Genomic DNA, 243793 nt, shown 5'->3' with positions numbered 1-243793 from the left:
GATTGTTATGAGAAGCTGTACAGAGTGCTTCCTTCTGGCTATACCTCATTTAATAAATACATATGGAAAAACATAATGGAATACTACTACATATCCTCCACCAGACTTGGTAACAATTGTAAATATTGACAGTACCAGAATGTGGAGTAAGGGGATTCTCGTACAATGCTGGCAAGAAAACAAACTTGTACAACCACTTGGAAGCAACCAACAATCCCACCCCGAGAATACACCCAATAGAAAGGTCTGTGTGTGTTTATTTGTGTGTATTCCAAAACACATGTATAAGAGTATTCATAGTGGCATTATTCAGCCAAACACTGGAATCCATAGTAGAATAGATAAATCTATAATTGAATAAACTATCGCTACATCCAACAACATAGATGAATCACATATTAAACAGACTAATATTGTATGATTCTATTATTCAAAAGCAGGCAAAACTAATCTATGGTTTTAGAAATCAGGTTACTTTTGGGGAAAAGGGTGGGAATAATCACTGGAAGGGGTCTTATGGGGTACAGGTAATGTTTATTATTTAGTTACATAGTGTATTAACTATGTGAATGTTCACTGAGCTAAACATTTCTTATTTCTGCACTTTTCTGTATGTATGTTACACTTTAATTTTTTTAAGAAAAAACTTTTTTGTATATTTTTTTAAAGAGCCCTAGCTCTCAAGTCATCCTGCCTGGACTGGATTTCTGGCAGTAGATTTAGAATAAGTTAGCACATCTCTCTGTGCCTGAGTGCCCTCATCTTTCATATTAATCACCCATCATGTTATATAGGGCGGCTATAGTGATTAAATGAATGAATCTGTGTAAAATGCTTACAATGATGCCTGCTCCTTATTAAGTGTCCAATGAGTGTTAGTTATTAGCCATGACCAGCCAGGTTAGTGAGGTGAAGGGCCTGAAACCAAAGCGCCTGCACTGAATTCTGGATTTGCCACTTCCTAGCCCTGTGACTTTAGCCAAATGACGTCTTCCTTAAATGCCCTCTGTCGTAGAAGAGGAATAACGCCAGCCCAGCCTGATAGAGCTGTGCGAGAACCTACAGAGACTATCTATGTAAAGCAGTCAGCGCAGTGCCCGGCACAGATACGTATTAGCCATGATGATGATTGATCACCATGGTAACCCTATAAACCCCTTTTATAGATGGGGCTCCAAGTAGTCAAAAGACTGGATTAAGGTCTCATGGAACTAAACGTGATTTAAATCCTTTTGGGGGATGATAGAGCTCCACCTGGCACCCCCACCACATCCCCTCTTTCACATAACCACCATCCTCTTCTCTCCTAAAGCCTGTATTCCTCCCACCCTCACCCCTCAGCCCTCACTGTTCCCAGAGGCTTGATATTTGGAGCCAGTAATCCTCAGTATCTGTGCAGTCTGTTCCTCACCCCCACCCAGTCATGATGATCTAAAGAGCAGCAGAAGCTGGGCGCAAAGCCAGGGGAAAACCAGACAGCCCGTAATGGAGACGAGTTTTGCCCTCAGGTTGGGGTGCACAAGCTATAGGTCAGAGAGCTCTTGCAGTCAGAGCTAGGGGTTCAAATCCCAGCTGTGCCCTGATTAACCGTGCACTGTGGGCTTGTCTCTTCACCACGATGGTCCTCAGTTTCCTCATCTGTAAAATGGGGATGCCAGTCCCTACTTCACTCTGTAGGGCTATCAGGAGTATCAAATGAGGCTATCCATATAAGTGAAAGGACATATATCCCAGAACACAGGTTACAAATTAGTAGCTCAATGTTTTGTCAAATCACACTGACATTCAGCCTCTACTCAGGCTCCCCCCACCAGCAAACAAACAAGCAAGTATGCATTAGGAGAGGGAGGGAAGGGCCTGCAGCCCAAAGAGATGAGATGGCCAGAGAGACAGATGGATGCGGGTAGAGGTACACAGCACCACACCCCATCCTACTGCTCCCTTTCAGGGTCCCACCCTAATGCCCCCTGCAATTCTGACACCTATTCTGATGTGTGGGTTTTCCAACACCATCAAGACATTCTACAACACTAGCTTGGTGTCCTACAATTTAACTCAATTCTCACTGTCTACCTGGAGATGGCATCAGACCCCACAGGTTAAGGGCTCAGTCCTACAATACTGCCCCCCCCCCTCACCTTCAGATGCCAATCGCAAGCTCAGGTTGTCACCTGGGCTTCTGACTGACCAGCTATATATAAGAAGTTCCAATGACCCCCTGCCTTGGGTTCGATTAATTTGCTGGGGCACCTCACAGAACTCAGAGAAACATTTTACTTACTAGATTACTGGTTTATTATAAAAGGATATAACTCAGGAACAGCCAGATGGAAGAGAGACACAGCGCAAGGTATGGGGAAAGGTGGGTGGAGCTTCTCCTACCCAGCCACTCTCTTAGCACTCTGAGTGTTCACTGATGCAGGAGCTCTCCAAATCCCATCCTTCTGGGTTTTTACGGAGGCTTCATTACATGGGCATGATTGATTAAATCATTGGCCATTGGTGATTGAACTCAATCTCTGGCCCTTCTCTCCTCTGAGGTCAGGGTTGGGACCAAAAGCTCTAACCCTCGGATAACTTTCTACTCCCATCAGGGCTCCTGGCTTGGCCCCATTGCCTTCCCCTACAAAAGTCCCTCACCCCAAATACATACACTCCCCTTCTGTGGTTCACCTCCACCCCTCCTGCCTCTCCTTCCACATATAGGGTGGAATTAGGCCTCCTGGTCCCCCTGGCTGCCAGTGGTTTCCAGAACCCCCAGGACGTCAGGGATACCCTGGCCATGAAGACTCCCAGGACCACCCTGGATACCTAGGGGCTGGGACTGGTGGGCTCCCAGGAACCGCAGGGCAGCCCTGGCTGTCCAAGGCTGCCAAGCCCACATGGGCTCCCACGGAGGTCAGGGACCGGTGGGGACCCTCTGGGCAAGAGTTTCCTCCAGGCCAGACAAGTCAGCCAGGTCCACTCACCCTGGATCCCAGTCTCCTCTATCCCGAGCCCGCCTGCAACTCCCTCAACACCCTTTTTAACTTCTTTCTGGGGACTGCTCACTTATCGCTGAGTTTTAGCCATCATTTTTCTAGTTGTCCTATTGCCATAAGTAGAATGTGAGTTACTGGACATAGACAACTGGGCCTTTCTCTCCTCCTTTTCCCCCTGTTTCTTTACTTTCTCCCTCCCTCCTTTTCTTTAGCACCTCACCTCCATCCTTCCCTACAACCTTTCCCATAACAAATGCTGCTCACATGTAAGACACTGTGTCCGACGCATCCCTGTGTGGTCTTAGACTGGCACATAATAGATGCTCAGGCATATCTACTGTTGGTTCACTGACCTTCTACCCCACCTCCCCTCTCTCCCACCTATCTCTCTCCCTTTGGGGGTCTTTCCCTAGGACTGAAGAGCTCATCTCATCCTGTGTCCTACCCCCCTTCCCAGTACAGGGCCAAAAAGCAGAGGGAGGCTCCACGGATGCCCTAGGTTTGTCCCATAGGCTTGGAGGGGCCTCCTGGAGCCCCAGGTCCATCTGGAAATGTCATCTATGCTCAGATGGATCTCCCTGAGAGGACAGGACAGAGGACCCCTCCTTCATGGCTGCTGTCCCCTCTTTCTCTCTTATTTCCTCTTCCTCCCTGAAGCAATGTTCTCAAATCTGCCTTTCAGATCTCACCATCCACTGTTAGAGACTAATTGGCTTTGAGGAGGCAGTGTATGTAGTAGAACATCAATAGTCTGGGAGTTGTGTGATCTTGGACATCTCACTTCTCATATGTCAGTGAAGCCTGTGAAAGTATTTTTTTTTCCCCTCAGAATAAATGATTCCAGATGCTCCCTTCATCCTCTCTTCTCTCATTTGTTTGCTCAAAATTTGTCCTTTGCAATACCCTGCCGTTCCCCTCATTCTTTCATCTGCTCTGCCTCTTTCCAAGTGGCATCAGTGGACGCCCTCCTCCCTACTGCCAGTACCCCCATCACTACCCCCCAACACACACCTTCTGCATTCAGGTAGCCCCAAGAAGAAGAGGTAGGAGGGTGTCTACAGAGACCCCGCGGGACTGCCCTGGCTCTGCTTCCAGAGGACAGACCTAACCTGAGTCCCACCTCTCTGCTGAGCGCATGTGAGGCACGTGGATATAGGAGCACCACACCTATGCACACCCCACCTCACCCCATCCTTAGAGGTGCCCAGGTTCGATCCCTGGTCAGGGAACTAAGATCCTGCAAGCTGAGCGGAGAGGCCAAAAAAAAAAAGTGATCTGGGAAGAACAGAATATCTGAGAGAACGGTAGGAGGAGGAGGGCATGTGAATGAGATTGCTGGAACTGCTGACTCTTTATCCACTTTCCAGTTAGGAGTAGGATTCATTCGCCCTAGTGGAGAATTCTTCCTCCTCCCCTTTTCACCTCATGGGGATGCAGACTTACTCAGGAAAAGTCTCTCCTGGGACACTTGCAGCTGACCCCTTCTGCCTCTTCTGGGTTTTGTTTCCTGCAACTCCCTCACTGGGTCTTTGAGTCCAAGGCCCAGATGCTCCAGGACAGTCCCAGTGTCCCCAACGGCAGCCCAGCCAACATCAGTAATAGATACTGAGCTTTCCGCTGAATCCCAGGAGGATGGAGCAAACTGTTGGTACAGTGGGCCCTAGCTTCCAGTGGGGGGCGCAAGCAGAGGCATTTCCCTTCACTTTAGTGTTTGACTTTGCCAGGCCAGCCCTCCAGAGTCCTGCGCGCCTGAAACAGGGGTTTTGCTGCTGGTATGCTGCCCCCAGGTGGACAATGATAGTACTGATAGTACCGTTAGCGGAGACCCTCCGGGGGAATAATGGGCACCGTACAAGGTGCTGAGGATTCCAAAGACGCAGGCAATCCCTGCCTTCAGAAGGGCTTGCGGTCTGAACAGGGAGACCTGCAGGTAAACACACCACGGTCAGTGCTGCATAATAGAGAGAAATGCCCCGGATGCCAAGAAAACAGAGAGGAGCCAGAGTGGTTAGGAAGAGCTTCAAGGGAGGAGACTTCGGATCTAAGTCTTGAAAAGTAAGTAGAAATTCACAATCTTGAGGCAATCACCTAACCCCTCCAAGCCTCAGTTTTCTCAGTTTAAAAGGTTGTTGTAAAGATCGGGGGGAAATTATGTAAAGCGCTTATGATAGTATCTAGTACATAACCGGCACTCAGAAATTTACGTATATCCGATTTATTCTAAGGAACTGGCTCCGATTATGGGGGTTAACAAGTCTGCAATCTGTAGGGCAGACCGACAGGCTGGAGACTCTTGCAGGATTTCTATGTTACAGTCTTGAGGCAGAATTCTTTCTGGGAAACCTCAGTTTTCTGCTCTTAAGGCCTTCAACTGATAAGATGAGGCCCACTGGAATTATAAAGGGTTAATCCTTTTACTTAAGGTCAACTGATTGTAGATGATGCTAATTACATCTACAGAATACCTTCACAGCAATATCTAGACTAGAGTTTGACCAAACACCCAGATACCCTAGCCTAGCCAAGTTGACACAGAAAATTAACCATCACAGACATCATTCCAAGCAGAGGCTACTCCAGACAGGGGCTATATTACATTTCCCCACTTGATTAGGCTTTTTGAAAAATCACTCTGTTAAACGAGTAAAACGTAAGTGTTTAAATAATACTAGGCTTGAATCTGATAAATAATTTATAGCACAATTTATAGAAATGTAAACTCCTAGGTAAAATCACCGTAACATCTTAAAGTTAGAAGGGATCTCGTAGCCCTTTGAATCCAACCCTCACTCTGCAGAGATCTCTCTAGCAACAATACCTGGAAAATGGTCATCTAGACTCTTCTTGAGCATTCCAGTGGTGGGAGAAGTCCCTCTCTCCTAAGAATGTCCATTCTTGGACAGGACCATGTAAAGAAAAAGTTTCCAGTTAGAGGACAGCTTTTCTTTACATGGCACTTTCTTACTTCAGTATCTGTCTTATGAATTGTTCCTTCTAACCTATCAAAGACTGATCTTACCCTGGATCTTTCCCATCCTCAAATAGAATACGTCCTTACACTTGCCCTAAATGTTTATCTCTCAGGTCAAAACTTCTTTCTTAGACATTCAGAAGGCTTCAAACAGCTTGATTTCAAAAGCCCATGGAGGCTTTCTGCAGTGGCAGTTTCTGGTTCCTCTAGTAAGAAAAGGACTAACTGCCTGCTCCATCGGATAGCCTTCTCTGTACTTTGTAAAATTCCCACCTTCTGCCTCTGTAGCTTCTTTCTTTTCATGATCAAGACGGAAGAGAAATACAGAAGCAGCATTTAGCTGTAGGCCTTTGGGAAACACCACGATTTTCTTCAATCACAGACAAAAAGGTATAGCTTTCTATTTTCTTTAGGTGCATAACTTGCTCCTAACTCCACTCCATCCCTTTCCAACCTGCCTGGTCTCTCAGATCATCTGTGAAGGGGCCTCTGTAGACATAAACTTGGCCCTGGTGGCCACGGAGGTATCAGGAGGAGGGACAGCTGTCAGATTAATGTCAGACAGATTAATGTCAGACAGAAGACACCTCAGAGATGTACTTTTTTCGCTTCCTAGGTGGAGGATTCTGCCACAGCATTCCTCGGTGATGACCTTCCATGCTCCAGAGTGATCAGGTAAACTGTACTAGGGATGAGAATTCAGGTAGCCTGACCATCAAGATACTCAGTCCAGCTCTGCCTTCCCTTCTTGGTGTGAGCAGCCGAGAGAGCAGAGAGGCACAGCCCTGGTCTCTGTTAATTGATGGGAGGCCCTCCCTGACCTGCTGCCTCTACTGCTTCTACCCTGTGGCGTATAGAGGAAGGATGTGGGGAGCTGCAGAGTCTGAGGGTGATGGAGCAAGGAGGGGTTCCAGACTGTGTCTGCCCGTGTTTTACTGACCCAGCAGCTTCCAGCAAGCGCAGGAGCCAACTCTAAGCTCCAGTTCCAAAAGCTGCCATCAGCGGCCACTGGTGCTAGGGAGGGGCAGCCCAGGAGTCTTGGGGTCTTGGCAGAGATCTAAGGTCAGATCAGCCATGCCACTAGGTCTGGAGGTGGCAGGGAGGGGTGTCACATAGGAGTGGAAAGAATCAGAGACCACTCTCCTCCTCCCCAGACTCCCAGTGGGCTTGAGCTCTGGTGCAGCTCCAGGCTGGGCACTGGCGGGGGAGGGGAAGACAAAGATGCAGACATACCCTGATTTAAACCAACTCAATGCACAGAAAGTTATATTTGCAATCACACGGTGTTAAAACAAGAAGGGCTCCGCCCCTTAAAAATCATTTGTCCAGGGTTTTTGTTTGTTCGTTTTTGTTCGTTTGTTTTTTTAATGTAAGTAGTGGATCATCATTTTCAAACGAAATCTTGCACAGAATCTTACACAGGACATAGAAGATGAAAATGGAAATCAACTATACTTCAATAAAATTAAAAAAAAAAAAAAAGATGAAAATGGAGCTTCTCTGGGTTGGAGAACCTGGGCCTCACCTCCTCTAACCAACCTCCCCATCCTCACCATCACCTCTCTAAGACTCTGAGGAAGGCATAGGCTTCAGTTTACAGGTGGGGAAACCGAGACCTAGAGAGAGGAGGAGATGTGCCCAAGGTCATGCAACTAGTGACAACACAGCTGAGCTAGGACTTCCCACCACCACACACTGTCCCTCAATTTGGCCCAAAGGTTGAGTTTTTCTGCAGAGCCTTCACCACTGGGTTCAATCAACTGCAAGTTCCCCCCGTATATTGAAAACCTCTCTATCTACAAAGCTCACATTCTCACACAAACTTGTATAGTCAGGTATGCCATGCCTTCACTGAGGTGGGGAAAAGGGACAGCAGTGAGAAGGGTGTAGGGCATGGATGAAAACAAACACTTAGAAAGCCACATGGCAAAAGGTAATGAAACAGAGAATTACCCAGACCCATGATTACCGAGGGAAATCTTTGAAATTTTGTTTATTTAAGCTAATTTTTCACATTATAAAAATAATATGTCTATAATTTTAAATTTTTCACATAGGAGAGAAGGGAAAATATGAAAAGTTTTCCTTTGCCTCCATATATTTACAATTCCTTCCAGATGTTTTTCAATGCATACATAAACGTTTACCCAAATGGGATTATGCCCTACATACTATTCTTTACCTCACTTTTTAAAACTTAACAATATATCTTAGTGATATTTCCATATCAGTACACCTAGATCAACTTCATTCTAGATGAAAGAAACACTGCCCTTCCAAGGGGAGTTCCCAGTGGGAGGATGGAGACCCCCTCCCCCACTGAGTGGAGAGACAGGAAACGCACAACACCCAGAAGAAATACTTATGAAAGGAACTCATCCGCATATGCAAATGTACTCCAAAGGTCTTGAGGGAGCCTCAGTAAAGAAAGATGCCCTGAGAAGATTCTCTGGAGACTCCTTGGAAGAGGGAAACTTTGAACTGGTTTTGGAAGAATGGACTCGTTAAAACGGACCAGGATTTGGGAGGAAGGTCTTGAAAAGGAGTAGAGGTAATAACTGCCAACATGTTTTGAGCACTTACTAATTTGCCAAGCAATGCACTAAGGGCTTTGCATGTGTTACCCCACCCTATGAGGAGGTACTCTCATTATCCCCATTTTAGATGAAGAAATGGAGGTACAGTGAGCCTGAGTGACTCGCCCAAGGTCATACAACCAGCAAATCAGGAATCTGACTCAGCAACTCAACTTCGCCCCTACAGGTGGGGGTAAAGATGGGGGCAAGGTCCAGATTATCTAGTTTGGGCCCCTGCGGAATTGGGGGAAGGAGGGGTCGGGGGAGGATGAGGGTGATGGCAGCCTCCTCTCTCCTTGGAACTGACCCCCAATCCCTTCTTGCCTCCCAGGACTAGAGGCTAGCAGGCACCTAGAACTCTCTTTGTGGACGGTGCCTCCCAGGCCACCTGTCCCAGACTCCCTTCTCCCCCCTCTCCCACCTCAAGTCCTGCAGGACCCTCTGTGATAGGCTCAGGAAAGGAGGAGGGGCCGAAAGAGAAAGAGCTTTGTCCCGAAGAGAAGCCCACCCCCACTGCCCCACCCCACCACAAGACCATCCTGGGCTGGAGGACTGGAAGGTTGTCTTAGGTGCTTCCATATCTCGTTTAGCCCTCTGCACCTTTGATGAAGGATAATGACATGGGGAAACTGAGGCTCAGGGAGATTTCTGACTCAGGCATGTATGACTCCAAATTCCTTTTGACTCCCCAGTTCTGCTTCAGGGCCTTTGGAACAAAGACCCATACAGTCAGGATCAGGCTAAACTGCAGGGAGATTTAAAGCTGGGTACCAGAAAATAGGGCTGGAGCTGCTTATTAAATTCCCCTCGCCTCATCCCCAGATGGGTCTTGCAGGGAACTGTAGGCTGGGATGAGCTACAAGGTGGAGGCCAAGAGGCAGAGGCTGGATTGCCATCCTTGGGGGAGGATGCCCACCTACCCTTACTACCTGGGACCTCTGTGTTCCAAGAGGTAGAAGGCATGGCTGGTCTCTGTCAGGGTCACCCTCTGTCTCGGGGAAGCTGCAGAGAATGACAGGCTGCCCCCGGAGCCCAGGACCTGCTCAGCCTTCCAGATGGGCAGAAGCTACTGGATGTGGATGGGCTTCCCTACAACCGCTCTGAGACCCTGGTGGTCCTGTGCATGGGGGCTGCCTTTCTGTATCAGTACAGAGCAGGTGTTGAGCAGGGTGGAGCTGAAAACACTCAGAAACTACTGGAGGCCAGGAGACCAAGAGGACAGGGACCAGAGCAATGCCAAAGCTCCACTCCTTTGGCTTTTCCAATTACCCTAGTCCGTGGGCCACTTGCATCCTTGACTTCCTGTCACAACACACCCCCTCCTCACTGGCCCTCCCTGGGGCTTTGCCAGCAGAGTGGGCATTGGATACTCCGCAGTGATTTAACAATTGGTTGACCTGATTTCTTTTCGAAGGAAAAAAAAGAAGGATTAAATCCACAAATTGTCATGCCAACCTAAGGAAAATCCCTGCTTCCTGATTCTGATACTGTTAGTTTACTATTCTAAACACCTTATGTTTATGTCCTGTAATCCTCACACGATTCTGAGGCAACAGTTATTTTTCTCCTCTTTTTTGAGAGGAGGAGAAGAAAACACCAAGAAGCCTGCCTCCATCAAGACCACATGACTGGCAAATTGCTGAGTCGGGATTGAAACTCGGGGGTGGGTGGTAATAATGATTGGAAGGAGGTGGTCCTGATGGGATTCGTAATCACTCAAATTGTGCAGTTATTTTTTTCTAGCATCTTGTAAGGGCAACGACTTTTTTTTTTTTTTTTTTTTTTTTTGGTCATTTTAACCTTGTGGATTGAGGAGGACAGAAGAAACCCATTCAAACATTGAGACGTCAGAGTTAACACTTCGGTCTTTGGCATTTCCTTGTCAAATCTGGACTGCAGGGCTCAGGGAATATAAAACAGAGGAGAGCAAAAGTAACAAGTACGAGGGCATCCTGCTGGCCGTCTGAGGGAAAAGTTATGGTCTTAGAATGGCCCCTAAACCATCCTCAACTCCTGAGGTGGTGACTATAAATTATTCCCTTTGATTGCCCAGTCGCAGCCCCACGCTGCTCTTCCCCGGGGCCTGGAATGCTGCTCTCTCTTCTGTGTGGCCTCTCTATGCCCTTCTATTATACAAAAACCCACCAACTATACCGCTTTCGTTTCTTTAAAAAGAAATTTGGGGGACTTCCCTAGTGGTGCAGTGGTTAAGAATCCGCCTGCCAATGCAGGGGACACGGGTTCGAGCCCTGGTCCGGGAAGATCCCACATGCCGCGGAGCAACTAAGCCCATGTGCTACAACTACTGAGCCTGCGCTCTAGAGCCCATGAGCCACAACTACTGAGCCTGCGCTCTAGAGCCCATGAGCCACAACTACTGAGCCCGCGTGCCACAACTACTGAAGCCCATGCGCCTAAAGCCTGTGCTCCACAATAAGAGTAGCCACCGCTCGCTGCAACTAGAGAAAACCCATGCGTAGCAATTAAGACCCAACGCAGCCAAATAAATAAATAAATAAATTTATAAAATAAATAAATAAATAAATTTGGGGGGTGGGGGGACGGAGTTTGAAGCAGACGCCAGAGCCTGTTCGCTGAACTGAACCAAATCACGGGGTGTCTGTCCAGAAAGCCGGCGCTCAGTTTCCTCAGGAAACGGAGCTAGGACTCCCGTTCTTCTCGCTAAAAAAAAAAAAACAAAACCTCAGGATGGAGGATGGGTTTTAGATTTCAGTGGTCTGGAAGACGTTAGCAGCTCCTGAGGTATACATACCCTCTCCTTTTCTCTTTTTACCCCAGCTCGTACCTCAGAAAACCCCCTCCCACTTCCACAGTGCCTCTCCTCAGAGTTACACACGGAGAACAAGCCAGCCCCCGTCATTGGCTAGATTCCCTGTCCGTCTCTCCGCTACGATTCCGAGTGGTGCCTTTTGAATGCCCTCTAGTCCCGCTTCCCTTGCCTAATTGGTTCATTCGAACGGGCCCCCGGCCAGCTCAGTCATTCATTGGTCAGCTCTGATTGGTTTTTCGGATCGGTGCCAGTGAGAGCGCCTCAGGGATTGGCTTATCTGATTTGGGCGGGCTAGCGGAACGTTCAAACCGGAGTGGAAGCGCTTTCCTAACCGACGAACGTCTGTGGAGAAGCGGCTTGCTCCGTGATTGTCTCAAAGGTCGCGCCGGCTTAGTCGCTTGCAGGGTTCTCGAGCACCTTCACGACCGTCACCATGGAGGTGTCGCCACTGCAGGTACTGCTCGCGGAAGGGTCGCGTCGCGGGGCCTCAACGCGGTGCCGGCATCCCTTCGGCTGCCTGTGAGAGGGGGAGGCGCCTGGGCTGTGGTCCGGCAGAGGCTGACTGGGCGCCGGTGTTCCGCGTCGATCCGGGTCCCCTGGGCTCGGCGTGATCGCGAAGAGGCTGAAACCCCTTTCTCGTGCTAATAGTGAAGTATTATCGGCTAACCTGGCTTCTAAGGTGTGCCGTTGTGTTTCACTGTGTCTAGGAATTCACTTAGTCCTGGAGTAGATCGGTGGGATCATGGTCCGCGTGGGGCTTTAAGCGGCACAGACAGATGCTCTCCTCTTCTACCTGGGGCTGAAAATGGGATTGAACGCCCCTGACCTTGGAAGGTGCAGAGCAAGGCACAGGGTTCCCACTGTGCAGCCGGCAGCCCCGAGGTGCTCAAAATACGTCCCTCCTGTGTTCAAAACGTTAACGTGCCCAAAGGATGGGATCCATAGCCTCCCAAACTGCTGCTGCTGCTGCTGCTGTATTAGAATCTATTATTGCCTGGGACCTAGTAGGCACTCAGGAAATATGTGTGGAGTAGGTGAAAGAAGGGGGTGTACGCTACTGATGGCGTCTAACACGTAAAAATATTTCCATGTCAGGTACACTTGGCAAAATAATATGTCAATTTAAACGGACACCTGGGAACCTGGCTGCAGTTAACTTAAACTGCCACGTTTGTACAAAACGATGTCAACTCCACTGATACCTACTAAAAGGTTGTGATTTGTTATAGTGTGTGTAAGCAGATCACTATGATAGGTGTTTTGTTTATGGTTTCTGATAAACCTGTGACTCAAAATACCTTCTCTTCAATTTTTAAAACACTGCCAGCCTGTAAATGACAATATGCAAGTCAACAAAACAAAGAAAAATGAAGATGCTAAGAAAAGACTGTCTATTGAAAGAATCTATCAAAAGAAGACACAACTGGAACATATTCTGCTCCGCCCAGACACCTACATTGGCTCTGTGGAATCAGTGACCCAGGTAAAACCAAGCTAATTAAGTGCAGTTACTAAGTAGTTAAAATGTGTACTTTTCCAGGTTAATTTTCTGTACTTCGTGTACTTGGAGTGTCACTGGAAGTGGCCTAATCTATCATGTATATTGTCTTACTAATCCAGAAGACTTTACAGTCATCATGATGATAAAATAGAATAAGTATGTGGTCAAAGTAACCATATTTCTTTGCCTTATTTCCAGCAAATGTGGGTTTACGATGAAGATATTGGCATTAACTGTAGGGAAGTCACTTTTGTTCCTGGTTTGTACAAAATCTTTGATGAGATTCTAGGTGAGTGTATTCTTTTTTTTTTTTTTTTTTAAACATCTTTATTGGAATATAATTGCTTTACAGTGTTGTGTTAGTTTCTGCTGTATAACAAAGTCAATCAGCTATAGGCAGGTGAGTATATTCTTTAATACAAAGATCCACTGGTCAGATCCTTCCTAAGAAGTATCATTCCTAGCAAACCCTCTGTAGCCAGAAATCCTATCCTTTCAAACAACAGTTGGCAAAGGTGAGGCAGTCTACTGGAATCTAGGAAGTTGACTTCTTTCCTAGAAACAGGCCTATAAATAAAAATTGCTAAATGAATACCTCATTAGTGTTATTCCTGTGCTGCTTGAGATTTTTTCCTTTTTATAAAAATTGCTAAATGAATACCTCATTAATGTTATTCCTGTGCTGCTTGAGATTTTTTTCTTTTTATGTCTTAGAGTTAAAGGATGTTTTTTAAAATACTTTAATTTTTTACCAATGTGTATTTTATCTTCTTTCAGTCAATGCTGCAGACAACAAACAAAGGGACCCAAAAATGTCTTGTATTAGAGTCACAATTGACCCGTAAGTCTCTTGCTTAGTCTTTTGTTTTTTATAGCTCATTGTTACTGTTAGTTGCATTTACTTTGACTTATAGTAAAGTTGGCTTTTTTTTAAATGGGCGTTTGCAAAAGTGCAGAAAGGTAGAAGGCTAAAATGAGCAATCTATGATACCTACAATCTAGATCCAACAGTTATCAACACTTTGCCATACTTGCTCCATCTATATTTTTTCTGAATCATTTCAAAATAAATTACAGACATTATGACACTTCATCCCTAAATATTTTAGTAAGCATCTCCACTAACTGCTCTAAGTATTCTGGAGTCTATAGCTGTAACTTTTTCTCATGATGCTATTCAAATGGTAAACCAGCAGGTGGTGATAGAGAATAATTTGATCTAACGTTTCTGCTCATAAATGTCCCCCTTTGTGGGTAGTCAGGGTGTTGCTTCCCCTTGTTAGTAGCCTGATGAGTTTTAACATAAACTATACTTTAGGCTCTTTTTGGGAAATGTGTTAATGATGTACTCAAATGCTCCTAAGGACTTGATATCATAGTCTTTTAAAAAATGTTAAGCTAGATTTAATTAGTCTTTTTTGTAGATAATACTCAGTACTATTTGTAATAAGAACCATAGTGTGTTTCCGGTTATAACTAAAATATATTATCTTCTGAGAATTAAAATAACTAGGAGATAAGTAGGTCCAAATAAATTTTTAGCATTTTATTGGTGAGCAGGGAAGTTTACAATTAATAATGCCCTTTCATATTTGTTTTGCAATGTACTTTGTTGGGTGGGAAAGCTAAGGGTGCTGGGACAGTACAGATGATCCCCTTAAAAGTGATATAATAATATTGTTTCCAAATTTTGTCCTTTTCTTTCCATTGGGCATAAATCATTTCCCTTTGTTTATCCTAACATTTTAAAATTTCCTATTTTTTCAATATTATCAGTGTCTGCCCAGGTGTTGGAAAAGGATTGATTTTTTTTTTTTTCTCTTGGCTCCTATTTCAGGAGTGTTAGGAACTAAGCATGCTGAAGTTCAAAAGGTATATATGAAAAAGAGTCATAAAGAAATTGAGACTTGTGAACTCATGTATTTTAGAGATGATAATATTTAAATATTAAAAAATATTAAGCACTAGTTTAACATCTGTTTTATAAGAATATTTTTCACTCTTCTTTTCTTAGGGAGAATAATTTAATTAGTATATGGAATAATGGAAAAGGTATTCCTGTTGTTGAACACAAAGTTGAGAAGATGTATGTCCCAGCTCTCATCTTTGGACAACTCCTAACTTCTAGTAACTATGATGATGAAGAAAAGAAAGTAACGGGTAGAGTATTGAGGAAAATAAAAAACATATTTGTTGCTGAAAAAAAATACATCTTTTAAATGACTGTCTGTGGCATAAAGGTTAAAAGCATGGAAATAAATCTCTGTAACTGAATAACATTGCCAGTGATTAAGAAATAAAGCTGTTAATGAGATAAGAACAATTAAATAGTATTTTACATTTATTTGCCCAGGTGGTCGAAATGGCTATGGAGCCAAATTGTGTAATATATTCAGTACCAAATTTACTGTGGAAACAGCCAGTAGAGAATACAAGAAAATGTTCAAACAGGCAAGTAGATAGGTATCTTGTGCCTTGATTATAAATTGTACTATAGCAATTTATAGTGGTATTAATGGTTTAACATAATTTATAAGCTATTACATCATGGGAAATTATTCATAAACATATATTGGGGGGGTTGGGGGGTTTTTTGGTGTTTGTTTGTTTGGGGTTTTTTTTTAGGACTTGTAAATTTGTGTTATTTAGTTCTAGTTTGTGAGATTACTTGAATTTTTTCTCTCTCCTCTATTCTTTATTTCCATAGACATGGATGGATAACATGGGGAGAGCTGGTGAGATGGAACTCAGGCCCTTTAGTGGAGAAGATTATACATGTATTACCTTCCACCCTGATTTGTCTAAGTTTAAAATGCAAAGCCTAGACAAAGATATTGTTGCACTGATGGTTAGAAGAGCATATGATATTGCTGGATCCACTAAAGATGTCAAGGTCTTTCTCAATGGAAATAAGCTTCCAGTAAGTACTTTCCTGGGTGTGGGCAATGCGGGACTATTGTGATCATTGTCAAAGGCAATGCTGATTTGTATTTTTCCATCCCATGTATTTTTCTTAACCACTTCTCAAATATGTTCCTGTAAAGAAAACATTATGCTACGTTTTTTAAAATCAGTTAGCTCATTTTAAGTTCACTAAAGTCTTTCTCAAAGAATCTCCTAAATAAATCCTTCTGTGTCTTTTAATGACCATCCTCTTATGCCCATCAGTGAACACCATTTCATTAGTTTTGAAAAATCTTTACAATCTACTTTTTAATTTACTTTAAATAAATTTTTAATATTATTATTTTTAATTCCTGTTTAGATAAAAGGATTCCGTAGCTATGTAGATATGTATCTGAAGGATAAGGTAGATGAAACTGGCAATCCACTGAAAATTATCCACGAACAAGTAAACCCCAGGTGGGAAGTGTGTTTAACAATGAGTGAAAAGGGCTTTCAGCAAATCAGCTTTGTCAACAGCATTGCCACTTCCAAGGTAATTTTATTTTTGAATTATTAATCATGATTTACCTTTACATATAAGTATTATTGATTTAAATATATAAAATGAACTTGAATATTTGGCTACCTTGGCATAAAGGAAGCTAAATTAGATTTCTTTTAATGTTTTATTATTATAATTTTGAGGGCAATGAATTTACAGTTTGGTATTTTTCCTCATTAGGGTGGCAGACACGTTGATTATGTAGCTGATCAGATTGTGACTAAACTTGTTGATGTTGTGAAGAAAAAGAACAAGGGTGGTGTTGCAGTAAAAGCACATCAGGTATGATACTTTAACACAGTGTTCTTTTTCTAAAGTCAAGAAAGAAGAGAAAGGCTATAAATAAAACATGACTAAGTTTTTAGTGATTTATTATCAACTTTTACTGCAGGTAAAAAATCACATGTGGATTTTTGTGAATGCCTTAATTGAAAACCCAACCTTCGACTCCCAGACAAAAGAGAACATGACTTTACAAGTCAAGAGCTTTGGATCAACATGCCAATTGAGTGAAAAATTCATCAAAGCTGTGAGTACTTAGAGGGAAATAAAAAATAGAAGCACCTTCCTTTATTTTCCATTGCCCTTCTCAGCCCTGCAGAAATAAAGCTTCCTCCCACATGTCTTCTCACTCTGAAAAGGAAATAAAAAAACAACTCTTACCTCTTACCAGGTCTTACCAAGCCCTTAATTACCATCTATATACCATCTATATTTACCCATTACATGTCACCAGTTTAGAGCACTTCTGAATTTAACCCATCTAACTACTTACCAAGCATTGAATGCCTAAAGTTGCTCTCAGTGGACACATCCAAAACTGAATTAGTTCTCTCCGTACTAACTGATCGCCATACAAGGAACTCCCCCACCCCCAGAAAACAAAACTATTTCCTGTTTTAGTCAAAGGCCCCAACTAACCACTGGACTGCATAAATCTAAATCCAAATTCCTTAATTTGGCCTGCAAGACCCTGCCATTTCCAGCCTCATCTCAGTACCACTTTTCCTACGTTATGTAAGCTTCACTTCTACTGGCTTTAAATTACTCAAAAGCAGAGTACTCTTCCCCTCCTTAGAGCTTTTTCACATTTCAGGCAGAGGATTACTCTGCCTGAAATGCTTTACACTTGGCTATTTTAAGTCTCTCTTTTTTTTTTAATATTTATTTATTTATTTTGGCTGTGCCGGGTCTTAGTTGTGGCACGTGGGATCTTCACTGCAGTATGCGGGATCTTTAGTTGCAGCATGCGGAATCTTTAGTTGCAGCATGCGGACTTCTTAGGTGCCGCATGCAGACTCTAGATGCAGCATGTATGCAGGATCTAGTTCCCTGACCAGGGATCGAACCCAAGGCCCCTGCATTGGGAGCGCAGAGTCTTACCCACTGGACCAAAGGGAAGTCCCCAACTACTTTAGGTCTTAAATGTCATTTCCTCAGGAAAGCCTTTACTTTCTACTTCTTTCCCTAAGTTTGTTCCCATATAACACTGGACATACATTACTATATGTAACATGCTTTTCACTTATCTGTAACACCTGTCACACTTGTAATTTCTCATTTTATTTCTGTCTTCCTTGTTGTAAACTAAACTCCTTGAGGACAAGGACCATGTCTAATTTGTTTTAACCAATAGATCCTCCACATGCAGCTCAGTGCCTGGCACAATATAAGTATGTAGTCAGTAAATATTTATTGAATGAATGAACCCAAAGGAACCAGCTCCCTCAGTAGTGGTAACCTGAGACAGGAAGATGTGCCACCCTCTATCCAGACATTACTTTTCTACCTGTTTTCATCTTTGAATTCTTTTTATTTTTGTGTGAGCTCATTTGTACTCTAGATTTCTGACAGAACTCTTCTTCCCTAACATGAATCCTCTCATTTTCAGGCAACTGGCTGTGGTATTGTAGAAAGCATACTGAATTGGGTGAAATTTAAGGCCCAAATCCAGTTAAACAAGAAGTGTTCAGCTGTAAAACATAACAGAATCAAAGGAATTCCCAAACTTGATGATGCCAATGATGCAGGTACACATTGAATAATGTTTCCAAACTTTAAATCTTGTAGTTGTTATTTGTTTTATTCATTAACAGCATACTGTGGATATTTTTCCCTTGACACTTAATATTCAATGGAATATTTGTACTTTGTTAAAAATCAACCAGTTCCCTGTTATTGAACACTTGGGTCATTTCAAGTTTTAGCTGTTAAAAATAGTGTTGAGATGATTATTTTGGGGTATAAAACAAGAATGTTTCTACAGTAATCTATTACCTAATGTAGAGGAGAAAAAAGTCTTCTCAGCCTTCTTAGGTCCCTGGCTATCTCTGAAAATTAAACTGACAAAGACAGATTAACAGGAAAAAAGCATGTGAATTTATTTAATATGGTTTTTTGTGACACCAGAACATTGTAAGGAAATGCAGACCCAAAGAAATGGTTAAACCTAAGTGGTTTTATGCTAGCTTTGATGAAGAATGGAAAGTTGTAGAAAGATATGATAGCACAATGATTATGAGCTACGTATAGTAAACTTGGGGAAACTTAGCAAGGCCTTTTCATCCAGATTCTTCTTGGTGACCCTCAATCTTGGATTAGAATATTCCTTTCCTCTGGGTATAAAGAGGGCATCTCCTCATGAGGGTCTTACGACATGCTTCAGGGGCAAAGTTTAACAGGGAGGTCAGAGAGATCTTTCTGCTTCTACCATTTTCTCAAAACTCCCTCAGCTTAAGATATTCAGTATGCCAAGGTGCCATATTTTGGGGTAGCATGTCTTAAACCTCATCACTAACAAATATATTAAATGTAATATGATTAAATGAATGTTTAGCAACAGTATAATTGTCATGAGAAATTAGTCTAAGAAACTAAGACTTTATTAACTTACAAACTTTAGCTAAACTATGTATCTAATTACTTAGCTCCATTTGACTCGTCAGCCAACTTGTTATGAATTGTAAATTATTTGTGTTTTATCACATGTCTGAGTTAGTATATTTGAGGTTGAACTAAATGCTAATATTAATTTGTTTATTTTAGGAGGCCGAAACTCTACTGAGTGTACACTTATCCTGACAGAGGGAGACTCAGCTAAAACTTTGGCTGTTTCAGGCCTTGGTGTGGTTGGGAGAGACAAGTACGGGGTTTTCCCTCTTAGAGGAAAACTGCTTAATGTTCGAGAAGCTTCTCATAAACAGGTAGAATACATAAAAACTATCTTCAGAATCTAAATCTAGTTTTATAATGCAGGACTTCATGCTTGTATTTCATTCCTTTATTGGGCATTTTGAAATATATCTTGGATTTTTTTTGTTATTTTAGGAAATTGGGTACACTGTAGCATATCTTAACAGATCTTTCTGACTTACTGAAGTATAGGCTAATATACTCAAAACACTGGAGTTCAAGAAAACCCAAGCAACATATACTGTTGTAATTCTTTGTTCTTTTAAAGTTTATAAACAAAATAGTACTTTTTTGGCTATACATCCATTTCAGATAATGGAAAATGCCGAAATTAACAATATAATCAAGATTGTGGGTCTTCAGTACAAGAAAAACTATGAAGATGAAGATTCATTGAAGACTCTGCGTTATGGGAAGATAATGATTATGACAGATCAGGTCAGATTTGTTATCAAATATTTTAAATTTCTAAATTTTACTTATTTATTTATTTTTGGCTGTGTTGGGTCTTCGTTGCTGCGCGCTGCCTTTCTCTAGTTGCAGCAAGCAGGGGCTACTCTTCGTTGCAGTGCGCAGGCTTCTCATTGCGGTGGCTTCTCTTGTTGTGGAGCACGGGCTCTAGGCACGTGGGCTTCAGTAGTTGTGGCACACGGGCTCAGTAGTTGTGGCGCATGGGCTTAGTTGCTCCGCGGCATGTGGGATCTTCCGGGACCAGGGCTCGAACCCGTGTCCCCTGCACTGACAGGCGGATTCTTAACCACTGTACCACCAGGGAAGCCCGATAGCAAATATTTTAGATTGTTAACCTAAATTAAACACATCTTATTGTTGCATTGCTTTTCTGCCATGAAAGGAAATTACTTAACTTGGAGCTTTGTTCATTATTTTTAATCCACATCTAATAAGATATATTATGTTTGTATTTTATGTATATTACATATATAGGTTAAGTGAGTCTGAATTTGAATAGCCTTTTTTTAATCCCCATAGAAAAAATTTTGACAAATTACAAGTTAATCATGATTTTTTTTAGTTTCTAAACAATTCTTTTGCGTTTTGGCTTTCCAAATATTTCTAGGACCAAGACGGTTCCCATATCAAAGGCTTGCTGATTAATTTTATCCATCATAACTGGCCCTCTCTTCTGCGACATCGTTTTCTGGAAGAATTTATCACTCCCATTGTAAAGGTATACTAATTTCTAAGATACCATAATGGATATTTTAAGGCCCTACTCCTCAACCCTGGATACACATATAACCCCAGTGATGTATGATGGTATGCAGGGGACCCAGAAGTGTGGAAAGCCACAGCAATGTGTTTTTTACCTCAGGTGTCTAAAAACAAGCAAGAAATGGCATTCTATAGCCTTCCTGAGTTTGAAGAATGGAAGAGTTCTATGCCAAATCACAAAAAATGGAAAGTCAAGTATTACAAAGGTTTGTAATGAAACTCACATAGAACTTCTCATTTTGTTATATACCATTGTACAGTATTATATGGAGTAACTTGGTGTTCTTGGTTTTGTAGGTTTGGGCACCAGCACATCAAAAGAAGCTAAAGAGTACTTTGCAGATATGAAAAGACATCGTATCCAATTCAAATATTCAGGTCCTGAAGACGATGCTGCAATCAGCCTGGTGAGTTTGAGTGTATTTCATACATACCTTCTAGTTTTAGAAATCAATGCTTCAACTAGTCAATTGAAACATTTAAATTTTCATATAATAAAATGTTTTATAAAATAGATTGTTTTTTAGTAAGCATATCCCAAAGAAAGGAGCCAGATATTTTAGAAACTGAGTTTTGTTGTTTATTTGTTAATTTTTTTATAGAAGAAATATTTTGGAACCTATTAGTGCCAGTGACATCTTTTTCATCTTCTAATTTGTAGGCCTTTAGCAAAAAACAGATAGATGATCGAAAGGAATGGTTAACTCATTTCATGGAAGATAGAAGGCAACGAAAGTTACTTGGCCTTCCTGAGGTAAAAAAATGTTAAATATATCCCACAAAATGTACTATTTATTACCTTTAGAATTGACATTATAGCAAATTAAAGTTACTGAATAATAAGTACCTCAGTAAAAAAATTAACAGATAACTATTTATAAATATCCTTATTCTTATTTAGACTGCTGCATAAATGTATTGGACCTGAAAGAAACTACAGAGTCAATGCACTTTTTTTCCTGATTGTGCAGCAATTAAATTCGTTTTGTCTTTAAAACATATAAAATACTTCATAATTCTTTGCTTTTGAGGGACTTAACAATTATCATAGAAGTGATAATGCTAACATGTGTCTTTGTTTTATTTTCGTATTAAGCATTGTTAAGACCAGTGATATTTTTTATTTTAAACTAGATCATGTAATACTCTCTTTGGTTCCTCAGGATTACTTATATGGGCAAACTACCACATATCTGACATACAATGACTTCATAAACAAGGAACTTATCCTGTTCTCAAATTCTGATAATGAGAGGTCTATCCCATCTATGGTGGATGGTGAGTTCTATTTTTATCATAAGATGGAAATCAATGCCCAGAAATGGTTAATTTGAGGATATTAATATTTGCACTTCTTTCATTTTAAAGGTTTGAAACCAGGTCAGAGAAAGGTTTTGTTTACATGTTTCAAACGGAATGACAAGCGAGAGGTGAAGGTTGCCCAGTTAGCTGGGTCAGTAGCTGAGATGTCCTCTTATCATCATGGTGAGGTAAACACATAATCTATAATGTTTCCAGAAAGCATTATAGCAGAAATACCTGCAAAGTCATTCTCCAAACAGCTGATGAAAGTATAAGCTATACATCCATAGTAGAGAACAATGTGGTGAAATATATCAAACTATAAAATTGTTCATTTTTTGACCTAACAAATCTGTTTATAAAAATAATGTTCCTGAAAGGATACTATAATAGATCAAAAGATATGCAAGGATCTATGTTCAAAGAGATTTAGTGATGTTTGCTATAACTTTGTTATGCCAAAATTTAGACATGGAAAGTGTCCATCAATTGGAAAATTATTATAAATTATGACACATCTATGCATGGAATCAGTGATATAACTTAAGTAAATCTATATGTACTAACATTGAAGAATGTCCATGTTCTATTGTCAGGTGAGGGAAAAGAAAAAAGAGGCAGAATAATACTTAAAGGAAGGGTATACTCCAAATTGCTAACTTTGGTTATCACTGGGAATCGGAAAGGGCACCTTTCCAATTTTTCATATATGTCTAAATTGTTTGACTTTATATCAGTACAAACATACACCTATTCATTTTTTATTTTGTAATTGAAATTGCTTTTTTTTGCATTTATTATATAAAACAGTTTTAAAGAATTAGATTGTCTATAAGTTTCTAGAACTTTAAAGGTAATGATTGTCTTGCTTGTTGCTTCAATCAAAATATAGCAGGTACTCAATAAGTGTTCACATAATAAACATTTGTTGAATGCTTACCATGTACCAAGTATACAAAGATAAATCATACATGTTCTCTACCTTTAAGGTATAATCACAGTTTAACCAGAGGACTATATCTCACACACACACACACACACACACACACACACACACACCTATGGAATAGAGTGATACATGCTAGAATAGAAATGAGCAAAGTGTTTAACACAAAGGAGGAAATATTTCATTCTGCTGAGGGTGAATAGAGGAGGTATACCTTCAAGGTTGAGTAGGACTTGATAGAAATTACTGGAAGGCAAGATCCCTGAACTTGGAGCCAGAATTCTTAGGTTTAAGGTACTACTTCTGCCATGTATTTATCTGGGAAAAGCCAATAAATATCTACACTTCATAAAACCTTACAGGATTATAGTGAAACACACTCATAATAACAAACATGTTATTATTGAGAGACTACAGATTAGATTAATGAATCTTTTTCCCCCCACCCACAGATGTCACTAATGATGACCATTATCAATTTGGCTCAGAACTTTGTGGGTAGCAATAATCTGAACCTCTTGCAGCCCATTGGTCAGTTTGGTACCAGGCTGCATGGTGGCAAGGATTCTGCTAGTCCTCGATACATCTTCACAATGCTCAGGTGGGTATGCTTCCGATTTTTTGTGAATTGCCATTTCCAATTTTGAAGTATTGTGAGATTTAGTTGACCAAAAATAGAAAAATCCAGTTAATCGGAAAATAGATTTTTGATGCAGATGCTTGGATTATTAATTGTTTAAAACTAGCTCTTTAAAGTTGAACTGTGCTACTCTTTGCAATGAGTAGAAAGTCAAAATTCTATTTCAGTTTGATAGCTTAGCCTTTGTATCCCTTAGAAGTATTGTTTCCTTGCCAAACTATAAATGTTTTTACTCCCATTTCTTTTATTTTCTTCTCTTTCTCCATATAGAGCTGTGGTTCTCAACCAGGGTAGATTTTACCCTTCAGGGGACATGTGGCAATGTCTGGAGACATTTTTGATTGTCATGACTAGGGAACCATGCCACTGGCATCTAGTGAGCAGAGGCCAGGGATATTGCTAAACATTCTGTAATGCACAGGGCAGCACCCCCATGGCAAAGAACAAAGATGGCAGTAGTGCCGAGGTTGGGAAACCCTGTAGAGTTTGAGCCGGAGTAAAGAAGAACTTGATTCTTCTTAAATACCACAAGTTGAAATTTTACTTCCTTTACAAGTCTATGGAAAGTACATTATGAGTGGTCAATTTTCACCTGTCATCTTATTCAGCTTTTCAACAGCATAGGGTACAGTAATCACTCCATCCTTGAAAGTCTTTTGTCCTCCAAGACACCAGACTGTTGGTTCTCCTCCCTATTAGTCTTCACTGGGTCCTTCTCGTCTTCCCAACCTCCAAATACTGGCCTGCCCTAAGGCTCCTTTATCAGACCTCTTTCCACTAACTATACTGCCTTCCCATCCATGGATGGTACCTCGTACATCCAGTCTCATAGCTCCAGCCTTACCCTCTAAATTTCATGTCCCCTCTCAACATTTACTACTTGGATGTCTAATAAGTATCTCAAACGTAAGTTCAAAACCATATCCTTAGTCCCTGTCTCAGTAAATGGAAAGCCATCCTTCTAATTCTCAGGCTCAAAATCTGGAGTTACCTTTGACTCCTTTTCTCCACACTTGCATCCCTGTGGGCTCCACATTGGAAAAATATTAAGCCACCCCATTCGTTATATTCATACAGACTATTATAGTCTACCATTCTTCTTTCTTTTGGCAGCCAATTGATTTTTTTAAAACAGGTTACTCTGGTTCAGAACCTTCCAACTTCTTCATTCAGAGAAAAACTAAAGCCCTGTTTTAGCAAACCAGACCCTATAAGATATGTGCTCCCACTCCCCATGTCTTTTGATTCCATCTCCTACTATCTCTGCTTCAAACACACCTGGCCCCTTTGCCTATAGTCAAACATGCCTTCAGGGCCTCTGACTTACTGGTCCCTCTGCTTGCAGTACTCTTTCTCTCAGTTTCTTGTCTGCTCAAATGTTATCCTATCAGAAAGTGCTTACCGTTCCTTAGCATCCCCTCAGTCAATCTTAGCTACTTTATTTTTCTATTTAGCATTTACCGTACCGCCTGACAAAATGCTGTACTAGAATAGCTCCCTGTACTGAGCTCCTTGAAGACTGAGACTGTATATCTGCAGTGCCTGGCATGTAGAAATTACTCAATAAATAATATTGGTAAATGAATATTAGTCAGCAAGTAAAGCCAAAGTAGTTTTCATGTATATATCTGAGATAACATATGTTCTTTCCGTGAAAGTTGTGTCAATAGCCAATATTTTTCTAAAATAACATTCTTTGTTTTCTTTAGCCCTTTGGCTCGGTTGTTATTTCCACCAAAAGATGATCACACGTTAAAGTTTTTATATGATGACAACCAACGTGTTGAGCCTGAATGGTACATTCCTATTATACCCATGGTGCTGATAAATGGCGCTGAAGGGATTGGTACTGGCTGGTCCTGCAAAATCCCCAACTTTGATGTTCGTGAAGTTGTGAATAACATCAGACGTTTGATGGATGGAGAAGAACCTTTGCCAATGGTAACTATTCTGTGGTACTAGGAACCTTATTAGTTTTCCTCTGGTTTCAATTCAGCAGATGATATGGTTAAAGAGGACACAAGTAGAAAATTTATTTCATGCTTAATGTTAGTTAGATTTATTGTTTAATGCTGTTGGGATTTGTTTTAGTATCACATTTAGAAAATATTCTGTTTTAAAATACCAATTTAGCTTCCAAGTTACAAGAACTTCAAGGGTACTATTGACGAGCTGGCTCCAAATCAATATGTGATTAGTGGTGAAGTGGCTATTCTTAATTCTACAACCATTGAAATCTCAGAGCTTCCCATCAGAACATGGACCCAGGTAAGTAATTATGGTTTTCTTTTTTGATTTTTGTGATCGGGGAAACATTTTTTATACTGATGTTTGTTGATTATTCAGGAGCCTATGTCTGAGAAACTTACAAAAGGATTATTTCTTTCTTCAGACATATAAAGAACAGGTTCTAGAACCCATGTTGAACGGCACTGAGAAGACACCCCCTCTGATAACAGATTATAGGGAATACCACACAGACACCACTGTGAAGTTTGTTGTGAAGATGACTGAAGAAAAACTGGCAGAGGCAGAGAGAGTTGGACTACACAAAGTCTTCAAACTCCAAACTAGTCTCACATGCAACTCTATGGTATGTCTTGTTTCATGAGAAATACGTATGTTTCCGTTTATATTAAAGACTATTATCAATTTTAAAAGGATATCTTAGGCTACTTTTACAGTTTCAAAGAATAAAGTCATTTCTCTAAAACCATTAAAGTTTAGCCAATTTATCTGTTGTTGACTCTAATCTTGTTTTTCTTTTCTAGGTGCTTTTTGACCACGTAGGCTGTTTAAAGAAATACGACACAGTGTTGGATATTCTAAGAGACTTCTTTGAACTCAGGCTTAAATATTATGGATTAAGAAAAGAATGGCTTCTAGGAATTCTTGGCGCTGAATCTGCTAAACTGAATAATCAGGCTCGCTTTATCTTAGAGAAAATAGATGGCAAAATAATCATTGGTATGTTTTTGGAACAATAACTTCCTGTACTAAAATCACTATCGTGCCTCACTTCCTTTAAACATTTTTGGTGAGAGGGATGATGGGGAGGGCGGGCAAAATCCGTTTATTTCCACTGGTTACACGTACAAGTACTTCTTTCAAATACCTAAATAAGCATTTATAGTTTAAAAGAGATAGCTTTTCCTAGATTGAGCATCGTGAGAAATCAAGATTTAGTTAACATTTAGACAGGAAGAGAACAGAGAGCTAGAAGAGGTCCCTGTGTAAACTGATTGATAAAGAGCAGAGATAAGTCTGATAGAAAAACAAAAAAAGGAAGGAGGATTTTAAATGACTTATATTATAAGTAAATGGTATACTCAAGACTGAAAGTCATGTCTAAGGGAATTTTTTTAAGACATTCTAGAAGCAACTAAATCAGAGTTTAAGTAACCAGGAAGAAAACAGTTTTTTTTTTTTTTTCTTTTGTTTATTTTTTTTTATTAATTTATTTATTTTTGGCTGTGTTGGGTCTTCGTTTCTGTGCGAGGCCTTTCTCTAGTTCCGGCAAGCGGGGGCCACTCTTCATCGCGGTGCGCGGGCCACTCACTATCGCGGCCTCTCTTGTTGCGGAGCACAGGCTCCAGACGCGCAGGCTCAGTAGCTGTGCCTCACAGGCCCAGTTGCTCCGCGGCATGTGGGATCTTCCCAGACCAGGGCTCGAACCCATGTCCCGTGCATTGGCAGGCAGACTCTCAACCACTGCGCTACCAGGGAAGCCCCCAAGAAAACAGTTTTGACTAAAGCTGGAAGGTTAAAAGAAATGGCCCAGCTCTGGCCAGAGTAAACTAGAAAAGCCAGGTAACTATGGGTTGTAGTAGCAAGTCCCAAAACATGACAACACAAGTTACCAGTGATCACAGGATCATTTTCTAATGGTACATGAAAATGTTTAACTTACTTAGTTACATGTTCATTTTCATGGATATTTTAAAATATAATAACAATGGCATATCAATCCCCTAATTTCACAGATATTATTGCTTAAGACAAAGCTAAAATAAGTAATATTGGATATAACTCAAAGAAAAATAAAAAGTAAAGATTGTATTTAGTTGACTGGAATTTAGGAAATACTAGAGACTATCCAGTCTTCTTGAGGAGTAAATATAAAGGGCCTAAAAGTGTGACCTATATCAAGTTAATTGATGAAAGGTGGTACTCGAAACCTCACTCTATTATAGCTAGTAACTCTCAGTGTCCCTCAAAGTCTAATAAATTGACTGCAGTAAACATTGGGAGAGGGGTGCTATAGAAAAAAGGGAACAAATGCATTATAGGGGACTATAATCAAGAGAAATCAATGTCTGAATGGGTGGCACTAAAAACTTGCCCACTCGGGTGTTGAAATTAAAAGACCAGGGAGGAGACTTCCCTGGTGGCGCAGTGGTTAAGAATCCACCTGCCAATGCAGGGGACATGGTTTCAAGCCCTGGTCCGGGAAGATCCCACATGCCGCGGAGCAACTAAGCCCGTGCGCCACAACTACTGAGCCTGCGTGCCACAACTACTGAAGCCCACGTGCCTAGAGCCCGTGCTCCGCAACAAGAGAAGCCACCGCAATGAGAAGCCCGCACACCGCAACGAAGAGTAGCCCCCACTCGCCGCAACTACAGAAAGCCCGTGCGCAGCAGTGAAGACCCAACACAGCCAAAAATAAATAATAAATAAATAAATTTTAAAAATAAATAAATAAAAGACCAGGGAATATAATTGAGGTCAATATTTATCAGAAATAAAGGTTTTGATTGTCTTCTGTTATTCTGAGTTATGATTAAGTCACTACCTCATATATGATTTGACTGCCCCCTTGTGGTAATTTACATTTGTCAGTGGTTTAGGGAGCCGACTTGACTATCCACCAGGATGTACAAATTTATGCAAGAAGACAGTTTAATCTCCAGTTTTAATCTTTTCACTTAATATGGTAAAACCTTATCCCTTTCCTAAAATATTGCTCAAAACTACTATCTCTGTTCACATTTGTTTAAACAGAAAACAAGCCTAAGAAAGAATTAATTAAAGTTCTGATTCAAAGAGGTTATGATTCGGATCCTGTGAAGGCTTGGAAAGAAGCCCAGCAAAAGGTAATTTCTTGGTTAGCATTTTCTGTATTATTAAAGACTATGTATAGTCTAATGTCTATGTTTCACATTTCCTATTAAAGCTACATTTTAATTTCTCCTTTAGGTTCCAGATGAAGAAGAAAATGAAGAGAGTGACAATGAAAAGGAAACTGAAAAGAGTGACTCTGTAACAGATTCTGGACCAACCTTCAACTACCTTCTTGATATGCCTCTTTGGTATCTAACCAAGGAAAAGAAAGATGAGCTGTGCAAACTAAGAAATGAAAAAGTGAGTTGTTGATGGATAGTACATGTTGCTTGGTTGTATTCTAATGGTGAAAGTAAATTGTGTGCTTTGGGAAAACGCTGTTTATGCACATAAATTAACTTAATTTTCTGACTATCTTATGAAGGAGCAAGAGCTAGAAACATTAAAGAGAAAGAGTCCATCAGATTTGTGGAAAGAAGACTTGGCTGCTTTTATTGAAGAGCTGGAGGTGTGTAGTTTATAATGCCTGTGTTAGAATTTTTATTAATGAAATAATGTATTCTAGCAATATACCTCTTTGTCAAGAAATTTCGCAATTGGCAATAGAAAGAATATAGGAGGCATGGAGATACATTCCAAGATAACACATAAAATAACAGATTGTTAGAAACTAGTTAGAATAAAGTAAATGGTGCCAGTAAACATACTACCTAGAAGTTTTTGGACAAAGAAGGGAAAGGGCAGGAGTTGATTTCTGACCTATTGGGACTGAGAAGATAAAGAGAATTGAAACGCGGAAGAAAACCAGCCCAGTCCCTCAAGTAAACCTGAAAGGACAAAAACAGTTTCCTTCAGGGCTAGCTAATCAGTAGTTTCAGGAGATCCTCTGTTACCAAAAGTGCTAATGTGGTTTGTTCTCCAGTATTATCTTAACATAAGAAAAAGTATTTCATAAATTAAGATAAAAGGCCTAACATGCAGATTTATATTATTGTACTTCAGTTTGGATGTCCAACTTGTAATCAGTTGATTGGATAAATGTACACTACTGGAATCACATCCTTTCTTATTTCTTAATTGAGTTTACAAAGTGTGCCTTAATGTTGGTGGTATACCTGTGATAGTACAGCTTATCACAAATTTATGTTAAGATGTAACAAATTGAAATCAGTTTAACCGTTGCCTTTTATTCTGTCCCTATAAAGTGGCATCGATGCTGTAATGTCTTTGTTAGCTTATAAACTTGCTTTCTTCTATCAACCTTTTGTAGGCTGTTGAAGCAAAGGAGAAACAAGATGAACAAATAGGACTTCCTGGGAAAGGTGGGAAAGCAAAGGGGAAAAAAACACAAAGGGCAGAAGTTTTGCCTTCTCCATGTGGAAAAAGAGTCATCCCCCAAGTGACCATAGAGATGAAAGCAGAGGCAGAAAAGAAAATTAAAAAAAAAATTAAGGTAATACTCTTGAAAGCATTATACATAAAACACTTTAAATATTTTTCCCCTTAAAATTGAACTAATCATAAAACTTCTAATCCCGTAGTCAAGAATTTATCAACTAATCATAACTTTCCTTTCTTATGAGCCTGATTTTTTTTAATGTTTAAGTATCTTGAAAATACCCATACCTTTCTTTATTCAGAGCTTTTAGCCAAAATACAAAGAAAAAAAAAATCACTCTTTGACCAGATATATATTTGTATATTTGACCTTACACTATTCCAAATAATAAATGGGCAGAACTTAACCATTTTTGTCCTGCTATCTTTTAGAATGAAAATACTGAAGGAAGCCCTCAAGAGGATGGGATGGAAATAGAAGGCCTAAAACAGAGATTAGAAAAGAAACAGAAAAGAGAACCAGGTATTAAAACATTTTAAGGAAAATCATATAGAGTTGAGACTAAATTATGTTTGTTACCTAGTACGTTCCATATAGACATTCAAAAGTTCTTATTGAGGTACATGAAGAAGGGCTATGTCTGAAGTATACTTGAACTTCCCTAACATTGTCCTTGGGATTTGATTCATTTTAGAAGAGATCATTTTGTAATGAAATACTTTGTTGGGATCTAAAGAAAATGTTCAGTTTATTAGATTTCACTTTCTAGCCAGTTATGAGGTTTTCATATATGTAATATATTCATATGTAAAGCTTCTTGAGGCCAGTCACCATATCTTAGTCATGTTGTTTTATCCCTAGAGTTCAACACCATGCCTGGGATATACTTAACACTCACTCAGTAAATTAAATAGAAGTAACAATTCTGTTAACCATTTGATTATGCCTTTACTGAATATCTACTTTTTTTTAACTTCTTCATTGAGATATTCACATACCAAATTCATTCATTTAATGTGTACCATTCAGTGGTTTTAGTATACTCAGTTTTAGAACAGTTTCTTGTCCTGGAAAGAAACACTGTACCCAATTAGTGGTCACCCCCCATTTTCTCCCAACTCCCCCTCCCTCTAGGCAACCACCAATTTACTTTCTGTGTCTAGATTTGCCTATTCTGGACATTTCATGTGAATGGAATCATATAATATGTTCTTTTGTGGCTGGCTTCTTCACTTAGCATGATGTTTTCAAGGATCATCCATGTAGTAACATGTATCAATACTCCATTCTATTTTGTTGCCAAATAGTTTTTCATTGTATGAATATACCACATTATATTTATTTGTTCATCAGCTGCTAGACATTTGGATTGTTTCCACTTTGGGGCTTTTATATTTCTTTGGTGAAATGTCTATTCAGAGCCTTTGCCCATTTTTTAATTGGGTTATTTATCTTTTTATTGTTGAGTTAGTTGTAAGAGTTCTTTATATTCCAGATGCCAGACCTTTATCAGATATATGATTCTCAAATATTTTCTGCCAGCCTGTGTATTATCTTTTCATTCTCTTGATGGTGTCCTTTGAAGCACAAGATTTTAATTTTGATGAAGTCTAATTTATCTTTTTTTTTTCTTTTGTTGCTCATGTTTTTGGTGTCGTATCTAATCTTTTGCCAAATCCAAGGTCATTAAGATTTACCCCTAGGGTATTCCCTGGCAGTCTAGTGGTTAGGACTCCATGCTTTCATTGCTATGGGCCCGGGTTCAATCCCTAGTTGGTGAACTAAGATCCCACAAGCCGCACGGCATGGCGAAAAAGAAAAAAAGAAAAGATTTACCCCTTATTTTCTTCTAAGAGTTTTTAGTTTTAGCTCTTACATTTAGGTAATTTTGAATTAAGTTGTATATGGCATAAGGAAGGGGTCCAACTTCATTCTTTTGCATGTGGATATCCAGTTGACCCAGCACCATATATTGAAAAACCTTCTTCCCTGTTGAATTGTCTTCACCCTTGCCAAAAATCTATTGACCATAAATAATAAGGTTTATTTATGGATTCTTAACTCTATTCCATTGATTGATGTATATGTCTATCCTTGAGTATCTACTTTTGATAGATAACGTTCAGTTCTGTGGGGAGTACAAAGATGAATAAAACAAATGGAAACATCTTAGTATTAAAAAGAAGTAATAAAAGTATGTTGTGTGTGCTGTGTTGTGGAAAATTATATATTGGCCTTATAATACAGCACATATTTAACTTTAAACCTACCTAGCAACAATTAGCATATAAAACCAATGAATCAGATAAGTATTTTGAGCATTCACGTTTCCCATCACTATCTCAAATCTTGTGAGGACACAAGAAGTGGGGAAGCATGGCACTTACCCTCAAGAGGTTTATCAGGAAAGAAAGGTAAAGCAGTACATACTAGCCACTGTAGGGATTTAGAGAAAGGTGAGATCAGTGTGGGTACATGTAGATTGTAGAGGCTTTGTGAAAGAGGTGAAACTTGGGTTAGAGTCTTAAAGATTGGGTAGGATTTAGGTATTCTAGACTGGGAGAAGGCAAATGGACATATAATATGCATGGGACAATGAGAAGGCCCCTTAACAGAGTGGAAAATAGTAGAAAATAGTTAAACCAGATTATGGAGAGTTAGAAAACCAGGTTGTTGGAGGTGGGTGGATAAGATTAGATTCAACTAGGAAATATGAAATAGGTAGGTGTATGAAGAAAGAATATGAAGAAAGGACTAAGTCAGATCAATAAGGAGTCTGTCCTTATCTTTGGGCCTAGATGAGGGAAATAAATAGCAGAGGATGGGTATGAGAGACATTGGAGGAAAAGAATTAACAAGACTTTGTGACTTCAAACCTCCTTAACGCAGCCATTAAATGCTCCTCAAGGTTTGGGCCTAGCCATTCTTTTCCCTCTGAGTTGTCTCCCTTGCCTTGACTTCAGCAGTAACCTTCTGTTGATCTTGCATCTGTTCTTGTGCCTTTCCCATCTCCACACTACAGTCTGAGAGAACTCTTTAAAATGCATATCTGGTCATATTGGTTCCCTGTTTAAAACAAAATCCTTAACAAGACCAGCCACTCTCTTGGGACTTCCCCAGTGGTCCAGCAGTTAGACTCCGCCTTCCAATGCAGGGGGCGCAGGTTCGATCCCTGGTCGGTCGGGGAACTAAGGTCCCACATGGCGCGGGGTGCAGCCAAAGATTTTTTAAAAAAGACCAGCCACTCTCCCTCTGACTTCTGTTTTCCAGCCATAATGGATTTCTTTCAGTTTCCTAAGTGCACCATGTTTTCTCACAGGGCTTTGTACATGTTATTTCCTAAACTGGAATGTTTTGTCATCCACCTCCCTTCAACTAGTTAACTCAAGCATCTCTTTCTTGGAAAAGCCTCTTATAGATATACATATGCATACATACTACATGCCCTGTGTAAACATATATGCCATGTGGGATTATGATTATATATGGGATTAGATGACCAAACTATAAGCTCCACAGAAAGAGGGACTATGTCCTTTTCTGTTCACCATTCTATTCCCAGTACTAGCAATAAATATTTGAAGGATGGATGGGTGATAGATGGAGAAAAGTGAGTCAAAGAATATGTAAACATGGTTAATACCTATCTCCCTTCCAGGTACCAAGACAAAGAAACAAACTACATTGCCATTTAAACCAGTCAAGAAAGCCAAAAAGAGAAACCCCTGGTCTGATTCGGAATCAGATATGAGCAGTAACGAAAGTAATTTTGATGTCCCTCCCCGAGAAAAAGAGCCACGGAGAGCAGCAAGTAAGGAAGAGTGAAGAACATGCTGCATATTCTGAAAGATTTGAATGGGCCATCTATTTCAAGGCACATAATCCCAGAAATTGTTATATCTTAGAGTAGTAATTACATTTTTGAGAAACTAAAACATCTTTTAGAAGATTAAACTGAAGCTTATGTCTTCAGGAAATGTTATATTAATCTGTGGATTAAATATTTCTCCTATTATCCTCTTTGATTCTTTGTATATGTATATTTTTTTACCAGCAAAAACCAAATTCACAATGGACTTGGATTCAGATGAAGATTTCTCAGATTTTGATGAAAACGCTCAAGATGAAGATTTTGTCCCATCAGATGCTAGTCCACCTGGGACCAAAACGTCCCCAAAGTAAGTATCCTCTCTCATAGGGATCTTATCATGATGGTTTTTAATAGTTGATGATATATTCTTTGTTGTTTGACACATTTAGACTTGGTCGTCAGGATTTTTTTATTATTATTATTCTAGACATACTAACAAAGAACTGAAGCCACAGAAAAGTGCCACATCAGGTATGTATTTAAGTAAAAATAGATGTCTGCTTTACCGGAGCACTCAGGTCCACCCGGCTTCTAACCCAGCCTACATTATCCAAGTCCTGTCTTTGAAAATAAATGTGGGTTCTTGTTAGCATTACATTGATATTGTTCATTAGGTTTAGTTTTGCACATAAACAGGTTCTACATTTAATATACTAAAAGTAATCATTTGCTTGCCAGGTACTATGCTAGGTGCTAGAGATACAAAAAAATACTGTTTGCTCATGAAGAACCCAGAAATTAGAACAGAGTTATAAAAGTGTGTTTGAAATATTCCAGAAAAGTCACAGACTTGGTGTTTAAATAGGAATTCAGAGCAGGGACAAAAGCAGTAAACAGATTTTCATGTATTGCTTATATGTACTATTTTCCTTTCCATTTGAAGTAACGGACCTTAACGCTGATGATGCCAAGGGTAATGTACCACCTCCTCCAAGCTCTCCTGCTGCTGATTTCCCAGCTGTAACTAAAACCATAAACCCTGTTCCTAAAAAGAATGTGACAGTGAAGAAGACGGCAGCGAAAAGTGAGCCTCGGTCTTTGAGATGGGTTAATATTGGGATAAACTACTGGCTGCCACAAGTCAGCTTCAATTTTTTATTCCCCAGATTTACTATAGATATTGAAATTAAGCCTTTACCAAATGAAAACAAATCTTTAGATCTTCATAATCAAAATTGCTAGTCAAAAGGTTTAAAAATAGCATGTTTCTCAAAATGCCAGGTGTTAGCTTATTTCTATGACAGGGATGGGAGTTAGAAACAGTTGCAAATGTTTAACATGAAGCATATACCTACAAAAAAATCATATGCTTAAGAATACTTTGATTCTCTAATGCATTTCATCTCTGTTAGGTTGTCTTTTCCTATGTTAAATATAAGCAGTCAACAGGTTGCTAAAGAAGGTTCACTGTGGGAACAATTCAGCTAAGAGTGGCCCTGACAAATGCCTGTGTTCACTTGCAGGTCAGTCTTCCACCTCTACTACAGGGGCCAAAAAAAGGGCTGCACCAAAAGGAACCAAAAAGGATCCAGACTTGGATTCTGATGTCTCTAAAAAGCCTAATCCCCCCCAAACCAAGAGTCGCCGCAAAAGGAAGCCATCCACTTCTGATGATTCCGACTCTAATTTTGAGAAAATGATTTCTAAAGCAGTCACAAGCAAGGTATTTATCCTAGTCAGTCCTTTTGCTGTAGGTATTTTGAAGCACATAACCAATCTTTGCTCCTAATAATTTGGCACATTTTTAAGGAAATCAATTTAAATCCCATAGTCCATTAGCCTTTTACTCTATGTAGTTTAGTTGTAAAAAAGTTAAATATGCCACTAATTAGTCAATGAGAGAGTTGCCTTCGGTCTATTTCTTTCCTTTCTTTTTTTTTTTAAATTTATTTATTTATTTTTGGTTGCGTTGGGTCTTCATTGCTGTGCGTGGGCTTTCTCCAGTTGCTGCAAGCAGGGTCTACTCTTCGTTGTAGTACGCGGGCTTCTCATTGCAGTTCTCTTTTGGAGCATGGGCTCTAGGCGTGCAGGCTTCAGTAGTTGTGGCATGCGGGATCAGTAGTCATGGCTTGCGGGCTCTAGAGCGTAGGCTCAGTAGTTGCGGTGCACGGGCTTTGTTGCTCCGTGGCATGTGGGATCTTCCTGGACCAGGGCTCGAACCTGTGTCCCTGCATTGGCAGGCGGATATCCTGTGCCACCAGGGAAGCCCCAATTTCTTACTACTCATTAGAAGGTGGAAAACTCCTTGAGTTGTAGTCTGTTGATATATTTTTTGCATCGAAATTCTGCTGTCAGGTTGACACTGTACAAACTACCTGGGCTCTTCTCTTTTAGAAACCCAAGGAGGACAGCGATGACTTCCACCTGGACTTAGACTCAGCTGTGGCTTCTCGGGCAAAATCTGGACGGACAAAAAAACCTATAAAGTACCTCGAAGAATCAGATGAAGATGATCTGTTTTAAAATGTGAGGTGATTATTTTAAGTAATTGTCTTATTGAGCCCAAGACTGGTTTTAAAGTTACGTGAATCTCTCAGTTTCCTCCCCTCTGAATTTAGTTTGGGGAAGGTAGTTTTAATTCAGAACCATCAAAGTGAAGTAGAGCCCAAGTGTCCCTTATCTTTATATAATACTGTCTAAGTAGTGACCATCTCGTGGGATTGTTTTTTTCTCTGCTTTGTATGTGTATTGAGTCTGTTTTCTTTTGCCTTTTAAATCTGATTTTAGGTTCTTCTGGCCTCTAGAGACAGTTGCATGGTCACTTCAGCATAATGTAGTTTGACCACTCATTAAGCTAAAATTGGAGCACTTTGACATAAAAGTTTCTACTCTGCCTACTTTCTGTAAATATGAGATACAGCATGATTAATTTCTCTGTTTTATCTTAGTTTCATAGATAATTTTCCATCAGATGGAACTTTATGTAGTTCCAGTACCAAATACTCCTCGCTCAGCCTTTTATGTGCTGAATTTTTAAGCAGTGAAAAATTGTTCATATTCTTCATATCTTTTTGAATAAGCTGAAGAAAGACACCGTGGCTGTGTCTATATAACCTCAACACAGTCAATCAGATGAAGAAAATTAGACCCTAAGTTGAGGTTATCTCAACTCTTGACTTGTCCCCTCTGGCTGCCTGTGAGTCTGAATCTCCCAAGGAACAAATTTCTAGGAGGCACTAGATTGCAGAAGAGTCGGGGACAGCATTCTCTCAAAGATCTTATATATTATATTGATGCCATACTCAGCAGCGAGCTGTTACATCCAATTTGAGGAAATCTCCATAATTTTCAACTTGTAAACTTTTTAAGACCTTCCTGCATTCATTATATGTGTGTGAGCTGAGTGGTGTTATCAATGTTTTTGTAAATATTTACTATGTTTTTCTATTTAGCCTAATTCCAACAATTTTATGCTTTAATAAAATGTTGTAGACATTGCAACCCGTGATTGTTGCCCATTTTTCCCCCTGCACTACACTCTTTCCCTTAGTCAAAAATACATCCTTCTTCACTATTCACTGTAAATAGTTTTGAGAACGATTCTGATCATTTTCTGATGTGCCTGCTCCTGGCCATAGTGATAGTTCTAAGAGAGAGGCACCATGACCTAACTGGGGCCAACCAGGTTTATTCCTGAGATTTTTAAACGTGGGTGCTAAATTCATCTCTTCCACACTCCAAAGGCATTGGCCCTACATCAATAAATAACTTTAAATATAAACTTATTTTTTTTTTAATGATTCCCTACTTTAACAATATTTTGATAAACTAGTCAACTGCTCGATGATATCAATAAGTTATATTGGGGCAACTGGCTAATCATTTAGGGGAAAAAAATTTAGAAAAATCTAACCCCTTCCTCCCATCTTACCAGAAAGTTAAGTTCAAATAGACTTTTTTTTTTTTTTGGTGACACCATGTGGCACATGGGATCTTAGTTCCCCAACCAGGGATCGAACCCGTGCCCCCTGCATTGGGAGCATTGGAGTCTTAACCACTCTGCCAGGGAAGTCCCTCAAATAGACTGAATATCAAAAACAAAACTAAAGAAGTACTAGAAGAAAAGTAGTCTTGAGTTACAGAGGGATATCCTAAACATATCCCCAAGGGTGGTATTGACAAAGATATGGAAAATGAGCCCTTTCACTAGAACCTGGACGAAAAGGTCAAACTCTTTGTCCCAGCAATTCTCACTTTAAGAAATTTAGTTCAGGAGAATTGGACATGTGCAAAAAGCTATGTAAATACACACAAATGCAAGTTCAAGTAACGAAAGATATCAGTATCCTGGTTACAACATAATTTTACAAAATGCTACCATTGGGGGAAAGTAGGCAAAGTGTACAAGGGATCTCTGTATTATTTCTCACAACTACATGTAAATCTGTAATTATCGCAAAAAAAAAGCCACATACAAAGATGCCTATTAAAGTTTCTGTAATAATAAAATTGAAAGTAAACTAAATGTCCAACAAGAGACATCTAGCAAAACAATTAGTTTAAACAAATTATGGTACAGTGAGGAATACCAGGTGCTCATTAAGAATGATCATGCATATTATTTATTGACATGAAAAGGTATTTAGGACATTGCTGAGTGAAGAAAGCAGGTTACAAATCAAAGGTGAAATCCCTGTCTGGTATGTATGCATTTGTTTACAAAATAAATGGTGGGACAAAAGCATATAAACCTTCTTGGGAAAGGAAAAAATCAGAAATGTTTCCCTCTCGAAACCAGAAGTTCTCTCCTGATCAGTAATGCACTTGCTAACTGAAAAGACTCCAAGTGAATTCAGTCCTTGACTCTTCATTCCTTCAGCCACTGACATTCTAGGATATAAAAATTTTAGTGCTAATAAATTTCGTGGTTATACACATTTAAACCCTTTATAGAATGTAGTTATTCCTTACACATATGCAACATTGCTTAGATAAATACGTATTACATCAACTATAAATTAAAAAGAATGGCTATTGAGAAAATAAGGGATTCAAAAATTAGTCGATAAGTGATACAATAAGTTTTCTAAGCCTTTTTGTTTAGGATACATTGCATCCCTCTCTTCCTCCTGCAGTGGAATTTTTTTAAGTGATTTCTGGCCATTTTTCCTGAAACCCAAACACATAGCAAATCTGCATTTGTTTTTTGGCTGTGCCTCGCTGCTTACGGAATCTTAGTTCTCCGACCAAGGATTGAACCCAGGCCCTCGGCAGTGAGAGCGCAGAGTCCTAACCACTGGACCACCAGGGAATTCCCACATAGCAAATTTTTTAATTCATTAACTTTTTTTCCTACAGTAATGGATGTTTGTTCTTGCCTGCCTCAGTAATAACACTTTTGGAAAAATTATTGTCTGAAAAATGAAACGTTTGTGTCCAAAAGAGTTCATTGAAGCATTATTTACATTGGTGAAAAACCGGGAACAGCATAGATGTCCCACAATAGAAGAACTAATTAAACTGGCACATCCTTACTTACCATGTATTATAGAGTCAATTAAAAGTCATGTTTTCCCAAAATATTTGGTAGCACAGGAAAGTTCTCATTCTGTTAGGAAGAGGGGGGAAAGATACCAAACTCTTATATAATTTGTCAAAACTCAATTATAAAATGGTGCATTTTACTGTGTGTAAATTAGATCACAATAAAGTAGGGAGAAAAAATAAATAAATAAAGTAGGGAGGAAAAGCTATCTTTCAGACAGTATGAGGCTCAAATATAAACCAGTGCTTCTCAAACCTGTGTTTCAAATCCCTTAGGGATCTTGTTAAACCGCAGATTCTGATTCAGTAGGTCTGGGGTGGGGCCTGAAATTGTATTACTAACAAACAAGTTCCCAAGTGATGTCAGTATTACTGGTTGGAGACCCTGCTTGGAACAGCAGAGGTGTAAACTCTGGACCAGTGCGTCTCTGCGTGTGGCCCCTGGACTGACTGGCAGCAAGACCAGAGAGGCGGTTAGAAATTCTTATTATCGGGCCCACCCCAGAACTACTGACTTAAAAGCACTTGTTTTAACAAGCACTCCAGCTAATCCTGATGCACACTAAAGTTCGAGAATGCAATATGCATTGAAAGGCCCTATTGCAAGTTGCAGCAAAATGTCAGTTGCTTTTCTCTGGATAATGAGATTTGGGTGATTTTTGTTTTATTCTTTGTATCTTCCTATAGTTTACAAAAATAGTGATGTTACATGTTTTCTTTCAAAATGAAAATAACTTTTAATTTTTTTTCTGGTTATAAAAGAAGTAATATATGGGTTCCAGTTCTAACATGATGCTGAACTGGTACCACTCCAGGAGTTGCCCTCAGGTGTTTTTCACTCATGGGCTGCATCCTTGCAAATCTGAGCAGGCTGTCTGCAGGCTGTATTGAAAAACTCTGTGATGGTTAATTGTGTCCACTTGACTGGGTTAAGGCATGTCCAGATAGCTGGTAAAATATTACTTCTGAGTATGTCTGTGAGGGTGTCTCTGGAAAAGATTAGCACGTAAATCAGTAGACTGAGTTAAGATGATTCCCACCAATGCGGGTGGGATCATCCAATCCATTGAGGACCTGAATAGAATAAAAAGGTGGAGGGAGGGTGAATTTGCTCTAAGCTGAGGCGTCTATCTTCTCCTGCCCTTGGACATCAGTGCTCCTGGTTCTCAGGCCTTCAGCCTCAAACTGAATTACACCCCCAGCTTTCCCAATACTCCAGTTTGCAGGTGGCAGATCGTGGGACTTCCCAGCCTCCATAACTGTGAGCTAATTCCTGTAACAAATTATGTATATATCTCCTGTTGGTTCTGTTTTCTGGAGAACCCTGACTATACAAAGTCCATTTTGGTACCTAAAGAACCCAGGATGACCTAGGATAGTGGATGCGGCAGCCTTGGTTCTGAATGCTGCAGAGAAGATCACATGGACCTGTAAAGAAATCCAGATCAAAACTACAATGAGGGACTTCCCTGGTGGCACAGTGGTTAAGAATCCACCTGTCAATGCAGGGGACACAGGTTCAGTCCCTGGTCCGGGAAGATCCCACATGCTGCGGAGCAACTAAGCCTGTGCACCACAACTACTGAGCCTGCACTCTAGAGCCCATGAACCACAACTACCGAGCCCGCATGCCACAACTACTGAAGCCCGTGCTCCTAGAGCCCGTGCTCTGCAACAAGAGAAGCCACCTCAATGAGAAGCCCGCGCACCGCAATGAAGAGTAGCCCCCGCTCACCGCAACTAGAGAAAGCCCGTGTGCAGCAACGAAGACCCAACACAGCCAAAAATAAATAAACAAAATTTATTTTTAAAAAAACAAACAAAAAACTACAATGAGGTATCACACCGGTCAGAATGGCCATCATCAAAAAGTCTACAGCCGGGGCTTCCCTGGTGGCACAGTGGTTGAGAGTCTGCCTGCCAATGCAGGGGACACGGGTTCAAGCCCTGGTCTGGGAGGATCCCACATGCCGCGGAGCAACTAGGCCCGTGAGCCACAATTACTGAGCCTGCGCGTCTGGAGCCTGTGCTCCGCAACAAGGGAGGCCGCGACAGTGAGAGGCCCGCGCACCGCGATGAAGAGTGGCCCCCACTTGCCGCAACTGGAGAAAGCCCTCGCACAGAAACGAAGACCCAACACGGCCATAAATAAATAAATAAATAAATGGAAATTAAAAAAAAAAAAAAAGTCTACAGCCATCCAGACTGCGGGAGACCTGGAAACTTAGGGCCACACGAGATACAGCCACAGCTGCAACAGCAAACACCAGGAGCACCCAGGAGGCCGGGGTAATGCTGGTGGCATGCATCACCACAGGATCAGCTTCCACAAATATCACCCAGGATACTTTGGGGAAGTTGTTATCTGGCATTACCACTTAAAGAGGAACCAGAGCTTCTGCCCAGCTCTCAACCGTGATAAATTGTGGAACCTTGGTCCGTGAGCAGACACGGGTAAATGTTGTCAAGAACAAGACGAGCTGCTCCTATCATTGATGTGGTGCGATCAGGCTACTATCAATGCAAAGTTCTCAGGAAGGGAAAGCTCCCAAAGCAGCCTGCATCGTGAGGGTCAAATTCCTCAGCAGAAGAGCTGAGAAGATTAAGGGTGTGGGTGGGGCATGTGTCCCAGTAGCTTGAAGCCACCTGGTAGAAGATTCATTAAATGTTAACAACTGCTTAAAAAAAAAAAAAAAGTCTACAAATAATAAATGCTGGAGAGGGTGTGGAGAAAAGGGAGCCCTCCTACACTGTTGGTGGGAATATAAATTGGTGCAGCCTCAATGGAGAACATTATGGAGGTTCCTTAAAAAACTAAAAACAGAACTAGCATATGATCCAGCAATCCCACTACTGGGCATATACCCGGAGAAAACCATAATTCAAATATATACATGCACCCTAATGTTCATAGCAGCTCTATTTACAATAGCCAGGTCATGGAAGCAACCTAAATGCCCATCAACAGAAGAGTGGATAAAGAAGATGTGGCACATATATACAATGGAATATTACTCAGCAATAAAAAAGAACAAAATAATGCCATTTGCAGCAACATGGATGGACCTAGAGATTGTCATACTGAGTAAAGTCAGACACAGAAAGACAAATATCATGATATCACTTATATGTGTAATCTAAAAAAGGGGAACAAACGAACTTATTTACAAAACAGAAGTAGAGTCTCAGATGTAGAAAACAAACTTATGGTTACCAGGGGATAAGGAGGAGGTGGGGGAGGGATAAACTGGGAGATTGGGACTGGCATATACACACTACTATATAAAATAGATAACTAATAATAACCTGCTGTGCAGCACAGGGAACTCTACTCAGTGCTCTGTAATGACCTACATAGGAAAAGAACCTTAAAAAATAGTCTACAAATAATAAACGCTGGAGAGGGTGTGGAGAAAAGGAAATCCTCCTACACTGTTGGTGGGAATGTAAATTGGTGCAGCCACTATGGAAAACAGTACGGAGGTATCTTAAAAAACTAAAAATGGAGTTACCATATGATCCAGCAATCCCACTCCTGGGCATATATCCAGAAAAGATACAAGCACTACAATGTTCATTGCAGGACTATTTACAATAGCCAAGACATGGAAACAACCTAAGTGTCCTTCGACAGATGAATGGATAAAGAAGATGTGGTATATATACACAATGGAATACTACTTAGCCATAAAAAAAGAACGAAATAATGCCATTTGCAGCAGCCATGGATGGACCTAGAGATTATCATACTAAGTGAAGTAAGTCAGACGGAGAAGGACAAATATTATACGATATCACTTATACATATAATCTAAAAAATAGTACAGATGACCTTATTTACAAAACAGAAACAGACTCACAGACATAGAAAACAAAGGGGAGGGGTTACCAAAGGGGAGGGGGGAGGGATAAATTAGGAGTATAGGATTAACAGATACACACTACCATATATAAACTAGATAAACAACAAGGATTTACTGTAAGCACAGGGAACTATATTCAATATCTTGTAATAACCCATAATGGAAGAGAATTTTTCGAAAGAAATATATATATATATATATATATCTGAATCACTTTGCTGTACACCGGAAACTTACACAATACTGTAAATCAACTATACATCAATTAAAACTTTTTTAAAATAAAAGCAAAAGCAAAAAAGAAAAAGATCGCATGAAGATCCTCCTTTCTTTACTTAGGAATCATTCACTTGATCCTCTTTCATTAGAAAGACTGACTTTTCCAGTCTGGCCCTAAAGATGGTAATAGAATGCAGTCATGTGCATCACAACGAGAAGAGATCAATCCTGAATATGCTGTGTCTGCTGGAACAGTTAAAACTAACCAAGAGCAGCTCCTCACTGGCCTACTATTTGCATTGAAGGCACTGAACTCCCTTGCGACAAGTTGATTCTTGCAGTGTGTATTTCTTATTCCCAGCCATGTTTATGAATGAGCTAGTGACAGTAGACACACTCACACCTAGGGAACATTGGTGTCACTACACTGCCTTATACTTAGGAGTAACGTGTGCACAGATGGTCACACGGCAATAAATGACAGCACTGTAGAACAGTTTTATGAAACAACATGCTTCCTACAAGTAGAATATGTGTTGCAACAATGTCAAGAATATTTAATTTAAAAATAATAAATGAGGAGAATTGTTGAGTTTTGCTGACCCCTTCAGCTGTAAGGAATTAAAATGCTAAAAATTGGTGGGCACAAGTTCGCTTCTGGGTACCACCAGAAAGCCTCCATGCCGCCTCCACCTGACCTACTGATAGGCACTCTCGTTAGTGACAATTTACCTGTGGAAAATGAGGAGACAGTTTGCCAAGCTGCTGAGCTGTGGCTAGAGTTGAACACAGAATCACCTTCGCGATATTTCTCACCCACATCAAAGTGGATGCTCTTGGAATGACTAAAGAGGAGATGATGATTTCCATTAAAGCATCTTCTGAAGAGCCTTGTAGTCTTTACGTTTCTGTCTTTACAACCCCCAGATAGAAAAAGTTCACAAGCTCTGCAGCCCACCAGCTGATCCGTGTAAGGCTGGGCAGATATAACTCCTGATAATGACATCTCGAGAGCAGGCAGTCAAGTTGCTCTGAAAAACAAAAAGGAACCAGTAAAAACAAGCCAACTCCAAGCTGCCTTCAGATCTGCAATTACTTTTTTTACTGGTCCAACGCACAGCAAGATTTCCAAAGACCCTTGGCCATTTAAGTGATCAAAGCCCTGGAAGAGACCAGAGTGTCCAACAGACCAGCAGCGTCCTCATCTTCTTGGGGCAGAAGAGCTCTGCACCTTCCGCAATCCTCTCACCGCATTTCATTCATTCTGTCGCCCCACACATATTTACTGATATTCTACTAAGTGCAAGGAACTGTTCTAGGTGTTGGGAGCAGGACAGTGTATAAAGCACCAAAAATCCCTGCCCTCATGGAGCTTACACGCTAACGGAGGAGACGGATGCTACACAGGATAAATAAGAAAAATGTAAAGTATGTTATGAAGTGGTCAGTGCAAAGGAAATAAAGCTGAGAAAGGGGATAGGAGGTCAGGGGTTAAATTCCAGTTAGGGCAGCAAGGAAAAGCCTCACTAAAAGGCAGCATTCATGAAAAGACTTTTTTAAACGTTAGAGGGACACAGGGGAGAGAAAATACAGCCGTGTGTTGATGATGTCACGAGTATTAATTTACCAGGTGCCGACATGTGTGTGCCTGCACGTGTGTGTTCACGCGTGATGGACATGCATGGGAAGTGGCTCCACAGCCTGACGGGTCAGGGTGAGCTGTCGGACACACAGACTGAACGTGGACCAGGGCCGGACAGGCCTCTGAGCCCAGCCCCCGACCTCACATTTGGCCAAGAACAGGGCCACGTGCCGCCAGCTCTGGGCAGCATCAGCGACACCTCCTCCCAGGCTGGACGGCGCTATCTGGGAAGAAGGATGGGCCCCGGAGATTGTAGAGTCTCCTGTGTCTGGCCCTGTGGTATCAGGGACTGGGGACAGCACAGGGTGACCATGGGCTCCATGTCCCCCACCCCCCCAGCCCAGCCCACCAGCTCTGCCACTTTCCACTCTCCAAGGGCAGATGGGTCTGGTCTGATGAGGATTTTTCCAGGCTGGGCTGGTGGCCTGAGCCGGCAGTGGCCATGCATCCAGGGCAGGGATCATTCCAGGGGAGATGAGGTATGTCCCTGAGCCCCCATGGCCGGGGGACAGGGGGCAGGGGGCAGGGAGCAGCTTTAGCCAGAAGCAGGTGGAGGCTGCGAATGGGGAGGTCAGCAGTGCCCTCACGCCACATCCTGTTTTTGGAATGGGCCCCAGCATGTGCTTTCCTTTGGACTTGGTCCAGGCCAGTGTCTCCCCACCCAGGCCCAGTCCCAAGGGAACTCCAGCACTCCCAAGCATTAACCTAGGGTTTTTCCAGGCTGGGCCGGGCCCCTGAGCCAGCGTGGGTGAAGGATACCTTTCCCACCCCTTCCTGAAATCGGGCCAGGTGTCCCCATCGGCCCATGAAAAGCTATACAGGCCCCCATGGCTGGAGAGGAGAGAAAGTGTCACCGAAGAGGAGTCCTGGCATGGCCCCCACCAGCCCCACGCAAAGCCCTGGGGACTGTTAGGCCCTGGGACACCACCTGGGAAGCCCAGCCAGGCTGGAGAGGGGACAGTTCCACTGCGTGCTTAAGAACATGGGCTCCGAACCAGTGAGGCTGGGCGTGCGGCCAGGAGCTGCTCTTTCTTGCCGCGTGAGTGTACCAAGTGGCTTAGCGCTCTGAGTCTCAGCTGCCCTGCTGCCGGCTCACCAGGAGGGCTAAGCGAGCTAACTCGCGCGATGAGTGGGGCGCAGGGCCTGGCCCGGAGCATCTGCACAGGTGGACGAGGGGAATGGTGTGGGTTGGGCAGACTCCTGAAAAGGCAGAGGGAACAAACAAGCACTCAACCTGGGAGTGTCCCCTCCCTGGCCGCTCAGGTCACCACTGGTCATCCTAACTCTCCTCCCCTATGGGACAGCTTCTCCTGCCACCTAGAGCAGTAGGTGACTCAGTGCAGAGCCTTATGGGGGAAAAGAAGCCTTGCTTTCTATTTATTTTTCGCATTATGAAATGACATGCTCATTACAGTAAATCTGGAAACTACAGAAAAGCAGGAAGGAAGCAAAAGCTTTTATTTAAGTCCCAAAGCCAGACACTCTTGATACTCCAAGGTTTTTTCCAAAAGGGAATTTCTTCCAGGCTTAGGCTTTTTTGTTCTCTGTAACATGGCTGGGACCTTAGCATTAAGACGCAGAGCCGGAAGGGAACTTGGAGGTCAGCCGGCCCAGGCTCCCCAGCTGACAAGCCAGGAGACTCTGGCCCAGAAGAGCTGAGTGACTGCTCCAAAGTTAGCAGTGGCAGAGCTAGAAGGAGAGTTACCAGGTGTCTGCTGCCTCTTAAGATACCAGTGCCTCCAACACCGGCGGCAAACCTCGCTCCAGCCCTGAAGACGGCCTTCAGAGGGGACAGTCACTTGATAGTGGACCTAGGCCTTCCAGTTTGGGGGAATTTATTGGCGATAGGCTTCCTTCAATAAAAGAGGGAGCTCTGGGGCTTCCCTGGTAGCACAGTGGTTAAGAATCCGCCTGCCAATGCAGGCGACACAGGTTCAAGCCCTGGTCCAGGAAGATCCCACATGCCGCGGAACAACTAAACCCATGCAGCACAACTACTGAGCCTGTGCTCTAGAGCCTGTGAGCCACAACTACTGAAGCCCGCGTGCCACAACGACTGAAGCCCGCGCGCCTGGAGCCCGTGCTCGGCAGCAAGAGACGCCACCACAATGAGAAGCCCGCGCACCGCAACCAAGAGTAGCCCCCGCTCGCTGCAACTAGAGAAAGCCCGCGCGCAGCAACGAAGGCCCAACGCTGCCAAAAATAAATAAATAAATTTATTTAAAAAAAGAGAGAGAGAGAGGCAGCTCTGGTTAACCCCTTCCCTCATTTCCAGTTGGGGACACAGCCGTGGGGTGGGGGCGGGTGAGGGGATGGAAAGGGAGGCTGGCAGAGCCCAGCAAGGGGTGTGGCCCTGGGTCTGTTCTCAGGGGTGGAGCCAGCCAACAGGGTCACCCTGTCCCTTTAAGAGAAGGGGGAGAGCTAGCCCCTCTCAGCCATCCTGTCTTGTCATCCATCCCGGCAAAATCCGAAAGGGGAAATGAAAGAGGGACCAGGAGGAACAGGTCCCAGCCATCTCCCAAGGTCCTTTACTCGGCTTTAACATCCCAGCGTCAGCTACAGGGCGAGTGGTTACATACGGGTGAGAGTCTGGGGGCATCAGGGGCCTGTGGGACCTGTGAGGGGTGGGGGGAGTTGGGGAGGTTCTCGGGAGATATGGGAGGCTGGAAACAGGGACACCAGGGAGGAGATGGGAGAAGGTGGGCCGGCATTCCTGCCACACTGGGCTCAGATGGCAGGGGACACCTAGGACATTGGGTAGAGTTATGGAAGTGGGGTTACCTTTGTGTCCGCTCCGCAATTCTGAGAGCAGTTCACTGCAGTAAAAAGGGCAGGAAACTGGGCGGAGAAAGAAGGAGGTGGGTCCTTCTGGGTCTGCTGGCTCCACTTCTCCCAGGGGTACCAAATTGGGTCCGACGGAGAGCTGGGTTTGGGGCACCACTCTTGCCCACAGAAAGCATCCTTGAGCACATGAGGGCGCTGCTGGGTTTCCGCTTCTACAAATGCAGTCAGAGGCCGCGGGGGGTGGGGGGTGGGGGGGTGGGGAGGGGTGGGGGGGGGGGCTGGTCTCCAAGGTTCTTTCCCACCAACCTGGACTCTGGAGGAGCACAGGGTCCAACCCAGCAGGCCTGTGGGTGTCTGACTAGAGCACCAGGGTGGAGCTCCTCCCCAGCGCCCATAGTGGAGAATCACCTAACCCCTGCCGCCCCCGCGCCCCTTGCTAAGCCCTTTGTTCCCACAAAGTCCCTGTTAAACCCAGGCCTGGCTGACCCCCTGGCTCACCTCGAAGTTAGAGGAGGTCTAACTGACTCCACCCCGACGGGCACGGAGGGCTGGGGATCCCGTTCCTTCAGCCTCTGACTGCCCGCCCCGCGTCCATCCCCAGCGCCATGGGGGAGTGGGCGTTCCTCGGCTCGCTGCTGGACGCCGTGCAGCTGCAGTCGCCGCTCGTGGGCCGCCTGTGGCTGGTGGTCATGCTGATCTTCCGCATCCTGGTGCTGGCCACGGTGGGCGGCGCCGTGTTCGAGGACGAGCAGGAGGAGTTCGTGTGCAACACGCTACAGCCGGGCTGTCGCCAGACCTGCTACGACCGCGCCTTCCCCGTCTCCCACTACCGCTTCTGGCTCTTCCACATCCTGCTGCTGTCGGCGCCCCCGGTGCTCTTCGTCATCTACTCTGTGCACCGGGCCAGCAAGGAGCCGGGCGGCGCGGCCGGCGGGGCGGGGTCGCTGGGGCCCCCGGGGCGCCCGGAGGGCCGCGGCGCGCGCCGCTGCTACCTGCTGAGCGTGGCGCTGCGCCTGCTGGCCGAGCTGGCCTTCCTGGCGGGCCAGGCGCTGCTCTACGGCTTCCGCGTGGCCCCGCACTTCGTGTGCGCCGGTGCCCCGTGCCCCCACACGGTGGACTGCTTCGTGAGCCGGCCCACCGAGAAGACCGTCTTCGTGATCTTCTACTTCGCCGTGGGGCTGCTCTCGGCGCTGCTCAGCGTGGCCGAGCTGGGCCATCTGCTCTGGAAGGGCCGCACGCGCGCCGGCCACTGTCGCCAGGCGGCCGAGCGCGACAACCGCTGCAACCGCGCGCACGAGGAGGCGCAGCAGCTGCTCCCGCCGCCGCCGCCCGCCCTGCCCGCCAGGCGCCCGGGGCCCGACCCCTACGCCCCGCCCTCCTACGCTCACCGGGCGCCGGCCTGCGACAGCGAGGGCGGCAGCGGCCGCAGCAAGGCATCGCTGGCCACCGTCCGCCAGGACCTGGCCATCTAGAACTGCCTGGGGCGGGGGTGAGGTCAGAGGCCAGACCCCACCACCCCGGAGCGAGAAGCGGCTCTGCAGCAACTGTTCGCAGGGTCCCCTGCCCAGCAGATGACACACAGGGGGCATGGCCCGCCGGGCAGCATCTGCAGCTCCCAGCCAAGCTGGGGACACCTAATGAACTAAGGCCGGTCCTTGGTGCCGTCATCCAGGCAAAAAGGAAGGAGGCGGAGGGCTGAGAGAAAGTGGACGAGAGGAGGGCAGAGCTAGTGCAAAGTGGAGGGTACGGTGGAGCCCGGGTTGTTTTACCGGGGACAAAAACAACAGTGATACCAGCATCCCTGGGGGCCGCTCCTTGTTCAGACTGAGGCGTGGCCTCTGTGTGGGCCCTCTGTGTATGTGCACACACATGTACACACACATACGGTGTGAGCTGTGGGTGCCCAAGCACACGTAAAAGCTGTGTGAGCTCTTTGTGTGTGTGTGTGCATGCACGCATATATCCTGGGTGAGCTCTGGTTGTGCACGCGTGTGCATAAGCACATGTCCAACCTCTGCAGGCTCTCTGTGCGTGTGTGGGCCCACCCCGTGTGCGTTCTGCGTATGCGCGTGCATCTGTGTGCCCTGTGTGAGCTATGTGTGTGATCTCTGACACGCACTGTGCGAGTGGCCAGGATCCAGTGCCAGCAGCAGCCACGGTGGCTCCCCCCCTACCTGCAGGGGCATCACAGGATGATCTGCCCTCCTGATGGAGCCCACACCGGAAGGGAGGTGGAGGGGAGGCCTCAGTCTGGGCACCATCTACACTCTCGACCTTGTGGCCTGGGCAAAGTGGCTGGGCCCTCCTTTCATGGAGATGGAGTGGGGGTGGGCAGTGGGGTCAGAGGGCAGGACTATTTTCTAGCTTCCCCCTCTTCGCCCTGCTGCTGTTACCCCAGTCCATAAACATCCTCAGAAGAAACCTCCCCCAGAACGCGCTCCTGGCCCTGCATTTTCCTGCAGCCCTCTTCCCCTCCTCCCTCCCCACCCCGCCCCCACCCCCGGGGAAATACAAGGATCTGTCTACGCGTCTGCCTCCTGTTCCCCTCCTATCTCTCCTCTGCCCCCATCTTCTTCCTCCTTCACCGCCCCAGTGGGGATGCTCTCCATAAGCAGCCAGCACCAAACTGAAAAATCCAGGGGCCGCCATCTAACCACACCTCTGGGGCTTCACCAGACCCTGCTGAGCAGGCTGCCAGCGCCCCAGTCTTCTATGTCCCTGGTCGCTTCCTCTCTGTCCTCCTTTCCTTCACGCCTCTTCCTCAGCTTTCCTGCCTGGCTCCACACAGCAGCTGGAGGAGTCTTTCTAAATAGCCCCCCTACTTAACGTCCTTGGGGCTTCCCCGTCCTCAGGGTAAGTCCAGCACCTGAACGAGGCTTTTGAAGCCCTGCACGTCTGGCCCTGCTTCATCAGGCCCCCTCCCATTGGCTTCTCCAGGGTTGCCATGCCCCAAACCGTACCAAATTTTCTGTTCCTACCAAGCACGGGACCCAGTCTTGCTTCTAAGTGTTCCTTTGCCTGGAGCGGCTTCCGTCTCTGCAGCGCCCCCTTCCCCTAGCTAATTAATGCCTACCTGCCTTTTGGTCTCACCTGGGAAGAAAACAGATGCCTTCCTGTACAGACAGCCCAACCCCCAAACCAGAGCTGGAGGCCCCAAGGCAGCACTTCTGCTGGATGCATAGCTCTGTCCGCCTCGCAGGCCCATAGTAGGTGCTCAGTAAACTTGCTCTGGATGAGGAGCTGGAGGTGTTCCCCAGGCCCAAGCACTTACCCATGCTCACGGTGTGTGCCACCGTCCCTCCACCTACAGTGAGTTCTGTGTCTCCCGCCTGGACCCTTCCACACAAACGCAGATGTGAATGTCCAGCTGTTTTCCATAGATATTCATTCAACAAATACTTCTTGAGCACATAGTGTACACCAGGCAGTGTTCAAGATCAGCACTGTTTCATAGAAAGAGGATGTGAGCCACCTATATAATTCCAAGTTTTCCATTAGCCACATTACAAAGTGAAAGGAAACAGGTGAAATTCATTTTAGTAATATATTTTCTTTAAGTATTTTTTCAACACACCATCAATATAAAACAAGTATCGAGGAGATGTTTTACATTCTTCGTCTTGTACTAAGTCTTGGAAGTCTGGTGTGTGTTCCGCGCTTGGAGCACATCGCAATTTGGACCAGCCACGTATCTAAGACTCGGTCTCCACCTGTGGCGAGTGGCTGCTGTATTAGCGGATTCAAGGTGTTGGGCTCCAGTGGTGAACAAAACTTGCCCCTGTGAAGCTGACATTCTGGTGGAGAAGGCAGACGATGATTATAGACTGTACCAGCAGCCGGTGTAAAGAGTAAGGGGAGAGAGAGTGACACCCCCAAGGAGTGACACGGGGAGCAGAACATAGCAAGTTGCCAGCCATGAAGCTTCTCCGGGAAGAGCATTCCCATTGGAGGGAATGGCAAGAACAAAGGTCCTGAGGCAGGAATAAGCTGGAGGTCTTGGAGGCCAACAAGGAGGCTGGTGTGGCAGGAGTGGAGTGAGGGCCGTGGAGGGGGTCACCAGTAACTCAAACGGTGCCCCAACTTCCTTAGCTCTCCTCTCAGTGGCTGGGGTCCCCATCCACCCCGGCCACCTCGGTCTGTTGTTGCCAGAGCCCGTCCTCTGCCCACCTTCCACATACCATCAATCACCTGGTCCTCCTGTTTTACCACCTAAGCATTTCCTCCCCTTGGCCACTCTTCTCCACCCCTTCAGAGGCTGCGCAGGGTCAGCCAGTCACTGATGGCCTGGGGTACTCCCTTCCTCAGCCTCTGCGCCCGTCCCTTGCAATTCTAATCTGAACACCTCACTCACTGGCTTCAAATCCTTCACTGCCATTGCCCTCAGGATCAAGTCCAGCTCCTGAATTGGCCTTGACCAGTCTGTCCCAGCCTCTACAGCTTCACATGTTCTGCCTTCTCAACCGAAACCTGAAATTGTTAAAACACAGAGCTGGGGATAGTTTCTGATCACCGGAAGCTTTTTATTACCTATGCATTCCACCTGGCTAACTCTTCCCCTTAGAGATTTAGCTGGGAGGGAGCACCTGTTCCAGGAAGCCTTCCGAGCCCTGCTCCAGGCCTGGTTAAATGCCTCTGCCCTGTGCTCCCATAGGCAAAGCACATGTCAGCCCTCGATGACCAGACTCCAGCAGTGGTTCTCAACTGGGGGCGATTTTGCCCCCCAGGGGACATTGGGCAACGTCTGCAGATATATTTGGTTGTCACAGCTTGAGGGAAGGTGCAACTAGTGGATAGAAGCCAGGGATTCTGCTGAACATCCTACAGTGTGCAGGACGGCCCCTCTCAACAAATAAATCATAGCCCAAAATGTCACTTGTGCCGTAGATAAGAAACTCTGCTCTACAGTGAACTATGAACCATCCAGAGCAACCTCAAGCCCCAGCAGCAAAGTTACTATCCCAAGGGGGGCGCTTTGTAAGTGTGGGCGTCACTGCTTTAGTCGTCACAATGAGGGGCACCCTCTTGGCATTTGGTGGGTAAGGGCTAGGAATGCCAATGTCCCCCCACAATAAAGAATTGTCACACACTCCTTTAGAATGTCCCACTGACATTTACATAGTGAACAACCTCTTTATAATTACCTGAACCCAAAACCTGACCCTGTTTTACATATAAAACATTAAGGGTTTAGTTTGGGATTTTTTTTTTTTTTTTGCATGGTTTTATTATTCGTTATTGGTTTTTTTTTAAATTAATTTATTTTATTTTATTTTATTTTTTGGCTGGGTTGGGTCTTCGTTTCTGTGCGAGGGCTTTCTCCAGTTGCGGCAAGCGGGGGCCACTCTTCATCGCGTTGCGCGGGCCTCTCACTATCGCGGCCTCTCTTGTTGCGGAGCACAGGCTCCAGACGCGCAGGTTCAGTAGTTGTGGCTCACGGGCCTAGTAGCTCCGCGGCATGTGGGATCTTCCCAGACCAGGGCTCGAACCCGTGTCCCCTGCATTGGCAGGCAGATTCTCAACCACTGCGCCACCAGGGAAGCCCTTGTTATTGGTTTTTATCCACCCATACTCTTTAATTTTCCTGGGCTCCTTGTACAGAATAGCTTCTGACCTTCTTACTTCTTTTAAATCCAAATGTTAGTTAAAAATAGAAGCAAACGGGGCTTCCCTGGTGGCGCAGTGGTTGAGAGTCTGCCTGCCAGTGCAGGGGACACGGGTTCGGGCCCTGGTCTGGGAGGATCCCACATGCCGCGGAGCAACTGGGCCCGTGAGCCACAACTACTGAGCCTGCGCGTCTGGAGCCTGTGCTCCGCAACAAGAGAGGCCGCGATAGTGAGAGGCCCGCGCACCGCGATGAAGAGTGGCCCCCACTTGCCGCAACTGGAGAAAGCCCTCGCGCAGAAACGAAGACCCAACACAGCCATAAATAAATAAATAAATAAATGCATAAATAAAAATAGAAGCAAGCATAGGACTGTGTCCTGTCTGCCCAATGATTGGGCCCAAGCATTGACACATGGAAATTCACAGTACTTTCCCTGAATTTCTCCTTTACAATATAGTGTGACGGCATGGTGACTTTTTAAAGCATGTGTTTGGTATGTTATGTTAAATTATGTCAGGTTCATAAGGAAACCTGTTAGAAAGCGTTAGAAAATATTTGCTAGAGGAAGAGAGCCTCTGTCCTCAGCACCCACTCCAGCCTGGGCCAGACTGTGACATAAGTGAGGATCTGGCTCCACCTGATGGCTAAAGTAGAAATGGCAGGTGGGCCCCCGTGGAAGGAACTCTTCCCGCCCAGGAATCTCTTCTCGCCCAGGCGCCCTGCTAACCCTCCCCAAACGCAGCCTCCACTGCCACCTTCCCAGACGCCCCCCGCCCCCCAAGATCTCAGTGCTTGATGCTTCTTCAAGGGCTTCAGGGATCCAGGAAAGAGCCCTGGCTGAGAGGTAGGAGCCCTTAGTACTGTTCCCCCATCTGCCACTAACTTGCTGTGTGACCACGGGCAAGGGCACTGCCCTCTCTGGGCCTTGATGTGTAGAGGGGGGGAGGGGGGGAAAACTGGCTTCTGAGGACCCTCAAGGCCCGTCACACTCCGTCCTCTCAACCAGGAGCATCCAGGTGCCCTGTCACCTGTCTGTCCTCTGTGCCTCCTGCCCACAGAAGTGAGCTTAGGGGTGGACAGGGGAGGGCAGGACAATTCTTCCTGGAGGCAGAGGGACAAGAGGGCTGGCCTCCCAAGTTTCCATCCCAATCCTGAGCTCTTCTTAGGTTGCAACGAGCCCCTGACCCAGGTCCCCATGCCAACTGCCACTCCTGCTGTGAAGGTCATCTGTGGTCACTCCAAAAATAGAACTCTTCCGCCACTAAGTGACCCCCCCCGCCCCAGACTCAACCTCTGGCTTCCCAAGGGCTAGAGACTCTCTGAGGGCCGAGGTGGCTTTCTCCCTCGGACCGGGGACTCCCTGAAGGCGCAGGCAGTCTTTCCCTTTCTCCCCTCCCCCACTCCACACTGGGGTCCCTAACGGGCTGTGAAAGCCCCTAGACCAAGGGCTTTCTAAGGGCAGGCCCATCTCCTTCCATAGGGTCTCCAAAGATCCCAGCACAGCAAGGCAGGCTGCAAAGGCGGCTTGGCCCCCCCCCCCGCCCCAGTGCCCACAGCTGACCCCCAGCCCCTGCCCAGACACCGAGAGAAGGCAGCGAGGCAGCGAGGCTCTGAGGCACGTGTAGAATAAATATAACTTTATTCTTTATCCAGTAGATCTCAGTGGAAAGTCCAACAGTAACAGGTGCACCAGCGGGCTCTGGGGGGATGAGACCCCAACCCCGGGGCAAGGAGGGCAGGGCAGAGCCAGCTCCCCCAACCCGGGGTGCAGGGGTGACGGGAGGGGGCCCCCTGTAGGCCCGTCCTGCGGGGCAAGGAGGGGGCACGGGGGTGGGGTAGGCCAGGGAAATGGAGGAACTCAGGCCACAAGTGTCTGCCGGCCCGTCTGTCCACTGTGTGTGTTGTGTGTGTGTGTGTGTGTGTCTGGGGGCCCTGCGGGCGGTGCTGGTGGCTGTGAGGCTGGGGGGCAGGGGCAGCTCGGACCCCCTGGCCAGCGCCTTCACGGGGCGCGGGGTGGGGCTGGAGGGCTTCGATGATGTGGGCTCTGGTGAGGAGGCAGCACTGCCAAGGACACGAGGCTGAGAAACACACGCCTTTATGTTCTGAGGCCCCCTTGCTTTGCCCCTGCCCCATCTCCTGGGGGAGCCCCCTCCTTCCAGGGGTTGCCGGGGAAACTGTCCACGCCCAGTGGTTAGGCAGAGGGAGAGGGGAGGGCAGGCCTCGGAAAGTTAATACTTCACAGTTTTAAAGAGAAAACTGATGAGGAAAAGGCTGGGGAGGAGGGCTTAGGGGGCACAGGGACTTAGAGAGGGGGAGCCCCTTCTGAGCCACTCCCCTCCCCCAGGACCCACCCCCCTCCAGCTCTGAATCCAGCTCCCCCCAATACACCGCACAGATTCCTTCAGTATAAATGTGCTTAAAATGAAAATTCTTATTAAAAAAATCAAAACCAAAAAAAAAAAAAAATTAAAATAAAAACAAAACCAGCAAGAATTAATACCTGGGGGTTGGTACGGCAGGGTATGTACAGGGGGAATCCCCCACCCCGGCCCACCCCCTCTGTCACCAACCGAGGCAGGGGGGTTCCCCAACGGGGGGGCAATGGCTTGTGAGTTCTGAGGATGGGGGAGCCAGGTCCTGGCATTTGCTGGTGATGAAGATGCGGAGAGGTGGGCAGAGGGGTGTCTTGATGAACACGAGGCCCCTGGGCCCCATCCTGAGGCCCGGGACCAGGGGTCCTCACTCAGTCCTTGCCCCCGATGTCAGCCCTGACATCTGCAGGAGCGGGCAGTCCATCGCAGGCCCGGGCCTCTGTCCGAAGAGTCGCCGCCGCCTCCCTCCGGTCCCCCAGGGAAGGGAGGACGGGTGGGGGGCAGGGCTGGCGGGGGTCGCATGGTTGGTAGAAAGGCAGAGAAAAGCCAGGGCACGGGGCGAGGGCTGTGTCCACGGGGCACGGGCAGTCACGGGGAGTGGGTGGCCGGGCTGCTTCTGTTTGAGCTGGGGCTGAGGCTGGGGCTGCAGCTGCCGGGCGGGGGAGCCAGGCCGCCCCCATCCCGCCCCCCGCCCCCCGCTTGTCCGCTCAGAGTGTCCAGGCCCTCTGAGTTCTCCAACATTTCCTGGATGAGAGGTGGCATGGAGCCCGGGATCTCCATCTTCAGCGTGATCACCCGCTCAGCCCCTGCAGGAAAGGAGGGACAGAGGTCAGCATGCCCGCCCTGCTCCTCCAGCCCCACCAAGCAAGTGTGGCTCCAGGAGGGAGGGGAGAGGGGGTGGGAGGACCAGTACTACCAACATCAGCTTCCACCGTGCACTGAAGTCGGGGCTCAGCTCTTCGACATAAGGCAGCCCTCCTAAGCCCCCACGGCTGAGGGGCAGCAGGGCAAAGTGGTTCCAAACTCGGGCTCTGGGGTCAGACCGCCTGGGCTTGACACTGGGCCCTTCCTATGCGCCGTGTGCTGTGGACTCTCCTACTGACATCTCAAAACAGCTCTGTAAACACCATCATTATCCCCACTCCTCAGATGGGAAACTGAGGCTCAGAGCTGTTCTCTGACCTGCTCAAGCACACACACCCACACAGTCTGGTTCCAGAGCCATGCCCTTAACCCCCACGCAAAGATGACACTGCCACCTTGGGGCTCGCAGGCAGGGGTCACCTAGGCAAGGTGGGGTCCGGTGAGTGGGGCATCACATGGGCACAAAGACGTGGGGTGTCAGCTCAGATGCAGGAGGCCTGACCCTAGACATGGACGGTGGGTCCTGGGCCAGGTGTTGGGGTCCAGCCCCAGCAGACACATGGGGCATCTCCAGGTGTGGGAGCCTCACCCTTAGCACTGATGCTTCGCAGGTCTGTGATCTTCATCAGCATCTTGGGGAACATGTGTGGGCGGCTGGGCCTCCGTTTCCGCACATAGACCTTCAGTGCCTCAAGCAGCGGCTCCTGCAGCATGTCCACCCTGTCTGGCTGCTCCAGGTCCTGCCGGTCTGAGGAAGCAGAGATGCCCGCTGAGTCGCTGCCCTAGCCCAGCGAGGAACACAGCTGCACTTCCAGCCTTGACCACCAGGGGGCATGCCTGCCCAGACCACGGACTGAGCTTCTCTGCTGGGGGGCGGGGGTTAGGGGCGGGGGGGAGGGGGGGAGGGGGGAGGGGCGGGGGCGGTCCCCACACATAAAGGCCCTACGAGGCTCTCAAATGTGAGCAAAGAGGGGCTGGGGACAGGGGTTGCCCAAAGGTCGCCCTGAGAGCCCAGTTCATGGAGGTGGGATCCCTGAACAGCACTCTGATGGCAGTGCCATCAGAGACAGGTCGCCCACTCCTGCCCATTATTCTGGACACCAGCCTGATAAGGTAGAACTCATAATAATAAAATAATAACAGCAGCCAACATTTACTGGGTCTTATTCTGGGCACACTGTGCCTTATTTATTACCTCCTAATCCTCCCATCAACTTTATGAGGGGAAGACCATTACTGCCCCCATTTTACAGAAATAGAGGCTCAGAGAAGTTCAGCAACCTGTTAAAGGTCACACATTGGCCAGGATTTGAACCTGGGTGGTCTGACCTTCAAGTCCTCAACTCCTAAGCCCCCTACAAGGAGCACTGCCTGGAAACAGGGAACCAGAATCCAGGTCTCCATCACGACTCCCTTGCCGTGTGGCTGCAGACCAGACCCTGCTCCTCTGAGACTCGGTTTCCCCCTCTAACAGGGGTCGGACAGGTCCCTTTCTGATCTGATGATCCCTGAGCTCCTCCCCGGGAGAGGCTCTGGGGGTCGTACCACCACCCTGGGCCTGGCCCCCAGACCCAGGCCCCCTGCCCACCTCCACAGATGAGGCAGATGGCACTGAGCAGCCCTGTCTCAGCATCATCCATCTCCAGGGGCAGCAGCTGGTTGGCGAAGGCGAAGACCAGGTCCGTGAGAGGGCCGAAGCCGGCATTGTGCATCTGGGTCCGGTTCAGGGTCAGCCCATCCGAGAAGGTCATTGTGTCCTGCTCGGGCGTGTACCGCGTGCAGATCCGCAGGATCTGGATGCAGAGGGTTCTCGAGTTCAGGAACTCACATCCCCCAGCACTTCTAGCACCAGCAACCCCCGAGGACCACCTGGCGGGCAGCCAGACCAGTGCTGTCCCATAGAACCTTCTGCAATGCTGGACACACTCTACGCCTGCACCATGTAATACAGTAGCCACCGGCCACAGTGTGGCCGCTGGGCACTTGAAATGTGGCAAGTGCAACTGAAAAGCTGAATTTAATTTTAATTAATTTAAATTTAAATAGCCACACATGACCAGTGGCTTCCGTATTAAGACAGCTGATCGAGCTCATCCTGCCTCCATGCAGAGAATTAAGAGGGAAACTAGAATTTCCAAGAAGGCAAAGACCACAGTGGATTTATGTCTACAGTTCCCAGGACTGGGTACGCAACAAGAGCTCCATAAATGTATATTGTCTTCAGCTCTCTCAAACCCTGATCCTGCCTCTCGCATCCCACCTCCCACCCCACCCCTATAAGGAAGAGCAGCCTGGTCACATCCCACCACAACATTCCACATCTCGACCACCTTGGAGGTGGTCCAGAAGGAACAGGTGGGCTGAGCCCATCAGGGAAGACAGGGAGGACAGTTCTCCCTCCAGCCCTGGATTTGACAATCCCATTCGCCCCCATCCTGCCTCCAGATGCCCTGCAGTCCCCCGAATCCAGCTGGTCCCACCCCAGCAGGCCTTTCACACGCCCCTTCTACAAACCCCTAGATGCTACCTCCTCTGGGGCGCCCTCCCTAGGGTCCAGCAGTGTGGCTCTCTGTCCTTCAGGGAGGGGACAGCCCTCCCCCATCTCCAGCCAGCGCTTATCACAGTTTTGCAAGCTCTGTTTACATATCTGTTGCCTCCACCAATAGAAGATTTTCGAGAGGGGACAGTGGTGTGTTCACCTCTGTTCCTGACACCCAGTTCAAGGCCTGGCCACACAGGGTCCCAGGTGAATCTTTATTAGACTGAATAGATGGGAAGATGGGTGGTTGGAAGGAAGGTCCGATGGAAAGATGGGCTGAGGGTGGATGGATGCGTGTATAGCTATATGGGTGACCCAGTGCACATCCGGGGGCTGAGTGGCTAAGTGGGCAGGTGGACACGTGGGGGAGAGGAAGGGTGGCTATTTGGGTGGGTGGGCATTTGGGCAGGTCGATTCCAGATGGACGTTTAGGGAGGTGGTTATTGGAGTGGCAGGACATCCTCCAAGGACACGGGGGTAGTGCCCAGGTGGGCAGGGTGCAGACCCTCACCAGGATGTCCAGGCAGGCAGCCTTGAGAAGGGTGATCTGGTCCGCAATGGTGAGGGTGGTGAAGCCGGGAAGCTGCTTGGCGAACTCCACAGTCTTAATGATGCACTTGGTGGAGAGTTCACTGAACTTGTCCCAGAGGTCAATGTCCAGAGAGACACGCTGTTCTGAGCTGTTGTTCTGGGAGGACGGGGGAGAGTGAGGGCCTTCCCCTCGTGGCACCCTTCTCAGCCTGGCTCCACCAGCCCCCGCAGACCTGCCCTCTACTGCCTTCACTTCCTGAGAGCTCCTCAACGGGAGGCGGCGGGGAGGAAGGGGAGGCGGGGGGCGGGGTGGGGGAGACTCGGCGGTGGCCCAGGCAGGGGTGCGGAGGGGCAGGCCTGGCAGAAGAAGGGGTGCCCCCGGGGGGCCGTACCGTAGTGTATTTGCCCAGCTGGCAGAGGGCGGGGAAGGTCTCCTGATGCGCTTTGCGAACCTTCTCGATGAGCTCCCCCACCTCCGGCGTCAGCGTGTAGCTCTCGGAGCACTCGGGCTTGGGCGCCTCCTTCTTCTTCTTGTTTCGGTCGTTCCTCACGGCTGTGGAGGGCCCAGGCCGCGGGGTTAGAGGGCAAGTGCGGCCGGCGGTCCGTCCCCAAGCCCGTCCATCCCCAGCCCGAGCTCCTCCCACCAGACCGAGAGCAGCCAGCTGCAAAGGAGGCCATCCAGCGGGGGCGCGCACATGAATGCGTACACACGCGAGCGCACAGGCAGGCCGGATGACAAAACACGGTGCCCCCCCCGCCCCCCGCCGTGCCCACCCGGCCCACACACCGAGGCCTGCCCCAGGGCCCCGTGACCACCGCACGCACGCACGCCCGCTCTCCCACGCATCTACTCCAGCTCACACTCCGGGTGCGCACGCGCGGGGGGTCCAGGGCTGAAGGCACGTGTGCAGAGTGTCCCACGTCTGTGCTCGGCCTCCCTGCCTCCCGCTCCCCCTGCCTCCAGGGAGGACCGGCTCCTGCCTCCACCATCCCCCAGCCCTCCGGGCAGCCGTCTCCCTGCGGTCCCGGGGACGGGCTCGGAGAGCTCTTTGGGCGGCCAGGCGAAGAGTAGGGCTCCCCAGCCTGAGAGTGGGGGGCCCGGGTGGGAGAATCTCTCGGCCCATTAGCCGGGGGAGCTGACAAATCACCGGGGGCGCTGAGCCGCACACACCACTCGGCTTTAAAGAAGCGATGGGGTCGTTACCAGCCGATTATCCCAGACACACTAATCACTCACAGGACCAGTGGTGGCGGCTGCTGACGCTGGAGGAAGAGAGGGTGGGGGTGGGGGGCCCAGGGAGGGGCAGCGGGGTGGGGGGGCAGGCATAATTTGGAGATCACTCATGTCGATTCTGCAAATTCAATAAAGTGCAAGGGAGAGAAGGGAGAGGGAGAGAGAGAGTGGGGGGATAATTTGGGAAGAGAAAATTGCAGCTGTGACAAGACGTTTATCATTCGGAAGCTTTAATTCTATTGAAATGGCAGCTGCTCAGCTCCGGGGCACAGAGCAGCCAGAGAGGAGAAGGAGGGAGGGAAAGGGGGAGTTGGTGGTGGAAGGGAGAGGGGGTCCCCACCCTGGTCCTTCTGTGATGAAAAGCTCTGGGAGCGGAAAGTGGCAGAAGCAGAGGGAGGAGGAGGTTCTGGGCCCTGCAGGGAAGGGTCCCAGGCCTGTGGGTCCCAAGTTGTCACCGGCTCTGCAGCGCACAGCAGCCACTTCCTGGGCTCCGGACAATGCAGCCCCTTCCTCATGAGGAAGGAGGTGGCCGGGTGCTGCAGGATCCCTCTGCTCCTGTCTGGGGCTGCTCGTGTCCCCCCCTCGTCCCCTCCCAGCTTCCTTCTTCCACTGCCCTGCCCACAAAGGGCTAGAGGGTCCTGCAGCCCCCTCCCCCACTCCATCCCCCATGGCTCTGGCACCATGGCAACGGCCACGCAGACAAGGAGGCGTCTGTCAGCGTCATTTATCTCTGACATCATCAATCACCGGTCACCACAGCAACACCCATGATTTCAACACAAGAGGGTCTCCCTGTCCAGCCCTCCCTCTCTCCCTCCATCGGGCCTCAGCTGAGCCCAAACTGGAAGCCCCCGTTCCTCTGGAATCGGAGAAGTCCCAATTCTCTCTTCCAACTCCCGGTCCCAGGTTCCACCAGACAAAGGCTCTAAGATCCCTATGCCTGCAGCACCTCCCCCCCACCCACACACACACAAATACCCAGCAGCACCCCTGTCCTAAGATGCACAATCGGAGGGTCTCAGGGATACCTCTGAGCCCCACCCCAAAGCCAGCCAGGACCTGGAAGCAAGCCAGCGGGAGCAGACACGTGCATACACGTGGGCGAGCACACACAGCCTGCCTTGCTCGAACAGGAAGGGCTGTCCGCACATGGACACACAACTAGTGAGACAGACAGACAGGTCCCTGCAGCTATAGGTGAACCGTCCTCAACCACAAGCCTGTACACCACGTCACGAGCACGCCCGTTCACATCCACACACATCCACATGCCCCTGATCACCCAGCTTTAGGGGCCAGGCACTCGTGCCCTGCCCAATGCATGGCCCCGCCCCGCCCATGGCACTCACACTCCTTGGACATGCCCACTTCGAAGCACTTCTGCAGCCGGCAGTACTGGCAGCGGTTCCGGGTCACCTTATTGATGATGCAGTTCTTGTCCCGATGACACGTGTACACCATGTTCTTCTGGATGCTGCGGCGGAAGAAGCCCTGGGTATGGAGGGCAGGGAGTCAGGTCAGCCACACCCACAGTAGGAACAGCGCTGGCCTGTGGCCTCAGCCGTGGGGGCAGAGGGCCAGGCGGCTGCTGCCCCAAGGCTTTGGCCATCAGCTACCTGAGTAACCAGATAAGGCAGAGAGAAGGGTCCGCCTACAAGGATACCCCGAGAAGAAACCCAGTACCTGCCGCCTCAACACTGCAGGTGGGCAGAGGGCTTCCCCCAACCCACACGCATAGACCCAGCTTCCTCTCTCCTGGGGAAAAGGACCTCGGGCTGCTGGTGACTCAAGAAAAGGGGCAGATGGGGCTAGATGAGAGACAGGCAGAGCTCTGGAACCCACAGGCCTGGGCTCAGAGCACAGGAAGAGAAGGCAAGCAGGAGGGGCCACACAGACACACACACACAGGCTGGCCAGACAGGTGGAGAGTGCGCTCAGGAGCAAGGCAGCAAAACACACGTTCACACGTGTGATCAGCACAGACTGATCACAGGTAGACCAGGCTGGTCAGGGGCTGCCCACACGGGCTAACAGAGAGACTGACAGACAGGCTAAGGCAGACCAAGAACAACCAGACAGGACAGGCAGACACAGAGTCCAAGGCCTGGTGCTTTGCCCTTGATCTCTGCCCCACACTGAGGGGCAGCCCAGGGCCCCAAGCCTCAAAGCTGTGCAGCTTCTGAGCCCCAATCTCTGGGGAAGAAACGGGTACAGAGGCTCAAGCCCTGGGGAGAGGAGGAGGAGAGGCCATGCCCACAGCTGCTGGGAAGGTGGCAGCCACATCTGCACCCTGGAGCCAAACACGGGCACGTGGAAATCCAGCCAGACTCTGGGAAGCCCACAGCCTGGGCACCTGAAGGAGAGGCCAAGGGAAGGCGCCTGCTCCTAACGGCCTCCTGCCAGGCTGCCGTGGCGAGGTTCAGGCAGGGCCACAGAGGGCAGGCCTCCTGGGTCCCCAGCCAAGAGCCGGTCGGCAGCCAGCTCACCATGGCAACCCGGGCAGCGGTAGCAGAGCGGGTGTACACCCTGCCAGCTGGAGGATGGAGATGATGGGGAAAAGAGCTGAGGCAGGAGGGGGACCTCTGGTTTGGGGGACCCCTGCTCATCTGCGGGGAAGGAGGTTCTGCTGAAGGCTTCCTCCCCTCCAAGGCTGCTGCCACCTCCCCACACAGAAGTAAGATCAGCAGCTTCAGGGACACCCACCACCACCACCACCACGGGCACAGTCCCAGCACTCGGCAGTGGGAACATCCCATTTACCTAATCAGGGAGGTCCTTCCCAATGACCCCCTCAACTCACCTTGCAGCCCTCACAAGCGCTGACCCCATAGTGGTAGCCTGAGGATTTGTCTTGACAGACAAAGCAAGGCTTGTAGATGCGGGGGAGAGGGGGTGGCGAGGGGGGGCTGGGCACTATCTCTTCGGAACTGCTGCTCTGGGTCTCAATGGCTAGAGAGACAAGAGGAGAAGGGCGGTTAGAGACCCAGGTCACCATCCTTAATATGGTGCCCACCCTGCCTCCTGATCTCTCCCAGGAGCCACTGCTGCCAGGAGTCAAACTCTGGGGCAGGGACACAGTCTCAGGAAACCTGGGACTTCCCAGCCCAACTGGGGAAATGAGGCGGCCAATGAAGCTCCAGTACCCCTTCAGTCCTGCCTACTTCCGCAGGACCCCACCTTCAAAACCAGAAAGATCAGATAATAAACCATCAGATTTGTACACGGACGTGGCTACACTTGGTGGTTGGGCGTAGGTGTCAGCCTGGTTCCACAGCCCTGGACCCTGGGCAGCCCAGCCCCAGCTCCCCCAAGTTAGGAAGTTAAGGCCTGATGAGGAGGGAGGGAAGAGGACACAAGCTGGGGACAGAGGAAACTGGGGTCAACAGGATATTCAAAGCCGGCCACTCCCCCACCCCCTCTGCTTCCGCTCCCCCCTCCACCCCCTCTGCCAGCAGCCACAGCCCCTCCTCCACCCAAACAATCCCCTGGCCAGGGACCCAAGGCAGGGTGTGCAGAGTCACAAATGTTGGGGCACAGCAGGCGGGGACTCCCTGAGATAAGCAGGAGGACCCCCTGGAGACAGGGAGAAGAGTCCCTATGGGCCCCGGAAGTCCATTGCTCTGGGTGCCCCCTGTCTGGGGGGAAAAGCATGACAAAGGGGGTCTGTTCCCATCAATGCTCTGTCTGTCTGGCCTCCATACGATACTATGTCCTACGTCCCGGTTACTATTCCCCTCCCCTCCTGTTATTCAGCTCTAAGAGGGCAGCCAGGAGGGTGACCTAGCCAGCAAGGGCAGCCCCCCCCTACAAATCCTTCCCAGTGCCTGGCCCCATGCCCATCACCCCGGGCAGAACAGGGCTGGGCTGCGTGGGGGCTGTCTGTGCCCGAAGCTAGGGTAGCTGGGGGTGTACTGTACTGGATGAGAACTGTGACCCAGTCAACCCCAGATTCCCAAGGGGCCACCCAGCACCCTCCTGAGGCTTTGCCAAGTCCACTTGCCCAGGGCCAAGGAGGGGCAAGGATGCCTCCCTGAGTAGATAGATCCCTGCCTCCTCCCACACCCCAGAATCCTGTCTAGTCTCACCCCAAACTCCAGCACACGAGGTTCTGGAATTCAAAGGGGCCCAGAGTTCCTGCCCAAGCACCTCATAGCACCTCATGGCTCATGTGGCCCCGAAGTCCAGGCACAGGCAAAAGAAGCACCTGGATGGGGGCGGGGAGGGGTGGGGGGCTGGCTAGCTGCATGCTACTACCCTCCCCCTTTACCTGCAAACACAACTAGGGACTGCCAGGCGGTTGATGACAGGGAACCAGGCTAACAACCTTGGCAGGGCTTTCCTGGCTCTTAGCTGGGCCTGGGCACCACTTCCCTGGTCAGCCCGGCTGACCAGCACTGCTGTGGCCCCATGTCCCTGTCCCTGCCCAGAGAGCAGCCTGCAGCAAAGGATCAGTGGCTGCCGACACCACACCCCCACCGATCCAGACTCTTCGCTGACCTCCCCCACCCTCTGCTCCTCACCCCAAATCGAACTGTCCTGGCCTGGTTTTCCCCACCTCACTCTCCCAGAGGCCAGACAAGCAAATCAGACAGGCGAGAGGCCTGAGAACAGCTGCTGGGGGGGGTGGGGTTGGGGGGCCTGGGTGAGGCCAGGAGGCAGAGGGGTGAGCGACAAAGGAGCCTTTTGTTGTGCTAACTTTTTCCAAGACGTAAAAGGAGTCACAATAGACAATCCAGACTGGTGGGGGGTGGGGGGGTGTCAAGGACAAGGGGGTGTGGGGAGGGACCATGGCCTAGAATCCCAGTCAGCGTTCAGACCAGAGAGGAAGGAGGCTCTGACCTCCCTCCCCATCCAGTCTTTGCCCTGGGCCCACCTCCCCCAAGGCCCGACCTCTAAAATGGACCAGAGAGGAGGGGGAGAAAGGACAGAGGGAGCTTTGGGGTACGGAGTGGGGTTGAGAGAGGGGAGGGGGCCGTGGGGAGACACAGCGGACACCCACATGAGGGACAGGCAGCTTAAGAGCAGGACTGACTGGAGGGGCAAAGGTCTGTAGAAATTTGGAGCTGAAGCAAAGTCCAGAGGCTGTTTATGAAACTGGAAGAATGTGCTTTTCAAATTGCGCTTTTTGGCAGGACGGGGGAGATGACCGAAGGTGAGGGTACACAGTTTGGGCTCAGTGAGGCCTCCCTGCGGCCCACCCCACAGCAGCTGGCTGCCTCTGAGGCTATCACACTGGTCTGCACGCCCCACGCCCAGCACATCGCCACCTGTCACCCAGGTAACAGCTCTGAGGTTTCCCACTGTGCCCTTTGAACCCAGAGCCCCGGCCCAGTCCCCACCTCCCGGGCCACCAGCCAGCAGCCAAGGGGAGCAGGGGCACTCTAGGACGCTCCCAGCCTCTGCAAGAGTCAGGACGCAGCCTTAACTCTGCACACCCAGCGGGGGAAGGACTGCCACGGCCTGGCCCCTTCCCGCTCACCTCCCTCCCCAGAGGCCCCAGCCCACAAATCTCTCCTCTTCCTGCAGAAGGACGAGGCGGGAGAAGCACCACACCTTCTCAGCTCAAAAGTTCCAGCGCCCAGCGAAGGGATGGCACCGGCCCAGGGAGCCAGGCGTCCCCTCCCGCCCGCGCTGCCAGGCTGCCCCTCCCCCGCCCCCGCTCGGCTCCTGGCGGGCAGAACGCTCCGGAGTCCCCGCGCCCCAGAGCCGCTCGAAGGCCCGCACAAGGGGCCGGTTTCCTGGAGGGGATCAGCAGGAAATCAGCCGGGCCCCCGGCCAGCGGCTCCCCTCCCAATCCTGCTGGCGCCCGCTCCTCCGCAGCTCCTCTGGCAGCCCCCGGGGAGGGGCGGGGAGGGGGCGCACGGCGCTGGGTCCCGCCCTTCCTCCACCCCAGAGGAGGGTGGGGGTGACTCTGGGTGTAGCACGGCGGCGGCGGCGGCGGCGGCGGCGGAAGAAGGCCCCTACCCAGCGGCCGCCGATAAGCATCTCTCCCCCTCCCCCCACTACGGGCATCCACGTGCTTCACATTCTTGGACGTCTGGGAGCGGGCGGAGGCGTGAGCCGCGAGATTGGTGGGGGACAGATGGAGAGCCACATCCTGTGTACCCCTTGTCCTCTGGCGCCCCAAAACGGGGGTTCTGGGGGAGGGAGGCAAGGTCCCCGGGGCCCTGCAGGATCGGGAAGGTCTTCTCCCCCCGCCCACGCGCAGTCTCTTCCCACCTTTGGTGGAGGTGGCAGGAGGGAGTGGAGAACTCGGTGTGAGGGGGCAGGAGGGCTCCTGTCACCAGAGGACCTACACACACCCAGGGGTTCGGTCATGACCCCGTGTAATCTAGACACACTCAAGTCACCATCCCCAGCCTCCAGGCCCTTCCTGTACCCCACCACAACCCTCCCAGCCACTTTCCCGGCCCACTAAGCGTTGGGGGCTGAGCCCACTGCCACAGACCCGACACTCCCACCAAGGGAACAGGCCTCTGGCTCCACCCTGCCCCACACACGGTGCGGGGGAACAGGCCTCCACTTCCCCCATCGCCCGCTGGACTCCAGGCTTCCCCCTACCTCGCCTGGCCAGTTTGGGGCCAGAAAGAGCTGAGCTGCCCCCAAGGGCTGGAGCCCAAGGCCTCAGAGCCCATCTCCTCCCCAGTCCTCTGGCAAAGGCGGCCAAGGCTGTGGAGGGAGTATGGCAGCCATGCCCCAAGTACCCCACTTAGGAGGGGACACCTTCCTCCAGTTCTGGGAGGATGGGAAGAAGGGTCCCAGTGTGTGTCAACCTCTCGCCTGTCCCTTTTTTCCTAAAGTCCGCCCACGCGCACCCCTCCCTCCCTCCCACGGTCTGCAGCCTGCAGCCTCCCAGGCAATCTGCCCCAGAGGCAAAGGTCAGGGGGCAGGACAATAAAGGCTGGGGGTGAGGTGGCTCTGAAAGGGGCAGAGATGGGTGTCTGCACCTCAGGTCTCTCTTCCTAGAGCAAAGGCATTGGGGGTTGCCCTTCAACCTACTGCAATCTGCCAGGCCCCCAGAGACCCACTCTACCCCTCCTCCCTGGCAGGCAGGAGAGAGGCAGCCAGTCCGGGAGGGTGGGAGAAGCCCCCCAGGGAAGAGTTGAGCCCAGAGCAGGGGAGAGGACGGAACCGGAGCCAAGTAACAATAACCCCCTAAGCACCGCTCTCCCCCACCAGGTACACTACCTCACAGCTGGGTATAAACATGCCCAGGTGTGCACCCCAGGCACTCACAGCTCCCGCCAGGGTACAGAGCCCCTCCCTTCCAGGGAAGCCTGAACCCAGCCAGAGGACAGCGAGGAGGAGGTGCCAGGACTCCGGGGTTCTCATCGGCGGCCCTCTTAGGAAGGGACAGCCCAGTGCTGCCCCATCCGCAGGTGAAAACACGGTAAAAGGACACGGCTGAGTTGGGAGGGGATGCAGCCCTCATTTCCAGAGTAGCCCCAGACCCACAGAAAAATCAAACTCATCCTCCAGAGAACAAACCGTATTAGGATTATGGGAGGGGGATTCTTCCCACCAGAGTAGCGTCTCCCCTCCATTCCTGGCACAGAAGCTTGTACCAGCCAAGTGCCTAGGGCCAGGACAGCCCTCAGATGGACAGGTGCCCTTCCCCAAGGTGTAAGGGTCAGTTAGGATGGCCGACGGGTATCTGATGGAGTTGCCCCTTCCTGCCACACCCCACTGCCAACACCAAAAACATGGAGCGCTCCCCTGACACCCAAGAGCTGGGGGCAGCAGCTGTCGCCCAGGACAGGCTCTCCCCAGGCTTTGGCAGGGGTGGGATCTGGGGAGGAGGCCCCTCCTCCTAGAAGCAGACAAGCCCACAGATAGGACCTTTACCCCACCCTTCAGGGTGGGAGAAAGGACCACTCAGCTGTGAAGCTATCGGATTGCAAGCAAGAAGAATATAAACTGGGGACAAGGGGCTTCACTTCCCCTGCAAGAAGTGGAAGGAGAGATGAACAAACGTTTCCTGAAAGGAGGAACCCCCAAAGTTCCTCAGTCCAAATACAACAGAAATAGCGCCCAGGGTTACTCGGGGGAGTCCAATTGTCCAACAAGGGCACCCGACTTTCAGCAAGAGAGACAAGTGGAGGGTAGAGACAAGACCCTCACTACGCCCCCAGGCCTGCATCTCCTGGTGGAGCGGAAGCCCTACAGCCCACCCTCACCCCCCAACTCCCACAATAGGAGGGATAGGCCGGTACCTACAGTGGTTTGAGCCATTCCAAAGCGGAGTCCGGAGCGGGGTGGAGTAGGGACCGGGGGCAGGGAGCCCCTTCTCTGGGAGTAAACAGGCCCGGTTCTGGTTATAAAAATCCACCACCAGGAAGGGATTGGGGGTGGGGGTGAGCCCCCCCACGTCCACACTCTCGTACATCTTCCCCGCGAAGACAAGAGGTCCGGGCGGATAAGTCCTGCGCGCTGCCTCCCTCACTCAGCCGGCGGCGCCATCCGAGAGCTGCTGGGGGCGAGGGGCACGTCCCCCCCGCCCCGACTGGCGACCCGGGCAGGGGGCCGCCCTCTGCCCTTAGTCTCGCGTCCAAGTCGGCCGGCCGCTCTGCGAGTCCCAGGTGAAAAGCAGGGAAGTTGTGTGTACTGGTGGGGGGGTGGGGGGGGGGCGGGGGGGGGTTCTTCGGCTGACCCCGGGAACGCCCAGCCGAGGCCCGGGAACTCGGCGTCTTCACCTCGAGGGGGCTCCCGTCGCGAGTCTCATGGTGTCCGAGGCAGCGTCCCGCGGCTCCCCGAGTGCGCCGGCCGGGGGCGAGATCGGCGCGGGGCGGGGGGTCACCGAGCACTTCCTCCTCCCAGCCGGGGCTCCCGGGCTTCTCCCGGGCGAGGATTCCGGGTGGGGTGGGGACCGCGCGGCTCCGCCTCCGCCTCCACCAGGCACGGCGCGGCCCGCCCTGCGCTCGGTCTCTGGCGGTGCGCGCCGCGGGCCCCCAACCCTGGCCTACGCGCCCCCTCCCCTGCAGTCCCACCCCCTTTCCTCCGCCCCGTCCCGTCCAGGCACCGCCCCTGCTTTAACCCTTTCCCGGCGGGTCCGGCTGCAGCGGGCGCCAAGCCGGGAACTGAGAGGGAGAGGCGGGCCATGGAAGGCAAGTGGGGGGGAGCCCGGGCAGGGGGAGGAGAGAAGAGGGGACGGAAGGGGTAAAAGGCTCGAGAGGAGGAGTGCACGGAGTACTGACGAAGCCTGGGTAGCGGGAGAGGAGGGGGCTGCGCCAGGACGGAAGAGGGGCGGGCGTCTCCCCCGTCCCAGTTCCGGCTCCCAGCCTCCCCCGTGGTTTGGTCAGTCCCCGGCCCCGCGATGCCAAGGCGAGGGAGGTGGTGGGCGGGAAGAGGGGGGTGGTCCCGCTGTCCTCCCCTAACACACACCCCCACCCAGCCCGGGCCTCATTTGCCTAATGCAATGCGGCTGAACTCTCTCTGAACTCGCCTGGCGGCGCCTCACCTCCGGGTGACCCACCCACCGCTGCCCGTGACATCACCCGCTCGCCAGCCCCCTGCCCGGTCGGGCCGCTCCCCCGGAGACGCGGAGAGTGGCGGCAGGAGGCGAAGGTCTGGGGTGCGTGTGGCCAAGTGTTAGCGCCGTGCCGGGTGTCCCGGGTGTGACACTGTGCAGCTCGGGCACCGCGTGGGAATGAGACACCCGGCTTGTGTCATTGTCTGTGACATCATGTGTGACTCGGGCCGCCCGCCCGCCGGAACCCGATGCGGCAGCTCGGGTGCTTTGGCACAAACGCGTGCAGAGGGGGCTCTCCCCGCAACGCCCGGCGTGCTTCAGTCGAGCAAAGCCCCGCGCAGGGTGTCTCCCAGAGGCGGAACCAGCATGGGCCCCCCCACCGCACCGTCTAGCCCTGGAGAGAGAAAAGGAGGGGCTGGTGCCTTTCAGCTGACCACTTCCTCCCGGAAGCCCTCGGGATGCCGGTTTCACTGGAAGAAAGACCTGGGTTGGGTAGGTCCAGGAAGGCGGGGGGGGGGGGGGGGGGGGGGCGGGGGGAATGCCCCAGGAGAAGAGAGTATCTTATTGCTCCCTCTGACCCTGCAGCAGAGCTCCCTCATTTGACAGGAATTTACGTGCTTCCCGAGGATAGTCTTTTAAAAGCCAGGTTCCTAACATATGTGGTCATTTAATCCTCACAGCAACTCTTAAGAGATAAGTGGTATTATTCCTATTTTACAAATAAAGAAACTAAGGTCTCAGCAAGGTTAGGTGGGTTGTCCAAGATCACACTGCTATTAAAGGGTAGAGTGAGTATTTGAACTTTCTGCCATCAAAGCCCATATTCCCACCATGCCAGGCCGATTCAAGGAAAACTATTTTCTGAGCACCTCCCAGGTGGATACCCTGGGGAGCCTGCCTTTGCAGACCTTATGGTGCAACAGCCATTTAGCAAATAATCACAAATATATATATTTATGTTTATTACTGCATATTATAAATAATTGCAAACTGAGATAATTGGTATTATGACACAAGTAAGCACATAAATTATGCTTTGAAGGAGAATTAATGTAGGCACCTAATTTAGGGTTGGAGGGTCAAAGCAGAGACCTAAAGAAAGAGTAGAAGTTTAGAAGTTAGGTAAAGAGTAGGAAGGAGTGGAATCCCAGTAAAAGAGCCTGTGCAAGGGTCCTGGGGTTACAGAAGTTGGTGAGTTCATTCAGGGAACTAACAGAGGACATAACATAAAATTCAAAAGAAAAAGGAGCAGAGGACCAGGCTGGAGAGATGGGCTGAGGCCAGACCAGGTGAGCTTGCTGGATTTTATCTCAAATGCAGGGAGAAACCACAAAAAGGTTCCAAGCAGAGGAGAGGCAAGATCTGATTTACAGTGTTATAAATCAGATTTAACCATGTGAAGCTGTATGAAGAACGGATGGTAGGAGGGCAAGAGAGACCAGTTGCAACAGTCCAGGCAGCACACAATAGTAGCACAGCCCAGGAAACTGGCAGTGGTGATAGAGGAAAGTAATCACTGTGGCTGGGGGCGGGTGGGTAGGGGGGAGTGTGGGAAAGGAGGTAGCAAAGAGGACTCTTGGTGTGTGGCTTGTGCTACAGCAAAGTTTCCAAGAGTGCGAAGTAGAAAAGTCTACTGGGCGGGTGGACAGGTGGGTGTTGGGCTCCAAAGTGAGGTCTCACCTAAGTGAGGTCTGGGCTGCAGGTGGAATGCTGGGGCCTAGGGCACGGGTGCAAGCCTTGGCTGTGGATGAGATTGCTGGGGAGGAGGACAGACTGCTTCCACGGCCCTCGGTATCTCCTCCCAAACGATGTAGATCCTGGGCACCAGCTATGTGCTAGGCCTTGTGTTCACAGCTTCAAGGTACTAAGGGATCTGGGACTGCCCCTGCCATCAAAGACCTGGTGATCAGGAAAAGATCTCCCAAATGATACAGCTCACTGCAGGTACCAGATGGAGAGGAGTCACTTCATGGTAGAGAGATGAGTGTTGTTAAGAGAAAAAATAAGGACCTGCGGGCCTTCAAAGGAGGGAGCGAGTGAGCAAGGAAGCGGGAACATCTGTGAAGGTTTCTGGGAAGAGGCGGTATTCGAGATGTTCCTTGAAAGATGGATAGGATTTGTGGAGCTGGAGAAGTGGAGAAGTCGGGGTGAGATGCCTGTTCTGGGCAACAGCAAGGTCATGGGGCAGGTCAGAGCAGAACACAGTGTCCTGGGGCAATGGGAGAAGAGGGAAAAAGGAAGGTTCTGGCCACCTGGGGGGGGGGCAGCGGGGGAGGTGGGGAGGACCGAGTGGCAGGCCTGGGGCCCCGTCCTCCTCTGCCGTGTCCCCCACAACTCCTCCAGGACTGTGTGCTTAGCAGGCCCTCAGCAGGTATGGGCGGAACTGAAGTGGCCCCCGCTTGTGCCAGGCAGGGCTCCCTCCAGTTCCCAACCCCATCTGGAGGGGATAACAAACAGGAAATCATGAGGCCCGGGGCCAGACGGACATCGGGTCCCAGTACAGGGCGGCCATCCCCCAAGACAATGCCCGGCTCCACCCACCCCTCGTCATCACTGCTTTTGCAGGGTACTTGAAGCTCGCCCAGGCCCTCACCAGCAAGCAGGTCACCGTGGCCTCATAGCAACTTGCCCAGCAAGCAACGGATTAGGAATCTTGCTTTAAAGAGGAGGAAACAGACTCAGACTCGAGAGAGGGTGAGTGATCTGCCCAAGGCTGCGCAGGAAGAGCTGTCCTTTAAGACTTCTGCCAAGGGGGCCTTGGTCCGTGGGCTGAGGTTCCCAGCAACTCAGAAGTCAAAATGGGGAGGGGAGGGCCTCTATTTCTGATCGAGTCGGGGCAGAGGGCCTCCAGTCTACCCTGGGAGGTCCAGCTCCATGGGCTGTGCCCCACCATTGAAAACGGAGAGGAGAAGGAAGGCGTTGTAGGCACCGCCCCAAAGTGATTTGGAGAAGGGAAACACTTCCTCTTTCCACAGACACTACCCCTCAAAGGGTAGTCAGGGCCTGCACTGGCACATCCCCATGGGCACAGGGCCCTTGGCACGGGCAGACACAGTGTCTCAGGTCTTGGCCAGCCTAAGAGGACAGGCTTCCTTCCCTGAGTCCCCTCCCCCTGCCCATGCTGGGATCCTGCCCTGAGGGGGCCTGTGCACTATCAGTGCTTGGAGATAAAAGGTGAGGGGGCCGCATTTTCATTCAAAACCCCGTCCAACAGTCTTTTGGCTGACTCTGCATTTTGGACCCTAGGGAGGGCACTGCTAGCAGTCCCCCCTCTCCCTGGGCTGTCCCTCCTATTGTCCAGGGAAAGAGTGGGCAGGAGCGGGGGGAGGGGGGGGAGGGAGGATACAGACTGAAAAGGGGAGTGGCAGAGGAGAGGGAAAGGAGAAGGGCTCACCCCCTCCAGTCTCGCCAGGCTCCTCCAGACCCCAAGGCCGCTCCCCAGTTTCTAGGCACACACAGCAAATGTGTGGATGGAAAGGAAAAGTCTGGACCCGGTCTTTCGGGGCTCCCATCCCCAGCTCCTCTACAGATCGCTTCCAACTTCCCTGCCCCCACTCCACAAATGGAAACAAAATAAGAATAAGAACGGTAGCTTTTACACTCTGTTCCTACAGTGTCTGTCTGGATGGAGATGGAGGCAGGGTGCCCGCTGAGCTCTGCAAACTCCCCGGGCTGCAGTGGGCCGATCTGGGGGCGGGGATGGGTGTGAACAGATTGTATCCGCAGCTTCCAGGACAGGATGGAGATCTGGCCCAGGCCTCTTATCAGTCTTTCCCTCCAGCCTTCAGGATCAAAAACAGAAAAGGGGGCGTGGCTGGGGGGGAGGCCTTCCCCTACGCCCCCTACTGGGTGAAAGCGGAAGGTCCTGAGGCAGAAGCGGGGCTTCAGCCACGGGAGAGGGGGTTTCACCATGGCCCTGATCTCCCCACCCAAGGCTCCTCACACCCAGGAGGGCTCCCCACAGTACCCTCCCGCAGCTGCCTATCTGGATGGTAGAAAACAGCCCAGCTGTAAGGTCACTTAGCTCAGCCACTTAACCACCGGTGCTGTTTCCTCATGTGTAAATGGAGATAATGTCCCTCTCCCAGGATTGTTGGGATTAAGATTTGTAAAACAGAGATAAAGTCCCAGGCACACAGTAGGTGCTCCACAGATGTTAGCCTCCCATTCTCTCCAGCCCCCACCCAGCTAGGGCCACGGTCCCTTTCCACTGTCGTAACACGGGGTACCACGGCAAGGAGACAGCAATGATCCCACGCAAGGTGAGGAGCAGAGTGCGTTATGGCGATGATCTTGCCTAATCTCAGCCCTCTGAGGGAGGTTCTGGTCAGATCCCTGGGTTACAGACGAGGACACATGCCCAGAGAGGTTATCACATCTAGTAAGTGGCAAAGCCAGAACTCGCTACACAGCCTACTCCACCTCCCCGCCCCCGACCCCGTGGAATTCCCAGGGGGAGCAACAAAAAAGGCAAGTTCGTTTCCTCTCCAGCCTAGACTAGCGATAAGAAATAGAGACCCTTCCCTCCCCAAACACACAACACAATCACAGACGCCTCCCCCTTACACCCTCTGTGCCCTAAGTCACCACCCCCTCCAGCACACAAACTGACACCCCTCCCCGGCTCTGGGTCTGATTCTCCTCATACACACTCTGACCCTCTCACCACCTCCCCAACACACACCCAACCTTGACCTCCCCACCCCTAAAACACACCCAACCCTGACCCTCCCCACAAGGCACACTGAATCCCAACCCTCCACAGTAAATACCAGTCCTCAGAGACCACGCCCCAGGGGCTGGTTTAGAGGGGGGATCCTGTCCCATCTCTGGAGCTTCCCACTCCGGCTCCCTGGGAGATGACAGCAGGACAGATACCCACCTGTCCCCAGTGACCTGGAGAACAGTTCTGTCCTTCCACAGGCCACCGGGTCTTTGAAGGGTACACCCAAGGTCCAGCCTCCTCCTGACTTGGGGAGAGGAATGGGAGGTGGAGGGAGGACTATCCAAACACCTTTGTTGGTGGGAAGTGGGAGGAGGGAGCCTCATGTGCCAGGTTGCCTACAGAAAGGGTGGCAGAGGACCAGAGCATATAATCGCTCCTTACAGGAATGGGGGCCACAGATGTCCACCCCTCCTAGGAACTGCCTGACCCCCAGCACCAGCCCCCAGGTGGGGAGAGCGGGGAAGGCGAGACTGCCTCCATGCCTGAACTTTGATCTGTCATGCTTCGCTACCCAGAGCTGAGAGCCAGGGTCTCCAGGCCCCTCAGCCCTGCCCAAGAAGGAGGGAGATGCCGGGCTCCCTCAGGTTCCTGGCCACACCTCTGGTCCCAGAGGAGGGGAAGGTCAGGTAGAAGCTCAGAGGCTGCGGGCCTGGGTAGGAAGAGAAGTTGTTGTTGTTTACTAGGAAGGGACAGGGCAACCCACAGGCTCACAAAGGGAGGGGGCAGGAAGGGGCATTGCCTAACCCGAAATGTGGGCACCCCACCCTGGGGGAAGAAGGTTACCAGGGTGGGAAGTAGGGTGCCCGGAAACCCTCCCCACCCACCTCTAAGAAAGAGGAAGAAGCTTGCAACATTCAAAGAAGGGCAAAACATTTGCTTGTCCGGCACAAGACAGGGCAAGGTCGGGGGTCAGGCCCAGCCCCATCCAACCCTCCGTGAGCCAGGCCCCAGGTGGACAGAGTGTCTGGGGCTCTGTTCCCATCACCTGGGGAAGAGCAAGCTGTCCACCGGCACCAGGCTGAGCACCCTCGATGTCTCCCTCCCTGAAAACCCAACCCTGGCAGGAAGCAGACATTCCAGTTACTGGAGCTGGGGTATGAATCCCAGTCCCCATGGACGCAGGCACTACCCCACACAGACACACCCGCCCCTTCCCCCGCAACCCTGAACCCAGACACTGGCCTCCCCCATCACCTAGCATAGACTGAAGACCAGGCCAGAATCGGGCTCCTGACTCCGACTCCCAGGTCCAAGTGCTGCCGGCTGCGCACCCGAAAGGGAGGAAACAGAAGGTGGAGGTTTGAGTAGGCAGGATCCGCCTGCCCCCTGCCCCAGGGCACAAAGGGTAGGGACCTAAAGGAGCACAGACTTAGAGCCCCTGCGCCCAGTGGCCGGTGGGGCCTGGGAGGGAGGGGGCCACCGTGCAGCCACAGGAGGTGAGCCAGGAAGCAGCGGTGGCAGTGGGCAGCCGGCCAGTGCGGGCAGTGAGGCGCCCAGCCAGGGCCTGCCCCAGGGACAAAGAGACTCCCTGGCTCCGGGGAGAGGGCGCTGCCCCCACGCTGGGAAGGGGGCACTGACCCAGCCCAGCCGGGCGCACAGGGCAGCGGCGCCAGGCAGCTTGCCAGTGGCCACGGGAGAGGCGGTGGGTGCCCGGGGCAGGGTGTTCAGTACCTGCCCGCCAGGAGAGGTGGGACACGTTTCCCAGGTCAGCAGCTGACCAGCCAGCCCGCCGTCCACGGCCCCCTTCTGCTGCTTCCACCCCCTCCTGCCCCAGGCCAGGCCCCGGCTCCCTCCCCCCGCCAAGCCCTGGCCCGGCGCCCAGCCGGGCCCTGGGGGCCAGAGTTACTGTAAGCGGCCTGGCAGGCCCGAGGCCTGGACTCTGCCAGCTGGCCATAGCTGCCGCCACCTCCCACTACCTGGCTCGGCCAGCCAGGGAAGGTTACCGAGACCCCCACCCAGCCAACAGGCGACCCCTGTGGCAGAAGGCGGAGGCGGAGAGAAAACACTGGCCCTGCCAAGAGCAGGCTGGCGTCCGCAGCCGGAGTCCAGGCTGAGCGCCCCTTCCTGGGACACTGCCCCGACCCGCCAGGCTGCCTGTGGGCCCCTCCCTCTCACCCTCCCCACAAAGGGAAGCACCACCTAGCCTGGCCAAGGCGAGGGGAGGGGATTCTATGCCTTCAAGCCCCTTCCCCCAGAGGCACTGGATGGGGCGGGGCGGAGGTGGGGCGCTGCTCTCAGTAGAGCTGCCATTTCCACCAAATGTCGAGAGGTTTGTTTACCCGCCTCCAGCCTCCGTGTCCAGTCCTTGGAGCTATTTATAAGGCCCTCCACGGCACAGCACTGGGGGGGGGGGGGGGCGTGAGAGGCGCCGGAGGACAGCACTGTTCAGCTCTCCCTCTGTCCCCCCCAACACCAAACACAGTCCCAGCCATCAGCCTACAAGCCCCCCAGACGACGATCCCCCTTGTCTGGAGGAGCCCTCACCACTGCCGAAGAGGCCCAGCCTCGGCCTGCCGCCCTCCACCGCCCCTCCCACCATGCCCACCACTCCACTTACTGGCTGGGGATGGCGTGCTATAGCCGCTAACTGGAAGCTGGTGCTGGAGAGTGGTCAGAGCGCCTGGTGGGGAGAGTCCCCCCAGCATGGGGGGGAAGAAGAAGGCGTAGGGGGGCACCGGGTATCCATTGAGGTGCCCGCCCCCAGGTGTCGGGCAGGAGCTGCTGTTACTGGCCATGCCAAGCAGCCACAGTCAGAAGAGCAGGCAGACAGTCTGGCGGAAGGCTCTGGCAGGCTTCAGGCCGCCTCTCCTCGGGTCATGGGGCCTGGGCCCAGAGGGGGTTTGGGTGGTCAGCCCACCCCCCCCTCCTGTCCTGGAGCTGCGGTCCAAGGCTAGCAGGCTGATCTTGGCCTCCTGGAGCCCCGACTCCAGTTAGGGGCCAGGTGGGCTGGGGGACGTCCCAAGAGCCGGTCCTTTGGTCAAGCAGTTCTGTGAGCTGGCACTTTCCCAGGAAGGTCCAGAGCTGGCCTTCAGGACGCTGAAAGGATCCCTCTCCTAGGCGGGCCCCGGCTAGGTGGCTGGGGAGGCCATGTCCTGTGATGCTGCAGAGAGAAAAAAGACAGGTGAGTGGGCACCGAGGAGCAGGCGCACGGGCATCCCCCGCGGAGCTCCCCAACCTGGGCGGCCGGAGATTTTCCCGTGGCACCCGGCTGAGCAGACAGCTGGCACCATGCCTGGCTGGCAGAGACGGCCTGGGAGTAGGGCCCAGACACTGCTGGGGGTGGCAGGACAGCAGAGCCAGGCTGGGGAGACGGGGACAGAGCCCAGAGCCGAGGAGGGCCTCTTACCCACAATCCTGAGAGGAAAGGGTCCCCGGTACCATGCCACCCCGGAAGATTCCTGCAGCAGAGGAAGGCAGCTGGCCCTCCTTCCCCCAAAGCAGGTTACCTGAGGTCAAGATGCAGAGAACGTGTGCTTGAGGGGAGGAGGGAGGGGGAGGAAAAGCCGCTTCCCTAAAGCGGTGGCACTTCTCAGAAAAATGACTCCTAAGCCAGGGGGCCCCCGCTTACACCACTTCCCCCCCAAATCCAAGCCCGAGCACCCCAGATGGGTCTGTCCCACGGGCCGGAGAGGAGGCCCGTTTACATACATACAAATAGGGAAATGGGAACCGAGGACTCCTGGGTATCACCTCCATTGCCTAAGAGCATGATGGGCAGGGACTGCCCAGGGTGGAAGCCCCCTACTCCCAGGCAATGGAGGGGCAAGGGAGACTGATCTCAGAGTTCACCCACATACTCTGTCTGCAGAAGCAACCTCCCTGGAGAGGGTGGGAGGTGGGCAGAATATGAAAGGCCAGATGCCCCTCCACCAGTGCATCCACAAATCCATACCCTGTTTGAACAGCTGGGACCCAAGGACACGCGGAGATAACACCACAGGTAGCAAGAGACAGAGATGAACCCAGAAATTCCACGACACAGTGAGCCAGACAGGCAGCAACAAGAGCAGAGAATGAGACGGAGAAAGAGAAGCATCCACAAGAGGTCCAGGAGGATATATATAAAGAGTATCAATAAATATGCATGTATTTATATATGAGTGTGTGTGTATACACACACATATGACATAGATGAGAGACAAAAAAAAAGAGACAGAAACATGGCCAAGCAAAACCACAATGAGATACCACTTTGCATCCACTAAGATGGCTATAATCAAAAACACTGATAACAACAAGTACGTGAGGATGCGGAGAAATCGAAACCCTCAGACGTTGCTGGTGGGAATGTAAAATGGTGCAGCTGCTTTGGAAAACAGTGTGGCAGTTCCTTAAGAGGTTAAACACAAGAGTTATACGACCCAGCAATTCCACTTCTAGGTATCTACCCAAGAGGAGTTAAAACATAAGTCCACACAAAAACTTGTACGTGGGTGTGGATGTTCATACCAGCACCCCTAATAGCCAAAAAGTAGAACCGATCCAAATGTCCATCAACTGCTGAATGGATAAATAAAAAGTTGCACATCCATACAATGGAATGTTATTCTGCCATAAAAAGGAACAAAGTACCGATATACACGACAACATGGATAAACCCTGAAAACATTATGCTAGCTGTAAAAGACCACCTATTGTATGATTCCATTTATATGAAATGTCCAAAATAGGTAAATCTATAAAGGCAGAAAGTAGATTGTGGTTACCAGGGGCTGGGGCATGGGTTCGAGGGAAATGGGAAGTGACTGCTGAATGGTATGGGGGCTCTTTCTGGAGTGAGTGATGAAAATTTTCTAAAAGTGATTGTGGTGACAGTTGCACAACTCTGTGAATATATTAAAACCAGTGAATTGTACACTCTAATGGGTGAATTTTATGGTATATGAATTATATCTCCATAAAGCTGTTAAGAAGAAAGAAAGGCGGGGAGGAAGGAGAAAGAAAAGAAAAGAAAACAGGGCCACAGAGATCCCATATAAGGACTACCTCCCTTTCCAAGCCCTTCCTCCCCAAGCTCAGGCCGTGCCAGGCTCCAAGCTCCAGGCTCCAGGCTCAGACCTGGAGTCCAGGGGACACACACATGGCCAGCATTTGGCTGAGGACCATGCCTGGGATGGGGGAGTTCTGCCAAGGCCACTATGGACGAGGCCAGGACTTCTGGGCCCAGCCGGGCCGGCCAGCCAGCCTGTGACTGTGCGGGGCTGAGGGAGGGGGAGGGGGACAGGTACTTGCAAGGAAAGGGGCAGCTCCCCTATTGTTAACGAGCATGATTTTGACTGTTACTAATTATGACGACCATAGGGCCTCTCTCCTTACTCCTGAATGAGGTGCCCCCTTCCTTCCCCAGGCCCCTGCCAATTCCCTCCCGGGCTGCGAGGCTGACGTCAGAGAAGCAGGGACCCCACCCGTCGGCCAGCTGCCGCCCTGGCCCCCCACAACCCTGAGGGGCGCCACACAAGGGGAACTCGAGCCAGCAAGGCAGGGAGGGGTTGGCTGAGCCTCACCAGCGTTGACAGTCAGACCCTCACATACGTGCACACCCACTTCCAGAAACTCACACGCGCAGCTCCAGGGAAAGCGTCCGGTGGCCAAGAGCACGCGTGCTTGCACGCCCAGCCCGGGTGCATGCGGGCACACACGTGACACGTGAGGAGAGGGAACCCGGAGATGCGATCCCTCCACACCTGGGCTCCACACACAGCGAAGCCGGCTCCAGGCCTGCGTGCCCGGCCCGGGACACAGCTCCCCACAGACGCACAACCACAGCCTCAGAGTTTCCCAAACTGCACTTACCCTAGCCCTCACCCAGCCAGGCGAACCTATGCACCTGCCTCCCTGCGGCCCGGCCCCCCAGTACACAGCAGGGTCCACAGACACAGAGAAGCACACCGGTGGATTCAGGTCCAAATGGGGGCCAGCCTCTCTGAGGTGAGGCCCAGGAAACCATTCACTCCAGACTCCAGGCCTCCTGACCCAGCTTTTGGGGCAGGGGGTGCGGCAGCAGATTCGGTCTGGACCCTCTGGAGCCAACCCTTGACCCCAGAGGAGAGATTAACGACAGCCGCCGTAATGCCTCAATTCTGCCCCTGAGGAGTTTGAAACTGGACCATACTTCAAACCTCAACCACAGATACACACCCCAGGGAGAGGCTGGAAGGCGTTCCCCACCCCCATCGGAGCCTCAATAAAGGAGCTCAGCCTGCAAACTTCAATGCAGTTAGCTCCCTGGGGAAGGCCTTGAGCCAAGGGAGGGGGCAAAGGTTACAGAAATGGGCCAAGGGCCAGGCTGGCCAGGGAACAGGGATGGGCAAGGGCAGGGATGATGGGGGCGGGGCCAAAGAGCACAGGCCCGGCCTCAGAAGGTCCCTCTGGAACCACGACCCTTGGGGAGATGCCTGGGCCCTGGCCCCCTGCACCCAGGGGTGGAGAAGACACTGTGAGAGAATCGAAAGCAGCACCAAAGAAAGGGAAAACAAATTACCCACATCCAACCTCCACCCTATGCCCGCCACCTCCACTGCCCATGGGCACCCTCCCTTGAGGGAGAGAAAAACCACAGGCCCACACCTCCCATACCCGGAGCCCAGCCTCGGCACAGCAGAAAGGGGGGGTGGGGGGGAGGGCCGGAGCACCTGCCACCAGCCAGGCACCCCTGCCCGCTGGGGCCTCCCTCACCCTCAAGAGGTGCCAGGATCCCTCCCCCAGTGTCAGGTGTCCCCAGCTACCCGTTCTTTATGTCCCCAGAGTCACACATCTGGAGAAAAAGGCAAATGTTGGTCGAGCTGTGAAGACAGTAGAAAGAACCATAAGTCTGAAGGGTCAAATCTCAGCTCTGCCACTCTGGGTGACCTTAGGCAAGTCACTTAACCTCTCTAAGCATCTGTTTACTCGTCTGTGAACTGCCTACCTCAACAACGGGCTGTGTGATTTAAGAGATAAAAGTCCTGGAAAGCACCTAGCACAGCGCCCACCCGGCACACAGGAGGTGCTGGGCAACGGGTCCCCTCCCTCCCCTGCGCCTGCCAGCACCACCTCGGGGCCTCCCTGGGCAGTATGTCTGCTGTCCCTTCCCCAGCCAGGGCTAGCAGCTGCTGACAGGGCTGGGCGGGAGAATTACCCATTTTCCAGGGTCTGCTTCCCCCCAGACTGAGGACAGGAATGTGGGGAGAGGAATATTCGGGGTGTGGGTGGAGGCCTGACCGCAACCCTTTCCCAAATTCCCTTCTTTCGTTTCACAAACCAAAAAAGGGAAACCTTTGGACGTGGGGAGGGGAGGAGGGGAAAAGGAATAGACGATTTCCCCCCCTGCCCTCAGGGGAGAGGAGCCAGGGGTCCCCAAACCCAGCTGGCCCTGCCCCCCTTCTTCATCCACTCCCTCCTCTCTGCTTCCCAGGCTACCCCACTACCGTGGCTCCCAAGGAATAGAAGCCAGGCAGTCCTGGACGGGCTGAGAGGAGGGGATAAGGATTGGGGAGCGTAAAAGAAGGGGGGACAGGGGCTTTCCTAAGCATTCTAGACAGTCAGTGAATCATATGCAAATGACACCCAAAGCTCAAGCTCAACTTGGGGGTGGGGGACACGGACTCCAGCCCTGACAGAAGCAAAGACCCAGCCCCTCTGGACCCCCTCCCCTGTCAGGAGCTGGCAGAGCAGGGCAGGGCGGGACAGGGCAGATTTCAAACCAGAACAGTGGGCTGGAACTATTTATAAACTTTCCAGGAAAACGCACACACACTCACACACACACAAAGCCAAGACCTCTCCCCTCCCCCATACTCCTCAGATCAGCAGAATGATGAACATTACTCCCTTTTCCCCCTTTTTCCAGAGGCCCCTCTCTCCTCCCGGCCACTCTGGTCCTCTGTTTACCTTTTGCTCTCCAGGCTCTGGGCTGCAGGAAGCCAGCAGGGCCAGCCTCATTTTGAAAGAGACCACCCCAGGAGGGCCTGAGAAGGATCAGCGGGGTGAGGCTGGGACAGGTGGAGGGCACCTCTTCCCCACCAGTCCTCAGAAGCCCAGGCCTGCCTCGCTGGAGCTGGGACTTGTTGGAAAACCTGCCCCGAGCACATGCAGGGCCTGAGCACATCTACGGAGAGAGTCAGGGGAGTGCTGAAGTCCAGCGTCTGGCCTCTGGATGCTGCCACTGCCCACTGCCTCAAGACACAGCACCTAGTCCCAGAAAAGTGGATCTGATCTTTCCCCAACTTGTGCCCGCCCAAGCTTCTGCCCCAGCTACACAGGGCTGCCTGACCTCCACAGGCCATCATCCCCGCAGTGACTGAATACCAGGCAGAAAGGGCAACTGGACAACCCAAGCCCAGGACAGGCCAGGTGCTGGGAGGAGGAACTGGGGTGGGTGGGGGGGATGTCTGCTGGTCAGGGCAGTGTCCCGACTCCGCACCCCAGAGCCCCCTGGGAGATGTGCCCAGGGCCTCCGAAGCCCAGGGCGGCTGAGGGGCCCACCCAGAACCAGAGCTGAAGCCTCCCACCCAGTCTTCTCTTGGAGCAGAGAGCAGGTGAAAGGGCAGGGGGCAGCCCAGGCCTCAAGGAGAGGGAAGGGCCCACGGGGAAGGAAGAAAACAGGAAGAGGAAGAGATGAGGCTGCCGAGGCCACAGCCAGACCACAGGAGTGTGTGGACCACACAAAGGCAGCTCTGTCCGGGTCGGGGACCGAAGGGGCACAGACAAAAGGGGACAGCCCCCCAGCCTGGAAACCACCGTCCTCACAGCCAGCCTGGCACGGGGCTTTCCCCACCCCCACCTTGGCAGCTGCCCCCTCACCACTGTCTCCCCTCTCCGCAGTGCAGAAAGCATAACTCTCACAAGGGGCGGGGGCTGCCAAGCGCACAGAGCAGCAGCTATGTGCGCGGGTGCGCGGCTGCAACCCGCCTCCCCCAACCCCTCAGCTCTGCCCCGGGCGGACAGACTGTCGGCACGACCCAGTGCTACCAGCCCCCTCCCGGCGTCCTTCCCTAGGGACCCCGGGCTGCAGGGAAGCCGGGAACGCCCGCCCCCCGCCCCCGCCCCCGCCCCCCTCCCGCCTCAGGATATCCTTTTGGCTCTGACCCCAGACCGGGCCTGAGTCAGACCGTGCCCCGCCCCACACCCTCCATCCAGCGACCCCCAGGAACTTCCTACTCCCCACGCTCCACACCCACCTACTCAGGTGGGGCTAGAACTAGGGGGAATCTCTTCCCCTCTCCACCCCCAGCTGAACAGGGAAGCCCACCAGGGGGTGGGGCGGATGGTCACAAAGTCCCAGGACCAGCCCCTTAAAGCACAGGGCCTGCGGGGTCAGGGCGAAGCGGGTGCAGGCTGTGTGTGGAGGGGAGAGGAGGCCCTGCGGACCACCACCTCCCCAGCCCCAAAACACACACAACTGGGGATCCTGCCCAGAGCCCCTCCCTACTCCAGCCTGGACCCCAAGAAACCACAGAAACTCCCTGGGGAAGGTAGTTTCCATGAGAACACAGGACAGGAGAAGGCTCCAAAGGGAAAGGGGACAGGGAGCGGAGGTTCCAAGAACGGGCATCTTTCTGGGACAGCGGGACCCAGGCTGGAGGGGACAGGGTCTGCACAATCGGTCAGATTCACAGTCAGCCACAGCCAAGCACAGCCAGACGTGGTCACAGTCTCCCCGACGCTCAGTCTGAGTAGGTGGCTGTGACTCCTTCCCACAGACACAAGTCTGGGGGGCCCTGGGGGATCTGGGGCATCGGAGACCACACACACTCAGCTTGAAACAGCCCCCTGGGCAGGACCCCCCAACCCCCCCCCTCAAACTGTGGGCCTAGGGGGAGGGGCAGCTCCCTCCCCACAAGAACCAGGGTAGTGCCCAAGGCGGCCATCTCCATGGCAACCAACAACAAACATCCCGGGAACCACAGAGGGACAGGAAGTGACAGCCACGTGACAGGAAGACAGTTTTTTTCAGTGGGGGGGGGGCGAGGAAGATTGTTAGCAGCCCCTGGAGAATCAGCTGTCCCCTAAGTTTCCCCCACTTGGAACTGGAGGGAAGGGGTCAGCTGGGAAGGTGGCCACACACACACCCCCGACCCCACTGCAGTGTGCGCGGTTGGTCGCAGGGCTGACGGGCCCTCCCTTCCCGCCTGCCACTCACGGTTCTCCCCGCTGGGTCCTCCTCCCTTCCACTTCCTGCCGTGACTGGAGATCAGAGAACTCCCCACCGCAGCTTCCCCTTCTCAAGTCTCGATTCCTGGCCTGAAGGTTTCACTGTGGGGCGAGGGACACAAGGAAAGAGGGCTGGGGACCTGCGGTAGGACCCAGGGGACAGAGGCTCTCCAGGGGAGGAGCTGGGAGGGAGCTACTCCAAGGTAGGTGTGTACACACAGGCACACATAGAGTGAGTGGGTCACGGTGACACACCACCGGGCGCAGTGACACACAGAGACTGCCTGACCTCAGGCAGCTCTGGGGGGAAGGGAGCAGGGCCATTGGATCCGCCCCGGCGCGCCCCACTCCAGCCCGGTTCCTGAGCCTCCGAGTTCAGTTCAGGCGTCTCCTGGCCTCCAGGCAGGCGAGGTCCCAACCGTGCCCAGCCCCCACCACCTCTCCCCTGCCTTTCGTGCTGAGGAATCCCCCTCCCTGCTCCAAGGTGCTCGCCCAGACGAGGGCACCTTGGCCGGAGGCGGGGGGAATGGAACCTCCCGCCACCCCCCTCCCCTTCTCTGCAGATGTCCCAGACTATATTTAGCCCAAACCGGGCGGCTAGCCAGACCCAGACTCCCCACTGGCCCGGAGCTGAGCTCCCAGTTTTTATGCAATTAAAACATTAACAGAGAACCACCCCCATCCACACACCCCCATGCCCCCCAGCCCAGCCAGAGCAGCAGAGCTCAGAAAACACAAGGGCAGCCCAGCCCTGCAGCCAGCAATGCGGCTGGCGGTCATCAGGCAAATAGCAATAAACTCATCCCCTTGCCCATCTCCCGGGCCCTAACCCCCACAGGCAGGATAGGGACATCACCCACGAGATCATGTTGACACTTGTGGGGGGGTGGGTAGGCTTTCCTTGTTCCGGGGCCGGAAGGGAAAGGCATATCCAGTGGGGGGGGGGGTTGCCTAGTTGCAGAAATTCCACCTGTCATTTTGCAGCCCCCCTCCCTGGCCAGCTCCAGTTACAGGGCTGGGGGTTGGCAACAGGTGCTGGCCAGGCTGGCAGCAGTCTAATCCCCCACCCGCTCCCCAGGCTGACAGTGGTGCCTGAGGTCCAGGCAGGGGCCCTGGCCAGCAGGGTGCCGGGTAAAAGAAGGAGGCACTGCTGCCTGGTGGTGGGGGGGGGGCAGCCCAGGCCCCTTCTGTAAGACCTGGCCCCCTGGACTCTGTGATGTGTACTGGAGGGTCTGGGGAAGGCAGGGAAACCTTAGTTCCACCGCACCTATTTCATTTCCCCACGATGCCAGGCCGGGCGGGCTAGAGTGTGGGAGGTCTGTCTGCCTGCCTCTTCCTCCTCCTCCTCTCCAAATTCCAGGAACAGGCAAGGGAGGCTCCAGTTGCAGAGAGAGAGAGCAAGCAGGCGGTCCCAGCTGAGGGGGGGGGGGGCGGGGACTGGAGCGGGAGGCAAGATCCAGACGAAGCAAGAGACGCCCACGCCCAAGCCAGACAGGACAGACACACCGACACTGACACATTCTCCCACTCTGGGCCTGGTCCCCGAGCGCCGCCCACTCTGCAGGGACACCCAGACTTCCTCAGCCAATCCTGCCCATCCCCAGAACACTCCCTGGACACACACGGAGAGCCAGGCCTTCGCTCCCACCCCACATCCCCCCACAAACCCTGTGGGCTCCGTACAGCAGCCAGAGGGTGGAGAGGGGAACAGAGGGAGGAAAGACAGCAGGCGTCAGAGAGGACATGGAGCCAAAGCCCTGGGAACTGGGGTATCAGTTGCCACACTCCTTTCCCAAAACCCAGTAAGTCAAGACAACCCTGGCCATCTTGCCAGGAGCCCTGCCAGCTTCCCACACTCCCCAAACCACCACCACTAGAAAGGGTGTGGGGTGCTGGGCGAGTGGAGATTACCCCATTTACTCATCACAGGGATAGGATTACCCTCCCCAGATGCCCATCACACCCAAACCCAGACAGAGCTCCTAAATGGACCCCACAGAGTCCCAAACACACCCACGCGTACAGCCTAGTCTGGGTCCTGCCCTGCCCGTGCCACCCAGAGGACAGGGAATGGGGCACTGAGGTTTTATCTGGGGGCAGGCCCCACCCTGTCACATAGTTCTGAGGACAACCCACCTAAGACCCTCAAGTCTTAGCAAGGAGTGGCGCAGGGGTTGGTGGGGGAGGGGTTCCCAGAGGGCAGAGCCAGCTTCCAAGACCAAATGATTTAGGGGAAGGGGAGCTAATTAACTGGGGTCTGGGTCAGTACCCCCAAAACAGACCTTAAGGGCCACTCAGACAATGCCCTTTCCCCCCACAATAGACAGGGTGGCAGGAACCACGTCACAGTACATGTGGGTGACTATGCCCAGCAGGGCGGCATGGGGGTGATCAGGATGGGGCTGCCCGCAGCTAGCTTCCTGCCAGGCTGCCACATGGCTGGGAGTAGGAGGGGGACCAGAGAGATTTCCCAGAGTGATAGCAGGGGCATTTAGGGTCAACCTGAAGGATGGGGATTTGGGGGCTATAAGAGGAGGTGGCCAGGATTAAGCAGTTCCAAGTCCAGGGTCTTCTCAGAACTGCCACTGCATCTGCACTGCCCTCATCAGTCTGGCGGGGAAAGTCCTGAGGTGACCGCCTCATGCACACTCATTCACACCCTCCAAATCCAAGATCCTCAGCTCCCAAGGGTCAACTCCAGTCTGACCCTAGTGAACGCTCTGTCTCAGGAATGACATGGCCCAGACTCCCAGGCAGAACTGATGTCCTAGCCCCTCCCACTGCACCAACACCTTTCATAGCCACAAACTCCCTGACTCCACAACTACCCCTCTTCTTCCTCCAGGTCCAAATACTCTTTCTCTTATTCCCTCCCCCAGACTCATCTCCACCCCTCACAGGGGAAGCCCCAAGGCTCCAAACCACCCCCCACTGCAACCTGGGGCTTCCCCAGCCCAGCCTCCCCATCAAGCACAAGCCCTGGAAGAGAGTTTGGGGCTTGAGCCCGTTTCCTAGCAAGACCTGGCAACCTTACTGAACCACTTCCCCAGAACCCTGCCCTATGACCACTGCAGCCAGGGAAGGGGATAAGAGACATCCCTGAATCTCCTAACCAGGAAACTGGAGGAGGAATGGCAGTTAGGAGCGGAAGTGAGGGTTGGGGGTAAGCAGCATGGGGTGGGGGAGTGGGGGAGTGGGGGAGTGTTCCTCTGAAAACACACACACACACACACACACACACACACGTGCACTCATCTCGCAGGTAGAAGGCAATCTGGTTACAGAAGAGGGAGCTGGCACTAGTGGGGGCCAAGGGTACCCCTCCATGCCAGCACGTGGGCAACCTATCCAAGGTAGGATGAACGGTGGAAAAGCGTCTCCAAGACTGGGGGGCTTTTCTTATCTGATTTCCACCTGAGTTAGTCCCCATCCCCAGCCTAGCACACTGGAGGCCTGGCCTCCTTCTCACGGAGCCTGACAATAGGGCAATGCCCAGAGAGGAGAAGGGGCATTGCCAAGCAGATTTTCCAGCGCCCCCTCCCACATACACATCTGGCTAGCAGCTTCCCCGCCTTCTGGGTGGCACCAGGTCCCAGACACCCTCAGCAGAGCAAAGACGACCAATCTATTCCTTCCCCCCTACACCCCCAAAAGCTTCCATAACCCCATGGTGCCACCCGACCCAGAGACATCCCTCCCTGGCTGCACTGGCTCCCGTCCCCTCCCTGGCTGACGGCTCCCCGCGCTCCACGGGGGACACCAGCTGAATGGGCCCCGCCCCCCAACCGGCTGCCTCTGGTGGGGGTGGGCCCCCGGGCTGATTCTCCCCAAACCACAGGGCGGCTCAGATAACAGGAGGGAAAGAAGGAGGGGGCTAGTCCGTTGGGCATCCGATCTCTCCCCAAACAGGTTTGAAAGTCTTTTTGTTTTGCTTGTTTGTGAAGAGAAAAGTGAGAGAGAGCAGGAGTTCCCAGCGGCGGTTCTGCCACAGCTCGGTCGCCGGAGACACGCGCGGCAGACGGCCCCAGACGCCTCACGGCTTCGCGCGAAGACACGGGCGCAGACAGACGGACAGACGGGGCTCCCCCACCCTGAGCACGGTGGCGCGGGGTTGGGAAGCCCAGGAAACCCCAGGTTCCCGTCGGAACCCGCCCGGCACCGGGTCCCCGCCCACGGGTCCTCTCAGGAGCAGGCCAAGGGGCCGCGATGCCTGCGGGAGCCGGAGGCTCTCCAAAATCCCCGGGGGAGAGGTTACCTCGCAGCGGAGGGAAGCAATCCGTCCGGGTCGCCCGCGAGCACGGCGTCTGCCCTGACCCTGAGCCTTGGAGCCGCTCGGCGTCAGGGGTTGCCGGGGTCCAGGGAGAGGAGCGGTTTGGGGGGCCGCGGCTCAGGGGCGCGGGGCGAAAGCAGCGGCCATGGCGAGTCACGTGCGGAGGCTGAAACTTTACCCGGAGCCCCAGACCGGGGGGCGGAGGGTACCGAGCAGCGGGGAGGACCTCACCCTCGGGCCCGCCCCCGGCCGCCCTCCGACCAATCACCAACCAGGGGCGGGCCCACAGGATCACGCCCCCCCCCTTCGCCTTAACAGACCCGGGAAAGGGCGAGTCTTAAAGGAGCCGCGCCTAGCAGAAGGCTGGACCGTGGGAATCTGGGAGAATCCCTCCCTCTGCCCCAAAAGGAGAGATTCAGAGCGAGAAGGGGGAGTTCTGCGCAAAGAATGGAAGGAGGGCTCGGTAGAGAAAGGACTGCAGTGTGCGGTATCACACTCCCTTCCCTCCAACGACACACCCACACTCACAGGGGCAAGGATCATACGCACACACCCCTCACACCTAAACCGGGGTTAGAGGGGCTGCGACGTAATATGGAAGCGAATACAGTGACTCCGGCCCTATCTGTCAAGCCCCTGACTCCCATAATTATAATCCTCCTCCAGGAACCCCTTGAAAATGAGAGCTGTGTGACCTTGAGCAAGTCGCTTCCTCTCTCTAAATCCTAATTTTCTCACTGGCAAAAAGGAGTGCAAAAGCAGGTAGACCGCCCTCAAGTACACCTGCTCTCCTCGTCTCCCCCAAACACGTTTCCAGCTCAAGTGGGTCGGAGGAACTCTGGCCCAACCCAACCCTTCAGCAAACCCCAGAACCCTCCCCCAAAAAGGACAGCGGCTCTTGTGATCTTCCAAGAGCCGAGTAGGGGGCGCCCAGGAGCACCCTTACATGCTACGGGACTCTCAGACCCAAGCTTCTTTCTCCTGGCCCAGGCTGGAGGAGCCAGGAAAGCTCGCATTCTTGTTCCAGCGGGGCAGGATCTGAATCACTCTCCCTCTGCAGAGACCCCAATCCCCAACACAGCCACAAGCCCCCTCCCAGCCTGCTGCTCCGTTTGGGAGGACCATCTCCCCACCTCTAGCAGTCCACTGGGGGAGAGAAAGAGGAATCAATAGGGAACACCCCCCTCCCCGTCCCCGGTCAGAGAAGTAGCCACAAGTGCCCCCACAGGACTTCCCACTGGAAGGCAAGTGCCACACTCCCAGGCCTCCACCCCAGTGAGAAGACTCAGCCTGACCCGGCTGGCAGAGCTCTCAAACCCACCGGCCCGACGGCCCCCGCTTTATAGACGAGGAACCGCAGGCTGGGAGTGGACACGGGTTTAGTCCCCGATCACCCTGGCACCGGTTGCACAGCCGGGTCTAGGACCGAGGTATCTGATTGTCTCTCTCCAGCTTTGGGACCCCAGCCTGGGTGAGGTAGGATAAGCAGGGTCGGCGGGACGCTGTGCCCTGAGGTCCGGCGGCACCGGGGAAGAGCGTCCGGGCAACGCTTCCCCAGGCCCCTTCCCGCCTGCTGGGCCTGGCCGTCTCCCGCTCCCGTCTGGATTTCCGTCCGCCGGTGCGAACCGCCCGCCCAGCCCCTCCCACCCTGTCCCGTCCAGATCCATCCGCAAACATGCGCTCAGCGGGCAGGAATGCGCCAATGGCTCCCAGATGTGGACGCCGACGCTTAACCCCTTCCCCCCCAGCTCCCCCCCCACAAAGGCATTCTAGCTTGAGTCCAGCCAGCAGCAGGGGGCGCCGCCCAGATGAGGGACCAGCCTGGGAGGGGACTTAGTGCCAGCCAACCCCCAAGCCCGCGCAGGCTCCTCCTGGCCTACATTCTACCAGTCTTCCTTCCCGCGGAGGCTAGAGGGGAAGGATCACAGACACAGAAATACAAGTGTGCACAAACACAGGTATACTGCCTCCCACGAAGGGTGGCCTTCATGTACACCTGCCAGCACAGAGGGTCAGGTACACTGGCGTACACGGAGATGCAGGTGTGCAAATGCACACCCAGGACACGCATATATGCACACGCACGTGCACATTCAGAGCACACCTGTATGCACATATGTATGCACATGTATGCACACAGAACAAGCACATACAAGACAGGCATCTGTGCGTGCACAAGGTCATGAAGCAGAGGGTGCGGCACACTCCTGGACAGAGCAGTAGATCCACAGGCAGATGAGGGAAGAAATTCATGCACCCACAAACCTGCTCCCCACAGGGGGCAGTCACTCACGCACAGAAGATCGGCACCCAAGTATACAAGCACACTGCACGCCTTTAGGGCACTCCCTCCCTGCCCAGCTGAACTGCAGCTGTGCTGGGCCCACTCCAGTGTCCCCAACCCCCACCCTCCAGGGACCCTCATGCAGGAGGGAGAAGGAGGCAGCAGGAGACTGGCAGAGGGAGAAAAGCCACAGTCCCAGGTGCTCCTCACTCCTTAAAAAAGACACTCCTTCTTGGGGCCTACCCTTCCCCTGCTGCAGGCAGAAGGAGAGGGGCTGGGGGTGGCGCCTGAGCAGCCGGCTTCCCGAGACAGGGATCCCTCTTCCCACTAGAGGAAATCTGAGAGAGCCCTGATAGGTGCAGGGCCGGTGCCAGCCCCCCACACAGACAAAGGAGATACAAAACAGCTGTGAAACACGCCGGGAGAGCCCACACTTCCCCCAAAACAAGGCCTCCCTTTCATGGCCTGTGGGGAACTCCTGAAGAATAGCATCATTGGTAATGGGAACAGAGGATGGGAAACTTTGACCATCTGGACGCAGGTGGGGTGGAGGTGTCTGCTGGAACCCGAACCGACCCCAACAGACTCCTGTCCCCTTCCCCAGCCACCCAGCTCATTCCCAAAGCCCCCTCATGGCTCCGTACATCTGATTCTTACAGTCCTGGAGGGTCATCTAGGGCAGGGCTCCTGCTTCCATTGTACAGATGAGGACATTGAGGCTCCACCAGGGAACTGCCTTGCTCAAGGTCATACAGCTTGTCAATGGCAGACCTAAGATTCAAACCCACAATCCCCTCCTCACACGCCCTCCCATTTACTCTGAACGAAATACATTTCCACGCAGTACCCTGCTCCCTCTTCCTTTACCCTCTCAGCAGAGCATATGGAAGAAACACCAGCCTTGCCTGGCTCTGCAGAGTTGTGGGTGGGGCCAGGACATGCCAGAGAGAGATCAGAGAAGATGCTGGGGGCTACACACATAGCCCCCAACCCCACCCCCAAGCGCGATGCCCACCTGCCCAGCAGGCATGGCCAGTGACTCAGCTGCATCCGGGGGAGATGCCAGGGCAGTGACTCACCTACCGAGAAGAGCTGAGCCTGGCACCTTGCCAGCCCCAGGACAGAAGTGACTTAGTCACCGAGACTGTGATACCCAGAAGGCACAGCCCAGGGATTGGGGACAGGGGCAGGCTGTGTCCTCCATGGTTATGTGCATTACAGGCATCCTGGGGCAAGCCATGGCTTTACCCGCCCCTGCCCCCTCCCCACTGCTCACCCCCACCACGCCAGGCCCTGCTCCAGTGCAGACAAGTTTTGTGAGACCCCCTGGGCTGCTCTGCCTCTCCCCTGAAGCCTGCCCCTTGCCCATCACTCACCACCCACTCTCCCAGCCCCGCCTCCGCCTGCCACCCAAGTTGTACCCAGGCTGTGAGTCTCCTTTAACATGCCTTGGCAACACCTCCTGCCGCCACAGCCCCTCTCACCACCACCCGCCCCCCCCAAATACACACATGCACTCATACACACTTCTGCCAGCCCTGCTTCTGCCAGCAGCTGCTGAAGTTGTTCAGCAGGAGGGGAATCGGGAGGGTGGGGTGCAGGGATCGAGTTACCAGAGGCTGATGGGGTGGGCTGCCACCCAATCCCTTCCCCAGCTCGTCCTCCTCCCTGGGCACAGCCTGCCTCACCCACCTGCTCCCCTCCCACCTCTGGCTGGCAGTGGACTCCACCCAAGCTAGAAAACAATAAATGTTCAAGGGTATTTGTCATGCTAAGACCAGCCCAGTATATGAGAGAGAGGGAGAGAGAGAGAATGAGAGAGAAGACAGCGATGGACAGAAAGAATAATTCCCGTGCTCGGTGCCCAGGCTACAACCACTAGATGTGTGTATCTCTGCGTATGTTGAGCCAGAAGTAGACTGAGTAACTCCCCAAGTCCTGGGAGAGTTGATGGGGCCCAAGAGGAGCCGACCGGCTGAACAACCTCAATCCATTTGCACTATTGATTTCTCATACACTGCAGCCGGCCTGATGGGGGGGGGGATGATAAATAAGCCCCCCAGAGACATAGAAACTGAGCGGAGAGGGGGGAGGGGCCCCTGCGCCCAATCTGTGGCCCACTGAGACCGGCTTGCTGAGGAGGAGGTGGGTGGCAGGGAATAGGAGCCATCGAGTGGCAGGAGGGAGGGTGGGGAGTGGGAGTTGGAGTCAAGCCTGTCTGGGACACCTCCTTCCAGCAGGATCTGAAGCTGATTCAAAGAAAGAAGGTGGGGGACAGGAGCACCATCTTTGGCTACACAGGCAGGGCTCTGAACAACTCGAGAGAGAGAGGGTGCCATTCATACCCTGGTCTATGGAATGGCGCCCCCTGCAGCTGTGCAACGTGGTGGCCCTGGGGATGAGGCTGAATTCTGAGGAACCATGTTTCTGCACTGAACTCTCTTCCCCTACACCTCCAACCAGCTGCCTCTGCCTCTAGGCCTCAGAAGGGCTCACTTCTGACTGCGATTAGAAGCCAATAGCAATCTCCCCGCTCCTACTCCCTTCCTTTGTTGAGGGTGATTGGCAAACAACCACCTTGACCTAGGCACTGCAGGATGGGCGCTCACAAAAGGCTCTGGAGAGTCTGGAAAGCTGCATCCTAGAAAGTTGTTCTGTCCCTAACTCATCCTAGGACTGTAGGCACAACCCCCAGCCCTCTCTGGGTCTCTAAAACGGAGTTAGACCGAGATGCCCCTTCTCAAAGGGGTCTCCAAGCTCCCGGCTCGCCAGCCTGTGAGACTTTTGGAACCTGCCCAGCACCTTGATTCACATCAGTGGCCACAGGCCACCTAAACAAACCCCAGCCCTGACCTCCTTCCAGCCTGGACACAGACTCTCTCCGCATGGTGGAGACTTATGAACACACCCAGCTGGGGTTTACCGGAGACCCTGTGTAAACAAGCAGAGAGGGAAACAAACCAGGAACCCAGCCCTTGCTGCAGGAGGGGAGAGACCATGACAAGAGAAAAACAAACAGTGCGAGGGGCCTGGGCTGGGGTTCCAATGCAGCCAAGGACCGACCGGTTGAAGGTCCTAGGGCAAGTCACATGCCCTCAGTCTCACCCTCTGTAAGGGGGAGGGATGGTCCAGGCGCCTCTAAAGCCCCTTCTGGTTCGGAGTCTATTTGGACAGAGAGAGCCCTGAGGAGTCCCCAGGACTCCCTGGCCCAGTCCAGCCCATCTACCAGGTCAGGACCCTCTCCCCCTCTCAAGGTCCTACCCCTGCCCGCCACGCATCTTTGCTCCGTCGGCTGCCCCTCTGGCCCTGCCTCACTCCACCCGCCTGCTTACCCTCACCTTGGCCAGCCCCTCTGCCTGCCCCGTGCTTTTCTGCACGTCCCTCCTGCCAGGGGACAGACCAACTAAAAATAGTCCCTGCAGCCTTTCTCGCCCACAGCTGCCCAAAGAGCAGGAAATGAGGGGGCAGGGAGGCCCATGTCCTGCTCTCCCCCACAAACTCCCAGCCCCAAATCAGGTCCAGCCCTCCAGCCTGGGGCTAGTGCCAACTTGGCCATCTCGGGGGCATCCCACACCCCTTCTCTAGGGGGAGGCCTGCCCAGGAGTGCCTACAATCAGAGAGCTGTCCTTACCCCGCGGGAGGAGGAGGGAGGAGGCCAGCGGTCTAGAGGGAAACCTTCCCAATTTCTGACAAATCAGTGCCAACCACATTGTGGGCACCGAGAGGGCAGGGCCTGGCTCCACTGACTGGTCTTTTGAGGGCAGAGGGAATTGGTGTGGGGAAGTTTGTGCTGGTTTTCTTCATCCTGGCCCAGCTGGAAGGAAGACAAAATAGTGCCCCAGCCTCAATTACGCTAATCCCCTGCTCCCCCAAACATGTGGGTGCAGACAGAGGGGTTTCGGTAGCCTCCCCCCCAGATACCATGGGAAAAAAGCTCAAGAGGCTAGATCTTGGCTCCCACACGTAAAGATGGAAGCCTGGAGGCAAGAAGAGGCCATGCCTGCCAGGCTGGGCAGATGCTGCCCTGAAGCTGAGTCAGAGGTTAGGAGGGAGGAGCCGGGGTGCTGGGGCACCAGGGGCTCCAGTGCCCCCACCCCGAACCCACCTGGGATTTCTGACACCTCCCAGCCCCGGGAGAAGGCCCTCCCCACGCAGGAGGAAGGAAACCAGCTTAGCGATTCTCTGGAGGCCTGCAGAGCAGCCCTGCACCATGAGGCAGGCGGGAAACCCAGGAGTCCTGGCGCCCGGCCCAGAGAGTGAATGAGAGAAATACCTTGGAGTGGAGGAAACAGCCCAGAGTGAGGCAGACACATGGTGCCCCAGCAGCTCCCAGATGTGACCCTTCAGGAGGAACTGGCCAGAGGGGCTGGATGGGGCAGGCGAACACATTTCTGAACAAGAAGAGAGAAGAAAGCAGAGCCCTGGGGATGGGGAGGGGGCCGGGCCAGCCGGTCTCTCACCTACTCTCCTCTCCTCCTGGTCAGAGTGCGAAATGCTGAGGTTAAGGGCACTAAATATCAAAGAGGTCCTGGGGTCCTAGGTGTGTTCTCCACTTCCCTTGTCTCCACACCCCAGCCTGTTCGTTCCTGAGCTTCCCCTGGCACCCCTTCCCTGGGGCCAAGCCAAGCCAGGAGTCAGCAGGCCCAAGGTGGTGCCTAGGAGGCCTGGGCAGTGCCAGGGGCAGCCCTCATCCCATCCTCCCACTGGCTTCCCTCCTGCCTGCTCTCAGCCGCCACACATATCTCAGCTGTCGAATCCGATTAGGGCTCCTGCCCAGTGAGCCGGACAAGGAGGCCACTGGGCAGGGGAGAGACAGGGACAAGGACGCTGAGCAGGGATGACAGGAGGAAGGTGGAGACGGGGCTCAGGGGAGAAGGTGTGGAGCCCCAGAGGACGAGAGCTGGTGGCCGGCTACAACCTACGTTAGGGGAATTCTGCAGCCCCTGGGGCAAAAGCCTGTCTGGTTCCTCCATCCCCCAGATGGGCAAGGATGGGGGAAGGGAACTGAAGGCGGAGAGATGACCTAGATTAGAAAGAGAATCCCATCCTAGAAACCGCCCCCCGCCCCCGCCATTACTACCATTTGCACTGGGCTGTAGGATACACTGCTTTATGAGGTCTTTATGGCCATATCTCTATTAGGCAAGCGGGTCTTGTTACTAATAGCCATTTTTATAAATGGAGAAACCAGAGGCTTAGAGAGCTGTATAAACGCACATGGTTAAAAGAGCGAGCTGCGTCTCTCATTCAGGCCTGATTCTCAGTCCACTGCTCACACTCAGAATTTACTTCCCTTCCTGGGTCAAGAGCAGAATGAAGTCACGCCATTATCCAAGTTTTCCTCTAAAACCAACCCTTCGGGGATCTGAGGAGTCATGGAGGGATACAGAACACACCCCACACCAGACAGAGTTACCAGATAGGGATGTGCCACTCACCTACCGCACAGAGAGCTAGAGGGGTTCCCTCAAAATGTGACCCGTCTCTTCCATTGCTCCCCACCCCAGTCTGCTACGCCCAGAGGCAACACCCACACTTACAAACACGGTTACCCCGACAAGCCATACACCCCTCCTGCAAACCCACCAAGCCAGAATGAGATGCCCTAGATCTTCAGAGAACAAGGCCTGTCAGCCCCCAATGAGAGGGACAAACAAGTCACTGTAAACAGTAGGTATCATCCAACCCTCTCCCAGAGAGCCTGCAGGAGGGCAGAAGCTTTGGGGTAACACCAGGAGCCTGAGCTCTGAAAGCCAAGGAGCCCAGGGAGCTGGCATGGCTGGGCGGCCTCCCTGATCTGGTCCACACCCCCTTCCCCAGCCATCTGGGCTGAGTTTGTTCTGGCCTGGGCCACGCTCTGGGATGTCTCAACGCACCCAGCCACCTCCATCCTAAGATTATAGATCTTACAACCATATGGTACACACACACACACACACACACACATACACACACACACACACACGGTGCGGGGGGGTGCTTTTCATAGGGGTTGAGGTGTTGGCAGAGATGGGAAAGACAGCTCTTTAACCTGAAAGAACTTTCCCCAGAGAAAAAGGTCACACACACCCACACACACACACACACACACACACACACACACACAGAATTGTTCACAACCTCCACTACCCTCCAGCAAAGCCTTTGGCCACTCAAATGTGCAATGAGCCTGGAAGGAGGCACTGGTTCTACAAGGTGAGTAGGGAGTGGGGGGCAAAGTCCTGAGCTCTTAGGGCTGGGGGTGGGCAGAGAGGAAACAAGAGAGAAATCTCCCAGGGAGTCTCGGGTCCCCGTCTGGCTCCCTGTCCGGCTCTCTGTTACCCCAGCTCTGCCAATTCTCCCCTCGAGGTGAGGTGGGGGAAGGGGGATTAGGCAATACTGCAAAGGAGGGTGCAGGGGCTGGGGCCTGGGCAGACCTTCCCTCACTTGCCATTCTTAGCTAGAGAACGGGAATGCCTCGAGGGGCGTGCAGCAAGGGCGCCGGAGGGCGCAGGGGCTCTGAGCTTCCAGACACCCTTCTGTTCCCAGGCTCCCACCTCCCTGCACTACAGCGAGCCGTGGGGGAGGAGGCATGGGGAAAGCCTGAACTGCCGAGAGGGAAAAGACCAGATCAGAAGCGGAGAAGCCAGGCGGAAGGCGGCCGACGGAGAATTGGGAAGGGGTGTGCGTGGTCCTACCTGCTCAGGTGCGTGCCGGCGGGGGGCGATGGGGTTCCCAGGAGAACTGGGGAAGCCCTCTCAGCTCGATTCAGGATTCCCCCCTGCTTCTGGGTTAGGCTGCTGCAAGAGGCGCGGGTTCCCGTTGGGTCCTAAAGCCCACTCTCCAACCAGGAGGCTCTCCCCACCCTCTCCCACCGTCCCTGACTGGGTCAGCGGATGCAGAGCTGAACTGATGGGGCAGAAAGAACTCACTGGAGAAAGACGAGGTCTGAGTCATGGGCTGGGACAGCAAGAGTCCCCAGTGTCAAATACACAGCACATGGCTGATTTTAGCTGAGGATATTATGGGACAGGAGAAGACATTTCTTCTGCCTGCCCTGACCAGATGAATTTGGGCTTTGGGACTGAAGCTGGGGTTAAGATGGCTTTCCTAATCACTCCCAAGTAGCTTGGCTATTGAGAATTTGGGGAAGGGGGCGTTCATTTTGGACGGGAGCTCACTTCTACCCTCCCCCTCCTAGACAGAGCACAGTCTCCCCATCTCTCCCCCACTATTCCTAACTGCCTAGAAGGCCACGCCAAGGGGGAAAAAAAAGTCCTGATTTCCAGCAAGTAAAAAGAGCAGTATGACTTGGATAGCAGTTGGAAACTGGCAGTTTTATATCCTTAGATCTGGGAGTGTGTGCAGATACACGGAGCCAGGTGAGAGTATAAACAGGTGGGGCTGGGGGACTTTGGGTTACAACCATTAGCAGAAATGGCAATTGTCAGTGAACGAAGGGGATGCAGAACCTAGGGGTCAACTCGGGCCCCTACCCAGCCCTTAATAGGATCCTGAGACTTTACTAGAATGAATACGTAAAAGAAAGAATATTTTCCCAGGTACGACTTAGGATAAATATAGGGGGGCAGAGGGCCTCTTATGCACAATTAGATCAACTTCAAGGTTACAGACCCCGTTTAGGATAGCCCACCTTCTCCAAAGGGAGAACTCAGGGTTGGTGGGCCAGGTGGGCCAGGGAAAGGTGGATGGGAAGGCTGCAGAGGGCTAGGGGGAGAACATTTTGCAAGGAGGGTTGCACATATCCCCAGCAGCAGGGCAGGGAAAATGTCATGGGGTGAAGGGCCAGGGGAAGTCAGGGACAGAGTCAAGGGAAGGGAGAGGGCATGGCCTCTTCCTAGAAGGGGAGAGGGCAGCAGCTCTGCCTCCACCTCTTCATCTGTCTGGCAGGAACTGGGGAAAGGAGCTGGACGGGAAGTTTGGAGGGCCCCGGGGTGGAGTCCATGGGGTGAGCTCAGGTCAAGCCTTTCACCCTAATCTGCCTCAGTTCTCTCCCAGCTGTTAAACAGGGCTCTCGGTTCTTCCCAGGCAGTTAATGAGTGTTTACAGAAGAGCCTGGAGATATTCAAATCTCAGCTGGGCCACCACTACAGTTATAAAGCTCAATAAGGGCTGAGTGTCATTTGGGGAGGGGAGGAGTAGAGGAAGAGGGAAACAGACTACTCTCTTACAACCTAAGGATAAAGCCACGCTCACAGAGCAGCGCAAGCCTCAGCTGCCACAGGATATCCTTGTGCCCAGGGATGGAGGTCACACACCTCCATCCCTCCAACCACCACCAAAGGCTGGCCTGCAGCTAACTGTGGGCAGAACCCAGGCTACAGCTGGTCTTCATTAACTCCAGCTTTTTTCACCACCCTCCGACCCCGCCCCGTACCCACAGCTTCAACAGGCCCAGGCTGGAGGGGCTGCCCTAGCCCGACCTTGCAGCTGACTCTGAGGTGGGGGGCACAGCACCAAAGGCCAAGCTACCAGCTGAAAATAAGGTTGAAGCAAGACTCCCTTTTTGCCACTGGGAGCGAGCAGGGAGGAAAGAAAGGAGTGTGGGGCTGAGAGGGTGGAGGTGGGGGAATTTAGGGCAAGCAGCAGGCAGTGAAGTCAGCGGGATCGGGGCCCAGAAACCCCTACACCCTGGGGCCAAGTCCTACTCTGGCTTCGCCTTCAGCGCCTTCAGCTTGAGTCTTGGCGGGGCCCCAAACTAGGGAAGGCCCCGGCTGCCCCTTCCCGCCTCCCTCCCCCCACCCTTATTAAATACACATTTTATCTCTCAGCATCTTCATTATCTTTTTTTTTTTTTTTTTTATCTTCATTATCTTAACTGAAGGAGACAAGCAGTGGATGGCGGCAGCAGAGAGCGCGGGGGGTGGGTGGGTGTGGGGAGCAGGCGCACCCTTGTTATAAAGTGCTGATCTAGCTCTTTCAGGCAGTGTGGGAAACAGAGGAGGGATCAAAGGGAGCCAGGCTGATTCAGAACTCAATTAGAGCTTTTTTAAAAAAGAGCCAGCTCTCTCCTCTCGCCAGTCTTCAGACAGCCTTCACCCAGGCCCCTTGCACCCAATTAGCTTCTCCTGCCAGCGCCTCGGGCTGGGGTTGAAATCAAGCGGAGGCCAGAGGGCAAGACTTCTTCCCCTACAGAACCACCTCTTCTGGGAGACGGAGACCTGCTGCTGTTCGTAGCTTAAGACAGAAATGTCTTCGAGGGCACCTGATCTTTTCGGGAGGAACCGGAGGTCACATCTTTCCCCAGAAGTTAAAAAGTGGGACATCAGAGGTGGGTTCCTCCCCGATCCCTTGCCAACTAGAGGCACAGCTTCTGGCCCATCTCTAGGGACATTAGGGAGCCTCCAGACAGGCACCCCCTCTTCCCAGTCTGTAGGTGGACTCTCTCCCCAAAGCCAAGGCTTCCTGGGAGCGACATGGAAGTTGCCTCAAGCCAAATACCACATCAGAGGGAGCCATTGGAACGCATCTGTGAGGCCGATAAATGCTGTGCTGACACATGTCGTAGGATGGAGCACTCCTCTTTCACAACGGCCTGCTCCACCTCGGTGCAAAAGCACGAGCAATGTCTGCCTCCAGATTAGAACTGTCCCCGAGATGGAGGGCGAGGCAGCATCTTACTTGGTCATGTATCTGTTCCCTCAACAAGTTTATTGAATACCTCCCAGGTCTCAGGCACTGTACGAAGTGCTGGGGACAGATACAAATGTAAATAAAATCTCCATCTCGGCTCTCTCTTTTAGTCTCCCTCAGTAGTCAAGGTAACCTCTCCACAGATATTTTTTAAAAGCCCCAAGTCATATCTCTTTCCTCCTTCCCAGTTCTTATTGCTGCATCTTAAAAGGACACTGAATAAAGGCAGGGAGCAACGAAGGGGAAGAAAGAGAGAGCTCTGCCGACTTTCTGGATCTCTGGATAGCTTGGACCTCACACTCTCTTGCCAGTCATCCAGCCACAGGCAGGTCTTCACTGAGCCAGAAATGTCAGTTGCAGCTCTGGGGTTAAAACTCACACCAATTTTATTGTGTCTGTGTGCGTTCCATGGCAATACCCACCAACACTCTATGGAAGCTTCATCTGCTACTGTGAAGAAAAATAAATAAACCAGGATACAGACACACAGCCCACCACCTTCAAGAGGAAGAATGTAGGTCAGCATCTCTGCCACTACTCCCTGCGAAACAGCCTATGCTCCTGGCAAAAAACAAGTAACCACAGGCTCAGCCCAGCCCCTTAAAAATCCCACCAGAGCTGTCAGCTTCAGTGAGAAAAGGACTTTCTTCCCCCTCTCAGTCCGCTCCAGCTGTCTGAATCACACTGAAGACCCCGCTGACAAACATGCATCAGGTGTTGCTCCCGCAAGGGCAGCGGAAGCCAAGCAGGGACTCTAAGGCAGCTTCACGCATCATTGACAGAACCAACCCTGTTCCAACTGCTGAAGTCTTAAGAGCATCAATGACCTAGAAATTGACAGCGTGGGGAGAATGGAAGGAAAGGAAACTAACAAACCAGTACACAGAAAACCTGATTTCCAAATACCAGGGGAAAGGAAGAGAAAGGCGGTAGAGGGGAAAGAAATTTGGCCCCTTTGAATCTGCAAAGGCGATCTTGGCTCAGAGCCATGGAGGATGCATAGCCGCCCCACTGCGAGGCAAACCACGTTCCTGACTCCAGCCCTGCAGTTAAGAGGAAGGCGCCAAGCCTCCGACACAACGAGGTGGGGAGGCTGCTCCTTTTTGGGCAGGATCCCACTGTGGACACAGAACAGACAGCAGCTGCCCACAGTGTGGAAACAAACTGTAAGGCAGTCACGTCTCTTAAGGCTGCAGCATCCAATAAAATGTAATTTAAATCAAGCCTCGCATCTGTTCTCAATCCCATTCAGTCTCTGCTTTCCACCAGCCTTCGGACAATCTCTGCAATTATGCTGGTTAACCCTTATAGCCCCAGATGCTTTACAAGCTTCTAGGTATAGAACTGTGTCCTCCCCTCACAAATTGCTCTCAGAGGGAATGAATGCTCTAGTAAAGGAGTGTGACGGTGAGACAGTCAGACTCCTCTGTCTATAGACTATGCGCTGCTACACACACCGGTGGGTAGTGTTCATTTCAGAGGGCTCTGTGTGCCCTTCTATCCCATACCACCTGCTGTAGCCCAGATCGCATTGCAAGGATACAGTGGGCAGCGTGAACGAAACAGCGGCCAACAGATCATTTGTACACATATCAAGTTCTCAAACCCAAGCCATATCGGGAAGGCGGGAGGAGGCAGAAGAGCTCAGGGAGCAGCAGACTTGGTCACTGGCTCTCAGACCATTCACAGCGCTCATGGTTTGCATTCCAAGCATTTGCTCGAGTTATAAAAGTACAGCAACCTCCCAAATGAAGCAAACTTAAGTTTCTCTTTTCCCCTTCTCTCAAAACTACCCCAGCCCTATGCCTGCACTTTCAAGGCAGTCAGTGTTATAATGGTGCCCTCTGGTGTCCCTGTCACAAATTGCCATTTAATGCCACTGGAAACCAAACCCAGAACAAAGGGGAGACTTGAGTAACCATATGGATACGTTTACCTAAGAAGACTGGGAAAATGAGGTGTCAATGAAAATCCAACCCCAAATGAAGGCATCTTGAAACAAGTGGCTTCATCTGAGGGCAGCTAGGACAGTGGGACAGTTTGGGGAGGATTTTCACAATTTTCACATTGCCTTCCGAAAGTTTGAGCTCTCCTGAAATGTGATTGCTTAAGAAGACGAAGAATGCAACTTGAAAATAAATATATTCACAATCTGTAGTCACATTCTCCTTACCACCTCCACAAGCTTGGGAGTGCCCAAGACACTCAATGAGTCTTTAAAATGTCACAATGTGGACGCATCTGCAACATGAACACAGTATACTCCAAAAAGAAAAACATTCTTTGATCAAAGCGTCCTCCGGATCTCCACGTGGACTTGCTTATTTTCCTGGGTCATCCCCTTCTTCATTCTTCTTCCTCTAGTCCAAAAATTCTTTAAAATACACCAATGTTTGAGGAAACAGAGATAAATATATAAACTTTCCACAGCCTAAGTCTGTATACTTGCAAGCATGTTGGTTAGAGGCACACTAGAGGTAGAGGCAGTGAATAATTAAAAAGGGTCTACTTGGTATTCTTTAATGCATAAACATAATAAGACCCAAAGATATATAATTCTGTGCTAATATTCATGAATTTATAGCTTAAATTTTATCAGTTTTAAGTAAAAAAGGTCATGTTTGCTTTCAGACCTAAGTGTATAAAGTAATAAAATGAAGATTCCATCCCTCTCTAAATGCCAGCCAGATAATTTTAGGCGGAGTATTAGTATAAAAGAAAAGAATTTAAGGCAATCCAGTAGCTAAGATATTTCCAACTAAAGCTTTGTCTTTCAGAGCATGCTCTATTTCCTTCTCTTCAATCTTCAGAGACACCTGCAAAGAAGAGAAAAGGACTTTTCATGGTGGAGAACTCACAAAAGCAGTTTTTATTACACAAACTTCTACCGTGTTAAACTTTTCTCACAAGAGGCAAGCAAGTTAAACACTGCTTTTGCAATAGCCCGAAAAAAAAAAAAAAATCTCATTCATACTACAGCCCTATATTCACACACCTTAAACCCTACCTAACAAAAAAAATTGTTTATCTAATTGTGGTCATTTTTAAATCTTTACTTGAGCAAAAGATAAGCTCGCCAAAGCAGGACAATTAAAAGCAATGTCACAAAGAAGCAGTTCATTGTACCTTTGCGAAGCGCATTTCCTTGTTTTTCTTTAATCCGAAAATGCCTCTGGCCTCCAAGAGCCCTGAAAGTGACAAACACTCTGACTGGTCCACAGCTGCCACCTGCTGTTTGCGGCAGACGTTACTATAGGCTTCATATAACTGAGAGGAAACAAGGGAGAACAAATGTTGCTTAAAAGTCATATCTCTTGTATAACGCTGTAATCTTTTAAAAGACTGTGAATCTGGGTTTGCAAAATAGTTATCTAAATACCCTAATTCTCTCCCTTTTCAATGAAATCCTTGAAAAGGCATTTTGGAGATACTGCCAAAAACCTATACTGTAATGCAAGAAAGGGGCTTTATATATTTCATAGGGAGAGGCAGAAATAAAGGGGAGAAGATTAATGGTAAGGTCTCAACCACAACCCAAGGGAAATAAAGTCAGCTGCCTTTTACATGATACCAGTACTTATTCTTACTGTTAAAATCCATTTTTAATTCACATCAGCTGGAGCGTGATAGGCCTTTTGGAAAATATCTGCTCTGCAAAGCAGATTCTCATCTCCACCGCAGCTCCATCTGCTGAGATTCCCAACTAACCTTCCCCAGAGTGACCTCTTTGATTTTCAACTGCCTGGTCAAGAGCAGCAAAGAGCAGACCAAGATCTTCTGCTGAAGAGGGAAGGAATCTTGTGCTCCTTCTCGGCTCAAAGTCATTCTGTTTCCATCAACTTCCGAAATGACTTGTGATATGTGAATAACACCAACCTGCTTGGGAACCAGTGACTCAGAGGGTGATTTACCTATAAAGTAAATAAATCAAGCTTAATTAGATTTTTTAAATATTGTGGGTATTGAGACAGATGATATTAAGTTTTAGCAGAAGGAAATTCAAGAGCAAAGCAGAAGTTCCAATTCTGTAACTAGAAGCCAGAGGATGAGACAAAATGTGATCCTTAGAAAGATGCCAAAGTGTGACATGACTTGGAAAGTAGAGTTATCCTTTTTCTGGGCAGAACGGTGAGCTATTTTATCCTGTCGAGTGCAATTTAATGTCAGAGAGACGAAATCCACCTCATGAAAGAATAAGGACCAGACAGAGAACCAATGTACTCAGCCTTGGAAGGTTCCTAATATCTCAAAGGCAAAGAAGGATAGAACCTTGAAACAAAGATGGCTGGGCCTGGTCTTTTTTTTTTTTTTTTAATTCATTTATTTATTTTTGGCTGCGTTGGGTCTTTGTTGCTGCGTGCAGGATTTTTCTCGTTGCGGCGAGCGGGGTCTACTCTTCATTGTGGTGCGGGCGTCTCTCATTGCGGTGGCTTCTCTTGTTGCAGAGCACGGGCTCTAGGCACACAGGTTTCCATAGTTGTGGCTCGCAGGCTCTAGAGCACAGGCTCAGTAGTTGTGGCGCACGGGCTTAGTTGCTCTGCGGCATGTGGGATCCTTCCCGGACCAGGGCTCGAACCTGTGTTCCCTGCATTGGCAGGCAGATGCTTAACCACTGCGCCACGAGGGAAGTCCCTGGTCATTTTTAAAGGCTCAAAAAATTACCTAATATTTCAAATCAAATGAGTGGCTAGGGGACTTCCCTGGCGGTCCAGTGGTTAAGACTTCACCTTCCAGTGCAGGGGGTGTGTGTTCGATCCCTGGTTGGGGAATTAAGATCCCATATGCCTCATGGCCAAAAAACTAAAACATAAAACAGAAGCAATATTGTGACAAATTCAATAAAGACTTTAAAAATGGTCCACATCAAAAAAAAAAAAAAGAGTGGCTAAACGTGGACAATCCTACCTAAGTCCTTTAGATAGCCTCCCCAAATGACCTTTGAGGTTGGGTTCATTTGCCCAAGCTGATCTCCAGGAGAGCAACACTTGAGAAAATGTCACTGGATATCTTAGCAGATAGCACCATCTCAGAGTCTGGAGGTTGGGAAACTGCCAACAAGCTTCGGAGGATTGTGGCCTCATTGTTTGGACGCAGGAATTGCAAGACAGAGGAGGGATTTGCTCTGTAACAACCTTTGCCTAAAGTTACTTCCTGAGACTAAGTCAGTTGTCTCACAAGAGTTTGCTTCTGTTTCATGATCACAGATGGGATGCTACCGAGGACTAATCGTCATGGAGAAACTGGAGATCAGCGATCAAACAAGCAGAATCTTAAAGTTGAGAGGAATTTAGAGGTCTAGTCTCGCTCCCTACCCAACAGCTGAGTCTCTTCAAAACAATCCCAAAAAGTGGTCACCTATCCAGCTTGTGTCTGAGTATCTTCAACACTGGGGTACCCACACTGTGTCAAAGCAGCCCAGTTAGTGCTATTTATTGGAGAGTGTCTTCTTATATTTATTTCAAGTCAGTCTCCCTGTAGCTTTCTAGAGCCATTAAAAGCTAACCACACCTACCAGAGGTCAAAAGACAGGAATTAGATTAATAATTTATGACAGGAATTCACAACCCCTTTTAGCTGTATGTGTGCAGGTGGTGCTCACAGGGTCCACTGGCAAGCCTAAATGTTATTGGTAAGGGAAAAAAGGGAATAATGTGAAAAGTTGAAGAGAAACCAGTATCTAGTCTATGCATCGGCAAATATTACCTGCTATGAGTCTAAGCACTAAGTTTGGCTAATTCTGAAATATTTTTATTAATTTTCTTTCAACAAGTTGATGAAAAAGAGAGTCTTCTGTGGAACTATGGTGCTAGAAACAATTTTAGTAACACTCAACCAGTGCAGGAGTGAAGGAAGAAACAATCAAATCAGACTGTCCTGTTTCTAAAGATTAAGAGTGGATATTAAACACAAGATGTGTAGTCCATGGCCATTTTACATCTGCCATAGCTAAGAGAACAAGGCTGAGGGAAAGGAAAATTAATTTTGTCATTTTTGTAAAAGCCTGCAGTTTAATGTAGCAATACTATCTTTGTACCTCCACCCTCCTAGACTTGTTTAAAGGTTTGCGATATCTCAAGTTGAACTCAATTCTTTCCCGTCTGACTCTCTTACTTCCCAGGCTTTGCTTTCACCTATGTTGAGACCTAAAGTGCACTCAACATAAGTACCCAGAGAGAAGCTGATCCAACCTTACTGTCTAGTTTTCATTCCTAGAGCTTGGAAAGAAAACTGACTCTGTCCCAACCATTCATGTAACACCCTGGAGAACTCATTTCCAGTAACGCATGGATTATAGCACTGGCAGGCAAGATGGAAATAAAGTGGATGAAATTGATGAAAAACACGACACCCATACACAAATGGGTGAGTGTGGATTTAACTATGCTCATTTCAGCTCTCTATCTCTTTCCTCAGAGAAGTTAAGCTTCCAATTATAAAGGAAGACAGAAAGGAGATAAACTACTCACATTCAGACAGTGGTTTGAGGATAGTCTGGCTTTTGACATCCGACTCTACAATTTCAATAGCTCTCCTGTAAAAAAAAAATATTTCTAAAATTAATTTAGGCTGAGCCAAACCAAACACCACACCAAACCACCAAGCTCAAAAACAGGCACATTAACAAAAAGCAACATGTTTTATAATTTTAAAGCCCCCAGACAAAATTGGGTTATGTCTCAGCTCCAGGAGACTTAATTGCCTTGAAATAATTCATGGACCAGGGAATCTGAGAAACTTCAACACTACATGGTTTCCTATTACAGAGGCCGAGTAAGTCGTCGTACACTGAGCCAATGATAACGTTTTGGACGAGGAAAACCCGTCATGGACAGGAGAGAGGATACGTAGTGTGGGTGATTGACTAAAGAGAGCCAGTACCACCCATACACACCAGACCTAAGAGGAGAGTCCTCAGTTATCTATACACAGGATATGTGTAGGCTAAGACCACACTGGCCTACTTGACTCTTGCTCATAGTTGCAGTCTCTACCCAAGTAGTTTGCTGACTAGGGGAAACTCAAATCCAGGATCACACCATCTAGCAACAGGAAGAGCTTACTCTCCCACTGCTCTCTCCAAAGTACTTTGCCCACAGGAAGCCATAAGCCAGACTTGGATCTTCTGCATGGCAGTAGGGGGAAGTTGGACCAGCGGGCCAACGCAGCAAGTTATCATTTTAATGGACCAAGTGTCCCTACTGGGAAGGAAGAAATTTCATCAGTCAGCACAGAGGCTTTCCCCAGCAGGAGGGGCCGGGGGATGGGAAGGGAGAGAGAGGTCTGGAGTACAACTGTGGGGGACTACCAACTGGAGGAAGGGGTGCTCACAAAAGCAAAGGAAGGGAAAAAAAGTCTAAAGGCAAAGATGGTTCAGGTCCATAAATAAACCTGCTTGAGACCAGCTAATGGAAAAGTAAACTGGAGTCTTTTTTAATATAAATGTAATTAACCAATCTATAATCACCACAGGGAGTGCCAGCAACATCTCATTTGTTTCTCCCTCTGTAGGTAATAGACTGATAATGTTTCAGACATTAACAGGGTGGAAATGCAGAGCTCCCCACTGAGAAACAAGTCCTCCTTTCTGAGTGTAAAATGTGGCAGAATGGAGCCTCTTAAGCCACATTCACTTGAGTTACATGAGACAATTAACAGCATTTCTTTTTTTGTAATAAAAGCAGCCAACAGTGCCATAACTCACCTGCAAACATCTAGCGCTTTGCGAACATCTCCCGAAACAGCAGAGACTTTGCGGGCACAGAACTGAATGGCAGCATTGTCCAGGACCTGATCTTTAGATGCCTTTGAACAACACATAGAAGATGACAGTTTGAACTATAAGACTTGCCCTCTGCAATTTAGGTCCCAGACTTGATTGACCAACCTTTAGGGTCTAAGATGCCTTTTCTGCTTCGAAGTAAATGGAGATTTCATACACTTAAGCATTTTGTAGGAATGTGGTAGAGGTTCACAAAGGGGAAAAAAAAGCAGTTGAAACTTAAATTAGCAAAACTAAACTAAACTAAAATCTATTTGGTCATTTTCAATAGAGAAAGTGTTTTCATAGGTCCTATTTTATAAATTTATTTACTTATTTATTTTTGGCTGTGTTGGGTCCTCATTGCTGCTCGCAGGCTTTCTCTAGTTGCGGTGAGCAGGGGCTACTCTTCGTTGCGGTAGGCGGGCTTCTCACCGCAGTGGATTCTCTTGTTGTGGAGCACAGGATCTAGGCGCTCAGGCTTCAGTAGTTGCAGCACGTGGGCTCAGTAGTTTTGGCTCACGGGGTCTAGAGCGCAGGCTCGGTAGTTGTGGCGCACGGGCTTAGCTGCTCCGCAACATGTGGGATCTTCCCAGACCAGGGCTCGAACCCGTGTTCCCTGCATTGGCAGGCGGATTCTTAACCACTGCGCCACCAGGGAGGTCCCCATAGGGCCTATTTTAAAAGGCCATTAGAGAAGCATTTGGGTGACTCCTCTAACTCTTTTTATTCCAACACTAAGGCATCTAAAATGGAGCCAAGAGTAGAAATTCATATAAAAATGAATGGGCTATAGGAACTCCCTGTTTAGTAATGCAATCAAAGCAAAATATTTTTGAACCATCTTCACAGGTGATACAAGGAACACTCAGCTTGGTACAATGCTTGGCACTCACCTGATTAAGTCGATCCTGCAGGATAGTGGCTATCTGATTTTTGGTATAAGGTGGGAAGTTCAACAGCCGTGGCTTACATTTTTCTCTAGCTTGAAGCCTCGGCAGAATTCTGTCTGTGAGATCCAGGGTATTAGCAATACCTGAGAAGGAGATAAATAACACTAAGCATCATTGGTCAAATCATCGTAAAAGGAAAACTAAACCCTCTGAAAGCTGAATAAGGGACTTCCCTGGTGGTCCAGTGGTTAAGGCTCCACGCTCCCAATGCAGGGGGCCCGGGTTCAATCCCTGGTCAGGGAACTAGATCCCGCACGCCACAACTAAGACCCAGCGCAGCCAAATAAATAAATATTAAAAAAACAAAAAAACACCCACCAAAAAACTGAATAAAATTTCCAGTTATAATCCGGCATTCCAACTGTTGTTTCCCACTTTCCCCCACCCTCCACCCTGAATATCCATTAGATAAGATGTACATAATCATCGAAGAATGCTCTTTTCGAGTTAGGATTAGAATTGTTCAATTATAAGCAGGATCAGATACTCCCAAAATCAATTGTCTCTGAAATGCAGCATTATGTCATTTCTATCCAGAGTTAACAAAGTTGATTTGACTTAGATTAAGGTTCTTATTATTTTATAGTAACTTTCTTATTTTGGTAAGAAAGCAGAAAGCTGGTGTAAGATCAAATAATAGTTGGTAAGGGAATTCCCTGGTGGTCCAGTGGTTAGGACTTGGCAGTTTCACTGCTGGGGCCCGGGTTCAATCCCTGGTCGGGGAACTAAGATCCCACAAGCTGCATGGCACAGCCAAAAAACAAAACAAAACAAAATATGTGATGAGTAAACTGAAGAGATTAAAAAAAGGTCTTTAGAACCACCACGTAACATCAACAACAGAGCACTAACCAATCAGCACCAACCGAGAAGTGCTTAGCCATGGCCATTCAAACAGTGTGTACAATACATCCTGCCCTCTGCTGTCCAGCTGGTCCATCTCGTCCAACACCAACACACTACAAAAAAAGAGAAACAATTAGTACCCATGTTCACCTTCTTAACTCTCCAATCTGTTTGATCTGGGCTGACGCTAGGTCACATTCCTACAGCTAAGACCAGTTTGAAGATCATAATCTGTCCCACCTCCAGTCACTGTTATGATGATACCCCCATCATCACCAGAAAATAACATACAGGTTTTTCAAGTAATTAGTTTAAAAACATTTCCCCCCAATTTAAAATTAGAAGGTTTTTGTTTTTTCTTTTCTTCTTTCCTTTTAAGCTTATGTAACTACCCCTCAGAGAGAAAATATAGGAAATGTTCTTTTTATGAGCAAACTGCTAAATTCAAGAGATGAGAATGTGAGTTTGTGGGCAATGGATCCTGCAGATTTTCACAGAGCAACATGCAGCAGAGCAATGCTTACATCATGGGGCCCTTCTCCGCAGTCATATGGTTTTCCAGTTTCCTCATTATGTCCTTCCCAGCTGGCCTGGATACTTCTTCCTGACAAATCTCCTGAGCAATGGCTGGGAATACAGCCTGGGCACTCCTCAAGGACATGCAATTCAGCATGATAGTTTTAAAGCCTTTCAGTTCCTTCTAGAAAAATGCAAACATGCGAGTTATTTTGGCCTCAGATAAAGGTTTGATGGAACCTGAAGTGTCTTTGAAGAGTTAACAGCATACAAGAGAATAAGGTCCACTTTCATTTGGAAAGATTTAGACAGTGTAATTAAAAATGTCTTATTTTGGGGAAAACTGCAGTCCCCTAAGCACTTCTACTTTTTCTTAACCCTTGATAACCAAGTATCATTTTGGCAAGAGCATTCAGACTCTCAATGTACCTTGAGGTCTTGCAGAATTCGGCTTAAGCAGGCAGTTTTTCCAGTTCCAGGAGCACCAGAAAGATAAAGACTTCCAGCTTTCTTCCCACAGATGTGCTCCCTCAGGAAATTCCTGATGACATCCATCTCCTTTTCCCTGGCAGGCAGCTGATCTGGGACAGCTGTCGTCAGAAGCTGCTTTGCTTGCTGGTAGCAAGTGCCTGTGCCAGACATGAAAGGACAATTAGACACAACAGAGGTGACTGAGAAGACCCACCAGGTTTCACTTGGAATCACCAGCCTTGTTTACGAGGCTGCACTATCAGCTGCTATGTAAGAACCAACCTTCTTGCTTGAGAAGTCTCAGACATGCAGATTCTTTCTCCAGTGGACGTCTCTGCTCAGAATTTGTTGCGATGTCTTGACCTTTTGGACCTGAGGGACGTATTTTGTTTTGGTGAACTCTGGCTTGTTCTCTTTTGCTAGGAGACTCAGTTGTCAGCTGATTGTCAAATACCAATCTGCGCCCCTTAGATGTACGTGAGCGAGGGGGACCATTTTCTTTCTTGCTTTGCTTTGGTGGAGAACAGGGAGGTAAACGGGGAGTGTTACACAGGTTGTCGTCACCTGAAACATTAAAATCAAAATGTGGTCATTCATAGCAGTGGATAGTAAAAGGACTTGGAAAGATCTCTGCATCCCCCCCCCCACGAAAAGGGGGATGAATTTCTATCATGGTCAGAACCACCAAAATAAAATGCCTCTCATCCAGAAGCAACTAGTGGCCACCAGATGGCACCACTGAGTCTTACTATTTGATAGAGGTTTTAATGGGATGAAATTCTAGGATTGCTCTAAAACAGGGGTTCCCAACCTTGGCACCACTGATATCTTGGACCAAATAATTTTTCATTGCGGGGGACTGTCCTGTGCACTGTAGAATATTGAGCAGCATTCCCAGCCTTTATTCACTATGTCAGTATTACCCCCTCATTTATGACAACTAAAAATGTCTCCAGATCCTACCAAATCACCCCTCATTAAAAACAGATGATCTAAAACAAGAAAGGAAAAAACAAAACCAAACAAAAAATAATTTAAAAAAAAAAAGGAAAGAAAAAGAAAGGAAAACAAGAATTGTCACCTGTTTTTCTTAATTTCACAACTATCGAGGCAAGTCTCAAAATACTATATAACTAACTGCAAGGTCGTTTAAAACACTGACAGAACCAAGTTCAGTATTAAGGAACTGAAGATCAGACCTATTAAGTAGTTCGGAAAGTGATCTCAATAAGTAGCTTAACTCTGAAGTTCAGTAAGCACTTAGCAACCATTCTGAAAATAACCAAAGGGAACAGAGTGGTCTTAACTGAACTTAGAAAGCTGTTTCAAAGGCATCTTATTATTGAGAAAAAGAGGTCGAGAGCTACCAGTCAAAAAGTTGTACTCAAATTATGGATAGCTTACCCAGACGTTTTCTGGGGCTAAGAGGCAGAATTTTTGCACAAGGAGAACGGGGTATGGCCTGGACATTTGTCAGTTCTAGTTTGGTGTCACTGGAGTTTTTAGCTTTGTCCAATGTCCGAGGCTGTTTCTTTTTTGGAAAACTGATTGTAGCCTGTGACTGGGAGCGGGTTTGAGGCATGATGGCAACACAGCTGTGTACAAAAAAGAGAACAGGACAGCCAGTCAATATGTAAAAGTGAAGAAAAACCAACTAACATGTAACTTATACCGAAGATCAAAATTCATTTCAGAAGTAGATTATGTTGTAACAATATTTTAGCATTTAATTCTGCTTCATATCCGAATCTATGCAACAACAGCGAACACCACCTACTACGAGTAAAAGGCTGTCATAAACATTTTAGGTATTAACTCCTTTAAGTTTTACAACCACCTTAGAGGTTGGTACTATTATCCTTATCTTACTGATGAAAAAACAGAGGCAGAGAGGCCCAACGTCACAGCAAAGCAGGATATAAGACCAGGCATTCTGGCTCCAGAGCCCAAATTTTTAACCACTCGAGACGTGCAATAGCAAGTTGATCTTAATTGGCGTCCATAGTACTTCTACTCCCCTGGCTCCAGGCACGGGGTACATCGTTAACACCAGCTTAGCCCAGCAGCCTCCCACATTTACAGGCTTCCCCAAGCCCTCACCCTGCACTCAATCCCCGCTCTACCCAACTCTCGGCCCCACATAGCCCCAGATGTTCGGGGAACGTCTCCCTCCTGCCGCACTCAGCACAACTGCCAGAGCACTCCGAGAGCGCACGTCTCCCTTCCCTACCCCGACCTTCTCACCCTCCCGCGATCTGAGCTCTCCTCCTCTTACGGAACCCGCGGTCCTCGCCCTAGCCCCTCACCCAGCTCCGCCGCCCCCCAGGACCCGGGCCTCCTCTCCTTTCCACCTCACAGTGCTGCGTCACCTCAGTGCCGGCGTCTTCTCACTTCTCCCGCACAAAACTAAAGGGACTGTGCACGACAGGATCCTGGACAAACCCTACACCGTCAGCCGGAAAGCCCAGACGCACTCGCGCCAAATCTGCACAGCCGCAGCTTTCCCGCCTCCCGCCAAAGCCCGACCACGTTTCTGATTGGGTGTCGCCAGAGCGCCGCGCGCCTTGGCCCCAGCCCCCTCCTTCACAACCAATCAAGCGGGAAGGCGCACAACCAATAAGAGAGCCTCAGGCCTCAGCGCCACCGTGAGGCCACGCCCACCGAGCCGTGGGGGCAGTCTACATCCGGGGCCTCGGCGGAAAGACGCGCGCTTGCGCCGGGACCGACTGAGTGAGGCCCGGCGGGAGCTGTAGTCTTTGCAGCTAGCGACTGTATTCCCACGCCCTACCTTCAGTACCCCTTCTCACTGCTGCACGTACCCATTTTTTCCTTACCCTAATGGGCTAGATTTTCAGAGAGTTACTACATAATACCTACCATTATTTGGGCGGTTCTGGGTGCGAGGCATGATGCTAGGCGCTTTACATATCTAATGCTCAACACTGCAAGACACAAAGCAAATGTGCCGAGGGTTAGTTAGAGGTCACAGAATTTTGGTGGCCTCGAAGGGCCTAGGACCATTTCCTGACACCAAAAGCAATGTTTCTTTGTAAAGTTCTACATACATAACATAAATACACTGCACTTCATCACAGTATCTCCCTGATTTGTGTTTCAAGGGTGAGAAAAAGGGCCAGGCCTTTGCTTTTATTTTGTTAAAGATAAGAATACGGTATTCTGTGCACCTTCCTATCATTAATCCCATTAATCCACAAATGTGGGGAGTGGAGAGAATTATGGCCCCTTAATTTTAAAATATTTTTTTTAATGGCTAAATAGAAGGGTTTCAGGGCCAGAGAAGACCACTACAGAAGGAGTGGCAATCTGAGCTTTTAATGAAAAATATAAATTAGAGAAGTAATTTACAGGCCAGCTTCCAATGCTAATAACCCGGGTTCCACTAAAAACCCAAACCCAGTTCTAGGTGATGGTAAGCATTTATCTGTCATCCTTCAATATCAAATGAAATAGAGCAAGCCGAGAAATAGGAAAACAATATTACAATCAACTTAATTGTAGTTCATTCATATAGGAGATAAAAGCCAATATTGAGTGCTTGTGTGTGTGCCAGGCACTGAGCTCTGGTATTTTACCTATATCACCTTATTAATTCTCACAGGCATCCCCATGAAGTTGGAATTATTTCCATTTCACAAATGAGAAGACTGAAATAGAGAGGTTGAGTAAATCTGCCCAAGGTCACACAACTAGTAAGTGGAAGAACTGGAATTCAAACTCAGGGAGTCTGACAGGAGATCAAACTCCTGACCACTTAAACATACCGAGGGGGAATAGACAGATGCAGGTTTTAGAGGGAGAGATGGCTTTCTAGGAGCTGAAAACTACAAGAGTGAAGAGCGTAGGCTGCCATGAATGGAGAAAGTGTTACCACAGAATGGAGACTTTTTTACCAGCTGGTATGTCTGATCTCTTAACAGGGGAATAGAACCTTGAAAGAAGCAACTTTCACTGTTTATATTTATTTTTATAACCTGGGCACCTAAAACTTGTCCTTCATAACCAGAAATGGTAACAAGTGCCCAGCCAGCTTTTAAGGGATGGTGGTGAACAACTAACTACCTCAGTTACAGTGGGACAGAGGGGGCAGAGGAAGCCATGAGTACTTAACGTGCATATTGGAGCCTATGAAAGCATTCACCAGGAAATATAGCACCGGTCCAAGAAAAGCCTACAAGAATAAGTGACTATTGTGGAAGCAGGCAGAGAATCACGGAATGTCCAGATTGAAAGTTCTCTAAAAGGTTACCTAATTGAAGTTTTCTCTTTTCACTACTCCAGTAACATGAGCATACCATCATACTGTTTCTCGCTTCTGTGCCTTGGCCTTGCTGTTTCCTATGTCTGGAATGCCAGTCACCATCCTCCCGCCCTGGCTAATTACCATAAAGCCTTTAATGCCCCGCATAGGTTTCCCTTGGTGGCTGTCCTGAAGTCTTCTGCTAGACTCTGAGCTCCTTGGAGGCAAAGACCATGTCCTATTCGTCTTCATATTGTCAGTGTCTGGCACAGAGTAAAATATGCAATCAACGCTTGCTGAATGAATGGAAAGGACATTCCTGCCAAGTGGATATCCATCTTTTGCTTGAACATTTTTTGTGGTCAGACAGCATACAGTCCTTTACATCTCACACCCCTAAACCTAGGAGTGGAGAATGAATTCAATTATGTGTATAAACAATCCAGACTGGGCTCCAGTGATGTCAAAGATGAAGCATTTCCCCATAGTTATTCTCTGGGGTGGTTAGGATCCTGAGGTTGACATTTTAGTTCTCTTACCTCTGTCTGCAGAGTAATAGGAAGTCAGAGACAGGTAGCTTCCTTGCAGTAAGTTGCAGTTAGTGGCTGGGCTGGGCCAGAAAATACTTAAGAGGCACATTCACCATAAGCGGCTATGTCTTGGTAATAATTAAAGTGGGCAAACTAGTGTCCTTCTCACTTGCTAATCCATACACAGTGTCATGGGGGAAGGAACCAAATGACACAGGAAGAACCTGTCCGGCATCCTTATGTGTGTCTGGGCATGTGCACACATACACAGACGAGCAATACCATCCCAATAGGACAGAGAAAGCTTACAGGGTTAGGAAGTTGAGGGTCATTTAGGCAAGCTCTATTTGAGGGCTATTCAAAGTCACAGGAGGAACAATTAAATCAATAAATAGGTAGTTTATTAATCATATTAATAACAACGATGGGTCAAAGAATCAGGAATTCAGCCAACCTGGCAAACATGGATGAAAATGAAAGGAGGCCCTTTTTTCCCCTCGCTCCCGCACCCTCATAGGTTTTTATATCAAACCGTGTGAGAGTGACTCAATACACACACCTATTATGAACCAGTACGGGAAATAATTTCAAGACCTCGGCTAGTGATGAAAGTGTAGGTTAAGCTCATTAAATCTTAGTGGTGATTATGTCAGCTGACCACAGTAAGCAGAGAATGTCTGGTTCAATTCTGACACCTATAGTCAAAGTTCAAGAAAGCCAGCTAAGATTTCAACTTAAGCAGTGAAGAAAAAAAGGCAACACCCACATAAAAACAGACACAGTCTGTGTGTTCTGCCCTCACCTTTTCTTCACACTACAGTGTGAGAATCTACCACACACACGCAGGTGGAAAGAAGCATTAGGGATATAAGGAAAGGACACAAGGCCAGGGGGTCTCCTGAGTTCCCTGGAATCATGGGCAAAGGGGAGTTAGGTGGCAAATATAAATAATGACCAACTCTATCAGAATCATTCAGTCAGCCTGGCTAACTGGAACTGTGATTTTCAAAACACAGCAGGAGGGGAGGAGAGAAAACTCTCAGGAAGCTGCAGATGCTTCTGCCCAAGTTAGTATTTCTACTTTCTCAGAGGATCTGGAATCAAACCACTACCCTAACCGGAGGCAACAGATTTTCTCCCCTCTATGCCACCACTTGTGGTGGTATTCCAGACAAGACTACACAGTTTTCAGGTTTTTTGCTTTTGTTTTTAAGCAAGGTTTAATTAAACTGCACGGCATCCAGAAGAAAGAAATGTACCAAAGAATCCAACCTGAGACCGGATTATACATTGTAGAAGGGGGTAAAGAAATCAATGCTAATTGGGAGAGGGAGTACTGTTATCAGAAACAACTCCAAAATAAATCATACAATAAATTATTTTTTAGAAGAAAAGAAACCAATCCACATGCAGACAAAGATGGATGCACACATACATATATACACTCTTCACACACGTCACTCTCGTCTTTTATTCAGTGTTGACGATGGCTCCCATGCTGGTCGCCGTGGAAAAGGACAAGGGTTAGACGTGAGAAAAGAAGGCTCGCCCCTCTGCCACCAGTGGAATGAGATCTAAGACAATTAGAGAGGGAACCCACTAAGTTGTCAGACAAGAGTAGAAAGAAGGAAACAGCAGTTATCAAGGAAGATTTTAATTGCTTCAAAGAGGGAGAGAGGAAGAAAGCACAGAAATCTAACACAAGTAAAGGCACAATGAATGTGGAGTTGAATGGAACCAAACCCTTCCTTCGGTTAAAATTATCCTTTTTTTTTTTTGTATGTGTTTTGAAGGTGGTTGTAGTTTTGCTTCATTTTGCTTTTAAGAGACGAGTCTTGAAGGCAGAGTTGTAATGCCTCCCATTCCCTAAATTAGGGTGGCTCACAGAAAGCCACCTTGACCACGTACAGCCAGGGACTGAGATCCAACAGGGAAAGAAAGACTACAGCTGGAATGTGAGGAATCTGATTTGCAGTTGATTGTAGGTTGGGTTTCCAGAAGAACAGACAGCTCAGTGTAGTGCCATCAAAGGGCCTCAGATGCCCTCTACTCCACCCCCAGAGCTTTGCAGAAGGGAAGGACCCTGGAGTCACACTTCACCCCCACTCCCATAAGCACTCAGCCTACAGATTATTTCAAGTGATCAGGAGAATTAAAACACACCCCAACCCTGAGTTGCTCTGTAGCAAGTCTATTTACAATTTTATCTCACCTCTCCCTGGAGGTAAATTTAGGTTTCAAGAGGGGAAGCTATGGGGTGAGGGGATGCCCCCAGGGCAATGGCCAGTGGCTAGTCTCCTTGCCTTTGCCAGTTCGGACGGCTGGGATGAACTCTGGAGACAGAAGCCTCATGTCCCTTGGGTGGGATAGTCCTAGGTGCTCTCACTCTGCGGGCCCAGCTGGGAAAACGCTGGGCCTCTGCAGCTGGAGGAAACCCCCCCGATAGAGCAAACCACACCTGGAGCACCACAGCGCTACGATCCAGGTCTGGGGACCAGAGGAGACGGGGAGAGGGGCATCTAGCTCATTTAAAAACCTGCAGACCACTGGCCTGCTTCCCAGAAAGGGCGGTAAGAAACAACTATGAAGTTTTTCCCACCCGAGAAAAACATCATAAAACCAAACCCACACAAGGGCTTTTAACACAGCTTCCTGATGCCTAGTTGGGCAATGTCTCTTCCTTCTGGGAAGGGATAAGGGGGTTAATGGGACTGGGCAACAGCCTCAACGTGAGACCACCCAATCTTCCACTGAAGAGATGACATTCCCACAAGCAGATAAAAAGAGCAGTTTAAAAGGTGAGAAGTTTTAGTGCTCTTGTAGCCAGCCCACCTCAAACCTATATTACAAGCTTTTTACAGCATACAAAATAGATCAATAACTATGAGGCTCACATTCCCATTCATCAATAGTAAATATACATGATAATAAATCTGTTATTAACACAGGGACCAAATAAGGTATAAGGCAAAGACATTTAAATAGGTACTGTGTCATCAACATGCTCTGAAGAAGAAAATCCATCGGACTAGATCTAGTCCCAGGCCTCTTTCCATGAGGCCAAGAAAATGAAAGTACAGTCAATACCCACGTGACACAGTCCAAATGCTGGGGAATATGAGGGGCATCAGGTCATACAGGAGGAAGATAGTAGCCCCAATGAAAAGCTGGGGTTTGGCTTTTACGTGTGATGCTCATTTCGATGCTCTATGTTTGAGTAGTGAGGGGAAAAGAGATACGCTTTGATAACATCGTACAAAAGGCATCAACTCCCATTTCAAAAATAAATGGGAAGACTTCACAGTCCAAGTTCAGTAACTGGGGTCAGCATCTACCCTGGAACTCTGTTGCAGTATCAAGTCTTGTACTTTCTCCTTTTCCCTCCACTAGCATCCTCTAAGCTCCACTGGCTTCAGGATGCTGGGGGGATACTGCTGGGAGGTAACTGCTAACAGATTTGAAAATAAGAATGATAAATAAAGAATGATTAGAAAAAGCGTGGTCACAGACTTAATCATGGTTTGCCCCAACAGTCAATATGGTCCAGGGGATGGCAAAGGATCGCAGACCCCAGATAAATAACCCAAGTTGAGAGCTCTCTCATCTAGCACTGGGAAGACTTGGGTTTCACTGGGCACCATGTACAGATCCTTCGTCTGTGATCCAACAGATAGGAAAGGTCCCTAGGGCAGTTTAAGCCTGTGATGTATCTGATGAAAGCTCCTTTGCTCTCACTTCAAGCTTTGAGCAGCCTCTGCACTTGACAAGAGCTTTAGCAAACCAAACCAGCTGGATGTGGAGCCCAGGAGCTCCATCGTGCTGTTGGAGAAGGGGAATTCCCTGTACCATGATCCAAGCTCAGTTCCTACCTAGATTGGGAACCTTCATTTTCTCTGTGCTCTTTAACTAGGACCTGGAAGACGAAACAACGTACTGCTGGCTGCCAGGGAAGATCAACTGGACTGAGGCACACCGCACCAAAGTCCTTGTGCTTTTGGCAGAGGAATCTTTGACTACCCCCATAAGCTTACTCACCCTTCTCCACTCTGCTGTGTTAACCCCTGCAGTCTTGGGGTTGAGCAGTGCAGAAGGGAACAGGAAGAGCCTGCTCACTCAGATGGTCTATGAACTTCAAAACGAGCGGGCCTTAGTTAAAGTCATTCACAGCCCGCAGAGCTGGTCCCTTCCACAAGGTGCTTCACCCTTCCCTTCTTCGTCATCCTGGAGCACCCATCAGGGGCTGAAGTTTCTGAACAGGACTGACAGGGCCAGTGGCCTTCAGGGCCAAGCAGAGAAGACTGAGGCAGCCTCAAGGTCAAGGTTAAGGCCAAGGCCAAGGTCCTATCTTCCTATCTCTCACTAGAGGTTTTGGGGGTTTCTGAATCCATAATGAATGAATGAAAGGGACTTTTCTCTTGAGGGGATAGGTGGTGAGAGGAGGAAAAACATCCCTCAGCCTCAGCACCTGAAGAAATGGAGCAGGGAGCCCCAGAGGGCTCACATGGCTCCTGGTCCCTGTGCCGCAAAGGAACTGATTAGCTCTAAAAGGACCCCCAGTTTACTTCACCCTCTCTTTTTATCAGATGTTTAGTTCAACTGATTAGTATTTAGTATTTATATCCAACCTACTTCTGGGTATGAGCGTGGAGTGGGGTGAGGGCAAAACCAAAATACCCCTAAAAATAAAGCAGACCCACTTCCTTGCCCATGCTCTAAACCTGACCTTTAAAACAGATCACTTCTCTGCAAACTCCTTTCCCATTTCACTAAAAATGCCCACCCCCAGAAGTCCTGGCCATGCCAGCCTCCTAAAATGATGAAATATAATATACCCACCAAGCTCCCCCCACAGTGGGTAGGAGAAGGTAGGAGTACCATTCTCCACCCTGCCCCGACAATGAGTTCATTCATCACAACAAGGCACCTTTCCCCAGAGGAAAGCAGGAGACATGGAATCTTTTTCCTCATCTGGCCAGCAGGGCTTGCAAGAGGAGGGATGGATGCAGGGTTTGAGACCCTACTGTCAATATAAAGAGTCCAGTCACCAAGTCCAGAGACGAGATGCATAGATGGAGGTGGCTGGGAGGACGCTTGGAGTCTCGAGGTTGGCTGCACTGGAGAAACACGTTAGGAGCTGTCATGCAGGTTTCAGGGAGAATGGAAGGGACCATCTGAGAAGAGGAGAGGGTCCATCCTTTTCCTGAGGAACAGGACCAAGCCAGGCTTCACCTGAGAATGGGTGGCAGAGGTGGGGCTCCACGGGCAGCTGAAAAAAATAAATAAAAGCCACATACGCAAGGTCACCCACCAGACCCTGAATAACCCAAACATTCCTAAAATGAGAGACAGACAGGCTCTTCAAGCTAACCTTTAAAATTTGGGACAAGGCTTCGTTGTCTTTTTAAGAAAACGCAGACAAAGAGAAGCAAATTTTAAGCTAAGAAAAGCACACACCAATTCTACAGCCTATGCAATTATGGAAGACCTTCCATGATTCTCTTCTCTCACCTCGGTTTGTTTTGCTGGGATATATTCTCTGAAAGTGTTTATATTCTTCTGGAGCAGGAAAGTCTTCTACTGGATGGAAAGAATACTTTGACTCAAAATCATCTGCAAAAGGAAAAGAATATTAATTCATATCACCCTTCCTCGTGCTCCCACACACACCTCTGCCACCTCTGACCCTCCCCATACTAGTCTCCCAGGCTTCCTGATGTACCATGAGGGCCTGCCTTGCCCACTAAAGCAAGGTTCGTGAGGGCAGCAACAGCATTACTCTCTGCGCCTCGTATGCACAGAGTGTGTTCAAAGGCTCTTTACGTTAAGGAATGAGTCTTTGAACTGGTTCTTTAAATGTTTCCACCCCAAACCAGGCACATACCAGGAAAGGAGCCCAGCTGTTTGCATGGCAGGAGAAGGAAATATAGTTCTGTGTTTCGGTAACATAGTCATGTTAGAGACTGTCACCATGGGAAACCAACTGAACTGAATCCACAAATTGGTAGAAATTAATCTAAAATGGGACTATATGCCACCAGCTAGTGAACAATCTGACCGGAAAATTCCCTTTTGGCCCGGGCTCCCCTCATTGAGCTCTGCAACACAGTCAGGATGGCCATGTCATGGCTCCCACTCCCACTTTCCATGACCCCTCTACAAGAAGGCTCAAATGTTCTATGGGTGTGGCTCGATCACATTCCAAAGGGCATATCCTCCAAGCAAAAATACTGGTCCACTTAACAGGAACAGACTAGAGCAGGGCCAGAGAAGAGTCAACCATTAAAGAATCTACAGCGTTCAGGTTAAAAGGGACTGTGCAGATCCTTCCAGACTTCCTCAACAGAGGGTCTAACAATACCTGCTGGACAATCTTTACTTGGTGCTCCATCCCAGACCTAATGAATTAGAATCTCTTAGGTGGGGTCTAAGATTCATTTATAACCTTGGAAAAGTTAATCCGATACACTCTTGAGCTAGTCAGTCTCCTTGTTTCACAGATAAGGGAAGTGAGGTCCAAAAAAATGAACTGACTTCTTCAAAGTAACACAACTAGTCAGTGGCTTTGGATTACTAGATAAAAGTTGTGTACACAGTGTTGTTTTGTTTTCAAAGGTCCAGAAAGGAGCTCTTCTTCCTAGGAGGATACGTAATTCCTGTCTCAATAATACTGAAGAGGATACAGCCTGACCTAAAAGCTAACCACAAATAATGAGCCTTGGGGAACAAGAGATTGGCTTTAGCGTTAGCACAACACCTGCTGATTTTACTTCCATCTATTCCAAAAGAATCGTGCCTAGAATTTGCCTAAGGAAAGGGATGTCCATGGATGGGACCCAGAAGTCTGAGGGAAGGTCAGGAGAGGAACTGCAGTGAACAGAGGACACCAAGCGACCACTCCCACTCTGCAGCGGCCACTGGAATTAGTGAAGTCACCACAGGAACTACGAGACTAAAACAGCTAGCTACTCACCCAAGAAAGATCGGACAGTGGTAATAGAATCTCTGTGGCCATTCCTCAGGGGTGGTGGAGGCGGCGGGGGGGGCCCAGCTGGCGTCCTTGAGGGCGGAGGTGGGGGCCTTCCTCGGCTCAGGGGTTCTGACCCATGCATTCGGTACGGTGGTGGGGGAGGGGGGGCATCCCTGGCACCATTTCGGATCATGGGTGGAGGGGGTGGAGGAGCTGCAATTAAAGTGCAAAGCAGTTAGGTTTGGATGTAGAGACGGTGATGGGCGGAGGGATTTGAGAGACATGGGCCAAAAGAGTGCTCGGTGCTTTCCCAAAGAACCAGACCCTGTGAACCACTGGGCAGCATGTTAAATATCATATTCACCCTCCCCTCATCCCTATTTCTTTAACAACATCACCATTCTTCTCGATACCAAAGTTCAGAATAAATTTATGACCCTTTTTCATTTCCCATGACAAGTCAGTCAAGAATTCCACTTATCCTTGATGATTTTTTTCTCTGTTTTTGCATGCCTTCCTCCACAATTCTAAGTCAGGGCTTTCTCGTTTTTATCTTGTTCTACTGCAAAAAGCCTCTCAAATGTTTTCCTTGCTTCTAATCTCTTAGCCTTTCAATCCATTCTGCATACCACCAACTCACTAATCTCCCCAAAATACCAGCTCAAACTTTTCCAAGGGCTTTGCATTTCCCATATCGTAAAGTTTCAAATCCTTAGCTTCCACACTGACTGGGTCTCACCCAATCATTTTCCTCTCTTACACAGTAACCCACCACATCAGTCAGCCTGATCGCACCTTCTTTTCTTCCTTGATTCCTACACTGGATTGGGTACCACTCTTCTGTACTGCCTCTGTCGACTCTGTCTCTCTCTACCACTACTATGTTGTATTACACGTGCTTCTTCCCGAGTGTACTGTATATTTCTTAAAGTCAGAGCAGTGTCCATTCATCTGAGTTCCCAAGCTCAGCACATGGTAGGTCTTCAATCAATACATGCTAAATAAACCAAATTACATATGCTTTGCTCTTGTGACTCCCCCACAATACTCAGAAATACCACCCCTCATCCCTTACTATCAAATCCTACTTTTCTTTAAGGTTCAACTCAAGTCCCATCTTCTCAAGGCTTTTCCAAAGCAATCCACTCTAATCTGATTCCCTCCTTTGCTCTCCCACAGCATTTACAGGCTATGTCACTTATTCTAACACTTAGTAGTACAGACTAAAATGAGTGATTTTCAAATTATGTATAATAATTTCATCTGCAGAAGTTACATATTTCCAATGATAGGCTCATTGCTCAAAAAAAATTGGGAACACCTCTTTTGGAATTGCCTCCAAACCCAGGTTGTCAGACAGATCCATAAATATTGTCATATGATGGTCACTTCTCATTTCTGAGGTTGCACCACCAATAAAAAAATTCATACCTACAACTGACTCTGATTTTTGGCCATTTTCGAAAATCAAATTAACTCTTAAAAGACAAAATTTGCAAAAAAAAAAAAAAAAGACAAAATGCCACCAAGCATAAGGTAATGTCAAAAGCACGTTGGGGGGGGCTTCTCTGGTGGCGCAGTGGTTAAGAATCTGCCTGCCGGGGCTTCCCTGGTGGCGCAGTGGTTGAGAATCTATCTGCCTGCCAATCGGGGGACACGGGTTCGAGCCCTGGTCTGGGAAGATCCCGCATGCCGCGGAGCGACTAGGCCCGTGAGCCACAATTGCTGAGCCTGCGCGTCTGGAGCCTGTGCTCCGCAACAGGAGAGGCCGCGATAGTGAGAGGCCCGCGCACCGCGATGAAGAGTGGCCCCCACTTGCCACAACTGGAGAAAGCCCTCACACAGAAACTTAGACCCACCACAGCCCAAAATAAATATAAGAATAAATAAATAAAATAAATAAATAAAAGACAACTCAAATACTACCTCCTCAGTGAAGACTTCTGGAAAAAAAAAAAAAGAATCTGCCTGCCAATGCAGGGGACACGGGTTCGAGCCCTGGTCCGGGAAGATCCCACATGCTGCGGAGCAACTAAGCCCCTGCGCCACAACTACTGAGCCTGAGCTCTAGAGCCTGTGAGCCACAACTACTGAGCCCACGTGCCACAACTACTGAAGCCTGTGTGCCTAGAGCCCACGCTCTGCAACAAGAGAAGGCACCGCAATGAGAAGCCCACGCACCACAACTGAGAGTAGCCCCTGCTCGCTGCAACTAGAGAAAGCCCGCGCACAGCAATGACGACCCAACACAGCCAAAAATAAAAACAAACAAACAAATAAAAAGCATGTTGGGGGGACTTCCCTGGTGGCTCAGTGGTTAAGAATCTGCCTGCCAATGCAGGGGACATGGGTTCGAGCCCTGGTCCGGGGAGAGATCCCACATGCCGCGGAGCAACTAAGCCCGGGTGCCACAGCTATGAGCCTGCGCTCTAGAGCCTGCGAGCCACAACTACTGAGCTCACGTGCCACAACTACTGAAGTCTGCACGCCTAGAGCCTGTGCTCCACAACAAGAGAAGCCACTGTGATGAGAAGCCCGTGCACCGCAACGAAGAGTAGCCGCTGCTCGCCGTAACTAAGAGAAAGCCCGCGCGCAGCAACGAAGACCCAATGCAGCCAATAAATAAATAAATAAATAAAAAGCATGTTGGACATCACTGGAATAGGTTCGAATGTGTTTAAGTTAGATTATTTCTATGCTTTGCACTAACAATAATAGCAGCTACCATTTATTTGATATCCATCATGTTCCAGGCACTGTCCTGGGCACTTTATATGCATTAAATCTTTAAAAATTCTTGTAGCCACCCCTGCACAAGTATGAGGCATTATCCCCAGTTCACAAATGAGGAAACTGGGACTCAGGCTATTTGTCTAAGGTCACAGATCTAATAGACCCAGCATACGTCTGCTCTTCCATAGTAAGAAAACTGCTACACAATGCTTTTCACAACAACCTCAAGTATTAAATATCTCCCGAACAAATGTATAACCCAGTGAGATGGAAATGTGTCTTTTGGTACCTGGGCCATGTTACCAAACAGTACATGGAGACTACTTGGCTTAACAGACAACACTGTCTTAGTAATAAGAGTATATATCATTCCTCCTGAATTACTGTCAGAATTTCTATAGAGTAACCATAGTTAAGAATGAAACAGTAATGGGATGATTTTGTTTTTGTTTTTGTTTTTTTAAAATATTTATTTGGCTGCGCCGGGTCTTTAGTTGCAGCACGAGGGATCTTCGTTGTGGCGTGTGGGATCTTATAGTTGTGGCATGCGGGATCTAGTTCCCTGACCAGGGATAGAATCTGAGCCCCCTGCACTGGGAGCGTGGAGTCTTAACCGCTGGACTACCAGGGAAGTCCCTGGGATGATGCTTATAGACAAGAAGTCTGGCACTGTAGGCCTAGTAAATGTTAGTTTTGGCTTCCCATAAAACACACTCAGAATGTCAACTCTCCCTCACTCTCCAAGGTCTGTGTAAGTATGGACGGGGCCATTAGAGGCCATAATTAAAGAGAAATCTCCTTAACTCCTCCCAGCAGATCTCCGAACCCTGTTTTCATTCCAAATCTGCCCAAACCGAAGCTCTTTCAGGTCATCCTCAAAATATTTCCCTAAGACTCAGATTTCTCAGGGCCCTGAGAGTCTGCATCTACTGCGAGGGCGGGGCCCGGGGGAGTAAGGTAGAGGGTCGGTCAAGCTCAAAAGGACACCAGCTAGACTCTGAGCAGGAGGCAGTGACGAGGGCCAACCTGGATGGGCAAAACGGAGCAGGACCAAGAGCTACCTGCTTGGCTCCCTCAGCACCCTCCCTCAGGGCCGGTCATCCTGACCAGATTCTGCCATCTCTAAGAAGTTTCTGAGCTCTTTGTCACATCCAGTTTTAAGACTTTCAAGTGACAGAGCCAGAACCCAAGGACCCCAAGAAACAAGCAGTGTGCAAAAGAAACCTTGGGGTAAGAAGACTGACTTTTGTAATCCAAGATAAACCCGTATTAAAGAAAGCATGATGTTATTTTTTTTTAATTGAAGTATAGTTGATTTAAAATGTTGCGTTACTTTCTGCTGTACAGCAAAGTGATTCAGTTATACATATTCTTTTTTTATGTTGTTTTCCATTATGGTTTATCATAGAATATTTTTTTTTTTTCAGGAATTAAGTGCTCACTGTGCCAAGTGCTTTACATGTGTTATTTCACTTTATTCTTTTTTTTTTTTTTTTGTTAGAAATTCACGTTCTTTTATTTATTTATTTATTTATTTATTTATGACTGTGTTGAGTCTTCGTTTCTGTGCGAGGGCTTTCTCTAGTTGCGGCAAGTGGGGACCACTCTTCATCGCGGTGCGCGGGCCTCTCACCATCGCGGCCTCTCTTGTTGCGGAGCACAGGCTCCAGACGCGCAGGCTCAGTAATTGTGGCTCACGGGCCCAGTTGCTCCGTGGCATGTGGGATCTTCCCAGACCAGGGCTCGAGCCCGTGTCCCCTGCATTGGCAGGCAGATTCTCAACCACTGCGCCACCAGGGAAGCCCCTATCATAGAATATTGAATATAGTTCACTGTGCTATACAGTAGGACCTTGTTGTTTATTCATTCTATATATAATCACTTACATCTGCTAAACCCAACCTCCCACTCCATCCTCGATTCTTTTAAAAAGAAAAAAATTCCCTTAAAAAAAAAATAGTGTTTTAGGGACTTCCCTGGTGGTCCAGTGGTTAAGACTCCACGCTCCCAGTGCAGGGGGCTCAGGTTCTATCCCTGGTCAGGGAACTAGATCCCTCATGCCACAACTAAGACCCGACACAGCCAAAATAAAATAAATAAATAAATATATATATTTTTTAGGGCTTCCCTGGTGGCGCAGTGGTTGAGAATCTGCCTGCTAATGCAGGGGACACGGGCTCGAGCCCTGGTCTGGGAAGATCCCACATGCCGCGGAGCAACTGGGCCCGTGAGCCACAACTACTGAGCCTGCGCGTCTGGAGCCTGTGCTCCGCAACAAGAGAGGCCGCGATAGTGAGAGGCCCACGCACTGCGATGAAGAGTGGCCCCCACTTGCCACAACTAGAGAAAGCCCTCGCACAGAGACGAAGACCCAACACAGCCATAAATAAATAAATTAATTAATTAACTTAAAAAAAAAAAAAAAAGAAGTTAGTTTGTGAACTAGGTTCCCACTTCTCCATTCTTAAAAAAAAAAAAATATATATATATATATATATTTTTTTTTTTTTTAAATAGTGTTTCACTCTGCAAAGGAAAAATTCAGAAAACAAACCCTATGGACCAATAATAAGGGACTTTTTGGTCTCTGAGCACCCCAGGGAAGGCAAAAGACTACATACTCATTCAAATGTAAATAATTCATAAAGAAACAAAAGTAAATTATCCCATGTTATCACACCATATGATTTATTCATAGAGATAAGTCCATGAAAACTGCCTAGAAGTCCTTTGCATAAAACCACTAAATTCATCAGCACACCACAGTTTATAAAGCACTTTTACACATTCCTTTATTTATAACCACCTCTGAAAAGTCCTGTGAACACCATTTTACAGATGAGGAAACAAATTCAGAGAATCAGAGTGATCTGCCCAATGTCACAAAACAAGCGGAGCCAATACTCGAAAGATCTCTGACTAAAATATCTCAATTTTTTTTCAGAGTGTCACTCTTAAGAACTGCTGCTCTGGTTACTGATACAGAAAGCAGGCTGAGGCCTATGTCAGGCCTCGAAGTTGGTGATGGCTAGTAGACAGAAGAACAAGGCTCAAAACTTCACATTTTTCTAAAGAAATCACAAAAAAAGAACTGAGAAGTGGGAAGCAAGAAGTCTGCAGACATTTAAAACAACTCAGTTCAACCCACAGAAATTACATTTTTCTCCGCTTCTATTCCTGGTTGGCTTCAGAAAGATATGGGCTCTGCTCAGATAAAGGGTCATTTAAAAAAAATCCCTAAGTTAAAAAAAATAATTTTTTTTTAACCTAATCTTTGTAGAGTCAAAGGTCACATTAGGACTATATCCTTATGGCTAAAGCCAGGGAGATACAGGGTCGGCCACGTACCAGGTTCCTGTGTGACCGCCTGATGCTACTGCCAGCTCCTAGAATACAAGTCTCTGTACCTAATCAAGCAGCGGTACCAGTTAATGGGCCTTTAATACATGCTTCCTGATGACATACCTGCTTAATCGATGATCTCATCTATACCTGCAGGGACTGTTTAAAATCAAAGCTCAAAAGCCATCTGTGGAGGCTGCGGCTCAAAGCACAATGAAACAGGAGAATACAGGAGCCAAAATTCCTGGGTCTGAGAAGGCCCCAGCACGGTCTCATTCACTCTCTGCTTTCAGTCAGGCTATTTTGTAAGATGACACAACCTCTCCCACCTTTTTGAAGGTGCCTTAATCCCCTCCTTACCCAGTTCAGGACCATGGTCCCTTGTTACAAGCACTCCCTTACACACACCCTTAACTCCCTTGCCCTGCTCTCCATTACAGCCGCACATGCCTAAACCACGCTAAACTGGTTAAATACAACTCTGCTCCAACTCCGTACCTGCAGAGGCACAGCTGAACACACACGGAGCTGATGAATCTCACTTGAAGTGTGTGGCCCCTAAGCTCGAGCGGGCCTTCTGTGATGCTGGTCATCCTAGCACACTTCTCTCCTCCACTCATTCTCCTGCATGCCCAGATGGCCATTTTGTGCCCTCTTTCCTCTCTCCTCAAATCTCCCTCTATTTCCTGACCCTCATTCACAGCATATGTCCTTGCTTTCAATTTCACCCAGAATATAGAAGCAAAAAAAAAAAAAAAGAGGGCTTCCCTAGTGGCGCAGTGGTTAAGAATCTGCCTGCCAATGCAGGGGACACGAGTTCGAGCCCTGGGCCGGGAAGATTCCACATGCTGCGGAGCAACTAAGCCCATGCGCCACAACTACTGAGCCTGCGCTCTAGAGCCCGCGAGCCACAACTACTGAGCCTGTGTGCCACAACTACTGAAGCCCACGTGCCTAGAGCCCGTGCTCAACAAGAGAAGCCACTGCAATGAGAAGCCCACGCACCGCAAGGAAGAGTAGACCCCGCTCACGACAACTAGAGAAAGCCCGCACGCAGCAACGAAAACCCAACGCAGCCATAAATAAATAAATTAATTTATTTATTTATTTAAAAAAAAAATTTAGAAGAAACTTCCCACATGCTCCTACCACTACACCCACCTACCTACTTGCTTCTTTGCCTATCTGCTCTGCCTTCACTCCTGTTACCACAAAGAACTGTGTTCTTATCTAAGGCCAACCCTTGACCTGTGGATCAGGTTCCATTCCTTCTTGCCTCCCCAAGGACACTATCCAGGCAATTTCCTCCTCTCTACTGGATCATTCCATCAGCGTACAAACAGATGCTGAAATATCTCCCGTCTTGGGTGGGGTGGGGCGGGGAGAACCAACCCTCAATCTCTCATCCTCCTCCAGCAACCATTCCACATACCTGTACCCCCCACTCCCCTTTACAGCAAACTCCCTAGAGTTTCTCTATTGCTATCTTCATCAAGTCCTCTCCTATTCCTGCATGCTTGAACCCACCCCAATTAGACTTTCACCCTCACGCTCCCTCCAGCACTCCACTGAAACTACTTAGAAGGGTAGTTTGGGGTCCCCAAAATGACTCCCACATTGCTGAGACCAATGTCATTCTCAGTCTTCAACTTCCCTGACCCACCTGCAGCACAGGCCACAGCTGCTCACTCACTCTATCCTGGACTTTCTCCATTACTCTCTTGGCATTCCTCCTTTCTTCCTCACTAGAGGCCCTTTCTCAGTTTCCTCTGCTCAGTACTCTTACCACTCTCACCTGTCATGTAGGAAGGCCTCAGGCTGCGGACCTCTCCTCTTCTCTATACTCACTCCCCAGGTGATCTCACCCCAGCATGTGGTTCTCAATATCCTTCAAATTTCTCTCTCTAGCCCAGACCACTCCCCTGAACTTCAGAGTCTGAGAGTCAATCGACAATTGGTTATTTCCTCTTGGATGTCTAACAGGCACCTCAAACTTGACATCCAAAACTGAACACCCACCTTCCCCCAAACCTGCTGTGATCCTATCCATCTACTCAGATTATTGCACTAGTCCCCTACGTGGTCTCCTTTGGCCCCTTTGTCCTCCTGCGGTGGGTTCTCAACAACAGAGCCAGTTGCCTTTTCAAAACGTAAATCAAAGCTACTTCTGTGTTCCAACCCCCCGCCCCCCGCCAGTGGCTCCCCATCTCACACAGAGTAAAACCCAAAGTCTTCACAAAGTCCTCCAATGTTCTCCCGCGGCATCTGGCTTTCTGACCTCCATGTCCTGCCGCTCTTCCCCTCACGCATCCTGGTCTTGCCACAATGGTCTCCTTGCTGTCCCCAGTCTCAGGGTCTCTGCATTTGCTGCCCTCAATGCCTGCATAGCGTACTGCTTCACTTTCTTCAGGTATTTGCCAAACTGTCACTTTATCAGTAAGGCCTTCCCTGACCCCACCCCTACCCTCACCCCTGTAATTTAAAATATTACCTCATCCCCACTCCAGTATATCCCATTCCCTTTCTCTGCTTTGTATTTCTCTAAAGCATCTATATACTATGTATTTACATATATATATATATATATATATATATATATATATATATATATATATATTTTTTTTTTTTTACTAATTTATTTGTTAACTGTCCAGGAGAACAGGATTTTTTGTCTTTGTTATTTACTGCTGTTTTCCTAACAACAGAGTCTGACACGTAAAAAGGCACTCAATGAACCTGTTGAATGAGTATTCACTTCAATCACTGAAGGAGAGCTTTGGGGAAAAGGGTGAAGAGGAAGGATGAACTCCATCTCAGTACAGTAGGAAAAATAAGGTGCTTCCAGGCACTTACCTGCTCCCCGACTGGGAGGGTCTCGGGCTGGGGGAGGTGGCCTATTACTCTGTAAAGAAGGGGAGGCTGAGGTGGGTGGAGGAGGCGCTAGGCCTCTGACAGGCCCTGGTGTCTTCCTATGCAAAGAATTGTGTCTCTGTGGCAGCTCAGGGGCTGACTCGTTAGTGGGACTGGAGGGCCCATTGGGGACCCCAGGCGGCTGGCGGTAAGGCGGCGGCGGAGGAGCTAGAGACTGGCCACTTGGTCCTGTTCTGACATTCACAGGGGAAGGAGGCGGCTTGACTGGGGGTGGAGCAGGAGGTCCCTCTCGACCAAGGTGAAGCCTCTGTCCAGGTGTGGGCGGCAGGGGCTTCTCTCTGTTGTAGGCTGCGGCTTTGCTGCTGTGCACAGGCAGAGGTGTAGGGGGCGCGTTGGCACGCCGCCCCGGGGGAGGCGGAGGAGGGGCGGAGGAGCTGTGCTTCATGCCCGCACTGCTGGCGGTATTAGGCCGAGAGAGGTCCGGTAACGAGGGTCTCTGCGTCCGGGGCAGGTCTGGGAGTGAGGCTCGGCTGCTGTCTGTATCATCCTGAGGGCGCCCGCTGGCTGTACACCCTGGAGGCCTTGGGGCAGCAGCTCGAGAACCGGGGACTTGTAGGGCTGGCTTACCAGCTAGGTTCTCTACAAATACACCAGACAGCACTGGGTCAACAGAGCTGGACCTATGTTGCTGAGTATCTCCACGTCACCCCGCCTCCTTAGTGCAACCTGCATGGCAGCAGGGCAAATAGCTGTACGATTCTGGGTTTTAACCTGGTTTCAGGCTCAGGGCCCATTAACAAATACTACTGATGCAAGCTGAATGCATTCTTATTTACCCTCAGCTTTTGCTTTATTCTACTTTATAACTCCTCCCCTGCTCCCACCCCTCCTTCTTCCCATCTCTACCACACTCCTCAACCCCAGATGGCCCACCTGGGACCAGTCAGAAATGAATGCGCTTGGGAAATATCCTAAGAAAGTACTTATCACATACCTGAACCGTCCTTGGCTCCCACAGGGCGGAGCTTTGGCACTCCTCCTTGGAAGAGACCTCCCTTGGGCTGCAGGGCAGCTGCTCCAGAGCCATAACCACCACTGCTTCCTTTGGGTTCTGGAAAGCACACCATTAGGATTTTCATTTCATATGCTCTGAGGCTGGTGACCAAGTCAATCCTGAGGAGAAACCCCTCCTCTACCTGGGCTTTAATTTGCAAACAAACCGATATTGCTTTTGCCTTTCCACTGAAACAGAAAGCTGGGCTTCTCTGCTCCACAGCTTCATGTAGGTGTGGGGATGAAACTCTGTGCTGTGATGGAAGAGAGAAAACAAAAGGAACGAGGAGCCAATCTTCCTTTATTTGGGGCAGAGCGGTAACCAGGATGAAGACCTGGTCAACAGAGTTCTCTAGGCTTTCCTCTCCAAGTCCCAGATGGTGAGGGGGCTTAATGGCTCAGGGACCCAGGTGTGAGAAAATCCCCAGAGGCCTTTCAGAATGAACACTTGTAGCAATTATAAAATCATCGTTGGCTTCAGCTTACAGGTTTTTAGGACTGTGGTGGTCTTCTCAGAGAAGAGCCAAGGATATGCCCTAACAAGCACTAGTTATAGTAGGAGATGGGAGGCTTAAGACCCCGAGAATGCTTCTCAAAGGTCAAAAAGAAATTTCTAAGGTATCCAAATGAACAGATGAGAAGACAGCCAAAGAACATCCCAAGACAAAACTCTCCCACTCACGACCCAACAATAAAAATGACAGCCAAGCCTAGTCTCCGAGTCAATCCTGGGATCCCAGTGGTTCATCAGGAGATGAAGCTTAGACTCACTCTCAAGGACGGGAGCACTCCGATCATTCATGTTGGTCACCTTCTTCAGCTTGGTCCCTTTGCAGATGTCCTGTAAGAGAGCACCTCGACCCCGCTGCTCATCTCTACTCAGCTTGGGCAGCTCAGTGTTGGCCTGAAGGAAGAGGGAAACATAAGTTCACCCTCAATATCCCCTTCATCACAAGCTCGGGATAAATGCCTTAAGCCAAACTGGATTCCACGAGATGCCTGTCTAACCTAATAAGATACATGTGCCAAACGACAGTATCAATGTCCATTACCCTCCTCCTTAGACCTTTCTCTCATGCTGTACCTTCTGTGAAGGGTATAGGTCTTCCTCCTGTTCAGAAGCTTCTGACAGGAGGCCTGCACCAATACTTACTGAGCACCTACATGCTAGGCTTGTGTGTCGGACACTTTATTTGTATCATCACCACCAAGGCAAACGTTTATTGAGCCCCCACTATATCCCAGGCATTGTGCTAATAATAAGCACATTACTTTCATTATCTTGTTTAAATCCTGAAATATTTCTATGACCAACAACAACAGGAGCATAGGGACAGACAGCTAGATAAATGGAACAGAACAGAAAGTCCATAAAGCAGGCCCAGGTCTACATAGAAATAATAAAAGTATATTTCTTCAGTGCAGAAAGGATAGATTATTAAATACAAGGTGTTAATAACAAGTGGTTAATTTTTTTGGCCATGCCAGGCGGCATGTAGGATCTTAGTTCCCCAACCAGGGATCGAACGCACACCCCCTGCAGTGGAAGCGTGGAGTCTTAACCACTGGACTGCCAGGGAAGTCCGACAAGTGGTTAATTTTTAGAAAAAAATAATAAAGTTAAATACTTACCTTAGCACTTTACTCTCAAATAAATTCTAGCTGAATTATAAAATTTAAGTGTAAAAAAATAAAACCACAGAAGTACTATATGGAAAAAAATAGGTAACGGGAAGGACTTTCTAATCAAGACAACCAAAATACAGGAAAAGATCGACAGATTTGCTTATTACAAATTATTTACTAAGGAATATAAGTAAATATGCAGATGACACACTGGAAGAAAAACTGTCGGTGACAAATGTAACATATGATAGAAACAAAGGTAGTGGCCTAAATCTATAGAGCATTAACATATAAAGATGACTTAGAAATCAGCAGGATAATAAGCAAAAGATATGAACAACACTGCATAAAAGAAGTCAAAAGAGCCTACAAATATGAAAAAAAATCAACTATAATAAAAAAAAATGTAGTGTAAAACTATCATTATCTACCTATGATACTGGTAAAGGTTAAAATTACAGAGACTGCTAGCTTTGTGAAGGCAGGGACCACTGCCTGTACAGTGCCTGGCACACTGAAGATGTTCAAAACAATGTACAGAATAAAAAACTGCCCTACGGTGATCATAAGGATCCAGGAAAACAGGTACTCTTTCCTATTACCTGTGGTAGGATAAATTGGTATGATTTTTCTAGAAAGTAATTTATGTATCAAACACCTTTTAAAAGTCTAGCACAAGAATTCTACTTCCAGAAATTAACTTTAAGAAAATAACTGGAGACGTGCACAAAGACAATAATAATAGCAAAAAACAGTTTATAACAGTATAAAGCTGAAGTAATCTAAAAGTTCAACCGAAAAGAACAATGGTATAATCATACAGTGGGATGCCAGTCAAGCTCTTAAAGATGTAGAAGTAAGCATCTTTTCACGGAAATAAATATCTGACACAATCAAGCAAAAAATATTATAGAACAATACATATAGCATGATTCCAGTTTTCTACAGGAATAATAACAGGACCTATCTCATAGGGTAGTTTTGAGAATTAAATGATAACACTTTTTAAGAGCTTAGCACAGTGCCTGGTGTATAGTAAGAGTTCAATAAGTAGTAGCTAGCTTATATTGTGAAGAAAAAAAAGGTACACACATACAGAAAATTTCTAGAAGGATATACACTGATACTAGCAAAAGTTAACTTGGGGTAATAATTATTTATGTTTATCTGTATTTTCTAGTTTTCCTACAATAAACATACAGAATGTTAACAAAGGTTAATTATAGATTAACATTTTCTATGTTTATTGGTGTTCTCTAATTTTTTCTGGATTTTTAGTACAGTAAAAAATTTTTTAATGATATCACTAAACATTTAATGACATGACAAGCCATTCATGATGTATTAATGAGGAAGAAGAGCCGATCAGAAATCAGTATGTATATAAAGAACAGCCTTTTTTTAAAAAAAAAGGTAGACGGGCTTCCCTGGTGGCGCAGTGGTCAGGAATCCGCCTGCCAATGCAAGGGTCACGGGTTTGAGTCCTGGTCTGGGAAGATCCCACATGCCGCGGAGCAACTAAGCCCGTGCGCCACACTACTGAGTCTGCATTCTAGAGCCCGCGAACCACAACTACTGAGCTCATGCGCCACAACTACTGAAGCCCACGTGCCTAGAGCCCATGCTCCACAACAAGAGAAGCCACCAAAATGAGAAGCATGCGCACCTCAATGAAGAGTAGCCCCCGCTCACTGCAACTAGAGAAAGCCCGTGTGCAGCAACAAAGACCCAATGCAGCCAAAAATAAATTAATAAATAAATTAATAAATTAATTATTTTAAAAAAGGTAGACGGATACAAAAAGAGGAAGGAGGGAGGGGAAGGCTAGACACAAAACCGTTATGAATGGCTGGATTACGGGTAACTGCTCCTTTTTGCTTAACCACAGTTCATAAATTTCTTGAACATATTACTTTTGTAAAGAGAAAAATATTACTAAGCATGTCCAAAATTGAGCTCATATCCTCCTCCACAAACCTGTTTCTCTTGTAAATAGCACCAGCATTCAATCAATCCCCCAACTAGAGTCATTCAAATCTCCTTCCTCTTCTTCACTCTTCCATCTGTCATCAGACTCTTAAGATTTTACTTTGTCATTGTCTCTTGTCTCCACTCTCCATCCTCACTGCTTTAGTCCAGACTCTCATTTTCAACTGCCACAGGCTTCTGTCTCCAGTCTCAACCTCCCTGTCTGTAGTCTCAACTCCCAACCTACCGTCCACACTGTGAAGAGTAACTTTCCTAATATAAACCCAAGCAGCTTCCTCCTGCTGCTGAAGAGACTTCAGCATCTCCCCATCATGACCAAGAGAAAACTCCAAACCCCCCACCTTCACCTCCAGCCTCAGCTCCCACCACACCCCAAAAATTACAGGAAAAAAACCAGAAGTTGGCAGACCTGAACTCTAGTCCTAGTTCTGAAACAAATTAGCTAGGTTAAGTCACCTTTCCTCTTTTAGGGCACAATTTCTCATCTGTTAAACACCCAACACACCCAACACACACACACACACACACACACACACACACACGAGATGAAGCATCCAGGTTCCTTCCTTCTTTCTCATGTGACTCCAGGTATCACAACTCAGATATAGTAAAAGTGGCTGTCTTCTTGGTTCAGAAGCCACATTGCTTTTTTTTCTTCCCATTACTGAACCTTTAGTCTTCTTTCTAATTCCATTAACTCCTTTCTTTCTTGATATGGGGCGCGGGGGCATTTAGACCTGATGGACTTGACTTTAAAGGGAACTGATTTGGAGTAGAAGAGAAGGAAATAAATGGCAGCAAGAAACAACAACTAGGAATTGCCATCCCTTTTCTCAAAGATGCAGGGAAAGGACACATTGACCTTTATATTACAATAGTTTTAGGGAAGACACACTAGTTCCTACTCTGATGCCACCTGCCCAAATTTCCATTTAGGCTGAACCAGGATAAAAAAACCGAGACAAGCCATTATGGTCCTAAGAGGACTTCTCAGGAATCAGAACGAATTGAGGAAGAGAGACTTTACTTATTTATTCTCCATCTTCCTACACCACATGTCTTTGAGTACACTATGTCTTATACCAGGAAGCCCTAAGTATCCATTCAGGTCTTGAGATAGCCAGGTGGATGGTCTACCTACCTGATTAGAAGTGGGAGGTGGAGGAGGACCGGGGGGTGGTGGAGGGGGAGGAGGAATTGGCATCCTTGCCCTGTTTGCAGTTGGCACTGCTCTCTTTCCTTTTTAATCTGCAGCTTTAGGTCACTCATATACCTGCAAGTGAAACAGAAATAAATTCATGAGAACAACTTTGCCATGAGAGACACTAAGTACCAGGAGAACCAGAGGACTGAGCATGACACCAGAGAGAAACTAGGCACTCATCTCCTAGTCACACTGTGATATAGTCCAGGGCTCGGTAAATCTTTTCTGTAAAAGGCCAGATAAAAAAATACTTTAGGCTTTGTAAACCACATATGGTCTCTGTCGCACATTAGTCTTTTGTTTTGTTTTGACAACCTTTTAAATTAATAAACTTTATTTCTTAGAGCAGTTTTAGGTGCACAGCAAAACTGAGCAGAAAGTACAGAGTTCCCCTAAAACCCCTGTCCCCCCCCCTACACACAGAGTCCCCCACTATCTACACCCTGCAGTGGTACATTTGTCACAATTGATGAACCTACACTGACACCTCGTTATCACCCGAAATCCATAGTTTACATTAGGGTTCACTCTTGGTGTTGTACGTTCCATGGGTTTGGACAAATGTATAATGACAGCTCTCCACCAATGTCGTATCATATAGAATCGTTTCACTGTCCTAAAAATCTCTTATGCTGTATCTATTCATCCCTCCCTGCCCCCCACCCCTGAACCCCTGGCAACCACTGAGCTTTTTAATGTCTCCATAGTTTTGCCTTTTCCAGAATGTTGTATAGTTGGAATCATACAGTACCCTTTTCTGATTGGCTTCTTTCACTTGGTAATATGCATTTAAGTTTCCTCCATGTCTTTTCATGGCTTGATAGCTCATTTCTTTTTAGCACTGAATAACATTCCACTGTGTGGATGTACCACAGTTTGTTTATCCATTCACCTCCTGAAGGACATCTGGGATGCTTCCAAGTTTTAGCAATTACGAATAACGCTGATATAAACATCCTTGTGCAGGTTTTTGTGAGGACATAAGTTTTTGACTCATTTGGGTAAACATCAAGGAGCATGACTGATGGATCATATGGTAAGAGTATGTTCTGTAATAAACTACCAAAATACCTTCCGCAATGGCTGTACCAATTCGCATTCTCACCAGCAATGAATGAGAGTTCCTATTGCTCCACATCCCTGCCAGCATTTTGGATTTTGGTCATTCTAATAGGTGTGTAGTAGTATCCGGTTGTTTTAATTTGCAATTCCTAAATGACATACAATGTTGGAATATTTTCATATGCTGACTTGCCATCTATATATCTTCTTTTTTTTCCAGGATTTTTTTTTTAATTTATTTATTTTTATTTATTTATTTATTTATTTTTGGCTGTGTTGGGTCTTCGTTTCTGTGCGAGGGCTTTCTCTAGTTGCGGTGAGCGGGGGCCACTCTTCATCGCAGTGCGCGGGCCTCTCTTATTGCAGAGCACAGGCTCCAGACGCGCAGGCTCAGTAGTTGTGGCTCACGGGCCCAGTTGCTCCGCGGCATGTGGGATCTTCCCAGACCAGGGCTCGAACCCACGTCCCCTGCATTGGCAGGCAGATTCTCAACCACTGCGCCACCAGGGAAGCCTGCGCCACCAGGGAAGCCCTATCTTCTTTTTTTGAAATTAATTAATTTATTTTCTTTATTTATTTATTTTTGGCTGTGTTGGGTCTTCGTTGCTGCACGCGGGCTTTCTCTAGTTGCAGTGAGCGGGGCTACTCTTCGTTGCGGTGCGCGGGCTTCCTCATTGCAGTGGTTTCTCTCATTGTGGAGCATGGGCTCTAGGCGCGCGGGCTTCAGTAGTTGCGGCATGCGGGCTCAGTAGTTGTGGCTCACGGGCTCTAGAGCACAGGCTCAGTAGTTGTAGCACACGAGCTTAGTTGCTCGGCGGCACGTGGGATCTTCCCGGACCAGGGATCGAACCCGTGTTCCCTGCATTGGCAGGCGGATTCTCAACCACTGCGCCACCACGGAAGCCCTGAAATTAATTAATTAATTTATTTATTTTGGCTGCACTGAGGCATGCAGGCTTAGTTGCAGCATGTGGGATCTTAATTCCCCGAACAGGGATCGAACCCGAGCCCTCTGCATTGGGAGCGCAGAGTCTTAACCACCGGACCACCAAGGAAGCCCCTATATATCTTCTTTGGCGAGGTTCGTGTTCAGGTCTTTTGCCCACTTTTTAATCGGGTTGCTTGTTTTTTTGTTTTTTTTAAATTTATTTTTATTTATGGCTGTGTTTGGGTCTTCGTTTCTGTGCGAGGGCTTTCTCCAGTTGTGGCAAGTGGGGGCCACTCTTCATCGCAGTGCGCAGGCCTCTCAGTATCGCGGCCTCTCTTGTTGCGGAGCACAGGCTCCAGACGCGCAGACTCAGTAATTGTGGCTCACGGGCCCAGCTGCTCCGCGGCATGTGGGATCTTCCGGGACCAGGGCTCGAACCCGTGTCCCCTGCATTGGCAGGAGGATTCTTAACCACTGCGCCACCAGGGAAGCCCGTTTGTTTTCTTATTGTTGAGTTTTAAGAGTTCTTTGTACACTTTAGATAACAGTCCTTTATCAGATGTATCTTTTGCAAATATTTTCTCTTACTCTGTGGCTTGTGTTCTCATTCCCTTGATTTTTATATTTTAAAAGTGTAAAAACCGGGACTTCAAAAGGTATACAGTTGTCTCCTTATTACAGTCTGTAAGTGATCCTCATTTCACAAATGAGACTAAAGCCAGGGAACTTTAGTCTTCGTAAGACATTGAAGTAGGGGGCAAAGATAAAACTAAAACTCAAGAACAATACCCCCCAAAAGTCACCCCAAGGAAATCCCACTTCTTGAACCCTCAAAAGTCAAAGCCAAATAATTGCAGAGGTTTGGTTCTAAACTCTTTACATGGGTGATCAAAATCTCTCTGTGAATAAAGAAGTAACCACTTAAACACTTCTCTCAATGCCCTGAGAATGATAAAAGGGCAAATATTCCAAAGGTTCTATAAAACCAAGAACCTTTGTAGGTAGTAAATTTGATCAAAAACATGACCGTGAACATCTTCAAAATCCCAGCTCCTTCCAGTGGAATGCCACTCTAGGCTGGCTGCCCAACAGAGCTTTTTTCTCCAATCACAAAGAACTGGACAGTACTTTGGCTAGGTGGTTCCCACAGGGAATGATATCTGATCTCACTTCAAGGAACGAGCAGCTGACTCCCCTCTAAGGGAAATACCTTCTCATTTCTGGTTTCAAAATTAAGTCTAGTCTTTCTTTGCCAGGAATCTAACATATTAGGCTTGAAAAACTGATCAAAATAGTAAATCCTCATAAGCAGAACATCTATCTCGGGGCGTGGGGGGTGTTAAAGTGAAAGAAACACGTGGAGAAGAAGAAAAAAACTTTCTTCTATTAAATTCTCTGGGGGACTTCCCTGGTGGCACAGTGGTTGGGAGTCTGCCTGTCAATGCAGGGGACATGGGTTCGAGCCCTGGTCTGGGAAGATCACACGTGCTGCGGAGCAGCTAGGCCTGTGTGCCACAACTACTGAGCCTGTGCTCTGGAGCCCATCTGCCACAACTGCTGGGCCCACGTGCTGCAACTGCTGAGGCCCGTGCGCCTAGATCCCATGCTCCACAACAAGAGAGGCCGCCGCAGTGAGAAGCCCGCGCGCTGCAGCGAGGAGTAGCCCCCGCTCGCTGCAACCGGTGAGGGCCCGCATGCAGCGGCGGGGACCCAATGCAGCCAAAAATAAATAAATAAATTTATTTTAAAAAAAAATAAAAAATTCTCTGGGTTCACTATGACCATTCCACTCAAGTCCCCATAGCAGTCTTAAAGCTAGCAGCCCAAGAATAAGGAAAATAGTAGTTTATTCAGAAACAAACATTTTCAACTAATTCCAGTCACCTCAGTTCCCACCTTTTCTGGGCTTCCAATTCTACCTACTTTGGCCATTGCCACAGTTGAAATCGTCTCCTAGAATGACCCGGAAAAGAGATTCAGACAAGTCCCTAGTTCTTTCCAGATCCACAGTTGATCCAATCTACATGCTATGGAGTAAGAAATGACCTAAAGGGACAAACTTAAGTCTGACAGTGAGAGTCATTTATTAGGCAAAGCAGTAGTTCTCTAGCAAGGCAAATCTTTTTTTAAAGTCACCCACTGCAGAAGACCACTAATACATTACGCAGTTAAAGATGTCTTCTTAAAATAGGCTCAATTCAAACTCCAATTTCAAAGTAGACTCATCAAAAAAAAAAAATCACTTTTGGGAGTTCTCTGGTGTCCTAGTGATTAGGATATTCTGGGCTTTCACTGCTGTGGCCCGGGTTCAATCCCTGATCAGGGAACTGAGATCCTGCAAGCCATGCAGCGTGGCCAAAAAAAAAAAAAATCACTACCAGCACCATGGTTGACTACAAGCAGTGGCTCTCAACTTTTCTTCTGTCTCCACAAAGACTGCAGGCATGACACCCTCCTACCAGGGACACTGAGCAAACAATGATACACTACAGTAGAGTATTATCACTCCCATTTTACAGGTGAGGACCCTGAAGCTCGAGGAGTGGGGTTACGTGTATGCACACTAGGGAGAGAGGCAGACTGACTGAGCTAAGCGCGACCCCCCAGATCACTCAGGAGTAAACTGCAGAGTTAGGACTCAAACTCAGGTCTCCTGATCCCTTTCTATTTCACCAATCACTATGAAAAAAATCTCCACTGCAAGTTGGTTGGGTTTAGCAATTTTCTACTATTTTTCCTAAATGAAAACTTAACCCACTCCAAATTCCTATCTTAGTGATGGAATACAAACAGATCTCTATATTTTCCAAGAGCAAACCAATTTATATAAATTTAAATTAACACAACTTTCCTTGCCCTGAAGATTCCCTAAGGAAGCTTTATTCAAACCAATTCAGGATCGACACTACAAGCACTAACCCAATGCAGAGGGTCTGCTTTGAGAACTGCTTTCAGTTAAGAACAAATGAAGTGGGTTTCCTTGGTGGCGCAGTAGTTAAGAATCCACCTGCCAATGCAGGGGACACGGGTTCCAGCCCTGGTCCGGGAAGATCCCACATGTCGCAGAGCAACTAAGCCTGTGCGCCACAACTACTGAGCCTGCGCTCTAGAGCCCGCGAGCCACAACTACTGAGCCCACGTGCCACAACTACTGAAACCCACACACCTAGAGCCCATGCTCTGCAACAAGAGAAGCCACCACAACGAGAAGCCCGCGCACCGCAACGAAGAGTAGCCCCCGATCGCCGCAACTACAAGAAGCCCATGCGCTGCAACGAAGACCCAACACAGCCAAAAATAAAAATAAATATAAAAATAAATAAAATAAATTTATTTTTTAATTAAAGAATCTAACATTCCTGAAGTTAAACCTGAGATTAAACTAAAAAAAGGAAAAAAGAGGGTTCATCACCGAATTAAGTCTTTCCTTTCTCATCTATTAAATTAGAACTACAAACCTCACCATCTGTGTTCTTCAGAGTCCCTGATTTTCAGAAAAATTCTCATTCCCTTCTTAAGCCTTTCCACTTAAAAACCATGACAGCTTTTCACATCCTCAGGAGTCAGTTTCTCTGAAATAAAGATCAGAGAGCGTTACTTCAAGTCTTCTTAATGTCAAGTTTATCACAGAATTCAGAGATAAGTCTCCATAAAACTCAAGCAATGCACTTTTAAAAGGTGCTTTCTTCTATTCCTTAAAAGACAAAACCTATTTTTCTATTCAATTTTCAAATATTCGTACACTTTAGGAGCAGGAAACCTCCTGAGGACAAAGACAGAAACTACTTCCTTTTACATTTGATAAACGAAGAATCCAATTTAGTTGTTGCTTTTTATCATATATTTTAAAAGATCTAAGAGGTATTCCAGTTACCACTACAATTTGAGGGCTTTACTCAAATGGTGTTCTGCTGTTATAAAACTCAGGTTTCAATACCAAGTTATTTTACAAAGAAAAAAATTTTTATTTTAAATCTAAATCTTAATGACATCCACTTTCATGCTGAGCGACCTCAGGTAACAAACAGCACTCTCCTTTGATCTCAGCTTTGATTACAGAGTAAATTACAGTTTTTGTACCAAAGTACCCAATAAGATCCCACAGGGGAAAAAAAAACAAAAAAAACACCTGACCTTGAACATTTTTAGTAGGCTGTCTCCCTCAGCAAAGTTTCAAGGGCCTTAGTTCTACCTTACAAGACTCAGTCATATGGATAGGAATTTGGGATTTCAACAAGAAAATTATCTCTCCTTTGTTAAATACATGTTCAATTCTTTAATATCCTACTAAACCACTTCGTAATATAAAGAAACAGAGAGACAGCTAAAAGAGACATTTCAAGATTCTCACTGAAAGACCATTTAGCTCTGTCTACTCTGTCTCCAGATAATCTAAAGAGAAGACAGTTGTGTCTTCAAGAGGAAAAGGTTCCAAATGTTCCCCCAATGGAATTCTTCTGATCCCATAGTTCAAAAAAAAAAAAACCAAAACACCTCTCTAACAGTATGACAGATGGAACATAAATATTCAGCAGAAAGAGAAAAATCAGTTGCTCTAGGACAAAGAAAAGTCACATAACAGACAATGGGGTTTTTGTTTGGTGTATTTTCATACCAGGTGGATAGAGGTGGCAAGATTTTTCCAAGCAAGGATGTTAAAAAACTCACTGATGGGACTTCCCTGGTGGTCCAGTGGGTAAGACTCCAAGCTCCCAATGCAGGGGGCCTGGGTTCAATCCCTGGTCGGGGAACTAGATCCCATATGCATGCCGCAACTAGGAGTCCACGTGCCGCAACTAAAGAAGTCCACATGCCACAATGAAGATCCCATGTGCTGCAACTAAGACCCGGCGCAGCCAAAATAAATATAAATAAGTAAATAAATAAATTTTTTTAAAAAAAGGTTTTACAGATATTAAAAAAAAAAAGAGCCATTGATGAATCAGCTGTTCACAACCATTCAATAAAATAACCAACCCTAGAAACATTCCCATCAAACAAGTGCAAAATGAGCAAGCCCACCTTGCATATTTCTCAACCATGTTACTGACAGACTCAATAGCAAGAAACCAAGGGTAACTGCAACAATGAAAATAAGTAGAAAATGATTGGGTAGGTTTTTTTTGGCCACACCGTGCGGCATGCAGGATCTTAGTTCCCCGACCAGGGATTGAAGCCGGGCCCTTGGAAGTGAGAGTCCACTGGACCACCAAGGAATTCCCTGAATGGGTAGGTTTTTGTTAAAACTGGATTCCAAATTCAACAGCAATCACCCCATTCTGATAAGCATTTCATTTAACAACTATTCCTCAAATAACCCTATAATGGCCCTGGTACCAGTTTAGACATTACCCTGAACTAAGAAACTTTAGAGGAACATTTCATGTATCTGTGTCCATTTTACCCAATGAGTTCTTAAGCACAGACAGCACCATATCCTTCTATAGTTCTTTCCTATTATTTTACAGCACAGAGTAGGGGCTCAACTGTCACTTGTTGAACCGAACCAAATTTAAAAGTAGCATTGTCTGAAAGAGCAAGCAAGTCTGAGTTGAGGGAGAAAAGCAGTGAAGGATGGATCAATGTGCCAGAAATGGAAAAGACAAGAAAAGAGGTAAAGAAGAAACACAAGGCTATATACACATGTGTAGTTCAGTGTTCCAAAAAATCTTAACTTGCTTAACTTGCTGAATTTATTCATTCATTAATTCATCTATCATACAATAAACATTTATTGAGCACCCACTAGGTGCCAAAGCATTGTTCTATAACAATGGTTCCCAAGCGGGGTGATTTTGTCCCCCAGGAGACAGTTGGCAATGTCTGGAGACATTTTTGACTGTCATGACGAGGGGGGTGCTACTGGCATCTAGTAGATAGAAAACAAGGATGCTGCTGAACACTCTATAGTGCACAGGGCAACCTCCCACAACAAAGAATTCTCCCGTCCAACAATGTCAATAATGCTGAGGTTGATAAACCCTGTTCTAGAGGTTGAACTAGACAATTTTTTACAATCTTGGGGCCTATATTCTAGAGGAAGAGATAAACAAGGAAACAAATATAATCTCAACATTTCCATTACTAACAAAAAGAATGAAAAAAAAGAGAATCATAAAGGGAGAGTGCAGGAGTAAGGTATAGTGTTCTTTTAGATGAGGAGAGGGGCGGGGGCTGGGGGCTGGCTCTCCAAAGAAGTCTCTCCATGAACAGCCACGCCCTAGAAACATCTGGGGAAAGAGCATTCCAAAAAGAATTCACAAACATCCAAGGGAAAACCCCCTGAGACAGTGATGAGCTTGATGTGTTAGAGAACTAGTGAAAAAGCCAGAGTAACTAGAACAGGGTGAGGTGAAGAGTGAGAGGAGATGAAATCTGAGGCCTCTGTAGGCCATCCTCCAAATCCAAAAGTAGTATCCTTCTCCATCCAATATGCCTATTATACCAAAGAAGTCTAAACAAACCAACAGCTTCACACCCAGAGTAAACAAGTTCCATCAGTTATCTCGTTCACTAATCCCACAGACTGTGCTTCATCTCTAGTTGGCTTGAGTACAGCTAGGGACCTAGGTACTAACTGGAAGCCTTCCAGGGTTAAAAGTCCCCTGATGGCAGTCTGCATACCTGTCCACCTGCCCTTCAGCCGTACAGTATGGGGAAGCAGGAGCTCATTGCCACAGTGGCACAATGGCATCCAGTTCCTAAGCCACAGAACCCCACATGGGAGAACAGCCAGGAGCTACTGCCTAAGAGTATTCACATGCCACTGCAGGAGACTAACGAACAACAGGAGCCAAACAGGTTCCTATAATTACAGAGGAACTGATGTCAACATAGAACTATGAACACGCCTCCATGTGTTCTAGGACAGAATACAGCAGAGAGTTTCCACTAAAGCATTTTTGGTTTCTCTAAAATACAAGGAAACAGACTAGAGTAACATTCTTGTTATTCATATTTTACCACCTTCCCCCACCCCCCCGCAAAAAGCTTTATATAGTCTGAAAATAATCTACAGCCCTCGTTTCTCAATGGAAAAGGTGCTCCCTCCCCCTTGAAATTCAATTCAGTCAAATCTCTGGTGAAACAGATTTCTATCATATGTAGAAATGGAATTAATTAAAATTCCAAGGTTACTCCATGAAGGGAAAAAAATCACTTTTCCAACTGCACGCATATTCCATCATGGAAATTCAACTCTGCAGCAAATCTGATTGATCCAACAAGTAATTTTTTAAAAAAACACACAGGGACTTCCCTGGTGGCACAGTGGTTAAGAATCCACCTGCCAATGCAGGGGACACGGGTTCGAGCCCTGGTCCGGGAAGATCCCACATGTTATATAAATGTTTCAGACATTACATGAAATTTCTAAAAATCTTATATTTGTATTTGTATGGAAATATGTATGGAAATATGTTAATATAAATGTTTCAGACATTACATGAAATTTCTAAAAATCTTATATTTGTATTTGTATGGAAATATGTATGGAAATATGTTAATATAAATGTTTCAGACATTACATGAAATTTCTAAAAATCTTATATGTTCTGGTATAATGTTATAAGTAATAATCCTAGTTATTACTTTAAAATGTATATCTCAGAAATAACTAATTTTCTTGTCAACTGCATTATTATGAACTTTCATCAAATCTTTAACCGTGGTCATTTTTAAGTCTTTTGTCATTTACAGACAGTTCTGGGTGTACTCTGATGATTTTGCAAATATGTTCCTATAAAAGGGTTTCATCTTCAAGAAATTCATGGAAAAGACTCTGACAAGTACAGGTTTCTGGTAACTGACTGTACTGCTGAACTGAATGAATAAGCATTTTCAGAACTCTAATGAAAAGCTGATGAACTCATAAAAGTGCTAACAAAAGATCAAGATGAAAAAAAAAAATTAATTACATGGGACTGAGTGAACTGATGAGGATGAGTATAATTTTTGTGACTTTCTGTCTGAATTAAAAAAAAAAAAAAATCCCACAAGGACTCAGAGGCAAAGAATATACAAATCAATTTTCACTGCAAAGTAAAGGAGCTGTTACAGTGGAGGATTACTGGACTGAATGTCAATATTATGACATAGTATGAGTGTGTTTCATGTTTGGTAATTCAATCATTGTTGCTTTTGTTGTGGTCATCCATGTACAATGCTTGGTGTCAGTCTATTTATCTCTTATAAAAATAAAATACAGTGTGTGTGTGTGAAAAAAAAAAACAACACACACACAGGGACTTCCCTGGTGGCACAGTGGTTAAGAATCCACCTGCCAATGCAGGGGACACGGGTTCGAGCCCTGGTCCGGGAAGATCCCACATGTTGCGGAGCAACTGGACCTGTGAGCCACAACTACTGAGCCTGCGCTCTAGAGCCCGCGTGTCACAACTACTGAGCCCTCGTGCCACAACTACTGAAGCTTGCGCGCCTAGAGCCCATGCTCCACAACAAGAGAAGCCACCGCAATGAGAAGCCTGCGCACCGCAACGAAGAGTGGCCCCCACTCGCCGCAACCAGAGAAAGCCCACGCACAGCAACAAAGACCCAACGCAGCCAAAAATAAATAATAAGTAAACTAATTTTTTAAAAAATCACACGCACACCATGATAATTTAAACTGAAAATCCTAGACTTCTACAACTAAACCTGGATGTTTTACTCTTTACCTCAATGATTTTTCACTGTTACAAGCAGAACACAACCCTAGAAGAGAAAAGGATAAAGGCAAAAGAAAGATATATAACTATATGAAATCCTTTCAAATATAATTTTCCTAATAAAAGCATAAGTATACATCCCAAAATGCAGCTTTTCCCCCTAATATGACTCTTTCCTCTTGTCTCAGATTATTTTTCAAAAGCCCGAAAAACATAAACTCAGAAGCCTACATATTCATAGACGACCTGATGTAGTAAATATTAGGTACCACAGGTTATGATTCCCAGTTACAGGGCAACCCAGTAGCCAAGTCCTCTCATCTAAAATGATCACAAATCAATGAGAAGTCTACTCTTGTGTGCAATAAAATAACCACATCTGTGAAAAATGGCTTCATTAAAAAGACGGCTAGAGATAACTAATGCAATAGCAACTGTAAACATAATACCTGAAAATCGTCCTAAACAGAGATCAGGGAATGACCTCACCAAACATCCCCAGCCCCTACCACACCCCTCAAAGCAAAGAGAAAATCCTACTATCCTGAAAGCACTGAAGTATTGGGAAGGTGGGGGAACATATCTAGAAAATAGTCAACTGCAGTAAATCAGTAATAGTTCAGAGTGCTGTAGTGCTTCAAAACATAGCCAATGATTCACAGTCAATGAGACAATAACACTTTATTTTTATTTTTTGGCCGTGCGGCTTGCGAGATCTCAGTTCCCCGAGCAGGGACTGAACCCGGGCAATGGCAGTGAAAGCCTGGAATCCTAACCACTAAGCCAGCAGGGAACTCCCAAGACAATAACACTTTAGATTTAGCACTGTTTTTGTGACTTCATTCAGCAAAACTGTTTCAATGAAACCTGTAAAATTCTACTAGAGCTGTTTTGATGGAGCTGTTCATCTTAGAATGTAAATCTATGTCAGAGCCGACATGGCTTCCTCAGGCTGCATTTTTGCTAATAACAGCAAGACTTCCAACACCTGAGTACCAGGGTACTACACTTGGCCTCTACAACATAGCTAGGACAGGTACTATTTAGCTCCTGATCTCCAAGCGACTCACAGCAACCAAGGAGCAGCGGCAAACACTTCATTTCCAGGTGTTTTACATACCAACAGTAAAAGATACAACTGTTTTTCCTTCCAAGGCCTAGGGATCTACAACACAAAAAGAAGAGAATGTGCCCTCTCATATTGTCAAAGTTAAAAACAAACTTCAAATCACAGTGCTTTAACATCTCCAAAAATGATGCTGCATAAATCTAAGGCAGATAATTAGTAGATTTGTTTTTAAAGCCTGAGTCAATTTTCCATTTCAAAAACAAAAAACAGATTCCTGGATTTGGACAGTGAAATGATGCAGAGTAGCTCAATATTCATAACTAATATTTCCTCCCCACCCACACATCCCAGGAACCAGTGGGTTTACAAATGTTGGCTAAAAAAATGGAGTCATACAAGGCCAAAGTTATTACCATTAGCCAGCATTTAACTACAGAAGAGAGGAGTTAATCAGATGAAGGACACACATTCTAATTTAGAAATCCAGACCAAAGCTAGACAGACTAAAACATAGTCGGAATACAAAAGCAACTTAGGATAGCAATAAGTGGTTTAGAAGATCTAAAACACAGCTTCCAAACTTGTCTGAAGACAAGACACATCCTAGGGCATTTGTTTAAAAATCAAACACAAAAAAGATTGCTGGGCCCTAATCCAGACCTACTAAAATCAGAAATTTTGCAGGAGAGAGATCTGGGAATCTGTATTTTCAATGAGCACCTTAAGTATTCTTGGTGTTAGGGAAGTCTGGAAAACAGTGTTCTAAAGGAGCATTAGCAATCAACTGCTATCTGAATGGGTTTCAGTAAAGAAAAGGTGATGAATACGCGGGTTAAACATGAATATGTCCGTGCATTTATCACACATAAACACCATCAAAATTACAGCAAAGGGATTTTTTAAGGCATAAACTTCAAAAAAGAAAAAAAAAAAAACGGGAAAGGAGACAACAACATAAAGAGACGTCAACAAAATTTTGAAAGCTGGAAAGCAGATGCACTAGTGATAAATAACTTCACAGAAAGGAAAAAGCTAAACGCTTGCAGCAGTAAGAAGCAAGCAGGTTCCTACCACAGAATCTCAGAAAAGGCTCCGAAATTGGAGGCACCTAGTACCTCTGGATAAAAGAATGTAGGAGGGGGTAAAACAGAATTGGTTGAAAGTCTGTATAAGAAATAAGATTCTTCCATCCTCTCTGTCCCCTCCCCCATGATGCCTGGCAGAAGATGAGAGAAGTTGAACCAGAGGGCCTCTTGAACCAAGGGACCAGTCATAGCTAAGGGCAGCAGAGCCATAATGAAAACAGAGGCATCAAGTGAAAGTCTAACTTGTACTCAACAATGAGACCTCTTCCCCCATCCCCAGCTCTCTTCTCCCACGTGGCTCCAAAAGCACCTGCTGCTGGGCTTATACTCTCTAGGCAGAAGACTGGAGCAGCCCTCTCTGAGGAAAGTGACCAGTGCCAATTCACCCTAAAATCGTGCCCACCACTTGATGAGCCAGGGCTCCACACTCAGCTTTTTAGTGCCTCATCCTTAAAAATGAACAGACATAGCCAAGAATTATCAGACATTTCAAGAAAACCTCTAACATGAAAGACAGGAATCAAAGCAAACAAAACACAATTCCTGAAAACATGCAAAAATATTTATATATAAAATTCCAAAAAAGTTTCCTGGAAATTAAAAAAACTGATAGCAAGGACTTCCCTGGTGGTGCAGTAGTTAAGAATCCACCTGCCAATGCAGGGGACACGGGTTTGAGCCCTGGTCCGGGAAGATCCCACATGTTGTGGACCAACTAAGCCCGCGTGCCACAACTACTGAGCCTGCGAGCCACAACTACTGAGCCCGCGTGCTACAACTACTGAAGCCCGTGCGCCTAGAGCCCGTGCTTCACAACGAGAAGCCACCACAATGAGAAGCCCGCACACCGCAACCGAGAGTAGCCCCCACTCGCCATCGCAACTAGAGAAAGCCCGCATGCAGCAACAAAGACCCAACGCAGCCAATAAATAAATAAATTTATTTTTTTTAGTTGATAGCAAATATTAAAAATACAATAGAAGAGTTGGAAGAAAAAGCTAAGGCTATCTGAAAATTGAATGAGAAAAAAAGAAATTCACAAGGGAAAAAAAATTACAGGGCCATTCTAGGCGTTTCACCATCTGGATTCCCAGAAAGGGGTTCCCAGAAAGAGAGAAGAGAGAAATAATTATCAGAGAGAGAATATATTATAAAAGATGTTAATACAAGAAAACTTCCCAAGACAGATGGAAATAAGTTGCAGACTGAAAACGCCCACTGAAGGTCAACCATGATGATTTTTTTTTCTTTTTGGCCGCACCACCGGGCTTGTGGGATCTTAGTTCCCTGGCCAGGGATCAAACCTGGGCCCCAAGCAGTGGAAGCGTGGAGTCCTAACCGTTGGACCACCAGGGAATTCCCAAGCATGATGAATTCTAATAACCATCCCAAGGCACATCATTGCATTTCAGAATACCAGGGATAAAGACAAGACCCTAAATGGGACTTCCCTGGTAGCCCAGTGATTAAGACTCTGCGCTTCCACTGCAGAGTCTTCCAGGGGGTGCAGGTAAAGACAAGACCCTAAAATCTCTCAGAGAAAAAACAGATCCCACACAAAGAATCTAGAATCGGAATAGCATCAAACTTCACAATATGATTTTTGAAAGTTAGAAAACCACAAAGGCTTAAAATTTCCAAAGAAATATGATCCCCAACATAATATTTTATATCTAATCACACTACCAACCAGCATGAGGGTAGAAAAGAGATGATTCAGACATGCAAGACCTCAAAAAATGCACCCCCTCCTATAGACCTTTTTTCATAAAGCCTCTGGAAGAGACTCCACTAATGTGTTCGAGTGTACTGAAAAGAGAAACTTTCATCCGAGTTTAGGGATGAATTAATGATTGACACTCAGAAAATCAAGCAAAAAAAAAAAAAACAAAAGAAAAAAGGCAATTATTATACTTAGGGGAAAAAAGTATAAAGAAGGAAATATAATCATAGTACACAGTCAATATACTGGATGCTTTTTTTTTTTTCTTCTTTTGATAACACTCACCTCTACTCCCTTCTGGACTCATGGGAGAGGAGGGAGGCTGGAGGTCTGGGAACTACTTTTCCTAGAATCCCCTGTCAATGGGGTTGTGGTTTAAATTCCACCGACACAACTCATTCACTCAAGACCTGGAAGATGGAAGGCAGGTTGATGCTATTATTGACCTTCCAGGAGCAATGAGCAGGTGTGTGGCCTCCAACAGATGACAGACATGTGGTTTGCAGCAGTTTTCAATATTCTGTAAATTGCCTGCTTTGGTGTTTAAGGCAGCCAAGATTATTAATGGTTGCAGTTTCTTACAATCCCTGCAAGTGGCTTTCCCTGACCTATGCTCCCCTGGTCTTCCAATGATTTGGTAATCTGTGAAATATCAAGAATGGTTGGTTTTTCTATTTGAATCCTGATATATAACACAAAAACATACAAATTATTGATTTAATCAAGATTGTGATATATCTCTATTAGGCAGATAGCAGGAAGGGTTGAGCGTGAAAAGCAGCATAAGAATGCAAAATTCAGTGTCCACAGTAGAAATTCAATAGATATCTAAGAATGGAAAAACCAAGACATAATAGTGTGAGTATACTATGCAGAAACATGAAGGTAATATACATCAGGAAAAAATACCAGAAGTATTCAAAGTGATTGAGGACAAATAAGGAGAAATGGAGCAGCTTTTTAAATTGTAAGACTTATAGTACTATTTGACTCTTTAAACGATGTATTCTTACTATATTGATTTTTTTAATTTAATTACTAAAAAATCAAAAAAATCTAACACCGTATAAGCAAAACCAAGCTTCAGACTGACCAAAATTTCAAAAAAATGAGGTCAGTACTGGATCTGCTACCAATGCAGTTAAAGAGAGTAGAAAATCCCAAACAAACCAAAATAACCCGTGTCTCACTCAACTGTAATGGAAGCAGGCTGCCTAATGCAACCCGAATCTCTGGCACAGCCTGGGTGCAACCAGTGTTCACCACCCCAGAGCTCACTCCACCACAGGTCAAGTATGGGAGGAACTTCCAGGCCACTATGAGAAATCGTGACCAAAATTTAACTGCAAAGGTAAGCACAAAAATAGAGGGATAAATCTTAAAATCAATTAACTTAGCCCCCTTTTTAAAAGGTCTTCTCCTCAATTTAATGCAACTCATTGAAAAGCAAAAATAACCATCTGTTGTCAAAATATCTTTAGAAGTTCTAAGAAACTGTTAATGAGATTAAAAGACTGTTACCAGGTAGGCTGAAACCTAGTCACTGATGACAAAAAGCAGCTCTTCTCACTCTAGGTTGGCCATCACACAATACTAGCCCTCGGCTTCTACGTGCCTTCCTTCATTTGCACACCCCAAATATAAAAGTAGAAAGCTTATACAGAGAACAGTCAGAAGTAAGGAAAATCAGTGATGACAGTCTCCATTAAGAAAAGGCCTGGGCAGACTTCCCTGGTGGCGCAGTGGTTAAGAATCCACCTGCCAATGCTGGGGACACGGTTCGAGCCCTGGTCCGGGAAGATCCCACATGCCGCGGAGCAACTAAGCCCGTGCACCACAACTACTGAGCCTGTGCTCTAGAGCTCGCAAGCCACAACTACTGAGCCCACGTGCCGCAAGTACTGAAGCCCGCGTGCCTAGAGCCCGTGCTCCGCAACAAGAGAAGCCACCATAATGAGAAGCCCGCACACAACAGAGTAGCCCCCGCTCGCCACAACTAGAGAAAGCCGGCATGCAGCAATGAAGACCCAACGCAGTCAAAAATAAATTTATTTTTTTAAAAAAGACCTGAAAGAAAATTTAAGCAGCTGCTCCACAAAATGTTGATCCAGACTCCACATGGAGAGAAGTGTCATACCTCATTTCAAAGATAATATATTAAGTCCCAACTCACCACAGATAATCTTATAACAAAGCTATGACTTTCATTGAAGAGTCTCTTCTCTCACTCTAACACCCTTAAGCCATCAGATACACATACGCTCCTTGCTGAAATGCTAGAAAAATTTGCACATTTTCATTCCTTGATCACTAGTGATGGTCTGCTAAACAGAGTCTACTTTGAGCTGTGAAAACAGGGCAAGCTGATCCAATTACACAAGAAAGGTACTAAATCAAACAGGACCATCTGGGCTTTGGGGAAGAGTACTGTGATTCCTGAACAAACGTCAATATAAAATATACAGCAGATAGGGCTTCCCTGGTGGCGCAGTGGTTGAGAATCTGCCTGCCAATGCAGGGGACACGGGTTCGAGCCCTGGTCTGGGAAGATCCCACATGCCGCGGAGCAGCTAAGCCCGTGAGCCACAATTACTGAGCCTGCGCGTCTGGAGCCTGTGCTCCGCAACAAGAGAGGCCGCGACAGTGAGAGGCCCGCGCACCGCGATGAAGAGTGGCCCTCACTTGCCGCGATGAAGAGTGGCCCTCACTTGCCGCAACTAGAGAAAGCCCTCGCACAGAAACGAAGACCCAACACAGCCATAAATTAATTAATTAATTAATTAATTAAAAATATATACTGCAGATAAAAAAGTTTTCATATATTCAGAGTTATAATGGCCCTTGAGCTACTGATTCATTTGCATGTCCAATAAGTCGTAGGCATCATGTTAAGACATATGTCCTAGATGATGGGTATGACAAATTATATTCAGTAGTTCACAATAAGAACATCTGTGTTCTCTCTCTAGCCCCATGAGGCTTACAAAAAAAACAGTCAATAGTCCCCAGAAGTGAAGAGGTTTTCTGTTTCCTAAATAAGCAGGTCTAGCAAACTAACAATCCCATCATCCCCCATATAAGAACTGCTCCCCAACAATCTCCAAACCAGTTCTCGAGAGCCCAAAATTTTAAGTCCTAATCCAGCCACGCAAGTTTAATTTGCAGGACCTAAAAGAAATCAAGATAAAAGAATAGGCTTTACCCAGGAAAGTTTTTAGAAAACATGTTCCACTCTACAGGCATCATACTCCTTTATGATACTGATGGTTTCAGCATCAACACTGGTAAACTACTACATGTGGAAAGAAGTGGCAGGAAAAAATGTCTATTGTAAAGGTTGAGCTCAAAATTCACTATGCCATTTATCTGTATCTTTGGAGAGCTCACACTCTGAAGCCTTGCCTCCTATCTCTCTGCTTCTCACTCCCTAAGCTCCAGGCACACTGGAACTTCCTTCAATTCTTCAAAATAGCCAAGTTCTTTCCCTCCTCAGGACCTTCATCTATGCCATTTCCTCCCCTCATCCTTTAGGTTTCAGCCTTAGAAGTCAATTCCTCAGGGACCTTACCTGACTGCCCGCCTTCCCAATGAACCAAGGTTAGGCTTCACATTAGCTCTCTCCACAGCACTTATAGCAAGAGTAATTAATTATTTGTTTAATGGATGTTTTCCCCACTAGACCATAACCGCATGAGTGCAAGGTCTGAGTCAGTTTTGTTCACTGCTGTATCTCCAGCACCTACCACAGTGCCTGGCATACAGCAGGAGCTCAAAAATTGTCACATAAGTGAATGACAGGGCCCAAAACAAGCAGTTTCAGCAATTCTACTTATAATTTACCCTACAGACATAGTCACACATGCAAAGGGCCAAATATATATAGTTATTCACTGGAGCATAGTTTGTAACAGCAAAAGACTGGAAACATTATATATCTAAAAGACTGGAAACATTAAATATCTACCAGTATAGGGCAGGTGCCAACTCTCTTTACTGCTCATGCGGAATGATGGTCAAAATAAGTTTCTTAAAAACTGCAGATAGAATTAGCAGTGTGCTACACTTGTTTAAAAAAATGCCAGAAATGTATGTATTTCCTTTACATGTACACAGTATCTCTGGAAAGGATCTCAAGAAACTGATAATATTAGCTGGCTCTGGGAAGACGAACTGCAATGAAAAGTAGACAAGGGTGGAGGGCAGACTATTCACTGTATACCATTTTTTTTAACCTTTCAAATTTTGGGCCACGTGAGTGTATTATCTATTTAAAAGAATAATATTTGTCAGGACTTCCCTGGTGGTCCAGTGGCTAAGACTCCACGCTCCCAATGCAGGGGACCCAGGTTCAATCCCTGGTCAGGGAACTAGATCCAACATGCATGCCGCAACCAACAGTTCGAATGCCACAACTAAAGAGCCCGCACGCAGCAACGAAGATCCAGTGTGCTGCAATGAAGACCTGGCGCAGCCAAATAAATAAATTAATTAAATATTTTAAAAAAACAACAACAATATTTGTTAAAGACAGCCCTGTCCTTATAAGACAGTGATAGCAAGAGTTTAAATTAATCTCATAACTGGATCTTTGATGACAAACACCCTGCCTACATCTGAGCACAGGGAAGGGAGAAGTGGAAAGAAGGAAAACTCACTATCCACAAATCTCAGACAGCTTGTCCCATAGTAGACTGCACCACTTTAGAAAATGTCTTTTTTTCTTTTTTAAACAACCAATTGTTCCAATCTGGACTTATGCAGAATGTTTCACAGTCAGAGGGATTATTGGGAGGAAAAAAAGGGATTATTGGATTCAGCATTTCTATAAGCACAGAAAGCCGGTTGATGAATTTGTACTGAAGAATTATCATAAATACCAACTAAAAACAAATTACTTTCACTCAGGGGCCTCAATCTAAATGGAGCTTAATATGAATCCATGAAGTTTAAGAAACTAAAAATTTTTTGAAAACCAATTATTAAAATGGGGAGGACATCTACACACGTTCCTTGGATATACAGATGTGCCAAACTTCAAGACACTCTTCAGGAAAGAAAGACCTGAGACTAGGCTGAACACAACTCCAATAATCATATTTGTTACCACAATCAAAGCCCTGGACCAGAGTCAAAACCTTTGGATCTGAACCTGCATATCAGGAACAGAATACTCTGGACTAACGATGGCAAGAGAAAGGTGAATCCAGGGCCACCAAGAAGAGGATTTGTTTTGGGGTTATCTCCAACGTTACAAGGGCCACTGTCACACACTGCAAGAAATGATCTTCATAATCCATTCCAAGACCTAATGGAGACACAGTTATCTTCAAATAATTATCCCCTGAAAAACAAAAGGGTAGGGACTTCCCTGGTGGCGCAGTGGCTAAGACTCCGCGCTCCCAATGCAGGGGGCCCAGGTTCGATCCCTGGCCAGGGAACTAGATCCCACATGCCGTGGAGCAACTAACAGTTCGCACGCCACAACTAAGGAGCCCACATGCAGCAACTAAGACCCGGAACAACCAAATAAATAAATAAATATTTTTTTAAAAAAGGGGGTATTCACTAAGTAGAACACACTGAAAAGGGTATTTACTAAGTAGCATTAAGTATTTAGTACAGCCATACTAAATTGTTATAACTTTGCCAAGCCTAAATGGCAAGTTAGAAGCCAATTCCTGGCTCCCCTATTTGATAACCTATTTGCCTCCACAGGCATGGTAAGTCAAAATATTAAGAGATCTAAGACTGACACAGACATTAGCAAATTTATCACCTTCGTTCCCTACTAACATTGTTTTTCTCCATAAAGTTCTATTCAGCATTTTAAAATACCCCTCGATAATAATGCCAAGAAGTGCTCGTGAGTTTAGCCCGTGGCTCCCCAGGCTCAAAGGCTTGGGACTGAGAGTGAGGAGAAAAAAAAGTTGGAAACACTCTTTCTCTCTTCCTCAATGCCTTGGACTTTCAAAGCTAGGCAAAGGCAATGATTCTGCATTTAATCACCAGATGAATAAGTAACAGATTTGAATTTAGGAGAAACATAAAGGCGTGTAAGAACATTCAGTAAAGAGTACCGCCTCCATTTCCTTGCAGAGCAGCTCTCAGGATCTGCCAATGAACCTCACTTTGACATGAAACACCCCATCCACTCTAATCCGGGCCACATCCCTCAAGAGACAGTCAACCGGAACTCTGCCAACTTCTGCTTGGGAGCTGTGTAAAGAACAGCAGCAACAAGAGCCTACTTTGAGAAGGAGATCAACAATCACACTCAAGAAGAAAAGAAGTTATTTGGCAAAGGGAAGCATGTTGCCAAAATGTTAGTCACAGCTTCAAGGTCCTGGTTTGTGTTTCTGCAACTATTCTTTGCTTTGACAGAGTCCATTCTCTGGCCCAGCAAACCCAGCTCAGCTTCTGTCCACCCTCCCCATTTGAAGCAGTCAAAAATCCTTTCAATTTGGTGGTATCAAACTGTGACACAGACAAGATGTCCACCAGAGACTGAAAAGGAGGAAAAAAATGTGCAATTTGCCGTTTTCCACTTGGGACTGGCTCCAGTAGAGCGATGGAAACACATGACAGGATAGGAAAAATGGAAAACCATTATGTGAAAGAAGCAGGCTATACCCAAAGTCTGCCCAGAGCTCTGAGCCTCCACAACTTATTTCAATACCTTAAAAACAAACCAAAAAGACACACTGTAGGTTGAAATGACAGCAAAATATTAAGCAAGTTTTTACCCCCAAATCAGTGTACAGATGGGTTACATCCTGATAAACCTATTGTAAATTGAAAATACTGTTAAGTCGAAAAGACATTTAATACACCTGACCTACGGAACATCATAGCTTAGCCTAGCCTACCTTAAATGTGCTCAGAACACTTACAATAGCCTACAGTTGGGCAAAATCACCTAACACAAAGCCTATTTTATAATAAAGTGTTGAATATCGCACGTCATTTACTGAATACTGTACTGAAAGTGAAAGACAGAATGGTTGTATGGGCACAGAATGGTTGTAAGTGTATCAGCTGGTGTGGCTGACTGGGAGCTGAGGCTGTCTGCCTCTGCTCAGCATCACAAGAGAGTACGGTGCCAAATCAGGGAACGATCAAAATCAAAAATTCGTAGTACAGCTTCCACTGAATGCATATCACTCACACACCATTGTGAAGTTGAAAAATCTTTAATCGAACCACGGTAAGTCAGGGACCACCTGTATACACTTCATACCTGCAGTTCTTCCTGGGGTTGGGTTGCTGAAACAGGCTGAACCAGCAGCCCCCGGTTTTCAGAATTACTTCAGAACAACAGGAACACAGGTTCAAGTCCACCAGGTTACTCTCCCAATCAAAGAGCCCAAGAAGTCAAGAAAGAACATCCGACAATTTTCCCTTCGAAAGAAATAGGACTCGTCCCTTCCCTTCTTAAAAGCCATCAGTAAAACCAGAAAACTGCACAGCTCTCAACACCTTCCACTTTCCTCTGCATTTCACCTTTGTGCTGACATCACCTAACTAATCAGTACCAACTAAGGTAAACACTACTCTGATATCAAGTGTGAGTTAGAATATGCCCCTTCTTAAGCAAATCCACATCAGACTTCAGAAATGCCAAGACCTTCAGGAACACTTCCAAGCTAAACAAATTCACCTAAGGGCAAAGTGTTTATAGAGTATTATGCCCAAAGAAAAAGCTAGAACAGTCAAGATGTTAAAGGATTAAGAATAAAGAAGCTAAAATTGTCCACGAGCACACTGGTTCCCCAACAACTGGCAAAAAGGGCCAAAGTGACTGGACCAAAGCAAAAGGCTCAACTGTCTACAACACTATTTTTCAGTGAATTCTCAAAGACAATAAAATAGAAAATAAAATACTGCATTCTTCCACATTCTCCATCAACCAACCTTATTTATTCCCAATTCTAACTTCCCCATCTTGGTCTTGATGGCAGCCAATACAATGTAACACAACAATATGAAATTTTTGGCTACTAAAAGTTGACACTGAGAAGAGTTTAAAAATTGGGCATGTTTCAAATCAAAACCAACTCCTCCCTGGCACACACACACACACAAAATGTGCAAGGCTGAGAGGAAGAAACTGGGAAAGACATGTCTTCTAAATATCAATAGCTCAATCCAATTTTCGGGGAATCACTTCTTTGCAACCACTTTAAAGATCCTACTTGGTTAACACAATCTTTTAGAAGCAGAGAGGGATCAAACCTACATTTCCAAGTGAAAAAAATGAGACACTTTAATGATTTGCCTCAAAGTTACTTAGTAAATCCTTAAAGAGTCTTTGTTCCCTGAGATTCTGTTCTGGTTTGTAAAAGGAGAAAAAAGTCACCCAAAACATGCCATAAGTCACTCAGAAACAAACACAGGGCAAAAATAACACCATGAAAAGGGAGGTGGATCCTGGAGGTGCCCAGAACTAAGACTTCACATCACTCCAACCTGAACCCTCAACTGCAGGTCGCTCCCATGCGAACCCCAACGTTTCTCAATCCAACCTTTGACTCAAATCTGATTCCTTCTCAACCAATGTTCTCCAGATTCCCTCTAGTGTAAGCAATTTCCTCAGTTAGCCCTTCAACCATTGGTTTTCACTCATCAACTCCCAAAATGTCACGGCGGCCTCCTCACCCGGAGCATCCTGTTAATTACCTGTTCCCAACAGGTCCTCCCTCCCCATCTCCCTTTTTGCGCACGGTTACCTCGTTCCTCACCCTGAGTTGCCGTCTTACTCACCCAACCCTTCAGGATCCCTTATTTCCCGTCTCTCAATAACCTTCCTCCCCATTTCACAGTCAGCGCTCGCCCCACACCAATTCCCGACCACTCCTCCCTACTTAGATTCCCCATGGCCCCTCTTCTCCAGGTTATTCAGACCCAGCCCCCACTCCCCCTCCCCTCAGGTCCCGCCCCCAGGACCCCTCTCTCCCACAGGCCCCTCCTCCAAAGTCCCCCTCTCTCCTCAAGCTCCGCCCCAATCGCCCCTCCCCCGGCTCTCCCTCCCATTCAGGTCCTCAGGTGATTTCAGGGACGGACCCACCCTCCCCGGCCTCTTCCCGACCTAGGCACAGCGGCTCCGGGAGCGAATCCTCCGCCACCTCCGCTCCGGCTCCGTCCCGTCCTGCTCGCCCCCCCCCCCCACCCCCGGCAAGCTCCCTTTCTCGCCGCCGCCGCCCCTTTTGCCAACCCGGAAATGGATCTGCTCCCACCGTCCCCAGCGTCCGCGAACAAAATGGAGGAGGGGGAAAAAGGAGGAGGGAGCAGAGCGCGAAGAGTTTCTACACGCATGCGCCCCTGGAAAGCCCTCCCCTTGCCAGCGCACGTAAAGGCGGAAGTGGGCGGGTGGCCGCCATCTGGAGAAGGTCACAGGAATTTGGTTTAGCAGCTACAAGCAGGGATCGCAACTTTGGCTGCGATTAGAATCACCTGGGAAGACTTGAATAAATAGTGATACCTGAGTTCCATCCCCAGGGATTCTGATTTAATTGGTCTTGTGTATGGCTAGGCATCGGAACTTTTAAAATTGCGAAAGTGATTCTAACATGTTGCGGAGGTGGAGAATCACTGAGCTGAACATCTTTTTGAATATCTTTTTCATCTTTTTGGCGCGCGCGCGCGGACACACACACACACACACACACACACACACACACACACCATAAATGTCCTTTCCTAATTTCGAGTTAACGAAGAACCCGCCCCAGTCAACCTTGCAAGGGCTCAGTAGGCAAGCTCCGGTTGTCACGGCAACAGAGGCAGGCCTTGTTAACAAGTTATCCTTAACGTCATCTTAGCTGCCTGACTCGAACACCTGTGAACATCCGTCTCCTCTTTGCCGGGCCTGGGCTTCCTCAGTTTCCAGAGCTGGGGGTTGGTGCTGCGGACTTCCAGCTGCTTGGGTCAGGGAAAGGGATCCTGTGCCCTCCCTGGTGGGGCTGCTGTTAACTCGGTCCCAGCTGACTAAGGATCCCTCCCTAGTCCACCCACAAAAATGCTTTTCTGTTGCAGTCAACCCCATTGTCTTATGTCTTCACAATGTCCTTTGGGTCTCTCCATCATCCTTATTTACGCTGAATCCGAAGTAAGGGGACAGAATTGGGACTTAGTTCTCACTACTTACTGCGTGCCCTTGGGCCTCTGCTACCCTATCTGTAAAATGGGTCTACACAATAGTGCCTGTCCCAACTGTTTCACAGGGTTGTTGGAAGGCTCAAATGAGGTAATGAATAGGAAAGCACGTGATAAACCATACGTCATTATTATTTTTGTTTTCCTTCTGTTCTGCACCACCCACTAGTCAAGTAAATGTCACAACATTCACTGAGTACCTGCTGTGGGCCAGGCACTGGGCTAGGCATCAGAAGATGGCTACAGAGGTGACGAAGACAGAGCCTCTGCCCTAGGAACTCACTGGGTGGTGGGCAAACTGGCATGTAAACATCTGGCTGAGATACAAGTCAGCATGTGATTAGTGCCATGGGGACATATGGGCTGTGGGACCTCAGACAAGGGAGTGATTATTTTCTGCTAAAGAATGGGAGAAGATTCGGTAAACGGTTTGAACTCAGCCTTGAAGGAGCAGTAGAATTTTATTGCTAATCAGAGAAGGCGGGGAACATATTCCAGGAATAGGGATCAGTAGGTGCAAAGATAAAGATTTTCAGGTATGTAGTCCTATATGCCTGAAGGTGGGGTGATTGGACCAGGGACACGGTAGATTTAAACTCCCAGCTCTTCAACCTCATCACCATTCTGTCCCCTCCTCGCTCACTATACACTGTGCAGACCCACATCTTTTTTCTTTTTAATTAATTTATTTATTTATTTTTGGCTGTGTTGGATCTTTGTTGCTGCACGCGGGCTTTCTCTAGTTGCGGCGAGCGGGGGCTTCTCTTGTTGGGGAGCACGAGCTCTAGGCGCGAGGGCTTCAGTAGTTGTGGCACGCAGGTTCAGTAGTTGTGGCTCACAGGCTCTAGAGTGCCGGCTCAGTAGCTGTGGCTCACAGGCCCAGTTGCTCCGCAACATGTGGAATTTTCCCGGACCAGGGCTCAAACCCGTGTCCCCTGCATTGGCAGGTGGATTCTTATCCATTGCACCAACAGGGAAGTCCCCAGACCTGCTTTCTAGTGCTGCAATGCACCAAGTGGTTCCTCAAGGCCTTTGTATTGGTTGCGCTCTGCCTCTTCCTCATTTTTCAGGCTTTAGCTCAAATGTCCCCTCCTCAGAGGGCATTCCTTGCCCACCATAACTAATGTAAGCCCTCCATTTTTTATCACATTACTCCATGATAAGAGCAGCCACTAGGGTGCAATACAGGAACATCTCACCTAGACTGGGAGAAATAGGTGTAGGCTTCATACAGAAAGTAGTATCTAAGTGAGACCTGATGGGTAAATAGGAATTGGCCAGGCACAGAGGGTAAGGAAAAGCATTCCAGGGCAGAGGGAGAATACGAGCTAAACAAGCAGAATCATGCCCCATTCCAAAAACTGAAAGCATTTTGATGTAGTTAGAGCTGGAACTTATGGGAGAGGCAAGAAATTTGATCGAAGAAGTAATCATAACATCTGACATTTATCAATACTTGCCATGTGCCAGGCACTGTCATAACTTCACATGTCATAACTCACTTATCCTCACGATAACTTTCTGAGGTAGGTATTGTTACCTCCATTTTACAGATGAAGAAACTGAGACAGAGGAAAGTTAACCATCTTGTCCAAAGACACATACATACAGGGACTTCCCTGGTGGCGCAGTGGTTAAGAATCCGCCTGCCAATGCAGGGGTCACAGGTTCGAGTCCTGGTCTGGGAAGATCCCACAGGCTGTGGAGCAACTAAGCCAGTGCACCACAACTACTGAGCCTGTGCTCTAGAGCCTGCGAGCCACAACTACTGAGCCCGTGTGCCACAACTACTGAAGCCCGCGCGCCTTGAGCCCGTGCTCCGCAGCAAGAGAAGCCACTGCAATGAGAAGCCTGTGCACGGCATCGAAGAGTAGCCCCCACTCGCCTCAACTAGAGAAAGCCCGCACACAGCAGCAAAGACCCAACGCAGCCAAAAATAAATAATAAATTAATTAATTAATTTAAAAAATACCTGCCACGTGCCAGGCACTGTCATAACTTCACATGTCATAACTCATTTATCCTCACGATAACTTTCTGAGGTAGGTATTGTTACCTCCATTTTACAGATAAAGAAACTGAGACACAGGAAAGTTAACCATCTTGTCCAAAGGCACATACATACACGGACTTCCCTGGTGGTCCAGTGGTTAAGAATCCACCTTCCAATGCAGGGAACACAGGTTTGATCCCTGGTCAGGGAACTAAGATCCCACATGCCGCGGGGCAACTAAGCCCACGCACCACAACTACTGAGCCCGTGCACCACAACTAGAGAAGCCCACGTGCCGCAACAAAGACCCAGGGCAACCAAAATAAAAATAATAAAATAAAATAAAATAAATATAATAGCGTAGTTTAAAGAAAAAAAGACACATACCTACAAAGTAGCAGAACTATCTGCAGAGCCTGTGCATACCAAATGACCCTGCACCCTACCAGACCCCAGCATCCCTTTATTATAACAAATATAACTCAACTTTACTATCCCCAAGTGAAATTAACCTAATTTAACCTATCTGAATTTTTTTTAAAAAACATGATTTCAAAAAATATATCAATGTAATGCTCTCACTATAAAAAAGACAAATAAGAGGAAGGCATTTCAATATATCAATGCTCAGGTATCACTACACTGGAAGATGTATAGTGAAGTATTCAGATGCTTGTGAAACAGGAGGGAAGGGGACAGGGCACAACCTTTGAAGGAATGACATAGCCCAAGGACATGACATAAACTGATTAGAGCCAAGTGGGTCCAAGATGGCAGACAAGTCGACTTCCATTAGGCCTTGAGCCTCAGTATACGCTCACTGTAACACATCAGCAAGCTAAATGACACACCCACAGGTGCAATGACAGTTTCAAGACCGACCACAAGGATCAAGAAGTGGGCAGTGGCCCAGTTCCTGGAAATCCCCGCCCCTTCCTGAGATACCTGAAATATTCCTCCCACTCATTAGCCTATGAAGTTACCCATCCCTATAAAAACTGACAACCCCATACCCTGGGACCTTTCTCGACTTCTGAGTTGGCCCACACTCTTCTCTATGGAGTGTGTTTCTCTCTAAATAAATCCTTCCTACCTATCACTTTGTCTCTCACCGAATTCTTTCTGCCATGAGACATCAAGAACCTGAGCTTCATTAAGTCCTGAAACTAGGTGTGTGATCTTAGTTGGAAGACTGTGGGTTTTGGCCTGGTTCGAGTCCTAGCCACGTGGGTTCAAGTCCCAATCTGGGTTTAGGCTGGGTTCGAGTCCTGGCACGGGGGTTCAAGTCCCAGTCTGAGGTGCGCGGTTTCACTAGCACTCATACCTAGAATCACTAAGAATGTGACAGGGACAAATGCAGACTGACCTAAGAGTATTATGTTGGGCAATGTTGTCATTTGTGATTTGATCTTCCCAAATGGTGAACAGCTCTTGTTAGAGTTCTGAACAACACAGAACAACAGAGTAGTTGTATTCTTAGAAAAGGCAGATATTAAATATGTGCAAAAATATTGTATATTTCTATTTTCCTATTCTGACCATATGACAGACTAAGTACCTTGGCGACCCTCTCCCTAACAACTAAAAATCCTAGATAAAATTTTTTTTTAATATTTATTTATTTATTTGGCTACACCGGATTTTAGTTGTGGGATCCTCGTTGCCATGTGTGGGATCTATCTTGCGGCATGCAGGATCTTTTTTTTTTTTTTTTAGTTGCAGCACGCAGGATCTTTGTGGCAGCATGTGGGATGTTTAGTTGTGGCATGCAAACTCTTAGCTGCGGCGTGTGGGCTCTAGTTCCCTGACCAGGGATTGAACCTGGGCCCCCTGCATTGGGAGCACGGCGTCTTAGCCACTGGACCACCAGGGAAGTCCCTATTTTTTTTTTTTTTTTTTTTTAACTCTTAAATGCTTTGATGGAAAATTGAGGAATTTTCAGGGCAAACAAAGTAAGTGAAGGCAGGGGACATAAAGAGAGATGAGTGGAACACTGAAGCAGGCTTTTGCTCTGAGGACACTTGCCTAACTTGGTTTCCCTCTTGCCCTAGTGATAAAATCTAACTTTTCATGAGAGATAATAAAGTCCTTCACAAATTGGCCCCTGGCAACTTGACAGTGTAGCATGGGGCAGTGGTTCTCCATGGGGGCATGTTGGAAATTCATGGTGGCTTTTTTTTTTTTTTTTTTTTGGCCCCACTGCAAGGCTTGTGGGATCTTAGTTCCCTGACCAGGGATTGAACCTGGGCCCTCAGCAGTGAGAGCATGGAGTCCTAACCATCGGACCGCCAGGGAATTCCCTGTGGTGGTTTATTTGTTTATCACAATGATAAGTTCGTGCTACTGGCATTTGGTAGGCAGGAGTTAGGGATGCTAGATTTTGGCAATGGAAGGGACCATTCCACACAACCAAGAATTATCCACATGACTTTCACTGTCTTACTGAACATTCTGTGTGAAAAATCTATTATCATCTGAGCCTAGAATCTATCTCCATTAACCCTACATCCAAGGGAGGAGGGGACAGGTTTATTTCTGGTTCACCCTAACCATGAGGATGTAGTCTTTTGGGGTCCCATCTTTATGAAGGAGAATGTCCTGTTAAACTCCCCTGTTGAGGAGGTCCTGGGGTGTTTTCTTTTCCCACAAGACCTGGAAAAAGCTCAAATTCATCTAGTTAGGCAAACACGGGTTCGAGCCCTGGTCCAGGAAGATCCCACATGCTGCGGAGCAACTAAGCCCATGCGCCACAACTACTGAGCCTGAGAGCCACAACTACAACTGAGAGCCTGTGCTCTACAACAAGAGAAGCTACCTCAATGAGAAGCCCGCGCACCGCAACGAAGAGTAGCCCCCGCTCGCCGAAACTGGAGAGAGCCCGCGCAGCAACGAAGACCCAATGCAACCAAAAGAGAAAATAAATAAATATATAAATTTATTTAAAAAAGAACGTATATATGTCTATAACTGAGTTACTTTGCTGCACAGCAGAAATTAACACAACATTGTAAATCAACTATACGTCAATAAAAAATAAAATTTCTTTTTTAATAATTTTTTTCTTTTTTTAAATTAATTAATTTATTTTATTTATTTTTGGCTGTGTTGGGTCGTCGTTTCTGTGCGAGGGCTTTCTCTAGTTGCGGCAAGCGGGGGCCACTCTTCATCGCGATGGGCGGGCCTCTCACTATCGCGGCCTCTCTTGTTGCGGAGCACAGGCTCCAGACGCGCAGGCTCAGTAGTTGTAGCTCACGGGCCTAGTAGCTCCGCGGCATGTGGGATCTTCCCAGACCAGGGCTCGAACCCGTGTCCCCTGCATTGGCAGGCAGACTCTCAACCACTGCGCCACCAGGGAAGCCCAAAAAATAAATTTTAAAAAAGTGATTAGTCGGAATTGACATATGCTGTGGGTATAACATGCATACCAGATTTCAATGACTTAATACAAAAAAAAGAATGTAAAATGTCTCAATATTTTTATATTGATTACATGTTGAAATGATATTATTTTGGATATATTGAGTTAAATAAAGTATTAAATTAACTTGTTTCTTCTTACTTCTTTAATGTGACTACTAGAAAAATTTTAATTACAGATATGGCTCACATTATATTTGTATTGGACACTCCTCTCTAGACAGAACTAATAGCTTATACTCTATAGAGGGGACGGAGATGCAAGTAAACAAGAGCGTGGGGAAACAATCAGACAAGTCAAGAATTTACAAGACATCTGTCCTAGACTTTGAAAAGTCAATGCCATCGAAAAGAAAAGAAGCTGTTCTCGATTAAGAGGCTAAAGAGATATAACAGCCAAATGCAACGCATGGACCTTGATTAGATCCGGATTTTTTTAAAGTTTTCTTAAAGATATTTTTGAGGCAACCTGGGAAAATTAAATATAGACTGAATATTAGCTGATATCATGGAACAACTGTTGATTTTTTTAGGTGTGATAATGTTGTGGTAGACATGTAAGGGAACGTCCTTATTCTTAGGAGATTTCTGCTGAGACTTTTAGGAATGAAATGATATTAACGTTTGCAACTTACTTTCAAGTAGCTTGGCAAAAGAAAAAGTGTGTGTGTGTGTGTGTGTGTGTGTGTGTGGACAGAGAGAACAAAAGCAAATTTAGCAAAATGTTAATTATAGAGTCTAAAAAGATCTAAGTATTCATTGTACTAATCTTTCAACTTTTCTGTGTTTGAAATCTTTCATGATGAAAAGTTGGGGAAACAAGGCAAAGTAAAAAAGGAATGAATGGGACATGAGGAGGTAGAGACAACCCTTTCAGGAAGTTTGGCCTAGAACTGGAAGTGAGGGGGTACAGAAGCTAGAGCGGGTATGTCGGGTGAAGGAAAGCGTTTATAGGGAGTTCCCTGGTGGCCTAGTGGTTAGGATTCCGGACTTTCACTGCCGTGGCCTGAGTCCAATCCCTGGTCAGGGAGCTGAGATTACACACACACAAAAAAAAGTTTGTAAAAATGGAGAGTTGAGAGGGGTTTAAACGCTTAATGGGAAAGAGCCAGTAGAAAGGCAGAGAACGAAAGCTATGGGTTATTCTGGTCAAATTTCTCATGCCTGGAGATACACCCTCTGAGAGATTCAAGATTCTACCCCGCTCTCCCCATCCCAGGCCTCCTCCCTATTCCCAAGTGTGGTGAGAAGTAATCTTCGTGGCGACACCTAGTGGATTCAAAGGGCACTGCTTAAATTCTTCACTCTGTACACCAGATCCAGAGAGCATCTTATTACATTTTATTTATTACACACCAAATTATTTCCACCTTTTTTTCACTGCTAAGCCAGCCTAGGAGGTGAAACATTATTAAGTAAGCTCATCCTCTCCCCATACAGCCCACAGGGCTCTCTGACCACCTCGTGTCCTGAGGGGCAGCTCTCAGTGCTGAGCAATGCTCCCATGTCCACACTTTGCCCATCAAACCCTTTGCCTGTTTCAAGGACTGGGTCATCTCTTCCAAGAAGTTTTCTCTCTCTGTTTTTTTGTGTGTGTGTGTGTGTGTGTGTGTGTACTTTTTGGCCACACCCCACAGCATGTGGGATCTTAGTGCCCAGACCAGGGATTGAACCCGCACCCCCTGCATTGGAAGCACGGAGTCTTTTTTTTATTTTGGTTGCATTGGGTCTTTGTCGCTGTGCGCGGGCTTTCTCTAGTTGTGGTGAGCGGGGGCTACTCTTCGTTGCGGTGCGCGGGCTTCTCATCGCGGTGGCTTCTCTTGTTGTGGAGCACGGGCTCTAGGCACGCAGGCTTCAGTAATTGTGGCTCACGGGCTCTAGAGCGCAGGCTCAGTAGCTGTGGCGCACGGGCTTAGTTGCTCTGCGGCGTGTGGGATCTTCCAGGACCAGGGCTCGAACCCGTGTCCCCTGAATTGGCTGGCGGATTCTTAACCACTGCGCCACCAGGGAAGTCCCTGGAAGCACGGAGTCTTAACCACTGGACCGCCAGGGAAGTCCCCCAAGGAGTTTTCTCTTATTGTCCCCCACCCCCCTATCCCCAGAGGAGTAGTGAATCTCCTTGGTTTAACTCCTAGAGCATTTATCATCCTGTGTCTTGTCCCCCTCTTACGGCTCCTATTTCAAACAACCTAATTTACTCATTCAGCAAATATGTATCGAGGGTCTTCTTGGTGCCAAGTACTGTTCTAGGTTCTGAAGAGTGAACAAGAGAGACTCATGGAGCTAACATTCTGGGGGCTGGAGGAGCAAATACACAAAGAAGAGTAGATGATGTCAGGTAGTGATGAGAGCCTTGAAGAAAACACAGGAGGATTAGGGGAGAGAGAGTCGGGGGTGTGCGGGGGTGGGATCAGAGTAGTCAGGAAAGGCTCAGGGAAGCGCAAACGTAAAATCCCTGAGAGAAGAATGAGTGTTATGTGTTTTAGGAACAGTAAGGCAGTCAGCGTGGCTGGAGTGGGATGAGTGAGAGAAGGGAGAGGAGGTGAGGTCAGAGAGAGAGAATTTTGATTTTTCATCTAAGTGTTATCAAAAACAGAGGAGCGTTATAATAATCGGAATTGTTTTAGTTGAACTGTAGCATTACAGTGAAATATATAAATCTCAATGGACACACACACACACACACACACACACACGTAACCACATCCAGGTCAAGATACAGAACATTATGTTCATAGCAGCACTATTTGCAATAGCAAAGACATAGAAGTAACCTAAATGTCCATCAACGGATGAATGGATAAAGAAGATGTGGTACATATATACAATGGAGTATTACTCAGCCATAGAAAAGAATGAAATATTCCATTTGCAGCAACATGGATGGATCTGAGATTATCATACTAAGTGAAGTAAGTTAGACAGAGAAAGACAAATATCATATGATATCACTTATATGTGGAATCTAAAAAAATGATACAAAGCAACTTATTTACAAAACAAAAATAGACTCACAGACATAGAAAACAAACTTATGGCTACCAAGGGGGAAAGTGGGGGAGGAATAAAGTAGGAGTTTGGGATTAACAGATATACACTACTATATATAAAATAGATAAACAACAAGGACCTATGGTATAGCACAAGGAACTATATTCAATATCTTTAATAACCTATAATGGAAAAGAATATATATACACATATACATATGTACATATATGTATATGTACATATACATATGTATATATGTATATGTGTATATATATATATATAAAACTGAATCACTTTGCTGTACACCTGAAACTAAACACAACATTGTAAATCAACTATACTTCAATAAAAAAAAAAAAAAAGATACAGAACTTTTTTTTTAAACCAGGGAATTCCCCAGGGCATATTTTTTAAAATTAATTAATTAATTTATTTGGCTGCGTCGGGTCTTAGTTGTGGCGTGCGGGCTCTCTAATTGTGGCACGAGGGCTTAGTTGCTCTGCGGCATATGTGGGATCTTAGTTCCCTGACCAGGGATCGAACCCTCATCCCCTGCATTGGAAGGCGGATTCTTAACCACTGGACCACAGGGAAGTCCCTGATACAGAACATTATTATCACCACAGAGGGCTTCTTCACACCCCTTCAATACTCTCTCCCACCCCATGAGTAACCACTATTTTCACTCCAATCCCCATAATTTTGCCTGTTTTTTAACTTCTCTAAACAGAATTATACAGTGTGTAGTCTATATGTCTGGCTTTGTTTACTCAATATTATGTCTATGAGATTCACTTACACAGGTAGTAGTCATTTGTTCCTTTTCATTGCTATGTAATATTCCATTATAAGAATATACTACAATTGATTTGTCCATTGACCTGTTGAAGGATACTTGGGTTTTTTCCAACTTCTTTATCATGAATAAAACTGCTATGATCACCATTGTACATGTCTTTTGGTGACATAAGCACTAATTTCTCTTGGGTATACACCTAGGAATGGAAATGCTAGGTCACAGGTACGGTGTACATTTAGTTTTAGTAGATACGACCAAACAGTTTTCCAAACTGGTTGTACCAATTTAGACTCCCGCCAGCAATGTATAAAAGTGCCGGTTACTCCGCATCCTCACTGACACCTGGTATCGCTGCTCTTTAAGCTGAGCCATACATTATCTGATTTAGGTTTGTAAAAGAGCACCCTGGCTGCAGTGTGGAGACCCAACTGGTGGGGTTAAGAGCAGGTTGGACAGAGGAAGCCGAGAGCCCAGGTAGGAGGCTAGTGCAGTCGTCCAGGGAAGACGTGAAAGTGTCTGGACTGGGTGGCAATAGAGAAATCGTAGAGAAGTGGACTGATCAGGTTGTGTTCTGGAGTTGTAGCCGCCGGGCCGGGCCGATGAGATGAGTGAGGCATGAGGGAAAGAGGCATCGAGGGTGAGTCTTAGATTCTTGCCTGGAAAACTTGGGTGGATGAGAGGACCATTTTCTGAGATGCAGAAGACTGAGGGAATAACCGATGCAGGATGAGGGAAGGTCAAGGGCTCACGTGTAGCTGTTTGAGTATATGATGTCTCCTGGAGCTCAGGCTCTCATTGGAGCCTAACACGAGGCTCTAGATTCTCCACATCTTAGCATAACTGGTAGGTACTGGTTGTGTGCAGAGTGCATGCTGTCTGGGTAGCAGCTAGAGCAGTGGTCCCCAACATATTTCGCACCCGGGACCGGTTTCGTGGAAGACAAATTTTCCACGGAAAGGGGGCGGTATGGTTCAGGTGGTAATGCAAGTGACGGGGAGCGGCAGATGAAGCTTTGCTCGCTCGCCTGCCGCTCATGTCTTGCTGTGTGGCCCAGTTCCTAACAGGCCGCAGACCACTACCGGTCCACCGCCTGGGGCTTGGGGACCCCTGGGCTAGAAAACGTGCATGCTGTCTATAGCAGACCGATCTGGGTTAGGGGCCCCGTTCTGCCCCCTCGCTCGCCCTGTAACTTGGACATTATGCTGGGACTGCCCAGCTTCCAGCTTCCACCTCACAGTGTTAGAATTAAACGAGATCACATATCCATGGCACCTGGAACGTGGAAGAACGAAAACATTCACTCTTGCAAGTCCCAGGCACTAGGTGGCATTTCTCCCAAGGTTAGCACCTTTTCCTCTCACCCACATTTTCAAAGTCACTCCAGAACAGCCTGGTTGAGGTGGCCCAGAGCCCCGAGAGGTGGTTCCCTCTCTCCTCCCTCGGCCTTTCCTTCCCCAGGCTCAAAGAAACAGAATGGAGAACAGCAGGTGGGTTGATTCATAGACTTTTATCAGCTTTTACTCCACCGGGAGGTTTCTGCAATGACAACCGAGCCTGTACAGTACACACATTTCACTCTGGTAAAGCTGTGGGGCACAGGAAGGCGTCCGGGAGGCCCCTGGGCGGCAGCAGGGCAGGCGTCAAGGCTAGGGGCGGGCAGCAGCCGAGACTGGACCAGTGGGCCCCAGGGTTTGGGGAGGATGGTGAGAGCTGGACTGACAAGGCTGCTGAGAGGGGTCGGGAGGAAGCGCGGCTGCAGGGGGAGGAGGGCACATGAGCAGTAGCAGGGAGGAGTAGATAGACAGAGGTCCTTGTCTGTAAGGGATGGAGGGGGTGGGACACAGCACCTGTGAATGTGCTGGGGGTGGGGAGTCTGTAGACATTTTTTGGGGGCAGGAGCAAGACAGACCGCTGTATAAAAGGGACTGTACAACATAACCTATGATACACTGTTTACATATGATACAAGGCTCTTTCCCTCTTTGAGTTTTAAAAAATAAATTTACAATTCCCGAGCTTTTGGTAAAAAATATATACACTCTCAGAATAGGAACGGCAGCTGCTTTGGCTGCTTTGGCTGCTGCCTCTTCGGAAGGGAAAGAGGTGGTGCCAGAAAGGAGGGTGAGGCTGCACCAGGAAACCTCACACCGTAGCTGCCGGGAGCCCTGCACCCCTCAGCCCTGGAGGCCCGTGATGGGAGACGGAGGGGAGACAGAGAGGTAATAAAGGCATCGCCAGAGCCCAGTTTTGCCTTTCCAGTCTCTGTCGTTTCCTTCCCCATGTTGGGGGGCTGCCTGCCCCAGGTACAGGGGTCCACCCCACCCCAGCTCGGATGGGAAGGACCAAGGGGGAGTCAAGACAGGGAGGAGGATGAGACCATGTGTTGGTATCCCACAGAAGAGCCAGAAGGGAGGTGACAACTCCCTGCTCAGCAGTGAGACACCCTAACAGCAGGAGTATGGACAGCAGGCACCCCAACCCTGACAGTGCCACACCTCACCCCCCTGCAATGCAGACAGAGGGTCCAATAGGCAGCTTAGGCCGGTGTTTCCCTGAGCATCTTCTACCCTCTCATGGGAGCCCACCCAGGGACCTTTGGGAGGCCTGAGGGGGGGAAATCCTAAGGGCTGATGGGTAACCCTCCCGTCTGCTGCTGCGCCTTGCCCTCCCGAGCAGCTTTACCCAAAGGCCTGGACATGCAGGGCAGCAGAGGAGCTGGGCAGGGAGCGGTGGGGCGGGGAAAGCACCCCACACCGTCCCAGGGGCAGAGTAGACAAGGGTAGCACCAAACAGAAGGACCCCCTCCCCGGCACACACAACACCCTCCCTCAACTACCAGATGCACTCCTGCTCCTTCAAAGGGGGCGCACACACCCGCACACACACGCACGCGTACACCCGCACAGACACAAGGTAAATATAATATTCGGGGGTCCATCTAGGGGTCCCAGCCCTGACCATGGAGAAGCCTGGCAGGTGGTGGACAGGAAGGACACCAATCCCTCCCGTAACTCCGCTCTGCGAGATGGGAAGGGGGGCAGCTTTCCTGTCTGCTTGGGAAGAGGAGGCTGGGAACTCCATCTCCGGAACAGACCTCTATGGGAGGGGCTGGGGAAGGAGCTCTCCGCCCCCTTTCCCTGGGAGGGCAGGCACCAGCAGAGTGTGGTTTGGGCTTGAAGGAGCAAGGTGGAGAGGACTTCAGCAGGATGAACAGGCTTATGAGTCCAGGGCTAAGTCCACCCAACTCTTTCCTGCTCCCGGGGACAGAGGTCAGATGTGGGTTGGGACGTCGTGCAAAGTGCTTGAGTGCCAGGTGCCCGAGGACCCTGGTGAAGGGCCAGCCAGAGCCTCCGTTCTCACTGACTGTTGGCCTCCAGCTTGTAGGAGAGCTCGAAAAGGAGGTTCTGGTTGTCGATGACCTGGAACTGGCGCACGTAGGCTTTGGTCTGCAGGTGATGCGGGGAGGCCTCCATATCAAGGCCTGGGGGTGTGAGGACAGTGAGGCGGTCAGGGTGCTGGCCACCCTTCTTCCCCTACATACATACCAGCCAGAGGAGAAGGGTGTGGATTGGGACAGATGTTGGGCAGGAGGGCCCCCGGGCAGGCCAAGGAGAGAATGGAGAAATGACACATTTAAGGAAATAAACATTTAAGTGGGGACTTCTCCCAGGAACCCTCCCGGCTCAGTCAAAGCTCTACCTGCAACGCTCTCAAAATGCCTCGGGTTACTCACAAAGGGGCCGGCTCCGGTATTTGCGGACGGTCCTCACTTTTTCGGCCACTGAATGCTGGGAGATGACAAGGAATGAGTCCTGAAAAGGGCACAGAAAGATGCTCCCCCTTCTAATGCTCTCCCTCCTCCAATCTCCAACTCTCTTGGTTTAACTCCCTCCAGTCCCCAGCTCTGGAGGGTCTCTAAAGGACCAAAGAAGGGGTACAATAGGGTGCCAGGTGAGGGGGAGGCAGAGTTGCCCCCCCACCGCGAGCTGCCTGTCAGGTTTGCCACCCGTGGGCAGGTTGTCACAGTGACACCCCCAGGGAGACAGTCAGGAGTCTTTCAGGCAAGCTGGGCGCCATGAGGAAGGCTGTCGCCTTTAGGGGGGATGCCAGGAGAGGGCGAGGATGCCAGCCCTCCCCCACTCATGGGACTGAGGTTGGCAGTGCCACTCACCAGCTTCTCTATGTTCACCAAACCATCTACAAGGGTCTTACTCCCCTCGTGCAGGAAAGTCAGGTCTAGGGATGGGGAGAGAAGCAAATGGGTAAGAGAGGAGGTCCAAAGGGCCCCTCCCCTCCCCCCGACCGCACTCAATCTGGGGGCGCTCCTCTCTAGGTGGGCACACACAGAGCTGAGTTCAGAGGGGACGGAGGGTCAGAATGGGGCATGGAGAGTGTGGAGAGAAGAACATAGCTTGGAAGTGACTCTCACCTTTGAGGATCAGAGGCACGAAAGGAATCACAGGGGGTTTCATCTTGGAGATCACTTCTCGGTAGCTTTTGTGGTTCCTGCAGGGGTCCTAGCATTCCACAGAAGAGGGATAAAGGGACAGACAGGCCCAGTGTACCCCAAAGTCATCCCCCACTCCCTCCCTCAGCCCCTACCCTAGAAATATCTCCAATCAGATAGGGGTGTGTTTGGGTGTCTTGTTTGGGGCTCAACTGCTCTCCCCTCTCCTCCAGGGATAACAAAGCAGCAATCCTCCCATCTTCCCTCCCAGCGTGGTGGGCAAGGGCGGGTAGGGGTGGGGGGACCCAGGCACTAAAAACCTTGAAAGGGAAGCTTGAGGTAGAAGGTTTATGGGCACAGAAATTCTCTGGGGTGCCAGTCCAGGGGCAGATAAAAGAGCCAAACCCACTCACTGTCAGGTTCTCAAATTTGCGGAACAAGTTCTTGAATTTCCCTGGCAGCTTCTGCAGTTTGAAGGAAGAAGAGATGTCAGAGTCTGGAGCTCCTTGGGTTTCATGGGATCTCCTGACTAATCCCCAGGTGTTAGTGGGGGAAAGGGCCTGAGTGTCTCCCAGGGGGCTGGGAAGCTGGCCGGCGGGGAAGTAGAACCAGCCCTGGGCTAGGTCTGGGGAGCTTGAAGCAGCCCAGAGGAATGAGTTATTCTGGGGAAATGGGGGCCTCTGCAGATGCACGTGCCACGTACAAGGCCTCACTGGGTGCTGTCTGAAATCCAAGAGCCAAGGCCGAGACCTGGCCGAGACTGCTCCCTCCCACCCCACCCCCACCCCCACCCCCCGGGGTATCCGCCTCTGCTAATCTGCCCTGGGACCGGGTCCCTCAGCCCTGCTGTGTGCCCCGGGGCTGTATTTGCCAGAAGAGGGCGCCTCCTTCCAATCGGCACAAAAGCTCCCTAGAGGCGAGCAGCGGTCCCGGGAGGCCGCTTTGGGGTGAGCCCGGGATGTCAAGGCTGAGGGTGGAGGCCAAGACCCCCGAGGTGGGCCAGCACAGGTGGGAGGAGAGGAAAGGGAAGAGGTCTCATCACCTCCCAGGTGAGCCTCAGGCGGCTGACCGCGGCGTTGTCCAGCCCCATGACCACGGCGAAGAAGGACAGCAGGTCCTGGTTCTGCTTGCAGCTGCGGGGGCGGGAGGCGGGGTCAGCGGGGGGGGCGGGCGGCCGTGGCCTCCCCCTCCGCGGCCGCCGCACTCACATGGCCGCGATCTTGATGAACTTCTTGAGCAGCTGCGCGCGCTTGCCCGGGGCCTCGCAGAGCAGCACCTCGGTGGCCACCCAGTGCGTGACCTCGCTGCAGCGCTGCAGCAGCAGCTCCAGGTTGGCCGTTTCCCGGCGGCCGCGCTCCCCGTGGAACACGTAGTCCACGAACTCCAGCTGCAGCCGCGGTGGCAGGAGGGGCCGCCAGGGCGTGGGGAGTGCGGGTGGGAAGAGGGCAGTGCGTGCGAGGCGGTGAGCAGGGTAAGGCAGGAGGGCGGGGGCGGGAGGGGTGGAAAATAGAAAAAAACCGGGACAGGACAGGATGCAACAGAGAGGGGGGAGAAAAGACAACCAACATTAATAATGCTCTACCATCTACTGAACACTTACCCGGTGCCAGGCGCTTGAACCATCTGATCGACATTATTGTCCTTGCCTTATTTTCTTTAATAGTGAATATTTTACAAATGCTAACCGTGGGTCGGGTTCTGGGTAAGCAGCACGTGGATCCTGAACCACCCCGGGAGGGGGGCGGGTAGAGCGGGGTGTTTCCTCTCTGCTTTTTTTTTTTTTTTAAGATAACGGGAACAAAGGCTTAGAGAGGTTCTGGCGGCACACTGCCCCAGGGCATGCTGCAAGGGAGCCTCCTCACCAGAACTTTGAGCCCAGACGCTGCCTCCCTCCAGACCCCCAGCCCAGCTCCAGCCTCAATCCCCACCTCGTGCACACAGCGGAACAGCTCCCAGTGGAAGGCAGTAAGGTTGTTGGCGACGTCCTCAGGCTCCCCTCGGTGGATCTCTGTGTCTCCAGGGGAGACCTGGATCTCCTCGGGGAGGGGCACCTGGTGGCAGGCAGGGACATGGGCTGGGCTTCTCAGTTTCTGCTCCCGGCCCCTCTCAGCCTTCCCTCTCAGCCAAGGCTTTGAAGGAGTTCTTACCAGGGCCTCATAGCTGTCTCGGGTACAGGCAAACAGGTGGCTGTTGATGCCCAGCGTGGTGAAGACACAGTCTTCGGTCGGCTGGAGAAGGACCTTCTCTGCAGGAGAACGAGCTGCCCTGCCTCAGCCCCGGCCCCTGCACCCTCACACACCCCAGCCACCACCGCCGTCCCCTCCAGAAACTCCTCATCCCGCACAGATATGTTCTAGACTAACAGGACTCATATCATCACCAGTTTATGCCATATTTATCTGACATTTTTCAAAAAATGAGTTCTCTTGCATTTATAACCTCCTTTGGCTCCCAACCTTCTTTATAGCTCTTCTCTTAGTCTATCATCCCTGTGACACTGGGAAAGCAGGAATTTTTTTTTCTGAATTAGAGGAAAATAAGGCTATGACTACATTGCAGGGTTTTTGCCTTCCTACCAGGATTGGAGGCCCACCCTGTGTCTTTGGCCTCATGAACGTAGCATCCTTAAATGCTCGTGGAAGTTAAAGGACAAGATCCCAATGTGAGTAAGAGGCAGGCACCCAGAGCAGCATCCAAGTGTCCTGGACCACTGCTTCCCCAACTTTAATGTGCATAGGAATCACCCGGGGATCTTGTTAAAACGCACATTCTGATTCTGCAGGTCTGGAGTGGGGCCTGAGATACTGCATTTTTAGCAAGCTCCCAGGTGATGCTCATGTGTCTGGTCCCAGGACCACACTTGGAGTAGCAGCCAGGGCCTAGAATTCAGCCTTTACTCCTGCCCCAAGGCACTGGGCTTGTGAGTTTCTTTTCTTGTGCTCCCCCCCCGCCCCCCGCCACCAGCCCAGCTCTTTCTGACCCTCACCTCCTGAGGAGGCCACAGCTACCAGGATGAGGGAATCCTCACGCCCCGCAGGCTCCTCTGAATACTGCAATTTCTCCGTCACAGAGCCCAGAATGTCCTGCACAGATGCTGAGAGGCGGCTGCGTATGGTCACGTAGGAGTGGTCAGGCATGTAGACCCGGCAGAAGACTGGATAGAGACCGGGAGGTGGCTTGTCACCAGTGGGCAGAACGGCAGCATCAGCACAGTTCCCTCCTGGGCACCTCTGTTGCCCACCCCACCCCAACCTGAAATTGGTTGGCCTCTGAAAAAGATGCTGTGAAAAGGACTGGTGCTATGACACAAGGAGACTCCACAGAGGGTGCCCGAGATCCGGAGACCCCTCAGGGCCCCCGGAGCCACTAAGGAAGCCCTACCCCTCCTACGGTCCACACTCACTCTCATCGGAACCCCGGAAGGCCACGCGAGTCTGCAGACAGGAGTCTATCCGACGGAAGTGGCGGAAGAGTGGCTTCACCTGCTTGCTGGGCAGCTGGCTCTCGTCCGGGATCCTGGTGTGGACACAGCTGGGCATCAGGAAGCCCTGCCAGGCATACTGCATGCAAGGCAGGCAACATCAATCAGGGATATCAGAACTGGTCAAGGATGCCCCGGCATCAGGTTCAGAGAGTGGTGAAGGGGGTAAGAAGAGAGGACAACGGCCAGCATGGGACAACTGTCTGAATGACCCAAATCAAATGCCACCTCTTCCATGAATCCTTCTCTATCCATCCCACCCACCAGGAGAGGTCACCATTTTGTCTTAATAGCTGTAGGACATTGGGCTAATATTTGTTTATGTTCATGTCTTATCTCTTTTACAAGACTGAGAGCTGACTGAATTTTATTTTCATCCTACAGGTCTAGCACACTGCCTGGCACATGGTAGGTGTAGGTCATCAGCTGTTTGCTGAATTTTGCCAACAAGAACTTCACAGTCTGGGGGACTTCCCCAGTGGTGCAGTGGTTAAGAATCCGCCTGCCAGTGCAGGGGACACGGTTCAAGCCCTGGTCCGGGAAGATCTCACATGCCACAGAACAACTAAGCCTGTGCTCCACAACTACTGAGGCTGCGCTCTAGAGCCTACGAGCCACAACTACTGAGCCCGTGTGCCACAACTACTGAAGCCCACACGCCTAGAGCCTATGCTCCGCAACGAGAGAAGCCACTGCAATGAGAGGCCCACGCACCACAAGGAAGAGCAGCCCCCGCTCGCTGCAACTAGAGAAAGCCTGCGCGCAGCAACAAAGACGCAACGCAGCCGAAAATAAAATAAATTAAAAAAAAAAGAACTTCACAGTCTGGGAGGGAGACAGACGGGCATACAGCTACATCTAACACGAGGCAGGAGGTGTTAGGTGATATAATAAAGGTACGAGAAGAGTTATGTTGGTATAGGGGAGGGACAGCTACTGCTAAAAGATGCCTTCACTGAGAGGATGGCATTTGACCTGGACCTTGAAGGACAACAGGAAGAGAAGGGGGTGGGAGGAGGGCACGCTGGGGTGAACCACATAAGTGACAGCAGGAAGCTGGGAACACAAAGGTGTTCATGGAATGGTGGGGTGTATAGGGAGTGTCACGGGTGAAGGGGGATGTGGGAGATGAGACGGGAAGGATGACCAGAAGGCAGAAAGAGGGTCTAGGATGTTGCAACTTCATCTTATAGGCAATGGTGGGCCGTGGATATTTTTGGAACAGAAGCACAATGTTGTCAAGTTTGAAAGATCTCTCTGGGGTCAGCATAAGAAAGACACAAAGCCATAAGCTGAAGCCCTGGATGGGAGGCTGTGGCGATAATCCAGGTGAGAGATAATGACACCTAAATGAGGGTTACGATGGTGGGATGGAGCAGAGAGAAACTGAAAGGGCTGAAAAGATGGAGGGATGGATGCAGTAGTGTCCTGAAGCCAGCTCACATTGGTTCATGAGGGCAGATTGTTAAATTTTGGGGAGTTTTGCCAACTGGTTTTAAACATAGCCATTCAAAAATTAATTATACATATATATGTAAACTTACATATATATAAAATATATAATTATATATAAACATATATATATGTGTATATATATATATATATACACATATATATATATGTTTTATAAACTTAAAGCCAAATGATTACCAAGAAAGTAGTTTCCTAATTGTTTCACTACCTTTTACTCTTATCTATGCTCTTCAGGTTAGTTACGTCTGTTGGATTTATATGGTGAAGATAGTACCTAATGGCCTGCTACTGCACATCTCTTCCCAACTTCACATTCAGTGATGTCGTACTGGTAGCTTGGAATCAACCACAGCGAGAGAATTTACACCATGGGAATCAGCAAAAGCTATAAACCAGGGCTCTTTTTCCTGACGTGCTGGCTGTTCAGTATTTATCAGTACACCATTGGATTGACAAATAAATGGATGGGAGAATGGACCCCAAAAATGACTGGAGACAGTGCTTTGTGCTACTCTCCAGTAAGAGAAAGGGAATGAAATAAAAGCATCTTGAGCCCAAAGACTAGAGGCACCCAGCCCTGTAATAGAGGAACAAGGGGGACTTCTTTCCTGTCCCCTCCCCCAGCCTATTCCCCTCACTTTAGCTCCACTGTTTCCACAAGCTGGTGCAGCCTCAGTGTGTCCTCTCGGAGGTCCTGGTAAAGGGACTCATCCTTCATAATCAGCAGGTACAGATCCTGCAGAGATGAGGAGAGAGAAGGTGAGGGCAGGGGTCTCAAGCATCACTCTCTGCAAGGGCGGGGCAGGGTCTCCATGCCTTCGAGCACAGAAGAACCGTACATGCTAAGGCTCACTGGCATCATTTCCTTCCAGGTACCCAGCTTGAGAAGTATGGTTCCTTCAAAGGGGCCCCCTTCCAGAGCACACAGCCTGCTCACCCACCTTCTCATCCCAGGCCCACCTTGATGATGCGGCCAGCCCCCTCTTCCTCCTGCAGCAGCCCCTGGTAGGTGTCCAAGAAATGAAGGAGCATGGCTAGACAGGCCTGCTTCCGGCCAAGCCCCTCGGGGCCCTCCATGCCTCCTGCCCAAACAAAGCTGACCCCTAAGTTAAGAAAAAGCCCTGGGCAGGCAGACCTGAGGACACTGGGAAGGGGTATGGGAGGCAATGGGAGGCAAGGCTACCCCTAAAAATTCTCTAGGTTTGGGGCCATGGAGAAAGGGGCTCCAAGGGCCCTTGGAACCAAGACCACCTCATGCCCCAGCCCAGGTTTTTGCCAGAGTAGGTAGGGATGGCACCCACTTGACCACATCCAGCTCCTGCTCCTGCCTGTTTGAATTTCACCTGAGAAAATTCACTAGAAGCTACTCTGCCTGGACCCACCCGACCCCTGATCAGCCCACAGCCTGGAGCTTACAGCAGGCTGATAAAGACCAATGGTGCTAACCACAAGCCTGACCATACTTCAGTGTAAGGCCTGGTGTTTCTAAGAGAGCCTATGATATTCTACTCACTGGCCTGACATTGACAATTAGGTCCTAGAATAACTTGGTGAGAGGCCCTATGAATAGCCCAGCCAGTGGCTTGTCTCTAGTAGACCCTACTAAAGCACGGCCATGACCTGATGTTTACATCAGACCCTGTAATAACTCACTGGGCAACCAGATGTTTGGAGCAATAATTCAGTGGGGAGAGAGGCACTCTTAATAGAGTAATAACACCTTACATCTATACAGGGCTCTGCAGTCTCCAGAGCACTCCCACATCTGCTGTCAGAATGGTCTCCACAGCAGCCCCATAGAGAGGCAGGGCAGGTGCTATTTACCCCCATTTTACAGAAGAGGAAACTGAGGCCCCAGGAGGTTAGGTGAGCTGCCCAAGGTCACACAGCTGGTGAGTGAAAAACCTGGAATTGAAACCCAGGTGTGTTTCCTAGAGAAGAGCTTAGACCCTCACATCACATGTGGGGTGAGGCGGGGTGGCTCCCTCCTGACCCCTTTTGCAAGCTCCACAAAAGGATATTACTGGTGTAGCTCCTGCAGGAACTTCTCCGTGGGAAGGAAGAGAGAATGGGTGAGGACGATGTCATCCAGCAGGATATCTGTAGAGAGCAATTGCCACCACTGATGTTGGGAGGGCACTTCCAGGGCCCAGTTTGACACTCACCACCCCCTCTCTTGCCTCTGAGGGCAAATTCTCTTTAGCCAGGCTGGAGCCCCAGCCACCTGCCCAGTCACGCTCTGCACACACACGCGTGCACACACACACATGTGAAGGTTCTGGGCAGCCGCTGCGGGGGTGGGGTTGGCAGCTGCCAAGGCGGCTGGAGAGAAGGAGGGGGCGCGCTTGCATGGCCACGCCCACTTCTCTCCAGTGTGTGTGGGAAGCTGGTCAGTTAATACACCAAGCTTGAGATCTGCCTGAAAAAAAGAGGAAGAGGTAGCCCCCAGAAGTGTCTCTAGACAAAGAGAACTTTTAAGCACAGAGGTTAGGGTCGGCGTGTGTGTGTGTGTGTGTGCGTGTGCGTGTGCGTGTGCGTGTGTCCCTCCGCCCCTCCTCACTCCCTACCTAACAGATTTGAGTTCCAACTAGGCAGGTGAGAACCAGCCCCATTCAAAGGGAGAGGGCGCGACTGCCATCTCTTTGATCCCAAAGCCTTGAAATAGAAAGCCTGTGTCCTCCGGATGCCCAGGGATGGAAGAGTTAATGATGGAAGGGTGGAGGGGAGTGGTTCCTCACACCACCCTTTCCCCCTCCACACCCCCATCTGGGCCTGGCTCAGCCAGTCAGCCAGGTACAAGGTCGCCCTGACTTGCAGCCAGCCCTGGGGTGGGGCAGGGCAGCCTGGCACACACAGACAGGCAGGGTTCAGGGAGGGACCCAGGTGTCCTCGCCAGGACAGGTTAGGGCCAGGTCCCCAGGTACTGCACCAGGGCAAAACCAAGGCTTCTGATGGCCCCCGGGTCACCATCCCCTGGCCTCCAGTTCCAGCCATGAAGGTGGAGCAGGAGAATCAACACAAGATCCTCTACTTCAACTACTTCATTTCACAAATGAGAAACTGAGGCCCAGAGCTGGGAGGGACTTGCCTGGAGCTGGAGTAAGAACCCAGACTCCTGAGTCTGTGTTCTTTTCTCACCATGCCTGAGGCGAGCAGAGCGTCAGAGTACAGTGGGCAGGTGGGGCTGCTTAGACGTTTGAGAGCCTTTGGCTAGTTTCGGGTACCTTCTCTAAGTCCCCTCCTCCCACACGCCCTGGGAGGGAACCGAGATGGCTTAAGAACATTGGTTATATTGGAGAATATCAGAGTGGCAGGTTAAGCTGATTCTCATTCACTCTGGGACTGGTTTGGGGTTCCCCAAAGCAGTTACTCTGGGGATCCAGCCTGCCAGTCCAGATAATACGGTGACAATCAGTTCAAGAGTCCTTCCCCAGGGGAGACTGAGCAGCGTCTGTGGCACCAGGCCCCTGCGGAAGGGGAAAGACAGTTTTTCCCTTTTCCTCTCTGCCCAGTTTTTAAAGTGAGTCTGAGCCCCCCAGCCCTGACCCTCAGCTCCAGGGATGGGGACGAGGAATAGGGATGCCCAAAATCTTTCCTCTACACTTTATCTCACAGGAGAGCTAAACAGAGCAAAGGAAGAGGAACGTGGGGGCAGAGTGGGGGAGATGCTGTTATGGGGGCTACAGTTTGGCGTCTGTCTCTTCCAAGGCAGGCTCTGGTCCAATGTACAGCCTCCCCAGGGAATGTGTCATAGAGACATAGGGTGTGTGGTGTAGGCGGGAAGTTATGGTTAAGAGAGCTGTGTGTGTCTGATATTTTTCTAATTAAATCCAAAAGGTGTCAGCTCCCCAGGGCAACTACAACCTGAGCCAAGGAGAGTACCTGGGTGCTGAGAAAAATCTAGGGGAGTGGAGCCCCATTCCACACATCTGGGTTAGGACTCCCTGCAAAGGTCTGGGAGCAAAGCATGAAACCCCATCTTTAGGCCCTCAACCAGGGCTCCCAATCCTCAGACCCTGCTGGGCTTAGTGAAATGCCCAGAGCTAGCCCTAAAGACCCTCCGGTCTTCTACCTCAGCCACTAACCAGCAATCTGAGGCCTCAGTTTCCTCAAAGTCCCCTTAGTAGGGGTGCTGGTGGGGAGTGGCAAAATAGCATCATCATTCAGGGAATAAGCTTCTCAGGGTGTGGTTATTTTTTAAAGAGGCCATGTGCTGAGGCCTGCCACCGGAAGGGTGGGAGTCGGAGAGGTTCAGACCCCCCGGGATGCTGCAGGGCCCTGATGTCTGCCTAGCTGCCTCTCCCCCAACAAATATCTTCTGAGTCAGCCCCCAACTAGAATACCTCCCTCCCCCCAAGCTGCTAAGGACAATGCATCCCTTTGCCAGAGCCCAAAAGGCAGCTTGGGCTGTGTGCCTGTCTGGCACTGCCCCACTGAGTGGGCCAGCCCTCTGCTCTGGGGCTTCTAAACGGAATCGGGGACTCCTGGAAGGTCTTTTGGGGCTTGGCCACCTCTAGGGGGCTGCACTGACTGGTCTGGGCAGCTTCCATCTTAGTGTGTCAGGCCCTAATTTTGGGCCACAGAAGGAGGTAGTCAGCATCAGGGACCCATGAGGGTCTAGATGAAATGTCCAGGTGAGAGGAAGGGTGGCTTAAGGAGAGAAAGGGGTTCAGCTTCTTCTGCAGCCGTGGGTGAGGCCGCTACAGGGAGGAAGGTGGCACTGCCACTTCTCTGCTGCAGAAAGGTCTGTTCCTCCCATAGGCCCCCAGCTGACCACTCAACACCCCCCCACCCCACGCCGAGGCTCGGCATAGGGCAACCCCCACCCACCGTCCAAGGGCAAAGGAAGAGGAACCAGGTGGCAACCCCCTACTCCGGGATAGATGAGCCAGCCACCCCTTACCTGAGGCGGCGCTGTCCCTGGTGGCCCCTCCGGCCAGCCGCTCCAGAACCCGGTTCAGAAGATGCTCCGGCCGCTCGGGGGCGCCCAGGGGGGCCCAGGGTGGGGAAGTCAGAGGCTCGCCCGGGGACAGCTCGTCTGAGGAGTATGAGGAAGGGGAGCGCAGGGGCCCCCCTCCCCCGAGAGGCCCGGGCCCCGGCACCTCCTCCAGCTGCAGCCAACAGGGCCCCCCGCTGCCGAGATCCTCCGCGACCCCCGCCGGCTCTCCTCCGTCCTCCTCTGGGGGCGGCTCCAGACCCGGCTCGGCGAGGGGCTCCCGGAGGAAAGCTGGGAGCAGCAGGCGAGACACGCTCTGACGCCGCTGCAGCGGCCGCGGTCCCCCGGCTAGACCGCCGCCCCCGCCAGGTCCCCCACCCCCTCCAGGCCCGCCGCAGCTCCCCGGACCCCCGCCGGGACCTCCCGCCACCGTTCGCCCCGCCAGCTGCGACGTCTGCTTCTTCAGAAATTTCTCCAGCGGCTTCATGCCCCCCCCCCCCGCCCCTCTGCTCGGGGCCGCCGGGGGACCCAGGTGTCCCAGGCACGGGCGGGGGGGGTGGGGACACGGTGCTCAGAGCCGGAGGGTCAGAGCAGAGGGCCGTGCCAGGCGCCGGACTGGGGGCCAGAGGTGCCCGAGGTTCGCTGGCCGGAGTCCAGTGGCCAGGGACCGGGGAGGTACCAGAGGGAAGGAGTGCCCGCTCTTAGTGGCCCCCCATGCCGGCTGCAGCGCACGCGGCCCGAAGGGTGGTTAGGCTGCGGGGCCGGTGCCCAAGGCTCTGCGCTCCTGGGCCGGGCTGCGGCGGCAGAGGCAGCGGGCGGAGCGCAAGGCTGAGAGGACGCGGCGGCGGCGGCGGCGGCGGCGGCGGCTGCGCTCCCGGCCGGGAGGAAGGTGGCAGAACTGAGACCGCGCCCCCTCCTCCAGTCCCCGCCCAGTCCCCCTCCCCTACCCTAAATGGACCCGCCCCCTGGGCCGCGCCAGGCTTCAACTTGGGGCTGACCGCGAGGGAAACAGTAAGGGCTGACCGGCATTGGGTTCAGAGCAGACGCAGACATTAAGGACAAGGGTGAGGGAGTAATTTACCAATGGAGAGGGGCTTCCTGGCTCGAGGCTTACGAGGACTCCTGGTATCATTGCAAAGAACCAGGATGAACCTTGACTCACCTACCTGTATTCAGGTGAGGCCTACGAAAATTGCTGATTGGGTGTCCATCACTCTCGATCTCGACTGTGTGCTCTGTTGCCATACTCACTGGACTATGTGGTCTTTATCTTGCTTCTGTAAGAAGGGATGGGAAGGCCTCGGGTGGATTGGCATTGGAACTGGGGGCGGTACCCATCTGCCCTTTCTGGTAGGGCACCATAGGTGGTGAGGGCCTGGCCTGTGAGAGGCAGGTACTGGCAGGCAGGTAGGAGCCAGGCAGGGAGCAGCAGGTTGTGGCAGGTCTAATTAGGATGAAGAGAAGAGACGGTAGGCAGGTGGAGGAGGAGACCAGGGGCACAAGGGCACCTGAGCCTACTGGCAGCAGGAGGAAGCAGAGCCCTGGAGATGGGTGACAAGCTCTAGAACTGCCAACCAACACCATCAGGCATAGAGATCCCCTCCAGAGGTGACATAACCATGGAGTGGGGAAAGTGGTACCGAACTTGCACTCCAAATAATCCTTATTCCTGATCCTATGCCCAGAGCATTCTGTCCCTAAGGGTACACTGTCCCAGGAGGAGGGGTGTATAGAGACACGCACAGTATAAGCACATCAAGGTTAAGGTAACAAGGTGGGAGAGTGGCACCAGGCAACAGATGGGTCGAGGCTCCTTGGACAGTGCCCCACCTCTGTTTACTGTGCACAGACCAGGCAGGGACAGGAATGCTAAAGGCTGGGAGTGGTGGTAGAACTGAATAGGGTGTGTATTACACATGTGTTACTGTGTGTGCTTATCTGGTCCTATGTGTTTACAGAAATAAAGCTTTGCACACCCATCTGTTTGTGGATTTGCAATAAGGAACAGTAATAAAAAAGGAGAGAGCACAATTTTGGCTAAGAAGCTAGAATAAAGATCAAAGTATCAGTTTCCTGGACCCACTTTATTGGATACCCTAATATCCCTGGGGTTAAGAGGAGAAACTGGCTGGAGTGGCTTGGAGCTCCCCAGGCATTTTATGAACCAAGTAAGGAGAGGGGAGGGCTCCACTCCCAGCACATGCCACAGTTACCAGATTAAACTGGTTGCCTTGGTAACGTCCTCTCTGGGCAGGATTTGGGATTGTCGGCTAGGAAGGGGGAAGAATTGGGCAGTGTGGAGGGTGTAGGGGCTGCAAATAAAAGGGTCAAAGAGACTTCTGGAAACTGGAATGTGGGGAAACAAGACCTCAGCACCCTCCAACTACTCAAGGATGTCAGGCATAGACTAAGTTCAAGACCTTGAATCAGAGAGGAAAACCAGCATCGAGTTATGGTCCTCCTAGAACAGCAGTGGTTCTCACCCCAATTGCACACTGTAATCCAGGGAACTTTTCAAAAATATTGTTCCCTAGGCCACACCTCAAATCAATTAAATCAGATCTCTGAGGTAGGGCCAACGTTTACAGTATTTTTTAAAAGATCCCCAAGTGATTCATATAGCCAGGGTTGAAAATCACTGCTCTAGAGGGACAACCCAACCTAAGTGAGCTGCAGATGCTGGGAGACAACTTGGGGATTCTAAGTCCTTGGCTCTTCTGAGTCTCCCACAAAACCTGTGCGCCGACCTTGTGGGGAGGATTGTTGGCAGGGCATCTACACTCCATGAAGAAATAGAGGGAGAGGGTGGTATGATTAACACCTGTGAGGAAATGGAGGCAAAAAACTGTGAGAGCCCAGCCCATGGACTTCCGGAAGGGGATAGGGCAGGGCTACCTAAGGCTGATCCATCTGCCCCTTAACACTCGCCTTCTTTCTGCCCACTGAGAGGCAGGCTGGGAGGGCAGAGAAGCTGGGGGCTTTGCTGAGCTTGAGTTTCTTCTTGCTGAGCTGGTTACCAGGGCAACAGAGAGAGCAATGGGATCTAACTGCAGGACTGGAGAATCCAGAGGCAGGGGTGAGGGGGAAATATCATGCTCATTCCTCCTGCCAGCAATGCACCCCCAAGGCTGGCTGGCATTCTTTGGATGACCCCAAGAGATCAGGCCCATAGTTACCCATCACTCTGCAGGGGAGAAGGTAAGTAAACTGACTTTAATCAAAGAGGAATTAGGGCTGAGGGTCAGAAGAGTCAATGGTTCTCTGGCTGTGGCAGCAGCACCAAAGGAGGGAGTCCCAACTGTCATTTTAAGGTGTACCATGATGCCCATGCCCCCAGTGTACAAAGACTTGTGGGACCCAAGGACAGATGCTGCCAGCTCCACACTGAATTCAACTGCTTCCCCACACCAGGGATAGCCTTTGTAGTAAACTTCCACACCACCGAGGATCTGGAGGATCTGGAGGAGGAAATAGTCAACTCAAAGCTAGCTACCAAGTGGCCTAGGTAACTGGGACCACGGGCCAGAACTGGTCTTTCAATTGCCCCTCTTCTTTACTTGTACTAAGACTGATAGGAGCCTCTCTCTTAGACTGTGGTCCTTGATACTTCAGTGCCAGTGCAAATTTTCCTTTTCAAGAGGACAGCTAGCTATTTGCACCTTCCCCTCATCCAAGACCTGGTACAGTTGTATTGACATGTGGGGCGTCACCCTGGGAAACTTACTTGCCAAGCACAAAGGCAGGCATGAGGGTTACTGGCTGTTCACGTGGGTAAGCAACATCTCACTAGTTTTTCTGTCCCTTGCACTTCCAATCTAAGAGACTGCATATCCTGGTGTCTATGTGGCAATGGGGTTAAGAAAATTAATGGGGAGTACAGTCATTTGTGGCCTCATAGGGGGTCCTCACCTCTCTGGGCTTCCATTTCACAATTCTGAGTTGGCTCAAGCTGGGACTGTGACTCTAGGGAATCAGGGGGTCCCCTTCCCTCCCTCCCTCCCAAATCAAGACTCATGCAAAACACTGGCAAATGAGCCAAGTTTACATGTCTAAATTTTATTTTCTCCAAGTCACAATGCCAATCACATATGTGCACCCTTTCAAACAGTAACAAACAAGAACAATACACATGGAGAAACTCTTGCAACAAAACACAGTGGACCAACAGAGACAACTGTCACAGTGTCTTAAGGTCTGGGAATCTGGGCATGTGGCCCACTGGCTTGAGGAGACATCTTCAGGTTTAAGGCAAAGGGAACAGCCTACAAAAGGCACAACCATCAGCCACCCCTGGAAGAATCTCTTAGTTGTTTCCTCCTTGGGGGTTACAGCTTGAGTGCCTCTTTCCCCTCCCACCCCTGTGACTCAGAGTGGTTAAGCCAGTTGTTGAAGAGAAGGAACAGAATTGGTGACATTACTTGGGGAGAGACACAGCTGCCACCTTCTCCCTCAGGTTCTGTAGAAGGACAGGGACAATGGCCAAGTTACCCCTGGCAGTCACAAGTGCTGCAGTAACAGGAATCTCTTCCAAAGAGGCAGCAGGGGAGTGGTTCAGCGCCATAGATAAGAAGGAAAGGAGGGAGGAGCCCTTGCCCTGAAAAGTGACTGGTTTCCTTAGGCTTTAGGCCCAGGTGTGGTATCCTCTGTCTGCAAGGACAGGAGTAAAACTTAGGAAAAACAAGGTAGTAACATCTAAAACACTTGTAGCAGGAAAGACATGGAGAAGAGCAATTGCAAAGGACAGGGAAGACCGCTGGCTGGGTAATATCTGCCTCTAGAGAGATGCATTGGTCCATAGCAACTGGAAGGGGTGTGGTAGAAAGGATGTAAAGAAAAGCAGAGCCCTCTAATTCCACTTACCTCAAAGACTGAGCCTTGAGGACTGTGTGAAGACATACCCCTAAGGTGCAAAGAGTCTCACTCCACCCTCCCTTTCTCACTAAAGCATCTAGTTTGCCATCTCTCCCCACTGTTGAGACTTTGCCCTTAGTAGAGAACTGAAGTCTACCAGAGTACAGAGACTGATGGAGGCCCAGAATTCTAAAAACTGAAGTCAAGAAGAAGGACTCCTACCACACACTTTGAGATCTTCACAACGGGACACTCTGTGCAGACAGCTATGTTTCCATAGGGTTAGAAGAGTTAAGAGAGTCCAAGTATACAATAACAAAGGCCAACCAAAAATGAAAGGCCAGCTCTTTGTAGACTTGGTGGGGGAAGACTGGCTGGTAAGGTCTCAATTATCTGGGATGCAGGGAAGAGCCAAAAGGGAACCCAGAGAAGCTAGCAAACCAGAGAATGAACTTGTTTCATTTAAAGGCAGAGAGAGAGAAAAGGGGCGGGGGGGGGGGGGGGGGCGGGGTTTAAAGGAATATTAATTTAAGAATAGCAAGCCAGGCTTTAAAAACGAACATCTTAGAAAACAAAACAGGATGGAGCTTCCCTGGGAGCAGCAGATGCTTGAATTTCCCAGGAGAAAGTGAAGAAGAGCAAAAGATGTGGGCTCCTAGATGTAGACTCAGAAGCCTGGGCTGTCTGGACCTCTGCTCCTCTGAGCACAGCCAACTCAAAGAAAGACTGAAAACGGGAGGAAGTCCACTTGTTTCTCCCTTTCTCCAACAGAGCCTATCCTCTGAGGAAGGCAGGGGTCCCCCCATTCAGCTGCTTGCTGGTAGAAGCCACCCTGTATCTTCGAAGCCCTCCTGGTAGTAGACAGCCGGTTGTTTTCTATCCTGGGTTCTCACCTCTGCTGTCCTGACAGGGGTGAGAAAAAGGGAAGAACCACCAAAGTGTTAGTGGACCTTTTGGGCATTTACAAGCTATTTTCAGAAAACCACATTTCTGAATGATGTATATTAAAGTAATATCCCTAAAACAAAACAAAACAACAAAACCCCCATGGTCTTTCTCCTCCACGACCTTTAGAATTGGCTCTGCTGTAACACCTCAAATTTAGATTTCCCCTTTCCTTAATAAGGAATGCCCTCCTGCATTTTTTCCTTCCAGCTTCCCAAATAAAATGCTACCAAATTAACAGTGGTTTCTACTCAACCCTGCTCAGTGCATTCATAAAACAAAGAAACTGGCAAATTTTGGGACTCCTCTAAGCCTCCCCCTGAGATATCCCATGATTACAACTTAGAGCATTAATTAGGTGACTGTTAAGCAAGTAAGCATAAGCATTAGTTTTAAGAATGTTCTGAGTCATATTAAGTTGTACACTTACTTTTATACGATGTTAGATTTAAAATATTCAGAAATTCATATTAACTGGAACCCCTGCTTACAACCTGAAATAAAGTTGGAATTTGTTATCAGGTCATTATTATTTAAAAAAAAAAAAAAAGACCATTTTCCATAGAAACACACCCAGAAAAGGAGGGAAATCTGAAGAAAAGGAAAGCCCACTGAGGCCGGATGTGCCCTAAACATCCCTTGTTTAGAGCTCCTTCCCTAGGAGCTCTCATACCTCAGGTGGTGGGGGCTTGATGGTGACTGGCTGGGGAGTCCTCCGGGGTGGGGAGGGCTTTGGCTGCACCTGCTGCTGGGCGGGGTTATAGTAGGTCACCCCTCCATATACCTGCGATGGGGCCTGGGACCCCAATAAACAAGGAGAAGAAAAAGGAATTAATTCATCCAAACTATGATAAACAGGAAACATTATTCAGGCACAAAAATAAGAGTATCGGGGAATTTATAAATCTCTAAGCTGCCCCCCTTTAAAATAATTATTCATTTCTGCCTTAATATGTCCTAATATGGTTCTTACTTCTTCAAAGTACTACCCAGCTTTCTCTAATTCCTACCATCAGCTGACAAATGGAAGAGACTGAGCTCAGTGGTGACACTCCAGATACCACATGGTGTCAACCTTCTGGGATTTAAACCGTACAGGGAGGGGTAGGGCTGGTAAGTAGAATACAGCTTCATTATGCAGTTGAATAAATAGCAGACATGCCAACCTAAGACATACTAAAACACCTGAATGAAAAACATCATTAAAGAAATGGAAGAGAATAAACAGATGACGGGCATCACATAAGCTGCATTTCTAGCTCCTGACCACCAAGAGGCGTCCTGACACCACATGCAAATCAGTGGCATTGAAATGTTGTCTCCAATTCTTTGAGCATTCTCCTCATACTATATTCCTGTCTGATTTAAAGGATGTGTACTTAGGAAAATCTCATTAGCCATCTCACCTGCGTGTTAGGATATAGATGAGGCGGTGGCGGGGGAGGCAGTGGCCCTGGCGCATAAGGGTAACTGGGATTACCAAAGTTCATGACGCCTGGAGCAGAAAAGTAGGTAGGAGCAAGCAACTGCTGAGGCGGTGGCTGTCCTGGAGACATGGACACTGGTGGGGGATAGAGGCCTGGATTGGGCAGAGGCGCCGGTGTCTGGTGGGGATGTAAACCTGGACAAGAAGAAAACAAAAACTGAAATAAAAGGTAACACCATTTCCATGGGATGGCCTGGCTGGACTGCTCACCACAAACTGCTCAGGGTGGAAGTCCTCAGGATGGACCCAAGAGGAGTTTGTTGCCCAAGCAGCCAAAGTGGCCAGCTTCATTAGCAAGCAGCACAGAGCTCAGGAGGATGGGGTTTGTGAAGCCCCCAACACATATCCTCACGTACTGGAAGCATACAAGCAGAGGCACAAAGCTTACCTGGGTGGGGAAGGTGCATTTCTGGCTGCACAATCATGCCCTGAGGAGGCAGTGGGGCAGGGCTGTCACCATGGGTATAGATTGGTCCCTGGAACTGCACTGTAAGATATCACATTGGGACTCTCATAAACCCTCACTCTTCACATCACATGGACAAGTCTCCTTGTCCCCCAAGCCCTTTGAAAAGATGTTCTCATTTCCATGTGAAGAAAACAGCAACCAGAGAATGTTTGTTAACCACAAGGAGAGGTCAGAAGGGAAATTCAGGAGGCAGGAGGCTGGTCTCTTAGTTCACTTCACCCTGCCAAGAAAGATACTCCAACAATAAAAATAAACTCACATGGATCATAGTAATGTCCCTCCATGATACTGATGTGCACAGGAGGGGCAGGGGGCTCCGGCACAGGTCTTTGCCGTTGAGATGAATAGCGTTTGGCTCGCCCACCCTGGACACCCTGAAATAAAGAAAGAGGTCTGAGCAAGAAGACTTCCAAAAGGCTGACTCTCGTATCATGTCCCACCCTCCTTTAGGTACTGCAAAACACTTACCTGGTACATGGCAGTGTTAAAAAAAGTATTTGCAAAAAGAATTGAAAAACCAATGAAAAGCATCAAGATCTAAACCCAAACCCTGTACCCTACATTTCGGGAGACCCAAATTAAAAGGGAAACATGCGAAAACTGACTTAGTTTAAACAGTGAACAAGCTGTGACATGCAACCCCCAACATGTGCCCCTTTCCCCCTTCTGTACCATTTCTTCCATCCGGTTAAACTGAGGTGGCGGTCCTGCTCCCATGTGTATGTGGTTGGGCATACCTGTAATACACCAAAAAAGTCACTGCTGCAGAGCAGACAGATGTGAATGGGACTCAAGATACCATCAAGAAAGTGACAGGCTGAAGAATCCCAACATGGGGAATGGCTTTCTTCCTTTAAACTAACAAAATTCCTTTTAAACTATCTCTGCTTCCTGTCAACTCCAGCATTTGGAAATTTGCCCCCACTGCCTGCCACCTTAATATAGCAATAAAACCTTTGAACATGAAAAAAAAAAAAAACTTCAGTAATGCAATTCAGAAAATGCCAAGTTCAAAATCTTCCAATCAAGTATTTCCCTGCATAGAATCCCTGGGAGGTTATAATTAGCATATTACATTATCAAACATATTGAAAAATCTCAGCCCTGAAGTCTCTGAGCAACAACCAGAGAGGGGAGGATGTTCTAAATCTACCTGATTATTCCTGGCCACAGAGGTCTGGGCTAGAAGTATGGGAAGAGATTCCCCTCTGGCTGAAGATGACTCAGGACAAAAGGGAATGTTCTAGAGACTGTCTCCCAATGGTAATAAGGCATTGGTAGGAGAGTGTACTCCTCTAACCAAAGATCAACTCCAGGTCCAGTTTAGGCTACCCTGGTTTTCAGTGTTCAAAAATTACGCACACCAGGTAAGAATGCAGAAATTGCCAGTCCAAATGAGGATTTCCAATCTTTGAGCTCGAATTAGATTTCAGAAACTAAGGAAAAGATCCTCTGATCTATCTGACTGGAGGAAGAAAAAAAGGATGGGGGAGAGGGGTGGTAGACAGGTCCTAGTCACTAGCACTATGCTGTCCAACAGGATATCCACTAGCCACATGTAGTTATTTAAATTTCAATTAATTAAAATTAAAACTTCAGTTTCTCAGTCACTCTGGCCATATTACAAGTATTCAAAAGCACCATCAGTACAGAAAGTTCTACTGGGCAGCCTGGCTCTAGAAGACTGAGGAAATTAGAGAGGCTTTCCTTTCAAGAAGATTAGGAGATACTCATCCAAATTCAAATGCAGTTTCTGCCTTGAAACATTTAACCATTAGCTCAAATAATAAGAACACTGCCTTCTTCCACTTTTTCTACAGCGACTGGTAACGGATTCTGTACTCAGGAGCTCAGTATTGATGACTGATCAGTTAATAGTAAGCAAAGTAGTGGGGTAGTCTTGTGCAATAAATAAAACTGCTCTGAGGTTTTTGGATGAATATACCTATGAATCCATCTGTTCCTTGCAGTTAATGAAGATACTGTCAGACACCACATCCCTGAGAGACATAAGTCCCATGCCCCTAAGTCCAATGATATAAAGGGGAAAAAGCGAGTCACTATCCCTAAGGTACCTACCCCGAAGCTCACGTGATTGCAGGAATGAAGGCTGCCCCGGGCTCCAATTCTGTTCTGTTATATTTAGTTGTGCCACATCTTGTTCAAGTCCACCTGTAGTAGAATCCACTGGAGCCTCCCAGTTCCCAGTCTTAGCAGGCGGAGGAGGCGTAGTTTCTGGGACTGGAGGTGCTGGGGTCAGCCCTTCAGGTGGAGGGGGCACCTCCTCTGCAACCTTGACTGCATCTCCAGCTTTGACCCTGGTTCTTCTTGCCCGGGAATAGGATTTCTTCTCAATAGGCCTGTCAGGAGCTGGTGGTGCAGTGTCAGGAGCAGGATTTGGTATCTCTGAGGCCGCCGCCTCCTTCTCAGGACTGCCAAGCACTTGAGCATCTGCTTCTGGAGATGGATCCCTTACTGGAGTCTGCTCCAGGCGCCGTGACCGGTAACTAGTCTCATGTTTAACAGTCTCACCAGACCGGCCAGCATGCTGCCCACCAGCTTCCACAGGCCTAAAACCAGCACAACCTTCCTTGAAGCCTCCAGATCGAGAGTAATTCCTGGCAGCAGACATGCGGCCAGTACCTGCAGCATTCCTGTTGATAAATGTCCTTGGTGGTAAGGTGCCCCCAGGACCCTGGTGGCGATGGGACTTATTTGGCCGCTCACCAATCCAGTTTGGATCTCTTTGTGGAGGACTCCCAAACCTGAACAAACGCAACAGAGAAATAACAAAAGGGACCACTAGAGACATAAAGTGAGGGTCAGGGAGACTTCCCATATTCCTCACCCAATTACGGGCCAGAATAGCATTTTAAAAAGCAGAGTTTTTCTCCTGTAAATATCAATAGTGTAGGCTCCAAAATTTCCTCACCTGGGTTTCCGGATTCTTCGGGGTTTGATGTCATCAGGATTGTGAGCTGAGCGGATGTCATAGCCATAAAGAGCAATGAGCTCCTGTCGGGACTTTGGAGCCTGTTCATCTTCCCGAAACTTGTCATGCTCCCAGCGACCCTCATCCTTCCACAGCTTTCGCTGACGTCCCTTGGGTCTGGTTGAAACCAGGGAAAAGTGTCTTAGGTTGGCAGATTCTGCCAAGCAAAGATGTTCATGAAATAAACAGGGTTGGACAGGGAAACAGTAGGAACTCAGGTATTCTCTCCATCTTCCCCGACAGGCTATACAAAACAGGCTTTCCAAAGGCAAGAGTGAATCACAGCACCTCAGGGCCTGCTGGGCTCAAATGTAACAGCAATAGAAGTGAGGAGAGACTTCATTTCAAACTACTCAGCACTCTGGAAACATCTCTCTCCTATAAGGCCACCTATGCAAGTATTTCAAATCCCAGAGGTTCTGAGCCTCAGATTAAAGAAGGCAGTGGAAGTGTGGGTCTGGATCCCAGCTCTTCCACCAAGAGTTACTAAATATTCTAAGCCTTACTTTCCTCATTTGTACAAGAGGGATAATCACAGTACTTACCTTAAAATGTTGTGAATAGTAAATGAGATAATACAAGTAAAACACTTAGCAAAGTGCCTGGCATATATTTCAGTAGTAAGCACTAAATACATACTAACATCCTACAGAGCAGTAGCAAGTGGCTGTTACCTGACTTCCTCCTCCTGAGTCTGCCCTCGAAGATCATGCTCAAAAAAGAGCCCTTTCCGGGGTATGTATGCTGGGTTCTTCCGATCTTCATCATCATCCAAATGCTTAGGGCCTTTTTTACCAACTTTGTTCTCCACAGGCTCTGTGCTCTCCTATCGGACAGATAAAGGACTCCTTACTCACTCCAAGGTTAAGAGCTCCTATTCCAGAACCCAAATGGAGGCCTTTGGTGGGTACTAACCTGTCCATCCCCACTTTGCCTCTCTCCAGTCACAGTGCCTTTGGTGTCAGGCTTTTCTTCTCCCTTCTCGTCTTTTGCTGAAGAATTAGCAGCATCATTGGCTTCTGATTTCAGCTCCACTTTGGAGTTTTCCTCTTCACTGTACTCCCCTTCATCACCCTGAAAAAAGTTTCCCTGTCAGCTGTGGAGATAAGATCTGAATGGTGTATTTTAAAATTTTCTATTTTTTTTAAAAAATTTTCCATTCTTTAGGAAAACATTTTCTAACAAATTTTACTGTAATGTAAGAATTAAAAGCAAACACATCAATATTCTTACTAAAATTTCTAGAGAACAGAAACATTGTTAAACAAATTAAAAGCACATTAAAAAAATATATATACAGGGAATTCCCCGGCGGTCCAGTGGTTAGGACTCCATGCTCATGCTTTCACTGCCAAGGGCCTGGGTTCAATCCCTGGTCAGGGAACTGAGATCCCACAAGTGGTGCAGCGTGGCCAAAATATATATATATGTTTATATAGATTCCTGTAAGTTTTCCAGGAAGAAATGCAAGGAACTGTTAACAGCAGCAGCCTCTTTCATTCACTAAGCTTATTGTGATAATCATTTCATGATGTATGTCAAATCATTATGCTGTACACCTTAAACTTACACAGTGCTATATGTCAATTATACCTTAATAAAACTGGGAGAAAAAAAAACAAAAACCAAAAACAGTGGCAGCCTCTGGGGAAGAAGCCCAGGGGATACGGATGGGAGGCTCTAAGTGTCTAGCACACAGAAGGAGCTTTATCTTTGTTGATAATTTCTCTCCCTCTCAATGAACTGTCTCTTAAACATGCAGTGCCTAATAACTACACTCTAACTCAAGTTGTTAATTCTCTCATCTCAAAATGGCTTAGAACAGAGATTCCCAACCTTTTAGATTATGTGAACCCCTTTTTTTAGGATCTAAAATTTTCATGGGTCCCCATGAGACAATAGCTCAGTATAGTATCCACAAATTGAGAAAACATGTAATGACAAACAACTGCTATACATTCAATAATACTTTTAAATACATTAATATTTTATTAATTCATATATATATTCAATAACAGTAGTACATGAAGGTGGGAGATGTTGATTTGGTGTACAGATAATGAGAACACAGCTAGTGAATTTGCAGCCCTTTATAGTAACTCCATGATTTCCCAAGGCACTATTACTCTCAAGTTGGGAAACAGTGGCTTACATTTTTTATGTCTATGATATAAATACTAAATTTTCTGTAGCATGAGAGCCCCTTAGCCAACAACTCTGTCCAGAATGATAAAATTATAAAATTTTGACTTGGAAAACTTTAGAAGAACTTGTACAATCACTGCACCTGAGAAATGAAAAAAATTAAAGCCCAAATGCTCTCTCTCCTCTCCACTTTCTTCCCTCTCTTAGCACAGCAAGATTGGATAATCCAATCAATTATACTTCAATTAAAACAAACAAACAAACAAAAAACAACCGGATAATCCTGCTTGTGACATAGAAAGTGTTAGGTCTGTCCATACAAAGAAGGGTCCCTTAGGCCATCCTTTAAATAGGGGCCACTAGAAAGGGTTAGGCAATAGAGGTGTAGCTAGTTCTAGGTAGGGAAAGGGAGCAGCTAAGGCTCCTGCTAAAGGGGCTGGCTTTAGACTAAAGTTACTCTCATATCCTTGTCCTTCCAAGATTTGGACCTAAGGAGGCAGGGCTATAGGTCAGGGGAGGTAGGTTTAGAGACCTATGAGGACACAAAGAAATGGATTCAAGGGAAGGTGGTTTAGTCCCCACTGCTGGGTTAACATGTAAGGGTACCAATATACCTCTGCCCCCCTGGTAGATTCGTGTACACTGGTCTCTTATTCTCCTACTGGGTCTGACACTCAGTCTGTACCAGACCCTCTCCTGACTCCAGGTCCAGGATGGCCTCAGGAATCTGATCAAAGATACTCACTGAGATTCCTGACGAAACAAGAAGCTCTCAAGCTCTAAGTCTCTGACCTTTTTTCAGATAGGGCTGCGACTGCCTGACTGGCCCAGACAAGTCAATTAATTCCCTTTCCCCTTTATTCCCTGCTCAGCATCAGGGTATTTCGACCTCTAAGTGTTTTGGGTTAGGAGTCCCAGAAAGGTGACACTGCTATGAAACCACAGAGTTCAGGGAGACTGCTTGACCACACCCACACTATGAGAACCACGCCTTTACCTACAACTTTTTAACAACCAAGTACCCTTGATTCTTCCCATTTCCCCTCAATCACAAAAAGTTTTCTCTCCTCTTGAGTTGGGAATAGGTGGGTGGTAATCATTCAGTTCTTTCCTTGGTCCTATGTTCCCTTCAGGTTCTGTAGCAGAAATTGCAAGAATCTTGCTTGGGGGACCTCCCTGGTGGTCCAGTGGCTAAGACTCCACATTCCCAATGCAGGGGGCCCAGGTTCGAGTCCTGGTCAGGGAACTAGATGCCACATGCCACAACTAAGACCTGGCGCAGCAAATAAATAAATATTCAAAAAAAAATAATAATAATAAAGATTTCATCTTTAAAAAAAAAAGTCTTGCTTGGTGTGTATGTGACCTTAATCACTTGCTTGGTGTGTATGTGACCTTAATTCACCCCAACAATGACTGAATTCAAACACCTTAAAATAGTATCAGCATGATTAATGAGAGAACTTTGTTTTATGCTCTATCCCCTCTTAGTCTGTGGTGGAATGTCAAATGAGGCAACTCTTTTATTCCAAATGAGAAACTAATTTTGTTTCCAGGGCAGGACAGAAAGATACAAATAGCACAGTGCTGAGGAGACTCCAAATTAGCATCAAAGTCTGGTATAATGGAAGCCAAGGTGCTACCCTAGAGTCAAGCTTCTTCAGCTATGGGCTGACATCAAAACCCTTTCCCCTAGTGCTGACTCTCCCATTCAGTGAACACCCTTCCAAACCCTAAAGCCTAGCTCTCCACTGAAGCAACTGCTTCCCTGGCAGAATTCTCATGCAAACGTTTTAGCTCATTTTTCCATTCCCCACATATTTCAGAGGAAGAGGTCGAGCTGGTATCTTCCTCATTCTCAATGTCTCTTCCAGATCTAACTCCTCTGCCTCATTTTAAAAAATTTTTAATTTTTATTGTTTTTATTACTTATTGAAGAATAGTTGAATTATAATGTGCTAATTACTGCTGTACAGCGAAGTGACTCAGTTATACATATATAAACATTCTTTTTCCTATTCTTTTCCATTATGGTTTATCACAGGATACTGAATATAGTTCCCTGTGCTATACAGTAAGATCTTGTTAATCCATTCTATATATACCAGTTTGTATCTGCTAATCCCAACTCCACCTCATTTTAAACTGCTGCTTCTCTGAGGCTCCTATCACCTAGCTATACCCTGCTTCTCGAAAGTTCAGATTACATCACTTCACTTTTATGAAAGACCTACAGTAGCACTTGTTTTCACAAACTGAAAGAAGCTTCAAGAGAATTTTTGTTTTAAGAAAAAAGGCAAAAGTGAAAATTGTACTCAGTGTTTTGTTTTGCAGTGAGCTGTCATATTGGCAGCTCCACACCCCAAGCAGAAAGAGTGGCACCACCAAGCTCCTGCCCTGGGAACTACACTCGGCCTCTCAGCATCAAGCTGCCACAGCTTTGAACTGTGTCTGTGAGCATCCGCGCTTTATGTCTATTTATTTTCTGCATCCCTTGGCAAGATGTGTCCTAAGGTAATTGCTGCTTTGCTTTAAGCCATTTCAGCTTACGAAAGGTTTCACAGGGACGCTCTATCAGACCAAGGGCGAAACCTGTACCTCTATGCCTCTGCCTGGGTCCACCTTGTCGTTAATTTGAAGACTATGGCAAGGAGCTCACAGTTTTCACCTCCATTTTAGTCATCCACTTCCATGTACACACTTCAGACCAGCCTTACCTGGAACTGCTATATACATTTTTTTTTTTTTTAAGTAAACCTGATCTTTTAAAAATCTTAAATTTAAACACCCCAGACTTTGATCAAAACTGCCACATGGGGGACTTCCTTGGTGGCGCAGTGGTTAAGCATCTGCCTGCCAATGCAGGGGGCACGGGTTCGAGCCCTGGTCTGGGAAGATCCCACATGCCCTGGAGCAACTAAGCCCGTGCGCCACAACTACTGAGCCTGCACTCTAGAGCCCGCGAGCCACAACCACTGAGCCCACGAGCCACAACTACTGAAGCCCGTGCGCCTAGAGCCCGTGCTCCGCAACAAGAGAAGCCACCACAATGAGAAGCACTGCACCGCAATGAAGAGTAGCCCCCGCTCGCCGCAACTAGAGAAAGCCCGCGGGCAACAACAAACACCCAACGCAGCCAAAAATATATATATAAATAAATTTATTAAAAAAAAAAAAAGCCACATGGAAAAGAATGAAGTTAGACTCCTCACCCTCACCTCACCCCTTATAAAAAATTAACTCAAAATGGATCAAAGACCTAAAATATAAGAGCCAAAACTATAAAATTCTTAGAAGAAAACATGACTTTGCATTTGGCATGGATTCAGCAAAAGCTTCTTTGATATGACACCAAACACACAGCAACAAGAGAAAAAACAGATATATTGGACTTCATCAACACTGAAACCTTACACCATCAAGAAAGTGGAAAGACAACACACAGAATGGGAAAAAGTATTTGTAAATCATATATCTGATAAGAAACTTATACCTAGAATATATAAAGAACTCTTACAACTCAATGATAAAAAAAAAACCCAATTAAAAAAAGGACAAGGTATCTGAATAGCCACTTCTTCTAGGAAGATACACGAATAGCCAATAAACACAAGAAATAATGCTCAACATCATTACTCATCAGGGAAATACAAATCAAAATGAGATACCATTTCATACCTACTAGGATGGCTGGAATCAAAAAATCAAGACAATAATAAGTGCTGTTGAGCATGTGGAAAAACTGGAATTCCCATACATTGCTGCTGAGAATGTAAAATGGTGCAGCTGCTTTGGAAAACAGTTTGACAATTCCTCAAACAATTAAACAGTTACCACATGACTCAGCAACTCCATTCCTAGGTACATAACCAAGAGAAATGAAAACATACAACCACACAAAAACTTGTACACTAATGTTTACAGCAGCATTATTCATAATAAAAAAACAGAAACTCAAGGGTCCATCAATGGATGAATGGATAAACAAAATGTGGTATATCCATACAATGTAGTATTATTCAGTCATAAAAAGGAATGAAGTACAGGGGACTTCCCTGGTGGTCCAGTGGTAAAGAATCTGACTTCCAATGCAGGGGACATGGGTTTGATCCCTGGTCAGGGAACTAAGATCCCACATACCACAGGGCAACTAAGCCGGCGCGCCACAACTACTGAGCTCATGCACCTCAACAAGAGCGCCTGCGTGCCACAACTACGGAGCCCACATGCCACAACTAGAGAGAAAATCTGCACACCACAACTAGAGAGAAGCCCGCACACCGCAAAGAAAAATCCCACATGCCTCAACGGAGACCCCGCGTGATGCAACTAGCAGCCAAAAAAAAAAAAAAAAAAAAAGGAATGAAGTACTGATACATGCTACAACTTGGATGAAAACCTTGGAAACATTATGCTAAGTGAAAGAAGCCAGTCATATTATATTATGTTGCCATATAATATATGATTCCATTCATATAGAAGGCCAGAATAGGGAAATCTCTAGACACAGAAAGTAGATTTGTGGTTGCTTAGGGCTGGAGCGAATGAGGATGGAGGAACTGTGGGGGGCAAGTGACAGCTAAAGGGTACAGAATTTCTTTTTTTTTTTTTTTTAAGATTTTTTTGATGTGGACTTTTTTTTTTTTTTTTAATTTTGTTTATTTATTTTTTGGCTGTGTTGGGTCTCTGTTGCTTCACGCGGGCTTTCTCTGTTTGCGGCGAGCAGGGGCTACTCTTCATTGCGGTGCGTGGGCTTCTCATTGTGGTGGCTTCTCTTGGTCAGCACAGGCTCTAGGTGCATGGGCTTCAGTAGTTGAGGCGCGCAGGCTCAGCAGTTGTGGCACACGGGCTTAGCTGCTCCGTGGCACGTGGGATCTTCCCAGACCAGGGATCGAACCCATGTCCCCTGCATTGGTAGACGGATTCTTAACCACTGCACCACCAGGGAAGTCCCCAGAATTTCCTTTTGAAGTGATGAAAATGTTCTGAAACTGACTGTGGTAATGGTCACACATACCTGTATATACTAAAAACTATAGAACTGTACACTTTAAAGGAGTAAGTTGAATGGCACATAAATTATATCTCAATAAAGCTGTTAAAAAAAAAAACAAAAACAAAAAACCCTGTTATTCCTGTTCTTTCTCAGTTACTCCTTTACTCTCTAGTCTCCAATTTCTTAAGACATCCACTCCCTTGACATTTCTACCTTTTCCCTACAGATCAGTCCTTTCCCACATTCACTTTCCTCTCAACTCTGTGACCCCGTCATTTCAATCACTACTAGTAATTCCCTCAAGTCCCCTACTCCCATGTGCCCAAGACTGGATCAACTAACTGTCTGCTTTTTCTAAGCTTACAACCAGACTTCTGATCATCACTAAAGAGAGTTTAAAAAAAAAAAAAAAATCATACAACTTCACCCATCAGTGCCACCTCCAACCTCAACTACTCAAACTTCCTTTAGTCTCACAATTCCTACACTGCCCTTCCACCAACAACCATTCTTTACGTTTTTCCTTCTATTTCACAAGGAAAACAAAACGAAGGGCACACCAGCTTCCTCCCCATATACCTTTCCTTCCCACTTCTCTATAATTACAATGGAAGACGTTTTTCTTGTCTGTTTCCTATTTCTTCTCACGTACTCAGTCAAGGACACCAATACACGCATTACCTATCCCCTCCCTGTTCTCTCCCTTTCTACTGATTTCTTCAACCTTTAGCCATACTTTATTCTCCAACTTAAAAAATAACACCAAACCCTCTCTTGACGTTAGAGCCTTCTTTCCAGCTACGAAGCTCTCTAGCCTCCCCTTCATAGGCTAATTTCTTTAAAAAATTTTCTTGGAGGATTCTGGGAAAATGGCAGCAGCATAGCTTTTGATCTCTTCAAATCTCCACATGAAATGGGAGCAAGATCAAAACCCTCTGGATAACATTTACAACAAAACTAGGTTGCACTTGTCGGTCCCCCTTCTCCTCCGCCCCGCCGTCCTGACTCTCTTTCCCTCCTTCCCTCAGAGGATGTCCTCTTTCCAGCTCAACCTCAACCCGCTCAAGGAGCCGCTCGGCTTCATCAAGGTCCTCGAGTGGATTGCTTCTGTCTTTGCTTTTGCCACCTGTGGAGGTTTTAAGGGCAAAACAGAAATTCAAGTGGCTTGTCAAACTAAACCTTCTGACAATAAAACGATTACAGCTACTTTTGGTTATCCATTCAGGTTGAATGAAGCATCATTTCAGCCACCTCAAGGTGTAAATGTGTGTGGTGTAGATTGGAAAAGTTATGTCCTTATTGGAGCTTACTCTTCTTCTGCACAATTCTATGTTACTTTTGCAGTCTTTGTCTTCCTGTACTGCATTGCTGCTCTTCTGCTCTATGTTGGTTACATGAACCTGTATCGTGATAGTCGAAAACTTCCCATGGTTGACTTTGTTGTTACTCTTGTTGCCACTTTTTTGTGGTTGGTGAGCACTTCGGCCTGGGCTAAAGCTCTTACAGATATTAAAACAGCTACCGGTCGCAATATTGTCCAGGGACTTCTGCCTTGTAAACAACTAGACGCGATATGTCATTTTGGCTCTGTGACTAGTATGGGATCCCTAAATGTATCTGTGATCTTTGGCTTTCTGAATATGATACTTTGGGGAGGAAATGCATGGTTTGTGTACAAGGAGACCAGCTTACACAGTCCCTCAAATACTTCTACTTCCCATAGCCAAGGAGGTATTCCTCCTCCAACTGGAATATAATTGAAGGGAGAAGTACACTGTTTGAAATAGATGTCTATACTATGACCTGTTGCCAACATCTTGAGAAGCATTTTTTGTTTCTAATAAAACTAATGGCTTTTTCAAAAAATTGGTGGGTTTAAAATTTTGCTGCTTTTTTACATAAAGCTTGTGCCTTTCCTAGAAATTTAAGATGTAAATGTATTCTCACATGTGAATTTGAAAATTCTGGGGCCTATTATGAGATGATACACATTTTTAAATGCACAGTAATTTCTTCACTAAGTTGTTTGCCTTCCAAAGTGTCTAAACCTTAAGCCTTAACATATATCTTCACTCAGAAAAGAGTTATATTGTTATATCATAATAGGAAGAAAATCTCTTGGAATATACACTACTGTAAGTTTGTACAGATCATATTCCTAAGACCTGTCTTTGTTTAAGAAAGTCTTGATTACATAAATCATACTTAGAAAAAACATTTAGTTCATGGTTTATATCTGAACATTGTTTATATGTTATGAAAAATTTTTAATACAAAGGCTGCATGTATGTTTTATTTCTGTTTTTCTAAATGACCTACAGTACTTGACAGGTGTACTAAAATTGTTTTGGGAGTGGGGTTTAGAAATTTCTAATAGATGTATAGTTAATTTAGTAATTCTCTCGCATGAGGTGTAAGCTTCCATTATGCTGGTTATTTAATAGATTGGCTATATAAGTAGAACGTGGTTCACGGAGATATTTTGATATGTATGGGCATTACTCCTAATGATAATTTGTTTGCTGTCCTTTGTTGCTCATACTCCTTCAGTGCAGGCTGAGGCCTCGTCTCTTTGTAAGTACGGTAAAATAATCTACCTTTTTTTGCAGACTCTATTCATAGGGTTACAAAAAATTAAGGTTGCCTTTTACTTTTGAAACATTTAACATTTATATTCAACGAAGTTGCTATTTTGAGTTTAGTATTGATATTGTGAAAACGAATGCCATTTGGATCTCATGTTTCTTAATGTTATTCTTATTTCACAAATGGATAATTAAGGAATTATGCATAATAAACAAGGAACCTAAGTGGGCTCTATTATGGGTGTGCTGTCTTTGCTCACACATTTGGGTATCTTCTGAATATAGGGCTTATTCACATTTTGCTACCTAATATTTTTGCTGTACAGGGCCAGATTTCCTACTACCACATAATTGTTTATATGTGAAGCAAATCTTACTATTGCCTTATTTTTGTTGCTTTTGTTCATGACAAGAATTGTCAATATGAGAATGTATATCTTTTTTGCAACCAGCTTAATAAAGAAGTTAAAGGAAAAAAAAAAAAAACAAACTAGGTTGGAAGCTATCCCCCAGGACCCAAAATATAAACACATAAGAGCAAAGCATCAACAGCCACAAGACCTGCATCAGATTGGTATCAGTGTTGGAAAAAGCAGAGAGCACTAAATGGACCTGAAAACAGGAGAACCCTGAACTAGTCAATAGGTAGTCAAAAGAAAGCAAAACTGAGAATAACAGTTGAAACCAGAAGGGGTTTTACTGTCTCCAATAGAATGTGAGTTTAAGGGTCCTGCAGTAAGAAGGTCTGAAAGGGTTAGAGCAGTGTAACCCTTTTGAAATCTTAAAACCAATCTGGCTGCCAGGGCCCCCTCTAGGAGAGTAACACACTGAAGATAAAACTGTTGAGAAGAGAATCAAATTCAGCAGAAGAGGGATAAAAGGAATGAAGGAAAGAGAAGGTCCAAAACACATTAGAGAAGGGAACAAAAGCAGGAAATCTCAGAAGGCAAGCCACCATATATTTTTTTTAACACTACAGAAAAACAACTGAAGAGGGAGCTCTATGAAGTTAGAAAAAGTTACTCTGAGCCGCACTTCCTTCGAAAAGATCAGGAAAACTAATTTTTAAAATCAACAAAGGAAAAATACAGAGATCAAATCCCACATAAACTTGCTATGAGAAAAAAAAATAAGTAGAATAGCGTTCCTACAATGAAAGCATGCCAAAAAGACATGCATATCATATCAAAATTGTAACTTCTATTTCAAAATGAGCAAAAAAGACATTAATATTATATAAGGCATGAAAGAACATCAGTCAGAATTAGAAAAATCCAAAAATGAAATGAAAGAACTCATTCATTCAAAGGAAGATATCAGAAATTAAAAAAAAAAATTCATTTCAAATACAAAGTCTAAAACTAGAAGGAACACAAACAAGCGTGGATAAACACAACAATAATGCCTTATGAGAAATTAAAAGTGAAAAGGAAGAAAATATTTAAAAATCAACAGAAAATGAAGAAACAGATATAAAGGATTACAGAGAAAGGGTCAAACACTGAAGACAGGAAAAGAATATTGGGATAGAAGTTCCATGACATACTGTAGAGCACATCTCATACCTATGAACACTGATCCAGAATGACCAACTCCAGGACAAATTCTAATAAATTTACTGGACCCTAAAGAAAATATACTGGGAATACCTAGACAAAAATAGCAAGTGACTTATAAGGGAAAGAAAATCAGGTGTTCATTAGTCAGTTCCGTGCAAGATAAAAGCTTTGGGTCACACTGGTATTTTTCCAAGGATATCATGGAAAGACAATTTGCAAGAAATACAAAGGACAGAGAGAGCATGCTAAATTGTACTATGAATGAGTGACCATCAAAATCTTTTCAATGGATACACTGTAAAGAAAACAAAGAGATGAAAAACTAAACTGTAGACTAAGAGATAGATCAAAATTTAAGAAATAAGCAAGACTAAAGTGTAGCATCTAGGTATATACAGTTAGTAATCAACAAGAAATTCAAGCAAGTAACAGATTACAATGAAAGGCAAGATGTCAAGTCTACTTCTCTAATCTAGACAAGTGCTGTCCAACAGATCTTTCTGGGATGATGGAAATGTTTTTATCTATGCACATGTGGCTACTGAGTACTTAAAATGTAGTTACTGCAACTGAGGAGCTGAAACTTTAAGTTTAATTAATTTAAATAGCCACATTTGGCTGGTGACTACCCTATCTGACAGAACAGAACTACACCTCTCTCTTAAATTTCAGACAATATATACTAGATATTGCCACATCAAAGTCCCACATGTTCCTCAATCTCAAAACATCCAAAACTTAACCCAAACACCGTCCTTCCTAAAATCTCCTCCCCCTGTGGTCCGTTTCTTAGTGAATAACACCATTCATCAACCTGGGCATCCCTTTGACTCCTCCTTAATTCAGGCTCCACATTCAATCAATCAAGAAGTTCTATTAGTATCACTGAAATATCTCTCAAATCTATGTCTTGCCAGTGCCACTGCCATGTCCTTTCTTTAGGGCACCATCACGCTCCTTGGACTATCCTAATAACCTTTTAACAGCTCTGTCTCCAGTCTTGCCTCATCCACAATTCATCCTCCACACTTAAGCCTCCAACAGCCTTTCTTTCTTTGCTGTTAGAGTAACATCCAAACTCATTTATACACAGAATGGTACACTCCTATAAAGTCACAATCACCAAACCTCACTGAACACTCCATACTGCCTGGCAGTCTTTCTGATGTTTCTGTTCTCTAGTGACTACAGCAAACATTCCTCACTCCAAAACCTCTTATCTCCTTTTTACTCTTTGCAGATAACTTTACCATTGACTTCAAAGAAAGTAAATCATCTCATCAATCACCACATTCTGTCAATTCCATAGCCTAAATAACTGTCAGTGCTGTCCACTTCTATTTTCACTGCCACCACTCCACTCCATGCCACACTTACTACTTTCCTAGACTTCCACAGTAGCTTTCTTAACTAGCTTTTCTGTCTCTAATCTTGCTCCCTTCAGATCAACTCTCCCCACTGCACACAAAATGATGGTTATAAAAATAATAATTCTAAAATATTACTGTGACTCAACCTGGGATCTTGTTAACATACAAATGTCTGAATCTTCACTCCCTCTGCAAGATTGTTTCAGTAGGATTTTTTCATGTAGGTGTTCCCTGGATCTGACAAACACTGCTTTAAAATTTAAGTCTTATTCATAACCTGTATCACACTCTTGTTTAAAACCCTGGTACACTTTTTTACTTCCTTAGAATAAAATCCAAATAGTTTTCAGCCTGGCTTATAAAGTACTTTAAAATTTGGACTGAGATTCATCCTTACCACCAGTCGTACTAAACTCTTCATATCCTCCAACTCACCATGCAGTCCATCCCTTCTAGACCTTCTTTCCACACTGTTCCCTCTGCTTAGAAAATTCTACCTGGCTAACTCCTATTCACCCTTCAGGTCTCCATTTGAACATTCGCTCCTGTAAACATTTCCAAACACCCTAAACCCAGTTAGTTGCCCCTGCTATGTGCTCCCAAAGCACCTTATGTTTCCAATACCATGGCATTTACCAAACATTATTGTAATTACTTAGTTAACTGTCTATATTTTCCCCCTCTGACCTGGAATGTACTGCTAAATTCCATGAGGGCAGAACCATGCCTGTCTTTTATTCCAGTGCCTAGTACAGCTCCTGGCACTGAGCAGGCACTTAATAAAGAGAAGGAACAAGTAATCCCCGCATGATCTGGCCCCTACTCACTAATATGCCCTTATTTCTTGTATCCATCCTGTCCCAACAATGTTCCAGCCACACCAAACTACTTTCAAGTTTCCAAATATTTAATCTTCTCTCCTGTCTCTGGGCTTTTGTAGCGGTTGTTCCCTCTGCCTAGAACATGGTTTGCCTGGCTAACTCCAATTCGTTCTCCTCTGACTGCCTAAGATGGACTCAGTACCGGGCCATTAACACCCTACTTAACCCTATCCCCGAGCAGTTGTCACCAAGTCCTATGATTGCCTCAATGTTTGTCTGACTTCCTTACTAAGTTGTAAGATTCCTAAAGATAGGAACTTTGTTATAGTGTTCACTGTTGCATCTCCAGGGCTTAATGGAAAGTCTAATATGTAGCAACAGTTCTATAAAATTTATAGAATGAAACTTTGATCCACAATCCAATTCCTCCTTGTATCTCAGGGCTCTGTTCAACAACTCCAGGAAACAAATAGCCATTCTGATAGCGTCTCTAGTAGTTTATTCAATCAAAACAAGTAAGTTCACAAACGTTTGGCTTAGGGAAACTTTCTGCTAAAGACAGAAAACCTTATCCATAAACTGAGAAATGTTTCTGACACAAACCACTCAGAATCCTACCCTTTTAAGGTCTTCAGATATACTCAGAAAAAATATCCAACTGGCTGGCTTCACTACCTAGGCATCATGAAATGGAGTGTCAAACAACCTGTAAAGGGCTTCAGAATGTTCTCATTCTCTTATTTAGAACCTTATTTCCTTTAGACAGGGTGAAAAGCCAGCTATTAACAGTGTAACACATGTGGCCTGAAGAGGCTTACACCAAGCTTCCCTCCCTATAACTGAACAAGACCCTTTATAATAGTTTTTCAGAAGCACAAATGAAGAATGCACAAGAGGAGTAACAAGTAGGTGATGGTACTTTTGAACCGCAGGTGTGTACAGTTTTTAAAATACATTTTCCAACCTACACCATAGGAAAAAGAAACTATCACACTCACTTCTGAGTCTTCTGCACTTTCATAATCCGAGAGAACAGCTGAAAGAAAACAGAAACATGTAAAGAAAAAAAATTCAACACAAATTATTATAATTACATCTCCTGACTGCCTGTTGTGGATCAAGCTAAAGCTCTCGTTTAATTCTGACTTCAACCTATGAGGAAGATAAAATTACAGTCCCCATATACAGATTGAAAACAGGTTCAAAGAGTGACTTCGACTTTCCCAGGATCATACTGCTAAAACGTATGCTTTTAAGCTCTATGCTACAAAGAGCCACTTTGTGGCACCCTCCCCCAAATCCTTAACAGTCTGAGAGGATGTCAATTGCTGGAAACAGCTGACCTGAGTTTATGGGCAAACAACTCTGTCAGGATGCTACTCACCATCGCCCTCGATGCCATCTTCACTCTCCTGAAGGAAAGGAAAAGACATGGGTTAGTTCTGTGACTTCCAGAGGGTGAGAGCTGAAAACTGAACACAAAATGGTTGGAAAGGGAGACGAGGAAAGGTACATCTTTAACAAGTAGCATCCGAGGGAGGTCCCGTCTGTTCACCTCCAGTCCCAATTTCTGAATAAACATCCACTTCCCATCCGCAGCAGCTCTGCCCTCCCCCCACAAACCGCTCCTCCTCGCTTGGGGCTCCGGAGGCAAACCGCACTGGGATAGCTCTCTCCTCGAACACGTTACGCCTCAGCATCTACCGTTAACTCCCAGCCTCCCATCTTCACCTACACCCCGCCCGCCCCCCGGCCCGCCCCGCCCGCGCGCACTCACACACTCCGACTCCTCAGCGCTCTTGGCGCCCCCGCTCTCCACCCGCCGCAGATGAAGGGCCCCGGCTCGGCCTCCGCGCTGGGAAAGCACAGAGCCACTGCCGCCGCCTCCAGCGCTACCGCTGCAGCTCCCGCCGCCCCGCGCCGGGGAACCGCCGCTGTCTGAGCCGGAAGCACCAGATTCTTCGTCCTCGGTGTCCTGCGAAGCGCGCTGCCGCCGCCGATCCGCCATCTTTCGGAGAACGGCCGCCGCCGGCCACCTCCTGACGTACCCCGCCCGTCGCAGGGGCTGCCGGGAGGCTCGAGACCTGGTCCCAGCATGCTTCACTTGCGGCGCTGGTTGCCCTGCTCTTCAGGGGGAAGCGCTGGGGGCGGGGCTGGCGCGCTGCGGCAAGTTTGCGGGCGAGCGGGATTGCGTAAAGCGGTGACGTAGGGGGCGTGGCGCGGCCCCTGACTTCCCCCGGTAGGGCACCGGGCGAGGGGAGTTGCATTCGGGCAGCCTCCTTCGGCTCCACGCTCGGCCATCTTGGGCTTTCCGAGTGGATATCGTTGACCTGTCACAGCTTCACTGCGGCATTGGAGTTGTTTCATGATTTTCTTTTTCCCTTCTACCTATGTTTGAAGCAGATCGTTTGACTGAATTCGTTTGCTTGGTAAAATCACGAATCAAGGGAAACCTCTGAAGCCGTTGTGCTGCATCAGATTTGTTAACACCAGCCCATTTTAAGCTAAAGGGCGGAGGAGGAACCAGTTGTTCGTAGTGAAGCCCGAGGATTTAGTGTTGCAGCACTACAGTGTTTTCCCTGTATTCTCATTTCCTCTTCCCCCTTCACGTGTCTTCCCACCCCAGCCATCACCTCTCCCAAAGTGCAGGCTGGTATGATGGTTATCTTACCAAGATTTTAGAACCGATTTAAAAAAAGATAATCATAGGAACGGGCATTTGGTTCAATAACCTGACATGATTTCCTTCTTGTTAAGGGCATGCCAGACGGGTAAATGAGGGAATGCTGAGATTTTGGCAACACATTTTTCAGCAATGAAAAAAATCGGTATGTTTGTTTTGTACCATAATAAAAACATATAAGAAGCGTAAGCTATTAGTGCACCTACGGGAGTACACATTTTAATAATACACACCAGAGAAAGGTCACTATCATAGCACAGGATTCTGTCCTGTGTAATGCTTTTACAAATGCTATGTTTGATACTGATGTTTATCAAATTTATAGACAATATGAAACTAGAAGGTATTCTGAATGCCTTCAGAGATATAATCAGGATCCAAACAGATCTCAACTGGTTAAACAAGTGGTCAAACGTGACAACTTGTAAATACAGCTCCAGAAACCAACTGCCCGAGTTCAAAATGGAGGATGTGTGATTTAATAAGTGTTAACAGAAAGAAAAAAAAAAGACCCAGAGGATCCTATCTCAAAGTAAATTGATATAGTAAAGCTGCCAAGTTTAGTGTCTAAATAAGGAAAGTGATAGTCTGCCACTTTGCCTTTCAGTTGTTTGATCTGGATTCAATTTTTTTTTTTTAATATAAATTTATTTATTTATTTTTGGCTGCGTTGGGTCTTTGTTGCTGTGCGTGGGCTTTCTCTAGTTGCGGCGAGCGGGGTCTACTCTTCATTGCGGCTTGAGGGCTTCTCATTGCGGTGGCTTCTCTTGTTGTGGAGCACGGGCTTTAGGTGCGCAGGCTCAGTAGTTGTGGCTCGCCGGCTCTAGGGCGCAGGCTCAGTATTTGTGGCGCACGGGCTTAGTTGCTCCGTGGCATGTGGGATCTTCCCGGACCAGGGCTCGAACCCGTGTCCCCTGTGTTGGCAGGCAGATTCTTAACCACTGCACCACCAGGGAAGCCCCTGGATGCAATTTTTTTTTTTTTTTAATTTATATATATATTTTTGGCTGTGTTGGGTCTTCGTTTCTGTGCAAGGGCTTTCTCTAGTTGCGGCAAGCGGGGGCCACTCCTCATCACGGTGCGCGGGCCTCTCACTGTCGCGGCCTCTCTTTGTTGCGGAGCACAAGCTCCAGACGTGCAGGCTCAGTGGTTGTGGCTCACGGGCCCACTTGCTCCGCGGCATGTGGGATCTTCCCAGACCAGGGCTCGAACCCGTGTCCCCTGCATTGGCAGGCAGATTCTCAACCGCTGCGCCACCAGGGAAGCCCTGGATTCAATTTTTAAATGGACATGAGCAAATTGTTCACTCATCCAGAGAACTGAAACATTCAAGATCCTTTCTTTTGAGGAACAATTGTAAAATCTCTGAATGTTAACCATGAAGATTGGGATTGCCACAGCAAACTTTAACTATTTGAGGGACTATGAGGAAAGGAGGAACTGATATTTTTTCATAACCCTGGAAGGCAAAGTAAGAACCAGTGGGCTCAAGTTACAAGAAGTTAGATTTTGTCAACGAGTAAGAATTTTCTAACATTTAGAAAAAAATGTATAGGAGAAAACAAAGTGTTAAAGGAGAAGCTGGGGCTTCCCTTGTGGCGCAGTGGTTGAGAATCTGCCTGCCAATGCAGGGGACACGGGTTCGAGCCCTGGTCTGGGAAGATCCCACATGCCGCGGAGCAACTAGACCCATGAGCCACAACTACTGAGCCTGCGCGTCTGGAGCCTGTGCTCCGCAACAAGAGAGGCCGCGATAGTGAGAGGCCCGCTCACCACGATGAAGAGTGGCCCCCACTTGCCGCAACTAGAGAAAGCCCTCACACAGAAACGAAGACCCAACACAGCAATCAATCAATCAATCAATCAATCAGTCAATCAATAGAAGCTGGACTTCATTTGTCTGGAATGTTGTCAAAGGGAAATCATGTATTGGAGTCAGACTAGAAGACCTCTAAGGTCTTTCCAACTGAGGTTTTACTAATTTAGACACCAGGCACCAAGTATCCTATCATCTCTTGTTTTTAAAGTTGCCAATTATGTGTAAGGAAGAACACAGGACAAAGAGGGATGAAACATACATTGTGTTCATACGCAAATGGAAGTTGATATCTCATATAAAAGGGAAAATGGTGTTTTTCTATTTTGTGAAAATGGATTTCTTTTCCTAGTCTTTTAAAATATACAAGCAGAATTGTTTAATGCTTCCCAATAAATCTAATAAATTGAAGCAGAAGTTCAAAATTAACAGCCACAATAGTTTATTTACAATTGAACTCTTTATAAGATATTTACAAGACAACCAATTTTACACATCAGAAATGGTATCAAAAGTATGAATTACAACACAGACAACAATATGCAATGGGCATAAAACAAAGCTGAAGTGGACAGACAAGCAATTTCTCTTTTTAATTTATTAACACTAGCTTAAACTTTGTTAAGGAAAGAAACAAAGAACTGTGTTTTAGGAGAATTGCAGGTCCTTCAGTTGAAGATTGAATTTCACAGTGTTGTATCCCATGTAGGGAAAAAATAAGACTAATTTTCCCCCCACACTTCAACACACTGTAATTCTGCTCTTGGAACTTTGCTAATCTACTCTCCAACCTCCTTCTCAACAAAACTTCAACATATCCAAATCAAAGGAGAACTGATCTAGAAGAGGGGACAATAAAATAAGAGGTCCTAGGTAGAGGGAGAACCAAGGAAATAGAATCCACTTAAGTCTGGCCAGATAGCACCCATGGATTCCTCTTAGTCTAACTCAAGTTCAAAATCTGGGGAGTCTGCTGGATAGGCACAAACATAAAGGCTAAATTTGCTAATGCATATCCAAATTAGGAATCTGACAAATGCTGAAAATCAAGAAGAAACTGAGAGGAATCAAGGAATAAAAGAGACACTGACTGGTCTTTTTCTTCTTGGGCACATTATAAAGGAACATAACATAGGTCAGAGTAGGAAAGCCAAACAGCTTGCCATATTAAAATGATGGAGAACGAAGAAAATCTGGCCCAGTTTTTCTAGAAATCTCCTTCCTCTCCTTAAGGTGTGAGATGAGAGCCCCTAGTGGAATAAGTCCTATTTCTCTCTACATTCTTGCTGCAATGAAGTTCACAGCAGGTTCCCTTGTGGAGAGCCCACTCTCCTAAGCAGATGGAGTTACAGATGAAAACCCATAGTCACACACACACACACACACACACACACACACACACACACAAAGGAGAAATAAGAGCAGCAAGATCATCCAAGAATACTACATGTGCTGCCGGAGTAATTCCTTTAAAAGTCAAACTCGGGGAGCACAGATCAACATCTCACAAAAAGCTTTAGCAGTGGGAGGCCCCTGAGGAACTTTTTTCTTCCCTTCCCACAGTGGTATCCCATTCTCTCATGCTCCACTGATGGGCCGGCCACACACCCTACATACCTTGGCTTCTCCTCTAAAAGTGCTAATAATCTGGGGACATATTCTCTTCAAGGATAAAAGCCCCTACCTTCTAGGAGATTAGACCCCTACTTGTTTTCATACAATAGTCCTGAAGACTAAAGAAAGGCAATTCCTATATATTTAAGACCAGAGGTCTTGGCTCTGTTTTCCTTCCAGATAGTTACAGGGATCTTACACTGAGACCAAAGTGGCCTGGAGTGCTGTCCTGAAATTCTTTTAACAAAATGGGGGTGGGGTGGGGGGTGGGGGGGAGGGGGGAACTAAGATGGTACACATACAAATCTATTTTTACAAAATGAACGGAGAAGCTCATTAGGTACATCTGTTTGTTTCAAGATGTAGACATTTGCCAGCCAAAGGAAGCACATATTTCCACACACACCCCCACCCTCCCTAAATCTCTATCCCACCACCAAGAGCTCAGCTAAAAGGATAAAACCCAACTAAGGAATACTGGAGAAGTGATGTGACACAAAGACATCTATACAGGATCTGGCATGCCATCCCCAAACACCAACGGCTTTTGTTTAGAGCCATAACTGGTCCCAAACTTACCATCCTCATTCTCTTTTCAGAAGATTTTATTCTTTGAGGGGTGGGAGAAGAAATTCAGTTACCCATTAACTAAGAAAATAATCACAGCCAAACATCCCTTCCCACATGGCTATATCACAGGATAGTTTTAAGAGAACTGTCTTTTCAGATATTTATCTACCAACTCTCCAATCTCTTTTCTACCCTGTGAAGATGACTTGCTTCATCACGTCACTTGTTATTCCTCATCTGGTCCTTAAGCTCATGGTGAGGTTTTTTGTTTTGTTTTGTTTTGGGGTAAAAACCATTATACTCACACTATAAGGAAGGGTATACCAGGGCAAGACGAGTGCCATGCAGGCACGGCTCTAAAGGCAGGGGTTGCTTCATCTTCCAAAAGTCTAATGAAGAGAGCCCTTTTACCCTTTTAACATAGGCAAATGTAGAGAAGCAGACCCCTGAAGCTTCCAAATCTGCCATCCTATAGATTTAGCTTGAGAGTTCATTTCCCCAAAAAGGGAAAAGAAATCCCAATCACCCTCCATAATTCACAATTAGCCCAGTGAAAGAGTATTTGTGAAATCAGAGTGATGAAAACAAAACCAAGATCAGGGGCGTATGGAAGGGCATTACCAGCGAATGATAACATACATGAGGACATCGGTCACATATACAGGTCTCTGCCACTCTCTGGGAATGGCATGCTACAACTATCTGAAGACAGAAGGTTCTTGCCAGCACAGCTATTTCCTACATGTCCGATGAGGTGTTTGCTTCTTCTGGATCTCCAACCTGCATCGGCTACGCTCATCCAACCAGGGCAGCTCAAAATTCCTGGCAAAAAAGGATACGGAAATCAACCTGCAAGACTAGAAGAAACTCAGTATGGACATGAGACTAACTCAAAAAAAGACACTATGCCCTTTACCACTCCTAGCCCTGACTCCCAAGTCCCAAGTTTAGAGTGTCTTTCCTGCCTCAAAGCCAGAGCAACGGTGTGCTATTAAAGTGATTGAATAATCTATTTCTAATTCAAAAAGCAATCCTCCTAATTCCTGGCTTGGGAATCTTATCACTGCAAAAACTAGTGGCCCAGGCAGCCTCACTTCTGTCAAAGAGCCATGGCTATCCCTAAGCCAGCTATTCCACCTTATATCTAGGCTTTCATGAAGTCTGGAAGGGAGGTGAAGCGCAGACTACCTGAGAGATGAGGGGAAAAAAACTTTATACTTACTGTGGAGTTAGTTTTGGTAATGGTCGTCCAAATGCTACAACAGGCAAGAAGGGGGTAATCATCAAACTTTCAACTACGGAAGAAAGCCAAATGGAACCTTGTTAGTGACACAGATGGAAAATGTCTAGCAACTATACCTGTTCCAAAATACTGCATTCATTCAGAGCAAGTTGTATCCTGGAGCCTTGTACTCTTTTAGATAAACAAAACTTACCATCATCTGGCTCAGGGAAAAATGAGGTAACCTCGGGCTCAGATTCCTGAATTCCTTTCTTTTTATACATTCTGAGCTGCAGTCGCTGTAAAATTCTTTGTTCCCTGATCCTCTGAATATCCCATCTGGGAAAAACAAACCAGACAAACAAAACAAACAAACCCAACATTACTGAAAACCAGCTCTATAAAGGCAACTCACACAATCCAGATGCTAGGGAGATCTTTGCTGAGTCTTCTAGATGGGGGATGGGGGGTGGGGCGGGGTAGGGGGGTAAAGAGAACTGCCTGCTTGGTTAGGGAAGAGCTGTGTAGGTCTGGCAGTCTAGATCATGCGTTGGTGTTCCCCAGAAGAAAAAGAGGCCAAACGTGAATAACAACCACCACTTCAAACTCTGATACTCAACCAATTGGGAAGCCAGTAATTTAAAAGTATTAAGAGCTCCAGAGCTCCCCTCAGCATAGATAAGAGAGGTCAGGGTCCTATAAGGGCTCAGTTGTCCCCAGAATGGACATCTCTAGCCTCACCTTTTCCTTCTCTTCTCATCCAGCTCCAGTTTTGCATGCCGCTTCGAAAACACACTGTCATCCAGGTTCTGTGTAAAGAATAGCAGCTGATAAGCTACTTATCACCGTGTGACACGTGTATACTCATTTCCAGCTTCCAGGAATGTAAAATCTTTCACCTTCAGGTCCCACCTGAGTCTGTGAGTTCTATGGATATCATAGGAACCTCCTGGTAACAGAATCAACAAAACACATACTCCTTTCCCCACCCCTACCCTGTAGAATCTCCATATTCCAAAATCATTGCTATAATTTTCCAAGGTGAAAGTCACATCAAACTGAAACAACCCTTGAGACTGCCACAAACCCTCCCTACCTCTATACTTTATAAGAGTCTGAGTTTAAAGTAAGTATCAAACTTTTAACAGTCAAATGAGGTTGGAATATATAATTCTGTTGCTGAGTGGTACACGCTAACTTTTCTACTTAGCATGAAATCTAGCTTTGTTTTGAACATTCCCTAGTTATTTATTTTTTAATAAATCACTTAGCCACTCTGGACCTCAGTTTTCTCATCTATACAACAAAGGAGTTGGACTAGATAATCTCTCAAGTTACCTTCTTGCTTCAAAGTTCTATTTAACCCATCCATACAGTTACGACGACATATTCAAGTAACAGCCCCATTTCTATCTGTCTCTCACTCCCTTCTACTGACAGGTCTTAGGTACCTACCTCCAAAAGGTCTGAAGGATTTGGGTCCCTTAGAGGCTCTACTGAGTGGTCCCTCCAAGAAGGAACTGGAAAGAAAAAAGAAAAAGAAAAAGAAAGGGAGGAGGGGTGGAACCACCCTTAAATCCAAGGTCACACAACCTACTATTCACTAGGACAAGAGATCTCTCCCAGATAAGACAAAGTTACCAAGTGATAGGAATCCATTCTATGGCCTCACCTGAAGCCATATTCAGTGTCCTTGCTATGGTATTAAAAGAACCTAAAATGCCATTGCAGTCTGCCAAACACAGGATCACAAAAAACCCTAAACCAATACCTGACAATTCACATAATGGATGCTATTGCAGTTCCTGAAAAACAACTGAAATTGGTAGTCATTTGGAAGTCTATAGTGTAATCATACACCAAGGAATCTCACTCTCCCCCATCCAACTGATGGGGAATGCAGCTCCCAACCGTCCACCATCCCACCAACCCCCACCCCAGGCCCAGCCAGCACAATTCCTATTCTACTCACCAGCCAAGACTGAAGTTTCGCCTGCAACACTTGATGGCATCAGACACCCTAAATAATGCAGGAAAGAAGAATCACCTCAGTGTAAAAAGAAAAAAAGCCCATACCCAAAATGGAGGAGAGGATCAACACTGAAGTTCTCACTAGGAAGCCATTTTGGTTTTTTGAGTTGTTCTTTTGAGAATTTCTCTCTGGGGGAGGGGAAGAGGGAACAACAGACAAAAGAAAAGAAAATAAGCCCACCACTTTTTTTTTTACACTGAGACGACTTCTTTTCTTCATTATTTAGGGTGGTTTCCCTGCAACAGTTGATGGCCAAGGATATCAAACCTTAAACTCAGAACATGGCAGGTGAGTAAAAGTTGACCCTAGTTTTCAAATAAAAGATCAGTGTTCTCAAAACTTACATATGTAGTCTTCTTAAACAGCTCCCTCCTCCCTCCAAACAAACTACCTTGCTGGTCCAGCCTGAACAACATGCACAAAGACTTTGGCTTCCTTAAAACAAGCCATTGAGACTTCCTCTTGAGATAGGGGCGTCAAGAATAAGGATTCACACGTTTATTCACAACTCAGGGTCCTCAAAGGACTGGGATTCCCCCCATCAGACTCTTTCTGTACTGCTAGGCCCACAATATTAGAGGTGTTCGGAATTTTCTGTACTAGGGCAGAAAGGGTTTTCAAAAACAGCCAGTCACACAGAACAGCTCCGGACTAAGCCATTTCCCAATCCCGGATGGGAAATTGCTTCACGGTTTCTCTTGTTACACAGCATTGCCATGGCAGCAAGAAGGTTAACCATTAAGGATGAACCTGTTCAACTGACTGAACCAACAAAAAACCTGAACCTAGATCAGGGTCCTGGTCTATCTCATGTACTCAAGTGTAAGGCCTAATGAATTTTAGATAATTAAGAAGAGTAATCTATCTTCCCCACTTAATTTTGTCACCAGAACAGCCAAACAAAGCCTGGAGAATGCTCTTGTCTTACTGGAATGGATTCCCATCCCCATCCCTACTAGGGCAAGACACAGCGTTAGAAACTCAGGGCTGTGACTCTATCCAAGGCTTCCCCACCATCACCCCGGAGCACCCGCTGTGACTGTCACAGACTAACATTACACGATTGAAGGCACATTCCAGTTACTGGTTGATGTAGGAGATAGGGGAGCATCTCTGTGTGGAAGCCATGAAGAAAAAAAAGGGAATGAAGACCAAGGTCCCATACCCCACACCCATCCCAAGCAGCTCAGATATCCCAAGATAGTCCTTATTGTTTGAAAAATAGTTTGTAGACCATTTTATTTAAATATATGAACAACCAATGGGCTACTGCAATCCAAGTAAACTCTTCACATTTAGAACCTTTGTGAAGTATCGTAAGATAAAGTAAGACTGTTGGTCTTTGGCAGATTCCTCCTGCCCCCCAGACCGGGACATAGAGATACAGATAAATGTTTATATAGTTAAAGAGCGGAGGCCCAGGTGAAATTCCCCACCCCAAGCTGGCTCCCCAACCCAAAAATTACCATTGGCCCCTGAGAACACCCAAAGACCACCCTCCCAGGTTTCACACAATATCAATTGCAGGAACAGTCGTGCATGGCAAAGTATAAGTTCTATGCACTTCACAGCACAGAAAACCCTTCTTTCAGAGGGCATGCAAGTTGCCGGAGATTACACCCCCAAGTCTGGTGCTCTTGTGATGAGCAACTTACTGGCAAACACATCTCCCAGTGTTGTAAGCAGGCAAATACATTGAGCACATTTTGCTGTAATTCCATCTATTTGCAATGCCTGCACAGTGTCTGTCTCTGGCTGTTAACTTACTCATTCTTGACAGAACTCTGCTTTATTGATTGCACTTTTTTAAAAATGCCAAAGGCATTTTCACACTTGTTAGCTTGACCGCCACCACTAGGGTATAAGAGCAAGTGTTCTCTATGCCTTACTTGCTACAGTCTCCTCCTTCTTTGGAGAGGATTCCCGTAATGGTAACGGTGATGGGGGAGGCTGGTGCCAACGACACAAATACATTTCTGTGGTGGAAAGGTACGGCAAATCTTCTATCTCACTTGAGAAGGCTTTCTCCTTGGGATGGGTGCTGGGTCCCTTCTGGGGAGTCGAGAGTCTTGGCGGGGTGTCCACTGAAGACCGGGGCTTTTCTGGAGTTTCTTGGCTCCTCAATTCACGTTTACAAACAGTTTCAGATAAGGAACCACAGGGTTCCTCTTTAACAGGAGAGTGCTTAGGAGTTTTTGTTTTGACTTTTGAAAATTCAGGAGCCAGCTTTTTAACAGGAATCTTTCTTTCTGTACTTCCAAATGGGGATTTCCTATTAGATAGGGAAGAAAACATTATAGAATTTATTGACTCTTGAATAAAATCTGATTTGATTACATTTTGGGGCAAGAGAACTAGCTTGCTTCAAAATAATCAGTATTCAAGTATCTAAATATCTGGGTTCATTTGGCTGTCATGAGCAGGAACAGCCTCACGCTTAACAGTATATATAATAGGCCCTTAGTAAATGTTTGTTGAACAAGTGAGCTTCCATGCTTAAAACCTCTACTAGTATCCTACTGCCTACTAAATCTAAAAAGGTTCCTATTTTATTCAAGATCCTTTAGCTAACATTAGAGGCCTCTACTTTGTGGCCTGTTTCATTCCTGTCAACCAGAGACCAGTCTCTTATTCCTACCCCCCCAATCCTATACCATGTTAATTACAATCTCTATTTCTTTTTTTTTTGCTATCTTCTGACTCTCTTTCTCCCACCAGTCTACATACACACACACACACACACACACACACACACACACACTTCTAGAATGCCAACTCCTCTCCTTTTTACCAGTCTAAATTCTACACTTCTTTTTCAAGATCCATCTCCTCCTTAAAGTTTCACTATTCTAACGCACAATAATCTTTAATCTCTGAATAGTTTGTATCACTGTTGTCTATCTGCATATTTTATTGCAGTTGAATTCTGAGTTTTCAAAACTTATGCCATCCTTATAGCTAGACTAATCTCTTTGAGTCCAAGGACACTTAGAGCTTACATTTTAATGTCTACCAGTGCCTGATGCAATGAAGGAATTTAACACTTCCTAACTTGAAGTGAAGGGCTATAGTTTTCTTTAAGAAACTCAGCTGTCACATTTGTTGCCCACTCTCTTTATGATGTACTCTGCATTCTGTAGTTACTACTGTGACCAAAATGTTCCTAACAGACTTACATAGTCTGCGCAAGAATGTTTCAAGACAGTTTCTCAGCACAGAAGACCTCATGATTCAAGACATAGTTCTATTAAAACAAATTCATAAGTCCTAATCCCTTACTCTCAGTCACCGGAAACAAGTAACCTCATGTCCAGACAGTGTAACAAAGTTATCAGCACACCTTTTGTGTCCCTTTCCACTCCGCCCACAGGAGAAAGGCTTGGGAGGCAGAGTCTGGGATGTCTCGGAAAGCTCCGGCTGGCACTCCAGTTTAATTTTCTCAGATAGCTCCGTTTCCTCTCTCTCTTCAGTTTCATAGCCCTGAAACAGCTTGTGCCTTTCCTTCTCGTTATCCTTCTTTACCAGCTGCATCCGCCTTTCCATACGTTCAATCCGAGCAAGGAGCTAAAAGAGACAGTGGCAAAATGCAGACTTAAAAAACAAAAAAATTAAACACAGGTGCTTAGCCCCATTTGCGAATCAGTATGGTCTTCTGCCTCTTTCCATGAACCATAGCAATTCAACTTATTTTTAACAGGCAGACATTAATCTGAATAGATTTTCTTAAACACAATAGAGAAGACAAGGTACACTGCTTAATTTTAGGGGCTAACCTAGTTGGGGAGGGGCATGGGGGAATTTGTAGTTTATTCTTCTGAAAGAAAATCCTCTTCACTGGGAGGGGCCACAACATGCCTTTTAAATGGCATGGTCTCTGCTACTGCTAACCATGTGGCTCCAAGTCAGTTTGGGAGTTTCCAGAATTAACCTCAATGTTCTTTTAGGAGGCCCTAAGGTTCTCCAAACACTATCCTCTCTACTTCCACTCCAAAACACTATACACAAGGACAAAGTCCACACAGTACATTGAGAAGGAATTAAAAGCTCACACAATCACAGTGCCACTAGGGATTGCAGTGTTATTTGAAGGCGGGTGGGGTGGGGGTGGGGAGGTGCCACCTAAACAATGAACACTCAATTTGGAAGAATTATAAAAGAACCAGTACCCATAAATCCCATCAATCATCAAATATACATATTGCTTTGCATTTGAGATAACAAAAAAATTATACCTATTTGTCTGAATATTGAAAACAAAGTCTTTTAATTCTAGTTAAAGGGAGGAACACATAATCAAACAGAAAATGTAAGTCTATTATCATTGAAAAGTTCACTTTAAAATGTTCTGAGAAAAGATGCCAAATGTGCTACTTATACTCTATAATAACAATTTTATTTGGGTTAGACAGTGATATTAATGTTGACTTCATTACATCCACTTAGCTGCATAGATTTCATGAGAGGCCAAACAACAACTGGAATAAGAGAAACAAGCTTAAGCATCGCTAAGACTGCAATACACAACAGAGGCAATGAATGCCAAGTTCAGACTGACACTCTATCCTTAACTCACCCCGCTTTTCCTGCCTAGGAAAGTCTGCAAAGGGGCCATTACCTCAGGAACTGAACAGAAACCTCCACAATCAGCAGAGAGCCCCCCTGTCAGCCACATTCTCATTTCATCTCCTTCTGTTTTGATTCACAGCCTTAACATTACTTAAACACGGTTTGTGGGTGACATTTCCTTGACTTCTTCTCCTTCACTGGTCGTTCTCTTCCCGCCTCCCCCCGCCCCCAAATAAGGACACGATGTGTTGTAATTACAGTACCATCACACCCCTAGACTGCAGTACAGTAGCTGAGCAGTGCCACCTCCATGTTGAGTAACTTCCACAAATCAACACCATGAGATAATTTAATGAGACCGGCCCCAGCTCCCATTCCACCTTGCAGAATGCATTCTCCAATAAAACAGTCGCTGCCTGGAGAGATTCATTTGGAAAGCAAACAAAATGAACAGCCCTCTGCTCTCCTGCTCAGCCCTTGGCGCACACAACGCCAGAGAGGGAGAGGGAGAGGGAGAGGGGGAGAGAGAGAGGGAGAGGGGGAGAGAGAGAGAGAGAGGAAGAGAGAGAGAGAGAGAGAGGGAGGAAGAGAGAGAGAGGAAGAGAGAGAGAGACTGCTGCAGCCTGAACACAACAATTGTAGAAACCATGTTTATTTTTAGGCAGCTGTAAGGTATGCTAGCACAGTAATATCCCACCACCACAGCTTTCCTGATATCTGGAGGAATATGTTTTAACACATAAGGTGCCCTTAGCTACTGCTGCAGTAAAAACAACCCTATATAGTCGTGCTCCTCAGAAGTACAAAGAAATAATAAATGACTTCCCTACTACCTTAAGATTCTAATACAGGGGAAAAAATTTTGGTATACTTAATACATTTAATAAGCTTAATTTCCCCTGATGCCTTAAAAACCTTCCAGCCTCTAAACACCATGCTTATACAAGGGAGCTGGTTAGCAGGTCATGTTTTATAACTCAGATTCGTATTAAAAACTGTCTGAAATCAAAGGTGATGATTCTCTTAATATCATTTTAAAAAGCTGTAATAGGGTTCCACTGTGAATCACCTCGATCCCTCTGCCCATTAAAAGACCTACTACTCTGTCTAAAGATGCTACAGCAGTGCTTAGAGCAACAGCTGCTATGGCCCTCTCCTCCAGAATGCATTTCTAACGCAAAGCTCTTTAAGTTAACCCCTTCCATAAAGCCACCACATATGTATCCCACCTTTTCATTTTTCAACCCCTCACAAATCAGGTCTTTTCCCACTCTAAACGTCTTTCCCACACGTCTGGGGCTGTCATTTTAAATTAACCCTTTGGCACCTGAAACCTCCCCTCCCCCTCCCCCTGGGAGGTTGCCCTTTAACCCCTCCCTCCAACCCAACGTGTCTGTGGGCCTGGCTCCCAAGGACCCGGCAACTGAGAAGACTCCTTTGCCGGTGGCCAACCTCCTTACCCCTAACCCAGGGATACCTTAACCTCCTACAGCCCCCTTCCCCCGAGCATGCGCACAACTCGCTCCTCGTCCCGAACGCAGATTAACCCCTCCCGTACCGTGTCTCTCTCTGACTTCAGCTCCTCGATCTCCTTCTCCTTGGCCTGCAGCTGCTGCTGCTGCTGTTCGATGAGGTCCAATTGCAGCAGAAGGATCTGTTTGAGGCAGGCGGCCTGACTGGAGGCTCCCGAGCCGCCGCCACCCCCGAGAGGGCTCTTCCTCGTACTCTTCCATCGGCCCTCGCTGGCCGCCAGGGTCCCGGCGGCGGCGGTGGGCGCGAGGGGTGGCGGCCCGGGCAGAGGTAGTGGTGGGGGTCCCGCCGGGTCCGAGGCGGTGGCACCTGGGGGAGCCGCCCCACCCTTGTCCCCAGCCCAGGGCGTAGGCTCTTTGGCCGCCGCCACGAGAGAGCCCGTCTGAATGGGCAGCACCGCCTGATACTTGGGTCGGGGACTGCAGCCGGCTCCGGCTGCCGCTGGCTCCCCCCCAATGCCAGCTTGTTTGGTGGCCGGGGGCGGACAGGGCAAGGGCACCGAGCCGCCCCAGCTCTCTTCCTGCTGCCCGGGGGCCGCCCCGGCCGGGAGTAACAAGCCCCGGCCCTTGCCGCCGCAGCCGGCCGGGGAGGGCGCAGGGCTCCCGCCCTGGGAGGAGGCCAGCGGAGGCCCCGGCTCCTTGAGCTTACGGTGCCGGGGGAGGAAGTGGGCTTCGGCCGCCCCGGGCTCGTCCTCGGGCCCGCCCAGCGCCGCAGCTCGCTCGTAGTCCAGTCGCTGCTCAGGGTTGCCGCCGGCAGGGGCCGCGGCCGCCTTGAACACTGCGGATCTCATGGTCATAGTGGTCCGGAGCAGCGCCGGGGACCGAAACGGAGGAGGGGGTGGGGAAGGGGTGAGGTGCGGGGGGTCGAGGACGGAGGAGGGGGAGGGGAGTTTGGCGGGCTCGCCTCAGCAGCGCGGCAGCAGGCCTTGGCTAGCGCGGCTCCTCCGGGGCCCGGGCGCCATCCCGCCGGCGTGCGGAGAAGTGGAGGCCGCGGCTGAGGCCCGCTGCCGGCCCATGGGGGCCTCGCCGCCGCCTCTGCTGCCGCCGCCGCCGCCTTCGCCTCAGAGGCAGGAGTTCGCACCCAGCCGCCCCCGAGCTCATCCCCAGAGCTCGCTTCGGCCCCCCCTGGCCCGGCCGGGCCCGCCTCGTCTCCCCACCCCACACCCCCCCTTCCCCGCCCCGGCCCCCCGCCCCGGAGCTCTCCTCAGCCGCCCCGAGCCTCCATTTTCCCCCCCCTCCTCCTCAGGAGGGGGTGGGAGGGATGGGTCCGCCCAAAGCCCTCCTACTCCGGGAGGGGGTCTGTCGCCTCCCCCGGGGGTCTCCGGGCTCGGGGTCCCCCTCCCCCACAGTCACCCCCGGCGCCTCAGCGTTTCCCTTTAAAAAAAACGGAGTCGCTCGGAGCCGCCACAGCCGCAGCCGCCGCCGACCGGAGGGCGCATGCGCCGGGAGGGAAGCGGGCGGGAGCGAACCGGGAGCTGAGAGGAGGGAGGCGGGCCGCGCTATTGTGAAAGGGGCCGCCGCCGCCTCTAGGAGGGCGGGCAAGGGGCCGCGGGGGCCCCGGGCGCGGGGGGCCGGCGAGGGGAGGCCGGGGATGAGGGGCGAGGACCGAGAAGCCCGAGGAGCGGCGGGGTGAAGGTGGGCTGCCGGAGGAGGGGCGAGCCGGGGGAGGGTCAGGAGGAGTGAAGAAAGGGCTGGGGCCATGACGGGTAGAAGGCGAATGCGGAGGCTCCTCGGGAGAGAGGAGCGTGAGAGAATGGAGTTGAAAGGAAGGAAGGGGTCTTCGGGAGGCAGAGGCGCCCTCTGTGGAAGTGTACCGAGCGGTGCACGTACCCTGCCTGCGCTGGACTACCCCTTCCCCGGGCACCTTGGCAACCGGCCTGGCCCTCGCCGGAGGGGCCCAGCGGCCCCGCACGCCTCCTGGACCAGTCAGGATGCAGGCTCCTGTTTGAGCCTACGGGTGTTTCCTGGGCATAGAATTCTAACCCTCCACCCCCAGCACTCCCCAGCAGCCCCACACTGGTATGGGAGAGAATGCAATTCTTTGTCTCTAAGGGATCCAGGCCAGAAACGGAGGGGACCTCTGGTTCCCCGAGGGAGGAAAATCCATGATGTCTGCTGCCTAGGGAGTTGTTGCCACCACCTCCCTGGAATGAAGTATTGCCTACTACCGACAGTTCTTTCCCAACGGCCATCTCCCCAGCCTTCTTAAGTCGCTTCTAGCATCTTCTGGGGGTTCATGAAGGATTGAGGCAAAGGAGGTCTCGGAAGGGACCTTTACCTTTACCGGGAATAGGAATACTTTAGGGTATTCTCCTATGCTGAGCACTTTGTCCTCTCTCTTCAGTGTTCATTTTGTGTGTCTGTCTGTCTTAACTTACAGGCAACTTTAGCTAACAAGTCCTCACACAGAATTTCTCCTGGAAAAACTTTTAAATAGTTTTAATTGATTGTTTTTCTTTTGTGTTGAGGTGGGATTTTTTTTTTTTTCCAGTCTGTGTGGAGATGGAGATGACTAACATTCTTTGGCCTAATGTGAAAACCTCCCCAAAACACAGAGCACTGGAAATTTTAAATAAATAGGTGCGAATATGCTAAGAAGCCAAGGGAGCCCCAGCCCTCTTCTGCCAGACTGTATGGCCTCAGATCTGCAAGGGGAGTACTGGAGTTAGGGATACCAGTGAAGGAGGTGTGTGGCAGGAGGCATATAGAATAGTGGTGATCTTTTTCGGTGTCGAGACTTTCAATACCATCTCTACACTGGCAACTCCTAAATTTATATCTTCTGGGATCATCCCCTCACTCCAAAATCATATATTCAGCTGCCTAGGAGACATATCCACTTGGATGTGTAACAGGCATTTCAAACGTACCTCTAAAATCACACTCCTGAATTTCCCTCACCCAAATCCTGCTTCTTCTACAGCCTTCCTCTCTTTCTCTCTCACTCCACATCCAATCAGTCTTCAATCCCATTGCCCTTCAATATATACATATCCAAAATCACACACCTTTGCAACATCTCCACAACTTGCACCTTGAGTCATAATCTGTGCCATAATCGTATCTCACTTTTTTATTGCAGTAACCTTGTAATTAGTCCCTCAGTTTCAAGCTTTACTTTCCCCCACTTAAGTCTGTTCTCAACACAGCAGCCATAGTGATTCTGATAAGATATGAGGCAGAACATGTTCTTTCTCTGCTCAGAACCCTCTCATGACTTCCCATCTTACTTGGAGTAAAAGCAAAATCGTCATTGTGGCTTGTTGGATCTGGCCCCCGGGACTGCTCTCTGACTTTGGCTCCTACTACTCTCCCCCTTACTCACTCCCCTCCTGCCACACTTGCCTCTTTGCTGTCCTTCAAACACACCCAACATGTGTCTGCTCAGGTCCTTTCACTTGCTGTTCCCTCCACCTGGGTCACTCTTTCTTCAGATAGTCACGTACCTTCCTCTCTCATTTCCTTCAGCTCTTTACTAAATATCATCTTTTCATCATGCCTTCTTCTCTGGCTACCCTGTGTAAACGCACAACCTCTTCCAAATACCCTCCCTTGCCTTTCCTGCTTTATATTTTTCATATACTTATTACCATCTAAGATGTAATTGACCTTGTTTATTGTCCTCTCACACTAGAATGTGAGCTTTGTGTTTTGTTCACTGCTGTATCCTTAGCCCCTAGAACCATACCTGGCACAGAGTAGGCAGTTAATAAATATTCATTGAATGAGTAAATGAGCTGTTTATATTAAGAGAAAGCATGTACCCTTGACCTTTAGCTTGGTTGAGAATGACAGTCTTATAACATTAATAGAGTGTAAAAATTAGTGAAACCTAGGGGAAAATAAAGTTGTCTAGAAGCACAGAGAAGATAGAACATACTCTCTGGAGGGAATTGAGGAAGTGACAACTAAAGTGGGTCTTAAAGTTTGAGGCCATAGGAGGACATTTCAGACAGAGGTGAGAACATTGCCTAGGCATGGGATAAAAGGATGTGTTGGAGTAAATAGGAGAAGTTGGCTGGACTTTAGCTTGGATACTGGGAAGTACAGGGGATAAAGCAAGCAAGGTGTGTTGAGACCAGATTGTTAAGGTCTGAAGGCCCAGTTAAGAAATGGATACAGTCGACCCTCCATATGCGCAGGTTCCACATCTGCAGATTCAACCAACTGCAAATTGAAAATATTCAGGAAGGGACTTCCCTGGTGGCGCAGTGGTTAAGAATCCGCCTGCCAATGCAGGGGACACAGGTTCGAACCCTGGTCCGGGAAGATCCCACACGCCACGGAGCAACGAAGTCCACGAGCCACAACTACTGAGCCCGCGTGCCACAACTACTGAAGCCCGTGCACCTAGAGCCCATGCTCTGCCACAAGAGAAGCCACCGCAATGAGAAGACTGCGCACCACAACAAAGAGTAGCCCCCGCTCGCTGCAACTAGAGAAAGCCTGCGCGCAGCAACGAAGACCCAACGCAGCCAAAAATAAATAAATAAATAAATTTAATTTAAAAAGCTGACCATTAAAAAAAAAAGAAAATATTCAGGAAAAAAAATTCCAGAAAGTTCCAAGAAGGAAAACTTGAATTTGCCGCAAGCCCGACAATGATTTACATAGCATTTACATTGTGTTAGTTACTATAAGTAAACTAGAGATGATTTAGAGGATGTGCGTCAGCTATATGCAAATATACGCCATTTTATGTAAGGGACTTGAGCATTTGAGGACTTTGGTATCCTGAGCAGGGTCTTGGAACCAATCCCCCTCGGATACTGAGGGACAACTAATTTATCAGCCAAGGTGAAACATCGGAGGATTTCCACCAAAGTGTGGAATGATCAGATTTGTGTTTTTGAAAGCTAACTTCAGTATATCTTTGCACCGAAGGCAGGAGGCCAGCTTGCAGGCTGTTAGTCCAGGTGAGAGATGATGAATGGTTAATCTAAGGCTTGAGAGTGTAGTTATCACATTATTAGTAATTTGCAGAATTTCTTGATCGACAGAAAGTGTGAGGAGGGGGTGAGGGAGAAGGAGGACTTTGTGGTCAAGATTTCTAAGGTCAGGCAGATGGCAATTCCATGAACAAATTGCATATGTTTTCTTCCTCACTAGACAAAGTGTGGTCCTGGACTGGCATCACCAGCATCAGCTGGGAACTTGTTAGAAATGCACATTCTCAGGCCCCACTCTAGACCTAATGAATCAGAAACTCTGCAGTGGGACTCAAGCAGTCTGTGTTTTAACAAGCCCTCCAGATGATTCTGATGCACCTCAAATTTGAAAAACACTGCTCTGGAGTCTATACCAGGACCTATTCTTCAAGAGCCACATAGTAAGTATTTTAGGCTTTGACAGCCGTGGAGTCTCTTGCACTATTCAACTCTGCCACCGTAGCACAAAAGACAATGTGTAAATGAATGAGTGGTGGCTGATGGTGAGTGGTTAATCTAAGGTACCAGTGGTACGGGGATTTAGAGGGAATGACAGGTGGCAGACTCATTGTTTGAAAGCAAAGGCTCTGGGGTGAGGCTGCAACCAGCGATCACATTCCCACCATTTTATAAAATTTTATTTAGGAACACTGAAGTTTAAATTTCATATGTTCTCATGTTTCATGAAATATTATTTTAGATTTTCAACTATTTAAAAATACTTAGTGGGACTTCCCTGGCGGTCCAATGGTTAAGACTCCGCGCTTCCAATGCAGGGGGGAAGGATTCAATCCCTGGTCAGGGAACTGAGATCCCTCATGCCTCTGGGCGTGGCCAAAAATAAATAAATAAATAAAAAACAACACACACACACACACACACACACACACACACACACACTTAGCTTAGCTTAATAGAGAAATGCAAATCAAAACTACAATGAGGTACCACCTCACACCAGTCAGAATGGCCATCATTTTTCTTTTTTTTTTTTGGCTGCATTGGGTCTTCGTTGCTGGGTCTTCGTTGCTGCACGCGGGCTTTCTCTAGTTGCTGAGAGCGGGGGCTACTCTTCGTTGCGGCGCGCAGGCTTCTCATTGTGGTGGCTTCTCTTGTTGCAGAGCTCGGGCTCTAGGCGCGCGGGCTTCAGTAGTTGTGTCACGCAGGCTCAGTAGCTGTAGCTCACGGGCTTAGTTGCTCCGCAGTATGTGGCATCTTCCCGAACCAGGGCTCAAACCCGTGTCCCCTGCATTGGCAGGCGGATTCTCAACCACTGCGCCACCAGGGAAGTCCAAGAATGGCCATCATTTAAAAGTCTACAAATAAATGCACCCATGTAAATTAATGCAGGGTGGCTTAATACTGTCATTTACTCAGAGATCACATACTTCCTATTTTGTGTATGTTAAAATGTACTTTCGTGAAATGATAGTGATAGTACACAGCAATCGGTGGTGGGTAGTTTTTTAATGTCCTTACTTGGCAAAATAAAAAGCTTACATCAGTCCCCCACAATTTTTTTTCCTGAAAACTTTACAGTTCTGAAATCCAAAGTCTAGGATTTCACTGCTCCAGGCTAAGTAAACATGCTTTTCTCCCCCAAAGCGAAAAGGCTGGAATTTTTGATTTGAGGTCTGATCTTCTTGATCTCAATTCACAGGATGAGGTGGATAGACCACCAGAAAACTGAAACCTGGGAAGAGAAGCTCTCTAAAAAGGGAAGAGAATTCTTGCTTCCAAACCATTAGGTTCTAAACTGTGATAATCCCTGAACTAGGACATATCTAAGGACGTGAGATATCAAAGAGTAAAGGACAAGAGGGAGAAAGTGGACCTACTGGCTGAGAAGGAGCCTTAGGAAAACCATAGGACCCATAAATCAAGTCCCTAAGCAAATCTCTATTTCATCTCTAATGGGATAATGACAATTCCCATTTGCCCTCTGGCTAAGTGTATGGATGTAGTTGAAGCCAACACTTTCACCATTCCTCTAAGACTTTTTGGAATGACAGAATTCTGTTTCTATGACCTACATTCTTTGAAGGGAATGCCTATAGTGTGGAAAGAGCATGTAGCAAGCCCTTTTAACAGTCTGGGTCTTGGTTTCCCCAGACCAAAAAGAAAATTGAAATAGATCATCTTTAAGACCATATGAAGCTGTGTTTTCCTATTAAGAGTGGGGCCGAACTAGGTATAGTAAAAAGAGACTTGTTTTGGCTTCTTCCCGGAGACAGAGTACTCATCTGGGCGGCTTCCTGAGGCTCTTGGAAAGGTAAATAAAGACGGGTTGCGTGGCTGGCATTAACCCAGCTCCACATGGCACCAAAATGAGACCACGGGTGGAGAGGCCACCTTTCCCTTTTTTGGGAGGATGGGGGATGGGGAACCAGCATGGAGCCACAAAGGTTTCCGGCTCTGAAGCCCTGCCCCGGCTCAGAGCTTTCTGGCAAAAACCCTGTTCTGCGTTCCAGGCCTCCGCGAGCAGGATGCTCATGTGCCGCTCCCCTTCTCCCCTCCGCGGGGGCCTCTCCGCAGGACACACCCTCCCTGCTGCCTTTCTTTCTTTTTTTTTTTTAATAAAATCACAACTCAAATTCGGCTATTTTTCTCGTTTTGCCAGCCCCGCCAAAACTTTCAGCGGGTTCCGCCCACTCCACGTGGACCTCCCTTCCCTGGCCCAGCAAGCTCTGCGAGGACCCCACCCCCAACACGTGACCAATTGTTATATTTCCTTCTTGGGGTCCTTTTTCGCTGGCACCAACTAACGACTGAACAAAAGTGCCCCCTTCAGGGTGAATGTGGAGCCGCAGCCTGGGGAGGAGAGGAAAGTTGACTGAGGACTGGAGTACAATAGGGGAACGTGACTGCCTCTGCTTAAAATGATTTCAAAACCGTAACTCCCTGGTTAATAACTTTAAGGATAATACAATTAGAAGATGAGGCAGCTTTTGCGGTAAGCGGCCTGAGGTGACCTCTAAAAATGGTTCGCTATTTACTTGACCCAGAAAACCCCACAAAATCATGCAAGTCAAGAGGTTCAAATCTTCGTGTTCACTTTAAGAACACTCGTGAAACTGCCCAGGCCATTAAGGGTATGCATATCCGAAAAGCCACCAAGTATCTGAAGGATGTCACTTTAAAGAAGCAATGTGTGCCATTCCGTCCTTACAATGGTGGAGTTGGTAGGTGTGCCCAGGCCAAACAGTGGGGCTGGACGCGGGGTCGGTGGCCCAAAAAGAGTGCTGAATTTTTACTGCACATGCTCAAAAATGCAGAGAGTAATGCTGAACTTAAGGGCTTAGATGTAGATTCCCTGGTCATTGAGCATATCCAGGTGAACAAAGCCCCCAAGATGCGGCGCAGGACTTACAGAGCTCATGGTCGGATCAACCCATACATGAGCTCTCCCTGCCACATTGAGATGATCCTTACTGAAGAAGAACAGATTGCTCCTAAACCAGAAGAGGAGGTTGCCCAGAAGAAAAAGATATCCCAGAAGAAGTTGAAGAAACAAAAACTTATGGCCCGGGAATAAATGCTGCAAAAAATAAGTGCAAATAAAAGTAAAAGCAGAGTGTTGGTTGTCTTAATTAGTAAATCTATTTCAAGTGTCATCACAAAATGGATCAAATGAGTTTTCATAAACATGCTGTTTTGCAAAAAAAAAAAAAAAAAAAAAAGATGAGGCAAATTCAAGAGGAAGGATATCATTTAAAAAAACTGCTTTGGGGGCTTCCCTGGTGGCTCAGTGGTTAAGAATCCACCTGCCAATGCAGGGGACACGGGTTCGAGCCTTGATCCAGGAGGATCCCACATGCCGCAGAGCAACTAAGCCTGTGCGCCACAACCACTGAGCCTGCGTGAGCCTGCGTGCCACAACTACTGAAGCCCGTGTGCCTAGAGCCCGTGCTCTGCAAAAAGAGAAGCCACCACGGTGAGAAGCCCGTGCACTGCAACAAAGAGTAACCCCCGCTCACCCCAACTAGAGAAAGCCCCCGCGCAGCAATGAAGACCCAACACACCCCAAAATAAATAAATTAATTATTTAATTTAATTTAATTAATTAGAAAAAAAAGAAAACTGCTTTGGAGGTGGAGTTGGGTAGAGTTTTAATCCCTAGCTGCAAAGTTGGTTGCCTCTACTCCATTTCCCCTAGAGTTCTTCATGATGCTGGCAGAGCTCTCTGAGATCCCCGAATACCACCCGAGTTCTTTAATTACGGGCGGGATAATGGGAACGTGGCCTCTCCTAGGGTGAGCGTTCTGCTTCTTGCCTCCTCCATCACCTCCCCTTCCCCAACGACACTGGAAACAGTTCTTCCTCTCTGGGTTCAGTTTCCTCAAGCTGCAAATTACTTCTAGAATGGAGAATACTCCTCTCTCAACGTCGGGAACATTTGTCCTGGATGGGAAGAGCCCTGGGAGATCAATGGTGGAGGAAGGGGGAGAGGGCAGGACAGCAAAAATTAGTCCAGTGGGAAGGCTTGATGCAGAGCAAGGGGACTAAAGAGGAAAAGCTAGAAAATAGGTTAAGTGAAGCTAAACAGAGGAACTGTTTTCCTTGGGAAAAATTCTGACCGGGGCTTTGTCCATTTTCCGCCCCACTCCTTTTCCCCACATGAGATGTGGTGTTGAGAGATTGGGTAGGGAATTGGGGTGACAGAAGTTACGTAGTTGGAGGCTGACCAGGAGAAAGGGTTGTACATCAGGTAGTGATCAGAGAAGGAAGGGTAGGGAATGGTAAATTTAAAATCAGAATAGTTGGGTGCCATTTGCCCCTCCAAAGTCACAGAGGTCATGAATAGTAGATAGCCCAAGAAGTACAAATCTTGGGGCACAAACAAGGGGACTTGCATTGTAGCCAAGAAGCACACTACCCAGGGGCATGTTAAAGAGAGATGTGTCAAAGGGAATGGGAGGAGTCCTAAGGCACCTATTTTCAAGGGAAACAGCTCCAAAGCAATCAAGCTAGAACGTTAAGGACTAGGGACACTTGCTCTCCTATAACTCAGCATCTGTCAGCGCTCCCATTACCAGGTGCTATTTCCAGAGTCCTGGGTCTAGTGGAGGAAAAGGGAGGGGCCTTGGTGGAGAGACAGAGGGAGACCCGATGGGCTCCTCCCCCAGCCCAGCTGCAGTTCTAGATTCTCGCCACTCGGGGGCTCCCGAGCTCAACCACAGTCCCAGAGTTGGACGGGGACGGGGACGGGGGCGGGGGATGGGGGCGGGGAGAGAGAGAGAGCCTCCAGAGGACAGTTTGGGACGTCAGTGGTGACCCTGAGCAGAGAGGTGACTTAGGGGTCATTTGCTCTGAAGCTGCAGACCCTTCGCATGGCCGTTGGGAAGACATCCAGCCTCAGCCCTTCTCTCGTGGGACTGGGACTAGTTCCCCACCTCTTACCCTCCGAGGTCATTTCCTCCCCTGCGCGTTTCCTTCCCCTCCCCCATCCTTGTGGTAGGAACACCACCACCATCCCCCACAGCCTGTCAGAATCCTGAGGAATGCTCTCACACTGGCTGGGTGCCAAGCTCTGGACTTCCTGGGCTTTGGGGTGGGGCTTGGCCAAGGGGAAGCCCTTTGGACAGGAGAGCCACCCAATCCTGCATAGCCTGCTTTCGCGCGCTCTCTCCGTGTCTCTCTCTCCCTCCCTCTCTCTCTCCACCCCCCACCCCGCACCCCAAGCAAAAGGCTCATCTATCATTCTCTGTCACCATCACCTAATTTCCTACCCCCACAATAGGATTTCCTTGCCAGGGCAAAACATCCACAATATGGAGACGGTGGGCATCCTAAACACTGGTTTATAGTGAGAGAGGGGGAAAAAATCTATTACAGAACCTGCCTTCCCTGTTCCAGAAGGCATGTAGCTGGAAGGAGAGGTTCAGCTGCCAGGGTCCTGAAGGTAAGGGTTTTGTAAATGGTCATTTGGCCCTGGGTCTCCTTCTGGATCCTCCTCAGAACCCTTGGGTCTAAGGAAGTACGTCTCTCTGTAGTAAAGCTTGGGAGTGAATTTCTGCATATCTGACTACCTCTACTCACCCTCCATGTTCCTGAAATAAATAAGCTGAAATCTGAACTTGTTGGTCTACATCAAGGCCAAGGAAATCTTTCCACCCAGCTGTAGCCGACTGGGATGGGTTCAGCAAGAATGGGGAATGGGCAGAAACTACTCCCAAATCTAATGAATAGAGACCAGGCCTGTCAGAGGCCTCTGCCTCCTCTCCAAGGGGTCACTGCTCAGAAATGTTTTTGCATTGCGGGGGTTGGAGAGTCTTCTGGTATTGTCCACAAATGACAAAGTGAGAACTCAGTCCTGTGGCATCCCCTGCCTCGCGGTCCCTCGGTGCAGATTTTGCAGACTGTCTCCCTGAAGTCATCATCTGTAACCTGTGCCAGATTCCCAAGTTCCTATCTTGAAATCTCAGCCCCCCACACCCAGGGCCTAGAGGAGAGCCGATGTAGGTCACTGCAGCTGAGCCTGCAGGGCTGTCTGCTCCTTGAGCGGCAGAGCCTTTCAGGCACAGAGAGGAAACCTTGCAGAAAAGTGAGAGAAAGGGCTCTGTGAGAAACAGAGGAAAGCATTCCTCAAAAAATGAAGCATGGAGAGGCCAGGAGTCAACTGGTCGCACCTGAGACAGCGATGGGAGCTTTGCTCCTAAGAGGCTGCATGTGATGGAGGAGGGAAAGGGAGAGGAGAGGGGCTGAGCATGGCCCCCTCCCTGGCTTTCCCTCCCATGCCCCACCCTTGCTCTGTTTGCCTGTGTAAGGGAACCCTTCTGATCTACTGTCCATCCCCCATTCTCCAGTCGCCTTGCTTTCAAGGCTTAGATTTCATTTTCTGGGGCCTTTGTGACTTGCCTCAGAGACCCTCTGCTTCCTCTGGTCACAGTTTCTGTGTCTCAGGAAGCTAGAGTAGGCCAGGGTTGTCCCCACCCGCCCCATTGAAAGACTCTTCCTGCTTGTTATCTGTTAAACTCATTTTGCCCAGGGTACTTCCAACCCTCTGGGACCTCATTTCTTTTCTTGGCTCTCCCTACCCCTATCCCCCAAGATCCCAAGGAGTGTGTGTTTTTGTGTGCATGCATGGTACTCATACTGTCTTGGTTTTGCATGGGGTGTCAAGGACCTATGGCTGTAACGAGCTTGGGGTCCTCATGGCCAGGAAAAATAGACAAGGGACCAATTTCTACCTCCAGACTCAAAACAATTTAAACCACAATCAATTGTTCTGTAGGAGTCTCAGGACAGGAAGAAAAGTAGGGAAGATGGAGAAAGGATAAATAATCAGTCTTAGCATTCTCTTCCCCTCATTCTTCCCCTCAAACCTTACCCTCCCCTTTCACAGCTCAGCTACTTATCCTCTTATCCTCTCACTACTCGTTTGCTCTCATTCCCAGAATCCCTGCACACAGTAGGCACTCAATAAATGCTTTTTACACTGAGTCAAACTGAATCTGGTTATGCTCTCTGGCTAAACTTTGAGATGAAAAAGCACAAAAGGAGAAGGTGGGCCCTCTTCAGATCCTGGGCTAGATTCTCCTACAGGACTGATTGCTAGGGAACAGAGACCCAGAGCAGTGGTTCTCCTGCATCAGAATCGCCTGCAGAGCTGGGTGAAACTCAGATTGCTGGGCTCTACCGCCAGAGTTTCTCATTCAATGGGTCTGGGATGGAGCCTGAAAATTTGCATTTCTAACAGGTGCCTGGGTGATGCTGACCCCTCCACTAATCCTGGGACCACCAGTGGATCCTGAAAATCACTGTCTTAGGGAACCACAGCCCCTCACCCCAGTGCTCACCATGGGGAGCTGGTTCGTTCCAATGTCATACAGTTTAGGAGGAAGAAACAGGTGAGAATTGGGAAGATGTGACTCCTGCTCAGTCCTCCACCCCAACGCCTACAGGGATCCCAGAAAGATAGGGCAAGGGTGAGCAGAAGTCGGTCTCCGATTGATTAGACGTTCTCTTTTTAAATAGTCCATCGACTCCATCCTTATTGAAAGTCACTTCCCAAAACATGTTTTGCAGCAGCAACGGAGCACTAGGAATTTCCTGTGGCGAGGCAGCGCCAGCATGGGGAGGGGAGAGGCCGTGCTGAGCGAGCGCCTTCCCTTGGCTCGGGCAGGGCCACGTGCCCCACCCCCTCGCTTGCACATGTCTGCGCCGCCACCGCCGCAGCAGCCGGGCTGTTTATGAGCGAGTTGTTGTGGTAGAAATGGAGCAGGCTGCACATGCCCGGGCCATGTGACCCCAGCAGCCCGCGTGAGCCTCGAGTCGGCACAGACACACTCGGCCCTGTCCTCCACCGGCTGGAGAAAAAGGAGGAAAGATGGGGAAGGAGTGAAAGGGCACTGGGTTCCTTTCCCCCTGTCTCCTGGCTTTTTATCCTGCTTCTGTCTCCTCTGTCTCTCCCAAGCCACCAGGGGAGGAAACACCCAGGAAAGGAACATGGTTTCCCCAGGCATATTCTCCTCCCAGGCAGCCCCTTGGCATTTACACTACCCAGAGCCCTAGGCCCCAAGTGAACAAAAGGCCTCCCCAAGCCAAGAGCGCAGAATGCCAGCCCCAGTCCTCCAACTGATGTGCCAATGGCAGCCCAGAGCCAAGACTTGGTTTCCCCGCAGCCTGGGCTCCCCAAATCTGGCCGCCTTGTCCCCTCTTTCTAGGAAGGAGGATGCCACACAGAGATGCAGTGAGTGCCCGGTCCAGGATCAGAACCGGGAGTGTTCAGGGATTTGTGGGGTCAGGGACTGGAACCAAGGATTCTTTCTGCAGCAGCGGTCTGTGGGGTTAGTGGGCAGGAAGGGCAAAATCCCTCTGCCAACCGGGGATAGGGAAGAGCTGAGGGATGGGGTGGGGATGGGGGGTGGTGAGACCTGGAAGAACACAAACTCCGTCCAGCTGGAGAACAAACTCTTCCTTGCGACACGAGAGACAAGCTCAGCCTCCATCCCTCATGGAAGTGTCCCCTCTCATCCATCTGGCCCTCCCAGCCCCTTAGAGACCTCTGTCAGCACTCTAACCCCAGACCCCCGCTCCCAGCCCTCTGCTCCGGGCCCCCCACCTGTGACCCTGTTTCTGAGCAGCAGGGCCTCTTGCTGGGATGTGAGACTGCTGGAGTCAGGCGGACAGTAGGTTAGCAGGAACAAGCAAATGAAAGGAGCACGACCCACATTTCCTCACCGCACCAAAACTTCGCAGATCCTGCATTGCAGAGCTAGCGCTTTTTTTTTTTTTTTTTTTTTTAATTCTCCACTGGGCCCCTACACGCGTCTGCATTTTTGCAACCAGTACAGATTTTTTTTTTCAGGGTGCAAACTGCGCATTCTAATGAGCCAAAGCTCCTTCCCGAGGCATTGAAAATCTCTTTGGCAAATTGCTTCTCCCCACCCCCACCCCCAATTTAGAAAAAGGGGAGGGATCCCAAATTTGTGAAGTCGCATCCTCCCTCTCTCCTTCCCATGCTCCCCTCCCCCAACATACTGCAGTCTTTCCAGCCCAACTAACAGCTGCAGACCAGGGGAGAGGGATGGGAGGTGGGAAAAATCAGCCTTGTTCCTTCTTTCCACTCAGACTGAGCTGGCGGGGGGCGGGGTTGCTTTTTTTTCCTGGGCAACCCGTTGCATCCCTCTTTCCCTCCCCATCCCAGCCAGTGTTTATGTAAGCCTCCCAGAAGCTACACACAGCCCCTGATGCCTGCCCAGGCCGCAGCTCCTCCAAGGTCCATCCTGCTCACGAGGACTGTCATGAGCCTCTGGCCTCCCCAGGCAGCTGCATGGAGATCTGCAGAGGCCCAAGGAATGAGGAGATGCTGGACACGGGGGTTTGAGATGGAGCTTGGGGTAAGGGATGGCGATGGGGGCAGGCACACAGGTATCCCAGCCCCACCACTCCCCATACATTCCCCTGCATCTTAGTCCTACAGAGGCTCAAGGACAGCCAAGGGGCAGGTGCAGGGACCTGGAAGATGACACCACCCGTGGGCTCCAGCAGCAGCACAGCAAAGGTTGGACAGGATGGCCTTGGCATAGCATGTGCTGGATGTCACTGCCCCCCAATCCGGGAGGAGGAACCCCGTGCCAGAAAGAGGGCACTCTGGGGCTTAGTTTTCTCCTGCCAAGGACAGTCCATGTCACCTCCTTTACCCTGTGATTTTGCTGGGATCCTGGACTCAGAGAAGGGAACCCAAAGGAGGATTCCCCAAAGCATCTGCTGAAGAAGCACTGACCCAGGATGGTGGGTGGCTTTCAGAGGGCTGTTTTCAGAAATGCTCATCTCTCAAGCAGGTAAATGGGGAAGAAGGATGTTGTTTCCTTATGGCTTTTTTTTTTTTTTTAATAAATTTACTTTATTATTTATTTTTGGCTGCATTGGGTCTTCGTTGCTGCAGGCTGGCTTTCTCTAGCTGCAGAGAGCAGGGGCTACTCTTCATTGCGGTGCGCGTGCTTCTCATTGCGATGGCTTCTCTTGTTGCGGAGCACGGGCTCTAGGCGTGCAGGCTCTAGAGCACAGGCTCAGTAGTTGTGGCGCACGGGTTTAGTTGATCTGTGGCATGTGGGATCTTCCCGGACCAGGGCTCGAACCCGTGTCCCTGCATTGGCAGGCGGATTCTTAACCACTGCGCCACCAGGGAAGTCCCTCTTTTTGGCTTTTTATACAACTTGTGTCTGTCCTTGGTGGTCTTCCGTACTCTCATTTAACCAACCCATTCTTTTTTATTTTTAATTTTTTTAATTGAAACTTGTATTTGAAGTGTTAACAAGAAAGGAGAACTTTGGTTCACTGGAAAAGTCAATCGACTAAATGAATTATAAAGGTAAGCAAGTATGTAACAGGTCCTAACTGGCAATGGACCCATATTGATTGGTTCCTACCAAGGGGTCCATGTAGATATGGTTCTCACCAAAGGGTCTGCATGCACAAGGCTCCCACGGGAGGGGGACATCCTGCAGCCCCCATTCATGTGGCCCCCACCGAGGGTGCCTTCCAGCAAGATGGAGACCACACCACCCAACCAATCCTTTTTTTTTTTTTTTTGGCTGCACCACGCAGCTTGTGGGATCTTAGTTCCCCGACCAGGGCCCTGGCAGTGAAAGAGCCAAGTCCTAACCACTGGACCGCCAGGGAATTCCCATTTTTTTCCCCAACCAATCCATTCTTGATACACCATGGCTCTTTAAGGGGCCCAGACCTATGTGTCCCTCTCCCTTCATCACCAGCTACATATCCCAGAGTCACGGGGTCAGAGAAGAGAATTCGGATGCCTGCTTAAGTTACTCACTTCTGTAGCAATGTATGTGGAAGTTTGGTTTTTTGTGTGTTTGTTTGCACCCTAATCTGGCCCCCTTCTACCTAACCAGAGGAGGGGGATGTAGGAGTGAGAGAGGGAGGAGTTTAAGGGAAGAAGAAATGAGGGGGGAGTTAGAGGTTCTGGGAGACTAAGGTACTTGTGGAGACAGGAGCAAGGGGTACTTCAGGCTTCCCCTTCTTGGTGATACACCTCATTTCCAGCACCATCGTTGCTTAGGAAACACCAGGATGAGCTTGCAGCTCAGACATTCCACCCAGAGTAATCATTCTCTCAAGGAAGGGCAGTCTTGCTAGTGGAAAGAGTTTTATCCTCAGGCCTGGGGTTGAATTCCCAACATTGCCATTTTCATTGCGCCATTGATAGTGGTAGTTCCAAGAGACAGCTGGGGGAGCTTGAGCTCCTCCATAAGTCTCCATTAACTCCACCATTCTTTAACGTGACATCTTCTCAATCTTAAG

General features: G+C 48.0%; 8 protein-coding genes, 1 long non-coding RNA gene and 3 pseudogenes across 24 annotated transcripts; 6 read left to right on the top strand and 6 right to left on the bottom strand.

Moving 5' to 3' along the window:
• Positions 1-11619: 11619 nt before the first annotated feature.
• TOP2A (DNA topoisomerase II alpha) lies at positions 11620-37296 on the top strand. Its single transcript, XM_068530437.1, has 35 exons — positions 11620-11773; positions 12647-12802; positions 13019-13109; positions 13598-13661; positions 14835-14980; positions 15174-15271; positions 15528-15740; positions 16086-16259; positions 16449-16550; positions 16660-16797; positions 18160-18298; positions 19314-19471; positions 19773-19898; positions 20539-20649; positions 20794-20899; positions 20991-21100; positions 21355-21447; positions 21857-21971; positions 22062-22183; positions 23394-23542; positions 25291-25522; positions 25715-25849; positions 25974-26174; positions 26353-26548; positions 28586-28677; positions 28781-28945; positions 29070-29153; positions 29916-30098; positions 30416-30506; positions 33643-33795; positions 34039-34162; positions 34283-34326; positions 34739-34879; positions 35319-35518; positions 36190-37296. The coding sequence occupies exons 1-35, from the start codon at positions 11753-11755 to the stop codon at positions 36316-36318; spliced, it is 4602 nt and encodes a 1533-aa protein (XP_068386538.1). The 5' UTR covers positions 11620-11752; the 3' UTR covers positions 36319-37296.
• A 4245-nt stretch (positions 37297-41541) lies between these two features.
• LOC137755005 (large ribosomal subunit protein uL15-like) lies at positions 41542-41979 on the top strand (annotated as a pseudogene).
• A 1633-nt stretch (positions 41980-43612) lies between these two features.
• On the top strand, positions 43613-44575 carry LOC137755531 (kelch repeat and BTB domain-containing protein 2 pseudogene; annotated as a pseudogene).
• Positions 44576-48452: 3877 nt separating this feature from the next.
• GJD3 (gap junction protein delta 3) lies at positions 48453-49319 on the top strand. Its single transcript, XM_068531063.1, has one exon. The coding sequence runs from the start codon at positions 48453-48455 to the stop codon at positions 49317-49319; it is 867 nt and encodes a 288-aa protein (XP_068387164.1).
• Positions 49320-55074: 5755 nt separating this feature from the next.
• Positions 55075-98652, bottom strand: RARA (retinoic acid receptor alpha). Of its 8 annotated transcripts, none has more exons than XM_068530761.1 (10): positions 98550-98648; positions 85308-85420; positions 77745-78287; positions 63793-63941; positions 62342-62483; positions 60151-60311; positions 59739-59915; positions 58277-58481; positions 57278-57436; positions 55075-56630 (listed from the first exon to the last, which is right to left on the bottom strand). In XM_068530761.1, the coding sequence occupies exons 3-10, from the start codon at positions 77920-77922 to the stop codon at positions 56413-56415; spliced, it is 1389 nt and encodes a 462-aa protein (XP_068386862.1). In that variant the 5' UTR covers positions 77923-78287; positions 85308-85420; positions 98550-98648; the 3' UTR covers positions 55075-56412. The 8 variants fall into 8 exon arrangements, with proteins under 8 accessions (XP_068386862.1, XP_068386860.1, XP_068386861.1 ...); XM_068530759.1 differs by lacking the exon at positions 98550-98648 and adding an exon at positions 89574-90646; XM_068530760.1 differs by lacking the exon at positions 85308-85420 and having other exon boundaries at positions 98550-98652.
• Positions 97866-102857, top strand: LOC137754852 (uncharacterized). The gene is made up of 4 exons (XR_011071934.1): positions 97866-98067; positions 98401-98557; positions 101008-101143; positions 101694-102857. It is a non-coding gene; the product is annotated as an uncharacterized lncRNA (long non-coding RNA).
• A 771-nt stretch (positions 102858-103628) lies between these two features.
• On the bottom strand, positions 103629-114993 carry CDC6 (cell division cycle 6). Of its 6 annotated transcripts, none has more exons than XM_068530756.1 (12): positions 114928-114993; positions 113455-113645; positions 112333-112614; positions 112009-112208; positions 111588-111763; positions 111070-111176; positions 110161-110300; positions 109208-109308; positions 107973-108037; positions 105214-105416; positions 104632-104772; positions 103629-104321 (listed from the first exon to the last, which is right to left on the bottom strand). In XM_068530756.1, the coding sequence occupies exons 2-12, from the start codon at positions 113630-113632 to the stop codon at positions 104232-104234; spliced, it is 1683 nt and encodes a 560-aa protein (XP_068386857.1). In that variant the 5' UTR covers positions 113633-113645; positions 114928-114993; the 3' UTR covers positions 103629-104231. The 6 variants fall into 6 exon arrangements, with proteins under 6 accessions (XP_068386857.1, XP_068386853.1, XP_068386858.1 ...); XM_068530752.1 differs by lacking the exon at positions 114928-114993 and adding an exon at positions 114420-114519; XM_068530757.1 differs by lacking the exon at positions 114928-114993 and adding an exon at positions 114420-114519 and having other exon boundaries at positions 105382-105416.
• A 6807-nt stretch (positions 114994-121800) lies between these two features.
• On the bottom strand, positions 121801-162402 carry WIPF2 (WAS/WASL interacting protein family member 2). 3 transcript variants are annotated; one of them, XM_068530767.1, is made up of 9 exons: positions 162242-162337; positions 144072-144185; positions 138561-138692; positions 134576-134708; positions 133746-133862; positions 132734-133390; positions 123809-124018; positions 122347-122448; positions 121801-122104 (listed from the first exon to the last, which is right to left on the bottom strand). In XM_068530767.1, exons 3-9 carry the CDS (start codon positions 138621-138623, stop codon positions 122064-122066), a joined length of 1323 nt encoding a protein of 440 aa, XP_068386868.1. In that variant the 5' UTR covers positions 138624-138692; positions 144072-144185; positions 162242-162337; the 3' UTR covers positions 121801-122063. The 3 variants fall into 3 exon arrangements, with proteins under 3 accessions (XP_068386868.1, XP_068386869.1, XP_068386867.1); XM_068530768.1 differs by lacking the exons at positions 144072-144185; positions 162242-162337 and adding an exon at positions 162368-162402; XM_068530766.1 differs by lacking the exon at positions 144072-144185 and having other exon boundaries at positions 162242-162339.
• Positions 162403-175778: 13376 nt separating this feature from the next.
• On the bottom strand, positions 175779-187332 carry RAPGEFL1 (Rap guanine nucleotide exchange factor like 1). Its single transcript, XM_068530810.1, has 15 exons — positions 186813-187332; positions 183931-184009; positions 182870-183005; positions 182548-182645; positions 180359-180471; positions 179942-180109; positions 179103-179200; positions 178884-179006; positions 178164-178342; positions 177998-178088; positions 177369-177419; positions 176938-177025; positions 176680-176744; positions 176242-176296; positions 175779-175989 (listed from the first exon to the last, which is right to left on the bottom strand). Exons 1-15 carry the CDS (start codon positions 187330-187332, stop codon positions 175865-175867), a joined length of 1989 nt encoding a protein of 662 aa, XP_068386911.1. The 3' UTR covers positions 175779-175864.
• A 3794-nt stretch (positions 187333-191126) lies between these two features.
• Positions 191127-213137, bottom strand: CASC3 (CASC3 exon junction complex subunit). The gene is made up of 14 exons (XM_068530685.1): positions 212842-213137; positions 212449-212476; positions 212063-212100; positions 198504-198662; positions 198263-198414; positions 197529-197705; positions 196676-197361; positions 195269-195333; positions 194856-194970; positions 194516-194614; positions 194048-194262; positions 193315-193437; positions 193072-193135; positions 191127-192599 (listed from the first exon to the last, which is right to left on the bottom strand). Exons 1-13 carry the CDS (start codon positions 213070-213072, stop codon positions 193112-193114), a joined length of 2112 nt encoding a protein of 703 aa, XP_068386786.1. The 5' UTR covers positions 213073-213137; the 3' UTR covers positions 191127-192599; positions 193072-193111.
• LOC137754644 (synaptophysin-like protein 1 pseudogene) lies at positions 205703-206589 on the top strand (annotated as a pseudogene).
• Positions 213138-216037: 2900 nt separating the features above from the next.
• MSL1 (MSL complex subunit 1) lies at positions 216038-228239 on the bottom strand. Of its 2 annotated transcripts, XM_068530680.1 has the most exons (9): positions 227126-228239; positions 224342-224565; positions 222891-223273; positions 220942-220989; positions 220425-220489; positions 219711-219778; positions 219184-219308; positions 218970-219042; positions 216038-218569 (listed from the first exon to the last, which is right to left on the bottom strand). In XM_068530680.1, the coding sequence occupies exons 1-9, from the start codon at positions 227891-227893 to the stop codon at positions 218479-218481; spliced, it is 1845 nt and encodes a 614-aa protein (XP_068386781.1). In that variant the 5' UTR covers positions 227894-228239; the 3' UTR covers positions 216038-218478. The 2 variants fall into 2 exon arrangements, with proteins under 2 accessions (XP_068386781.1, XP_068386782.1); XM_068530681.1 differs by lacking the exon at positions 220942-220989.
• Positions 228240-243793: the final 15554 nt, after the last annotated feature.

This window comes from Eschrichtius robustus, chromosome 20, assembly GCF_028021215.1.
Source record: "Eschrichtius robustus isolate mEscRob2 chromosome 20, mEscRob2.pri, whole genome shotgun sequence".
NCBI lineage: Eukaryota > Metazoa > Chordata > Mammalia > Artiodactyla > Eschrichtiidae > Eschrichtius > Eschrichtius robustus.
This window is presented reverse-complemented; position numbering and strand designations above follow the sequence as displayed.

Bases quoted from the DNA above. Each gene is read 5' to 3' on its own strand.
- TOP2A (XM_068530437.1), top strand. From the start codon at position 11,753: ATGGAGGTGTCGCCACTGCAG. The intron at 14,981-15,173 runs GTAGAGTATTGA...TTATTTGCCCAG, and splicing joins TGAAGAAAAGAAAGTAACGG to GTGGTCGAAATGGCTATGGA. The intron at 16,798-18,159 runs GTGAGTACTTAG...TCTCATTTTCAG, and splicing joins GTGAAAAATTCATCAAAGCT to GCAACTGGCTGTGGTATTGT.
- GJD3 (XM_068531063.1), top strand. From the start codon at position 48,453: ATGGGGGAGTGGGCGTTCCTCGGCTCGCTGCTGGACGCCGTGCAGCTG.
- RARA (XM_068530760.1), bottom strand. From the start codon at position 77,922: ATGGCCAGTAACAGCAGCTCCTGCCCGACACCTGGGGGCGGGCACCTC. The intron at 60,312-62,341 runs GTGAGTGCCATG...GGCCCTCCACAG, and splicing joins AGTGGGCATGTCCAAGGAGT to CCGTGAGGAACGACCGAAAC. The intron at 56,631-57,277 runs GTGAGGCTCCCA...CCTTTCCTGCAG, and splicing joins GCGAAGCATCAGTGCTAAGG to GGGCTGAGCGGGTGATCACG.
- CDC6 (XM_068530756.1), bottom strand. From the start codon at position 113,632: ATGCCTCAAACCCGCTCCCAGTCACAGGCTACAATCAGTTTTCCAAAA. The intron at 110,301-111,069 runs GTTAGTGCTCTG...TCTCCTTCTCAG, and splicing joins TTCTCGGTTGGTGCTGATTG to GTATTGCTAATACCCTGGAT. The intron at 104,773-105,213 runs GTTAGTTGGGAA...GTTTCCTCTCAG, and splicing joins AAGAGGTCACTCTGGGGAAG to TTATATGAAGCCTATAGTAA.
- WIPF2 (XM_068530768.1), bottom strand. From the start codon at position 138,623: ATGCCAATTCCTCCTCCCCCTCCACCACCCCCCGGTCCTCCTCCACCT. The intron at 133,863-134,575 runs GTGAGTCTAAGC...TGTGCTTTCCAG, and splicing joins GAGTGCTCCCGTCCTTGAGA to AACCCAAAGGAAGCAGTGGT. The intron at 124,019-132,733 runs GTAAGTGCCTGG...CTTTAATTGCAG, and splicing joins CCCTCCCAGTCGGGGAGCAG to CTCCTCCACCCCCTCCACCC.
- RAPGEFL1 (XM_068530810.1), bottom strand. From the start codon at position 187,332: ATGAAGCCGCTGGAGAAATTTCTGAAGAAGCAGACGTCGCAGCTGGCG. The intron at 183,006-183,930 runs ATATCCTTTTGT...CTTAGGGGTCAG, and splicing joins CTGCAGGAGCTACACCAGTA to CTTTGTTTGGGCAGGAGGCA. The intron at 182,646-182,869 runs GTGGGCCTGGGA...TCATCTCTGCAG, and splicing joins GGGCTGGCCGCATCATCAAG to GATCTGTACCTGCTGATTAT.
- CASC3 (XM_068530685.1), bottom strand. From the start codon at position 213,072: ATGGCGGATCGGCGGCGGCAGCGCGCTTCGCAGGACACCGAGGACGAA. The intron at 212,477-212,841 runs GTGAGTGCGCGC...CCTTTCCTTCAG, and splicing joins GCGCTGAGGAGTCGGAGTGT to GAGAGTGAAGATGGCATCGA. The intron at 212,101-212,448 runs GTGAGTAGCATC...GTTTTCTTTCAG, and splicing joins AGATGGCATCGAGGGCGATG to CTGTTCTCTCGGATTATGAA.
- MSL1 (XM_068530680.1), bottom strand. From the start codon at position 227,893: ATGACCATGAGATCCGCAGTGTTCAAGGCGGCCGCGGCCCCTGCCGGC. The intron at 220,990-222,890 runs GTAAGGCATAGA...TGCATTATTTAG, and splicing joins GAAGGAGGAGACTGTAGCAA to GGTGTCTGATGCCATCAAGT. The intron at 220,490-220,941 runs GTGAGTAGAATA...TTTTCTTTCCAG, and splicing joins CGAAACTTCAGTCTTGGCTG to TTCCTTCTTGGAGGGACCAC.